The 246,339-nt window shown below is 38.3% G+C and overlaps 2 protein-coding genes, 4 long non-coding RNA genes and 3 pseudogenes across 16 annotated transcripts, besides 9 other annotated features; 4 read left to right on the forward strand and 5 right to left on the reverse strand.

Annotated features, from left to right (window-relative positions):
* Positions 1-19,327: 19,327 nt before the first annotated feature.
* Positions 19,328-75,007, forward strand: LOC124906300 (uncharacterized). The gene is made up of 3 exons (XR_007096148.1): positions 19,328-29,271; positions 70,431-70,654; positions 71,456-75,007. It is a non-coding gene; the product is annotated as an uncharacterized LOC124906300 (long non-coding RNA).
* LOC105374186 (uncharacterized) lies at positions 45,704-58,184 on the reverse strand. The gene is made up of 5 exons (XR_007096149.1): positions 54,198-58,184; positions 54,023-54,107; positions 53,802-53,884; positions 51,239-51,348; positions 45,704-45,784 (listed from the first exon to the last, which is right to left on the reverse strand). It is a non-coding gene; the product is annotated as an uncharacterized LOC105374186 (long non-coding RNA).
* Positions 93,100-93,209: an enhancer, noted in NCBI's record as "active region_20768". NCBI's record gives its function as "activates an Ori minimal core promoter by ATAC-STARR-seq in GM12878 lymphoblastoid cells {active_cell/tissue: GM12878}" and the evidence as "EXISTENCE:reporter gene assay evidence [ECO:0000049][PMID:35858748]".
* Positions 93,269-93,770: an enhancer, noted in NCBI's record as "H3K27ac hESC enhancer chr3:160938841-160939342 (GRCh37/hg19 assembly coordinates)". NCBI's record gives its function as "activates a minimal SCP1, AML or CMV promoter by ChIP-STARR-seq in primed H9 embryonic stem cells {active_cell/tissue: H9 hESC(primed)}" and the evidence as "EXISTENCE:reporter gene assay evidence [ECO:0000049][PMID:30033119]".
* Positions 93,269-93,889: a biological region, named in NCBI's record as "H3K27ac hESC enhancer GRCh37_chr3:160938841-160939342".
* Positions 93,318-125,748, forward strand: NMD3 (NMD3 ribosome export adaptor). 5 transcript variants are annotated; one of them, NM_001320227.2, is made up of 17 exons: positions 93,527-93,625; positions 94,210-94,273; positions 97,146-97,280; positions 99,463-99,559; positions 105,615-105,695; positions 106,943-107,071; positions 107,338-107,428; positions 110,329-110,407; positions 110,946-111,042; positions 113,262-113,379; positions 114,724-114,869; positions 118,552-118,664; positions 119,474-119,546; positions 121,670-121,776; positions 122,472-122,542; positions 122,996-123,106; positions 124,985-125,748. In NM_001320227.2, exons 2-17 carry the CDS (start codon positions 94,230-94,232, stop codon positions 125,080-125,082), a joined length of 1,590 nt encoding a protein of 529 aa, NP_001307156.1. In that variant the 5' UTR covers positions 93,527-93,625; positions 94,210-94,229; the 3' UTR covers positions 125,083-125,748. The 5 variants fall into 5 exon arrangements, 4 of the variants coding, with proteins under 4 accessions (XP_005247568.1, NP_001307156.1, XP_005247569.1 ...); XM_005247511.3 differs by lacking the exon at positions 124,985-125,748 and having other exon boundaries at positions 93,318-93,547; positions 122,996-124,523; XM_005247512.2 differs by lacking the exon at positions 124,985-125,748 and having other exon boundaries at positions 93,527-93,940; positions 122,996-124,523.
* Positions 93,690-93,889: a silencer, noted in NCBI's record as "silent region_14865". NCBI's record gives its function as "represses an Ori minimal core promoter by ATAC-STARR-seq in GM12878 lymphoblastoid cells {active_cell/tissue: GM12878}" and the evidence as "EXISTENCE:reporter gene assay evidence [ECO:0000049][PMID:35858748]".
* SRP14P5 (SRP14 pseudogene 5) lies at positions 95,127-95,363 on the reverse strand (annotated as a pseudogene).
* Positions 126,004-126,204: a silencer, noted in NCBI's record as "peak4894 fragment used in MPRA reporter construct". NCBI's record gives its function as "represses an SCP1 promoter by STARR-seq MPRAs in K562 erythroleukemia cells {active_cell/tissue: K562}" and the evidence as "EXISTENCE:reporter gene assay evidence [ECO:0000049][PMID:32103011]".
* Positions 129,904-130,104: a silencer, noted in NCBI's record as "peak4895 fragment used in MPRA reporter construct". NCBI's record gives its function as "represses an SCP1 promoter by STARR-seq MPRAs in K562 erythroleukemia cells {active_cell/tissue: K562}" and the evidence as "EXISTENCE:reporter gene assay evidence [ECO:0000049][PMID:32103011]".
* On the forward strand, positions 132,033-159,991 carry LOC105374187 (uncharacterized). Of its 4 annotated transcripts, none has more exons than XR_001740993.2 (3): positions 132,033-142,238; positions 143,271-143,992; positions 156,933-159,991. It is a non-coding gene; the product is annotated as an uncharacterized LOC105374187 (long non-coding RNA). The 4 variants fall into 4 exon arrangements; XR_001740994.2 differs by lacking the exon at positions 132,033-142,238 and having other exon boundaries at positions 143,001-143,992; positions 156,933-157,141; positions 157,310-159,991; XR_007096151.1 differs by lacking the exon at positions 143,271-143,992.
* Positions 147,009-147,058: an enhancer, noted in NCBI's record as "active region_20769". NCBI's record gives its function as "activates an Ori minimal core promoter by ATAC-STARR-seq in GM12878 lymphoblastoid cells {active_cell/tissue: GM12878}" and the evidence as "EXISTENCE:reporter gene assay evidence [ECO:0000049][PMID:35858748]".
* Positions 159,992-161,487: 1,496 nt separating the features above from the next.
* LOC112268450 (uncharacterized) lies at positions 161,488-184,219 on the forward strand. The gene is made up of 2 exons (XR_002959658.2): positions 161,488-169,917; positions 184,091-184,219. It is a non-coding gene; the product is annotated as an uncharacterized LOC112268450 (long non-coding RNA).
* Positions 197,053-198,454, reverse strand: EEF1GP4 (eukaryotic translation elongation factor 1 gamma pseudogene 4; annotated as a pseudogene).
* On the reverse strand, positions 200,921-202,452 carry PSMC1P7 (proteasome 26S subunit, ATPase 1 pseudogene 7; annotated as a pseudogene).
* SPTSSB (serine palmitoyltransferase small subunit B) lies at positions 217,014-243,733 on the reverse strand. 4 transcript variants are annotated; one of them, NM_001320679.2, is made up of 4 exons: positions 243,651-243,733; positions 232,018-232,110; positions 220,181-220,319; positions 217,014-218,571 (listed from the first exon to the last, which is right to left on the reverse strand). In NM_001320679.2, the coding sequence occupies exon 4, from the start codon at positions 218,537-218,539 to the stop codon at positions 218,309-218,311; it is 231 nt and encodes a 76-aa protein (NP_001307608.1). In that variant the 5' UTR covers positions 218,540-218,571; positions 220,181-220,319; positions 232,018-232,110; positions 243,651-243,733; the 3' UTR covers positions 217,014-218,308. The 4 variants fall into 4 exon arrangements, with proteins under 4 accessions (NP_001307608.1, NP_001035189.1, XP_024309148.1 ...); NM_001040100.2 differs by lacking the exon at positions 220,181-220,319; XM_024453380.2 differs by lacking the exons at positions 220,181-220,319; positions 232,018-232,110; positions 243,651-243,733 and adding an exon at positions 221,711-232,009.
* Positions 243,206-243,760: an enhancer, noted in NCBI's record as "H3K27ac-H3K4me1 hESC enhancer chr3:161088778-161089332 (GRCh37/hg19 assembly coordinates)". NCBI's record gives its function as "activates a minimal SCP1, AML or CMV promoter by ChIP-STARR-seq in naive and primed H9 embryonic stem cells {active_cell/tissue: H9 hESC(naive and primed)}" and the evidence as "EXISTENCE:reporter gene assay evidence [ECO:0000049][PMID:30033119]".
* Positions 243,761-244,315: an enhancer, noted in NCBI's record as "H3K27ac-H3K4me1 hESC enhancer chr3:161089333-161089887 (GRCh37/hg19 assembly coordinates)". NCBI's record gives its function as "activates a minimal SCP1, AML or CMV promoter by ChIP-STARR-seq in naive and primed H9 embryonic stem cells {active_cell/tissue: H9 hESC(naive and primed)}" and the evidence as "EXISTENCE:reporter gene assay evidence [ECO:0000049][PMID:30033119]".

The raw sequence follows: 246,339 nt of genomic DNA on the forward strand, positions 1-246,339 counted from the left end.
TATCCATTCTAAAATTTATATGGAATCTCAAGGGACCCTGAAGAGAGCCAAACCAATAAAAATAACAGATTTGGAGGTCTCACACTTATTACAATTCTAAAAGTAATCAAAACAGTGTGGTATTGTCATAAAGACAGACATACGGACCAACGAAACAGTATAGGGAGCCCAGTAAATAATCCCTAACATATATGGTCAAATAATTTTCAAAAAAGTACCAAGATTATTCGTGGGGAGAGTAGAATCTTTTCAACAAATTATACTGGGAAAACTGGATATCCACATGCAAAAGAATGAAGTTGGACACTTAACACCATATACAAAAATTAGCTCAAAATGGATCAAAGGCCTATATATAACCACTAAAACTGTAAAACCCAGAAAAAAAAATATGGGGGAAAATCATGACATAAGTTTGACAATGATTTCTTAGGTATGACCAATGGTACAGGCAACAAAAAAAAAATGGAAAAACTGGACTTCATCAATATTAAAAAATTTTTGGGCGTCAAAGGACACTATGAATGGAGTAAAAAGATAAACCACAGAAAAGGAGAAGATATTTGCAAATCATATATCAGATAAGGAATTAATATCCAGAATATACACACAACTCCTAAAACTAAATATCAACAGCAACAACACAATTCAATTTAAAAAGTAGACAAAGTCTCTGGTTGTCTAGTGTCTAGGAAACAAACAAGTGGACAAAGGACTTTAATTGAGATTTCCTCAAAAAAGATACACAAATGGCCAAACAGGACATGAAAAGTTATTCAACATCACAAATTATTAGAGAAATGCAGATCAAAACCACAATAAAATATCACTTCAGATCCATTAAAATGGTTACTATAAAAAGACCCAAAAACTGTTGGTGCAGATGTGTAGAAACTGAAAGCCTTGTGCAATGCTAGTGGGAATGTAAAATTATGCAGCCACTAAGGAAAACAGTATGGTGGTTCCTCAAAAAATTAAACAGAATTACCATATAATCCAGCAATTTTACTTCTGGGTATACACACAAAATAATTCAAAGCAGGAATTTGAACAAATATTTGTACATTAATGCTCATAACAGCATTATTCACAATAGCCAAAAGGTGGAAACAACTCAAATGTCCATCAACAGATAAATGGAGAAACAAAATGTGGTATATACATACAATGAAATATTAGCCTTAAAAGAAATTACATTCTAATATATGACACAATGTGGATGAACCTTGAAGACGTAATGGCAAGTGAGATAAGCCAAACACAAAAGGATACATATTTTATGATTCCGCTTATATGAGGTACCTAGAATACTCAAATGCATGGAGACAGAAAGTAAAACAGTGGTTACCCAGAACTAAGGGGAGAAGAAATGTGAGTTATTGTTTAATGGGTTTGGACTTTCAGTTTGGAATGATGAAAAAGTTCTGGATGTGAGCTGTAGTGATGGTTACACAACAATGTGAATGTACTTCATGCCACTGAAGTGTACACTTAAAAGTGGTTAAAATGCTAAGTCTCAGGTATATTTTGCCACACCAATTTTTTTTTAAATAAATTTTAAAAAGAAGGCCAGGTGCAGTGGCTTGTGCCTGTAATCCCAACACTTTGGGAGGCCAAGTCAGGAAAACAGGTTGAATCTAGGAATTTGAGACCAGCCTGGGCAACAAAGTGACACCCTGTCTCTACAAAAAAAAAAAAAAAAAAAAGAAAAGAAAAACAAATTAGCTGGGCGCAGTGGCTCATACCTATAGTCCCCTGATGCAGTGACAACTCTTGCACCTATAGTCCCAGCTACTTAGGAGGCTGAGGTGGGAGGATTTCATGAGCCCAGAAGCTCAAGGCTTTGGTAAGCTATGATCATGCCACTGCAGTGCAGCTTGGGTGACAGAGCAAGACACCATCTGTTAAAAAAAGTTTGTTTTTAGACTGGACACAGTGGCTCATGCTTGTAATCCTAGTACTTTGGGAGGCCGAGGCAGGAGGATTCCTTGAGGCCAGGAGTTCAAGACCAGCCTAGGCAACATAATGAGATCTTCATCTCTACAAAAAAAGAGGGAGAAATACTAACTAAAAGTATATTGTGGCTGGGCGCGGTGGCTCACACCTGTAGTCCTAGCACTTTGGGAGGCTGAGGCAGGTGGATCGCCTGAGCTCAGGAGTTCAAGACCAGACTGGCCAACATAGTGAAACCCTGTCTCTACTAAAAATACAAAAATTAGCCAAGCGTGCTGGCAGCCTTCTGTAATCCCAGCTACTCGGGAGGCTGAGGCATGAGAATCGCTTGAACCTGGGAGGCAGTGGTTGCAGTGAGCCGAGATTACACCACTGCATTCCAACCTGGGCGATAAAGCAAGACTTTGTCTCAAAAAAAAAAAAAAAAAAAGTATATTGAGATGTCATTTTTCAGCCATCAGATTGACAAGAATACAAAAGCTTGGCAATGCAAGGCTGTGGGGAAACAGGCCTCTCTCATTGCTTTGGGAAGTTAAAAATGTTATACTCACTATGATGGGGAATTTGGTAATGTCTAAGAACATTAGGTGAGCATTTATCCTTTCATCCAACAATCCCATTTCTAGGACATCTCCCAAAGATACACCTGCAAAAAAATAAAATAAAATTATAGGCACAAAGTTATTTATGGTGACCTTATTTGCTATAGTAGAAAACCAGAAACAACCTAAACGTCCAGCTGTAGGGACTGGTTTAATAAACTGTGGTACATTTAAGCAATAGAGAATTATACAACTGTAAAAACAATGAGGAACACTTCTAGATGCTGGTATGGAACAATTGCCAGGATATATTATTAAGTGAAATAAAGCAAGATGCAGAACAATGTTTATGGTGTGCTACCTTTTGTGTGAAGGAAACAAATATATAAACATATTTGTTTGTTTTCAAAAAAGAAACAATGAAATGACATACTAACAAATGGACAAAAATGGTCTCCTCCATTTGGAGAGAGGGTGCAGGATGAAGAAGCAAGTACAGAAGGAAAGGTTCTATGGGTGCATCTTTTTATGTAGTTTTGGCTTTGGAACCATATAAACGAATTATGTATTTATACAATGGGAAAGACAAACCCCTGAAATCGAAAACAAAAGAAACAGAAACAAATGATTCTAACTATACATCATTTTGGCACTGAAACTGTGTAGAGAAAGTAATTCTTTCATTTTAAATTTCAGTACACCTCTAGTAGGATATATTCTACTAGGAAAAAGTACCACAAAAAAACCTACACTGCATTCAGTTGTCTTATTGTAATACTAATAATAACATGATACAGAAAAAGAAAAGCAAATATTTGTTTTAATTCCATTAGGAACTGAGATTTTCACAGTAAGAAAAAAGAGATCCAAGCATAAAATCAAAGAAGTTATGTACAAATTGTAAAGAATAATGACTGCGATGGATTAAAATATCAACTATATACAAATTTGTGAGCTCATTGTGATACTTCAAAAAATGCATTGGTTTCCATGGGAGGTTGCTAGATCACTAAGTGACTACTCTGCGCATTGATAAAGTCGGGGAGGGATAAAGAATTCTTCCTTTCCTGTATAAATAAAATAATTAATGAAGGAAAGTTTAGTTTTTGTTTTATTTTATTTATTTATTTATTTTGGAGACAGGGTCTTGCTTTGTCTGCTCTGTCACCCAGGCTGGAGTAGCTGGATCATGGCTCACTGCAGCCTTGAACTCCTGGGCTCAAGTGGTCTTCCCACCTCAATCTCCACCTCCTGAACAGCTGGGACTTCAGGCTCACGCCATAACCCCTACATTGACCAGCCTGGTCTTGAGCTCCTGGCCTCAAGCGATCCTCCCACCTTGGCCTTCCAAAGTGCTTGACTTTCAGGTGTGAGCCACTGTGCCAGCCCCATCCTCTTTTTTGTAGATGAATTACAGTCAATCAAAAAAGAAGCAGTAATAAAATAGCCCACTACCATTTGCATATTAAAGTTACCCACCAACGTTTTACCCATGCCATTAGAAGTTGCAAATGACAGATTCTAATGACATGGGTAAAACATTGGTGGGTAACTTTAAAATGGAGGAAACTAGCTGACATCACCAGAACCCAGTGATCAACTTTGCAACAATAAAACTAGGCAACCAGTAACTTGTATCTCCTGGTGTGAGTAATTTGAGGTATGCAACATCATCAGTGAAGTACTCTTGAATGAAAATCTGACCCTGCATCTAATCAGACTTCTAAATCTCACTTCCATTTTACAGGAAATATAGATGATAGAGGAACAAGTAAAGCAGGGATAAGAGGAAAATCAATAGCCTTAACTAATTTTACCAAACTGGAAAAATAAAAATAAATGAACAAAATGTTTGATTCCAAATCTAGAAACATAAACCAAAAGAAGGCAGGAGGGAGAAAATAATAAATATTAAAGGACAGATTAATGATTAGAACAACTACAAGAACTAATAAATCTTTGGAAAAAAATAAATACTTCTTTGGGAAAAACATAGGTAAACCACCAGCTAACCTAATTAAGAACAAAAAAGGAAGAAATACATAAGAAATGATAAGAGAGACATAAGCATTGAAACATTTTTTTTAAGTTTAAGAGACTACTTGCACAACTTTATGCAAATACCTTTGAAAACCTAGTTGAAATAAATAATTCCCTGGGAAAATACATTTAAAAAAAAATTATCCCCAAAAGAGAGGAAAATTTGAACAAATCAATTTTCATATGAGAAATAGAGAACAACCTAAATACTCATCTATTTAAAACTAGTTAAATAAACAATGATGCATGCAAACTATAAAGTATGTACTATGTAGCAAAAATCTCTATGAACTGATATGGAATGTTTCCAAGGATTTTTTTTTTTTTTTTACAGAGTCTTGCTCTGTCCCCCAGGCTGGAGTGCAGTGGCACCATCTTGGCCCATTGCAACCTCTGCCTCTGAGGTTCAAGCAACCCGCCCACCTCAGCCTCCCAAGTAGCTGGGACTACAGGCATGTACTGCTAATCCTGGCTAATTTTTGTATTTTTGTGTGTGTGTGTATATATATATATATAATTTTTTTTTGTTTTTTTTTTTTTGGTAGAGACGGGATTTCACCATATTGCCCAGGCTGGTCTCAAACTTCTGGTCTCAAGCGATCCTCCTACCTTAGCCTCCCAAAGTGCTGGGATTACAGGTGTGAGCCACCACGCCTGGCCTCAAGGAAATTTTGTTAAAAGAAATATGTGAAAGAGTATATATAACATGAACACTTTGTAAGAAAAAGGAGAAAATATGACTCCATATATATTTGCTTGTTCTTAAAAAAGAAATATAGGAAGAATAAGCCAGAAACAAATGAAAAAGCATAAAATGAAGGTGTGCAACTTCTCTGAATTTACCTCTTTAATATAGTTTTTCTTTTGAACCATATAAACGTTTTGCATATTAGATCAACAAAAATTTAAAAGCAAAACCTAATGTAGAACACAAACAGCCACAATTTAAGCTAACTAAAGAAACTCTCAAGTTGGTACCATAACAATTCAGAAATAGAATTAATTCAAGTAACTTTTGAACACAGCACTCCCCTAACAGAACGTATTTTCAGTGCAAAAAGAATTGCAAAAAAATATTGAACTTTCTCTACTAGGTTTTTAAAAAATTATTGTTGTTTTTAATTGATACATAATTGTACATATTTATGGAGTATAGTGTGGTATTTCAATACATGTATACAATGTGTAATGCTCAAATCAGGGTAATTAGCATATCTATCACGACAAACATTTATCATTTCTTTGTGTTGGGAACAATTCAAAATCTGCTCTTCTAGCTTTTTGAAAATATACAATAAATTGTTGTTTATTATAGTCACTCTGTAGGGCTGTGGAACACTGGAACTTATTTCTCCTAACAAGCTGTACTCTTGCATGCGTTAACCAACAGCTGACTATCCCCTTGACCTCTTCCAAACCCTTTCCCAGCCTCTAGTAACCACTATTCTACTATCTACTTCTTTTTTTATTTGTTTGTTTTGAGATGGAGTTTTGCTCTTGTTGCCCAGGCTGGAGTGCAATGGCGTCACCATGGCTCACTGCAACCTCTGCCTCCTGGGTTCAAGCGATTCTCCTCCCTCAGCCTCCTGAGTAGCTGGGATTGCAGGCGCCCGCCAGCATGCCCAGCTAATTTTTGCATTTAGTAGAGGTGGGGTTTCACCATATTGGCAAGGCTGGTCTCGAACTCCTGACTTCATGTGATCCACCCACCTCGGCCTCACAAAGTGCTAGGATAACAGGCGTGAGCCACCACACCTGGTCACGGTATTTATCTTTCTATGCCTAGCTTACTTCACTTATCAGAATGTCCTTCAAGGTCATCCATATTGCCATGAATGACAGAATTTTATTATTTTAAATTGCTAACTAGTATTCCATGATGTATATATACCACATTTCTTTTATCATTCATCTGTTGATGGACATGTAGGTTGATCACATATCTTGGCTATTATGAAAAATGCTTCAATAAACACGAGGGCAGATATCTATTTGACATACTGATTTCCTTTCCTTTGGCTAAATACCCAGTAGTGGGATTGCTGGATCATAGGGTAGTTCTATTTGTAGTTTTTTGAAGAACCTCCATACTTTTCTCCATAATGGTTAAATTTGCCTTCCCACCAACATTGTGTAAAAGCTCCCATTTCTCTCCATCCGTGCCAGCATTTGTTATTTTTTGCCTTTTTGATAGTAGTCATTTTAACTGGAGTGAGGTGATATCTCATTGTGGTTTTGATTTGCATTTCCGTGATGTTTAGTGATTTTTTTTAATAATAATATCAATGAAGAAATTCTGAAGTTATTTTGAATGTATTATAGATAGAGAAAATTGTGGGAAACCAGGGTTCTTTCCTCACTGTAGGAGAAGGGAGTAAGAAAAAAATATATAGCTCAGAGCAGTCTGAGTTATGTGAGGAATACAAAATTTATCAGGCCCAGAGAGACATAAGTATGGCATTTCAGCCATGCTTCCTTCCTACGTTCATGCCTGGGGCAGTTCTTTAAAGGCATTTTGTTTCTAATTTGCTGCTTCACCCACCTGTTATGTTCATATTCCTGGGAGGTGTGATGCAAGGAACAATGATAGTTAATAAATTATGTTATTTTAATGCAAATTCTTGGTTAAAAAAATTAGAAACTGATTCTTCTTTTTTACGTTAAAAACTCATTAGTTACTGCTGCTAATTGGAGTATGTATACAGGGCAACTTAAATCTATGCTCCTGAGTTGCAGTCCTCAAACTTGGCCCAAATAAACTCTCTACTTTGCCTCAGCTTCTTCTTGTAGGTTGACATTGGAATTAGAGGTATCAGTATTAACTCATGATTCTTTAAAATTTTGGATTTCTAGCTTTGTCTCCCAAAAAAAGCATAGAAGCAATAACATTCCAATAGCTAATTTCAAGTCTGGGAAAGGGGAGGTTCACAGTAAGCTGGAAACATCTTACGCACAAAAGTAAGAAAGTGCTCAAAATTGATGGGAACACAAGAGTTGACTTGAAGCTGTTCCCACTGGCTAAATTTGTGACAAGCTGAACATCAAAAAGAATAATAATGGTGATGGATTATATTACCTTGAAATAAGAAAAGAACCCATGAATCCATAGTGACACTCAAAATAAAGGTGGAAGTGGAAGTGAGCTCTCTTCTTTCAAAGACTGCAGCCTACAAAATACAGAAGAAATTATAGAATTAGAAAAATCACCATTTTTCAACCACCATTGGAATAATTCAGGCAAGATCACCTGTAGATGCTAAACTTATTGAGTGAAAGGTTTTTGAGGATTATTGGGCAGTATGATATTCACAGTATTGTATCTCACACACAAATTACTTATTTTTATTTAATTATTTTTTGAGACAGGGTCTCACACTGTCACCCAGGCTAGAGTGCAGTGGCACAATCATGGCTCACCACAGCTGCAACCTCCCAGGCTCAGGTGATCCTCCCACCTCAGCCTCCTGAGTAGCTAGGACTATAGGTGCCTGCCATCATGCCTGGCTAATTTTTGTATTTTTTGTAGAGATGGGGTTTTGCCATATTACTCAGGCTTGTCTTGAACTCCTGTGCTCAAGAAATCCACCCTCCTGGGCCTCCCAAAATGCTGGGATTATAGGTGTGAGCCACCGCGCCTGGCCCACAGATTACTTATTAATTACATAAACCAAATAGTATTATTTGAGGCAGGTCTCAATCAATTTAGAGATTTTGCCAAGGTTAAGGACATGACCAGTGACACAGCCTAAGAAGCTTCTGAGAACATGTGCCCGAGGTGCTTGGGTTACAGTTTGGCTTTACATATTTTAGGGAGACAGAAGTTACAAGCAAAGGCATAAATCAATACATGGAAGGTATATATTTGTTCAGCCTGGAAAGGCAGGACATCTTGAAGCTGAGGGAGGAGTCTTCTAAGTCATAGGTGGATTCAAATATTTTGTTATTGGCAATTGGCTGAAAGAGTTAAGCTCTGCTTGTTGAGTTGAAGTCAGAATAAAGAAATGCTTGAGTTAGATTGGGGAGTTGTGGAAGCCAAGGTTCTTGTATGAAGATGAAGCCTCCAGGCTTCAGAGAAAATAGATTATAAACATCTCTTCTCTGGAGACCTTACTCTCCAGAAAAGACCTAGTAGCAAAGGAAGGAGATTCTCTACAGAATACACATTTTCTTTCTAATGACTTGTGATGTAGAAAAAAGAAAAATGCAAATTTCCCCTACAAGGACCTCTTTGCAAGGCCATGCCACAATATGTCAAAGAAATATATTTAGGGCCAGTTACAGTGACTCTTGCCTGTAATCCTAGCACTTTGGGAGGCTGAGGCAGGAGAATGGCTTGAGGCCAGGAGTTTGAGACCAACCCGAGCAACATAATGAGACCCCTATTTCTACAAAAATTTTTTAAAAATTAATTGAGCATGGTGGCATATGCCGTCCAACTACTCAGGAGGCTGAGGTGGGAGGATCTCTTAAGCCCAGGACTTTGAGGGTTCAGTGTGCTATGATCATGCCACTGCATTTCAGCCTGGGTGACAAGAGCAGGATACTGTCTCTAAAAAATAAATAAATAAATGAAAAATAAAGTAACAAAGGAAGAAAGAAATTAAAACATATATTTAGGGCCTGTTATCTGTCATGTGATGCTATACCAGTATCAAGTTGGAGTTCAGTATCTTATTGCTACAAAGAGTTTGTCTTATTCATCTTATGATCTCTATTTTTGTGTTAATGCTGGTCAGTTGTGCCTAAGCTCCAAGGGGAGCCATGTACTACCCCCCATTCCCATCGTAGGCTGAAATAGTTTTTCAGCTTTCTCTGGGATCCCCTTGGCCAAGAGTGGATCCATTCAGTCAGCTGTCGGGCTTAGAATTTTATTTTCCATGTACAATTACAATATAGTACACACTCACATGCATGTGCATATGCACACATGCACAAAATATGTTGAGATAGTATGCTGATCTTTATGAACATGTAATAGCCCAGAAATGGGAGAAGCGCTTTTTAAAGAGATTTTTCAACCACAAATCTTCACTGAAAGAAGAGACTTCTGTCTATCTTGGATATATGTCTTTTGGGACACTCCTACCTCTAGAGACCAAAAACAATTGTTCCTGAGAGAAAGTGAAGTCACCCGAGTAAAGGTGCTTAGGTTGAGAAGCTAAGCCAAGTGCTTTATTTTGTAATGTAAATCCATGTCTGTCAGCAGCAAAGCCAAGTCCCTGCAGCTTTGTATCTTCCACAGGAGAAAGGATTATTTTCTATATTTGGATTTTTATTGTTTTGGGTTGGTTTTTTATTGCTGGAGATGTGTATATGTTCTTTATGTAGTAAATCACAGAGAATCAGGAGCAGAAGCCCTAAAGCTACTGTAGAGATAGGCATGCCTGATCATCCTATGGGGCTTTAAAAAAGTGACCTGGACTTAGTCCAGTTTAGCACAGCATGGGTTGTGGTTATGCCCACTAAGATTGGATAACTCACAATGTTGTTATTGATTTGGCGGCCGTTATTTGTAATTGTCCTGAGAGGTGGAGCTCAGGGTAACCATAACACTGAGGGTTAGGGTGGTGCATCTTTTAAAAGGAGACATAATTCCACAATCATCCACCTGAGTAGTAGTTATAAATTACTGGTGTGCAAAAATTGAGATGGAGGAAGAGCAGAAACCAGAGGGAAAGGAGACCCTTTTTCTTGTTTAGGTCCTTATTGAGAGTCTGGCAAGAACCTTGAGGCATGAAGATAGATGAGAGTCAAATAGGGAGGCAATCGAGGTTGGTCTCAAATACAGAACTGGGGGTGGTGCATCGGAGCGAAGTCATTTTTTTTTTTTTTTTTTTTTTTTTTGAGACAGAGTTTCGCTCTTGTTGTCCAGGCTGGAGTGCAATGGCGCGATCTCGGCCCCTGGCAACCTCCGCCTCCCGTGTTCAAGCGATTCTCCTGCCTCAGCCTTCCTGAGTAGCTGGGATTACACGCATGCACCACCACGCCCAGCTAATTTTGTATTTTTAGCAGAGGTGGAGTTTCTCCATGTTGGTCAGGCTGGTCTCGAACTCCCGACCTCAGATGATCCGCCTGCCTCGGCCTCCCAAAGTGCTGGGATTACAGGCATGAGCCACCGCACCCGGCCCTGAGCAAAGTCATTTTTAACAGCAATTGGAAGTAACTCATTGTGCTAAGCTTCCTGCCAGCCAGTCTCAGATATGCCTAGGAAATTAAGAAATGGGCCTGCCCGTGCTTGGGGAACAATGGTAAAGGGCAAAACACTGCCTCCCCCTGAGGCCAAAGGGGAGAAAGCAGGTATGTCCCCAGTTATCAAGGATACAAAAATAGTTTCCAAAGGGTAGAGGTCATCAGGCATAAATTCTCTATAAGTCGATTCATTAACAAAGTATGTAGTCAGTCCTCACTTGTCTCCTTATAATTGGTTCACATTATTACCTGTCAATAATTCTGAAATCCCAATGCTTTTGGAAAGTTATTTTTTTCATAAGTTTGCAACTATCTCATTTGGTGGCAAAACTTGACTAGAACTTACTTGATATTTTTTACACTTTTTTTTTTATTATACTTTAAGTTCTGGGGTACATGTGTACAACATGCAGGTTTGTTACATAGGTATACATGTGCCATGTTGGTTAGCTGCACCCATAAACTCATCATTTACATTAGGTATCTCTCCTAATGCTATCCCTCCCCCAGACCCCCACCCCCCAACAGGCCCTGGTGTGTGATGTTCCCCTCCCTGTGTCCATGTGTTCTCATTGTTGAACTCCCACTTGTGAGTGAGAACATGTGGTGTTTGGTTTTCTCTTCTTGTGTTACTTTGCTGAGAATAATGGTTTCCAGTTTCATCCATGTCCCTGCAAAGACATAAACTCATCCTTTTTTATGGCTGCATAGTATTCCATGGTGTATATGTTTTTTATACTCTTATGTCACTTGAATTCTGAATATTTATGTTTTGCTTCAGAAATATCAATGGGTTTGTTAATAAGGTTCTGCCTCAGAGTTCTCTTAGCATGCTACATGGCATGGGCCCCATAGAGCTAAAAAGTTAAAAAAAATCTGAAAACTTCTGAATCCCAAAAGCCTGTCTGGTCCCAAGGGATTTGGACCTGTATTAACCTTTATCCTAGCTGAAGGCCTGCCTAAGGCTCCTTAAGCAAGCCAGGGTCTGTTTTCTTTGATCCTTGGATATAAATGACCCACCCTCATGTTCTAAGATAGAGCTTGCAGACTGGTGTGTACTACTTGGTGGCATACCTTGTCTGGTCCACACTGGTTTAAAAATACATGAATGTGTTAAAAGTCAGGAGATTACATATAAAAGCATAAATTTCTAATGTCTCTTGGAAAATTGGAAAAGCTAGCAATATTGAATCTACATTCTGGCAGAACATATATTTGCTAGAACTGAGCAGCAGCTACTTTTTAAAGATAGGAACATGTCTATAAAATTGTCAGAGGCGTTTGAACCAGAGTGACTTCATCTTGAATAGGGACTGGGTAAAATGAGGCTGAGACCTGCTGGGCTGCTTTTCCAGGGCGTTCATTAGGCATTCTTAGTCACAGGATGTTTACAGTTAAGGGAACAGGTTAATAATGTTTACTGAACAGACCCAGGGCTAAACAGATCCAGGAAATAACAGGCCCAGGAAATGTCCTGATGTCCTGATATCTTAAGAACAAAAGCATTTATAGTTCTAAGAATAAGTTTTGCATTAAAGATAATAATACAGATTTTTACAGAAGACGGTAATTACACAAAGATTAACAATTCTTTGTCACAAGCCCTTGTAGTAGGGCATATTTCTCCCATGATTTTTTGCTTTATTATCTTATATATAAGCAAGCATTGTACCTAAGGTGGACGTGGTTCTTCCTCTCACTTTCAGGAATGCCCTCCTCTGTCTATGGAGTAGCCACACTTTTATTCCTTTACGTTCTTAATAAACTTGCTTTCACTTTACTCTGTGGACTCACCCTGAATTCTTTCTTGCAAGATCCAAGAACTCTCTCTTGGCGTCAGGATCAGGACTTTTCTCTTCCATGGTGAACTGCAAAGGGACCATACTGAAGAGATCCCCGACCCAAGGGAAATAGACTGCAGCACCAATTGGCTGATGTTGGGAAATTGGTGGGGTACATTTTATCTTGGGACAAAGTTGGGTTAAAGGTCCAACTTAGGAGGGTTAAAGCCCCTTGTAAGACAGAGAGGGTTAAAAGGCCCCTCTTGGTAAAGCACAAGGATGCTGGTCTGAACTTGGGTTAGAGGCCTAACTTAGGAAGATTAGAGTCCCTCCTAAGACATGAGGAGTTAGAAGTCCTCCTTGGTAAGGCCCCTCTTGGTTAAGAATGGATTGGCACTATGGGATATTAACTGCCATTCTCTTTGAATTAATCCATCTTGTGTTCTTTGCTGCATGAATCAATTTCCTGATTGCTGTTTGCCTTTACTCCCATTTTCAAGAAAACTCACTTAACTGATCCTGGGGCATTATAACTTTCCCTTCCCCCATGCCTCTGCCCATTTTTGTATGTTTGCTTGTCTGACAGGATTGGGCATTTGCAGGATCACAGGACGTGAGGAGCTTTTTTTACCTCCCCCAAATGGGGAAACTTGAGAGCTGATGGGACTGCTAGAAAAGATCCCATCCATGACTCACAGGTGGCCACCTGAACTTTCGACTCAGTGTCACTAAGATGAGTAGGTCTTTTTCTGGCCTCTCTGAGCTCCATGCTTCCCCCTCCCCACCACAGGCAATGCTTTTCTCCCTTCCCTTTCCTCTGTCTCTTCTTCTTTCCTTTCCCTTTCCTGTCTTCTGCCACTCAGAGCAACTGTCCGATCTTCCATCTTGCTCAGAGACCACGTGTTGAAACTCCTGGTCAGAGGTCATTCCACCCCACTTGGAGTGGATCAAAGGGGACAACAACAGGGGAAAATGGGTCCAAGTTTGAGCCTTATCAGTTTGCTATTGGGCACTGAACAGGGTGGCTAACGCTATGTGTTGTCACATGTATTTTGCTCTGGCTGGAATGGAAAATGTTAATTCGGTTCCCCCATGCAGCCTGTTGGCATCTTGCAAAATTGAGAGGCTTTTGCACATGGTTCCATAAAAAAGATAATTTTTTTTTGTAATACAGTTGGTCTTACAGCTATGACACAGGAAGCAGGGCTATCAAAGCCACTCAGAGAGAGAGAATCCAGAAACCTGGTATACTGGCAAAAGGGTAAGAATTTCTTGCTAGTCAGACTTCTTTTTCTTTTCTTTTCTTTTTTTTTTTTTCTGAGACAGAGTCTCTCTCTGTTACCCAGGCTGGAGTGCAATGGTGGCATCTTGGCTCACTGCAACCTCTGCCTCCCAGATTCAAGCAATTCCCTGCCTCAGCCTCCCGAGTAGCTGGGATTACAGGTGCCCGCCACCACACCTGACTAATTTTTGTATTTTTAGTAGAGATGGGGGTTTCACCGTCTTGGCCAGGCTGGTCTTGAACTCCTGACTTCATGATCCACCCACCTCGGCCTCCCAAAGTGCTGGGATTACAAGCGTGAGTCACTGCACCCAGCAGTCAGACTTCTGACCTCTCTCTCTCTGTGCAAACTGGTTGAATGAATGATAAAAATCACTGTGTGCCTCTCCTGCAAGGTTTTGATTAATGGAAAAAAGGATTTGTGAGGCCCATCTTAGGCTGTAGCAAATCTGGTCTACTTTATATTATGAATTTGTTTCTGTGTTGTTCTGTCATAAAAGGGGGTACCATAGGATAGAATGCAGGCCTAGAACCCCTGTAAGCCCACTGTTCAAACCAGCCTAGCAAACTGGTCCATTGCAAACTTTGTGCAGGTCCCTGAAACAAAAACTAGATGAGGTTTTCCTCTTGTCTTGCTTTATGGTCCTTCAGAACTTGACTTTGTAATCATGTGGGAGGTACTTTCTCTTGGTTTCTGCCATTCAGAGAGTGGAAATTTGGGGGTTCATGTCATAGTCCTAAAAATTATCTTGGGCAGTTATGTCTTTGCAAGCTTGAAACTGGATGCTCTAGACTCTTGAGAAAAGCAGCAGATACTACCCTGATGCTGTAGCTCAGTAGCTAAGGTTTTTGTCTTTTCACAATGGTGGTCCAGGTTTAATTCCCACTTTAGGGAATGAGTCCTTTCTGGTTTGATATTTGTGTGACCTGTGTCATTTATTGACTCCTTCCCCCATCATGAACAATTTCTGACTTCCTGTCTTGAATTTCCCTTTTTCTGAGCTACCTTTGGAGATTCTAGATCTTGTAAAAACTGCTTACCACCTCTCGGAAAATACTTCATACACCCATGATTAAGTCATAACCTTAGTTAAGGCTTGTTGGCTTCATCTGGCAACTTATAAAGTTCAGAAGCCAGAAATATTGGCTGTTTGTCTTGGCTGGAGTCTGGTACTAAGATATTTGGTTAAAAGTCAGCTTAATTAAAAGCAGATATCCAAGCTGCATACATATTCAAATGGCTTTTTTTTTTTCTTCTCTTCTTGGATCTTGTTTTTCTGGAAAAAAGTTTTTTTCTTCTCAGTCAACTGAATTATTTTTCTCCACTTTGTCTTCTTGTCATTCTTGATGCCCATATGAGATAATTCTTATAAAATATCTAATTTTATAAGAATTTATAACAAGAATTTAAAATAAGAATTATTTTATGATAAAATAATTCTTATAATTCTTTTTTGTTTTTTTTTTTTTTGAGATGGAGTGTCACTCTTTTTGCCCAGGCTGGAGTGCAGTGGCACAATCTCGGCTCACTGCAACCTCCACCTCCCACATTCAAGTGATTCTCCTGCCTCAGCCTTCCGAGTAGCTGGGATTACAGGTGCATGCTACCACACCCGGCTAATTTTTGTATTTTTAAAAGAGATGGGGTTTTGCCATGTTGGCCAGGCTGATCTTGAGCTCCTAACCTCAGGTGATCCTCCTGCCTCAGCCTCCCAAAGTACTGGGATTACAGGCATGAGCCACCGCGCCTGGCCTAAAATAATTATTAATACCATGGGACTCTTTGGGAAAAACAGAAGAGTCTCTACAGACCCCATTTTGGGAAAAACCTCTGTTTTCCTCTTGGAATCCCAGACATTGAAAGCATATAGGTCCCTCTCAAAATCTAAGGCTCTCCTCTGTTTTGCATTGCATTACCTGACATTTTTTACTTTTGGGGACATCAGAAATTACTTTGCATTATGAGAGAGTTTTTACCCTTGGTGTGTAATACTTAGGTAGGAAATCAAATTAGTCTGTTTTCATACTGTCATAAAGAACTGCCTGAGACTGGGAATTTGTAAACAAAAGAGGTTTAATTGACTCACAGTTCCACATGGTTGTGGAGGCCTCAGGAAACTTACAATCATGGCAGAAGGGGAAGCAGGCACGACTTACATGGTGGCAGGTAAGAGAGAGATAAGGGGAAACTGCCATTTATAAAACCATCAGATCTCATGAGAATTCACTCACTATCATGAAAACAGCATGGGGGAAATTGCCCTCATGATTCAATCACCTCCCACCAGGTCCATCCCTTGATACCTGAGGATTACAATTTGGATTACAATTCAAGATGAGATTTGGGTGGGGACATAGAGCCAAGCCATATCAGAAATATATTTAGTGATGGCTAATGGCTGTGATGGGGGAATACTCAGCTCTTTACACATGTGGATCAGAGAAGCATACTTTTAGCTATCTGAAAAGAATGAAAACATCTCCCCCCTCTACCCACAGAGGTAAAACTCCCATGGAGGATGGGCTGATTGGCTTTGGGTTGCCCACAAGTTTCAAGCCTTGGGGGTATGTCCTTGCAATGAAATGCATGGTAAAAGTGTTGCACTGTCTTGTGCCATAGAGTTTCCCTCTTTTAAAGGATCCAGGATCCGGCATGCGAATGGGATGCTTAATTTTGGGGGATATATTTTGCTCTCCAGCTCTGCCTGTTTGTTAGGCCCTAGAAACTGCATGCTTTCCTTGCCCTATTTCTCAAAGGGCTCCACCCTGATGCCAGTAATCCAATTAAGAAACTTTAAAACTGGCTAATGGAAAAACCTTACAACTACTGGATCTTCTTCTGTCTATGTGTTAATATGTGTTATGTATGTGAGGTTTATATAAAATAGCTCTGATTAATTTTACTGAAAATAATAAATGCTTAAATCAAATGTTTTTGTCAGAAAAATAGAACTTTAACACTTTTTGGTTCATGTGACTATAGTAATCTTTGGGAAATAAAGACAGTTTTAAAGATTATTGATAAAATAAAAATGTGAAAATTTAGACATCTGGTCTAAATTAAGCAGGTCAGATACTGTGTTCACTAAACTACTTAAACTGCTTTTTTGACTTTTGATAGTTGTGCGACTTACCTGCTTTGGAGCCATTTGGTTCTAGGTAAGGCCTGGAGAAATGTGGAGTTAGCTATGCACCCTGGCTATACTGGAAATAGTTAGACCTTACCTGTACTTCTGTCTGGCATCCTGGACTCCACATCTGGTACATAATTAAAATCACCTACTTACCAGGTTTTTCATCAAAAATAAAAGCTTTTAAGAGTTAACACTATAATACATGTAATTGAGAGTACCGGAGAAACAGTTTTACGTGCAAGGTGTGTAAAGAAAGTAGAATGTGTCTTTGGTAAAAAAAAAATTATAAGAAAGCATAAGAATGTGCATTTTTTTCCTGCCTAGTTTATAGGGTTAAATGATTGTTTTAGGTTAGATAGAATAAAGCTGAAATTTTGAGCAAGTTGTAGAAGGTTCGTGAAAGATTAATCTTGTAAAAGAAATCCCTGGCTGGGCACAGTGGCTCACACCTGTAATCCCAACATTTTGGGAGGCTGAAGTGGGATGATTGCTTGAGCCCTGGAGTTTGAAACCAGCCTGGCAACATAGCAAGACTCTCATCTCTATTAAAAAAAAAAAAAAAAAAAGAGGAAGAAGAAGTAGAAGAAATTCTGTGTGTGAACATATTGCCTAGAGTTTAAGGGATATTCAGTTTTTCTGTAAATTGAATATTGGAATAAAAGCACAACAGGGTTTTCGTTGGAGCATTAATCTGCTCATTAACAAAAAAATTTGAAGGATTATAAAAGGTTTGTGTTTGCTGGGCGCAGTGGCTCACGCCTGTAATCCCAGCACTTTGGGAGGCTGAGGTGGGTGGATCACGAGGTCAGAAGATCGAGACCATCCTGGCTAACACGGTCAAACCCCGTCTCTACTAAAAATACAAAAAATTAGCCAGGTGTGGCGGCACATGCCTGTAGTCCCAGCTACTCGGGAGGCTGAGGCAGGAGAATGGCGTGAACCCAGGAGGTGGAGCTTGCAGTGAGCCGAGGTCGCGCCACTGCACTCCAGCCTGGGTGACAGAGCGAGACTCCGTCTCAAAAAATAAATAAATAAAAATAAAAGGTTTGTGAGAATGTTACCTAATGGTCAAACTATTTAAAATTGAATAGATTTGCCTATAAGGCTTTATTAAGAATTGGGTTTGACATTAATAGTACACTAATGCAAAGGTGAAATTTGGCTTTCTCTCTTGAACAATATTTTCATGTAATGTTGAGAGATAATACAAAATTTGTGTTTGCCTTTTGAATAAACTACAGGAAAATGAAGGGAGAGAAAAGAGACAAATTGTTTGGAAAGCTAAGGCTTCCTTCTATCAATGAGTAAAGGGTTTTGCCTTTGTTTTTGTTTGTTTTTTTTTTTTTTTTTTTTTGAGATGGAGACGCTCTGTCGCCCAGGCTGGAGTGCAGTGGCGCAGTCTCGGCTCACTGCAAGCTCCGCCTCCTGGGTTCACGCCATTCTCCTGCCTCAGCCTCCTGAGTAGCTGGGACTACAGGCTCCTGCCACCACGCCTGGCTGATTTTTTGTATTTTTAGTGGAGACTGGGTTTCACTGTGTTGGCCAAGATGGATTAGATCTCCTGACCTTGTGATCCGCCCGCCTCAGCCTCCCAAACTGCTGGGATTACAGGTGTGAGCCACCGTGCCTGGCCAGGGTTTTGCCTTTAAAAAATCTTTGAGTTATTATTTTGTCTAAATAAATGACTTGAGATTCTATTTTTTAATGTCAAGTGTTTTAAACCTTTGATATTTAACAAACATCCCAAAATCAAATTCTAAATATAGTCATTTTGTGACCTGATTAATCCTTCTAGATATTAGTTCCCAAAAGTCCAAAAATGATGTATTTTGCTTATTTGATATATTAAGGTCACACAGAAAGCATAGTCAAATATAAAATAATATTTGTCTTTCTTTGGGCTGTATTTGTATAAATGTATTATTGGTATGTGTTCCAAAATTATGCAAAACTCCTATAATTCTAATATGATTTAGTGTACATTATCAGTAATAAAATAATAATTGTTATGCTAAATTATTGTGTGCCACAGAAGTAACCAAATTTTTTCATCAATTGTGTCTTTGACTGTGGCTGCCCTAAGACTCTTAGTCATCCGTAGACAATTGTCTTGTTTTAATCCTTTTCAAAAGGCAGTTTATCATCAGCTGTAGGACTCTGATGAGTACTCTTAAATGCAGGTCTCTGATAAGTATGAAAAATGTGCCATTAAAATATAGAGAAAAAAACCTTCCAAGACTCTCTTGGAAAATGAATGTATTCATAAATATCAAGCAAAACAGGAATTAATTGCATAGACTGAACTAATAAAAGACAAAATTATCTTTTTATGACTTTTTGTTTAAAACATTGCTGATTCTGTTTTGTTTTTTAGAGTCAAGAAAATTTTTCTTTTGATCTATTTATAGCTTTTGACAATTGAGTAAAGTATAATCCAATTAAGAGCATATTTCTTTCTCTCTACCCAATTCCTCCAAAATTTATGAGTATTCATTTGTAAACCAAAAAGTATCTGAGGCAAGTCTCAATCAACTTAGAAGTTCATTTTGCCAAGGTTAAGGACATGCCCATGTACGGCCTTTGGTGCTCAAGGTGGTCAGGCTACAACTTGGTTTTATGCATTTTAGGGAAACGTAAGACATCAATCAATACAAGTAAGATGTACATTGGTTTGCTTCAGAAGGGCAGGACAACCAGAAGCAGGAGTTTCCAGGTAATAGGCAGATTTAAATATTTCCGAATTGGCAGTTGGTTGAGTTACTGTCTAAAGACCTGGAATCAATAGAAAGGAATGTCTGAGTTACAATAAGGGGTTGTGGAGACAAAGGTTTTATCATGTGGACGAAACCTCCAGGTAGCATGCTTCAGAGAGAATAGATTGTAAATGTTTCCTATTAGACTTAATTAGTCTCTTCTACGAGTCTTAAGGTCTATGTTGATATTAATGATAATGAGGCAAGTCTGACTCCCACTTCCCATCATGGCGTGAACTAGTTTTTCAGGTTAACATTGGAATGCCCTTGGCTGAGAGGAGGGGTCAGTTCAGATGGTTGAGGGACTTATCATTTTATTTTTGGTTTACACTTAACTTATCAAGTGCAATAAGAATCTGTTTTCTTTTATAAGAGGACACAATTGGAGACACTGGTTAGTTTACCAAGGCTTTGACTAGAAGGCCATGCCTTCAAATATGAACAGACTGCTATAAGGATTCAAAGTTGACTTATAGGGCCAATAAAAGACTCTGGGGAAAAACTGGCCTCATATCTTGTCTATACAGTCCCTGTACAGGGTTCCTGACCTGTGGTAAGTAAAGAATGTCACTTTCTTACTGGCCCAGGAGCCCCAAGTTATCTTGGGACCTCAAGAAGAGAGAAATTGACCTAACCCATACGGGTATTTTCAAGCACAAATCCATGGCTAGACTCAAGGTTTTGAAAGGTCTATCTGAGATTTTGTATGAAACAAAGTTTCATCAAAGGCAATTTAAAAAGGAGCCTATATGGCAAATAATTATTCTTGTTGCACTTTATGAAAATAATCAGGTCAAGTATAATATGACTAAAGGTTATTTTGCAAACAAATCAGTCCTACCTTGATTTGTTTTTAATAAAAATGATGACTGGAAAGAGATAAATTATGTTTCAAAAACTGTGGTACACCTGTTGTTAAATTCTAGTCTTGTCCATTGTTTTTGTGTATTTTTCTGAAATGTAGACTGACCCTGCTTATTCCTTTGATCTCTGCCAGCTGCGTAGAAGAAACGAGGGATGGGTAATGTAAAAATCTGTATCAGTATTCTAACTCTGAGCATATATTGAAATTGGCTAGCAACCCCATATCAGCTTGGTGCCCAATTCATGGAAAGCCTTCTCATTTAGTTTACTTGGGATACTTATTTTATTTACTGTTGTTGAGTATATTGCTGTCGTACTCTTTAAGTAAGAATGCAAGATAAGCTTACTCAACATTTTCTATAATTGAACACTTATTGTCTTCCAGATATTTCCTTTTGTCAGGACCCAGAGTTATGAATGGCCATCACTATACTGATGCTTCCTGACTGAGCTCCTTTCTACCCTAAATACAAGAGAACCTAAGAGTTAGGCAGGAATATTATCACCTCTACACAGCCCAAAGAAGCTATAGAAAAATGAATTTTTGTCCTTCTGCAACTCTTAGGATTAAGTATCCCCTTGGAAAAGGGAGGGGAGAATATGTCAGTGGTGTTTAATCCAGAGCAACCCCTTCTTGAATAGGGGATGGGTAAAATACGGCTGAGACCTGCTGGACTGCCTTTCTATGAGGTTAGGCATTCTTAGTCAAAGGATATTTGTGGTTAAGGGAACAGATTAATAATGTTTACTGAACAGACCCAGGACTTAACAGACCCAGGAAATGTCCTGATGTTACAATATCTTAAGAACAAAAGCATTCTTAGTTTAAGAATAAGTTTTGCTTTAAAATAATAATATACATTCTTGTGGAAGACAGTAGTTACACAAAGATTAACCATTCTTTGTCACAAGCCCTTGTAGTAGAGTATATCTCATCATTTTTTGTTTTATTATCTTGTAAACAAGCATTGTACCTAAAGTGGACATGTTCTTCCTCTTGCTTTCAGGACTGCCCCGCTCTATCTATGGAGTAGCTATACTTCTATTCCTTTACTTTCTTAATAAACTTGCTTATACTTTACTCTGTGGACTCACCCTGAATTCTTTCTTGCGTGAGAGCCAAGAACCTTCTTTCGGGGTCTGGATCAGGACCCCTTTCTGGAAACAAAATGAGTAGTACTTTTTTTTTTTTTACAGCTTTATTGAAGTATAATTGATATAAAATAAAAAACTGTGCATGTTTAGTATGTACAATTTGGTGAGTCTGACATTTGCATGTGCATGTGGTTTTGGAGAGGGATGAAAATGGGTGGTAGGGCAAAGGTTTCTATTCACCCAGCTCACTTTATTTATTTTTCTTACCCTCCTAGATACTGTAGATATTTCAGTTTGTGGTCCCTGCTGTTGAGCAATCTGAGCTCTGTGAGATATGCAGATAATGTCTCCAGAGAGCCATTAGCATGGGTCTTCAGCCATGCCTCCCCATCCATGCCACGAGGGAATTGTTTAAAGTCATTTTGTTCCTGATTAGCTGCCTCACTCATTATCTTCCTGTTCCTGGAATTTGTGGCACAAAGAACAATGTATAGCCAATCAGTAGCTAATACTATTTTAATGTAAATTCTTAATAAACAACTTAGGAACTGCCTCTTCTTTTTCTTTAAAAACCTACTTTTTATCTGTTGCTACTCTGAGTGTATATTCAGGGCAACTTGAATCTATGTTGCTAGTTGCAATCCTCAAGCTTGTCCAAAATAAACTCTCTATATTAGTTTGGTCTCAGCTTCTTCCTCTTAGATGGACACTGTACACCCAAGTCAAATCCATTTTCCTCAAAGTCCCTTGGAACCCTACTTGGGTTACCATCCTAGCTGTAGCTCTGACCCAGCAATTCCCTTAAATTAACCTTGGCACTGGCACAGTGCTCAGGACCTTTTCCATAAGGGGCTTGCTCCTCTGACTCACCCCTCCTCATCAATTCTTTTCTCCAGGGAAATCTTCCTAAGAACTGGCTGCATTATAGAACCAGACTGGAATCCACTCATCTGGCACAGTAAAACCAGATATCTACACCAAGGTTTTTGCAGCAGTAGAAAGGCATTTATTTGCAGGGTGCCAAGCAAGGAGGACCAGGAAGCTAAATGCTCAAATCCTGACCTCCTTGATGACTTGCAAGCAAGAGTTTTTAAAGGTAGGAGTAAATCTCAGGATATCAGAAGCTACATGCAAAATTATACATCAATACAAGAAGGTTTTAGCTTTATAAGGGTAGAATATCTTGGAGTGGGGGCCTGGAGGGTGACTTATAGGTCATAGGTAGATTCAAAGATTTTCTGATTTGTAATTGGTTAAGGAAGTGAAGCTTTGTTTAAAAATCTGGAGTCAGGGCCGGGCACAGTGGCTCACACCTGTAATCCCAGCAATTTGGGAGGCTGAGGCAGGCAGATCATGAGGTCATAAAATCGAGACCATCCTGGCCAACATGGTGAAACCCCATCTCTACTAAAATACATTAAAAAATTTAGCTGGGTGTGATGGCGCACACCTGTAGTCCCAGCTACTTGGGAGGCTGAGGCAGGGGAATAGCTTGAAACTGGGAGGCCGAGGTTGCAGTGAGTGATATCATGCCACTGCACTACAGCCTGGCAACAGAGCGAGACTCTGTCTCAAAAAAAAAAAGAAAATTGGAGTCAGTAGGAAAAAGTGTTAATTTTCTGGGAGAGGGGGGTGACTTTCCCAAAGCCCCTTGAGAAGAAATTTAGAACAAAAAATTATGGTCAAAGTTCAGTCTTCAATTCTCCCTTATCTGAAGTCTGCGTGCCAGAGGATCCATTCAGTGGGGGTCCTCAGTGGGTATCTGACTTTCTAAAAGACAACTCAGACACAAATGTTAAGATGTTATCCTTAGTTTCTATAGGGAAAGGGAACATCTCAGGAACTCTAACTTTCTTGGCTATTGTTTTAAGCTACTATGACCTTCTTGTTTAACAAGTTATGTATTTACTTCTGAGGCTAGCTGCATGCCTGGAATTTCTCTCGAAGGAACTCAGAATATTCCTTTATTTCCATGCTTGGAAGTCTGCAGGCTCCTAAAAGGGGACCCCTGCTCCACCTCAGCTTCTCTTTGCAATAAGTCCCTTTCTTTTTACCTGCCCCGTAGCTTTTCAGCCTATGCCAGCTGGTGCTGTTCATTCTGTTGCTCCACGCCCCTGAATGACGTCTTCTTCTTTGCATTTCCAAAGTCTGCCTGGTCACCTGTAGTTTATTTTACTAAAGAACTGGTACTTGTTGGTCTTGGTTGGGGGCCCTTACTAGAAGAAAGCATTCAACTACTTATTTGATGCCTGAGGAATCTTTCTGACTATGTAACTACATAAAATATGTACTCTAGAGCCAGCCTCTCCTGGGTACTGGCATAGTAGGAGTACCCAACTTTACACCTTGAGATCAAACTCTGGGGAGGCAAGTGCTCTGGAGAGCAACATATGGAAATAGAAATAATTTATTCCATCAATGCTTTCTACCCTCTCTGCCAGGCAGTCTATTCCTGTTCTTGAGGTTAGAGAGTGGCATCCCATGGGACAGGCCTCATTTCTTATGGCTAAGAGCAAGAACATGGAGCCTGGATTAGAACTCTCATTGAATGGAGAATTAACCACGTACTAGTGTGTAACCTTGAGCCATCATACCTTTCTTTGTCTCTACATCTTCATCTGAAAAACGGGGCAATTCACCTGAAAAATGGAGTAATCATAGTGCCTGTATTAGTCTATTCTCGCATTGCTATAAAGACTAGGTAATTTAGAAAGAAAAGAAGTTTAATCAGCCCACAATTCTGCAGCCTGTACAGGCTTCTGCTTCTGGGAAGGCCTCAGGAAACTTATAATCATGGCAGAGGGTGAAAGGGAGGCAGGCATAGTCTTCACATGGACAGAGCAGGGGGAAGAGAGAGAAAATGTGGAGATGCTACACACTTTCAAACAACCAGATCTCGTGAGAACTCAATCATGAGAACAGCATGGGAGAAGTCCACCTCCATGATTCAGTCACCTCACACTAGGACCCTCCTCCAACACTGGGAATTACAATTTGACATCAGATTTGGGTGTGGACACAGAGCCAAACCATATCAGTGCCTTTTTCATAGATATGTCAGGATTAAATATAAAGCTCTTAGCACAGAGGCTGACACATATTAAGTATCAAAAAGTGTGAAAAATAGCACTTGTTTTTTCCCCAAGAGCCTCTAAGCCTATCACTGAAAAATTATATTCTATCTCAGGAGTCTGTGAAAAACAAAATATCGTTCTCAAAAAATTGCTTGTGAAGAAGACTCTCCACTTAAAACTGTGGCCCTATGCTGTCCTGCTTTCCACTAACAACCTGAGTACATACTTCCAGCTATATCTAGCCAAAAATCAATTAGAACTAGTGCTAGAGCTCCATTAAACCTACAATATGCAATTCCAATCTAAAGGCCACTGCTTTGTTTTACTTCCACATGTAAGGTACAGATATTCTTAAGAACCTTCTTTCAATGAAAGAATAAGATTTCAGTGACCATGACATTTTCATTCCTTTAAAAAAAAGCTTGGCACAACAAATAAGAATATTTTATTGAACCTAATGATAATTTTTCTGAATTTGTATTTATTTATTTGCAATTACACATGTAATACTTCTTTTTTTTCCCTTTTTTAGAGACAGGGGCTTGCTATGTTACTCAGGTTGGTCTTGAACTCCTGACCTCAAGCAATCCTCCTGCCTTGGCCTCCCAAAGTGCTGGCAGTAGAGGCATGAGCAACCATGCCCAGCCCACATATAATACTTTAATACATTCTGCTAAAACAATTCAAACAATGTAAATAAAATGAAAATGGTGTTAACCAAAAAAGTGACTGAGGAAGAAGTCTCAATCAATAGAGGTTTATTGACCCCAAAGTTTGAGGATGTGCCCAGGAAAAACACAGTCACAGAGGCATCTGTGACCTATGCTTTCCAAAGAGGGTTTTGGGAACTCAGTATTTAAAGGAGAAAGAGAAAGAAGGAAGAAAATGTTGGGGGTAAACAGTGAGGCAGATGGTTACATTCCTGGAGGCTCTAATTACTGCTCTATAAGTCTACATCTTACACAAGGCAAGGTAAACATGTGAAAAGAGGAGAGGAAAAAGTCAATTATCTCATCTCAGGGCAAGAGAGGAATACTTTCTTGTCTTGTCCTTGTGCTGTATCTGTGAAGATAAGCCTGTAATCGACATTGTCAGTGAGAAATTTAACACAACTTGGCTGGGCACGGTGGCTTCAAGCTACTCTTTCTCAAGTGGAGCTAATAGTTACCTCAAATGGCTAATCTTTCTCAAGTGAAGCTTGAGAAAGTATTTGCTTTCCAAATTACATACTTCACCTAGTCTGTTTTGCTTACATTAAATTTAGTAGCTAACCTCTTTGTGTTCACTCACAAAATACTTTGAACTTCACGTGACATATGACTATCATATCTTCAGTCTACTGGAGAGTCTAAATTTGCATCTGAAAAAGTAGCAAAATAGCTCTAAGCAAACATTTCTTCCTTAAAACTCAAGATTCCGTTTTATTTTGTTTTTGTTACATCTCACCTTCTAGACAGCAATTTTATGCCTCACAGTCTTGATTTCATCAAGACATATTGTTGGAGATGGAGTGGAAAGTACTCCTATTTGTTACTCATTCTTCTAGTCTTGAACTAGTTTTTCTTACTTCTGACTCTTTATAGGCAGATATCATGTGTACAATATAGTAATGAAAATAGAAATCTGGATTTCAACCTGCTTTGTCTCTTTGACTCCCTCTTTTCTAGGAACTGATCCTTTTCTCCACTTGTCCTCTTTCCTGTGTCTTACTCTACAATGGACTGAGTGTTCATGTCCCCCAACCCTTTAAATTCATATGTTGAAATCCTAACCCCTAATGTGATGGTGTTAGGAGGTGGGCCCTTTGAAAGGTAATAAGGTCATGAGAGTCGAGTCCTCATAAGTGAGATTAGTGCCCTTATAAAAAAAAAACCCAGAGAGCTCTCTTACCCTCTTTCCACCATGAAGTAACCAGTCTACAAACTGGAAGAGGACCCTCACCAGGATCTGACCATGGTGGCACCCTGATATCAAACTTCCAGCCTCCACAACTGTGAAAATAAATTTTTGTTGTTTATAATCCACTCAGTCTATGGTGCTTTGTTATGGTAGCCCAAACTAAGGTATTCCCTTATGCTTGACCTCATGACATGACTTTATCACAGTGGAAATACCCCTGATTTAACCAGTTTACCCTACTTCTTGGCCACAGTGATACGCTCAGGGAACCTGAATCAAAGGCAGGACAACTAGCATCCCTCTGCAGACAGTTGGAATTTAGACCAAGAAATTCTAGGCTTATTCTTTCTGGTTTTGAAACAGAGGAGATAGAAACTCAGAAGATACAGTAAATATTTTCCAGCTTGTGAAAAGTAGGCCAACACTACTTTTGGGTTGACAGGAGAAAAAAGTCAATTCAGAGAGAGGAACAGAATTGAAAGCTGGGGCAGAAAGACTTCCTTGCCTAGCTGTACCCTGCTCTTGGACCATTTGAATCACCTCTGTTTCCTTATGATTACTTATCTTTTTTGTTTGTTTGCTTGTTTTAGCTAGTTAGAGATAGTTTCTATTACTCATAACACCATAAAAATGTTAACTAATATGATATTTTCAGCAATAAATTTTGGGGTGAATTTCTCCTTCTTTAATTGTTTTGTTAGGCATTTGTTATAATGGTCAAGAAAGGAATTTCCTCAGGGAATTTTTCTTCTGTTTTTTTTTTCACCCCATGTATAAATTTTAAGTACATGTCTCTTTATTTCTCACTAGAGTCAGTATTATGTATCTTTTTGTAAATGAAATACAAGGGATTTGCAGCAAAATATGAAAAGCCTGGAATGATCTAGTATAGTATCTAAATAAAAGTTTCTTTCAAGACAAAACTCCTCAAAGAGGACAAACTTGTGGGGATAGAATTCAAATTTAAGAGGGCACAGATCATAAAGCCAATGAAAAAGAATACCTAGATTAAATGTGGGGTGGAGGTAGGAAGGGACAGTCAGAATATTTCAGAATGTAAGCTACCATAATCTTGAAAGCTTTGAAAAACATCCAAAAAAGAGAGCTCTAAAATGATAAGGTTTGAATAGAAAGTTATCCAAGTTTGGGTAGAAAGTTATCCAAGTTTGGGTAGAAAGTTAAATGATAAAATATTATCCAAAACTACATCTCCTTTCTAAAAGCTCAGGAAAACTGTGACATAAACATTGAGCTACAGAAAAGATAGAGATCAAATTCCATTAAAGTATAAGGAAAGAGAGAATAATATTCCTACAGATAATAAAACATGCCAAAAACATTCTCATACAGCAGATGAAAACTATAGTCTAATATTTCAAAACTAGCTAGGAGACACAAAAAATGAGATAAGAAATAAAAGAACAAATCAGAATTTGAGATGATAGAACTAAGAAGATAATTTTAAAAATTATTAAGAAACAGAACAAATAAAAGTAAAACTAGAAAAAATACAAGATAATATCTCAAGAGAAATATAAGTAAAAAAAATTTTAAGAATTTAAAAGAAAAAAGAGAGAGATAAAAAGGATTAAAGAAAAGACACACAAGGAAGATCCCACATACATACAATAGGCATATCTAGGGAAAATTTTAGCAATAAAATACTGAAATCTATCATTTGAGAAGCCAAAATAAAATGAGAATTGAAACTAAATATTGAGAGGACACTCAGTTTATCTGATAAAATTGGCTTGGAATGATCATCACTGAGATTTAGTCTAGCGAAATTATTGTACTTTAAAGGAAATAAAATAAAAATTATTTAGAAAATCCAGGGAAAAAATATGAAATTATTCATACAGGAAAGAAAGTCATATTATCTTCAAACTTCAATCTCAAAATTTTATGCTTGAAGAAAATTCAGTAACATAGTGCAAAGAAAGAAAATATGAAGCAATGATTTTATATCTATATAAGCTGTTAGGCAAGAACTGAGGGAATATTATTCTTTATGAATCTACTGGAGAAGGGGATTCAAACAATCAAAATACATGGGGAGGCATTGACAAAATGATTCATGGTGAGCATTGATAATAATTTCTAGCAAAACTAAGACACTAAATGAGAGATATAAAGAAGATAATGTGGTACATAATGGCTGAATACTCTGACAGTGTGGATACGGTACAATTGTAAATATGTGGGGTGAGAATGGAAAGAGCATATGCAAAAGAATTTTTAACTCTTTTCAGTAATTGTATTGATGATAATGTTATTTCAGGGTGTGTCTTTGAGGAGGGTTTTGTAAGAGAGTAGTATTTGAATCAGTAGAATGAGTAAAACAGATCTGCCCTCACCAATGTGGGCTAGCATTATCCAATTAGGCATAGGAAGAGTGAATTTGCTCTCTATTCTTGAGCTAGGATATTTACCTTCTCTTGCCCTCAGACAGTGGAGCTCCTGGCACTGGGGTCTTTGGACTCCAGGAGTTACATCAGCACCTCCTGACCCCCGAGTCTTTGGGCCTTTGGCCTTGGACTGAGAGTATGCCATTGACGCCCCTGCTTCTTATGTCTTCAGATGCGGACTGAATTACACCGCTGGCTTTCCTTGTTCTCCAGCTTGCAGGCAGCATACTGTGGGACTTCTGGGCCTCCATAATTGTGTGAGTCAATTCCCATAATAAATCTTCCTTATCTATCTGTGCATATTCTTTTGCCTGTTTTCCTAGAGAACCTTAATATAGTCATCACGGAAGAAGCCAGAAACCAACTTTTTATTTGAGAACTGTCAAATGAAAGAAAACAATCAAGCATTTGTCCTGCCGTTTCTATGTAAACTGTGCCACCAAGATACCAAATAGTAGGTGAGGTAAAGTTTCTCTTGATGTAAGTAGTCCATCAAATTACTGAAGAAGAAAATTTGAATATCAACATCTTTTGCAATCCTAGTGAATTACTGGATCTAAACATTGAGAATCAATGGCAGATAGCATTACAAAAGGGCAAAAGAAACCAGGCTGGGCTTGGTGGCTCACGACTATAATCCCAGCACTTTAGGAGGCAGAAGTGGGAGCAGAGGATGACTTGAGCCCAGGAGTTCAAGATCAGCCTGGGCAACTAAGCAAGACACTGTCTCTTTAAAAAAAAATTTACCTGGAAAAACATAAACCCACCTATGAAGTAGTATTGGCAAAAATCATCATCATCATCATCATTATTATCATCCCTAAATGTGATTCAGCCTGGAGATCCAGAAGAGTGCTTTATGTTGCAGCATGCAATCCAAATTACTGAGCACTCTCTTTTGGTGTTGAAAAAGCCAACTGCTTCTATATCTCAGAGTGAAGCAATTTTAAGTATTTGGTGACTGTGAAGCAGTAGCCTTGTTGAAGAATGTGCCCCAACTCTTTTTTTTAGTATATTCTCTTAAGAGTATTTAACTAGAAAATGGGAACAAACTCACCAGCAAAGATTAGATTAAGGGTGTTATCTTCTAAATGGTCTGAAGGTAGCTATAGGCAAGAGGGATGTAGAATGGAGAGACCAGTATGTAAATGATAAGCATATATGTTAAAAATTGTGTCCTCTGGCCAGGCTCAGTGGCTCATGCCTTTAACCCTAGCACTTTGGGAGGATCGCTTGAGGCCAGGAGTGCAAGACCAGCCTGGTCAACATAGTGAGACCCCATCTCTATTTTTAAAAAAATGAAAAAGAATCTCTCTATACATAAAATTGTGTCCTCTACTCTTCAGCCCCAGAATCTTAACAAAAAATTATGTATGGATTGAGTGAGCTCTGTGTTCAGAGGTGCTAGAGGATGCAGCCCCTCCCCTAACTTCCAAGCATCTCCCCCTACCTGCCCTGCATGTTTCTGCCCTAGTGATTCATTCTGGAAACTGCATCCTCTCCAAAGCCATGGAAGGTGTGCCTTCCTCACACTGTGTCCCTAAATAATTTTTTCTTTTAAATAAAGGAAAGAAACATTTTTTAAAAATGTCTAGATAAAGACTTTGGTTATGGTTTTTACAGTAGACCAGAAATTTTTGGACAGATACCATACCAAACATTTCTACATTCTGTAAAGCAGCAGTTTATGAACTTCAACCCTTAAAATAATCCCAGGCTCCAAATCTGCACCAGCAAGAAGTCAGTTGCAAGAGTTGTGCACCCTAAGGAAGGGCATACTCCCAAATTACACCTCAAATGTAATATTGGAAGACAACAGACCCGGCAAATCCTTTTGGCCTGATTTATGAATTTTTAAAATTCAGATATTTGATTTATCTTAAATTTGTTTTGGCAAAGGGAATGAGGTTGTTTCAACTCCATCTATTGATTATTTTCTCCCTAATTTTTGAAATACAAGCTTTATAATATATTAAAATCTCATATGATTTGGGTCTATTTCTGGACTTCATTCTTTCATTGATCTATTTATTAATATAAAACTACATTTTAAAAAATGATACTATGAGGCCACTGCATTATTGCATGATATAGAAGGAACTACTGAAAACCTTTGTCTCTGGAATTTCAAAAATCAGGGAGCTTCAAGGAATAGGAGACCTTCCTTCTGGTATTCAGCCATTAAGGTGACTAAGCTTTACCAACTCATGTTCTGGCAGATGTTTATTCCAAGATTTCAAATTCCTTGGAAGATGGTTGGCTCAGCTTAGGCCAGGTATCAATTTCAGAATCATTTATCTATTTTTTTTGGGGGGGGACAAGTGAATATGACTTCCAGGTGCTGAACCCTATATTTCAAAGAAACATAGTGTTGTGAGCTGAATGGTACTCCAAAAACTGTCTGCTTCACTATGCTCACCCACCCTTCTCATACACCTGAAGCTTCCCTATCTCTGCATGGTGCACCTTTCCCATACACAATTGCAGCTACCCCTTCCAATAGGAGAGGTTGCAAACTCCTGCTTCTGTATTGATCTAGAAGCAATGTCATAAGACTATACAGCTCTAAGCCAAGGATTTCCTACAGCATGCTTACTCTTCTAGTTCTGTCAAAATTTCTTTATATATTCTTCAATCCATGAACTAACTGGAAAATTTAATCATCATTAACACGTCCTAAATAACAGTGATTTTCTTTTTTTTTTTTTTTTTTTTTTTTTGAGACGGAGTCTTGCTCTGTCGCCCAGGCTGGAGTGCAGTGGCGCGATCTCGGCTCACTGCAAGCTCCGCCTCCCGGGTTCACGCCATTCTCCTGCCTCAGCCTCCCGCGTAGCTGGGACTACAGGCGCCCGCCACCACGCCCGGCTAATTTTTTGTATTTTTTTTTTAGTAGAGATGGGGTTTCACCGCGTTAGCCAGGATGGTCTCGATCTCCTGACCTCGTGATCCGCCCGCCTCGGCCTCCCAAAGTGCTGGGATTACAGACGTGAGCCACCGCGCCCGGCCAACAGTGATTTTCAAACTGGGATATGAGTACATTTACGGATGCATAAAAATGTTCCAAGGGCTACACTAGCCTGGGAACTTTTAAAGGAATCAATGTCCAGACCCCCAGCTTCAATATGGAGCCTTTCTTTCTTAAAATTGATCTGCCTGCTCTGGGTTTGAGTTAGAGGACTCTTGCCTTTCTCTGCGTTCTCATCTCCTCTTTCAAAACAGACTTTCCAAGTATACCTCTCCCCCATCCTGGATCTTACTGTGGTGCTTTACCAGAGTGTAAAACCTCAGGAGAACCAAACAACAAACTATCTTAGGTTATTGGTGTTGGGGAAGATTTCTTTAATCAAGATGCCATAAACACATGGGAAAACTTGGTGTCTTTCACTGTCTTATATATATTTCAGTTGAGGGTAAAGCATAGTATTAAAAATAATCTATTCTGAATTCAGATGTATTAGGAACTGGAGCAGCAAGATAAATGACAACTTTCATTCAACAATTTAGTCTCTTCCATTCCCTGACTCTTGTCAAAGAAGTATTTCTTCTGTGGGAAGTTCTCTTGAATGCACAGCAAAGATTATAGGCAGAATATGGAGACTCTGGTACGTTATCTTACCTAGGTGACAAACCCATAACAAAGTTCTGGGCCTAGTCTAACTTGAATACTCAAAGATTTGAAGAGACCAAGTTGGGAAATAACCATTTGCTAAGAAGAAATCTTTCTCTAATTGTACACCACTCTTGGTTAGCTTGGTGGCTACTTCCACTCCTTTGTGTCTTTGTGTGTTTCTTTTGCACGTTTTTCAAAATTTCAAGAGAAAGGAAGCAAAAAAGTTTCATGTTTACTTTTAAGAGATCCATGTTATATCGTCAAAGAAAAGGAACATATATTGAGGGTGAGTTAGTGTTTTCTCTTAACCATTTATTTAGACTGGTAGTAGAATCCTTTTTTGAGGTCTTTTAACAAAAAGCTATTGCTTATTCCAAATCCGTATTTATTTTTACTTGGAGCTAAGTCTACTGCTGACTGTGACTCATTAACCACTTCTCTGCTTATTTGTTTATTTATCATAAAATGTACTAATTAGATATATATTAACTAACTGGGCTATATTTTGAATTTTATAGCAGTAATGCACTTAGCAGTCACTGAAACACTCTTTAGATCTGCTTTGCTGGGGCCCAACACTTTCTTTTATTTTGTTGTTAATTTGCACAAAATAGAATGTTAATTTGTATAAAATTAAACTGTAGTCTTAGAAGCCATAGTTATGATAAATGTTCCCCAAATGCAATCAGGACGTAATGACCCAAATTAAATGTTTTTTATTCGATTAAGTTTAGCTCTTCTTTTGCAGATGATGACTTGCCTTTCTAATTCTGTCAAATGCATAATTACAATCTTGTTTTCAGCTGTTAAATGAAATTGCATATAGATAAATAGAATGAATATACACCTATACACATATATTTTTTCAGTATCCGTCTTCTTGTCCATCTGTTATCTTTTTAAGACACTGAGTCTATCAAATATTGAAATTTAGTATGAATATTTCTGCAGTCAATAGTTTAAAAATTATAATGTGAAATTTCCAATTTTATGGGGTTATTTTAAAATCATTTATGTACAATTTTAGCTTGAAACATAAGATACTTCTAAATAAAATAAGTGTAATTGGTAGTTATTTGATAAATATTGGTTAAGCTTTTTAGGTGTATCTTCCAGAAATTGTCTATCTAATAATTGGGTTTAAACATTTCTTTCCAAGTCAGAAAAATATCGCAAGTAAAATATTTATTGCAAAAATATCTTACTTGCAATAAAATTGAAGGAGGACCTAATAGTGTTGTCAACGATCAGATTCTTAAAAATATTTTTGGTGAAGGATTACCACTGTAATTTTTCCTAACTTCGACCGGCACTGGTCCCAGCGCCCAGGCCATCTCCCAGCGGTGGCAACATGAAGCCAGGCGGCTAGGGCGGAGGTGGCGGCCCTGATGGCGGCGAGCTGGTGGCCAACATGCTCCCAGTCGCTGGCGGCGGTGCCTGCTCCTGACCTGGGCTCCACTCCCACCCCGTGCGCCAAGCGCAGCCACCGCCGCCCACAAAAGGATTTTTCAAATGTTTTTTTCGCGGGGAAAGAAGTTTGAAGACTACTGCAATAAACAACAACAGAGAAAAAGGAAGAGGAAAGAGTATAAAGATTTTTGCTTATATCATGTGAATTATTAAAAAGAATGAAGGGAAGGGGAAATTATTCAATCTTCTGGCCCTCCGCGTACATACGAGGCAGAAGTCTGACATCTGAAGAAGATAAAGTGAGGCTAAGTACCTTCTCTTTAAAGACACACCTAGAAGTGGAATCCATCATTTTCCTTCTACTCCATCTGCTAAACGTAGCTCATAGCCAGAGATGGCTGTAAGGGAAGCTGGAAAATATAAATCTTATTCTGATGGCCAGCTGCCCAACTAAGAAAATAGAGTGGAGACCTCATTCTCATTTCTACAACTGCTCGCACAACTTTAGTTTGGCATTAATGATTTTCCTTTCCTTTTTTCCAGGCAACTGCTCTGTTCCTTAAGGCAGGTCAGGCTGGGTGTGGTGGTTTACATCTATAATCCCAGCATTTCAGGAAGCCGAGGTAGGAGGATTGATTGAGGCCAGTAGGTCAAGACCAGCCTGGGCAACAAAATGAGACCCTAACTCTACAAAAAATTAAAAATTAGGCAGGCATGGTGTCACGTCCCTGTAGTCCCAGCTACCTGGGCGACTGAGGCAGCAGGATCGCTGGAGCCCGGGAGTTTGAGATTACAGTGAACTATAATCTAGCCACTGCGTTCCAGCCTGGGTGATAAAGCAACACCCTGTCTCAAAAAACAAACAAACAAAAAACAAAAGTGGCAGGACATTATATCACTGCTTCACATTTTTTGCCATTAAATAAGTTCTTGTTTGGAGGCCATATTGACTAAGAAAGCATGATGTTGTACAGGATTTTCAATAAGGACACGGATGTTGGTGTAGGCAGAAGCATGATGGGTAGGGGAAGCCTATCCAAATGCAGAATTAAGTGTCTCTTCTTGTTATGGTCTTCTACATGATGAAGGGAGCCTAATAAAGTCAGCCTGGCAACAGATACCTAGTGTTGTGTTACCATCCTGGTGCTAGGGTTTGCTACCCTGCTGAAAAATTAGGTACTCGACAATAGCAGGATTGGCCTTTGTAAGGGAAAATTTCTTGTTCAGCTCATACATATGCCATTCCTGCAAGCAATTATTGGCATTCTTTTAGACAATTGAAGTCACACTCAGCAGGTTAAGGAAGAAGTGTGACGAACTTCCACAGAAACAGTTCTTTTATGTATGTAGTTATGAAGATCCTTTCTCCCCCTACGTAGGCCTGTATGATGAGTTAAATACAATATATAGGATATGTTTTAGTTAGTGGAACTGTTTGCTTTGTAATAAGATCCAAACAAATAGTGGCTTAAGTAAAACAGAAGTTTAGCTATCCCATAATAGCCTAATCATAAGCTGTCTGGGGTTGATATGGTGTTGGGGATCCAAGTTCATTCTATCTTATTGCTCTGTCATTCCTAGAATATTGCCTGCATGCTTGTGGTAGAAAAGACTCACCACTATAGTAACATGCCAGGCTACTGAAGAAGGGAGAGAGTGAAGGCAAATTCCTTTCTGTTTAGAAGCACAACCCAGACGTTGACCCAGCATGACTCATCACTTCCTCCTACTTTCTATCCACAAACCTTAGTTCACAGCTCTAATAGCTGCAAGAGAAGCTGGAAAGTGTAAATCTCATTCCCATGACCAGGTGTCCAACTAAGATTTGAGAGTTTTATTATCAAAGAAAGAAGAAAAATGAATATTTATGAGTAACAAGTAGTCTTTCTCTGGTCAAGAAATGAATATTTACAAGCTTGGAGATCATTCTGAGCCTATTGAAACTTCATACAGATTTTACTCTATTTCTCAATTTATTTTTTGAATTGAAAATTTAAAGTTTAGTTCTCAAATTTATTAAATTTTAAATATTTCAGGTGATACTTTAACTTATAAAACAAAAAACTAAGCAAAATTAATATTTATGTCACTATGAATTTGGGGTGGTGGTGGGAGTAGTGATAGAAATATCAAGACTTAAAGATATTTCTAGTTGATACTATTTCTTACTGTTTTTGGTACAGTTACTATAGTTCCCAATTTCTAAATGGGAAAAACATAGCATAGAGAAATTTAGTGGTTTATTTCAGTTACAATTTGTGGCAGGACAAAACTTAAATTATGATGGATCACACCACAGGCCTCTTCCCAGGGTTTGCAAACTGAAATGCCTGCAAGACTCAAGTAGGCAACATAAATAAATAAAGTACATCTCATATAGCACAGTAGGGGTGTCAGGGACCTTGGTCAACTTGAATAATTACACTCTAATTAAAGAGGTCTGCCAAGACAGTAGTCTCTAATTGCCATTTCCCGCTTACAAAAGGTGGTAGAGATCTTTAGGGAAATAGTGGATTCCACATCTAGGGCAGAAAATGCCTGTGATAGCTTATGAAGCTAGAAAACCAGGAAACACTCAAAAGAATAACTTGAAGAAGAAGTGATTTTTTAAAAGTACAAAGGAACTAATTAGAATGAATTTGTGAAGATTGAAATGCATCAAATATATAAAAATTCATTTGTTTGAACTAAAACAAAAAGAACATCTCAATGGTTAGCCATTAGAGATTGTTAGGGCATCATCTGATTACCGTGAAAATTAAGGGAAAGAATCAAGCATATATTCTTTTTTTTTTTTTTTTTCTGAGCTGAGTATTGGTCTGTTACCCAGGCTGGAATGCAATGGTGCAATCATAGCTCACTGCAACCTCGAACCCTAGCTCAGATTATTGTCCCACCTCAGCCTCCTGAGTAGCTGGGACTACAGGCGTGCATCACCATGCCCAGCTTTGCCCACTTTCTTGGTCCCGTCTTCTCACTTCTCCATGTGTACGTATTACCAGGCTCAATTACTGGGAGTTCGTCGAACAAGCCATTGTTCCACATGTCCTTTGTATATCCATTCTCTGTATCATTTTTCTTCCCTGTTCACCTGCTGAACTGCACGTTGGTGATGATTCTGCACAGATATCACTGCTTTACAGAACCTTCTTCACTTCTGCCTTCTCAGACCCAGATGGCACAGGCAGCAAACAAATGCCTGTAAACAGTCCTGCTTAACTGTGCTCTAAAGCCCCTCAAAGGCACCCCTGGCGGGGTGTTGCTTCTACCAAGATGGCTGGTTATACACCTTTGCCAGAAGAACTAGGAAGCCAATGCTCTAGCTTTGTGGCAACACCAACAGGCATGTCATCCTGCTGATTTAAAACTTTTAACATGGCCTGTGAGTACTTTTGGTGGCTCTCCAAAAGACAGTACATAACTACATTCATGCACCTGTGACCAGGTCACTGGGATAGCATCTTGAGACTGTCCAGTCCCTGATGCCATCCTATTGCTAGTGAGCATCACCACTAGAGTGAGCCTGCCTGTCCTGCCCTTCCCATTTCTACGTCCACAGTGTGTACACTGGAACAGACATTGTGACTGATCATCTAGGAAACTGCCTGGTCCTCAGATATCAGAGCTATCTGCTCCTTGACCACGATCTCTTGTTTGTTGCTCTAGCTCGGGGAGACACCCTCCATGGTCACTGTCATTTGTTTATACCACTACTCCCAGACATACCAGCAAAGGATTTGAGAGCAGAGCATCTCTAGCATCTCTGAAACAGATGAATCACTGGAGAAGTTTCAAAATACTGGCATTGATCTGGTATTAATCAATGCCAGTATTTTGGTTCTTTATGAAAGATGTGAGGGGAATCTGTTGTCTCTTTTGGGACGAGGAGGAGAGAAGAAAAAAGTGTTTGGAAGCAAGATCTCATTATTTGATGCCTTTTTGGTTTCCTGCATAATTATTTCCTTTTTGTTCTATTAAAAGAATTTGCAAAACATTTTTAAACATGCTGGCTTGTTGCAGCAATGCTAAGTGAACAAAACATAGCAATTGAAATCAAGTCCAAGTCTTTATGTTTCAAGACATGTAAACCCAAACTCAGTTAAACAATAAAGGGAAGTTAATGGTTTCTTACCTGAAAAATCTAGAGGCAGGGCTAGCTTTAGGTAAGGCTTTACCTGACTGCGTGGCTATGTCACTAAAAGCTGAGTCTGTGAGGGAGATCCCTGCCCTGGCTGAGCTGTGGAGAAGAGACCACAGTACCACCAGACACAGACTTTGGTGGCCCATAGTAGCAGCATGCCCCATTGTGCCTCACTGGGAGTTGGTTCAGGGAGCAGCAGTGGCTAGCCACTTTCTGTTAGACCATGAGAATACAGAGGATGCCATGCGCTTCCCAGGACCTTAGCTTCACCTCCTGGCTATGACGTCATGGCGGCATAACATCTCACTGGTGGACCCACGGCCCATCTGGGAATAGATGTGGAGCCCTGAAAAATACCATTTATGTGGGCCATTCAGGCAGAGACTGAGTTAAATTTTGAAAGGCAGTCTAATTAGTTTGGTTTGGACTATGTTTACAAGATTAAAATAAAATGTGGCTTTTTCTTCTTACCTATTGGGTCAGGAGCTTATTAATAAGATCAAATCAATCACAAAGAAATTTTTAAAGCCTTCTTTTCATTGCACACCTGACCATAAAATGAGTACATTTGTGACTACACTGTTTAAGCTTATTTTGCCATTAATAAATAATGTGTGTTCATTAAGGAGAATGTGCAAAGTTTAAAAATAAAAGGAAAATATCACTTGTTAATGACACCTAAACACAATTGGTGTATTTTTATATATTTCCTTCCAGTGTTTTTTCTGTGAGTACATTTTCATTACATAATCAAAATCATATTATAAATGTGGGATTTTATTTCTTTTTTATTTAATATTATATCAAAGCACTTTTTGACCTCTAGACATATAATGTAAATGAGTGTATATTATTCTATGAATATTTCATTGCATAATGTCCCAGAACTTACTTAACTGATCTTTTGTGTTTTTGTTTTTGTTTTTGTTTTTGTTTTTGAGACACAGTCTCACTCTGTTGTCCATGCTGGAGTACAGTGGCCCAGTCTTGGCTCACTGCAACCTCCTCCTCCCAGGTTCAAGTGATACTCGTGCCTCAGCCTCTAGAGGAGCTGGGACTACAGGCATGTGCCACCACGCCAAGCTAATTTTTTTTTTTTAAATGGTAGAGACAGGGTTTCACCATGTTGGCCAGGCTGGTCTCCAACTCCTGGCCTCAAGTGATCCACCTGCCTCGGCCTCCCAAAGTGGTAGAATTACAGGCGTGAGCCACTGCGCCCACTACTTAACTGATCTTTTAATACTGTATCATATTCATTAAAGAAGAGGAAAAAGTAAAAAATATGTTTAGGGTGAAACATATACTGTATCTAAAAAGGACAGAATAATTTTGGTTACTTTTTATCCCATACAGATCCTTTCCCTAAATTATACCAAATTTATAATGAATCAAGTTGCAATATTGGCCCAAAGCACCTAATGAGCTCTAGAAGTAAAAAGTATTACATGCTTCAGCAACCCAGACCTTATCCATCTGACCAGTTTTGACAAAGTCAGATCAAATGGGTAAGGGGAGAGTTAGCTAAATGAGGGAAATATCATTATCCAGCTTACACAACCATGGATGTTCCACTCATTCTTATATCCAGCTTCCTGGGCATCAGTGGACTGAATGTCAGCTCAGCTTTGGTTGTGTAAAACTGGCCAGGTCAGTACTATAACCTTTCAGACTAACAAACCCAGTAAGGGTTTGGAAAGACTGAAGAATGCTGGAACATTCTCTCTTTATTTTTTATTTTTCATCTTAAAGTACATACAGTCTACCCAGATTGCTTCCATAAGGGAATTCCATAAGGAGATTATACACATACACACACACACACAAACACACACACTCAGTTACAAAATGAATAACATTTCTTAATTTCTTATATAACATCAACTCTTTCAATCTGTACTAGCATCAAATTTCTTGGCTAATTTTCCCCACCAGACATGAAACTGAGTGGAGAAAAGAGAACATTTTCTATTTTTTTGGTCTTAAATGACCTAGACTCTGCATCTCACTCTGCTCTGCATAATTAGCCACACAAATGGGCATATGAAAAATAAAATTGCAAAAGCAAAGAATAGGAATATATTATTTAATTTCTGGTCATGTGTGTACATTTAATTGCGCATACAAGAAGATAATCATTATAAAGTACAACTTGTACAGTATGTCCTTAAAACTTTTTTCTAGTAACATAGCCTATATGTTGTATACAAGCTAAATTAAAGTATTTCTTGTTTCAGTACTGACTACTATAAAATTTATTTATTCCAATTCAGGAAAGGATTTCAAAATGGAAGTGTCGAAAAAATGCCCACATTTTCCTATAGGTCAATTCTGATCCAGTATGCTGTGTTCAGTTATAACTGGAGCTGTACTTTGGTCTTAATAAGGTCAGCAAAGACAGAATTCTATACATCTTAATGAAATCTCCTGCGAGTGGATTCAGTATATAGGATGGTGCTTCTAAATATTTTACATGTAGCTTTCCAGTAATGGTGTTCATTCTGTCAATCAATATCAAGTTAACCTCAAAATTACTGAAAATCTGGAATAAGATATAAAATATTGAATTACTCATTTTTAATAGCATAGGTAATAAATGTATGTTGCTCTGGAGAAGTAACTGTTGATTTTTTTCATGTAAAATTTATGAGACATTTTGAAATAGTGGGGAAAGTTCAGTCCTCTCCTCCGTACTGGAGGATAAGTTCAGTGGGAACAACCAGAAGCCCTCATGCATGAGACATTGGTGTGTTGTATTCTGGAGGCATGGTCCACCCATTTCTTGTATTGCAGAGGCTACTCAGTCCCAATTCAACTTGAGGAAATTCTATTCAATGTAATGTTGTTTAACACTTCAATTTAATAAACATTTAATGAGCAAAGCACAATGCTAGGTGTATTAAGAAGAGATTCCTTAGTTGCAAGGAATGACAGTTCTAGCATCAGTTTGCTTATGTGAAGGGCAATGGTACAGAGAAGTCTCATTGAACCTATGGCAGGAAGACAGGCAGGCCTCATGGGAACTGGAGAGCTGTCAAACATTCTCTTCCTTCCTGTCCCCTGACCTACACAGCCTCTTCTTCTGCTTCTGTTATTCTCTTTGACTACATGGCATTTGATCTGCCATATTTCTGCTTCATTCTGCTTTCTGTAAGCCTCCTCCTCTGCTCTTTTACCAAATCTGGCTCCTAGGTTTCAGTCTTATAGAAGGAACCTGTGAGTGTGTGTGTGTGTGTGTGTGTGTATACACATATATAATTTTTTACTTGCTGATGTTTTCTTGTGAAAAACATAATTTTAGCACAAGACAGATTGTGACAACAGGTACAAAAAATAAGTGCTACTGGAGTATGGAGGAGGGATAGATTGAGGTAAGGGTCTAGGAAAACTTCTGTGGTTGGAAGATACTCAAAATGTCAGAAATACTTTGAATGGTGGCCTACAGATGAGTGTAGAATGAAGTCCAATGTTTATGGCGACTAGGGATCATACGTGTTACAAAGATAGGTATGACTTGAGAGGCAGCTTCTTCAACAATGGAAAATCATCAGAGGTTTTTAATGAGGTGAGTCACATGATCAAATCTGTGCTTCATGAAGATGCTTAGGGCATTCTAGTTGGATGAATTGGATGTGGTGAAGGGGCTGGAGCTCCTATCCTCCTTCAGAAGCAAGGCAGATCAGTGAATCCGCATAAGGGTATTAATGGTCTGAATTAGGAGAAAAGCCATGAAAATGAGTGGACACAAATAACCATTATATTTAACAAAGATAGTATAGCTTTGCTGTGGAATGTGTGAATAATAATCAGAGTTTAAAATGTTGGCAAAATGTTAAATACTTCTAGTAAAATGCAGCATGGTTTTTAAATAGTTAATTTTAAATAGTTAATTTTTAAGTGGAGGAAGGAAGAAGAATATGAAGATGGGGAAGTGTTAAGTTTGTTATTTTTAAAAATTTTTATTTTACTTTAAGTTCCGGGATACATGTGGCAGAACATGCAGGTTTGTTACATAGGTGAGCATGTACTATGGTGGTTTGCTGCACCTATCAACCTGTCACCTAGGTATTAAGCCCTACATGCATTCTGACGCTCTCCCTCCCCTCACCCCACCAACAAGCCCTGGTATGTGTTGTTCCCCTCCCTGTGTCCATGTGATCTCATTGTTCAGCTCCCACTTATGAGTGAGAACATGCAGTATTTGGTTTTCTGTTCCTGTGTTAGTTTGCTGAGGATGATGGCTTCCAGCTTCATGTCTCTGCAAAGGATATGATCCCATTCCTTTTTACGGCTCCATAGTATTCTATGGTGTATATGTACCACATTTTATTTATCCAGTCTATCATTGATAGGCATTTGGGTTGGTTCCATGTCTTTGCCTTTGCTATTGTGAATAGTGCTGCAATAAACATACATGTGCATGTATCTTTATAATAGAATGATTTATATTCCTTTGGGTGTATACCCAGTAATGGGATTGCTGGGTCAAGTTGGTTATTTTTAGTTTTTAAAAAAATGCTTTCTGTCAGCTCTGGAGGGCTGCTAGCCCACAGTCCAATAGTTAGGATGGATTCCTCTGCTAGGTCCAAGCTGTGTGTGATGGGGTGACACGGCTGGTCCCTCAGAGCAGGATGAGGAACAGTCCACTTAGGGATAGAGTTGGTGTGCAAAAAGAGGTGCTGTGTGGGTCCAGTGTAAGAGAAACAAATCTGAAATCTAGCATTGAAATGCTATTAAAAGAAGAGGCCCCATGGACTACTGTTTGGAAAATTCCATAAAACAATAGGGTCCCAGTTCTCTAGAAGATGGTGAAGACAGAAATTGGACTCAAGGGATGCTGAAAGGGGATTATGATATAGAGAAAGACAGTCCTATAAATCTGGAAATTGTTTTGTACAATTGTCATCTCCTGGATGATCTGGTCATGACCATCAGCCCCATTCACAGTCATGGAATATGTTCTTAGTGAGCCGTTACCAATTGCAAAGCACTGTTACAAACACCAAGGGGCCTACCATGCCACTGAAGGAGAAGGAGCTAACATTTTTTGAGGATCTCCTATATTCAAGGTACATTACTAGAGACCATGCAAATGTTATTTGATTTAATTTTTTTTAACATCTACAACTTTTTAAGCTTGGTCACAATTAGTAGGACTTTTTCTCTGTCCAAGCACAGTATTGGCCACTTCCTTACTTTGTGACTCTTGAATAAATTGTTTTTCCCCAGACACACAAAGGGGGCAACTACTTTCCTCCAGAGGTCAATAGTTGAGATGAGGGACTTGCTCTGTTGGCAAATCTGAAATCTCACCCAGCCAAGCTTCTGACTCATCTTTCCTGTCCTCAGTGCCTCCTGATCTGTGAGCTCTTGGTTCTGGCCCATCCCCAGGCCAGTGAGCTCACTCTAAACTGTTGCTGCTGCTTCTCCTCAGATAGCTACGTCCTTCTAACCGGAGCCTACAATCTATTTGGGGAGCTTTGGCTTCTAAAACTTCCCCTTCCAATGCATGGGAAGCACTTTTCATCACAAAAGACAATAATTTTGAAAAAACTAATAAATAAATAAATAAATAAATCCTCTGAAACACAGAATTTAAAAATGAAAAAATTTGTCTACTTTGGGTAAATGCTTCTTTACCATTAAGAGAGATTGTGTCTTAGATCTCCTAAGGTTAACACAAAAGATTATAAAAACTATTAAGGATTTGGAGTCATTATGTTCATTACTGTTTTTTAAAATTACATTTTAATTTTAGCATTGAATGCTTTGCTGCTATGAAAGATAATAGGATTAATACTGGGAGGTAGGGTGACCAACAATCCCAGTTTGCCTAGGAGTGAGGAGTACCTTGGGATTTGGGAATTTTTGCACTAAAACCAGTACAGTTGGTCCCCCTAGTGGAAAGCATCTTGGTATAGTTGCTAAGACTGTAGATTCTAACACCTTCATTTAAGGCTTTGCTCTTCAATGTACTACCTATTTATCATAAGCAATGTACTACCTATTTATTACAAGCAAATTACCTATTTTTATGTCTCTATTTTCTCTTCTGTAAAATGAGGATAAAACAGTAACTACCCCCAAAGAGTTGTTGTGAAATTGAATGAGTTACTATATGGAAATGTAGTGTGGCAGGACCCCACCAGGTTAGTTAAAGGTTTATGTCTACTGCTTGAATCCTGAAGGCTAGGCAATGAGCCAAGGTCTTGGTGCTCAGCAGAAGGGCAGGTGTCCTTGAGAACCCAAACATCCTGGAGCATAGCTGGAAACATAATAGTGGACAAAGAGCCAGAAAATTAACTTAAAAGCAGTTTAGAGAAGAGCAGTGGGGTAGATCTTGTAGTTGTCCTGCTGCTGCCCAGGAATGCCCTGTGTGTAAGTCCTGATTAACTCATCTGCTTACCAAGCCGGACTTGTCCAAGTCATTCTTTGGTCTCTCAACTATTTCCCACCACCCCACCCCACCCCACCCCACCCCTCCCACCCCAGGTTTTTCTTGTAACACAACAGTACCGACAATGTAATGAACACCAAATAAATGCCAGCTGTCATTGCTAAGTCCTACCCCTTTTCCCTGATTGTATTTGTTTATATATTTTTTTACTACCCCAGCTTTTGATCCTTCATTTTACATTTACATAGATTCATTGTTTACTACTTGCCCTTCAACTATGTCTTTTCCAATACTGAGTTTTCCAATCTTTAAAAAAAAGTTTAAAAGTTGCTACATAATATTTTGCATATTTATAGGGTAATAAGATAATATGTGATATTTTGTTATATATATAGAATGTGTAATGATCAAGTCAGGGTATTTATTTGACATGTCTATCACTTTGAGTATTTATCATTTCTATGTGTTGGGAACAATTCAAGTCCTCTCTTCCAGCTACTTTGAAATACAGAATATATTGTTGTTAACTGTAGTCACTCTACTCTACTGTTGACAATGGAACTTAAACTTTTTATTGGTGTGTTTGTAACCATTAACCCACCTCTCTTCATTCCCCTTCCCACCCACCCACTTTTCCCAGCCTCTAGCATCTATCATATGAGATCAACTTTTTTTATGAGATCAACTTTTTTTTATGAGATCAACTTTTTTTAGCTCCCATATATGAGTGAGAACATGCAATATTTGTCTTTCTGTGTCTGGCTTATTTCACTTATAATAATCTCCAGTTCCATCCATGTTGCCACAAATGAGTTTTAAAATCTTGATTCATTTCTTGGCTGGCTGAGTTTTATAATCAATTAAACTTTTCACAGAGAGCTCATAGGTGCTTCTATTAGTGTGCTGTAGCTGCTATTTTAAAAATGCCATCAGGCGCGGTGGCTCACACCAGTAATCCCAGCACTCTGGGAAGCCATAGGTGGGCGGATCACCTGAGGTTAGGAGTTCAAGACCAGGCTGACCAACATGGTGAAACCCTTTCTCTACAAAAAATACAAAAATTGCCTGGGCTTGATGGCGGGTGCCTCTAATTCCAGCTACTCGGGAGGCTGAGGCAGGAGAGTTGCTTGAACGTGGGAGAATCGCTTGAATGCAGGAGGCAGAGGTTGCAGTGAGCCGAGGTCGCGCCATTGCAGTGACAGTGCGAGACTCCATCTAAGAAACAAAAACAAAAAAAGATTGGGTGGTTTAACAAAATTACTTTTCTGTTTTGGAGGCCAGAACTCGAGACCAACATGCCATAGAGTTGGGTTTCTGGAGAGGGCTCTCCTTCCGGCTTGAAGATGGCCACCTTCCTGTTATGTCCTCATATGGCCTTTCCTCTATGCCTCTGTGGAGAGAACACGTTCTGGTGTCTCTTCCTTTTCTTATAAGAACATTTATTCTATTGTATTAATCTCTCCTTTTGACCTCATTTAACCTTAATTACCTCCATAAAGGCCCTACCTCCAAATATAGTCACATTTCGGGTTAGGAGTTCAACATACAAATTTTGGGGAGACATAATCCAATTAATAATATTGCTGTATTTTATGAGTTCTCTAGTTTTTGAAAATGCCTGCTGCTTGACTTTATGACTGAATAATATCTTGCAGGCATATAATATTCTTGGATCCCTCTTTTTTTCAGCATTTGATGGATAGTGCTCCATTCATTTCTGTCATTGATGTTTTTCATGTCAAAGTCTGAGGCCATCCTGACTTTTTCTCTTATAAATGACTTGTTTTGCTTGAATTCCTGAATTCTTTTTAAATTTTTTCTTAGAATTTTTCTTTTTTTTCAGAGACAAGGTCTCACCTGGTTACTCAGGTGCAGTGGCATGATCATAGCTCACTGCAGCCTTAACCTCCTGGTCCCAAGTGATCCTCCTGCCTCAGTCTCCTGAGTAGCTAGGACTGCAGGCAAGCAACACCACACCTGGCAATTTTTTTAATTTTTGTAGTTCAATAACTTCACCACATTGTATCTTGACCTATGTCTTTGTTTTCTTATATAGAATGTATTCTATCAAACTACAGATTCAGGTTTTATGTTTTAGTAACATTTTACTTTCTTTTATTTCAAAATACTTTTCCTGTTCTGTTTGTTGACTTTTACCTCAGGGACATCAATTATTCTTATGTTGGGTCACCTTTGTTCTTCATTTTATCATGTTCTCTAAAATTGCTTTCATCCCTTTTCTTTTCTTTTCTTTCTTTTCTGCATCCAGCATTATATCCTTATAATTTTATTATTATATTTTTATATATCCTTATAATTTTATAATTATTATAATAATCTTTCTTTCACCTCACCTAGCAGAGAGTAGTAGTTGCATACCTGATAATAATTTCTCTCTTCTTCCTTACTAGTAGAACTCCATTTTTTTAGAGAGACAGGTTCTCTCTCTGTTATCCAGGCTGCGGCGCAGTGGCATAATCATAGCTCACTGTAGCTTCAAACTCCTAGTTAGTCTCAAGCAATCCTCCCACTTCAGCCTCCCAAGTAGCTAGGACTACAAGGTGCACACCATCATAGCCAGCTAATTTCAAAATTTCTTTTGTAGAGACAGGGTCTCGCTATGTTGCCTGGGCTGGTCTTGAACTCTTGGTCACAAGCAGTCCTACTGCTTCAGCCTCCCAAAGTGTTGTGATCACAAGCAGGAACCACCATGCCCAGCCTCATTTTGTTTTTTTATGGCAATGTATATCTTAAAAAGTTGATTTCTTGGTCTCTCTTGCAGCTGAAGTTGGGCATATGACCCAACTCTGGACAATGAGATTAGGTCTAATGTGTGAGATATTTAGGAGAGCTTTCTAAAAGAGATTCAACTCAGTTGGCACATGCCTTTTACATTTCTTCTTTCTCATTATGCCTTCTTGAAATATAGACACAAAGTGAAAGAAGGAGCAGCCCTCTTGGTATCATGAAGTGTTCATAAGGATAAAGACTACACACTAGAGATGTTAGAGCAGAAAGCTAACTGGATCTTTGATAGCTCCTTTAAAGAATTGAGAAAAATAACTCACAATTGGTTTAAATAATTTAGTTTGGTTTCCTGTTACAATTGAAAATAATTCCTATTAATACAGATTATTCACTTGATTTTTAGCAATTTAAAAATATGATGTACTTTAGTAATTTTTTGTCATATTTGGGTTGGGGTCATGCTAATTCAGCTTTTGAGATTTGCTCCAATTTTGATATATGTGCTACTGAAGGGAGCAGGATATTGTTTTTTCTTTAATGGGGAAAGAAAAGGGAGGAAGCCAGGTCACAAAGAGCAAGCAAATATTGTCATTCTCAGTGATAATTAAGTGAGTCAACGGGGGAACCACAGGAAAGCAGAGGGAGGCTGGTAGTGGGCTGTACTCCTTAGAAGTAACAAGAAATGGACATTATATTTTGTCTTTTTCTGCCAGGCTTTCAAATTTTTGATGGTGAGATGATTTTTAAAATTATTTTCTGTTTTCCACTGTTTTATAGGGAGTAATACAGAGTTTAGAATCCAGAATTCAAAAATGAGTTTGAAATTACGTTGATAATGTGCTTATTGAGATAGTAAATTTGATAATAAGGTAATTAAAGCAAGCAAGCATAAAATAGTGCAACTAAGAAAAAGGACCAATATTGGCTTGGGATTTAAAGTAAATCTATACCTTTTGTTACTACTAAATTAGAGATGCCTGGTGGCTCTGCCCAGCTGTTAATTAAGCAGTGAGGAGGCCAGTCATTAACTCCTTCAGGTCCCCAAGATACTATTTAGTTATTGCTTCAATTTATTGCACTAAGCTCACTAATTGGCAATGTCTTAAAAACACTGGGAATATCTAGTTCATAATATGTTTAGTCTTCTATATGATTAGATGGAAAAAGCAATTCTAATTTAGTTTCTCATTCATTTTAATTTAGATTAGCAGATGTTCTATGTGTACTGCAGTAACTATTTTATTTGCATTATGGAAGAGCCTATAATAGCAATTTATCAATTTTTTGTTATACTGTGGTTTTAATTTCCTCCAAAATGCTACTATAAAAATAGGATGCATTTTATTTTCTAATTCATGTAGAATATCCCAAGAGCAATATTGGGCTCATAAAATTCAAGCCATATTTTAAAATGAGTTTTGTTTGAAGAGGGGATAAGGGAAACAGAAAAAAAAAAGTAAAATAAGAGAAAGAAGAGAAGTAAACTGAACAATGAAGTGCTCAGCTTTCCAAAGATATAAATTCACTGTGAGAACAGTGATGGTGGATGGTGGAAGTAGTTCACATAGAAAAGATTCTTATTTTCGGTATAATATTGCTATTTGAAACTGATCTAACATATATCACATTCCTTTCATGGATATGTATATAATGAGTAGAAATTTTCCACAAGGCACCATTTGGATAAACAGTAGGGAATTTAAATTTTGTAATCTCATAGGTTTCCTAAGTCTTACTTGCAGTTAATCAGACAACAAATGTTTGATATTTTAAGCTGCTAAATCTAGGGGTAGTTTTTTTATGCGCCAATAGATGACTAAAATACAATATACATTATAGGATTTTTTTGCTGATTAAATGAGAGCAAGTGATATATAAATGTTATCACTATTAATTGTCCTACCAGAACTTTGGTCAGAAAGTTACTTCTTTTATATAGATTATACTTATTCTGTTGTTGAGTTCAATTTTTAATGTTTTGTTTAGTTTCTCTAAACTTTCCCATCACTTTTAAGTTGAGGGTTACAGACATTTACATTTTTACCTCATGTTGGAAATGTGTGATTGGCAAAAATAGTCAATTCCTAGATGTTATAATAAAAATGAATAAGCTATGTTGAAAAAGTATACCACTACTCTCTACAGGCATGTGTATATAGGTGAATACAGAAAAGTTTTCAGCTGGTATGCTAAAGAGTTATTTTAGCAAAGCACACATATTCTTTGTAAGGGTTTGATTAAAGAGAAGTTATTCTTATAACCTCCTATATTTAAGCCCGATTTTCAAAGAATATTGGGCCACACCAATAACAACTTTATCTTTACATTTATAGTATTGGTGAATAAAGCTCACAAGACGGTGTTTTCATCATATAGGACCTGGACCTCAAACTCAATGCCTTTAGTGCTGAGCAGGTTAGGGAAAGAATGAAGTGAGCTGGGTGGGTGGGAGCACAAGTCCTGTAGAAGTTGAAGTTACTCAGCTCAACCCAACGTTCTCATTCAGGAATTTGAGTCCTTGCTTGCGAGTCTCCAAATTTCCAAGACAAGATGAAAACTTGGGCTTTTGTCTGTGATCTTTAAAATTTATTTGAGGGAAAACTCCCCATATTTAAAAATATTGTTTCAGTTTTTTAAAAACATTTGCAGATCAAATAAAACACATGTATGAACTAGAGACATATCCTAAAAAGATGAGAGAGAAGCTAAGTGTATGACCTGAAGCTATTTATTTTGTGGACAAATCCTGTAGCTATTGGAAGAAAGTTTTAGAAGCTTATGTTTTGTGCATTTCCAGGTGTTGGATAACCAATGCAGTTTCTATAAAGAGGCCAGCACTAACACTGCATCCATCAACAGAAAAATGTCGTGTCGAAAATCTTCTCATCAAGGTTTCTCATTCGCACAGACAAAACTAGTTAAAATTTCTAAAAAAGACATTTCCCTGTGTCTATAATCACTTTCCTGTGGATGCACGGTGGCCTACTTTATGACTTACTGTTTAACCAGCTGCAAAAACAATAAATGGAACCCCATGTAGAAAGGGCCATCTGCCAGTGGGCTTCACTGATTCATTATAATAAGGGTCAGCAAAGCTGGGGATCTGTCCCATCACGTCAGCTAGGTCTGCAATTGGAGGGTCTAAAATAAATGTGCTCTACTTCTAACCTTTACTCCTTTTGCTTTCACAATGTTTATTACTTTATTCAGCATGACTGCTCATGTGAAATGTGTCTATTGTCTTTTAACCACAATCTCAGGAATATCATAAATACAGAATTACATAGCAGGAGATATTTTTTGAATGTTGGAAAATGAGAGAAGACATTTTTAGCCTCTTCCAGGTCAATTCACTTTCTGTTATTCTACCATATATATTGTTCTTATAGCTACTATTTTGGATCCCATTAATTTCTGGCGATTGAAAAGCCTGAAATAGGGTACCTTGTTTTTCTGATAAAATCTGTTGGGTAAGATTTATTTCATCCTAAATTTTGACTCATAAAATATACTTTTGCAATTAAAATAGCAAAGAGGATGATTGCATTAATTGTATACATTAGTCATTGTATAAGATTTAATTTAAAAACTTATTAAGTGACCATATTTTCTGGGACTGCTATTGGTGATAAATGTTGAGCAAGACCCTAAATTAGTTAAGTCAATCCAAGTGAAGACAATGGAACATTAATAATATTTCATTTTTTACAGTATAATAAAAATTAATGTTTTTTGTCTCTTTTAGGTATATTAAAATAATGAATATTTTTCATTAGCCTATTAATAAAAATTAACACATTAATTAATATTAGCCATTCTTCAAAGAAAGTAATTGGGATATTTTATAAAAAAAGCAATATTCAGCAATTTCTGTACAGATTTTGACCCTCTGCATATTATGTATTCAGTAAGGTTGAATACCTGAAAATGATGAGTCCATTGTCATATTCCTTTTGTCTTCTGAGAGTTGTGAGGTAATTGTGAAGTACCTTCTATTAATCCAATCCTTTTGCGTATGTCAACTATAAACTCTGGGCAAAAGTGAACAATTACCTGAAAGCACTGGAGACTAGAAGCAGGAAGAATCTGGGTCTACAATTGGGAGAAGAACATTTCACTGAAGAAGTTTCCCATTTTTAAAGCCTTGTAGCTTGAGGACAAGGCCCAGGAAGGGTAGCCAAGAACCCTGTGCACAGAAACCCACACTTTTACTGGCTTTAAGAACCAGAGGATGGGCCAGGCACCATGGCTCATGCCTGTAATCCTAGCACTTTGGGAGGCCAAGGTGTGAGGATCACCTGAGGTCAGGAGTTCAAGACCAGCCTGGCCAACATGGTGAAACCCCATCTCTACTAAAAATACAAAAAAAAAAAAAAATAGCTGTACATTGTGGTGTGTGCTTGTAATCCCAGCTACCTAAGAGGCTGAGGCAGGAGAATCACTGGAACCTGGGAGGCAGAGTCTACAGTGAGCCAAGATTGTGCCACTGCGCTCCAGCCTAGGTGACAGAGCAAAACTCTGTCTCAAAAAAAAAAAAAAAAAAAAAAAAACAGGATGGAGTTGGGAGTGGCTAAAACAGCTGGAAAGTAAAGATGGAAATTCTGGAAATGAGAGAGCTAGAGAGGGGGAGGTCCAAATCCTCTATATAAACTCTGCCCAAATTGCTAGATGAATCCTAAGCCATAAATATATATAAGGAAAGGCTCTAAGCAGCCAAGGTAAGGCTAAAATCACTAAGTAATGATTTCAGGTGTCCACCTGCTGCAGAGGAGACAAAATTGGAAGTTTTCTTCCATCCAAGTAAACTGCCTTCTAAAACAACAAGAAAGATCAACACTTTTCAGAGGAATAGGACCAGAACTGGGTTATATGGCTATGCTGTAAGTGCAATTGAGCTAGGAAGGTGATAATTTGCCATTTTCCATCTCTGTAATGGGGAAGAGCCTCTGCCAGAAAGAAAGCAGAGAGTCAGAAAGCAAGTAGATTATCTAAAGAGTTTGCAACATTAGGCAAATTGATAGTCTGTTTGGGGCAAGAGGTACTTGTCTGCTGAGTTGGACTAGGAACCAAAGTTTTAACTTGCAATCTGGTATTTATCCCTGCTGTATATTTTAATAAATTTTATTGTAAAATATGTCAGACAAAAATTGATATTATGAGTCCCCATTACTTGCCTTTGTGAACCCTGAAAATCGGAGACAGGTCTCAATTTAGAAAGTTTATTTGAGGACGCATGCCCATGACACAGCCTCAGGAGGTCCTGATGACATGTGCCCAAGGGGGTCAGAACACGGTTTGGTTTTATACTTGTAGGGAGACATGAGACATCAATGAACATATGCAAGATGAGCAATGTCTCAGTCTAGAAAGGTGGGACAACTCAAAGCAAAGGTGGGAAGACTCAAAGTGGGGAGGGGGCTTCCAGGTAATAGGTAGATAAGAGACAAATGGTTGCATTCTTTTGAGTTCCTAGTCTCTCCAAAGAAGGCAATTAGATATGCATTTATCTCAGTGAGCAGAGGAGTGACTTTGACTAGAATGGGAATCAGGTTTTCCCTAAGCAGTTCCCAGCTTGACTTTTCCCTTTAGCTAAGTGATTTTGGGGATCCAAGGTATTTTCCTTTCACAATTTCCCCATTTTATTTTTAAAAATCTTTTGGAGAAAGCATTTTAGAAGAAAATGAGTCTCTCTGATCTCAGGTTTTGTCTGATCTCTCATGGTTAGGATGGTTTATTCCTAGATGCATAGGTCTCAAGTTATTAGGAAAGCTCATTTTTAGAAGGTTGTGAAGTCTCAAGTCCTATGAAGAGAAAGTAGGGGGAGAAAAGGAGAAAAACAACAACAAACAAAAGAAGAATCCTGGAAAACTGATACAGACCACATTACTCTGAAATTCATACATCAGTAGGCAGGTATGAAAGTGCCTTATGTATGTAAACAGGTTGCTGTTATTCTGAAGTTTAAGTTGTCTAGCTTTAGTTTGCAGGGCTTTATGAAAGCACAGCTTAGTTTCTGGTGACTCCAAATTAGGAAAAATAGGGAAACGAAGAAAAAAATTGAAAACATTATTTTGAAGACTTATAGCCAAGAAAAATTAGAATTCCATCCAAACTGTAGAAATTAATAAAAATGGAAAAACACTAGGGAAGACTAGAATTTAACAACAGGTGTACTATACTTTTTGAGCCATAAATTTTCTCTCTCTAGTTTCCATTTTTACTAAAGACAAATCATGATAGCACTGGTTTGCTTTATTATACCTGGCCTGACTATTTGCAGGAGGAATAATACTTTTTAACACAGGCTTTTAAATTGGCTTTGATGGAACTTTGTTCCATAGAAGGAATCTCAGATAAGACTTTTTTAAAGCCGAGCCCAGCCATGGATTTGTGCCATCAAAGGCCTATGAGTTGGCCAAATCCCTCTCCTCTTGAGCTTCCAAGATAAACTTAGGCCTGTCAGAAAGTGACATTCTTTACTTACCACAGGTCAGGAACTCTGTAGACAAAGGTATGAGGCCAGTTTTTCCAAGGGGCTTTGATTGGCTCCATAAGTCAGTTTGATTCCTTAAAGGAAAGCACACCATTCTAGTCAAAGCCTTGGTAAAATAACCAGTTTCTCCAACTGGGTCCTGTTACAAATGAAAACAGATTCTTATTGCACTTATGCAAATAACTGTATTGTCATAAGTTAAAAATACTCACAAATAGTTTCCAAATTCTGTGGAAATCAGAGAGAAACAAATATGATCCAAATGTTGTTCATAGGAGTATACTCATTCATTAAAAGCTGTAAATAGGTTAAAATAAAAGTTTTCTCGGCTCTGAAAAACAAAACAAAGTATCACCAATGTTTTAAGTAAAAAGTTAAAAAGATTACTTTGGACTTCTGTTAGTTTAGTCCATGCAGTTAATTCCTGTTCTATTTGACATTCATGAACATTTCAGCTCTCCATGAGTCCTGAAAGTTTTCTTTTATCCTGATGTCACAATCTCCAAAGTTATCAGAAACCTGCATTAAAAAGCACCTGTTAGCATTTTATAGCTGATTATAAAACCGATCAAACCAAGATAACAATTGTCCATGGATGGCAAAAAGTTTTAGGGCAGCTATAGTCAAAGGCACTTTGACAAGGAAATTTGTTACCTCTGTGGCATACAATAATGTAACATAACAATTATAATTATTACTGATAACATATATTAAGTCATATCAGAATTATAGGAGTTTCCCATAATTTTGGAACACATACCAATAACATATTTATACAAATACAGCCCAAAGAAAACCAAACACCATTTCATATTTGACAATGCTTCCTGTATAATTTTTATACCAAATAAGGCAAATATGTCATTTTTGGACTTTAGGGAACCTGTTACTAATATCTTAAAGGATTAATTAGGTCAGAAAAAGACATGATTTATAATTTGATTTTGGAAGGTTTGTCAAATATCAAAGGTTTAAAACGTGTGATATTACAAAATCAGATCACAGGTCATTGTAAAATAAGTCATTCATTTAAGCAAAGTGATCTCAGCTATAGACTAGCTGAAATTCAAGAAATGAACCTGTTTTTGCTACAGAATACCTGAAGGGCTCAAGTATGAATGACACCATGGATTAAAACATGGCACTGAAACCAGAGGGATCTGCTAGTATACAAAGAGGTTAGACCCCTGTTTCCTCTCCTGTGCATCGGTGACTATCCCTAGTCAGGCAATCGTGGCTTATTTCTGGAGAGACTGAACCAGAGGAGTAGGTCTTAAACACACTGTAAGTGATAGAGAGTGAAGGTGAAATAAAGGGTTGCACGCAGGGGGATTAATGAAATTCTAAATACTGGACTAATACTGGACTTTGGGACCCCCAGATTCCTTTCTCTATCCCTTCCAGAGCACCAGTAGTTTGGTATGTTCTTCCTAGGTAAAAAGTTGAAAAACAAAAAATAATACTGAAAGGTTTTAGAGAAAATACCTCCATAGACTGACTTAAAAGGCTGATATATTACCAGATCATCCACTATTTGGCAAGTCCTGTCCACAGGCCAGAACTTATAAAATTTTAGAGCCTTTAACATGGAAAGATGGCCAAAGATCAACATATTCTTTAGGAATCATTTAACATATGAGAGATCAAAATAAACAAACAGAAAATAGGAACCCAGAGGAAGCAAAGACAACTTTAAAAAAATGCTATACTAAATATCCTCAGAGAATTAAAATATATAAGTATATTGTAGCCATTAAGCAAAAACAGGATAACTATGGGAAAGAAATAAAGAAATTTCTTGATCCAGCAATTCCATTTCTAGATATTTATCCAAAATATTTGAAATCAATATGTGGAAGAGATGTCTGCACTCCCATGCTTATTGCTGCACTTTTCACAGTAGCCAAAATATGAAATCAACCTAGGTGTCATCAATGGATGAATGGATTTTTTAAAATGTGATACATACATATATATATACATACATACATATATATATATGCACAATGGAATAATATTCAGCCATAAAAAATAATGAAATCTTGTCATTTGCAACAACATGAATAAACCTAGAGACACTATGTTAAGTGAAATAAACCGAGCATAGGACAAATACCACATTATCTCATTCATATGAGGAATTTTAAAAAATTGATGTCATAGAAGTAGGGAGTAGAATACTGGTTGCCAGAGGTTGGAGAAAGCAGAGCGGCAGGGGAGATAGAGATAAACGGTTGGTCAACAGGTACAAAGTAAGCTACACTTAGATAGGAGGAACAAGTTCTGTTGTTCTATTGCACAGTAGGACGACTATAGTTAGTGATAATGTATATTTCAAAATAGCTAGAAGAGAGGATTTTTAATGTTTTCACCACAATGAAATGATAATGTTTGAGGTGAGGAATTTGCTAATTACCCTGATTTGATCATTACACAATGTATACATGCATTGAAACAGTATACTCCTTAAGTACATATGATTGTTATGTCAATTAAAAACAAAATAAAACTAAAGAAGAAATTGCTAAGGGAGTAAATTCCAAATGTTCTCACCACAAAAATAAGTATTTGAGGTGATGGATATGACAATTAGCTGGATTCCATTATTCCACATTGTATTCATAAATCATAACATCCTGTACCCCATAAATATATACAATTATAATTTGTCAATTTACAATTTAAAATAAAAATTAAAAAAGAATTGATGTTTCTGTAAATAAATTAGTTAATTCAAAACATTTTTAAAATTTTTTCTAGTCATTTAAATATGTTAAATGTTACTGAAATTAAAAATTTAAATAGAGTTGGAAGTTGAGGAAGTTTAGGAAATAAAAAACATAAAGAGATAAAAGACAGGAGAAACTATTAACAAAAAGAAGAGGAGATTAAGTCTAAGAGGCTCACTTTGTAACTAATAGAAGATTTAGAGAAGGCCACAGAGAGAACTGAGGGGAGGAAACTACCAAAAATTAATTGAAGAAAATCTCCCAGAATGGAAGAATATTAGTCTTCAGATTGAAAGTACCAACAGAGTCCATGCGAAAAGTTGAGAAAATGCCCACACCAAGTTACCTTGTTGTGAAATCTTGGAACGCTAGAGATAAAGAGAATCTTTTTTTAAGTTTGTGGAGAAAAAGGAGAGAGAGGCATGGAAGTGGGTGAAGGGAGATGAAGAAAACAGTACACATTGAAAGAAGAGGAAAAGAAGACGATCACAGTGACGTCAGGCTTTTTAACATTATCATTGCAAGCTAGAAGAAATGAGAAAATGCCTTCAAAATTCTGGAAAGTAATATTCAATCCAAACCAACATGCAGTGAATGACATCCCCTAGAGCTTTTCGGTTTTGGTTCGCATTTTTAAAACACTTTGAATAAAAATGACCCCCTAGGGTTTTGCAGTGCATAATCTTTACAACCATATGCGGCAACTCTACTCAATTCAGTCAAATTTGCAGTCACATTTGAAGACAGAATACAGACATAGAAGGACTCAAAATGTACACATCCATTCTTTTCTCAGGAAGGATATGCTCTAGAAAAGTGAACAGATAATCCAAAAACCAAAAAAAAAAAAAAAGGGAAAAACCTGGAATATAAGAAATGGGTAATTCTGCCACCAAAGGTATGTGGGTTTCCTATAACAATTCTCTATTCAATTCTTCAACACCAATTAAGTGTCCCCAAATTTAATTCAATTCTGACACTAAGTCCTGGAGTTAGTATCAGAGCCCACAGGTTAAGGGCCCGGTCCCACAAGACTGCCACTCAGAAACAGCCAAATAGAAGAGGTGTACAGGGCTAGCTGTAGGGGTGGTATAAAGCCTCCATGCCCTCTCCAGGTGCCCACTCTCCCAGCACATCAATATGTTCACCAATCTGGAAACTCATGGAATCTTGTTGTTCAAGAGTTTTTATAAAGCTCAATCTCCACCCCACCCCCACACCCCAGAGGTCAGTGAGTGGGGCTGAAAATTCCAACCTTCTAATCACTTGATCTTTCTGGTGATCAGTTCCATCCTGAAGCTATCTAGGGGTCCTACCCTTAGTCATCTGATTAGCGTAAATTCAGGTGTGATCAAAAGGGTCTTTCATGCCTGTAATCTCAGCACTTTGGGAGGATTGATTGAGGCCAGGAGTTTGAGACCAACCTGGGCAACAGAGCACAACCCTGTCTGCAACAAAATTTTTTTTTTAAGTAGCTGAGCATGATGGTATGTGCTTGCAGTTTCATCTACTCAGGAAGCTGAGGTAGGAGGATGGCTTGAACCCAGCAGTTTAAGACTGTAGTGAGCTATGATTTATGCCACTGCACTCTCCAGCCTGGGCGATACAGTGAAATCCCATCTCTTAAAATTAAAAAAAAAAAAAAGCCAAGCATGGTGGCTCACGCCTGTAATCCCAGCACTTTGGGAGGCCGAGGTGGGAGGATCACAAGATCAGGAGATTGAGACCATCCCGGCTAACATGGTGAAACCCTGTCTCTACTGAAAATACAAAAAAATTAGCCAAGCGTGGTGGCAGGTGCCTGTAATCCCAGCTACTCGGGAAGCTGAGGCAGGAGAATCTCTTGAACCCGGGAGGTGGAGGTTGCAGTGAGCTGAGATCACGCCATTGCACTCCAGCCTGGGTGACAGAGTGAGACTCCATCTCAAAAAAATAAATAAAAAATAAAAATAAATACAAACAAAAATTAAAAAATGGAAAGCTTGCTATGAATAATAAGAAAAGACATGCCCACTGATTTTGTATCCTGAGACTTTGCTGAAGCTGCTCATTGGCTTTAAAAGATTTTAGGCTGAGATGATGGGGTTTTCTAAATATAGAATATGTCCTCTGCAAACAGACAATTTGACTTCCTCTCTTCCTATTTGAATACACTTTACTTCTTTCTCTTGTCTGATTGTGCTGGCCAGAACTTCCAATACTATGTTGAATAGGAGTAGTGAGAGTGGTGGGCATCTTTTTCTTGTACTGGTTTTCAAAGGGAATATTTCCACCTATAAAGACATATGCACACATATGTTTATTGCAGCACTATTTACAATAGCAAAGTCATGGAACCAACCCAAATGTCCATCAATGACAGACTGGATAAAGAAAATGTGGTACATGTACACCATGGAATACTAGTCGGCCATAAAAAGAAATGAGATCATGTCCTTTGCAGGAACATGGATGAAGCTGGAAGCCATCATCCTCAGCGAACTAACACAGGAACAGAAAACCAAACACCACATGTTCTCACTCATAAGTGGGAGTTGAACAATGAGAATACATGGACACAGGGAGGGGAACAACACACACCAGGGCCTGTTGGGGGCTGGGGGGCGAGGAGAAGGAACTTAGAGGACTGGTCAATAGGTGCAGCAACCCATCATGGCACACGCATACCTATGTAACAAACCTGCATGTTCTGCACATGTATCCCGGAACTTGAAGTAAAATTAAAAAAAAAAAAAAAAAAGACATGCCTATCACTCAGGAAATTACAAGGGGTTTAGAAGTTCTGTGCCAGGAACCAGGGACAAAGACTAACTATTTATTTTTTATGATGCTGCTGTAATCTAACACAAAACATGGTTTTAGAAAGTCTGAGGATGATGACAAAGGGATCCCAGAGTGACAGTTATGCAGCAGGCTGGAAAGCAGCCAGCCCAGATCAGAATAAGGATATGTAGGCCTCGGGGATGAGGAGAGGGGTGAAGGGAGATGGAATTGGTAAATTATCTGCTTTGTATGACCATTTGGAAAATAATAGCAATAGGTATTTGACACATATGATGGAGCATTTAGAAAACATTAACAATAGATTCATAAAAAACAAAAAATAAAAGGAAAACGAAACAGTTATTCACTACAGGAGAAAAAAGGCTATTCAAAAAAAGAAACATAATCATAGAAACGTACTTGGCCCTGTAGTGAACAGTATTTACACTATCATAGTAGTAACCGAATTTTCATTTAATTAGAAATTGTGCTATCATAACTATATTAAAGGGAGGGGTGAGAAAAAGTATGCAGGAGGGAGATGTAAGAGAGTGATAATCTTATCCTCCATTGACAGATAATGTCTAGTTAAAAATAGTATTTGGCAATACAGCTTATTAGCAACATGACATATTATTTGATTTTTTAAATGGTATCCACATCTTACATTGATTAAACTAATTTTTTTATTTTTAAATTTTATTTTTATTTTTTTTCCCACTGTGAGAAATAAATTTTGTTTTTAGAGACAGGGTCTGGCTCTGTGGTCCAGGCTGGCGTGCAGTGGCGCAATAACTGCTCACTCCAGCCTCCAAACTCCTGGGCTTGAGCAATCCTCCCACCTAGGACTAGGATTAGGACTACAGGTGTGAATTATCATGCCCAGCTAATTAAAATTTTTTTTTAGAGGTGGTGTCTCATGTTGCCCAGGCTGGTTTTGAACTCCTGGCCTCAAGTGATCCTCCTTCCTAGTCCTCCCAGAGCATTGGGATTACAGGTATGAGCCACTACACCTGGTCGCTAAAATAAAATTTGTTTACAAAAATAAAAAATAATCCAACAAAAGATGATAAAGCTCAGGTGTAAGCCACTGTCAAGTACGGATAGAAAGAAAGTTGAAATTTGCTGGAGACTTTCCGGGTAGAATGGGTACAAATTAATATTTGTAAATTATCAAATTACTTACATCATAAGATCATGAGCTCTGCAGATCTGCATAATTTGACTGGAATTTCTATTATCCCTGCTAATCTTTGGTCAATGGTTTTCCCATGTAAGAACAAAATGGAAACAATAATATATACCATAATCCAAGTAATATATCTGCTTGGTATTTTCCAAACATTTCCAAATACCATGCATACACACCTTTCCTCTATATACTGATTACTTAATAATGTCTTATTAAGACATTATTTTTTTTACTTCTCCCTCCTTGAACTTATTAAAATTTTAAGTAGTTTTCATTCATAACTAGAACCTCAGAAAGATTTTTAACCTTATTTTCAACTGGATTATTGACAAAAACTTTTGACAAATGTGTCTAATTTCTATATCAAAGAGATAATCAGCAATGCTATGTTTCTCCTTGTTAGTGTGTCAGAAATTTGTATTTTTTGTTATTAGTAGGATTGGGGGAGCTATTTATCTTATTTTTCTTCTCTTTCTTCACATTCTAGTTTTATTATTTTTTTGAATTGATGTCAGTGAAAATGTGTTTTCACTAATTCAAAGTGAGTTAAGAAAGAATGTAACAAAAAATTCAGAAATTCAGTGAAAATAACCTTAAAGATTTGAAAGTAAAGTTAAACATATTTTGTAAAACATATTTCGTATTTCTTATCTAAATGTTTATTTTCAGATTCCAAAGATTTGTTTTTATTTAGGAATTTCCAAACATTCTACATAGAGAATATATTAATCATAAGCCAAAAAAATCACAATTTTTTTACAAAGAGGTAGTAAATAAGAAATAAAACATAGAAAAAGAAAATAGTTTGAAAGATGAACATAAAATTGTCAATCATGGTTTTCTTAGTTTCCTGGTAGGAGGGACACTCAAACCTGAAATGTACCATCCATCCTTTCACTCACTTGAATGATATTTATTATCACCATATTATTACCTTCTGTGAAACACCTGGACTACTCCAAAGATGTCACTGCCTAAAGAACAATGTCTTGGAAGACAGTGAAATCCCAGGCCCTAGAAGTATTCAGGTAGAAACCAGAATATCACTTGCTAGGGTAATGTATGAGGGACTCAAGCATCTGACTGATAATAGAACTGGGCAACTTCTTAGGACTCTTCTAAATGTTGAGCGCTGGCTTCTGGAAAATACAACCAAAATAACCTGTTGATAAAATGAAACTGAGTTTATTGCTTTAAATGATAAAGGGTAATACTACATTGAAAAGTCTTAAGCAGTGTTTCAGAGTGGGGAGGGAAAAGGCAGGATATTTTATGAGATTTTCTTTAGGGTATTGTGAGCCTTTCACTGCAGGGTGTGGTGACTGAAGGAGAGGGTTGGGGACTTTTGGGGATAGGGTGAAGACTTCATTAAGTTTGGCAAGGTCAGGACATAATAATTTGCAATTGGTAGATACAGTGAGGTTAGGGTTTAATTATAGCTTTTTGGGGTGAAGAAGATAGTTTATTACATGTATGCAGTTCTTTCCAATTAACTTCCAATTCATGCAGGTTATGGGCTGAACTGTTTCCCTTCACTCCCAAGTTCAAATGTTGAAGCCCTAATTTCTAGTACCTCAGAATGCGACTGTATTTAGAGACAGAACATTTAGAGAGGTTACTAAGTTAACATGAAGTCGTTAGGGTGAGTCCTAATCGAATATGACTGATGTCCTTAGAAGAAGGAAAGACTATGTGAAGAACAGCAAGAAGGTGGTCATCTGAAAGTGACAGAAGAGTGGTGTCAGGAAAAACTACATTTGTTGAAACCTTGATCTTGGACCTCTAGACTCCAGAATTCTGGAAAAATAAATTTTAGTTGTTTAAGCCATCCAGTCTATGGTATCATGTTATGGCAGCCCTAGCAAACTAATATAGTGCAAGCTACATAATTAACTCTTCTCTTCAGTATTGCAATTGAAATCTAAGTCCAGAACTTCTTCACATTCTGAATATGAAGATTTCCCTTGAAGATTGTCATGGAGACATGGTGATGTACAGACATGGCTCCTGATCATGATATCTTTTTTTTAATATACATTTTTTAAAATTATACTTTAAGTTCTAGGGTACATGTGCACAACGTGCAGGTTTGTTACATAGGTATACATGTGCCATGTTGGTGTGCTGCACCCATTAACTCATTATTTACATTAGGTATATCTCCCAGTGCTATCCCTCCCCCCTCCCCCCATCCCACAATAGGCCCTGGTGTGTGATGTTCCCCTTCCTGTGTCCAAGTGTTCTCATTGTTCAATTCCCACCTATGAGTGAGAACGTGCAGTGTTTGGTTTTTTTGTCCTTGCGATAGTTTGCTGACAATGATGGTTTCTAGCTTCATCCATGTCCCTACAAAGGACATGAACTCATCATTTTTTATGGCTGCATAGTATTCCATGGTGTATATGTGCCACATTTGCTTAATCCAGTCTATCATTGTTGGACATTTGGCTTGGTTCCAAGTCTTTGCTATTGTGAATAGTGCTGCAATAAACATACGTGTGCATGTGTCTTTATAGCAGCATGATTTATATTCCTTTGAGTATATACCCAGTAATGGGATGGCTGGGTCAAATGGTATTTCTAGTTCTAGATCCTTGAGGAATCGCCACACTGACTTCCACAATGGTTGTACTAGTTTACAGTCCCACCAACAGTGTAAAAGTGTTCCTATTTCTCCACATCCTCTCCAGTACCTGTTGTTTCCTGACTTTTTAAAGATCACCATTCTAACTGGTGTGAGATGATACCTCATTTTGGTTTTCATTTGCATTTCTCTGATGGCCAGTGATGATGAGCATTTTTTCATCTGTCTGTTGGCTGCGTAAATGTCTTCTTTTGAGAAGTGTCTGTTCATATCCTTCGCCCGCTTTCAGATGGGATTGTTTCTTTTTTTCTTGTAAATTTGTTTGAGTTCTTTGTAGATTCTGGATATTAGCCCTTTGTCAGATAAGTAGATTGCAAAAATTTTTTCCCATTCTGTAGGTTGCCTTTTCACTCTGATGGTAGTTTCTTTTGCTGTGCAGAAGCTCTTTAGTTTAATTAGATCTCATTTGTCAATTTTAGTCTTTGTTGCCACTGCTTTTGGTGTTTTAGACATGAAGTCCTTGCCCATGCCTATGTCCTGAATGGTATTGCCTAGGTTTTCTTCTAGGGTTTTTATGGTTTTAGGTCTAACATGTAAGTCTTTAATCCCTCTTGAATTAATTTTTGTATAAGGTATAAGGGATCCAGTTTCAGCTTTCTACATATGGCTAGCCAGTTTTCCCAGCAACATTTGTTAAATAGGGAATCCTTTCCCCATTTCTTCTTTTTGTCAGGTTTGTCAAAGATCAGATGGTTGTAGATGTGTGGTATTATTTCTGAGGGCTCTGTTCTGTTCCATTGGTCTATATCTCTGTTTTGGTACCAGTACCATGCTGTTTTGGTTACTGTAGCCTTGTAGTATAGCTTGAAGTCAGGTAGCGTGATGCCTCCAGCTTTGTTCTTTTGGCTTAGGATTGACTTGGCAATGCAGGCCCTTTTTTGGTTCCATATGAACTTTAAAATAGTTTTTTCCAATTCTGTGAAGAAAGTCACTGGTAGCTTGATGGGGATGGCATTGAATCTATAAATTACCTTGGGCAGTATGGCCAGTTTCACGATATTGATTCTTCCTATTCATGAGCATGCAATGTTCTTCCATTTGTTTGTGTCCTCTTTTATTTCATTGAGCAGTGGTTTGTAGTTCTTCTTGAAGAGGTCCTTCACATCCCTTGTAAGTTGGATTCCTAGGTATTTTATTCTCTTTGAAGCAATTGTGAATGGGAGTTTACTCACGATTTGGCTCTCTGTTTGTCTGTTATTGGTGTATAAGAATGCTTGTGATTTTTGCACATTGATTTTGTATACTGAGACTTTTCTGAAGTTGCTTATGAGCTTAAGGAGATTTTGGGCTGAGACAATGGGGTTTTCTAGATATACAATCATGTCATCTGCAAGCAAGGACAATTTGACTTCCTCTTTTCATAATTGAATACCCTTTATTTCTTTCTCCTGCCTGATTGTCCTGGCCAGAACTTCCAACACTATGTTGAATAGGAGTGGTGAGAGAGGGCATCCCTGTCTTGTGCCAGTTTTCAAAGGGAATGCTTCCAGTTTTTGCCTATTCAGTATGATATTGGCTGTGGGTTTGTCATAAGTAGCTCTTATTATTTTGAGATACGTCCCATCAATACTTAATTTATTGAGAGTTTTTAGCATGAAGGGCCGTTGAATTTTGTCGAAAGCCTTTTCTGCATCTATTGAGATAATCATGTGGTTTTTGTGTTTGGTTCTGTTTACATGCTGGACTACATTTATTGATTTTCGTATGTTGAACCAGCCTTGCATCCCAGGGATGAAGCCCCCTTGATCATGGTGGATAAGCTTTTTGATGTGCTGCTGGATTTGGTTTGCCAGTATTTTATTGAGGATTTTTGCATCGATGTTCATCAGGGATATTGGTTTAAAATTCTCTTTTTTTGTTGTGTCTCTGCCAGGCTTTGGTATCAGGATGATGCCGGCCTCATAAAATGAGTTAGGAAGGATTCCCTCTTTTTGTATTGATTGGAATAGTTTCAGAAGGAATGGTACCAGCTCCTCGTTGTACCTCTGGTAGAATTCGGCTGTGAATCCATCTGGTCCTGGACTTTTTTTGTTGGTAAGGTATTAATTATTGCCTCAATTTCAGAGCCTGTTATTGGTCTATTCAGAGATTCAACTTCTTCCTGGTTTAGTCTTGGGAGGGTGTATGTGTCCAGGAATTTATCCATTTCTTCTAGATTTTCTAGTTTATTTGCGTAGAGGTGTTTATAGTATTCTCTGATGATAGTTTGTATTTCTGTGGGATCGGTGGTGATATCCCCTTTATCATTTTTTATTGCGTCAATTTGATTCTTCTCTCTTTTCTTCCTTATTAGTCTTGCTAGCAGTCTATCAATTTTGTTGATCTTTTCAAAAAACCAGCTCCTGGATTCATTGATTTTTTTGAAGGGTTTTTTGTGTCTCTATCTCCTTCAGTTCTGCTCTGATCTTAGTTATTTCTTGCCTTCTGCTAGCTTTTGAATGTGTTTGCTCTTGCTTCTCTAGTTCTTTTACTTGTGATGTTAGGGTGTCAATTTTAGATCTTTCTTGCTTTCTCTTGTGGGCATTTAGTGCATAAATTTCCCTCTACACACTGCTTTAAATGTGTCCCAGAGATTCTGGTATGTTGTGTCTTTGTTCTCATTGGTTTCAAAGAACATCTTTATTTCTGCCTTCATTTCGTTATGTACCCAGTAGTCATTCAGGAGCAGGTTGTTCAGTTTCCATATAGTTGAGTGGTTTTGAGTGAGTTTCTTAATCCTGAGTTCTAGTTTGATTGCACTGTGGTCTGAGAGACAGTTTGTTATAATTTCTGTTCTTTTACATTTGCTGAGGAGTGCTTTACTTCCAACTATGTGGTCAATTTTGGAATAGGTGCGGTGTGGTGCTGAGAAGAATGTATATTCTGTTGATTTGGGGTGGAGAATTCTGTAGATGTCTGTTAGGTGTGCTTGGTGCAGAGCTGATTTCAATTCCTGGATATCCTTTTTAACTTTCTGTCTCATTGATCTGTCTAATGTTGACAGTGGGGTGTTAAAGTCTCCCATTATTATTGTGTGGGAGTCTAAGTCTCTTTGTAGGTCTCTAAGGACTTGCTTTACGAATCTGGATGCTCCTGTATTGGGTGCATATATATTTAGGATAGTTAGGTCTTCTTGTTGAATTGATCCCTTTACCATTATGTAATGGCCTTCTTTGTCTCTTTTGATCTTTGTTGGTTTAACGCCTGTTTTATCAGAGACTAGGATTGCAACCCCTGCCTTTTTTTTGTTTTCCGTTTGCTTGGTAGATCTTCCTCCATCCCTTTATTTTGAGCCTATGTGTATCTCTGCATGTGAGATGGGTTTCCTGAATACAGCACACTGATGGGTCTTGACTCTTTATCCAATTTGCCAGTCTGTGTCTTTTAATTGCAGCATTTAGCCCATTTACATTTAAGGTTAATATTGTTATGTGTGGATTTGATCCTGTCATTATGATGTTAGCTGGTTATTTTGCTTGTTAGTTGATGCAGTTTCTTCCTAGCATTGATGGTCTTTACAATTTGGTATGTTTTTGCAGTGGCTGGTACCAGTTGTTCCTTTCCATGTTTAGTGCTTCCTTCAGGAGCTCTTTTAGGGCAGGCCTGGTGATGACAAAGTCTCTCAGCATTTGCTTGTCTGTAAAGGATTTTATTTCTCCTTCATTTATGAAGCTTAGTTTGGTTGGATATGAAATTCTGGGTTGAAAATTCTTCTCTGTAAGAATGTTGAATATTGGCCTCCCCTCTCTTCTGGCTTGTAGAGTTTCTGCCGAGAGATCAGCTGTTAGTCTGATGGGCTTCCCTTTGTGGGTAGCCCGACCTTTCTCTCTGGCTACCCTTAACATTTTTTCCTTCATTTCAACTTTGGTGAATCTAACAATTATGTGTCTTGGAGTTGCTCTTCTTGAGTAATATCTTTGTGGCATTCTCTGTATTTCCTGCATTTGAATGTTGGTCTGCCTTGCTAGGTTGGGGAAGTTCTCCTGGATAATATCCTGCAGAGTGTTTTCCAACTTGGTTGCATTCTCCCCATCACTTTCAGGTACACCAATCAGATGTAGATTTGGTCTTTTCACATAGTCCCATATTTCTTGGAGGCTTTGTTCATTTCTTTTTATTCTTTTTTCCCTAAACTTCTCTTCTTGCTTCATTTCATTCAATTGATCTTCATTCACTGATGCCCTTTCTTCCAGTTGATCGAATCGGCTACTGAAGCTTGTGCATTTGTCACGTATTTCTCGTGCCATGGTTTTCAGCTCCATCAGGTCCTTTAAGGACTTCTCTGCATTGGTTATTCTAGTTAGCAATTAGTCTAATCTTTTTTCAAGGTTTTTAACTTCTTTGCAATGGGTTCGAACTTTCTCCTTTAGCTCGGAGAAGTTTGATCGTCTGAAGCCTTCTCTCAACTCGTCAAAGTCATTCTCTGTCCAGCTTTGTTCCATTGCTGGTGAGGAGCTGTGTTCCTTTGGAGGAGGAGAGGTGCTCTGATTTTTATAATTTTCAGTTTTTCTGTTCTGTTTTTTCCCCACGTTTGTGGTTTTATCTACCTTTGGTCTTTAATGATACTGACATACAGATGGGGTTTTGGTGTGGATGTCCTTTCTGTTTGTTAGTTTTCCTTTTAACAGTCAGGACCCTCAGCTGCAGGTCTGTTGGAGTTTGCTGGAGGTCTGCTCCAGACCCTGTTTGCCTGGGTATCAGCAGCAGAGGCTGCAGAACAGGGAATATTGCTGAACAGCAAATGTTGCTGTCTGATCGTTCCTCTGGAGGTTTCATCTCAGAGGGGTACCTGGCTGTGTGAGGTGTCAGTCTGACCCTACTGGGGGGTGCCTCCCAGCTAGGCTACTTGGGGGTCAGGGACCCACTTGAGGAGGCAGTCTGTCTGTTCTCAGATCTCAAACTCCATGCTGGGAGAACCACTACTCTCTTCAAAGCTGTCAGACAGGGACATTTAAGTCTGCAGAGGTTTCTGCTGCCTTTTGCTCGGCTATGCCCTGCCCCCAGAGGTGGAGTCTACAGAGGCAGGCAGGCCTCCTTGAGCTGCGGTTGGCTCCACCCAGTTCGAGCTTCCCGGCCGCTTTGCTTTGTTTACCTACTCAAGCCTCAGCAGTGGCGGGCGCCCCTCCCCCAGCCTTGCTGCCACCTTGCAGTTCGATCTCAGACTGCTGTGCTAGCAATGAGCAAGGCTCCGTGGGCGTGGGACCCTCCAAGCCAGGTGCAGGATATAATCTCCTGGTGTGCCATTTGCTAAGACCATTGGAAAAGCGCAGTATGAGGGTGGGAGTGACCTGATTTTCCAGGTACCATCTGTCACAGCTTTGCTTGGCTGTGAAAGGGAATTCCCTGACCCCTTGCGCTTCCCGGGTGATGCAATGTGGTTATCAATGACAACTTGCTACTCAGCTAGCTACTATTAATAACAACATATTTTTCACTCATCTGGTCATTCAAAACCAAAAGCCTTTGCTAATTTCTTCTGTAAAAGTGGTATTTCTTCATTTGATGGTAAATGTAAGATGCATTTCAATTTTCACTATGCTTGATCTTAGCCAAAAGGCCGAGCAATGATTGTAGTTCAATTTTTAGATAAAATGTGAATAAAAATAGATATCTTAGGAAAAAGAAATTTCAAAACATCAGAGAAAAATAATAAGTTAAGCCCCAAGCTGAGTGTAGTCATTCGTTTTCTAAGGAGGGTGTGGAGGGGAAGGATGTCATAATTCATATTAGCAATATGTCTCCACTTCTCTCTTCCTTCCCCTCAAAGACTGATGGGGAAAAAAACTGAAATTTCAAAGCCTCTGCCCATTTTTATCTGCAGATAGTCTGGACTCTGGAGCCAAAGCCTATCATTGTAGAAGGCCAGCATTTAAGCTTCTGGGGAGTGGAAATGTCTCTGATGCTCCAGAGCCTTGTAGTGGATGGAAAACTTACTTGTTCTGCATCATAAGATGAGGAAAATTTAGTTTGTTGGCGGTCTAGGGGAGAAAAGTGTCCAAAGGGGAGAAGCACGGAGCGTGAAGTCATGAAGGGAGTAAGAAACCATGGCAGGAGGCCAGAGCCTCCTGGGAGAGAGGTGCCCAGTGGGAAATTCCAGTCATTAGGGTGGCCAAAGGACTTTATCTTTTTTTTTTTTTTTTTTTTTTTGAGACAGAGTCTCGCTCTGTCGCCCAGGCTGGAGTGCAGTGGCGCAATCTGGGCTCACTGCAAGCTCCGCCTCCTGAGTTCATGCCATTCTTCTGCCTCAGCCTCCCCCGTAGCTGGGACTACAGGTACCCGCCACCAGGCCTGGCTAATTTTTTTTGTATTTTTTTTAGTAGAGACAGGGTTTCTCCATGTTAGCCAGGATGGTCTTGATCTCCTGACCTTGTGATCCTCCTGCCTTGGCCTCCCAAAGTGCCAGGATTACAGGCATGAGCCTCCGCGCCTGGCCGAAAGGACTTTAATAACAAGGATATTTGAAGTTCAACTTTCAGTTGTTTGCCATGTGATGCCACCATGTATCCTGGCCTTCATACACATCATCCCAAAAGTCAGAAAAACTGCTGCTGCACCTGAGGCTTATAAAGGGTAAGAGGTCTGTCACCCCCTTCTCTTCTCAAAGGGTCTCCTGGAAATAGAATGGACCCGAGTTTTTACTGTAACTCTTTGAACATGGATAAATCTCCCCAGTGGCTAGAGAACCCGCATTTCTTGTTTCACTATGCAGAGAAGTCTCCAAAGTCTAGGCCTCACCACCCCTTGAAATGTCAACACACACCCCTGGACTTAACCTAAAAGCCTATCTTGAGATATAACTAGTTGTCTCCCAAGAAGGTAAGAGACATTGTATTATTTTTTCTTCTGCTTTACAGAATTAATTGTGTGAAATTTCATCATGAGTGCTTTGGGAGGCCGAGCATGACTTTTGAGGTCAGGAGTTCAAGAGCTGGGCAACATAGAGAGACCTCGTCTCTAAAAAAAAAAAAAAAAAAAAAAAAAAGTTAGGCACGGTGGAGTGCACCTGTAGTCCTAGACACTTGGGTGGCTGAGGCAGGAATATCACTTGAGTCCAGGAGTTTGAGGTTACAATGAGCTATGATCATGCCACTACACTCCTGCCTGGGAAATAGAGCAAGACCCTCTCTCTAAAAAAAAAAAAAATTCAACCTGACTTCATAGTGACTCACAGGCAGCTAGTACACATGTACTCTATTGTGCTCATTCAGTAATAAATCTGTTTCCTTCTTTCTACATTAATGTGAAGAAGTCTCTCTTTGTTGGTAGGAATTTTATTTTCCCAAAACATGCAAATTACTTATTTTATACTTTAGGAGGAAGTCAAGAAGGAGATGTGACCTATGTGAGACCATGCTCTGGAGAAGAGAGACCGCATCAACAGCCAGACATCTTTACATGTAAATGATTCATCAGAAGCAAAAATTTGGAGTCAGAGAAGACAAGGAGAAATGTAGTCATCTCCCCACCCCAACACACTTAGGGCTTAACTTGGAGTGGTTGGGGGCATGCGAATCAACTGACTAAGATAAAAGACAAGGTTTGTTCACATGGATGGAAGTACACAGTAGGGAGCACCTTGGTGAACAGCTAGGAGTAAGAGCCTATGTATCTGTTTACTTAAGGAAAAGTGGGGATGTAGGGCTTCAGTAGGAAAGTATCGAAAGTTCTATTAGGTTTTTTTCATCCTGATACGAATGGACAGTCTCCTTCCTGGTTGGAAACTCCCCTAGAGGGAGATTTATGGCAGCTGAATTTGCACCTCCCCAAAGAGTCAGTCATCTTCCAAAGAGCAAGCCCTCACAGGAAGTTAAATGGAAGTTGTATTTTTGGGAGGCTCTGCTTTAGTGAGCTAAGGGAAGTTCAGAGAAGCTTTTTTTCTGCATCTACTGCAACTCATATGTTTTCCATTTAAAGTAATTTTTATACTGGCGAGTTTTAATCCCTTCATCTCTTTATGTATGTAGAGATAGAGATAGATATAGTTAGATATACAAAGAGAGAATATACATATTTTTCTGAACCATTTTTTCCTACCACATTTACCCCTAAAACTTGTCTATTTTCTAAGAATAGGGGTGTATCACTTATATGCCCATAGTTCAGTTATCAACTTTAGTAGACTTAACATTAATATAATACTTTTTCTTAATCTACCATCCATATTCCAATTTTGTCAATTGACCCCATAATGTATTTTATAGCATTTTTCCCGTGTCTAGCACAGGATCCAGTCTAGGATTAGGTATTATATTTTGTTGCCAGGTCTCTTTATTCTCCTTTAATATGGAACATTTCCTTGTCTTTTTTTGTATTTAAAAAAATTTTTTTTTCTATATAGGATGAACGGATGGATGTGTGAAAGGAAAATAAATCTTGGAGCCCCCAAATCACTAAGCTAAAGGGAAAAGTCAAGCTGGGAACTGCTTAGGGCCAACCTGCCTCCCATTCTACTCAAAGTCACCCCTCTGCTCACTGACACAGATGCATATCTGATTGCCTCCTTCGGAAAGGCGAATCAGAAACTCAAAAGAATGCAACCATTTGTGCCTCACCTATTTGTGACCTGTAAGCCTCCTCTCTGCTTCAAGTCTTCCTAGCTTTGCTTCAAGTTGTCCCGCCTTTCCAGACCGAAACAGTGTACTTCTTACATATGTTGTTTGATGTCTCGTGTCTCCTTAAAATGTATAAAACTAAGCTGTGACTGAGCACCTTGGGCACATGTTGTCAGGACTTCCTGAGGCTGTGTCACGGGCACATCCTCAACTTTGGCAAAATAAACTTTCTAAATTAACTGAGATCTGTCTCAGAATTTCTGGGTTCATAGATTGACAGGGAATTTTTTTTTTTTTTTTTTTTTTTTTGAGACAGGGTCTGGCTTTGTCACCCAGGCCAGAGTGCAGTGGTGCAAACTCAGCTCACTGCAACCCCTGTCTCCTTGGCTCAAGTCATCCTCAGACCTCAGCCTCCTGAGTAGCTGGGACAGCAGACATGTGCCACCACTCCCAGCTAATTTTTTTTTGTATTTTTTGTAGAGATGGGGCTTCACCATGTCACCCAGGCTGGTCTCCAACTCCTGAGCTCAAGCGATCCGCCCACCTTGGCCTCTCAAAGTGCTGGGATTACAGGTGTGAGTCACTGTGCCCGGCCAGCATTTCATTGTCTTTTATGACATTGCCATTTTTGAAAAAACAATCCCTTTTTTAAAAAAAAAACTAGAATGTTCCTTATTTTGAGTTTGTCTGATACTTCCTCATGATTAGTTTCAGAGTATGCATTCTGGCCAGAATAGCACATTAGTGATGTTGTCCTCAGGGAGTCACACCTAGAAGCATATAATCTGTGTGTCAAATGCCCCTTATTTGTGATGTCAATTTTGATCTGCTGGTCAAGGTATTGTCTGAGTTGTTCAAATGATAGTAGTTTTTTTCTCTTATTCCTAATAAGCAATCTATGGGAAGATATCATAAGGTCATCCAAATATCCTGCTCCTCATCAAAAATTTATCTCTAGATTTAGCATCTATTGATAATTTTTGCCCAAATGAATCAATATTTACTGTGTTGGCAGAAAAAAAATGAAGATTTTCCAGTTCAATTACTCTTTTCACATTTACAATTCAGCACTTGGCATTCTTGCATAAGCAAGACCTCTTCTTTCTTTACATATTTATCTACATGTTATTAGCATGGACTAATGAAATTACTAGGTTTTTTTGTTTGTTTGTTTGTTTTTTCCCAATGGTTGGTGCTCAAATTGTCCTATATTTGATGAATGGGAGCCCCTTCAAGCTGGCTCCTGTGTTCTCGTGTCATGCCCTATCATTTTGAGCAGTTCCTTACTCTTTGACCTAATAAGTTGCTTCAGGCTCACCTTGTACCTTTTCTGGCCCACCCATTTCGTCCAAGAGCCTTTGAAGAAAGGCTCTTTACTAGGGAATGGTGTCAGAATCCAACATCTGAGTTCTAAGTCCTAATAATGTTTTAAGGATAGATTCTTAGGATTATAATTTTTTTTTTTTTTTGGTCACAGTATAGTTTTGGAGATTCTTTATATGTATCACCAAACTGCTTCCTGGAAATGTACTGATTTATTCTCCTACCTGCAGTGCATAAGAACGCACTTCTCTTTCCATGCTCACTAACATTACCTTTTTCCTAACTTTTCAGGTAGAAAAGTATATAATAATTTTTGTTTCCTAGATGATGATGATGATTATTATTATTATTATTATTTGAGACAGAGTCTCCCTCTGTCGCCCAGGCTGGAGTGCAGTAGCTCAATCTCGGCTCACTGCAACTTCCGCCTCCCAGGCTCAAGTGACTTCCCCAGCTGAGCCTCCCAAGCTGGAAACGTAGGTGCCATAACACCTTGTCTAATTTTTGTATTTTTTTGCAGAGACAAAATTTCGCCATGTTGCCCAGGCCAGTCTTGAGCTCCTGGACTCAGCTATCTACCTGCCTTGGCCTCCCGAATGTTTCCTAGATTACTAATAAGGTTTGTTCATTTATTACCTGTTTTCATTAAATTATCTGTTCAGGCTGGGCGCAATGGCTCACGCCTGTAATGCCAGCACTTTGGGAGGCCAAGGCGGGTGGATCTCCTGAGGTCGGGAGTTTGAGACCAGCCTGGCCAACATGGTGAAACCCTGTCTCTAATAAAAATACAAAAATTAGCCAGGCGTGGTAGCCTGCACCTGTAATCCCAGCTACTCAGGTGGCTGAGACAGGAGAATCACTTGAACTCGGGAGGTGGAGGTTGCAGTGAGCTGAGATTACGCCACTGCAACTCCAGCCTGGGCACCACAGATTGGGACTCAGTCTCAAACAAAAATAAATAAATAAATAAATAAGTTATCTGTTCATATTGTGCCTACTTTTATCAGAGCTTACAGTTTTATATCTGTATGAAGTGTTCTTATATTTGGGACAATGATTTTGCTAGCTTATTTACATTTAAATTTTCTTTGTACTTTTACTTTACATTCAAGTATTTGATGTTTATATTGAGTCAAATCTGTCCATCCTTTCCTTTGTGATTTTTTTCCCATTGCTGTAATGCTTAGGGTATATTTTTATAGAGCAATAATAAATATTTTAGTGTTAATTATATTCTTGCTGCCCAAATTAAAAAAGACTCTCTTTTTTTGTGGAAAAGAGTGGAGAAGGAAGAGTGTTGATTCGTTCCAAAGAGAATTTAATAGTAGTAACAGTTATTACTACTGTAACTGTTAATGAAAAAGATTGTGTGTGTGTGTGTGTGTGTGTGTGTGTGTGTGTGTGTTTCTTAAGAGTTCTGTTAACATCAAGACTGTTCCTTGACTTTCTCCTTAGGGTCAGGTATAGTTAAAAGGTAAAATAATATTAAGCAAAACATTGTTATTTTTACAAAAGACTAAATGGGCTAAAGATACCCTCTAGTGGAAGGTTAGTAGGTCCTTCTCTACAATCAAACTGACAGCACAGAAAATCTAGTATCCCTCAATTTTATAAAATGCTCTACATATTCAATTGTTATATGGGACTTTTGCTTTTTTATGAATAATAGGATCAATAACAGAGTTAAGAAATTAATTTCCTCATAGTTCATATGTTCTTTTTGAAGGGATTTTGTTTACTTTGATTGCTTCCAAGATGCATTATCCTATAAACAACAACAACCAAATTATCATGGTAACCAAATTCTATTTTCTCTGTTCAAAAAAGATATTAGTTATTCAATCTACTCTTTCTGGTAAGCTTATACAAGTAAATATTGGCATGTTCAATATATAATCTGAATGTGTTATCAGAATCTGCTTTAATGTTACGAAAAATTGCTTTAATATTATGAAAGAAAATATTTTGCAAAGTCATCAACATAACTAATGTCAAAATAAATACCTAAAAAAGGATGAGCGAAATGCTTATTTTATGACTTTCAGGGTTAATGTTCTTGAAAAAGAGATTTCTCTGTAGAGTTCTTGAAAAAGAGATTACTCTGTAGCCTTAGAGGCTACCCCAGCATCTTGTTCATAGTGGAAATCAATAAACATTACTGGTAGGAGAGGAGACAAGTTATTTCCTAATCATCTGATGTAAAATCTCTTTTGGATAAATTATTAAGATGATTGGAGTGGCAAGATATCTGTAAAATGCTAAAGTTCATTGCTTCACTTATTTAAAATATCCTATAAGATTCACACATAGACAGCCCCTTTGTTATGACAAAAGTACAAATAGTACTGAAGTACAATAGTAAAAGCATGGCCTTTTCAATAAATTGTTCTGGGGCAATTGGATACCTATATGGACAAGAAAGGAATCTTAGCTTCTGCATCACACCATATACAAAAATCAACTCCAGGTTGATCGTAGATCTAACTGTGAAAGGTGAAACAGCAAAGCTTCTGGAAGAAAACATGAACAGCTAGGGGATGGCAACTATTTCTCAAACAGGGCACAAAAAGCACTAACCATAAAGGAAAAGATTGCCACATTGGACTAAATGAAAATTGATAGCTGCTTTACATAGAAAACACTGTTAAGACAGTGAAAAGGCAACTCATTCACTAGGGGAAGATATTAGCAATACATATATTCAATTAAGGACTCTTATGACGAGTATGTGAAGAATTCCTACAAATCAGTAAGAATAAAACAGTAGATAAATGGGCAAAAGACTTAATAGGGACTTCACAAAAAAAGACATTCTAGTGACCAATACACTGATGAAAATGTGTTCAGCTTCTTTGACTAAGAAAAGTAAATTCATATCACAATGTGACCACTACAAATAGAGGTGTGCTGGTAAATGTTTAACAATGGGGCTTTCCAGAGGGGAAAGAAAGGTGTGTATGCATGTAGCACAAATTTACAAATAATAATAAAACATACAATACCCTTTATGGTAAATTCCATATAGCCAGTAGCCAGTTAATTCTTCTTCTTCTTTTTTTGTTTTGTTTTGTTTTGTTTTGTTTTGTTTTGAGACAGAGTCTTGCTCTGTCGCATAGGCTGGAGTGCAGTGGCACCACCATGGCTCAATGCAGCCTCAACCTCCTGGACTCAAGCAGTCCTCCCGCCTCAGCCTTCCCAGAAACTGGGACCACAAGTACGAAGCACTGTGCCCAGCACTGGGGGTCTCACCATGTTGCCCAGGCTGATCTTGAACTCCTGGACTCAAGTGATCTTCCTGCCTTGACATCCCAAACTGTTGGGATTATAGGCATGAGCCACAGTACCCGGACTGCCAGTTGATTCTTAAAGATGTTTTTGTTGATTTTTGCTGAACCCTTGTGTCTGTATCTAAAGTTGCAATTCAACCATGCTTTTACAAATTTTTATTTATGCTAGCCACAACATATCAACTACAAACATGGCACTTTAGAGTTTAATCTGCATTATTAACATTTTCTGTATCACTTTCTTAAGTCTGCATAAATCAACAAAATAATAAATTAAGCCTTGAAATTAGTAGCATTTCATAGTTTCTGTGGTGTAAATACTCCATTGCGGCCATTGTCAAGTTAGCCACGTGACATTGCTGGAGGGATGCAGAACAGCACACCGTGGTGTGGCATTTCCACAACACAGACATGGTTGATGTAAGTAACCTTAAGAGCACAGATAATAGACAAATATAGCGTGGAGGCGATGAATTTCAGATACTTATTACCTTTGTAATATATAATATATAATATAAATAAGTTGTATTATATATTATTTAACAAATATATTGTATATATATTTTGTGTATCTCTATATTATATATAGTAACATATAATATATAATATAACTTATTTAAATTTATATAATTTAATTTTTAATAATGTGTTTAACAACCAGCTCACAGAATTCCTGAAAATGTAAGCATTGGTTCCTTAGGGCCAGTATGAGCCAACTCTCACACACCATTCAACCTACCAAAATGAAAAGATAGCCCATACTAAGTGAGGCCATATGACCTGACAATTCAATTCCTAGATATATATCCAACAGAAACATACAAATATATTCACCAACAATGTGTACAAGAATGTTCATAGCAGCACTATTTGTAATAGCCTTGAAATGCAAGCAACCCAGAAGTTCATCAATAATAGAATAAAGTATGATCTACCCAAAACAAGAATGAACAAACTATTGTTACATGTACCAATATGGATGAGTATCATAAACATAATGTTGAGTGAAATAAGTCAGACCCAAAGATATACATGATGTATGTTTGTATTTATATAAAGTTCAAAATAGGCAAAAGTAATCTATAGTATGAAAGTCAGGATAGCAGCTCCTCTTGGGGTCAGAGTCCAAGGGGGCATCCAGTGTCCTGGTTATGTTCATTTTCTTATTTTGGTAGTTACAAGTATTTCTAGTTTGTGAAAATTTATTAAACTGTAAAATTTAAGATCCGTGCACTTTTCTGTGGTTGTTACATTTCAATGGTTCACTTTAAAACACTTAAAGCACCACTGCTTAAATTTAAAAAAATAAAACTGACCTAGGCCGGGCACGGTGGCTCATGCCTGTAATCCCAGCACTTTGGGAGGCCGAGGCAGGCGAATCACGAGGTCAGGAGATCGAGACCATCCTGGCTAACACGGTGAAACCCCGTCTCTACTAAAAATACAAAAAATTAGCCGGGCATGATGGTGGGTGCCTGTAGTCCCAGGTACTCGGGAGGCTGAGGCAGGAGAATGGCGTGAACCCGGGAGGCGGAGCTTGCAGTGAGGCAAGATCGCGTCGCTGCACTCCAGCCTGGGTGACAGAGCGAGACTCCATCTCAACAAATAATAATAAAATAAAATAAAACTGACCTAAATGACAATTCCAAGCTTTTAGCTTGGAATGTTACTTTTTAAGCAAGTAAGCTAATTTAATTACATCTGAAGGAGTAGAAGAGTAAAAACCAGTAGGTTAAGTAACGGGGTACCATTATTTCACCGTGAGACCCAGTACAAAAAATTTTATTCCTTTCGTGACTCAGTCTTTTCTAACACAAAACAGCAGTATTGGTGGGCTATACAAACCAGAAAATGGTTGAAAGAAAAATCTTACCAAATATCTTCATTAATCTTAAAAATTTCAGTACAGAATTAATGACAGATAAAAAGAAAATAAAAGAAAAAATGAATCCAAAAATAGCTAAACTTTTCATGCATCTAAATTACATCAGAAAATAATGTATCTAATACAATTCTACATTTTCCACATACGAAATTAATGATAAGAATGAAATAGCTTTTTAAAAAGTTTTCAAAGACATAATGTCTTCATTTTTTTTTCTTTCGGCCTGAAGCCACAGAGAGAAAACAGCTGCAAGCTAATAAAATGGCGAGGAAAGGAGTGCTTCTTAGTAAAAGTTATGGTTAAATGGTTAAACGAACGGTAGAAATGGAGTGAGGAACCCATCACCCATAAACTCAGTAGAAGGGAAGGAGTAGGTTTCTGCTGAGTAGGAGTGAATTTAACATTATATATTGCAGATAAAAATATTTTCCCGAGATTATTAATTCCCCTAGATCTAGACCTAGGTTTTCAAGTTAGTAACAATTTACTTCTGAAGGATTTCTCCCTTCATATAGAGCACACCAAAATATTACATACAAAAGGACATTAGCCACTGTTACCACACAAAGATCTCCTCTTCTAGAAGCTTTCTGCTACAGCATATTTCACATTTCATATATTTTATGCCTGTTTTGCCCTAGACATTCCATCCTATGTGAGTTACTTGGCAGAATTTAGTTTAAGGATATGTGGAAATGTCTAAAACAGTAATCATGTTAGATGGATGTGTAAGAAAGAAAGCCTTTCTTCAGGGTTAGCCTTACATTTTGGTCAAGGATGAGAACCATTGCTGGACATCAGCTTGTCAATAAATCTACCTATCTCCTTTGAAAGGAGTCTTTAATCAGCAATCAAAGGTCATAGAATTATGGTAGATATTTGACTCAGCACATATAACATTTTGACAAATATAAAAAATTGGTTCAAATTGACTGAACAGCCAAAGACATTACTTGGGTAAATCAAACAAGGTTTACATATCTGAATGTGCAGCACGAAGTCAGAGCAGTTAGGATATGTAGCAAAGAGATCAGCTCTTAATCTTTATTAACAGACAGAAGTGCTTACACTCGAGAATCCCTCCGATGGGCCACATCAGCAGATACACAACTGAGGATAGTAAGTTTGAGCAAGTGATGCTCACATTAGACCTTTTGAAGGTCAACTGCCCCTTCAGACCTAGTCTTACATGCATGATGCTAAAGACTGCGCCCTAGCCAGGTGTATCTAATTCATTGCAGAGTATACATGATATACAGTACACGTGCAGGAATAGGTAACAGAGTACTTGTATGCCTAAATAAACTTCTTAGTCTTTACTCTCAACCTCTCCAAGCTAAAGCAGCTTGGGCCAGATATGACCCTCAATACCATGCTGTGAAGTTAAAGCAAGCATCTATTCCCCAGATGGCCCTGGGAGTCATGGTAATGCACCCTTGGACCAGCTCTAAGACCTAATCTGCAGGCCTAGATTTACTCATTTTGGCAACAAATATGTATGAGAATCATGAGTTAGAAGAAGAACAAAAAAAGGTTGTGCAAAATATCTTCCCCAGTCATTGACTGTCCAATTACATAGTCATTTAGCATAAAAAGACAATTCTATATCATTATTTTGTATGCTGTTTTGTTGTGTTTGTTTTTACCTTCTAAATCTATGCATTGAGATATGAAGAGATTTATATCTAGCCATCTTTCATCACTTTAAGGCATCCTTTCATCAGGTGAAATGCTTATTTGCTTTGGACATGTCCTGCCTTTCAACCCAGTTTTGAATGATTGGATGCCAAGTTGTAGTGTCTCAGTGGAATCTCAACACTTCGGGCCTAACAATGGATTAATTCATAATATCTGAGCCTGCATAATAATGCTAGAAGTTACACATTTCTGCCTAAAGCTTAGCCTACCTTAACTACTCTTTCATGATGAAACTCTTCTGCATCCGGGGTCACTCTGCTGAGGCAGAGAGCTGATTTGGATCAGGACACAGGCTCAAACCCTGGCTTTACCACCTGCTAGCTTTGTAATCTCTTTTAAGTCCCATAGACTTTGAGCTTTGCTTCTTTCATCAGTAAAATGGGATTGAATCTACCTCATAAGTTTATAGGACAGTTGAGATGTTTGTAAACTTGTAAAGAACAGTGCCTGACACATAGTCTATGTTCAATAACTATCAATTGAGTCTAAATCTGACAGATGTAGTCTGTTGGAATTTACCATGTGTAAACATTTATTGTCTATAATCTTTACTGCCAATGATGGCTTTCATTTAAAAAATCTCTAAATTTCAGCAATAAATTAATTGCTAGAATTTTAGAGGATGGGTTTGTTGTATCCTGAGTAGAAATAAAAATTCTTGCAGCTAAAAGCATTTCCTTGTATGTGAAATTAAGGCTTGTGACTACATGCCAAGCAATTCACAAATAAGTATCTTATTCTGGGCTGCCACTTACCCTCTTGGAAGCTTTCTGAGAAAATTAATGAGTTTACCCCAAAATTTGTGGAATTCAAGTAAATTTTCACTGGGCTGTTTGATTGCTCACTCTGTTGGGTGGATTATAGTTTATTGGAGGGGGGCCATAGTTGACAGTGCAGCTGATGTACCAAGAAATAGGGAAAGAAAATCACCCCAAATAGGTATTAAGATTTTAATTGGTTTCACAAGGCACTCGGCAGACTCTATTCAGGAGCTAATGATGAATTTTAAAGAAATACCAGAAGAATGCCATCATAACCATTTAGGGATTTCTATTTTACATTCATAAATATTAATTGGACCCATTACCACTGTCTAAAAATGGTCTGATAAATATTTACGAAGAACAGCCGGCTATTAGATGTCTTAACCTAGTGCTTCCAACTGTGTTAATTTTGGCAATGAATGTGCAAATTACTAAGATTGTTTGGGGATTCTAAACTTCGAAAAGCAACGGTGGGGGAGTAGGAGGACATTATTTAAAAATTAGCAAGAAAGGGAGAGGCCAGCAGAAAGCACTGGCTCAACTCTTTCTTCATCTCTAGTTATTGCCCATTCTCCTTCAACTGCTCATATGATCTAGGCCCTGCTGACTAGATCTGCATGCCTTGAACTTCTGAGCTAATATGCAAAGAAGCAAGGACGGGGCGCCATACAGTGGCCATATAGTGGCCCCAGTGGAGCAAGGGATGTTGTGCTAGCAGCAGTAGATGGTGCCCGTGGTGCATGCAGTCTGTAGCATGTATCCTGCAAGGGTGATGTCTGCGTGGCCTTGACTGGATGACTTGGCTCTGCTGTGTGATTTTGGGTGCTATTCCTGGCTGCAAGCCCCTGAGTCTTGTTGTTCAACCCTTCTTAGGATTATGGGGGCTACCAAAAGCATATTTATGAATTCCTTCAGCTAAATAAGCCAGAATCAGTTTCTCTTGCTTTAACTAAGAACATTATGTGATAGAATGATTAACTAAACTTTTAAAAAGCGAACTGTTAGGCTTAAAAAATTCCCATGGATTGGATTTGATGCATGGTGCACCAAATTTGAAACCTCCCTGATAAATTATAAGTTCCTTCATATATAAAGTGGGAGAAGAGAAAATATAAACAGAGCCCATACTAATTAGGTTTCTTCATTTTTTTCTCCTACTTATCAAAGTATTACATCATTTTATCTTTTAAAAATTGTAATTTTAGCAGAGAAATTTTAATAAAGTAATTCTTTAACAGAGTATTATAGGTTCAGGGAAAAGGTAGGGATCAAGGGTGGAATGGCTAGTGCATAGGGCACATCTAGTTTGCCTTAGATCTTGACACACCATAGTACCTGTAACAAGCTGGCTGGAAAATGCATATTTCATAGTACCTAAGACAATAGCTCTCCTGGGGAGAAAGAGCAATGTCTTTCCTTTAGACACAAAGGAACCTTTTTCCTTTCCTTCTTTTAATACTCATACCAATCAGTAAATTTCTACTTTGGACAAAACATTGTGCCAGCAGTCTGGAGAAAATTAAAGAAGTGTGAGTCACCTGACTGACCTTAAAGAAAATACATTTGTTCATTCATTTGTTCGTTCATTTATTTTTCAAATGTTTATTACATTCTACTAGACCCTACAGATTGAAAGATGTACAAGGTATGTCCTTGTCCTCTGGGGCTTATGGTTAATAGGTATTATTACAATTTACCTGACTAAAGACCTATGTGGCCTCATGATACACAGGAGCCTATAAGATATGTTTATTAGATTATTTATTTACTTTTAGTTAACATTTTAAGCATGTACAAACAATCACCATAACCTATTGGATTTTTTTTTGTTAAAAAAATTAGTATTCACTTCTGTGTCTTGAGCCCACAGATATAAGCAGTATATAATCAGAAAGTTATAAATAAACTCAGATTATATAGGGAAAGGTGTGCTCCTAAAAACGACACATACATTAATTAAAAGGATGCATCTAAAATTATGACCAAACTATCTTTAGAAGGCAGAAATGTAAAATTATACCTTTAAAAATGAAGACATCATTTATATACTTCAAAAATAAAATGTGATATAGCAGAGATGAATGATCGCTATAGGATTGTATTGGTTTAAGAGAACACGATTTCTAAAAAAAAAATTATCGTTGAAAATATATTACCTGTAAGAATGTGAAAGAAATCTAGTAAGAATTTAGGGGAAAAATTATGAAGTCAAAAGCCAATTACCTTAATATTTTTCTTATTCCTAAACAATAAGAACAACATTAAAGGAAAACTATCTTGCATTTTAATTGTCTATCTGGCATTAAGGAAGTTCTGCAAAAATGTAATACAACTGAAAGGCTTCAATTCCAAATTAAAAATCTTCTAGGCTCAGATTAAAATGTGGACTGTTCCATATGAAAAATAATAAAGATGTAATTGGCTTACTGGATAGAATAAAAACTTTCTTTGAAGTTTGGAATGACTAAATTCAATTTCTCTGAATATTTCTTTGTATTGTTTTCTCCCAGCGATGCAAATTATATTAAATATAATAGCTTACAAAGTTATTGTCTATAAAACACTTGTATCTTTTGTAATTCAGATACAAAGAAAACCACCTTGTGTTAATGATATATGCATTTTCACTAACATTTAACATGACAGATATCTCATCACTTTTCCACTAAAATCAGTATAATATTTTTGTTCTATCAGTACTGAATTTAAAAAATCTTGGCTGGGCGCGGTGGCTCATGCCTGTAATCCCAGCACTTTGGGAGGCCTAGGAGGGCAGATCACGAGGTCAGGAGGTCGAGACCAGCCTGGCTAATATGGTGAAACCCCGGCTCTACGAAAAATACAAAAATTAGCCGGTCGTGGTGGTGTGTGCCTGTAGTCCCAGCTACTCAGGAGGCTGAGCAGAAGAATCGCTTGAACCCGGGAGGCAGAAGTTGCAATGAGCTGAGATCAGGCCACTGCACTCCAGCCTGAGTGACAGAGCAAGACTCTGTCCCCCCCAAAAAAAAAAAAAAATATATATATATATATATATAAAATAAAAATAATGACATTAGAAACAAAGAACCATGATTTTATTTAGTGATTCAATATATTTTAAACCTCTTACAAAAGAGAAGGCCTATGAACAGAATGTAGAATTTCTTGAAGTTTAAATGTTGAAGAACTCCAAAAAGTAAATCCAAGCAACTAATTTAGCAGCCTGGGAGGAGGTTAAAGACGCTTAACTATGTTAAGACCTGAGTCAGAATCTGGGCTTCCCTTTTTTCTAGGTACTTTACCTTTACTAAGTAACAACTTCTCTGAGCTTTTTCCTTTTTTGAGATGGAGTCTCACTGTGTCACCCAGACTGGAGTGCAGTGGAGTGATCTTGGCTCGCTGCAACCTCTACCTCCCAGGCTCAAGTGATCCTCCCACCTCAGCCTCCCCACCAAGTAGCTGGGACCGCAGGCATGCCCACCACACCTGGCTAATTTTTTGTATTTTTGGTAGAGACAGAGTTTCACCATGTTGCCAAGGCTGGTCTCGAACTCCTGAGCTCAAGCCATCCGCCCACCTCAGCCTCCCAAAATGCTGGGATTACAGGCATAAGCCACTGTGCCCAGCCTTCTCTGAGCTTTAGTTATTTCACCTGTCAAGTGGGGACTAATACCCACTTCCAGAATTGTTGTGAAAATTCAGTCATGTGTGTAAGGTGTCTGGCATGCAGTAAGTAACTGAACAAAACTTATTTCTTATCTCTTTTTTCACTTTTTGAGCTCTAGTTGGGAAGATAAGCTATAAACCTATGAAAAGGTAATGAAAAATCCAAGAGTTAAGTCACAATTCACAGGCACTGAGGTGGCTGGAGAAGATGATCTCTAAAGCCCGTTGCAGCTCTAAACATTGATTATTCTATGACAGCTGTATGAGAAGCGTCAGGGGGCAGTGGATGATGAATTGGCAATTGGAAGGTGTGGACAGTAAGTGCTCTTAGGTCAAAGAGGGGAGCCACTGCCTTGGGCTGGAATGGTTTAGGAAAACCATTAAAAAAAATTCTGAGCTGGCTGAACTACAACAAAAACTCAATTCAATTAGGAGAGTGACTGGCAAGAGTCTGATTAGAATACAAATTCAGACCAAGCTAAGGAGAATAAGAAACAAAATACTGGTGAGAAAGGAAAAGGCAGAATCAGCAATTTGGTTTCTGAAACAGACAAAGACTATTAAGTAGCTATCATGCTTCTCACCCTTATAACAGTCTTAAAAGGCGGGCAAAGTATATTAGCCCTGCTGGAATCTCCTTTGAGTGTCAGCATCTGTTAGCAACAAATAATAGAAAACCTGGCCATCAGTGGCTTAAACAAAGTCTTTTTTTTTTCCCTTAACTAGAAAAAACCTAAAGGTAAACAGTCCAGAGTTGGTGCCTCTGCATAATGACACTGTCAAGGCTCTTTCTTGCTCTTTCTAGCTAGGCTCTTTCTGGGTCTCTGTCTCACCATTGTTAGAATGATGGCATTTGCACTTATATTTTTGTTGCCTTATGCTCATTTGATGGCTGGTATACCTCTGGGTTTGTACCCCATACTGAAAAGAGACAGAAGGGCAAAGGAGCAGAGAATGTGGGCAGGTGGCATACCCATGAGTCTGAGCCTTTTTATTAAGAGAGTTAAAGCTTTCCTGGAAAGTTGCCTGGGAATTGCAAGACTTTCTCTTGAAATTTTCCTCTGGCCAAAATTGTGTCTCATGGCTGCCCACAGTGGGAGAAAGGGGATGTGGATAGGATTAATCAGCCAACCCACACTGGAGACAAAATTGCTGAGGCCTTGTAAAATAATTAGTACAAAAGATAAAACCAGGGAATTGTCTTCCTTAATCAGGAATTTTCAACTCATTTAAAAAATTAAACTTTTTAAAAATTTTGAAATAATTTTAGATTCAAATGCAATTGTAGAAAATAATATGGAGAGATCATTTTCCTCTAATAATAACATCTTATAAACTATAGTACAATGTAACTACTGGGATATTGACATGGACAGAGCTAAAATACAGAACATTTCCATCACCATAAAGATTCCTCATATTACCCATTCATAGATATAGCTCTCATACCCCCGTCCCTTCGTAATTTCTGGCAACCACTAATCCATCCCCCTTTTCTATGAATTTGTCTATTCAATAACTTTATATAGGCCAGGCACAGTGGCTCACCCCTGTAATCCCAGCACTTTGGGAGGCTGACGAGGGTGGATCTCTTGAGTCCAAGAGCTTGAGACCAGCCTGGACAACATGGCGAAACCCATATCTACAAAAAAAATACAAAAATTAGCTGGGCATGGTATTGCATGCCCGTAGTTCCAGCTACTTGGGAGGACTAGGTGGGAGAGTCACTTGAGCCCAGGAGGTGAGGTTGTAGTGAGCAGAGATTGCATTCCTGCACTCCAGTATGGGCGACAGAGTGAGGACTTGCCTAAACAAACAAACAAACAAACAAAAGAATTCGTGGTAGGGATGTACTGCAGTTTGTTTAACCATTCACCCACTGAAGGATATCTGAGTTGTTTCCAAGTTGTTTCCAGCTTTTGACTATAATGGATAAAGCTGCCACCCTCTTCATGTACAGTTTTTTATGTGCAAGTTTTCATTTCACTGGGATAAATACCTAGGGGTATAATTGCTAGGTCATATGGTAGTTGCATGTTTAATTTTATAAGAAACTGCCAAATTTTTTCTAGAGTTGCTCTACCATTTTACATTTTTGCCAGCAGTGAATGAGTGATCCAGTTCTCTGTATTCTTGCCATTTGGTGTTATCAGTATTTTTTATTTTAGCCATTCCAATAGAGGCAGTGATATTTTATTGTGTTTTTAATCTGTATACCTCTCATGACTAATATTGTTGAACATCTTCATGTATGCTTGACTTCTATATACATTCTTCAGTGGAATGTTGTCATATCTTTTGCCAATTTTCTAATTGGGCTGCTTGATTTTCTGTTAAATTTTGAGAGTTCTTTATATCTATTTTATTAATAGATACTAGTTCTTTGTTGAATACAGTTTGCACATATTTCTGCTACTCTTTGGCTTGTCTTTTTATCTTCTTAACAGGGCCTTTAACAGAGCAAAAGTTTTTAATTTTAATGAACTCCAACTTGTCAGTTTTTCTTTTGTGGATCTTGTTTCCGAAGTCAGGGCTTAGCACTCTTTGCCTAGTTCTAGATTGTAAAAATGTTCTTTTTTTTTTCTAAAAGTTTTCTAGTTTTACATTTTGCTTTAAATTCATGATCCATTTTGAGTTAATTTTTATCTAAGATGTGAGACTTAGGTTGAAGTTTATTATTTTCCCTCTGTATGTCCACTGGCTATAGTTGAAAAGGCTATCTTTACTGACTTGGCTTGGCAGTTTTGTCAAAATCCATTGAACACTGGTTTGGAGGGTCTTTTTCTGGGTTCCCTATTCTCTTCCACTGATGTGTGTCTATCCTTTCACCAATTCCAAACAATCTTGATTACTGTAGTCCCATAATAAGTCTTAAAACTAAGTTGAATAATTTTTCCCACTTTTTTTTAAAATTGTTTTAGGTGTTCTAGTTCCATTACTTTCCCATATAAATTTTAGAATAATCTTCTGTACATTTACAAAAAACTCTTGCTAGAATTTTGATAGGAATTGCATTAAAATGACATCAAATTTAGGAGAATTGACATCTGTGATGGTTGATATTAGGTATGAACTTGATTGGATGGAAGGATGTGTAGATGGCTGGTGAAGTATTGCTTCTGGGTGTGTCTGTGAGGGTGTTGTCAGAAGAGACTGACATTTGAGTCAGTGGCCTGGGAGAGGGGAAGAACAACCTTCAGAGTGGGTAGGAACCATGCAATCTGCTGCCAGTGGCTGGAACATAGACAGAAGAAGAGGGATGAGTAGCTCGCTTGCTGAGTCTGCTTGGGCTCTCTCTCTCCCGCTGTGTGGTGCTGGACACTTGACTTCCTCTCCTCCTGCCCTTGGACATCAGACTCAACCTTCGGACTCTGAGACTTGCATAACAAGTGTCATTATAATCCTCCAGCATGAATGTCAACACAGACCTTAACTCTGATAAGAAACATGTACAATCTATTCTCTCTAAAGCCTGCTACTTGGACGCCTCATCTCCCTGGTAAAACCTAGGTCTCCACAACACCTTATTGTAATCCAGATATTCCTTTCTATTGATAAAAACTTTTTCAACCAATTGCCAATCAGAATATGTTTAAATCTACCTATGACCTGGAACCCCCCGCCACTGCCACCACCCTGCTCCCCACGACCTCTCTTCAAGTTGTCCTGCCTTACCAAATGGAACCAATGTAAATCTCACATGTGTTGATTGATGTATTATGTTTTTCTAAAATGTATAAAAGCAAGCTGTTCACCTTGTGAACATGTCGTCAGGACTTCCTGAGGCTGTGTCATAGGTGCGTCCTTAACCTTGGCAAAATAAACTTTCTAAATTGAGACTTGTCTCAGATACTTTTTGGTTTAAAACTTACTGATTGAGAATCCAAAATCTGAAAACCCCAAATCTGAAATGCTTCAATGAGCATTTCCTTTGAGTGTCATGTTAGTGTTCAAAAAATTTCAGATTTTGAAGCATATTGGATTTTGGATTTTTGGATTATGGATTAGGGATACTCAACCTATACATAGTGTTATTCTCCCCCATCACTAACATGTAAAAGTTAGAGGTTGTTCAGTGATTACATCTTTTAAAAATTATAATAAAATATTATAAATTCAGTCTCATATTTTGGAATTTGTAATAATGGAGAAATTGTACAAGTATTATTATCGTAATTTTATTTCATCTTTTCTATTGTATTTGCTGGGATTCTATGTTAACATATTATTTGTACTTTTAAAACTTTTTGTTGAAGGAAATACACAGGCAGAAATAGGCACAGATTATAATGTATAGCTGAATGAATCTGTTACAGTGGTAATTAGGCAAGAGCTGGACAGGAGAGGGCTTCCCCTACCCACCAGGAATGTCAGGCAACCATCAGGTGATGGTCTGGCAGTTGTCACATCACCTTTCTAAAAATAATAATTGGTTGCAGGCACCAGGGAGAGGCAATTTCCCAATGGATAAAAACACTTGAAATTGGTAATCAACAACTTCCAATAAAATCTCAGGAATTGGGCGAGTGGGCTTGAGTATGTACATTGAAAGGTAAAATGGCAGACTTTAACTGGTTATATGACCTTCCGGGAGCATTCCACCGGAAAAGGGAAAAAAGCCTCAGGTGGCCATGCATACAACTTCTTAAACACACTGCACCTGCTCATCTCTCAAGCGCAAGGACAGCATCATGCATGTGGGCTGCCCACTCTAAGGGAAGAATCATGAAAAAAGGAATGCGGAGACACCCGAAATATGCCAACATATAAAACCCCAAGTCAAAAGGTCAAACACCACATTTGACCTCCACAGTTCTTGCCTGGGTCTCTTCCAAGTGTACTTTCCTTTCTTTCCTGCTCTAAAGCTTTAAAATAAACTTCTACTCCTGCTCTGAAACTTGCTTCAGTCTCTTTTTCTGCCTTATGCCCCTCAGTCAAATTCTTTCTGCCGAGAAGGCAAGAATTGAGGTTGCTGCAGACCTGTATCTATTTGCCACCAGTAACTCAGATATTCACTACCCCTAACAAATTTTACAAAGTGAACACTAAATTTTTATTTCATTTACTAAATGATGTCTTTATATTGTAAATTAAGGGTGAAGCAGAATCGCAGGTGTAATGTTTCAAATTTGATACATTGGCTGTTTCAGATACAAACCATTTCTTATTGCTTCACTCAATTCCTATTAAGGATCTTCACCAGAGAATAACAGGGCCTACAATCATTATAGTATTTTGCAGTTTACTAAACACTTCTATGTACCTTATCTCAGTCAATTCTCATAACAATTTTCTGAGGTAGGGATTATTACATAGTTTTAGAAAGGAGGAAAGGAGCTTTTAGAAAGGCTCAGAGTGGTAAAGCAAATCCTTAGGGTCACAGAATCTATCAGTCACAAATCTCAGACTTGAAACAAGGACTTTAGAGTCCATGTCTTCCACCGACTCTCCTAGGCATACTGCTTTCTACATGGCGCATGCTGTGGCTGTGAGGTACTGCCCAGATCCCCCTCAAGGAATGAAGTACTTATCCCACAACAGCAGGGAGTGCTGCTGGCAGAAAGCCCTCAGTTTCATCTACTTCTGGGACTGCCTTGGCTGAAGAGAGAAATATCACCCAATGCTATGTCCTTTTCCTGGGACAGTCACATCCAATGACTCATCGATGAGCAAAGTCCCCCTCGGGAAAACTCAGAATGGTCATTTCAGCTTCAGAGCTTCCCACAGGGTTAGCTGAGGCTTCCACTAGACTGCACGGCAGCACAGCTCCCTTCTGCCCAATGGTGCTTCTGCCCTTCTATTCCACAGGTGTTGATTCTAAGAGGATACCCTAATACACCTCCCCTGCACTAATCTCCAATATTATCTTGATATCCCCAAATGTGCTATCACATTTGATAGTGTGAAAAATATCACAGTATGCATTTGAAAGTTCTGTGTAGAATTTCATTATTTCATTGATTAGCAGATTTTTTTTTTTTTTTTTGAGACAGGGTCTCCCTTTTTCACCCAGGCTGGAGTGCAGTAGTGCAATCTTGGCTCACTGTAGCCTTGACCTCCTAAGCTCAAGTGATCCTTCTGCCTCAGTGTCCTGAGTAGCTACGACTACAGGTGCATACCACCATGCCTGGCTAATTTGATTGTTTTATATTTATTTTTTATTTTTTAGAGGTGGGGGTCTCAACATGTTGTCCAGGATAACCTGGCCTCAGTCGATCCTCCCACCTTGGCCATCCAAAGTGTTGGGATTACAGGCATGAGCCATTATGTTCGGCCAGGAATTCCATTTTAATACCATGGTTAAACACATAGAAATGAAGTTTGTAAACATATACTAAGGCTTAGATTTGAATACAGATAGATATCCTCAGTGCAAGGACTATGGGAGCTGAAAATAATCTCACCTATTATTTTCAGGTGAGATTTGAGGTTAAATAAAAAGTGCAAAGTGAGTTTCCCTCTGGTATTGTTTGCCAATATTATCCCACTCAGTCCAATCCTAGCAAGCTCATTCAGGCTCATGAGAGAGGTAGTTGAAATCAAGAACTTACTTTTGACATCTGGAAATCTTAGTGGTGGGGGCTGGCAGATGAAGAGAGAAATATAGGTGCCTTCTACTACAGAAGTATTTCATTTATCAAAAGGTTGTGGATAGGAATAGACGGCCTCAGCCTCAGAAGGGGAGGTAGGCTGCTATGGTGAGGGTCTGGGTTCAGAAACAAACTGTATTTCACGTCCCAGTTCTATCAATTATTTGCTATAGGACTTTCAACAAATTGCCTAATCTAATCCAGCCTCATCTGTAATATGTAAGGTCCATGAGGGCAGGGACCATATCTGTGCTGTTATTATCATACATCAAGTGCTTAAGAAGCCTGGTATTCAGAGCCAAATCAAATAATTGTAGAAGGAATGTGTTAAAAAATGAGCAGCCTTTGACATTTAGAAGCTGGTCTGGTACTTGCAGCTATGCCATAATATTTTCCTATTAGACAGAAATAATTTCACAGAATACTAAACTCAGACAAGATTACTCTGAAACCATGATAAAATGAGGCAAAGAAGGTCACTTCATAATTTTGTCTAAGCACAGACCAAAATAAGTTCACTATGCCACCCACAAAATACCAAACATTCCCTTTCTTCACCAAAATGAGTGACTGCTACTTCTTTGCTAATTGCAGCTTTATCCTCCTGCTTCCCTTTGTGTAAATAAGATTTACTGAGACATCCAATCACAGAATTGCCCCTGCTTTCTGACAGCATCCAATCTATAGAAAAACCTCTATTTTCTTAGGGCCTCCCCGAAAACACCCGCCCAAAGCCCCAATCCTATGATAGGTTTGTTCTAAACACCCTCTTACTGAGATACCCAAAGGGTATCCATGGTGAGTGTCTGGGCTCACTTCGAAGAGTAATAAATAGACAGAAGCTGCTTAACTACAGCTGTGTTCCTAGTGGTGTTTGGTTGAGGGCATAGGCAGTGTGAATAGAAAAAACGGGGAGAAAAACACTGTCTCTTCAGAGTTGTGGTGGGTATTAAATGGATAATTAATTTACCAATATATATTGAGGGTCTGTTTTGTGTCAGCTGCTGTGCTAGGTGCACCAAGAAGAACAAGACCCGAATTGCTCTCCAGGGTTTTGAAACTGCTGGGCATGCAGAGTAGAAAATTTATGATCCAATTCAAAGCACTATTATAGAGGCATATACCTCGTATAAAGGTGTTATCATAGAACCATATATACAGAAGGAGCATGTAACTCCTCTGGCCCTTAGGGACCGAAGGAGTCAGAAAAGAGAGGATGTATGGTGGACAGGATAATGGCTCTGCAAAGATGTCCTATTCCCTGAAATCTGTGAATATATTACCTAACATGGCAAACGAACTTTACAGATGTGATTAAATTTCTTGAGATGGAGAGATTATTCTGGATTATTTGGTTGGGCCCAGTGAAATCACAAGTGTCCTTGTAAGAGGGGTGCGGGGGGGTGGGGGTGAGAAAAGGAGACTCTGACTGCAAAATGATGTGGGACCACAAGCCAAGGAATGTGGGCAGCGTGTAGAAGTTGGAAAGGGCCAGGGAATGGATTTTCTCCTGGAGCCTCCAGAGTCAGCCCTCACCATCTATTTAGACCTGTAGCTTCCAGAACTGGAAGAGAACAAATTTGTGTTTTCTAAGCCAACTAAATCAGTGATAATTTGTTAGAGCAGCACTAGGAAACTAATTCAGGCTTAATCTTTAGTGCCGAGTCCCGGGTAGAAGCAAAGGAAGACTATTTTCTGTGAGGACCTGCCAGTTGGTCTTCATGGCTTGCGAGTACGTGTGCTTGGGAGTAGGACAGGATATGTGGAGATCAGATCCTGAAAGGTCTTCTTTCCACACAAAGAAACTGGAAATAATGCTGAAGGTAATCAGAGGCCACTGAAGGATTAAAAGCAGGGGAGTGTGACAAAATCAGAACTGCATTTCAGAAGGATGAATTGAAGTCTACAAGTAGAGACAACAGACGAGAGGCTACTTAAGTATTCTGGGCAAGAAATGATGAGAGGCTGTCTCTGATCACCCTCTACAAAACGCCTTTGCTTATTCCTTGAAATTTGGGATGAGAGGATTTAGAAAAAAAAATGGTTGTACTCTTCAAATATTTGAAAGGCTGTCATGAGACAGATTAGACACGGTCTGTGCTGCTCCAAGTTTGAGGGATAAATCAGTCATAAGAAGATATTAAATGCACTATCCGGAAGCACATAATTAATAATTTGTCTAAAAATCGCATAGACTTCTTCACAGATAATTATGCTTTACATTTCATTCTTTCAACAAATAATCATTTGAGCAGTTAGCATGTGGCAGGCATCAGGCCTGTATATGACGGTGAACCAAACAGACAAAAGGCACTGCCCTGGATGGAGTTTCTTTGCATAAGGTACCGTTTACAGATAACTTTTATATAAAATAATCATTTAATCAAGAAGCAAGCTCACAGTCGGGATAGCTGAAAAGAGACTAATATACGGGCGAGGTTGGTTTGGAGTAAACCCTGGCCTGGGAAAATCGAGACGATAACTGAAAAGCAGTCACTGACGGCAAATGAGCCCCTGGGACTTCTCTCCGCGAGCTTTCCCAGCCACCAGGCCGCTCCCATCACCCTTCCGCCCGTCGGTGCCGCCCCTTTCCTCGTCCCCACCCCGTCCCTTTTAATACGTCACTCGGGCCGCGGGATTTCGAGCATTTCGCTCGCGAGATCTTCTCTGTGGCGGAGACAGCCAGGTTGGCAGCTGACGGGACAGCCGGGGTCTATTTTGTTGCGGGTTTTCAGCAAATCCAGGGCTGGTCTGGAGGCGCGAAGTAGGTTCCGGAGTCCGAGACCTGGGCTGTCGGCCGCGGGCCCCTGAGTAGCGGATGGGGCGGGCTCCCCGGCCTCGGGGCCGTGCTCAGTCTGCGTGAGCGCCGCGTGCCCGGAACCCGTGTGCGGTCGCGCCCCGGGGTTGGGGGTCGGCGTGGGTGGCCCTCGGGCGCCGGGACGCCGTCCGGAGACTCCTGTGGCGTGGGTCTGAGGCGCGGTGGTCCGGTGCGGTCCCTGGGCTGGTGGAGAGCGGGAGGGCCCGGGCGTCCACAATCCCGAGCTGACCTCGCCCTTGGTCGTCCAGGGTTGGAGCCCAGGTGAGATGGAGGTCAGCGGCAGAGCTGGGTGGCCCGAGGGTCTTGCAGCTGGGAAGCTCAGGAAATCCCATGGTCCTCATCTTAAAGTTCTTTTTAACGAACTTACCCAGTGGAGTTGGGTTTCCTTCTTTCCTGCTTTTTCGAAGTTCTGTGAATATATTAATTATTCAGAGAGACTGGAGGAAGACGTAAAAAGAGGAGACTAGGTAAAGTGATTTAAATCCCAACATTCTCTTTTTTTTTTTTTTTTTTTTTTTTTTTTTTAAAAGAACTTAAGGCATACAGAACGATGGAGTATATGGCAGAATCCACCGACCGCAGCCCTGGACACATGTGAGTGCGACACTTCTTCCTTCCCCCTTAAATGTGAAAATCTTCAGTGAGCCCGGGAAACTCACTATGGAGAACGCTTGAGGGTGGGTGGGAAAGAGCGTATATTGTCATAAATGGGAAAAAATAGAAGTCTTATTTCTGTAGAAAATCGAATTAGTTTCTGGTTATAAAGCTTGTTCTAGTAAATATAAGCTCTAAGAGGGTTAAAATATTTACCATACATCCTTTTAGATCGGCACTGTCCAATATGTAGCCATTAGCTACGTGTGGCTATTTAAATTTACTTTTTACTTACTTTTTTTTTTTGAGACGGAATCTCGCTCTGTTGCCCAGGCTGGAGTGCAGTAGTGTGATCTCGGCTCACTGCAACCTCCACCTCCCGGGTTCAAGCAATTCCCTGCCTCAGCCTCCCGAGTAGCTCGGATGACTTCCTGATTTTTATTGGAGATTATAATGTAGTAATTTTTAAATTTTGAACATCTTAAATCTTAGTTATCAATTTTTAATTTCTTGCATTTAAGTTCAAATTAACTTTTTTTTTTTTGCTGTTAAATAGGTTTAATGATACAGTGCTCTTCAAAGAGATTACTACAGAGACTTTTAAACGATAATCCTGGAATCGTTCAGCACAGACCAATTAGCTAAATCTAAAATAAATTGGCTTCTTACCACAACTACCCTGTAAACATTGTAGTCCTTCTGTCTAGAATGACCCTAATCTCACAGGAAAACAGTAACTATGGAGAAACTAGCTTTGTGGCCAAAAGTAAAAACCAAAGGAAAAATAGGAATTCAGTGGTTAGTGAAAGCAGGAAATTTGGCCCCCTTCCCTGTGATGCTTTACTCTTCCCTTGTCCATCAGTTAGCTCAGTGGGTTTGAATAAGCCATCTGAAAATGTCTTTGGAGCTCAGCATAGTGCTGATCTTCCTTGTTCTATCAGTAGCTTTTAACAGACACTTGTCTAAGGGCTCAAAGCCCTTCACAGAACCCTTTCTTGGAATGGGTTGTTTGACCATTATACTTCCCTCCGGACAACCAGCACTTCTGGAAGAGCCTGGTTAGCTCTGTCAGGAACTGCTTTCTTTCCAGGTGGTACCGCTGGCTCCACTCTGTCAACATAAACCCCAAGCAGTTTAAGTTGGAAGTTTCCTAAATTAATTTAAATGGAATAAAATTAAATACTTGGTTGCTCGTTTGTACTAGCCATGTTGCCACATGTGGCTAGTGGCTACCATTGGACATGGAAGATTATTGAACTTTTATTTTGGACAATGTTGTTCTACATTAGGGGTTCTCAGACTTTTTCTGCCCCCAGTACATCTCGAATTATGATAGTTCCGTCATTTATACTGAGTCTCTAGATGTTGATAGACTTCCTATACTGTTAAAAAAAAAATTCTGCTATGGGTAAATGTTTATATTTCAGCAGTCCTTATGCTTTTTTTTTTTAATTGCCTTTGGAGTATATTGGCGTCTGATTCTGTTAGAAATGATTTAGATATTAGTTTCTATTGGTGTAGTCCAGAGATATACTTGAAGAAATGTTCATTAGAGATAAGTAGACAGCTGTAGTCTTTTAATGTAGTGACACCATACTGTTCACCTAAGCTATGGTCCTCTGTATGCCCTGAATAAATAGATTTTTGAAGACTTAGTATTTAGAGATGAGGTGGTTGAATTAAAAAGAGACAAACTGATCTTACATATTCTTGATACAGGATTTTCTTTTTGGTTTTTGCCATTGACACACTATTGCCTTGTTAATTGATTCTTTCTTGGTTTTCCAATTTTCAACAAGGGATAATGAATAACAGTGCTTCTCAAATTTTTCCCAAGTTTGCTATTACACTTGTGGTTGGGAAGTTTATCTGTTTATTTGTAAAAGTTAATGTGAATGTTTGTGTCTGCATAGAAAATGTTTGGAAGGATATATACAAATTATTAATAAATGTTATCTTTATGGATAGTGTTGGTTGGGTGTGGTAAAGAGCACGTTAACATTTTTAATTATATTTCAGTATCTAAAATTAAAATTAGTGCAAGATTTGTATTCTTCATCAATATACCTCCATTTGTTTTAATGTGACAATATAGTTTCATTTGCTTTTAATAAAAAAGACTTGTTTAGACCCATACTGGCTATTTAAATGTAAATTTGAATTAAAAAAATAAATTGAGTTTCTCAGTTGTACTAGTCACTTTTCATGTCCCAGTTGCCACATGTGGCTAGTGGCTACCTTGTTGTACAGACCAGAATAGAACATTTCTGTCGTGGCATGAAATTCTGTTGGACAGTACTGACCTTCTAGAACCTTTAGGACATCGGCCTTATATTGAGGATTTTTAGAATTATAGCCATTTTTGGTGTTTTTGCCCCTGTATTACAGGGTTATTCTTTATCTACTGCATCTTTGAAGATTGCTTTGTTTCTTTTTTTTGTTTCTTTTTTTTGAGACATTGTCTTGGTCTGTCACCCAGGCTGGAGTGCAGTGGCGTGATCTGGCTCACTGCAACTTCCACCTCCTGGGTTTGATATGCATGCCTCAGCCTCCCAAGTAGCTGGGATTACAGGCGTGCGCCACCATGCCTGGCTAATTTTTGTATTTTTAGTAGAGATGGGGTTTCACCATGTTGGCGAGGCTGGTCTTGAACTCCTTATCTCAGGTGATCTACCCGCCTCAGCCTCCCAAAGTGCTGGAATTACAGGTGTGAGCCACTGGCTGGCCCAGGTTGCTTTGTTTCTGTTATTTTTTTGAAAAGGGCAAAGATGCTGTGGCCTAACTTGAAGGCTTTTGTTTGTTTGGCATCTAAAAAAAAATTTAGTGTATTTTAAAAATCTAATGTGAAAAATTTATCCTTTATTTATTAAAGCTTGTGCTGTGAGTGTGGTGTTCCGATAAGTCCAAATCCTGCCAATATTTGTGTGGCCTGTTTGCGAAGTAAAGTGGACATCAGCCAAGGTATTCCGAAACAAGTCTCGATTTCGTTCTGCAAACAATGTCAAAGGTACAGTGCGGTACAATTTTGCTCTTTTTAAAGTTGGAATTTACATTTAGAGAACCACCGAGATATGCTGAGATTACACGAAGGTATATGGAGTAAAGTGCATGCAATTAAGGTTTAAATTTTCTGTTGGTGTCGCCAAAGATTTTAGAATTTGCAATTTTATAGTGTACTTTTCTAGTGTGTCCTTCTAATCTGGTAAAGATAGTGTAAATGTATTTGAATCTGTTCTTCTGTTAAAGGATCTAATAGATTTGATGTATATAGTTAATAGGAGTTGATGTTTGTAAGGGTGAGAGCAGATTATTGAGGACATATTGTTATTATGAGGTTTTTTTTTCTTTAGTTATTAGAAGCCATGTATGATAAAAAGCTTATGTTTGGAGTAATTTAGTAATATGTTTTAAAAACTCATAACATTCACGTGTAATTAAAATAACTATTGTTGATGGAAAAGAAGCTCAATAAATTATATCTGGAATGGTCTGAAATAAAGATTGGATTTGAAGGAAGAAGACTTCTTCTGAATGTTAATGTTTCATTCCTCTTGATTTTCTTTGTCAGCATAAACAACTTACATCTATTAGGCCATTGAGTAACACAAAACTGCCTAATGAGTGTAAAAGTGTATGCCTGTTATTTCCAAAATGGATTAAGACGCTAACTTTTTGAGTGTGTATCTCTAGAGGGGTGGTTCATGGACTCCTTTGAGAATTTGAAAACTGTATCTCTTCCCCAAAATATTTACATACATGTATATATATGTGTGTGTGTGTGTATATATGTAAAAATATATATGTGTGTGTGTGTATATATACATATATATACACAAACACATGAAACTGTGTACTGTTTCAGGGAGTTTACAGTGTATAAGCTTAGCAAGTGTGAGGCTTAATCTTTTATAAATATTTGCTATTAAAAGCCTGGTGGAGTTAGAAAAGTACTGATAAAGAACTAAACAGACTTAGTTTGTCTTGGCTTCCTCACAAACTAGCTGTTTGAAACTCTTAGCTGTTTATCATCTCTGGGCCTCAATTTCCTCATCAGAATGAAGGGTTTTATTAGGTGATATGTGAAGCCCTTTCTAACTCTAAACGTTTACTCATAGGCCAGGCTTGGTGGCTCACGCCTGTAATCCAAGCACTTGAGGAGGCTGAGGCGGGTGGATCACCTGAGGTCAGGAGTTCGAGACCAGACTGGCCAACATGGTGAAACCCTGTCTCTACTAAAAATACAAAAATTAGCCAGGCGTGGTGGGGCACGCATGTAATCCTAGCTACTCGAGAGGCAGGAGAATCGCTTGAACCCGAGAGGCAGAGGTTGCAGTGAGCCGAGATCATACACTGCACTCCATCCTGGGGGATGGAGCGAGACTCTGTCTCAAAAGAAAAAAGGAAAAAAAAATACGAAATAAATATGTACTTATAAACAAAGGGAGACCTGTGTAATGTTTTTGATTGAACCTTGAAAAGTGAAAGTCAAAACTTTCTGTTATGTAACAAGTATGGCAAAAAGACATTCACATAACATGTTTGGAAGTATTTTATATTTAGCAAGCATTTATTGAACACCTACTATAAGATGTATGTGGCATAGTGCTAAGTCCTGGGTAGGCAGGACTAAAAACCTTAAAGCACATATGTAAGAGATTTAAGTTTTGTTTTAGTCTGGTTTTACCCAAGATTTTAAATGTTGTTTTACAATTTACAATTTGAAAAGGACTTGAAATGTAGATGAATAGACTGAACTATTGCTGATTTATAGTGTTGTGAGGTACTAATGTACCTTTTTTTTGTGAAAAATAAGCAGTTCTCAGGCATTTTAGAAGTACATAATAAACCATTTTAATGCCATTTTGAGATGATTCTCACCTGTTTTTCAGAGCATAGCTTTAAGAGACTCTTGGACATTTTAGTGGTGATTTGGTGATTAAAGTAATAAGATCACTTTAGTAGGTTATTTCAGATTGACTTTCTCAGTCAGAATTTTACCTTTTTAATTAAAGCTGCTAGTCTAGTTGAAAGTTTTGGAACCATTAAAATATGTTTGAGTTAAGTGCTTCATATCATCCTTGGGTTTTATTATGCCTGGTTAATAATTTGGGTTATATCTGTGTATTCAGATGGAAATTTCTGTGTTTCCTGACAGATGTTGGATTTCAGTATGTTATCTTCTCTTTTAGGTATTTTCAACCACCAGGAACTTGGATACAGTGTGCTTTAGAATCCAGGGAACTTCTTGCTTTGTGCTTGAAAAAAATCAAAGCCCCTCTGAGTAAGGTAAGTTAAACAGCTAAAATCAGTATTCATAGGTATGTTTTCATTAAAGGTCTCATTTTCAGAAAATTCTTGTGAGTAGGTTTTTCAAAAGGAATTTTTTTTTTTTTTTTTTTTTTTGAGGTGGGGTCTTGAACTGTCACCTGGGCTAGGCTAGAGTACAATGGTGTGATCTCGGCTCACTGCAACCTCTGCCTCCCGGGTTCACACGATTCTCCTGCCTCAGCCTCCCAAGTAGCTGGGATTATAGGCGCACACCACCACATCTGGCTAATTTTTTGTATTTTTAGTAGAGACAGGGTTTCACTATGTTGGCCAGATTGGTCTCGAACTCCTGACCTCGTGATCTGCCTGCCTCGGCCTCCCAAAGTGCTGGGATTACAGGCGTGAGCCACCATGCTGGCCTCGAAAGTAACTATTAAATGTTACTATTGTTGCCAGTAGCACCCCACTACAAACACTTTTTAAAGTTATATATATTCTTTTTATGAAAAGTAAAAATATCTTTTTGCTTTAAAAAGACAGAATTTAATTTTTTTCCTTTGTTATTTATCGAGAATCTCATGTATAATTTTTTAACGGAAATTTTTATGTAAAACCATCACTAAACATAATTGGGATTATAATATTAGGGCTATGTTATTTGGTTTCTTTTTATTGTCATTATTGATCTGGAAATAAAATATTTGTGCCTGTCACTGAAAGTCAGTGCATAAATGTATTAAAAAAAATAGTTTGTTTAAAGTACAGTTTATTTCCTGATATAAAATTGAAAGTGATTGACACTATGAGTTTTCTTTATTTTAAGCTTTATGACTCACTTCTACCATGTTTTTAATTGAAATTGACTCTTTCAGATTGAAGACTTTTCTGATTCTCCTTTAAGCTCTAATAAAATTTCATGTAATAGTTCTTTGAAATTTCTGCCTTTATTTTCCTACTAGGTCCCAGCCAACCCCACAAATTTCTGATGGTCACTTTTTGGCGCTTCTGGCATAAAACTTTGTCTTTTTCCCTTCATATTTTAAAAAACCTTTTTGGTTTTTTTCGCTCCCCTCTGTTCTTGGTGATTTTTACTTTATCTTCTAATCTTTCTAATGAATTGTTTTTTTCCAGTAGTAATGTTTTTAAGTTCCAGAGTCTTTCATGTTCTTGATGCATTTTTTTTAAGTTTTTCTGAAGATTTTGATAATAGGACTTTTTTTGTTTCTTTCTGTTCCCTCATTTGTCTCTGTTTTTTTATGAAGTCAGTTTTTTGTGTGTCTTGGTTTTTTGCTTTTATACTTGGGGTTTTTGTCAAATGTCTAGTGAGTCTTAACAGTTCATTAATTAATTCATCAGATGTTTATTAAGTACCAACTCTGTGCCAAACTGCTTTTGGTGTTGGGGATATGGCAGTGAATAAGGCAATCCCTGTCTTAGAAAGCGTGTATTCTAATTGCACACTAACATGCCAGTGTGGAGCAGCATGTTAGTATGCAGCGATCAAAATAGGTGGATATATTACATGGTATATTAAAAGGTATATTCTGTGGAGAAAGGAGCTAGGAAGAGGATAAGAACTGTGCATGGAAGAGTTGAAATTTAAAGTAAGGGTGTTTAGGGGAGGGCTCACTGATAGGGTGACATTTGAGTAAACACTAAAGATTACAGTAAGGGAGGAAGCTGTGCAGAAATGTGGAGGAAGAGCATTAGGGGTAAAGAAAACAAATGTAGAGACCAAAAGCAAGAGCATACTTGTGTGAATAGAACGGAGTGGTGAGGGGAAAAGTAGTTGGGGATAGAGTCCAGAAAAGTCATGGAAGGCCACAGTGTGTCTGGCCTTGTAGGCCCTTATAGGGGCTGTTTCTTACTCTGAGTGTAAGGAGTATAGAGGGTGAAGGGCAGAGTAGTGAGATGACATGACTTATTAGTATTCCTCTGGCTGCTGTTTTTAGAATGGTTGTAAGGGAGGTAAAGGTGTTTAAGTTTTTGTAATAATCATGAGAAATGGTTTTGGATCAGCAATGGAGGTGGTAAGAAGTGGACAGATTTTGGATCTATTTTTAAGGTAGTAACATTTACTGATGTAGCTGGATGTGTTTTTGTAAGAGACAGAAGAGTTAAGGATGCCTTCCACTGTTCGTGACCTGAGCAGCCAAGTCACTGGGTAGGGGGCATGAGAGTTCATCTGTAACTGGTATTTAGATGTCTACTAGACACTTAAGTAGAAATACTGAGTAGGCAGGTTGATAAATAAGCCAATGAGTGGTCCAGTCTAGAGATAATGAATTTAGGATATAGATAGTATTTAAGGTCATGAATTGGATTAGATTATTTCAGGAGTTTACATAGAGAAGGAAAGAAACTGGAGGACTGAATCCTGGAATCATTCCTTTAATGGGTAATGATGAAGAAATAATTGGGTAATGAGGAGGAATCAGCAAAGGAGACTGAAAGGAGCTGCTAGGAGGTAGGAGGAAAACAGGGTGAGTGTGATGTCCTGGGAGGAAAGGGAAGTGTTTTAAGAAGAAAGGAGTGAGTAGCTATGTGATTTGCAGCTGATGAGTCAAGTAATGAGTTCTGTAGATTTAGTAATGTGGACGACCTTAATAACATGGGCAATTTCTGTTTAGTGGTGGTGGTAAAGATGTCATTTAAATAGAAATTAAAATGGGAGAAGGAAGATAGACAGTTCTTTTGAGATTTGCTGTAAACGAAAACAAAGAAATGGGGCAGTGGTTGAAGGGGAAGTTGGGGAAGGGACACTTGTCTTTTTATGTTATTTTATTTTTTGGAGATAAGGTCTTGCTTTATTGCTCAGGCTAGAGTGCAGTGGCGCTGTCATGTCTCACTGCAGCCTCAAACTCCTGGGCTCAGGTGATCCTTCTGCCTCAGCCTCCTAAGTAGTTGGTACTACAAACATGCACCACCACACCTGGCTGATTTTTATTTTTACTAGAGGTGAGATCTCTCTCTTTCTCTCTCTTTTTGGCCCTGTAGAGCAGAGATCTCACAATATACCCAGACTGGTGTTGAACTCCTGAGCTCAAGCGATCCTCCTGCCTCAGCTTCCCAAAGTGTTGGGATTACAAGCATGAGCCACTGTGCTTGGCCAGGATACATTTCTTAAGATGGTATATATAACTGTATTTGTAAGCTCTCTGGGAGTGTTAGAGTACGGAGGGAAATTTTTGTGAAATTGCAGGGAGAAGAATAATTGGCTGGGGGGTGGCCTCAATAAGTGGAAAAGAGATATAGTACATAGTGAAAGAATACATTTATTTGTTAATTCACTCCTTCATTCAACAAGTATTCAGCACTTACTCTTCACCAAGCACCATTTTGGGAGGCTGTAATATTTCATGGAACAAAGTAAAGATCTCTGCTCTCTAGAGGGGCATTCTGGAGGTTGATCTTGATGGGAGTATGGATAATTCATCTGTGGTAACAGCAGGGAAGGTGTTGAGTGGGAGCTTCTGGGAATTCTCCTCTGGTTCCTTCTTTTGTACTGGAGAAAACAGAAGCGTGGGCAGTAGCTATGTGGGAAGAGCTGTTAGATAGATGTTTGAGGAGAGAGCGGAAGATATGAAATAGTCCTCTAGAACTAGAGGAAATGCACCAGGACAGTGTTGGATGGGTGCTGGGCAGTGCTGAGGGTTACTGTTACAAGTTTAGACTAGTCACTGTGGTGTGCATCTATTTCTGTAGTTCTGTCAGCCACATAGTCAAGGCATAGAGCAGGCAGAGCACTGGATTTAACCAAATTTATAATTTAGCCTAGTGGCTAAGGTGAAATAAGAGAGGGAACAAGGAAATTGAGTGTGTACATGAGAATAATTTTGATTATTGATTTTGAAGCTAGTGAGGAGGAATGAGGAATAAAGTTGGTAGGATGAATGGATTGTCCATTATATTAGCTTGAAAGATATTTGGTGCCCAGGAACTAGAGGAAATAAGCTGGAAAGATGGGAGGTGGTAGTCAGGGAGTAGGATGTTTGGAATTGATAGTTTGGAGGGTTTGCAGTTACTGGTAATAGAGGCATATGAGTGACTGAGATAGGAAGGTGGATAATATTTTGGGAGAAGAAGAACTCAAAGAATGGAGTGAGAGGTCAGGGTATTGTGGGGATCACCTGTGTGGATATTGAAATCGCTAGGTATTAATATTGTTGGAAAGTGTGATGGTGAGCCAGAAGCTAAAATCTTTTGAGAAATGAAAACAAGTGATACAAAGATGAATAGATTACTATAAAAAAGAGAGTTGCGGGTGGTAGAGTCTAATGACTTTAGACTTAGAGCTGGGTATATTTGAGGAGGAGACAAGGAGAATGGTCTGTAATTAGCAATGAAGAGCAAGGACGATAGCTGTCTGGTGCCTGGTCCAGTGATAGGAAGAATCAGTTATCACTTTATATAGCTGCAGGGGAGAGAGAAATCAGGAGATCTAGAAGGTGAAGGGAATGTTCAGCAAAGTTGAGGATTTAGGAGATTTCATTGTTAATGAATGTTGAGCTCCGGAGGGCACAGTAGAAGGGTTTTAGGATTCGGGGAGGAGTGTTAGATGGGGACAGAATAGGGAATATGCATAACCATATGGAAATTGGAGTATGGGAAATAGGGGTGACTGAGGTGTCTGGGACTATGGTAAAGAAAGAAAGGGACTAATAAAGTTGATTAGTCATGGTTGTCTGAGGACACATAGTGCAGTGGTTGTGTTGGGGAATGCCGAGCAGGATGTCAAGGAGACTCTCCATTCCTGCAGGTGGAGGTTGGAGCTTGAGGGGAAGATCAGTCTTATTCAGTGCCTTTGGGGCTTTTTTTTTTTTTTTTTTTTTAACCACTGCTGATGGAGATTGAAGGAATAGGAATCTGCCTATCACCCTGTGTACCTGGCATCACTTGTTAACTACTAGGCTTTGTTTTAGGGAGGCCAGCTATATGAGGAGGGTTTTACTCTGGTGTGTTGAATCTTTGCATCTACACTAAAAGTGGCCAGTCTACTTTTTACCAGACAGTGCTTGATAAAAGTATAATCTGCTGCTGATACCTCTCAAATCTGTTAACTGCAGCCCAAATTTTTTTATAGATCTCCAGACCAATTGTATCTTACTGTTCACTGAAAAGTCCTCTTGGGTATCTCACAGATACTGTCTTAAACTGAAATGTCTGAAATCAAATGTAACATCTTTTTCTCATTATATCCATTGTTTATTTCGGTATAGGTAGTCACAAAAAGTGTACTGCCTAGTTGTCTAAGCAAATACTTGAGCATCATTCTGGAGTCTGTTCTCTTCCTCTTTTCCATATCCAGTTACCATTAAATCTTACAGATTTTTTTTCTGCATCACTTGGACTGTGCAGATAAATCTTACAGATTTTTATCTCCTAACTAGCCCTTGCATCTGCTTTTGTTATTTCCAGTGCCTCTCAGTTCAGATCATCTACAATCTGGCCCAGGTTATTACAGCAGCCTCCATTCTTGTTCTCCCACCCACCCCTTCTCCCCAAACACCCATTCTGGCCATTCTTGAGTTATATTCAGATCTTCACATATAGCAAACTGTTTTGGCCTATGCAGATGCTGCAGATTTAGTAGTGAGTTATAGTTGTGGATTTAGTATTCAGTGCATGCAACTTCTCTAATCAATGTCACTTCTTAAAAAAAGTCACAGAATATAGAGAGAATAATCCAAGTGGAAACTTTTGTTCATGAGGTTACTAATAAATAATGAGGTCACAAGGTCTTTGCTTTCCTCCAAAAAATATAATTTCCTTTTAAAGGACAATGTACTTTTTTTTTTTTTTTAAGGGAAAAGAATTTTTTTCCTATGCAAATACTTTAATTTTTGCTTAAATTATATCAGTTGCATTAATATAGTCATTGGGTTGTCCTTTGATTTGCTGCTGTTGTTACGTAACCAATGATTAATCTTTTTTTGTGATGATGGTGTGTAGTATGCTGATCACAGATTCCTTAAGCATCTTATGAAATCTGCTTATTGATGATTTGTTCTTTCGTGTTTTTTTTCCTCCTAGGTGAGAACTTACGTTTCTTTTTGTTTGTGTTTTATTGAAGGTACGGCTTGTAGATGCAGGCTTTGTTTGGACTGAGCCTCATTCTAAGAGACTTAAAGTTAAACTGACTATTCAGAAAGAGGTAAGCAGTACATAATTTTCTCAGCATGGTTAAAGTGCAGGTAGTGAAAATGAAGACCCAGTGATAAGTTATTTTATGGCTTGAACAGCTTAAAAGAAAAAGAGTACACTCAATTTTAGCTGTTTGTTTTCTTTTGAGCATCTGTACAAATAATTAGATCACTAGTAAGAGTAGTCATTGCTTCTGATTAGCAGACTTACTTTTCCAGAGTTATTTTTATTAGGAAAGGATTGAAGTAAAAACATGGTCTAAGGTACTGATCCTCAAACTTGGCTGATCATTGTAATGACTCATCATAACTGAAGCAAAAATTCTCTGTATGTGAGGCCGGGAATCTATAAGTAGGTTGAGTATCCCTTATCTGAAATGCTTGGGACAAGAAGTGTTTCAGATTTTGGATTTTTTGGATTTTGGAATTTTGCATTATACTTAACTGGTTGAACATCCCTAATTCAAATACAAAATGTTCCAGTGAACATTTTCTTTGAGTGTCATTTAGAAACTCAAGAAGTTTCAGATTTTGAAGCTGAAATTTCAGATTCTGGGTTTTTGGATTTGGAATGTTCAATCTGTATTTAAAAAGCTTCCCATGTGATTTCTGATCAGTTATGTTTGGGAATCATTAAATTAAGGAATTTTTTTTTTGAGAAGTTTTCCTTATTTTTTTCTTCTAAGGATGATTTTTCTATGTAAACATGTATAGGCTGGGCATGGTGGCTCACACCTGTGATCCCAGCACTTTGGGAGGCCAAGGTAGGCAGATCACTTGAGCCCTGGAGTTCGAGACCCCATCTCTACTAAAAATACAAAAGTTAGCTGGACGTGGTGGTGTGTGCTACTTGGGAGGCTGAGGTGGAGAATCACTTGAGCCCAGGAGGCAGAAGTTGCAGTGAACCAAGATCGTGCCACTGTACTCCAGGCTGGGCAACAGGCAGAGTGAGACCCTGTCTCAAAAAAAATTATATATATATATATATATGTAAAATATACACAGAATATTCTCACAACCACTTCAGCTAAAGGAAAATTTGAAATGCTAATCTAATAAATCTTAGGAATTAAATCTGTATACCGTTCTTGAAATAGTATAACTTGTTTTTATGACTTTAAATTTGAGGACATTTGATTGATGTCCTCAAAGCATTAATGGAAAAAGTTTTAAATTAAATATTAAAGGTTCTTCTTTAAAGAAAATATTTGTTATTAAACAAAACCAAAAGAATGAAGGAGTGTAATTGTTTTATCAGGTGATGAATGGTGCTATCCTTCAACAAGTGTTTGTGGTGGATTATGTTGTTCAGTCCCAAATGTGTGGAGATTGCCATAGAGTAGAAGCTAAGGATTTCTGGAAGGCTGTGATTCAAGTGAGGCAAAAGGTAATGAGAGAAGATGATGAGTGAGTCCTACATCTTATATTTCGTCTTTGTTAATTATAACTTTTCCTTCTTTCTAAATCCAGGGATAGTCTGGGTCCCTGAAGCATTCACCTTTGGAAATAGATCATTATTACATTTTAGATAATCTTTAAAGATTGTTATTGTTTGAAAAATCAGTATGCTCTATCTGTAGATAGTATGTGTGTCCTATACCTATAAATGGCTTTTTTGTGGGGCATTTATTGATCAAATAATTTATATTTTAGACTTTGCATAAAAAAACTTTCTACTATCTGGAACAGTTAATTCTGAAATATGGAATGCATCAGAATACACTTCGTATCAAAGAGATTCATGGTGAGTTAAAACTCAAAAGCATTTGAAATTATGTCAGATTTTTATTTCAACATACCTAAGTAATCTTATATTTACTGATAATATCTGGATTAGTACTGTCCAAAAGAACTTTCTGTTAGGAAAAAAAAAAAAAACAACTTAATTCTTTATCTGCACTGTCCAGTATGGTATAGTCACTAGCCACATTTGGCTGTTGAGTACTTGAAATGTGGCTAGAGCAACTGAGAAACTGAATTTTTAATTTTCTGCTAATGTCAAACATAATTATCTTTTTATGTTTCATACCTAAGTATGATATTTCTTGAGGTTTCTGTTTGATACATATGCATACATACTTCTGTCCAATCTTGCTCTCAGTTAAGTGAGTGACATTGAAAAGAGTTAGAAAGAAAGCTTGCCTTCTTTCTACCTAGCATTTAATTAACCTCTAGAAGTTTTTTAAGAACTTGCCCATTAAGCCATCCAATTTGATATCTCCTAAGGGACGTCTTTTCAGTTTCTTTTATGATATTCACCTCTCAGGTATTCTACCCCTTGAGTCAATTTTAATACCATTTTCCAAGAAAAACCATTTCATCTAGCTTTTTAGATTCTTGGTATAAAATTGAACAAATAAAATAAATCTCATCCGTAACTGTAGTTATGTCCTCTCTATTGTTCCTAATGTTTATCTTTTCTCTTTCTACTCACCTCACCTTAGACTAGCTACTTTTATCTATTATGTTAGTTTTTTCAAAAAACTATTTTTAGTTTTAAACAATCTTTTTATTAATTTTGTTTTTAACACTAATTCCCTCAACTCTATTTAGTTCTGTTTTGTTTTAATTAATTGAAAGCTTAGTTTATTTTTAATTTCTAATACATATATTTAAGATCATAAATTTTCTTCTGAGTACTATAATGGGTCTGTAGCTGGTACTTATAGCTACCTTTTTCCACTGCCCATTGCATATTTTATTTGCCCTCAGCAAGCACCTCAGCTGTTTCATTCTTTTGGGTACATACTTAGGTGTGGAATTACCAAGTCATATGGTAAATTTATGTTTATATATAAAAAACTACCAAACTGCTTCAAAGTGGCTGTACCATTTTACATTCCTGCCGCCAATATTTCTCTGTATCCTCCTCAACACTTGTTCTTATATTTTTGTTTATAGCCATTCTAGAGGGTGGTATGAAGTGGTATCTCATTGTGGTTTTAATTTCCATTTTGCTAATGACTAACGATGTTGAGCATATTCTGGATACAAGTCTCTTACTGCATATATGGTTTGCACATATTTTCTCCTAGTGTGTAGGAGAAAATTCACACTCTATATTCTTAATGGTGTCCTTTGAATTGCAAAAGTTTTAAATTTTGTTGAAGTCCAGTTTATCAAGTTTTTTCTTTTAATTGTGGTTTTGGGGTTATGCTTAAAAACTGTTTGTCTAATCAAGGTCACAAAGATTTTCTCCTATAGTTTCTTTCAAGTGTTTTATAGTTTTAGGTCTTATATATTTAGGTCTAACTCTTGAGTTAATTTTTGTGCAGAGTGTGAGATAAGTGTCTAAATTCATATTTTTCTATGTGGATATTCTTCATCCCAGTGAAAACTCTGTCCTTTCCTCAGTGAATGCCTTGGGTCTTCTGTCAAAGATCTATTGACTGTAAATGTAATGGTTTATTTCTAGAATCTGAAGTCTGCTCCCATTGATCTATATATCTATCCTTATATTAGTACCATGCTATCTTGCATACTTACTAAAGTTAGTGAGTTTTGACATTAAATGTGTAATGTTCATTTTCTTCAAAATTGTTTTGGCTATTCTGGGTAATTTTAGTATTGGCTGTTTTGGTAATTATATTTAGTTATTTGCAAGAATATCTTTAATATTTCTCAGCTAGGTAGGTTTGCTTTTGGCTATTCCTTTCTTGATTTCTAGTGCTACTGTTTTATGATGAGATAATGTTGTCTTTAGTAATTTCTACTGTTTAGGATTTATTGAAATTCTTTTTCTTTTTAAAATCTTAATACATGATTTTTAAATGAATGTTTTATGAATGTTTGATAAAATATGTATTCTTTCTTAGAACTGTGTTCTATAATCTCAGTTAACTCGACCTTGATAGTTGGTTATTCAAGTTCTGTGAATTGTTACTATTTTTTGTCAATATGATTATTTTGGTTTTGAGAGAGTCCTATTCTAGTCCTTCACAATGATTGTATGTGTTAATATTTGTTAATTTTTTCTTTTCTTTTTCTAGTACTTTTTGTTTTCTATCTCTCAGATAGTTTCCTGTTATCTTCTTGGTAGATTATTCCATTTATTACATAAAATAACTTTCTTTTTTTTTTTTTTTTTTTGACATGAAGTCTTGCTCTGTCACCCAGGCTGGAGTGCAGTGTTGCGATCTGGGCTCACTGCAACCTCCGCCAACTGGATTCAAGCGATTCTCCTGCCTCAGCCTCCCAAGTAGCTGAGATTTGGCACATGCCACCACGTCCGGCTAATTTTTTGTATTTCTAGTAGAGACGGGGTTTCACCAGAATGGTCTTGATCTCCTGACCTCATGATCCACCCAGCTCAGCCTCCCAAAGTGCTGGGATTACAGGCATGAGCCACCGCACCCGGCTGTTCATAAACTTTCTTTGTTCTTTGTTTTTCTGTCCCCCTTGGCCTTGAGTTTTATTTTTTCTAGAATTAGAATTACGAGTTTTATTTTCATTTGCTGATTTATTTTGTCTGTCTTTTTGCCAAAGAAGTCTTAAGTGATATCTCTAATCTGTTGTGACTACAATAGAGTTTTCTAATAATTTGATTTTGTTTAAAACAGATGTAATTTATAATATAGTCATGTTAGTAGAGGAGAATCCTATTTTGCATAATTATTTTCATAGGGCTTTTTTTTTTTTTTTAAGATGGTCTGGATTTTTATTATTCCTCAAAACAACATGCTCAGAAGATGGTCGAATTTCTTCAGTGTACAGTTCCCTGTAGGTATGTTCTGAACCTTGAATGTGACTAAATCTAAGGACTTGGGAATGGATGCGGATCACATATATTCTTCAGGCTCAGACAACTTCTCTTTATTTAAAATCGTAGTAGAAATACTTACACAATCAGGAAGCATATATTGGGTTAACCACCCACTCACAGAGGTGGTAGGACTTGTGCTCCAAAGATCGGGAAATTTTCATAGCTGGAGTTTATATTGAAAGGTACTATTAGTGTGAACAAAGATTTGCAGTGGGCGTTAGTATGGCTTTTAATAATGCTATATAGAAAGTAGATTGGTCTGAGCCAACAGCATGTTCTAGAGGTTTGGTGGAAAAGGTTCAAAATAGGTAGGGCTTAGTTAGAATGGTGAAGGTTTTGACATGCAAGTGCAGGACAGTAGGTTTTACCAGAGGAGGCATCATGAAGCCATTTTAGACCTTGGACAATGATGGTTTGATTTAATGAAAATTGATATTCCTGAGTCCATACAGGTTAATGATCTTTGTCTTTATATTACTACTAACTTTTTTCTTAATAGATACAAAGCATCACAAAGACTGATCTCTCAAGATATCCATAGTAACACATACAATTACAAAAGCACTTTTTCTGTGGAAATTGTTCCAATATGCAAGGTACTTTTCTTTTTCATTTAATCCATATCTGTAAAAGAGTACAAGTAATTAATTGGCTTATATGTAATTTGTAGCTCCTGGTTTTCCTCTAGGGTTGGTTAAAAATTTAGAATAAGTTCCTTAAGTGACTTCTAACACATTCAGCCATGTTAAAAGATATATATTTTTAAAAAAGTCATGCTTATAATTATGAATTGACATGCCTTTTATTTTGGTGTATTAAAATGAAAAGACCTGGTTATAGTTGATAAAAGTCCGTATTCTTTGAAATTTGTGATCCTATGAGCCTGTATCATATAGTTCAGTGAAATTGAATAAAAGAAATGACATTAAAATCAATATTAGTGAGCCACTTTGTGGAATATGTACAAACAAAATTTTGGCAAGAAATGAAAGAATATTGTGATAATGTGAAAATGAGATCATAGAATCATTTTTATGATTTTAAAACATAAGCTGAATAAAACATTTAAAATGTAGATTATTTCATTTAATTGTACTAAGATAAAACTCTGCTTCAGAAAAATATGAATTAAAATTCAATAAATAGTTATTGAGTATCTATAGTATAGAAGGCTGTGTACTGAGGATTGTATAACTACAGGTCTCTGCCATGTAAGAATTTATATGTCAGTATTAAATCACTAAGAATGATAACTGCCATTATTGTGACCATTCTACATAAAGTTAATCTAGATACTTTAGTGTCTTTCACCTCATTCTCATCTCATAATAACTGAGGTAAGCCATATCATTTTGACGATGAGGAAATTGAAGTTTGAGGAGGTTAGATAACTTGCCCAAAGTTACATGATCACAAAATGATGAAGCTAGGATTTGCACCCAGGTCTGTGTCTCCAAAGCTTTAAAACTGCTATTGCTATTTTATAGTATGTACTAGGGATGAAATGATAGCTTAAAATAGGGTCAGCAAACTTTCTCTGTAAAGAGACAGATGGTAAATTTTTTAACTTTCAGGTCGTATAATCTCTTTTGCAGCTACTCAGCTTTGCTGTTGTACAAAAGTAGCATGGGTAATATGTAAAGGAATGTCAGGGCCGTGTTCTGGTAAAACTTTATTTACAAAAACAGATGGTGGGTCAGATTTGTCCTGAGGGTGGCATTTTGCCAACCTCTGGTTTAAAACAGTAAATGTTTCCCTGGTACAAATCTTGAGAAATATGAATTTAGGTGTGAGGGCATATTTAGGCCTTGTGTAACTGAGTTTTACACATGTAAAAATTAACATATGTATTAAACTATGTAAAAAAGTATATTTGTTTATCTTTGGAAACTCATGTATTAAAAACCAAGGACTGAACTAAGAGCTGTTATGATTGTGAATAGATACACCTTAAAATATAACTCAGATCTTTTTTGTATTTTAATTCAGTTTAAAAACAGATAATTACGTTGCTGCTTCATGTCTCCCAATATAAATGTAGACATGTGACTTTTTTGGGCTTAAATCTTTGATTGTATATTGGCACATGTAGCCATGTAAGAGAAATGTGTTCCTTTGAAGTTTATTTTTTAATGGAGATTGAAAGAAGTCACAGGTGGATTTATAGAATCACTCTCCTGCTAATGTTTATAATACTCTGTTTAGAATGTACACTGTATTAACATATAGAGTGATAAGAGGCATTCACACTGCAATAAAATGGAAATAATAATAGCTTGGTGATTTGGGCCCTGGATTTTTTTTTTTTTTTTGAGAGACAGTTTTGCTCTGTCACCTAGGCTAGAGTGCAGTGGCACCACCTTAACTCACTGAAGCCTCGACCTCCTGGGCCCAGGCTGTCATTCCACCTCAGCCTCCCAAGTAGCTAGGCCCACAGGCATGCACCACCACGTTTGGCTAATTAAAATATATATATATATGTATATGGAGACAGGGTCTCCATATGTTGTCCAGGTTAGACTTGAACTCCTGGGCTCAAGGGATTCTCCCACCTTGTCCTCCCAGATTGCTGGAATTACAGGAGTGAGCCAGCGTGCTCAGCCAGGATTTTTTTTTTTTTAAAGCATTTTTATTAAGACAAGATGCCTGTCATACTTAAGGTCTGATTCTTTTCTTTAGTCTCTTTGTTGATTGATAGAATTGAAAATAACGTTTTGGTTGGTCAAATGCAATTGGATTGGGTGTTTATTGATGAGTGTTTATTGGACTGTTATTTAGGATATGCCTCATTCTAAATGTTAGTTCTTATGCCTAGGATAATGTTGTCTGTCTGTCTCCAAAACTGGCACAAAGCCTGGGAAATATGAACCAGATTTGTGTGTGTATTCGAGTAACCAGTGCCATTCACCTCATTGATCCAAACACCCTACAAGGTAAATTCTGGAAATGATTTGCCTTGACAATTTTGTTTTGTATGACAAACAATAATAATTTGTGTTGTTAATTTTTCAAGCATTCTTGCTAATATTGTTTTGAAAGGTTAGTTAAAATTTGTGCTATTGTTTAATACAAAACATTGTGGAATTTGCAAGCTTTGATTAGTTACTTTTGTATTTTTTATTTAAAGAAACAATTCTGTTAATTTTTACATATTTACTGGTTTATTCCATTAATTTTTACTGAAATTGACTTTTTTTTTTTTTTTTTTGAGATGGAGTCTGGCTCTATTGCCCAGGCTGGTGTGCAGTGGCGCAATCTCAGCTCACTGCAACCTCCGCCTCCCAGGTTCAAGCTATTCTCCTGCTGCAGCTTCCCAAGTAGCTGGGATTACAGGTGCCTGCCACCATGCCCAGCTAATTTTTGTATTTTTAGTAGAGACGGGGTTTCACTGTGTTGGCCAGGCTGGTCTTGAACTCCTGACCTCGTGATCTGCCCGCCTCGGCCTCCCAAGGTGCTGGGATTACAAGCGTGAGCCACCATGTCCAGCCTGAAATTGACTTATTTACCTCATTTAATTTTTGTGACTATTTACTTAAGTCCATTGCCAAAATTTGGTGTCTAGCAGTTATTTTAAATTTTGGAACATTTGGCTTTTTGTGGCCCATTGGAACATTTAGTTTGAATATGAATTTTAACCAATTTTGTTATTACTGTAGATCATTTTTTAACATTGTCTATAGAATAAATTATTTTTTAAGGAAGACCACATTTTGGTAGGTATCTTAGTATTTGGATGTATCTTCTGCTTGATCTTTTTCATGTATTTTCTGTAATATAAGTTTCCTTTATACAAAAAGTGAGTTTATTTTGATATTTTTCAAAGTCATTCATTATCTTTATCAGTTAGGATTCATAAGTTAAAGATCTGTTAGCAATATTGGGATGGACATTCTTTACCTATCTGGTAGAACTAGGCTTTATTTCCCATAAACTAAGCAGCTAAGGTGACAGATACGTTTCTAAAATAAAGTGCCAGCACGTGAAACAGCTGTACCACTGATTGGCTCTGATCTTACTTAAGAGGCACTTAGCCCTGTGGCATTCTGGTTATAGTAACTATTTAAGATATGTTTGACATCTGATATATTTTTCTTGTGCTTTGAGAAGTTTGGGATTGGTTTATAGGAGTAATTGATGACCCTAAGGAGTGAGTTGACACTAGTTCTGTTGACCTGCCACTTCCCAGTTGGTATCTACCAGTTTATTCTTAGTTAATACATTTGATAATTGAAATATATAATTTTTCTTATGTTTTTGTGTTCTATCCTTATTTTTAGTGGCAGATATTGATGGGAGCACTTTCTGGAGTCACCCTTTCAATAGTTTATGTCATCCCAAACAGCTAGAGGAGTTTATTGTGATGGAATGCAGCATAGTCCAAGATATAAAACGTGCTGCAGGTGCTGGAATGATATCAAAAAAGGTAAGCTACATCCTGCCTGCCAGTGTATTTTTTTTTCCCCTCAGTTATTATTGTTTCAGTCCCTCTTTTAAAAAAAATTTGTTGGTGTTTCCACAGTATGGAATCCAAACTTAGCACCACATTAGGAAAAAAATTCTTTTTTTTTTTGTCTTTTTAATATGTGGTCATTGTGGAAATTGTTAGACTTAGACTGTTAAGTTAATTTATTCTCTTTTGTGTAGGAAAAATCTTTTAAATGTTTATTCCATTATATTTAAAAAAGGCATTTCTTTGCTTTATTTTTATAGAGGAGGACCTTTATTTTTGTAGTGGTTATCTTGACTTTTAAAAAGTCATCACCAAATACTAAATACTTCAGTGTGCATCTCTCACACACAGGAATATTTTTCTACATAATGAAAATGTTGTTACCATACCTATAAAACATACAGTCTACACAGTATTCTGCTCTTATCCATGGGGATACATTCCAAGACCCCCAGTGGATTTTTGAAACAACCCACAATAGTACCAAACTCTATGTGTATTGTTTTTTCCTATACATACATACCTATGATAGAGTTTAATTTATAAATTAGGCACAGTAAGAGATTAACAATAATTAATAATAAAATAGACCAATTATAATAATATACTGTAATAAAAGTTGTGTGAATGTAGTCTCTTTCTTAAAGTTATCTAATTCTACTCCACCAACCTGTTTTTGGATAGCGATTAACTGTGGGCAGATGAAAACTTTGAAAGGGAAACTATGGATAAGGGGGGGATTACTGTGTTCAGATTTCCTCATTTGTCCCAAAAGTGTCTTTTATGCCTTGTTCAAACAGGTATTCAATTGGAGACCACTCATTAAATGGGAATATTATACCTTTTTAGTCTTTTATTTAATAATAGTCCCCTTCTTTTTTCTTTTATTGGTTATGATACCAACTTCCTTAGACAACTAGTGCATTTATCTTGTAGAATACTCCACCTTCTAAATCTATCTAATTGTTTCCTCATGATGCCATTTAACTAGCTTCTTAATTCATTGTGTTTCCTCTAAACTGGAAAGTTGATCTAAAGGTTTGGTTACATTTAGGTTAAATTTTTCTTGCCAGAATATTTCAGAGATGATGCCATGTACTTTTTATTATATCAAGAGACAAGTAATGTCTGACTGTTTCACTTGTTAACATAGTGATAGTCAGATTCCTCCATTGTAATGTTATGATTTTTTTTCCTTCTGACCAGCAAGCAATCTGTGGCTTAATACTATAATAATATGCAAGTACTGAGTTCCTGTTACCTCTTTTTTTTTCTGGCTTTAGCATCTGTTGATAATTCTTGCCCATAAATTAATTATTTTATTCAGGGTTACAAAATGGTGAATTTTCTATTTCTATTCTACATTTACTAGCTGTCATTCTTAAAGAAGAGCTTTTCATTATTAACTAGGGGTTATGTAGCTTTCCTGAAATGCTCGCCTGCATACATTCTTTTAATTAATTAATTTTAGACATGATCTTGCCGTGTTGTTTGGGCTGGAGTGCGGTATGGCTTCATAGCTCACTGCAGCCTCAAACTCCTGGGCTCAAATGATCCTCCTGCCTCAGCCTCCTGAGTAGCTGGGACCACAAGTATGTGCCACCATGCCCAGCTAATTTTTTAATTTCTTTGTAGAGATGGGGTCTCCATGTTACTCAGGCTGGTCTTGAACTCCTGAGCTCAAGCAATCCTCCTGCCTTGGCCTCCCAAAGTGTTGGGATTACAGGCGTGAGCCACCTCCCCTGGCCTATGCATAAATTATTAATTCTTTTAGCAAATATTTTTAGAGTAAAGAGTTGATCTAGGAATCATTTCCAGTGGTGAAAATTAGCTTACATGTACAGGTGGTGTCTCTCTTTGTGATTATCATTGTGATCTCCTGAAGTATAAGTATTGTATCATTTACTGTATTTTCTTTTGTTTTCTTCTTCTCTCCTCCTCTCCCTTCATTTCTTTTCCTTTTTTTTTTTTTTTTTTAAAGAGACAAGGTCTCACTCTGTCTCTCAGAGCTGGAGTTCAATGGTATGATCATAGGTCACTGGAACCTTGAGGTTGTGTGCTCCAGTGATCTTACCACCTCAGCATGCTGCCACACCTGTCTCATTTCTATTTTTTAATTTTTTGTAGAGTCAATCTCACTGTTTTTTCAGGCTTGTCTCAAACGATCCTACTGCCTCCCTTATAGGAATGAGCATGAGCGCCTGCCCTTTCTTTTTTTTGAAATCCTCATATTGCCCTAAATTTATTCAATGGGAGCCCCTTCAGAATGGTTCCTATGTTGTTTTGACGTGACTCTCCTGGTCTTTGAAAGCATCCTTGATTTCTGGTGCAACACAGCATTCAGGTGTTCCAGAATCACATGTATAGTTTATAACCCATATCTGAAATCAAATGTTTCTTCAAAGATGAAAGTCTGGCTTCTTTTACTGTGAAATAGTATCTAGAGACTCCCAGGGTACCCTTGTGTGTGTGTGTGTGTGTGCGTGCTAATAATGCTTCTTGAGACAAAAATAACTTGTGATAATTTGGGAAAAATTAATGGAAATGGAAGACAGATGACATTCTACATTTTATTTATAAATTAAGGTAATGTACTTAGGGCAAACTTTTCATTTATAATAAATGTAGAGTATCATTTCCCTTCAGGCAGATATAAAACCAGATACTGTATTTTCTTGGTTTTTAAAAAATAGCTAGAAGAGGTTAATAAATTTCTTACAAGCAGAAGTCTAATAGCTAGAAAGTAAATCCTGTTAAATAAAATGTAGTCTCCCTGTTAATTGACTTTTCTTTTGCAGTTCTTAAGTTTGAGACTTGTCTTTTATTTCAGTTTCTCCTTCTGCTCTATTTCTTTTCATTTTTTTCATTTCTTTTTCTTTGACCAACTGCAATAAGAAACACTTGATTCTTTTCATAACTTTATTTTGAGATTCCTTAATTTTATTTATAACTCTTAGTATTTTTCTCTCGATCTCACTTCAGTTGGTCTGTCTTTGTTGTTAAAGGTGTTGGCATGTTAGAAAGGGAATTAATAGTTTTCTAGTTTAAAAATTGGGATGTTGTTTCTGCTATATATATATTATATATAGCAGATGTACTATATTATATATAGCAGATGTAGAGAATGATTGTAGTCTACACTAGTAGATACTTTAAAAATTAATTTGATAAAGATTTGGCCTCTCTAGTGGTTTACTACCAGGATTTCTAGGCTGTTTTGTCTGGACCCTGATTTTCTGAACCCTTGTGTCAAGCAAGAGTTTGCTTGGAATACGTTCTTGCTTTAAGATTCCCCTACCTTTTCAGTTATTTTGTTCACTCTGCCTATGTTGGCCCATCTTCCTGTGAAAACATTTCTTTTGAAAATTCTACATATATATATTTTTAGGGACATTATTAATGTTTTATAAAAGTCTTGAATAAAATCTTAGAAAAAGTCAATGATTTATTTTTATGAATTGTTTGTGAGTCTTTCTATACTCATGATTCAGTAATTTGTTAATTTTGACAGTGTTTCATACATCAGAAAAATACAAAAAATTTTCTGTCTTTAAAAATTAGAAAACCAAAAATCAATATTGTATTTAACTTTTCTCTGAGATGCTTTTAGAGTTATGTTTAGATTATTGAAGAGTACATTTTCTTTCCTCTTAAGCATACCCTCGGGGAAGTCTGGGTACAGAAGACATCTGAAATGAATACAGATAAACAGTATTTTTGTCGTACTCATTTGGGACATCTTCTAAATCCCGGAGACCTGGTGTTAGGGTTTGTATTATTTCATATTTTAAACTGCCAATTAGGATTGCAAATTTTCTTTGGGAACCAGCAAAACTACCTAAAAATACTAACATTGTTTATTCTAAAAAGATCGAAGGGTTCTTAGGAGCCTTATAACTCATTTTATTGTTGATAACTAAATTAAACTGGGTTGGACAGAAGCCCATAGTTACTCCATTTTGGTTATAATCTTAAAGAGTAATTTGTTGTAAGATTTTGTTAATTGAGCCTTGAAGTTATATGGTTGTATCCATATTTAGAACTGCTTTTGCAGATTGGGTCTTTTTTATTGTGCAGTTGCTACTGCTCAGATAACTCACTTTTAAGATATGACAACTATATATATACAAAGGGCTTGTAAAGGCATAGATCAGTTCTTTCTGAATCAGAGTTTTTCAGTGAGTGTGTGATTAAACCCTCAAATATTGCTTTTGCTTTTAGGATTTCAGTTTCTTTTACTACAGAATGAGGTGTTTTTTTTTTGTTTGTTTGTTTAAAATAAACTAGAAGGAAGCAACTAATTGAATTCTAAAGTTGGACTGATATGTAAGTCTGTTTTGCTTTTACAAATGTATGGCAAGGTGGACAATAATTGATTATAAGTGAAACTCAGAGTTCCTTATTGTCTTTACCAGCATCTACAGAAGCATGTTCATTGTGTAATAAATGACAGAACTTTTAAAGTGAGAAGCATATTAAATGTTTGATTTTTAGGAAGTTTTAGGTGATAGCCATAAAATAAAAAGTTACACACAAAGGGTAAATGGTCACTAAGTTTTTCATTGTTTACATTTCAGGTTTGATTTGGCCAACTGTAACTTAAATGATGAGCATGTCAACAAAATGAACTCAGATAGAGTTCCAGATGTGGTAAGGCTTTAGATTTTTCCCTTTTTTCCTGTGTTAAAGAGGATGAATGTAACTCTTAGGGGTAAGAGGTAGGAGTTCACACTTTTGAAAATAACAAATCAATTTAGAGATTTCTGAAACTGCAGATAAGGTATAATAGCAAAATTTTTTTTTTTTTTTTTTAAAGAAACAGGAGGCTGGGTGCAGTGGCTCAAGCCTGTAATCCCAGCACTTTGGGAGGCCTAGGCAGGTGGATCACCTGAGGTTGGGAGTTCGAGACCAGCCTGACCAACATGGAGAAACCCTGTCTCTATTAAAAATACAAAAAAATTAGCCAGGCGTGGTAGTGCAAGCTTGTAATCCCAGCTACTTGGGAGGCTGAGGTAGGAGAATTGCCTGAACCGAGGAGGTGGAGGTTGTGGTAAGCTGAGATTGCGCCGTTGCACTCCAGGCTGGGCAACAAGAACAAAACTCAGTCTCAAAAAAAAAAAAAAGAAATGGGAGTCTTGCTTTATTGACCAGGCTTGCGTGCAGTGTCATGATCACTCACTGCAGCTCAAAATTCTGAGCTCAAGTAATCCTCCCACCTCAGCCTCCTGAGTAGCTGAGACTACAGGCACATGCCACCACTCCCAGCTAATGTTTAAAACACGTTTTGTAGAGACGGGGTCTTGTTATGTTGCTCAGGCTGGTCTCGAACTCCTGGCTTCAAGTGATCCTCCCACCTCAGCCTCTCAAGTAGCTGGGATTACAGGTGTCACCTATCATGCCTGGCTTCATTTTAAATAATTTTTCTTGGTGGGGTAAATCCAAGATTTATTGTGATTGTTCCTTTTCTAATCACATTTTCATTCTCGATCAAAATACCTGATATTATCTGTAGAGCAAAAATAAATTTAGCCGGGTGCGGTGGCTCATGCCTGTAATCCTAGCACTCTGGGAGGCTGAGGTGGGTGGATTGCTTGAGCTTAGGAGTTCGAGACCAGCCTGGAAAACACAGTGAAACCCCATCTTTACTAAAATACAAAAAATTAGCCAGGCGTGGTGGCATGCACCTGTAGTCCCAGCTACTTAGGAGGCTGAGGCAGGAGAATTGCTTGAACCTGGGAAGTGGAGGTTGCAGTGAGCCAAGATCATGCCACTGCATTCCAGCCTGGGTGATAGAGCAAGATTCCGTCTCCAAAAGATAAATAAATAAATTTGCAGCTAAAAATGATGACATTTAGCATTTTTTCAGGTTCATTTTTATTAGGCTCACTTCGTTTCACATACATTGTTCAGTTAAGAAGGCATTTAGAGTTAAGGCTGTTATTCAAAGCTGAATAAAATATCCGTGAAAAATAATCTTCACAGTATCAAGCCTTGGAAAAAAACTATTAATTCTGAAAAATCTGTTAAGTTCTAACATGATGAGGTTAAGAATCATGAGAAACTGAATGAAATTAGTGTGAAAGACCCTGTCTTCTATACTTGCTTAATCTTTTAGAATAAACATTGATTTCTTTAGCAGTGAGCAAAAAAAGTAGAGCCATGACAAATCAAGGACTCCGACCACCTGCCCAGTTGTACTTTTATTAGTTGATAAATTAGGAATTAACAGCGTGGTTGGAGTGTAAGTCTAAATAGGTATTTCTAACAAGGTCATAAGAGGAGATCATGGCAATCTTACAATATTTTGTATTTTGTAAAATTATTTTCATTCTATAATTTATTAAACAAGCGTTCTAAGATACATTGTTGTGAAAGTTATATATAGTTCTGTAAATGCTTATTGGTGGGTATAAGAGAAAAAAAGTATCTACTTGTGATATTCAGAATGATTTATATGAATGGTAGCTGAAAACTGAAGTTTGAGTTAAAAGAAAACTACAGTTTTTGTTATTAAGAAAAACAGTATTCAGTCACTGAAAAATTTTAGCAAATTTTAACAATTGTACAAATAATGCTTGAATCCATTCTCATAAAAAGTTAAATACATGGAGAAAAATTTTAAAAGTCCTCTTGACACTGTCTCTCCATCCCTTCTCCTTTCTCCTGAGGTGTAACCAGTGTCATTAGTTTGGTCATTTTTTAGCTTTATTGAATTTTGTGGCCTCACTGTATAGTTCCCATTCTTTGTAACTTTACAAATATTTATCTTGCAGGTATTAATCAAGAAGAGCTATGACCGGACCAAACGTCAGCGTCGTAGAAACTGGAAATTGAAAGAGCTTGCAAGAGAGAGAGAAAACATGGATACAGATGATGAAAGGTCTCGCTTTTCTTTAAATCTCTTATGTTGTCTCAAAGGAAATATTTATGATAAATACTTTTTATGTTGTAAAGAAATAGGCATCACACAATTGATCCTTGCACTCAATTATAATCTTGGATTCTTATCAAGGTATTAATGGAATCAGTATAAGATGATGTAAAGACATTTAACACAGATTTAGTAATTATTTCCTGGTTTATGACCTAATAATTGTAGTGTTAATGTAAACAATTCATTTGAAAAGTTAAAATATAATCATACTTTGCTTAACAATGGGCATACCTTCTGAGAAATGCATCATTAGGTGATTTTGTTGTGTGAGCATCATAGAATATGTGGCACATGACTTTATAATAAATAATTACATTATGAATATCACAAATAGCAGATGAGTACTTATGGCTTGAGATAAAAAGGAAACAGCTCATTGATGCCAAGTGTGTTATTCCTCAAATAATTTAAGCAGAAATGAAGACAGTGTTCTAAAACAGTTTATTGGATGATTCAAAAAGTGGCTTTAATGATGGTGAAGACACCGATGTCTAAAAAAACTGAGAGTTTATATAAAATTGTTTCATGAAATGTGAGTTGGAAACAGCAGTATGTCTACATAGTCCTTAAAATGAAAGTCCTTAAATGAAGAAAATATAACTATATTTTTGGTGATGAAATATTTAAATGTTTATTTAAAGGCAATACCAAGATTTTCTTGAAGATCTTGAAGAAGATGAGGCAATTCGAAAAAATGTCAACATTTACAGAGGTTGGTGTTCTAGGAGTGTTTAAGTCATTTGTTCTGTATATAAGTATAGTTCCTAGTATGAATATTTTGGTATCTTAAGCTTTGATTCTCATAAATGTCTTTAATTGTTTTTTCAACTACTCTAGTCACACTTCTACAAAAAAACTTGCAAAACAATAAATAAAACTTAACAAAATACTGTTTTGTATATTACAGTTAGTATTATTTGCATTCTAGCTTGATCCCTTAAGTTGCTCACTCCTATAGTGGTGGAAGTATATTCTTACAGTTACTCAGTTCATTTGTTCAGTGAATGTAATTTGAATGACTGCTGTAAGAGACAAGAGCTTCTGATACAATGTAGTTACATAATAATAATGATAAGGTAGATATTTGTATATTTTCAAATATATTTAATACTTTGTATACATATAAATACTTTGTATTTATTTTATTCTCTTTGTATTTTTTTAGATTCAGCCATCCCTGTGGAAAGTGACACCGATGATGAAGGAGCACCTCGAATTAGTCTGGCTGAGATGCTTGAAGACCTTCATATTTCCCAAGATGCCACTGGTGAAGAAGGTGCATCAATGCTGACATAATGAGATGTTGTAGACTGTTTCCATACATGGGCTTAAGAAGTTGGACAGAGTTACCTTAAGTGTCTCTACTATCTTTGCCTCCAGATTTCAAGAGGAGAAATTTAGTTTTAAACCTGAATAAACATGTTTGTTTTCAGTGCTCACTCAAACCACTAAAACAGATGGATAGCTTTGAGGTTTTAGATAAGGAAAGATTATGGAGAATGTAGTTGTTATTGATTTTTGGCAATTTTACATTTGGAATTTTATCACTGTGCTTTTTTATATGAGGCACTGTAGTATTTTCACATAGTATAGTACTCTGGATGTAAAAGCTCAAAAATTGTGATTCCTTGAACGTTCACTAAATCTTCAAGCAAAAACACATTTTTACATTATTTTTACGTTGATTATTTTAGTGAAAGACCATATGAAGAAGCATTTTTAATATTAACTTGTTACATACTTTGATCCACTTTACATCATTTTTATGTTGTTGAGGTAGGGAAATTAGGGTTCAGTTTATCACTGGACATTCAGGAGGCAAGTCAATCTTTTTTATTTCCTTATAAAATTAACTCTTCAAAAGCCGTTAAACAGAGAGTTATCTTAATTTTTATTGCAGTAGGAGGAAATATATTTAAAATATTTGTAGATTTATAGCAAATAGAGACTCGTTATTTAAAGGTTAAATAACAATTTGTTCTTTTGTTGTTTTTGCCAGTTTAGGGCAGTAGCTGCTTTTGTCATAAATATCTTCCTACCACATCAAAAATGCTGCTTTTAAAATTTTTGTTTATAAATTGAGAAGGAATTTTCTCTCTATAAGTTTCTGTCATTGAACAGATCACCATTAAAAAGAATATTAGAATCCAGCATGAAGATAATGGCTAATAAAAATGAGGTACATACTTTATAAAACCATTAATCAGATTTGAATGAGGAATGCTTCCCACATCCTTGAAAGAAAAACTGTGGCTTACGTTTTGAAGTATTCTGAGAATGAAGTATTAAGATCCAATTTCTATAAGCAAGATCAGACTTGTTAAGTATGCCGCAAGTAAGAGCTAATTCATTCATTCCATGTGTGCCACTAAATAAAGAGATTGAGCAAGTGCCACTGTGTGGAACATTTTTCTTTTTTTTAATATTGGACTTTCCAATTTTGAAATTATGGATAAAGTCCTAAATTTTCTATAGTGGCTTCTTTTCTGTCTGCATATTTTGTTAAAATTGTGGATCTAAAAGCCATATCCTGTCTTTGGTGGTGGCCTGGTAGGAATGGCTTGTCCTAGTTCTTCAAAGGTAAGATTGACCAAAGCAAGTTCTCATTGGTGGTCTGTGTTTACATCTTCCGTGTCAAGATATTTTAAAGCATGAAAATAAAGCCATTCTTGCCCTTTTTCGTGTGTTTGAAATGGTCGCATTGGTGTCATATTTACATGAGAAAGTATCTTACGCAATTTTCCAAAGTAGAATTGTTAATGTTATTTAAGTACTTTTATAATCTTCCCACTGAAAAATATAGTTTCCCACTAACCTTATTTAGTCTTACTCATTTATTTAGTCTTACTCATTTTGATGTTCTATTAAGTATTGAAACTTCTTGGTTGAAAGGCTGTGACAGGCAAACGAATGTAGCTAAGAGAAAAGCTGTCATCCAAGAGCTTGCACAAAGTTAAATAACCTTGATAAATCTACCATACTATATAGTAAGGTTCCCATACTCAAGAGTCTTGTGGGTCCCCCAGTATTCTTAGTCATATCCCAAAGTTGTTATGGCTTGGGAAGGCTGGTATTAATCAAATGCACAAGAACATGATTTATAACCAATTTATAAATATAATTTACAAGTCATTATGACCATTTTTTTTTGTAGCCAAATCTGCACCTGAAGCTGCTGATTTAGAGTCAGAAGTCACTGAGGGGCCAAGTGTGGTGGTTGACGCCTGTAATCCCAGCACTTTGGGAGGCTGAGGAGGGCAGATCACTTCAGGCCAGGAGTTCAAGACCAGCCTGGCCAACATAGTGAAACCCTGTCTCTACTAAAAATGCAAAAATTATCCGGGCGTGGTGGTGCACACATAGTCCCAGCTACTCGGGACGCTGAGGCAGGAGAATCACTTGAACCCAGGAGGCAGAGGTTGCAGTGAGTCGAGATCTGGCCACTGTACTCCAGCCTGGGCGACAGAGTGAGACTCTGTTCCCCCACTCCCCCAATAAAAAAAGTCTGATGAGCAAGAAAAGTTCAGGGGTAGAGTTGCTTGTGTAATTGAGATGTTTAACAGCATCAGGCTAATTCCTTGCCATAGTAGAACCCAGAAGCTCTGAGCTGTGTGCCAGGAGATACCTCCCTGGTCAGTACTTAGTACCAGAGTTTTCCCTAGATTCTTTAATTTTAGTAAATGTGCTCACATTGAGTCAATCCTTACATAACTGGGTATGTTATTTCCAGCCCAAGGAATGTTTATTTTTAAAAATATTTTTAATTATCCATAATTTCAGACTTACAAAATGTCGCAAGTATTCCCGGATACCATTTACCTAGATTTGCCAAATGTAAACAATTTGCCTCATTTGCTTTCTTTCCCCTTCTCACTAATAATTTTTTCCTCAACATTTAAGAGTAAAATGCAGACATGATGCTTCTTTATCCTTTAAATATTTCAGCATTCCCCCCCCGCTCAAAAAACAAGGAATTCTCGAATCACAGTGTAGTGATCACTATCAGAAAATTAACATTGACACAAAACTGTTATCTAATTGATAGGCCGTATTAAGATGTCAGTAATCTCAATAAAGTCCTTCATAAAAATAGTAAATCTAAGATTCTGTGTTGTGTTAGGTTTTCATATCTCTTCAGTCTTCTTTAATCTGGACTAGTTCTGAGTGTAATGTTTTATGTAATTGACATTTTTGAAGAGTCCAAGCCAGTTGTTTTGTAGAGTGACCTCAGTTTGGGTTTGTCTGATGTTTTCTCAAGATTAATTTTAGGTTATGTCCTTTTGGCAGGACTATGCCAGGAGTGATGCCAAATTCTCAATGCATAGTATCAGGAAGCGTGTGCTGTTGATTAGTCCAGATGTTCCCAAACTTGGTTATTTGTTGGTTTTCTGTTGTAAGGAAGAGCTATCTCTTTTTTCATATATTTGCTTATTCAGTTGTTTTTCATGTCATTGTGGACTCTTGAATTTTTACTTTAATACAGTGGGATCTAGCCCTTTGCAATAGTTATTTTTACTTGATTTTTTAAAAATTTATTTTCAGTGTACAGTGAAATTTCTCTTTGATGTACAGATCTATGACTTTTAACACATAGATCATGTAATTACCACAGTCGAATTATAGAACAGTTCTATCACATCCACCCCAAAAAAATTCCATGTTTTTTTTTTGTTTTGTTTTGTTTTCAAATCCTCCCATCCCTAACCCCTGGCAACTTCTGATCTGTTTTCTAACTTCATAGTTTGCTTTGTCCAAAATATATAAATGAAATCATGCAGTATGTAGCCTTTTAAGTCTGGTTTCTTTCACTCAGCATGGTGCACTTGAGATTCATCTAAGGTGTTGTGTTCAAAGTGGGTTCCTTTTTGTTACTGAGTAATGCATTATCAATATCACAGTTTATTCATTCCTATGTTGAGGTATGTTTGAGTTTCTAGTATTTGCTGATTAGTGGTAAAGCTGCTGTGAACATTTCCGTACAGCTTTTTATTTTACTTGGGTAAATAACCAGGAGTGAGATTGTTGCATCCTATATTTAACTTTGTAAAAACCTGTCAAACTATTTCCAAAGTGGCTTGTGCCATTGTGCTTTCCCACCAGCAGTGTATGAGATTTTCACTTACTCTGCATTCTTGTCATATTTTGATATTGTCAGTTTAAAAAAGCCATCCAGATAGGTGGATGGTGGTTTCTTTTTGTGATTTTAATTTGCCTTTCCCTAATGGCTAATAATACTGAACATCTTTTCATGTGCTTATTTGTTATGTATATCTTTTTATCAGTAAAACGGCTGTTCACATCTTTCATCTATTTTTAAGAATTGGGTTGTGTTTTAGTTGGGGTTGCTATAACAGAATACCATAGACTAGGCAGCTGAATAAAAAAGCAAACCTTCTTTTCACAGTTCTGGAGGCTAGGAAGTCAGATCAGGGTGCTAACTAGCATGGTCAGATTCTGGTGAGAGCCCTCTTCCTGGTTTGCACATACATGGCTGTCTTCTTGCCATCTTCTCACATAGCAGAGTGAGAGCTCTCTAGTATCTCTTACCTCTTCATAAGAGCACTCATCCCATCAATAAGGGCTCCACTTATGACCTAATTACCTCTTAAATGACCCACCTCCTAATGCCATCACATTAGGGATTAGGGTGTCAACAGATGAATTTTGGGGCACCATAAACATGCAGTCCATAGCAGGTTGGTTGTTTTCTTGTTTTTTATTTTGATGTTCATATTGTTCCAGACTTGGCCAGTGGGTACCCCTCCAAGCTGGGGCTTACGTCCTTTGGACAGGTGCTTCTCTGTATTTGATCTTGTTCTTATGCTGATATAACTTTTTGGGCAGGATTTGAATTTTTCTTGTTCAGGCCCCACATATAATCTACTCTTAGCTTATTTTGCATCATGAGGAACCAATGTACTTAAAAATAGGGCAGTTTGAGTTGAGTCATCTGTGATTTAAGGAATCATGAAATGGCTTCATAAAAAACACTGATGTCAGTGTTATGTATTCTCAGCTTATCAGTTCTGTCACATGTTGAAATAACTTGATCAGTGGGGTAGTGAGCCTTGATGACAGCAAGAAATCAGTCTAGGTATCTTTCTGTACTCAAAATAATGTGATAAGAAAATTGAATTTTAGTTGATTGACTTGATACATTTTGAAAACTGTGTTATTGTCTAGGGAAGAGACATGATTCAGGGTGACAAAACAAGATCTGTAATAATTAAAGGTTATTTGGAATAGGTTGGGCAGCCACTATGTTTCTGTAGCAATGTTGCTTGTATTGTTTTATCTGATGGCAATTTTATTTTGTTTTTGTTGGAGTCAGCACTGCAGTGGTGCCTGTCACACATTTTCCTTCTGAAACAGTTTCGTATAAATAAGGTCTTTATCACCTGCTTCACAGCATTTTTGTGAAGTACTTTAAGGTAAAATATGTACTAGAAATAGTTTATTAAGTGCTAGACAATTCTTGGGAGCTGTATGATGGAAATGAAAATGTTTTGGAATCAGCTTACCTGTCACTTATTAGCTATATGACTTAAACTTTCTGAACACCTATTTCTTCAGTTTGTTAAAAGGACATAATACTGTTGACTACATAAAGGATTGCTAAAATTCTTAGCATAGTCAGTATGCAACAAATTGTAATTCAATAGTATCTGCTTTCAAAATTTATAAACAGTTTTAGTGTTTAGTATTTAAACAAGTTGAGAAATGACTTGTTTCTTGTTGCATTTTGTATGCCTACACTTTTTAGAGCAGCATAGAGTCATAGAGTTTGTTCTAGAAAATTCATATGGTATAGGGAACCATAAAGACAAATGTAGGAATTACCCATAATCCTACCACAGGGATTCACTGTTAACATTTTGTCATTGCTAACATTTTGATACTTTTCTTTTTTAATAGGCTTTATTTTCTATTTAGTTTTACACTTAACAGAAAAATTAAGAAAACACTGCAGGGAGTTCCCATATACTCCATACCCAGTTTTCCCTATTAACATTTTATATCAGTATGATATAAAATATAATTATATGCTTGTTATAATGAGCCAATGTTGATACATTATTACTAACTAAAGTCCATATATTTAGAGTTCTTAGTTATTATCTAATTTTCTTTTCCAGGGCCCCATCCAGGGTACCACATTGCATTTAGTTGTCATGTTTCCTTATGCTCCTCTTGGTAGTGGCAGTTTCTCAGATTTCCTTTGTTTTTGATGATCTTAACAGTTTTGAGGAATACTGCTCAGTTATTTTATAGGATGCCCTGCTACTGGAATTTGTCTGATGTTTTTCTCATGATAAGATTGGGGCTATAGGTTATTGGGAGAAAAACTGCAGAGGCAAAGTACCATTTTCATGACATAATTTCAGTGGTGCTTACTATCAATATGATTTCTCACTGTTGATGTTGATCTTGATCACCTGACTGAGGTAGAGTTTGTCAGGTTTCTCCACTGTAAAGTTACTCTTTTCCCCCTTTCTTTACTGTACACTTTGGAAGGAAGTCACTGCACAGCCCACGCCTAAGAGGTAGTGAGTTACACTGCCCCTCCTTAAGCATGGGATATCTATGTAAATTATTTGGAATTCTCCTGGATGGGACATTTGTCTCTTTTTAATTTACTAATTATTTCAATCATGTTTGGCCATATGGAGTCATGAATACTTATTTTATACTTGGTGTTATAATCTGATACTATTTTAATTATTTTGTTCGAATTGTTCTAGCTTTGGCCATTGGGAGCTCTTTCAGTTGTCTCCTTTGGGTGTATGGTCCTTTGACAAACCCCCATCATTGTGTTATGGTGTGTGTGTGTTTGAGCATTTCCTTACATTCTGGTACTATAAGGTGTTACAGACTCATCTTGTATATTTATTGCCCTAGAATTGGTCATTTTTTTCTAGGAGCTCTGGTTTTATTTATTGGAGAATGGTTTTAGAAACCAACATCTAGGTGCTCAGTATGCTTGCTGCTACTGAGGTCATTTCATTTAGTTCCTCTCAACTGACAGAGTAAAAAAAATGCTGTTTTACTAACCTATGTATTTATATATATTTATAAATACTTCTATATGTACCAAATCTATCTACACTAAAGTACACATGAAGTCATACTGATGTCTCCAATTATAATTAATTACTGCATGGGTCAGTCTAGCTTCCTGTCCTTGTTTATCTGTGAACTCCCATTCCAACAGTGTAAAACCTGATTTCCACCATCTGCCACCCATTTACTTAATTATTACATTCCAGTATACAAGTATAGTAGTACAAGAATTATTAATCTGCATCCTGTAAAAAATAACTTTGTTAACTACAGTAAATGTTTTATGTGCAGTTCCCTTTTGCCCTTAGTCTTTCAGACTGTACTCATTTCCAGAGTTATTTCGGTCAGCACCTTTAATGCAATTGTTTCATATACTTGTAAAAGAGTTAGTCTTATCATAGTCTTCATTTCTTCCTGGGATCACCTGACCTCCTAAATGACTTTTTTAAATTTACTTTTTGTGTTGTAAATTTCTACAGTTTTGACAGATGGGTAATGTCTTGTATCTGCATTACAGTGTTAGAATTTTACCGCCCTAAAAATCACCTGTGTTTCCCCTATTCATCCTAAACCCTAAACTCTTAGCAACCACTAATCATTTTACTGTCTCTATAGTTTTGCCTTTTTCAGAATGTCGTATAATTGGAATCATATAACATGTAGCTTTTCATACTGGGTTCTTTAACTTAGCAATGCATTTTTAATGTTGTATGTATTTTGTGGCTTGTTAGCTCATTTCTTTTTATTTGCTGAATTATATTCTATAGTATGGATGTACCACAGTTTGTTTATCCATTCATCTATTGAAAGACATCTTGAGTACTTCCAGCTGTTGGTGATTATGAATAAAGTTGCTATAAATATTCATGGTCAGGTTTTCCTGTGAACTTAGGTTTTAAAATCAATTGGATAAGCACCTAGAATCATGATTGCTGGATCTTATGGTAAGATTGTTTAGCTTTGGAAGACACTACCAAACTGTCTTCCAAAGTGGCTGTATCCTTTTGCATTACCACTTTCAATGAATGAGTGTTCCTGTTGCTCTGCATCCTTGTCAGCATTTGGTAGTGTCAGTTGTTTATAGATTTTAGCCATTCAAATAGGTGTGCAGTAGTATCTCATTGCTGTTTTCATTTGCAGTTCCCCGATGACAACTGATGATAAACATCTTTTCATATGCTTATTTGCCACCTGTATATCTTGGTGATGTGTCGGTCCAGATTTTTGCCCATTTTTAAATTGGGTTGTTTTCTTGTTATTTTAAGATGTGTATTTTAGATGATAGTCCTTTGTTAATATGTATTTTACAACTATTTTCTCCCAGTCTATGGCTTGCCTTTAATATATATATATATATATATATATATATATATATATATATATATGGGCTGGGTGCAGTGGCTCATGCCTGTTATCCTAGCACTTTGAGAGGCCAAGGTGTGTGGATCACCTGAGGTCAGGAGTTTGAGACCAGTCTGGCCAACATAGAAAAACCCCGTTTCTACTAAAAATAGAAAAATCAGCCAGGTGTGATGGAGGGTGCCTGTAACCCCGGGTACTCAGGAGGCTGAGGCAGGAGAATTGCTTGAACCTGGCGGGCGGAGGTTGCAGTGAGCTGAGATCGCACCACTTCACTCCAGCCTGGGCAGAAGAGTGAGATTCTGTCTCAAAAAAAATTAATAAAAAATAAAATAATACTAATATATATGAAAATAATTTATGTATGTGAATTATTTATATGTAATATATATACTTACAGATGATTATATAGTGGTGAGCTCATACTGTATATACAGTTTTTGTGCCTTCTTTATTATTATAAAATAAACGCTTTCAAAGCCATTAATTCTTTGTAAATACATTTAATAAAACAATATTCCACTAGTAGATTACAGAATATCCCCAATTCATCACTCTGCCCTGTGTCTGTGCCTTTTATCCTATAACTTATAGTAGGATCAAATAAATATTTAAGGCTTTAGAGGTTATATGGTCTCTATCACAACTACTCAGCTCTCCTGTTGTGGCATGAAAGGGCCATAGACAATGTGTAAATGAGAGTGGCTGTGTCCTAATAAAACATTATTTTAAAAAACAGCAGGCCTGCTGACCCTGATGTCACTTTATTTTTTGTTTTTAATTTTTAATTCTTATCTGTGGGTATATAATTGGTATATATATTTATGGAGTATATGAGATATTTTGATATGGACATACAATGTATAAAAATCACATGCGGGTAAGTGGGATATCCATCACATCAAGCATTTATCCTTTGTGTTACAAACAATCCAATTATACTCTTGATTTTTTTTTCTTATTTCACTTAAAGTATCTTGGTTGTTTTAAAATGTACAATTATTATTGACTATAGTCACCCTGTTATGCTATCAAATACTACATCTTATTCTCTTTTTTTGTACCCATTAAAACCATCCCCACTTCCCCCAAACCTTCCCCACTACCCTTCCCAGCCTTTGGTAACCATCATTCTACTCTCTTATCTCTGTGAGTTCAGTGGTTTTAATTTTTAGCTCCCACAAATAAGTGAGAACATGTGAAGTGTGTCTTTCTGTGCCTAGCTTAGTTCACTTAACATAGTGATCTCCAGCTTCCTCCATGTTGTTGCAAATGACAGGATCTCATCCTTTTTATGGCTGAGTAGTACTCCATTGTGTATAAGTGCCACATTTTCTCTATCCATTCATCTGTTGATGGACACTTAGGTTGTTTCCAAATCTTGGCTGTTGTAAATAGTGCTGCAGTAAACGTGAGAATGCAGATATCCCTTCGATATACTGATTTCCTTTCTTTTGGGTATATACCTAGCAGTGGTATTATGGGATCAAATGATAGCTCTGTTTTTAACTTTTTGAGGAACCATAGTGGTTGTACTAATTTACATTCCCAACAGCAGTGTACGAGGGTTCCCTTTTCTCCACAGCCTTGCCAGCATTTGTTATTGCCTGTCTTTTGGAAAAAAAGCTATTTTAACTGGAGTGAGATAGTATCTGATTGTAGTTTTGATTTGCATTTCTCTGATAATCAGTGATGTTGAGCACCTTTTCACCTGTTTGCCATTTGTATATGAAATGTATATTGAGAAATGTCTATTCAAATCTTTGCCCATACTTTGATTGGATTATTAGATTTTTTCCTATAGAGTTGTTTGAGCTCCTTATGTATTCTGGTTATTAATTCCAGAAGGATAGTTTGCAAATATATTCTCCCATTCTGTGGGTTTTGTCTTCACTTCGTTGTTTTCTTTGCTGTGCAGAAGCTTTTTAATTTTATGTGATCTTATTTATCCATTTTTGTTTTGGTTGCCTGTACTTGTGAGGTATTACTCAAGAAATCTTTGCTCAGACCAATCTCCTGGAGAGATTCTCTCATGTTTTCTCTTATTAGTTTCATAGTTTGAGGTCTTAGATTTAAGTCTTCAATTCATTTTTTTAATTTTTGTATGTGGTAGGATGGGTCTAATTTCATTCTTCTGCATATTGATAATCCAGTTTTCCCAGCATTGGGGAAAGAAACTGTCCTTTCCCCAATGTATGTGCTTGGCATCTTTGTCAAAAATGAGCTCATGGCGGATATATGGATTTATTTCTGGGTTCTCTTCTGTTTTATTGGTCTGTGTCTATTTTTATGCCAGTACCATGCTGTTTTGGTTACTATAGCTCTGTGGTATAATTTGAAGCAGGTAATGTGATTCCTCCAATTTTCTTCTTTTTGCTTCAGATAGCTTTGGCTATTCTGGGTCTTTTGTGGTTTCATGTAAATTTTAGGATTTTTTTTTCCATTTCTGTGAAGAATGTCATTGATACTTTGATAGGGATTGCATTGAATCTGTAAATTGCTTTGGGTAGTATAGACATTTTAACAATATTGATTCTTTTAATTAATGAACATGGGATATCTTTCTATTTTTTTGTGTCCTCTTCAATTTACAAAGTACATCAACTTTTTATAGTTTTCATTGTAGAGATCTTTCACTTTGTTTAATTCCTAGGTATTTAATTTTATTTGTAGCTGTTGTAAATGAAATTATTGATTTCCTTTTCAGATTATTGTTGGCTTATAGAAATGCTACTGATTTTTATATGTTGATTTTTTATCTTACAACTTTAGTGAATTTGTTAGTTAGTTCTAATAGTTTTTTGGTGGTCTTTAGGTTTTTCCGATTAAAATATCATATCATTGGCAAACAATGATAATTTGACTTCTTTCTTTCCAATTTGGATGTCCTTTATTTCTTTCTCTTGCCTGATTGCTCCAGCTAGGACTTCCAGTGCTATGACAAATAACAGTGGTGAAAGTGAGCATCCTTGTGTTTCAGATCCTAGAGGAAAGGAAGGCTTTCAGTTTTTTCCCATTCAGCATGATACTAGTGGTGAGTCTATCATATATGGTTTTTATTATGTTGAGGCATGTTCTTTCTATACTCAATTTTTTTTAGGGTTTTTATCCTGAACAGATGTTGAGTTTTATCAAATGCTTGTTTTAGCATCAGTTGAAATGATCATTTGTTTTTGTCCTTCATTCTGTTAACATGGGGTATCACGTTGATTGATTTGCATATGTTGAACTATTTTTGCAGCCCTGGGATAAATTCCATTTGGTCGTGATGAATGATCTTTTTAATATGTTGTTGAATTTTGTTTGCTAGTATTTTGTTGAGGATTTTTAGATCAATATTTATCAGTGATGCTGGCCTATAGTTTTTTTTTTCTTTTTATGTGTGTCTGGTTTTGGCATCAGAGTAATAATGGCCTCATAGGATCAGTTTGGAAGTATTCCCTCCTGCTTTATTTTTTAGAATAGTTTGAGTAGGATTGGTATTAGTTCTTCCTTAAATGTTTGCTAGAATTCAGCAGTGAAGCCATCAGGTCCCAGGCTTTTCTTTGCTGGGAGACTTTTTGGCTTTGATCTTGTTATTTTTTATATGTCTGTTCAGATTTTGGATTTCTTCATGGTTCAATCTTGCTAGGTTTTATGTGTCTAGGAATATATCCATTTCTTCTAGGTTTTCTCATTTATTGGCACATACTTGTTCATTGTAGTCTCTAATGATCCTTCTAATTTCTACAGTATTGGTTATAATGTCTCCTTTTTCACCTCTGATTTTATTTATTTGGGTCTTCTTTTTTTTTTCTTAGTCTGGCTAAAAGGTCACCAATTTTGTTTATCTTTTCAGAAAAACCAACCATTTGTTGATCTTTTGTATTTTATTTCAATTTCATTTATATCTGCTCTGATCTTTATTATTTCTTCTACTAATTTTTGATTTGGTTTGGTCTTGCTTTTCTAGTTCTTTAAGATGCATTGTTAGATTGTTTTCTCTGATGTCACTTTGTAGTGCCCTTTTACTTTTATTCTGACCTTTGGAGATTAGAATGAGGTGTAAATTCTGAGCCTGAGCCTCAGAGATTGCATGTTTCCTCTCGGGCCTCTGCCATTGCTGTGAGCACATGTTTAGTTAAATCTGTTAGAGGAAGTGAGGGAGAACAAACCCAGGTTGCCGCACCTGAAGCCAGCTAACCCTCAGACATGTAAGCAAGCACAGCTAAAATCAGTAGAGCTGCCTAGCCAAACCCCAACTCATCCCAGACACATGAGCAATAAACTTGTATGCCCCTGAGGATTTGTGGTTGATACAGAGCATTGTTGTGACATTAGACAGTTAATATTGTGACATACGAACACTGAATTAACAATTTTTGTGGCTGGGCATTTCTAGGTTTTTTCTTTTTCTTTTTTCCCATAAAAATTTGTTTCATTTCTCATTATTTTCTGAGAATATATATGTAAGGATGAATTTACTGTGTCAAAGAGCATATAAGAATCTCAGTACATAGAAAAATCCTTTTTAGAAAGGTCGTACCTACCATGTAATGCAGTTTATGAGATTGCCTCTTTTACAGTCTTACTGTTCTTGATGTTTGGTATGTTTTCTCTTTTAATGTTTTCTAGGCTCACTTTAGGTGAAGCCCAGTCTGTAGTGATCTGTTAGATGAACTTCTGTAGCAGTTACAATCTGTTCTACGTGGTTAGTTTTATAAACCTCCTGAGTTATTATCATTAACATTTTTATATGTATGTCTTTCTCTCCAACTAGGCTATATATTTCCTTAGGGCAGCACAAATATAGCACAATGCATAGGTCCTCAAGTATGTAGTTAGTAGTACAATCTGATTTGAGCTACAATTTTGAAAAATGAGTGGTCTTTTTGGGTGGGTATTGCTTTGCTTTAAATAACTCTTTGAGAGTCCACTCATGAAGCAAGAAGTCAAGCAGATTTTTAAGGCTTTGGAGAGGTGGTAAATAGAACTTATAGAGAGAGTTGTCCATATTGGTCAAGACTTTATTTTGTTTGTAGAAGCCAAATGTGCATCTAATCCTATACATTGTTAAATTTTATGAGTAGTGCTGTGTCTGGAGTTGTTTCCTTCTGGTGGGTTCATGGTCTCGCTGACTTCAAGAATGGAGCCATGGACCTTCACAGTGAGTGTTACGGCTCTTAAAGATGGCACAGACCCAAAGAGTGAGCAAGATTTATTGTGAAGAGCAAAAGAATAAACCTTCTACAGCCTGGAAGAGGACCTGAGTGGGTTCTGGCTGCTGGCTGAGATGGCCAGCTTTTATTCCCATATTTGTCCCCTCCTATGTCCTGTTTCTGTCCTATCAGAATGCCCTTTTCTCAATCCTCCTTGCGATTGGTTACTTTTAGAATCTTGCTGATTGGTCCATTTTCCAGAGTGCTGATTGGTCCATTTTACAGAGCGTTGATTGGTGCATTTTACAAACCTCTTGCTAGCTACAGAGCACTGACTGGTGCGTTTTACAATCCTAGCTACAGAGCGCTGATTGGTGCGTTTTACAATCCTCTTGTAAGACAGAAAAGTTCTCCAAGTCCCCACTGGACCCAGGAAGTCCAGCTGGCTTCACCTCTCAGTGCTAATTAGTCAACCACAGAAGTCTGATATTGTAGTATTAGCACAGACTGTTCAGTTTTAACACACAGTAAATTATTTTCTTCCTCCAGAGAATTTTATTGTGTATAATGTCACATATGTTATTTATAAATAATCCTGTGGACAGACAACTACAAATGACCTATACAGAGAAGAAAAACTATTGGGAGATATTCAAGAACTAGAAAATATGTCTGGTAGTTTTCCTGTGTTTATGGATTTGGACCAGAATAATGCTAATGGGCTGACTACTCAACAAAGGACAAGATAAATCAGTGTACATGTGGATTCAAGAGTGTTCTATACTAAGAGAGTGCTGTAGAAGTCCCCATGGAATGTTACTAGATTCCTGGGATGATGATACTGAATAGTCTGGAATGTGGCATTCTTTGTCTCAAAGAGAGTCTTTAAAAAAATCTGTGTTCTGATGGTAGAGTTCCAATTTTGGCATTTTGCCTTCTGTGATAATAGATAGACTTTGACTCTAGGTAAATTTGTGGTGGAGCAAAAGTTCGTTTGGGGTTGTTCCACTTACCCCTTACTCTTTGCCCTCCCTAGTCATGTTTGTCCTCTTTTCTTTCTTTATAGGCAATGGCCTGATACTCATAGTCAGGAATAAATAAATAGTTATGGTTTAAAATATTATTCTTGAGAGTATTTTCATCTTTGTCTGGGAACAAACATGCTTATTTGTACTTGAGTTCTTGTCCTTCTACCATCATCACTGGAAAAACATCTCTGGGTAGTCACTGCCTCCCCAAACTGGACTCAGGATGGAACTTTTGAAGCAGTGTTACCTACCCCAAACAACTCAAACCCATAAGTATGAGAATAAATGATTATTTTAAGCCACTGAGTTTTGGGGGTGGTTTCTTATGCAGCATTATTGGCAATAGCTGACTGATACTCTCTACATCTTTAAAATTCATTTCACTGTGCAACTTCTGATGGGTAATGCTTGCTCTGATTATAGAAGTAGGGCAACCCTCTTTCCCCAAACACCTACTAGGGTTAAAGTTCAGATGATAGTAGATGTACCCCTATCGATTCTTTTAAAGTAGCTTGACTTTTTCTGCTAGTGTTGTCTTGAGTGGGTTAGTTAATCCCCATACATTATTTCTACACATTACAGGTTTTACTGGTTTTAATAGTACTCTGGAAGGTGGCTTGAGGTGGAGGAGTGATATGGTTTGGGTCTGTGTCCCCACCCAAATCTCATGTTGAATTGTAATTCCTGATGTTGGGGAAGGGACATGGAGGGAGGTGATTGGATCATGGGGGAATGGTTTCCCCTATGCTGTTCTTGTGATAGTAAGTGAGTTCTCATGAGATCTGACGGTTTTATAAGTGTTTGGCTCCTCCCCCACCCCATTCTGCCACCATGTAAAGAAGGTGCTTGCTTTCCCTTCGTCTTCTGCCATGATTGTAAATTTCCTGAGGCCTTCCAGTCATGCTTCCTGTTAAGCCTGTGAAACTATGAGTCAATTAAACTTCTTTTCTTCATAAATTACCCAGTCTCAGATTTCTTTATAGCAGTGTGAAAACGGACTAATATACAAGGAGGGATTGGGGAGGCTAAGAAGACATAACTCCAAGTGTTCTTAGTCTTACTTCAGGCTGGGCCGCCTCTTATTTCAGATATTGGCTTGTGGCAGTGTCAGTTTCCTAGTTTTGATCCTGTACTATGTTATGTGAGATGTTACCATTGGGGGAGGCTGGGTGAAGACTACAGTTGACCCTTGAACAACACGCATTTGAACTGTGAGGATTCACTTGTAGGTGGATTTTTTTTCAATAAATATATTAGAAAATATTTTGAAGATTTGCAACAATTTGAAAAAACAGACAAACCATGTAGCCTAGAAATATCAAAAAATTAAGAAAAATTAGATATGGCATGAATGCATAAAATGTATGCTAGTCTATTTTATCATTTACTGCCATAAAATATACAAAAATATATTATAGAAAATTAACATTTAACAAAACTTAGGCACACAAACACATACATGGCGCCATTCACCATCGAGAAATGTAAACAGATCTAAAATTGATTTATTAGTCATAACTTCATAAAATTAACTGTAATAAAACAGTACTATTGTAATAATTTTGTGGCCACTTCCTGTTGCTATTGTAGTGAGCTCATGTTGGAAGTATCCACTTAAAATGCCATGTGACCCTAATCATCTCGGCATGAGCAGCTCATTTCTCTGGTAAATTGCTTATCACATTAAAAAGTGATCTCTCTTGGTTCTTGCATGTTTTTTATTGTGTTCAGTGCAATACTGTAAACTTTAAATAACACCATGGGACCCCTATGAAATGCCACTAGTAATGCTGGAAGTGCTCCCAAGAAGCAGAGAAAAATCATGACAAGAAAAAGTTGAGTTGCTTAATATGTACTATAGATTGAGGTTTGCAGCTGTGTCCACTATTTCAGACAGATGATTCACCTTGTAAACAGATGATGTAAACTTACAGTATTGATAAATACAACACAGTACTGTAAATGTATTTTCTCCTCTTGATTTTCTTAATAACATTTTCTTTTCTCTAGCTTACTTTATTGTAAGAATACAGTATATAATATATATAACATACAAAATATGTGTTAATTGACTATGTTATTGTGAAGACTTCCAGTCCACAGTAGGCTGTTAGTAGTTAAATTTTGGGGGATGATACGTGGATTTTCAATGGTGTAGGTGGCGGGCATCCCTAACCCCCATGCTGTTGAAGGATCAGTTGTACATTAAATTTTTTTTCTGTGCATCTATAATTATTTCAGAATAAAGTTAAGAGTTAAAAGTATTGCCATATTATATAATGCTAATATAAGAGGATTATATATTAGCTAATATATATAAATATATCTTAAAAATGTATTATATATTTTTTCCTCTAATATTAGCTAGTATTACAATACTGTGCTTATATAATGTTTACAAGGTGAATAATATATATATACTAGCTAATATAAGCTAATGTTAGAGGAAAAGAGATAATTCTTCCTTTGTTACATGATTTATTTAAAGAAACGAGTGAATATTGACAGTTTATTGAGCAATCTATCCATCACTGATCTCTGAGGTGTTCTTTAGAGAAAAGTTAATGTGACAGAAAGAGTGTGTGTATGTTTATTCAGTCCCATCTAATCTAATTTAGAAGAGTTGCATGAAAGGACCCATTTGTTTTTTTTAGTTGTTATTGTTAATGTTAGCAAAAGGGAAGGAGATGATATTAGATAAAGAAAAAGAGAAAAGCAGATCGTCTTTTATGTGAGGTTATTGTTAGGGAGGTGGCACGTAAGAGAGGACTGGCAATTTTCAATTTTGGCAATCCAGAATGACTTCTGTCTTAGAAAATGAAAAGCAATTTATTTTCTTTAGGAGTGTTTAGCACTGTGAATGTTCACAGAAACATGTTTGTTTGCTGTCAGATATGTGGGAATAAGCTGAAGCCCATAAAAGTTGGATGGAGACTTAGCAACTTGGGAAATAAAATATTCTGACAGTTTCTAGCTTTGGACTTCAACCTATTTCAGTGATAGTAACATCAATGTCCTATGCTTTTCCCCATGGTTCTGTGATTTGACAATGTACAGTGTAAGCAAGAATAAGAGAAATACTTTTTCTTTTTTAAAAGATAATTTTAAAGGTTGTGATATGGCTTGTCTTAGTACTTCTTTTGGTATTTCAAAATACCTTATGATAAGAGACAATCTAACATGGGAAATAGTGAAACCACCTTTGCAAAATTATAACTGAGGAAATTATGATAATGAAAGAAATCAGATATAACCGATTCCATCTTGCTTCCAACCTTTAAGCTGTCCTTGTTCATTCCTGGGCATAGGCTGAACTAACCTTGGGAAGGAATTCAGTTCATGGTTTGACTCTGAAACAAAATTGATAAAAATTTTGTTTCCCAAAAAGACCCCTTTCTCACCTGGGGGCCAGTCTGCCTTTGTAGGACTAACAAATTAGTTACAAGATTAGAAATCACAGTTCAGGGGTCATGCAACCCCTGGCTCCAAGAGTCTGAACCTCCCCAGATTGCTCCTGGGGAGAACATCACTACTGTAAAACCTAAGATCAGTCCTTGAGATATTTTTCAGACTCTGTACTTACTGGGTCAGCTGAGACCATCCAGACCGGTAATCTGGCTCAACCAGTTCTGCCATCTCACCCAGGAACAGAAGACAGCAAGAAAAACTGACTTCGACTCCCTATGATTCCATCTCCAATCTGACCAATCAGCACTCCCCAATTCCCAAGACCCTACCCGCCAAATTATCTTTAAAAACTCTGATCCCATATGGGGAGACTGATTTGAGTAATAATAAAACTCTGGTCTCCTGCACAGCTGCTCTGTGTGAATTACTCTTTCTCCACTGCAATTCCCCTGTCTTGATAAATTGGCTGTCTAGGCAGCGGGTTGAGGTGAACCCATTGGGCAGTTAGAATAGGTCTGATAATATCTTCACGTATTCTGGCACGCCGCACTAACTAAACTTTGGAAAGTTTAGCAGCAGATCTATGGAAACTTATTTAATTTTACCCCAGCATATGAATAAATTTATCAAGAAGGAAGCGAAATTGGTTATGTCACTTTATTTTATAACTATTTTGTCCACATTTTCCTTTTTCTAAGGAATGAATATTTACTTGAAAGGCCCACAGACATTATTTAGTTATCTTTACCATGCATTTGTTTCTTTTAATATGGCACCATGTGGAAGTGTAGTTTTGCTCAACTCATACGTGTGTGAAAGAAAGCATAGTGAATATGACTAAGTGCATAGGCCCAGGAACCAGATGACCTGGGTTTAAATCCCAGCTCTTACTGTGACCCTCAGGCAAGTGCCTTCTTTTAACTCAGTTTCCTCATCTGTAAAACAGGAATTTCATTGTTTAAAATTGTGGGGTCCAATTATTCTGAGGTTAATAGTAAAGCAGTATTTTTCAGGTGCCCTGGCACAAAAGGGCTGGAAGTGCAAAAAGAAAGACAAATGGGACTGGAGCAATAAAATGGAAGATGAAGGGGTGATATCCAGAGATCAGAAATTGGAGATGCCCCTGGGCTGGCTGCTGCACCATTGGAGGCACTGTTAGAGTCAAGCTTGGATCTGCTGAAGAGGTGTCACTCAGCCAAAGGGTGCTGCCTCTGCCCTAGCTGGTCATCTGGATTCACTTCATTCACATAGCAGCAAGAGTATCTGCCACCAACTACCATACATTTGGAGTCAAGAGCCTTTCTCTTTTTTTTTTCAGCCTTCTCAGTTCCTTTCAGTGCCTAACAAGAGAAGCAAGAGAGCCTGGAAATGTAGTTTGATACCTCCCAGCCCTAGATGTTCACAGTATAGAAGGGTAGGTGGACTGAAAAACAACAGGTAAATAAGCTGTACAAAGACTTCATAATGTGCATATATCTTTTATAGTCAGTAACTGTGGCTGTCTCTAGGAAGGAGAACTCAGGGGCTGGAACATAGCAGTGGAGGGATACATTATTTTCACTCCTGGTTTTGGGGCTTTGTTTTTAAGGCCTTTAGATCCATAGAATTGAATTGATTATTTTCAGTTCATTGCACACTGATTTTGGTCCTTGTAAGTCATTATGCTCATTCCTTTCTCCCATTGTCACTCATGCCATGGATGTCTACTTCCCATACTTCTATGTAGATACATTGATATATATATATATATATATATATATATATATATATATATATATATATATATATATATTCACACTGTTATTTATGGTTTAAATTTAAAGAAATACTGTTGTGCTATCCATTTTCCCACGGTTGGGCATCTAAGTTGCCTGCAATTATTTTGCACAATGCTGAGATAAAGAGCTTCATCTTGGCCGGGTGCGGTGGCTCACGCCAGTAATCCCAGCACTTTGGGAGGCCGAGGCGGGCGGATCACGAGGTCAGGAGATCGAGACCGTCCTGGCTAACACGGTGAAACCCAGTCTCTACTAAAAATACAAAAAATTAGCCGGGTGTGGTGGCGGGCGCCTGTAGTCCCAGCTACTTGGAAGGCTGAGGCAGGAGAATGGCGTGAACCCGGGAGGCGGAGCTTGCAGTGAGCAGAGATTGCGCCACTGCACTCCAGCCTGGGCAACAGAGGGAGACTCCGTCTCAGGAAAAAGAAAAAAAAAAAGAGCCTCATCTTTTTCTTTTCTTTTCTTTTGAGGCTTTGTTGAGAGTTTCTGGGATACATACCCAGTGTGGTAGGCAGCCTCTAAAACGGCTCCCATTGATTTCTGCCTCCTGATATTCATGCTTTTTTTTAATGCCCTTCCTTTTAATATGGACTAGGTCTAGTGATTTTTTTCTAACAAAGAGAATATGTCAAATGTAACGCGATGTCACTTCTAAAATTGGTTTACAGAGAGACTGTGACTTCTGTCTTGCTCGCCATTTCTCATTCTCTCTTTTTGGAGCTCTTGCTCTGGAGGAAGTGAGCTGCCATGTTATAAACTGCCCTATGAAGAGGTCCATGTGACAAGGAACTGATGTCCCTGGCCAACAGCCAGTGAGGCCCTAAGGCCTGCAACACTCTGTGAGTGAGCCTGGAAATGAATCTTCTGAGCCTACCAACAACCACACTGATCCTTAAAATGGCTATAGCTCCAGGTCCTTGATTGCAGTCTTTCAAAAGACTGTGATTCAGGGCATTCAGGAAAGTCATGTTTGAATTTTTGACCCACGGAAACTTTGAGATAATAAGTGTTGTTTTATTATTTATTTTTAAGCCACCAAATCGGGGAGTAATTTGTTACACAGAAATAGAAAGTACATCCAGGAATGTGACTGTTGGGTTGTAGGATGCATATGTAGGGGGAAAATAACTCCCATACGTTTGTAATCGGAAAAGATCCCCGTTACAAAAGACAGATTAACAAGAGAAAAACAAGTTTATTAACGTGTATTTCATATGTACAAGGGAGATATCAATGATTAGTTCTCAAAGAAGTAGCTTTGAATTCTAGCTTTTATTTTATTTTCAACAAAGAAGAGTAAATTTTTAGAGAAGTGACAGCACAAAGGAAAAGGACTTGGAGTCTCTACAAGCAGCAACTTGTGGGGAAGGCAAACAAATGGCAGATAAAGGTTAGTAAAGCTTGTGAAAATAAATTTCCTCTGGTATCATTTCAAGGCTGATGAGGGTCTAAAGCTGTCTTCAGTGGTTAACCTCTGTTGTCTGTGGTAAAGAAGGGGTGGCAGGATACCTTTTTTCTTATAAATCTACGTTCTGCTTTCAGGCAGGTGGAGGGAGGGCAGAGAGCTCTCCTGCATCTGCTCCTTCTTCTTTTTTTTTTTTCTGGAGCCAGAATCTCATCTGTCACCCAGGCTGGAGTGCAGTGGCACCATCTCGGCTCACTGCAACTTCTGCTTCCCGGGTTCAAGTGATTCTCATGCCTCAGCCTCCCAAGTAGCTGGAATTACAGGCGCCCGCCACCACACCCGGCTAATTTTTGTGTATTTAGTAGAGATGGGGTTTCACCATGTTGGCCAGGCTGGTCTCAAACTCCTGACCTAAAGTGATCCACCTGCCTCGGCCTCCCAAAGTGCTGGAATTACAGGCTTGAGCCACTGTGCCCGGCCCATCTGCTGCTTCTTAATAATCTTTGGCTCAACAATCTTTTATTTAGGGGAAGCATATTCTGGTCTCTCACAGATAGCTAACTATAAGGACTGTCAAATTTCTTTCCTACCAGCAGTACATGAAGGTTTCTGTTTCCTCATAGTTTCACTAACACTTGATAATATCCGGCTTTTTCCCCCTAATTTTTGATAGGTATAAAGTGATATTCTAATTATATTTATTTGATTACATGCTGAGTATCCTTTCATATTACTCAATGGTTATTTAGTTTCCATCCTGGTCAGTATTTCTTCATACTCTTTGATTTTCCTTTCATGTTGATTTGAAGAAATTTCTTATATAATAGCCTTTGTTGGTTTTAGACATGGAAAATATATTGTTTGTTAAGTTTGTGTACGATGTCATTTGCTAAGCAAATATTTAACTTTGATGTAGTTATAGCCATAAATTTCTTCCTTTTTTTTTCTTTTTTTGAGGCAGGTTCTCATTGTCACCTAGGCTGGAGTGTAGTGGCACCATCACAGGTCACTGTAGCCTTGACCTCCTGGGCTCAGTGATCCTCCTGCCTCAGCCTTTTGAGTAGCTGGGATAACAGGTGTGTGCCAGCATGCCTGGTGAATTTTATTTTTATTTTTTGTGGAGACGGGGTCCCACCATGTTGCCCAGGCTAGTCTTGAACTCTTGGGCTCAAGCCATCCTCCTGCCTCGGCCTCCCAAAGTGGGATTACAGGCGTGAGCCACCATGCCCGGCCCATAAATTCTTTTTCTTTAAGGTTTGTGCTTCCCTGAGTCTTGTTTAGGAAGGACCACGGATGCCATAATTTAGATTTTTTTAAATAAGTAAAGGCCTTTGCTTTAAAAACTGTTGAATGAAGTGCCTTTAAAAATATGAACGAGGGTCGGGCGCATTGGCTCATGCCTGTAATCCCAACACTTTGGGAGGTTGAGGTGGGCAGATCATGAAGTCAGGAGATTGAGACCATCCTGGCCAACATGGAGAAACCTCGTCTCTACTAAAAATACAAAAAATTAGACGGGCATGGTGGCACGTGCCTGTAGTCCCAGCTACTTGGGAGGCTGAGGCAGGAGAATCCCTTGAACCCAGTAGGCGGAGGTTGCAGTGAGCCAAAATCACGCCACTGCACTCCAGCCTGGGCAACAGAGCAAGACTCCATCTCAGAAAAAACAAAAAAAATATGATCGAACACTGATGATCTTTTATTGCTCATCTCATCGGAATTTTCTTTGCATTACCACTATCAAGTACTTATTTTACAAATACTGTGGTAACTGTTAACCTATTCACAAATCTGGATAAAGATGAGATATGGCCTTTTAGTAAGTGACCCAAGTCAGGTTGACTGGAGAATCTAGTAAGAGTGAATTGAAATATTGATCCCCAAATTTCAGAAACTGTAAGATAAATATGTTGCAAAATAATAAAAATGTGTTTTCCTAATTTTTTTCCCCTCAGTGAAGGGGGAAAAACTTCTAATTCTTTTAAACAATAATTTTAGGTTCAATTAAAATGGCCACCAGGTGGCACCAATGCCTGATAAGTACTTCTGAAAATCAGAAGCATTATTCTCATACTTAAAATCTGTTAAAATTGACATTATAATTAAGGAGATAATTCTGGTCCCCTCCTAATTAGTCTTCAAGAAACTCTTTTTAGGCTCCAAGTTAGATGAAGTGTCTTGTCTCTGTGATCCTATGGCTAACAGTACTCACCAATTACTCTGTAATTGTTTACCTGAGTCTGTTTCTACTCGAGGTAGAGATCAGGACATTTTCAGCCTCACTAGGCCCCGAATAACGTGGCTTTTATTTATTTTTCTGGTAAACATTTGGTTATGAGTTAAAGCCAGGTTTGGGAGAAGTAAAATCTAAAATGTAGACTTTCCAATTTAAATAGGTCTTTCAATACTTATAAAATCTACAGGCTTGGGAAAATAGTGAAAATAAACATTTCGTTGTTTAAATTTTATATTTTGAATTGATAATGAAAAAAATAGTCAAAATTCTCTTCCTCATTCACTGGTCTGATCCACAAGTTCCCTTTCATTTTGGGAAATGGGCCTACAAGACACTTATGGCCCTTGAAAAATAAGTTTTATGAATGAGTATGTCCAAGGACTACAAGGCTGACTTCAAAGCAACAGTCTGGACTCCAAGTACGAAACTTAAAAAAAATCATTTATTCTAAATGGCACTAATGAGACTCAGGCTGCGTCTGTATCTGAGTATACTAGAAAGTCTCTATCAGCTGCTTCCCTTTTATCTTCTTAGAGATGACATCTTTTCTGTATGGTTGGTGCATTGAGAGACTCAGCCAAGTATCAGGCTTTCCATCCATGGGACACATGTCTCCGGAACCTTCCAGCTGTTCACTTGTGACCAATACTCAGAATGCCTTTACTATTGAATACACTTTTAAAAATGATCAATACCAACATTCCCCAAAGTGTGATTAGTGAAGCGATAGTCCTTCAAGAAACTACCTGTACTTGGGGAAAAAAAGTATCCTATCCTTGTTTCTGTCTTTGCAGCTTGTATTATCATATTGAAGACTCTGAAGCCCTTCAGCAGTGGTTCTCAATGGAGTGGTACCGCCCCCTAGGGGACATTTTGTAAATTTGTGGGAGTGTTTTTGTTGTCACAATAATTGGTCAGAAGCCATGGATACATGCTAGGTAACATTCGGCGCATCTAACAATGCTATAGAAGCAAGAATTGTCCTTCAACCCCTGGGACTTTCATTTGTCCTGACAATCATGTAGCTAAAAATATGTATCTAATTAAGCCTACTACTAATTGTGTTTAACATGTCAATACAAAGTTATTAGGATTTTATAGTAGACACTTGAATGTCTTAGGAATACATTATAGGAATGACAATATAAATCAAGGAGTACTTAGGAATGACAACATAAATCAAGGAAAGATTGTATCAAAAATAATTTTTTAAAAAGACATGGTCTTGAGGCCTGCAGGGGAAAATGGTGAATAGGCAGGACTAACTTGTAGCTCCCACTTGGACTGACAGAACAGCATGTGGAGACCACATCGTGAACTTTTGCTCCAAGAACTGCTGCAAGAACATACCAGGAAAACAGAAAGAATTCACAGACCCTTTGAAATAAGCGGCTTGCCACTGCAAACTCCAAGAAACAGCCGAAAAACTGTGAGTGCCCAAAGTGTGAGAGGGTGAAAGTCCACCTCTGAACACACATCCTCACCGAGGAGCTTGAAAATCTGGATCACGGGAGAGGGATTTAACCTTACCTAGAGCTGAAATGAATTTAGAGAGTGGAGAGAAATATAAAAGTAGAAGAGGCAGCAGGAAAGGCCTGTAGGCACTTCTGGCATCCAAGGAAGCCCAGGGAACCTATTTTGACTTTATTTCACAGGGGTCTCTGGGGAGGGCTGCCAGTGGAATTGCGGAAAGACCACAGGAAGAAGGAAACTTCCAGCTGAACTTTGTAGTAATTTCGACCAAGTGTGAATTTTCCAGGGCAGAATCCAGGGTTGGGGGCAAACGGGAAGTGCAGACACAGGCACAGAAGCCACAGCAGGAGGGGTGAAGCCTGAAAGCCCTGCTTGCTTTCTCAGAGGAGAGGCTTGTAGCTTGGGGCCAGTTCCAAGCCCTGCTCACCAGCTGCCTGGTTATAAAGTCCGTGTTGGGGGAGCACACTGGGAGTGAGACTGGCCTTTCTGGCTACCTGGGAGCTGGGTGAAGCCTGTCACAGCTGGCTTTCCCTCACTGACTTGGAGACTTGTCTGATGCAGCAGAGACAGCCATAATCCCTTTGGCATGAGAAACACACCCATATCTCCCACAGCAGGTGCAGCAAGCCCCACCCAAGGAGAGTCTGAGCTCAGACACGCCTAAACTTGCCCCACCTGATGGTCTTTCTCCACCTGCCCTGGTAGCTGAAGACAAAAGACATAATCTCATGGGAGCTCTATGGCCCTGCCCACCACCTGAGAAACCTGAATACTTATCCAGGTGACCCTAGGGCAAGCTTGTATCCTCCCTATGCTACCACAGCTGATGCTGCTTTGAAAGTGCCACCTCCCGGCTGGAGGCCAACCAACACAGCAACTCATAAAATAACAACCCTTCCCCCAAGAAGGAAAAAACAGCTAACTCCACTGCCTGTGACATCTTGGCTAACCAGAGGTCCTAAGTCTGTCCATGTGACAACTTTACTGCCAGCACAACTAGCATTCATGAAAAGTCGCACACTAAACAAAACTACAACCAAGGCCCCACACAGAGTCCACCTTATTCCCCGGCTACCTCCACCAGAGCAGGTGCTGGTATCCACTGCTGAGAGACCTGAAGACAGATGACATCACAGGACTCTTTGCAGATACTTTCCAGTACCAGCCTGGAGCCTGGTAGCTCTGCTGGGTGGATAGACCCAGAAGAGAAATAACAATCACTGCAGTCCAGCTCTCAGGAACCCCCATCCTTAGGGAAAGGGGGAGAGCACCACATTAAGGGAGCACTCCACGGGACAAAAGGATCTGAAGAGCAGCCCTTGGGTCCCAGATATTTCTCTGATATAGTTTACCCAAATGAGAAGGAACCAACAAAACAATTCTGGTAATATGACAAAACAAGGTTCTTTAATACCCCAAAAGATCACACTAGCTCACCAGCAATGGATCCAAACCAAGAAGAAATCTTTCAATTGCCAGAAAAAGAATTCAGAAAGTCAATTAGTAAGCTACTCAAGGAGGTACCAGAGAAAGGTGAATAGGAGTTTAAAGAAATTTAAAAAATTTTACAGGATATGGATGGGAAAATCTCCAGAGAAATAGACATCACAAGTCAAAAACAATCACAGCTTCTGGAAATGAAAGACACACTTAGAGAAATGCAAAATACATTGGAAAGTCCAACAATAGAATTGAACAAGTTGAAGAAAGAACTTCAGAGCTTGACACAAGGATTTTGAATTAACCCAATCTGACAAAGAAAAAAGAGTTTAAAAAAATGAACAAAGCCTCCAAGAAGTCTGGGATTATGTTAAATGACCAAACCTAAGAATAATTGGTGTTCCTGAGGAAGAAGAGAAATCTAAAAGTTTGGAAAACATATTTGAAGGAATAATTGAGGAAAATTTCCCTGACCTTGCTAGAGATCTGTGGGAGTTAAGGCAGGCTGGTGGGAAAAATTTTCAGGATAGTTATAAGAAATAGACACAAACCTTCTATGGAACCTGAAGGGGTTTGCATAACTTCAGTAATAGATCTGGCTGAAGGCAGCCTAATCCTCTTACCTTAAGTAAATAGCTTAAAGTAGGTACAAAGGAATGTAAGGGAGTTTACCTAAATAACTTGTTTACTCATGTGGTCCTAAAATTAACTTTTGATCATTTGCGGGCAGGATGGCTCTCTTGGGGGGAGGGGACCAGGTTAGTTAACCTCTAGTGATGTTGACTCAAAGCCTTTGTCATTTAATATATGCTGAATAAATTCCAGCAGGGCCAGTTAATCAGGGTCTCGGCTGCTACAACTCTTTTGGTCAGTGGCCTCACCCCCTAAGCCCACTCTTTCACTGAATATCAGTGTCTGAGTACGTTATTCATCTGTTGTGCAGCTGGGGTCTGTGAGATGGACCCTGGCAGAGATCTGGACATCCAAATACAAGAAGCCGAAAGAACACTTGGGAAGTTCATCACAAAAAGATCATTACCTAGGCACATAGTCATCGGATTATCTAAAGTAAAAACGAAGGAAACAGTCATAAGAGCTGTGAGGCAAAAGCATCAGGTAACCTATAAAGGAAAACCTATCAGATTAACAGCAGATTTCTCAGCAGGAACCCTCCAAGCTAGAAGGGATTGTGTTCCTATCTTTAGCCTCCTTAAACAAAACAATTATCAGCCAAGAATTTTGTATCCAGCAAAACTAAGCCTCATAAATGAAGGAAAGATACAGTCCTTTTCAGGCAAAAAAATGCTGAGAGAATTTGCCACTACCAAGCCGGCACTACAAGAACTGTTAAAAGGAGCTCTACATCTCTACATCTTGAAACAAATCCTCAAAATACACCAAAATAGAATGTTCTTAGAGGATAATTGTCACATGACCTATAAAACAATAACACTATTACAAAAAAAAAGGTATTCGGGCAACCGCTAGCACCATGAATAGAATAGTACCTCATCTCAAGACTAATGCTGGATGGAAATTGCCTAAATGCTCCACTTTTTTTTGAGACAGAGTTTCGCTCTTGTTGCCCAGGCTGGAGTGCAATGGCACGATCTCAGCTCACTGCAACCTCCACCTCCCTGGCTCACGTGATTCTCCTGCCTCTGCCTCCCAAGTAGCTGGGATTACAGGCATGTACCACCACGCCTGGCTAATTTTGTATTTTTAGAAGAGACGGGGTTTCTCCATGTTAGGCTGGTCTCAAACTCCTGATGTCAGGTGATCTGCCCACCTCGGCCTCCCAAAGTGCTGGGATTACAGGCGTCAGCCACCGCACCTGGCCAAATGCTCCATTTAAAAGATATAGAATGGCAGAATGGATAAGAATTCACCAATTAAGTATCTGCTATGTTCAAGACACTCTCCTAACACACAAGGACTCACATAAACTTAAGGTAAAGAGGTGGGAATAGACATTCCATGCAAATGAACACCAAAAGTGAACAGGAGTAGCTATTCTTATATCAGACAAAACAGATTTTAAAGTGACAATATCTCAAAAAGACAAAGAGGGTCATTATGTAATGATAAGAGTCTAGTCCAATAGGAATATATGACAATCCTAAATATATATGCACCTAACACTGGAGCTCCCAAATTTATAAAACAATTACTACTAGACCTAAGAAATGAGATAGATGGCAACTCAATAATAGTGGGGAACTTTAATACTCTACTGACAGTACTAGACAGGTAATCAAGACAGAAGGTCAACAAAGAAACAACAGACTTAAACTATACTCTAGAACCAATGGACTTAACAGATATTTACAGAATATTCTACCCAGCAACTGCAGAATATACATTCTGTTTATAAGCACATGGAACATTCTCCAAGATAGACCATATGATAGGCCACAAGAAAAGTCTCAATAAATTTAAGGAAATTGAAATTATATGAAGTACTTTCTCAGACCACAGTGGAATAAAATTGAAAATCAACTCTGAAAGGAACCTGCAAAACCATGCAAATATATGGAAATTAAATAATTTGCTCCTGAATGATCATTGGGTCAACAATGAAATCAAGATGGAAATTAAGAAGTTTCTTTGAATTAAACGATAATAGTGATACAACCTATTAAAACCTTGGGGATACAGCAAAAGCAGTGATAAGAGGAAAATTCATAGCATTAAATGCCTACATCAAAAAGTCTGAAAGAGCGCAAATGGGCAATCCAAGGTCACACCTCAAGGAACTAGAGAAACAAGAATAAATCAAACCCAAACCCAGAAGAAGAGAAGAAATAACAAAGATCAGAGCAAAACTAAATGAAATTGAAACAAAAAACAAATACAAAAGGTAAATGAAACAAAAAGCTAGTTCTTTGAAAAGATAAACAAAATTGATAGACCATTACAAGATTAACCAAGAAAAGAGAAGATCCAAATAAACTCAATTAGAAACAAAATGGAAGCTATTACAACTGATACCACAGAAATACAAAAGATCATACAAGGCTACTATGAACTCCTTTATGCACACAAACTAGGAAACCTAGAGGAGATTGATAAACTCCTAGAAAAATACAACCCTTCTAGATTAAACCAGGAAGAAATAGAAACTCTAAAACTCTGTTTAGAGTTGAAAAAAAATTCGCAAAGTTTTTTTTTTTTTAATTTTTTGAGACACGGTCTTGCTGTGTCATCCAGGCTGGAGTGAAGTGGCACAGCCTGGCTCACTGCAATGTCCGCATCCCAAGTTCAAATGATTCTCATGCCTCAGCCTTCCAAGTAGCTGGGATTGCAGGTGCATACCACCATGCCCTGCTAATTTTTGTATTTTTAGTAGAGATGGGGTTTCACCATGTTGGCCAGGCTGGTCTCAAACTCCTGACCTCAGGTGATTTGCCTGCCTTGGCCTTCCAAAGTGCTGGGATTACGGGCATGAGCCACTGCACCTGGCCATGCCAACAATTTAATTTTTTTTTCAAGATGGAGTCTTGCTCTGTCGCCCAGACTGGAGTGCAATGGTGTGATCTCAGTTCACTGCAACCTCTGCCTCTTGGGTTGAAGTGATTCTTCTGCCTCAGCCTCCTGAGTAGCTGGGATTACAGTCACATGCCACCACGCCCGGCGAATTTTTTGTATTTTTAGTAGATATGGAGTTTCACTATGTTGGCCAGGCTGGTCTCGAACTTCTGACCTCGTGATCCACCTGCCTTGACGTCCCATAGTGCTGGGATTACAGGTGTGAGCCTGGCTGACAACAAGTTTTTTAGCGAAAATTTGCCTAAAATTTTTTAGTAAAAAATTTTTTTGCAGCAAGATTGAAATGGCAATTAAAAAAACACCAAAAAGAAAAAAAGTCCAGGATTAGCAGATTCATAGCTGAATTCTATCAGACATTCAAAGAAGAATCAGTACCAATCTTGTTGACACTATTCCAAAAGATAAAGAGGGAATCTTCCCCAAATCAAACTAGGAAGCCAGTATCACCCTAATAGCAAAACGATGAAAGGACATAACCAAAAAAGAAAACTACAGACCAATATTCCTGATGAACATAGATGCAAAAAATCTCGACAAAATACTAGCTAACCAAATCCAACAGCATAAAGATAATCTACCATGATCAAGTGGATTTCATACAAGGCATGCAGGGATGGTTTAACATATGCAAGCCAATGAATGTGATACACCACATAAACAGAATTAAAAACAAAAATTACATGATCATTTCAATAGATGCAGAAAAAGCATTTGACAAAATCCAGCATCCCTTTATGATTAAAAACCTTAGCAAAATCGGCATAGAAAGGGCACACCTTAAAGTAATAAAAACCACCTATGACAAACCCACAGCCAACATTATACTGAATGGGGAAGAGTTGAGTGCATTCCCCCTGAGAATTAGAACAAGACAAGGATGCTCACTTTCACTGCTTCTATTTAACATAGTACTGGAAGTCCTAGCCAGAGAAATCAGACCAAAGGAAGAAATAAAGGGCATCCAAATCAGTAAAGAGGAAATCTAACTGTCGCTGTTCATAGATGATAAGATCGTATACATAGAAAACCCAAAGGACTCATCCAAAAAGCTTCTGGAACTGATAGACGAATTCAGTAAAGTTTCGGGATACAAAATCAATGTACATAAATCAGTAGCACTGCTATACACCAATAGCGACCAAGCTGAGAAACAAATCAAGAACTCAACCCCTTTTGTAATAGCTGCAAAAACAAACAAACAAACAAAGAAAAAAAAAACCTAGGCATATACCTAACCAAGGAAGTGAAAGATCTGTATAAGGTAAACTGCAAAACACTGCTGAAAGAAATCGTAGATTACACAAACAAGTGGAAACACATCCCATGCTCGTGAATGGGTAGAGTCAATATTATGAAAATGACCATACTGCCAAAAGCAATTTACAAATTCAATGCAATTTCCATGAAAATACCATCATCATTCTTCACAAAACTAGAAAACACAATCTTAAAGTTCATATGGACCAAAAAAGACCTGCATAGCCAAAGGAAGACTAAGCAAAAAGAACAAATCTGGAGGCATCACATTATCCAACTTCAAACTATACTTATAAGGCTATAGTCACCAAAACAGCATAAGTACTGACATAAAAATAGGCACATAGACCAATTAAACAGACTAGAGAATCCATAAATAAAGCCAAATACTTACGGCCAACTGATCTTCAACAAAGCAAACAAAAACATAAATTGGGGGAAGGACACCGTGTATTAGTCAGGGTTCTCTAGAGGGACAGAACTAACAGTATATATGTACATATGAAAGAGAGTTTATTAAGGAGAGTTGACTCACATCATCACAAGGTGAAGTCCCACTATAGGCTGTCTACGAGTTGAGAAGCTAGGAAGCCACTCCGAGTCCCAAAGCCTCAAAAGTAAGGAAGCTGACAGTGCAGCCTTCAGTCTGTGGCTGAAGGCCGAAGAGCCCCTGGCAAACCACTGGTGTAAGTCCAAAAGTCCAAAAGCTGAAGAACTTGGAGTCTGATGTACAAGGGCAGGAAGCATCCAGCAAGGGAGAAAGGTGAAAATTGGAAGACTCAGCAAGTCTGTTCATTCCACCTTCTTCTGCCTGCTTTATCTTGCTGTGCAGGCAGCCGGGGGGATGGTGCCCATCCAGATTAAGGGTGAGTCTGCCTCTCCCAGTCCACTGACTCAAATGTTAATCTCCTCTAGCAACACCCTCACAGACACACCCAGAAACAACTTTGCATCCTTCAATCCAATCAAGTTGACACTTAATATTAACCAACACAACACGCTATTCAACAAATAGTGTTGGGATAATTGGCAAGCTACGTGTAGAGGAATGAAATTGGATCCTCATATCTCACCTTATACAAAATTCAACTCAGGATGCATCAAAGACTCAAATCTAAGACCTGAAACCATAAAAATTCTAGAAGATAATGTCAGAAAAACCCTTCTAGACATGGGCTTAGGCAAAGAGTTAATGACCAAGAACCCAAAAGCAAATGCAACAAAAACAAAGATAAATTGATGTGACTTAATTAAACTAAAAACCTTCTGCACAGCAAAAGAAATAATCAGCATAGTAAACAGACAACCTACAGAGTGGGGGAAAATCTTTGCAAACTATGCATCTGACAAAGGACTAATATCCAGAATCTACAAGGAACTCAAACAAATCAGCAAGAAAAAAAGCAAACAATCCCATCAAAAAGTAGGCTAAGGACATGAATAGACAATTCTCAAAAGAAGATATACAATGGCCAACAAACATGTACAAAATGCTCAACATCACTAATTATCAGGGAAATGCAAATCAAAACCACAATGAGATACCACCTTACTCCTGAAAGAATGGCCATAATTAAAAAATTAAAAAATAATAGATGTTGGCATGGATGTGGTGAAAGGGGAACACTTTTATACTGCTGGTGGCAACATAAACTAGTACAACCACTATGGAAAACAGTATGGAGACTGGCTGGGCATGGTGGCTCACACCTGTAATCTCGGCACTTTGGAAGGCCAAGACAGCCAGATCACTTGAGGTTATGAGTTTGAGACCAGCCTGGCCAACATGGTGAAACTCCATCTGTACTAAAAATACAAAAATTAGCTGGGCATGGTGGTGTGCACCTGTAATCCTAGCTACTCAGGAGGCTGAGGCAGGAGAATCACTTGAACCCGGGAGGTGGAGGTTGCAGTGAGCCAAGATCACAGCACTGTACTCCAGTCTGGGTGACACAGCGAGACTCTACCAAAAAAAAAAAAAAAAAAAAAAAAAAAAAAAGAACTAAAAGTAGATCAGCCATCCCACCACTGGGTATCTACCCAGAGGAAAAGAAGCGATTATATGAAAAAGACACTTGAACATACATGTTTATAGTAGCATAATTCACAACTGCAAAAATATGGAACCCGCTCAAATGCCCATCAATCAAGTGAATAAAGAAAATATGGTATGTATGTATACCATGCAATACCACTCAGCTAAAAAAAAAAAAAATAGTCATTTGCATTCTAGATAGAATTGGAGACCATTATTCTAAGTGAAGTAACTCAGGAATAACAAACATCGTTATGTTCTCACTTATAAGTGGGAGCTAAGCTATGAGGACACAAAGGCATAAGAATGATACAGTGGACTTTGGGGACTCAGGGGAAGGCGGGGGCAAGATGAAAGACTACACACTGGGTACAGTGTACATTAGTTGGGTGATGGGTGCACCAAAATCTCAGAAACCACCACTAAAGAGCTTATCCATGTAACCAAACACCAACTGTTCCCCCCAAACTATTGAAATAATAATAATAATAATAATAATAATAATAATAATAAAAGACATGGTTGTGTTATGGTGTCTAGGCTGAATTGCAATAGTTATTCACAGGTGTAATCATAGTGCACTGTGGCCTCATACTCCTGACCTCAAGTGATCCTCCTGCCTCAGCCTCCCCAGTAGCTGGGTGTATTTCGTTTTGTTTGGAGCTTTGCCAAAAATTGTTTCTTCTTTCAGAAAGGCATATCGTGAACAGACACCACTAGTTGTATTTGAGTAGCTGATACAGCACAACTGTGTAGCCTGTGTTTGTAAGCTGTCACATTCACAGTTATTCTGCATATAGATGCAAGCATATGACTACTTGTTTTTTGGTTTATACGTGACCAACATTTGCATATTAAAATACACATTATGTTGTTGTTGTCAGCCTTTCTGGAAATTACGTTTATATAGGACATATCTGTGAATTTTGTTTCAGGATGGTAAAGGAGGTGGTGTTACATTTCTGTACTGCTGGTGCATTGAGAGACCCAAGCAAGTATCAGGCTTTTCATCCGTGGAACACATGCTCCAGAACCTTCTAGCTGTTCACTTGTGATGGATACTCTGTTAGCCTTCACTATTGAATGCACTTTTAAAAATGATCAAAACCAACATTTCCCACAGTATGAAATGTTTGCAAAAAAGGTATGTTGGGTTTGTTAGGGCTAGAAATTGTTATTCTAAGTAAAGAAACCTGGAGAATTTTCCTAAGCCAGCTAAATTTATTCGACAACAGTACAGTTTTATTTGATGCCTGCTGCTAAGTTTAATTAAGTTATTTGCTGGGTTTTCCATTTGTCCCTCTGACTTTAGTGTAAACTTATTACTCATCCAAGATGTGGGCCAATGCTTCTTTTCAAACTTGTGCTAACTAATAACAGAGACCAGAGCTGGAACTTAGTCAAGGCAAAGCTACAAGCCAAACAGTGGTGGAGAAGGGTGGAACATGTCGTGACTTGAGGTAATGATGAGCATGTGGGTGAAGTGAGGGGCAGTAAGACCATATGGGGAACGCTGAGGCCAAGTGGGTGTGTGTCAATGGAGGGCATGCATGCATAGGGTTGGGCACTGGGCACTCCCCGTATAACCACTAACAGATTAAAAACTCTGGTACTTTTGCTGATTCCTTAAATAAGGGAATATATGGAATTTTGTATAAGTCTCAGTTGTGATGAATTGTTCCTCAGTTGTGATGAATTGTTTCTGCAGTTAACCAAATTGGGATTTGGAACATTTAAAAGCCTGATATACAATGTACAAAATTCAGTAGCACTTCTGTACTTCTTTTTTTGTTTTTTTGAGTCAGGGTCTCACTCTGTCACCAGGCTGGAGTGTAGTGGTGCGATCTCAGCTCACGGCAACCTTTGCCTCCCAGGCTCATGTGATACTCCCAACTCAGCCTCCCAAGTAGCTGGGACTACAGGCATGCATCACCACGTCCAGCTAATTTCTGTATCTTTTGGTAGAGATGGGGGTTTTGCTATGTTGCCTAGGCTGGTCTCGAACTCCTGAGCTCAGGCGATCTGCCTGTGTCAGCCTCCCAAGGTGCTTGGATTACAGGCGTGAGCCACTGTGCCCTGCCAAAAATCAGTAGCACTTCTAGATACCAACAACATCTAAGCTAAGAACCAAATCAAGAATGCAATCTCATTCACAATAGCCACAAGAAGAATGAAATACCCAGGAATACAGCTAACCAGGGAGTGAAAGATCTGTACAATGAGAATTACAAAACACTGCTGAAAGAAATCAGAGATGACACAAACAAATGGAAAAATGTTTCATGCTCATGAATAGGAAAAATCAATATTGTTAAAATGGACATATTGCCCGAAGTGATTTACAGATTCAATGTGATTCCTATCAAACTACCAATGACATTCTTTACAGAATTAGAAAAAGTTTTTTCTTATTTAAAATTCATATAGAAACAAAAAAGAGCCTGAATAGCCAAAGCAATTCTAAACAAAAAGAACAAAGCTGGAAGCATCACATTATCCTACTTCAAACTATGTTACGAGTCTACAGTGACCAAAACAGCATGGTACTGTACAAAAACAGACACATAGACCAATGGAACCAAATAGAGTGCCCAGAAATAAAGCTGCACACCTGCAACCATCTGATCTTTGACAAAGTCAATGAAAACAAGCAATAGGGAAAGGACTCCCTGTTTAATAAATCATGCTGGGATAGCTTGCTCGCCATATGCAGAAGATTGAAACTGGACCCCTACCTTTCACCATATAGAAAAATTAACTCAAGATGGATTAAAGACTTATATGTAAAACCTAAAACTATAAAAACTCTCGTAGAAAACCTAGGAAATACCATTCCAGACATAGGCCCTGGCAAAGATTTCATGATGAAGGTGCCAAAAGCAATTGCAACAAAAACAAAAATTGGCAAATGGGACCTAGTTATACTAAAGACCTTCTGCACAGCAAAAGAAACAATCAACAGAGTAAACAGATAATCCACAGAATGGGGGAAAATATTTGCAAACTATGAATCTGACAAAGGTCTAATATTCAGGATCTAAAAGGAGCTTAAACAAATTAACAAGCAAAAACCAAGCAACTCCCTTAAACAGTGGGCAAAGGGCATGAACGCTTTTCAAAAGAAGGCATAACAAATGGCCAACAAGCATATGAAAAAATGTCCAACATCACTAATCACTAGAGAAATGCAAATCAAAACCACAATGAGATAGATACCATTTTCCACCAGTCAGAATGACTATTACTAAAAGGTCAAAAAATAACAGATGCTGGTGAGGTTGTAGGAAAAAGGGAACGCTTATGCACTACTGGTGGGAATGTAAATTAGTTCAGCCCCCATGGAAAGCAGTTTGGTGATTTCTCAAAGAACTTAAAACAGAACTACCATTCAACCCAACAATCCCATTATTGGGTATATACCCAAAGGAATATAAATCATTCTACCATAAAGACACATGCATGCATATGTTCATTGCAGCACTATTCACAATGGCAAAGACATGGAATCAACCTAGATGCCCATCAACAGTAGACTGGATAAAGAAAATGTGGTACATATACATATGGAGTACTATGCAGCCATAAAAATTAATAAGATCATGTCCTTTACAGCAACATGGTTGGAGCTGGAGTTATTTTAAGTTATTCTAAGAAAACTAACCTAGGAACCAAAAACCAAATGCTGTGTGTTCTCACTTATAAGTGGGAGCTAAACATTGGTACATATGGACACAAAGAAGGGAACAATAGGCACTGGGACCTACTTGAGGGTGGAGGGTGGGAAGCAGGTGAAGATCAAAAAACTACCTTGGATACCATGTTTATTACTAGGTGATGAAATAATCTATACACCAAACTCCTGCAACATGCAATTTACATATATTACAAACCTGCACATATACTCCTGAAACTAAGTGTTTTTCTTAAAATTAATGTAAAGATAGTTTGCTTTACATTCCTCTTACCACATGCAACAGGTCACATGCATCATAAAGAAAAGAAATAGGCCGGGTGTGGTGGCTCATGTGTGTAATCCTGGCACTTTGGGAGGCTGAGATGGGCAGATCGTTTGAGCCTGGGAGTTCGAGATCAGCCCGGGCAACATGGTGAAACCCAGTCTCAACCAAAAAAATAAAAAAATTAGCCAGGTGCTGTTGCATGCACCTGTAATCCCAGCTGCTTGGGAGGCTGAGGCAGGAGAATTGCTTGAACTTGGGAGGTAGATGCTGCAGTGAGCCTAGATCGCTCCACTGCTCTCCAGCCTGGGTGACAGAGCAAGACTTTGTCTAAAAAAAAAAAAAAAAAAAAAAAAAAAGTTAAGTGCTTTAAATGCCAAACAGTCAGCTATAGGATTTTGTTACCGAAGAAAGTCAAATGGAAGCACCTGACAGATGAAATCTGGAGATGGCTAAATAAAAGCAGTGACTGTAGAGATTTTCCCAGTGACCATACTTGACCAGGATCAGAAAACCTCAGGATCGGGAATCAGGCTTTCTTGGTCTTGCCTCCTGCTTTGCTGTGAAACCTGGGAATGTAGTTAGCCTCTCTGTCTTAACCTGTTTTTCTGTCTACCTCAATAGGGATTATGAATATCATACACAATGACAAATGGTAAAGTATCTTGAAAATGGAAACTTCTGTACTATTTAAGATGTTGTAGTTACTAATTAATTCTGGTTTATGATGCAGTTTAAATGAGGTTCATTTTTTATTGAAAATTGATTATTTCCTCTGTTATGATAGTATTCTATTGATAATATTTATTTAATCAAAACATCATTATTTGTCCACAGACAAATAGTAACAGTGCTGCCACTGGGGTCTAGGCAACCTGATTCACAACCTGGGGTACTTCTCCAGGGTCTTCAGGTCAACTGAATTTAGTGCTGCCTGGAACCTCACTTCCTCTTTAATTTTGCATAACTAGACTCTTGCCTAGTAGTGTTGCTATTATCTCTTCGAAATAGTGGAGAGACATGACTTATGGCTCTAATGTATTCTCATAGCTTCCTTACTGGTCATGGACTTTTTCTTCCCATATAGGCATAAGTATCTGGGCCCCAGCCTATATCCTAGAGATTATACAGATGGCTGCAGGTAAGCGGGTGTTCCCTAGTTAATGTCTACAACCATTTGTGTAGAATAGCCTGGATCTCCAGGGAGGCTCTCTTCTCTGGTGGCCTTGGGAGCTGGCAAAGTTACCACGGAGATCCTTGCCTGGAGTGATCGTGAGAGCCAGCCACACCAGAGGCTCAGGTGGTTCCAGGTTTTTTTTTTTTTTTTTTTTTTTTTTGAGAACGGAGCCTCGCTCTGTTGCCCAGGCTGGAGTGCAGTGGTGGTATCTCAGCTCACCACAACCTCCACCTCTCAGGTTCAAGCGATTCTCATGCCTCAGCCTCCTGAGTAGCTGGAACTACAGGCACGTGCCACCACACTTGGCTACTTTGGGTATTTTTAGTAGAGATGGGGTTTTGCCCTGTTGCCCAGGCTGGTCTGGAACTCCTGGCCTCAAGTGATTCGCACAAAGTGCTGGGATTACATGTGCGAAAAACCACACCCAGCTGGTTCCAGGCCCTCTCTAAGGCACCAGACTTTTCCATCTGCATTCTGACTCACATAGTCAGACTTAAATCCCCAGGGCCCACCAAGAATAGCCCAGAACTCCTTGAGGGAGCCCTAGAACTGACCAGTGTTCTGAGGCATCTTCCAGGCTGAGCTACATGAGCCATTAGCAGACCTTGGGTGAGAGCTAAAATTATCATAAGCCATGTGCTCCCCACTTATGTCCCGGGGTTCCTCTCGGGCATCTCCGGTGTGTTGTGGAGCATCTGTGATAGAGGACTGTTGTCAGCAATCAGCTCTGTCTGCCAGAGGGGCACCAGCAGCTCTTTTCTGAGGAGGAGGCTGTCCCTCAAAGAGTCTTAATTGTGAGGCCAATTTTATTCTCATCATTATACTTTCCTTTGAAATGGCTGTTTCCTATTTCAAGACCCAGCTCAAATGCTACTTTTTCCCCTGTAGGCTCCCAATTTGAACAGAATAATTGACTCCATAAAGTGCTGTCTGTGTGCCATAGCATTTTTTTTTATTTTGATATGGAGTTTCACTCTTGTTGCCCAGGCTGGAGTGCAAGTGCCATAGAATTTTATCTACATCAATAGTGAAACTAGCATTTTATCTACATCAATAGTGAAACTTAACACACAAGTATCTAAAATGTGTCTGCCTATGTCAATAACACGTTTATTGACTTAATTCCCTCAAAAAACAGTATGATGGAGATAAAAGACAGACATTCTATTTCTAATTATTTCCACAAATTTATTGAGAACCTACTAACAGGTTAGACACTGGCATGACCTGAAGATGCAATTATGAATAAGACACACATAATGCTTGCCTTCAGGGAGCTTTCAGTCTTTTCTACTTTCATGTCTTGATTCCTCAATTCATTTTTGCTTTCCCTGATAAATCAAATGTTGCTTCAGGTGGTGGTGAGCCAAGTCGGACTATTCCTTCTTGCTTACCTGAGAGGTGAATGAACATCCAGGGGAAGGGGCTGCTGCTGCTGGTGGTAGGAGAAGCAGCAGGTGGCTTGGCAGAATTATGTCCTCCTTCTGACTGCACTCATGATGATTGTAGCATGCCCAGTTTCTTCAGTTCTCTCCAACAGGAACCACAGATGATCTCAGTGGTGGCCTTGTGCATCTTGCTAATCACAGGTTGGGTCTTGTGAGTGTAGGCTTGATCTCCTGGAGTAGGTACCCAGAATGGATAGAGCCAGGGGGCAACAGGAGGCCAAACCAAAAAAGCCAAGTCCATTTCAGATCCAATGGGATGAATAGTGAGGGGCAAATTTCTAAGTTTAGAGGTGATATTGGACAAGGATGAAGCTTGTTGTTGTAGGAGAAGCTGGAGATTAAGAGTTAGGTAGTTAGTGGATCCAAGAGTTTTGTGGTAAAAAGAACTGGGATGTCCAGAGCTCTCTGTTCTTGAATTTCTGGGATTACTTAAAGAGACAGGGCTATGGTCAGGCACGGTGGCTTGTGCCTGTAATCCCAGCACTTTGGAAGGCCGAGGTGGGAGAATCGCTTGTGCTCAGGAGTTCAAGCTCAGCCTGGGAAGCATAGCAAGACCTGGCCTCCACAAATAATTTACAAAATTAGCTGGGCATGATGGCATGCGCCTGTAGTTCCAGCTACTCAGAAGGCCGAGGCAGGAGGATTCCTTGAGCACTGGAGGTCAAGGCAGCAGTGGGCTAATACTGTGCCACTGCACTTCAGCCTGGGTGACAGAGCAAGACTCTGTCTAAAAGAAAAAAAATACAAGGCTAGGTCAGACAGTGGTGTGTAGTTCTGTGGGCACAAACAAAGAATCATAAAATGTAGTCCTTGCCCCTTAAGGAACCTATATTCTAGCTGTGAAAGAATAATCACACTTTTAAAAAAAGAATGGAGTAAGATGAGATTACATTTAATCAAAGACTAGAGTACTAGAGTACAGGTGTTTGTAGAAGAGGGTTGGGTCAATGTGAGCTAAAGGCTTGGGAAGGTCTTGTGTGCCTCAGGGCACAGGCAGGGTTCAGAGATCCTGGCTCATTCACAGCCAGCAATACATGTCATATAGTCACCTCCCATGCTAGAAACCGCAGTGAAGTCTGTGCCCAGGCTACAATTAATGTGAACAAAGCTAAGGACAACAGTAGAATGCTCAGAAGAATGCCATCTTGACCTCAGTCAATTCAACTTTCTCTTTCTGAATACTGTACGAAGAAATCTCAATTATCATGAAAATATTCCCGGCTCTCATAGTTGAGTATGGGAAAGCCAAGAGCTCCCCAAACCCTATTGTGTGGCAAGGAGTGGTGGACAAAAATGGTTGCCTCAGATGCAAGGTTGGCATTTTGCCACATTTGGATGGCACAGGTGGATAGGCCTTTGGGTCTGGGCAAATTTCCCAGCTCCACCTGGGGTCTGACTCACGCTGCCTGCCTGCAATGCCCTTTCTGTGGCATGTTTTCTGTTCTGCTAGATTACCTTTCACTGGTTGAAAAGACAACCTCTCATCACTGAGATTGAAATGTTTAAAAAGACGACATCTCACCACTGAGACTGCAGGCATGCATCTCTTGGTACTAGATGGAGCCCTGTGTCTCCTGGTGTCTCTCCTCAGAGCACACACCTCCCCCAGTTGTGCACATGTCATTCTTGCACTTGTGTTAGGAGGCATGGAATTTTGAGTTTCTTGAGGCATGAAGGAAGATGTGCTCATCAATAACTGTCTTCCCTGCCTTTGCTTTGCCAGTAGGAGAGAGCTGGATAATAAAACTTGTGATTTATTTGGACCAACTGCATTAGGAATTAACAGTGGTGATTTAATTCCAGTAATGCTTGACCTCTTCTTCTGCATTTTGTCTGTTTCTTCAAGCTGTGCCCCTGCTATAAGTGACTGATAATCACTAATTCTAAACTTGCTTAAAGAGTATAAAAGGGGCTGTGTGCAGTGGCTCATGCCTGTAATCCCAGCACTTCAGGAGGCTGAGATGGGTGGATCGAGACCAGCCTAACCAACGTAGTGAAACCCCGTCTCTTCTAAAAATACAAAATTAGCCTGGTGAGGTGGCGCATGCCTGTAATCCCAGCTACTTTGGAGGCTAAGGCAGGAGAATCGCTTGAACCTGGGAGGCGGAGGTTGCAGTACCGGAGATTGTGCCATTGCACTCCAGCCTGGGCAACAAGAGTAAAACTCCATCTCAAAAAAAAAAGAGTATAAAAGGGTACATGTCACCTGAAATCTCAATAGAATTTTATTTGTCACCACATAATTTTGTAAGACTTTCAAAATATTTCCTGAATTATTACCACATGATTGAAAAGTCCAGACAACTGGCTGGCTCATTTTTTGACTGACTGACTTACCTTTACAAGTGTTTTGAGGGGACCTTGCAATTGTAAAGTGATGAGTTTGTTGGTCAATTAATTAATTATTTTAACACGTTTATTGAGTATCTATTCTGTCATGCTCTGTTCTAGCTGTTGGGAATAGAGCAGTGTATAATACGGAAACCTGCCCTCGTTTAGGGGAGACAGATAAATAGAAAACAAAGGAAAGAAAGTAACTGGTGATTTGAGCATGAGAAGTACTGTGGAGAAAAATCAGGGAAGGGCATGTAGGCTGCTTGTTTGGGAAAGCAAGTAGGAAAAACATTTCAGTTTTGAATATTGTTGTATGGAAAGGCATTGCTGAGAAAATGACATTAGAGCTGTCAACCTAAATAACAGAGAGGCTTTCTAAGAGAAAATGGTATTTATTTGGGAAGAGAGCATTGCAATGGGAATATAACTGCCATGGTAAACTATGTGTGCATTCAGGAGATAAAGGCAGACATGGGTTTTTTAAGGGAAAAATGAGGAGGGTTACATAATTTTTTTTGCTTGTTTTTTGAGACAGAGTCTCACTCTTTTGCCCAGGCTGAAGTGCAATGGCCCAATCTATAAAGTAGTTATAACTACCTTATATCCTTTTAGAAATGGGGAGTGATGGATGAATACAAACACAATTTAAAAGAAACTGCAGTGTACTTAGTAGCCTGGAACTGGGAAGAAAGTAGCCATGGCTTTGGAAAAAGCCACCCTCCAGCTTGACCTTGCAAGATGAGGATTCCCATTTCTTCACTCTCCCTGCCGCAGCCTTTCTCCTCTTGCTTGTATTCAGGGTTCCCTCTGGAGCTGGGGGAGGAGGAAAGAAGCAGGATTCTCTGAATCCTCAGCCCTGACTACTGCAGCCCATGTGGCCACATAGCATGGTGGTTAGGAGCACGGACTGAGATCAGACAAACAGTTCATACCCTGACCACCTGGGGTCTGAGTTCTCAGCTCCATCTGTAAAATGAAGATAAAAAATAATAGCTACCTATTAAGAAGGAGGAGGATTAAGTAGGATAATGTCCACAGATAAAATGCATAGCACAGAGCTGATACATATAGACACTATGAATGTCTTGCCTGTTATTTTTATTATTTGACATTCTTTAATTTTGAAAAGACACACTGGACTTGATTAAGATCTGGCTCTTCATTGTCTCCAGTCAAATGTCCTGTGGCGACTCTCTGTGGTACTGACCCTTCACATCTTGGTTTGATATGGCTTACTGCAAATAAAACAAAACCAATATGAATAGTGAATAAATCCAACAACCACAGCCAGCTTTCCACTTCCTAAAAACCTCAGTAATGCTAAGGATGGGGCCACACAGAGATGCAAGGAAGAGAGGACAGTGAGGAGGGAGCTGCATCAGGAACTACCTGTACTTTGTAACCTCATCCCCCTCCTCCCAATACCTGTGAGCACTTCTTCAGGTTCTGTTAGTAGAAAATGATGTAGCCAAAGAGGATTGAAAAGTCCAATTAAATATATTTTACTTAATTGTGTTAGAATAAAAGAAAGGTTTTTTCAAAAAGCTCACGTGTTTGGTAATTTTTTTTTCACCATATAAACATGTTGAACCACTGACCTTTGTGCAGAGAGAGGGTACAGTGGAGGGAGTGTATGGCGGTGGACTCCCAGGTGCAGGCTGTATAAACTTTGGTCAAGTCTGAAGCTTCTACATCTGTAAAATGGGGAGAACATTTTCCTCACAAGGCTGTTGAGAGGATTGAGGCACGTGGTGTGTGGGAAGGGTCCTAGCCAGAATAGGTTTTTAATGATGTTAGTGTGATTTTTTTGAAGCCCTTTCTTCAATTTTTTCACTTTTTTTGCCACATCATTGGAACTGCTTAATTATTCAGGATTTTTATATCGAGTTTATGGATTATGGAAGCCCTTTGCTAATAGGTTTATCTCCTGATGACTTTTAAAACTGCAATATAACTGCATATCAGCATGTCAATTATGAGAAACAGCAAACAATTCAACATCGATACTGCTGAATGCCTTGGTAAAATGGTTTTTATAAAAAGGAGTTTGAAAGTATAGTTAAAATATAACTTCATGTTTTTAATGTTTATTTGACCTATGGACATAGTTTGCAAGTTGATAGTTTTTCTCACTTTTAAAGTTTTTTTTTCTGATTATGCACTTATCACAAAAATGTGAAGATCAGAATAAAATCACCCATAATCTTATTGCCAAGAAATAACCACTTGTAACTTAATTTTTTCCCTTTGATATGCATAGCTCTTTATATGACTTTTTCCACTTAAAAGTATATCTTAAGTATTTTCCCAAATTACTAACATTGAAATTGCTTTCATAATGGATGTACTGTGATCTACATAATTATTTTCCTAATTTAGACAATAAAGTTTGCCTAAGCTTCTTCACAAGAAATGCTTTTGAATGTGAGCTTTTGTCTGCATTTCTAATTAATACCTGAGCGTGAATTCCTAGGAGTAAAATTATTGGGACAATCTTATTTATTAATTGTGGTGTAACAAACCACCTTAAAACTTAGTGACTGAAAACAACACTAATAATTTATTTGCTCCCAATTTTGCAATTTGGGAAGGGCTCTTTGGGGACAATTTGTCTCTGTTCCACATAATGTTAGCTGAGGTGACTTCACTGGGGCTGGAGACCCACTTCCAAGATAGCTCACTGATACAGCTGACAAACTGATGCTGGTTGGTGGCTGGAGGCATTGAGTGCCCTCCAGATGGACTTCTCTACTGGGTTCCAGGAGAGAGGAAGTGGAAGCTGTTAGTTCTCTTAAAGGCTAGGCACAGAACTGGCAGAGTGCCTTCCACCATGCTCCATTGCTCAAAGTGGTCACAGGCCAAATTCCAGAGTGTGGTTAAAATAGGCCACACCTCTTTCCAGGGGATGGGTCAAAGAATTTGTGGCCATAATGAATTTACCACAAAGAGCATATTGTTGAAGGGTCTTTATGCATATTAGCAAATCACTTTCCAGAAAGGTTGTCTATCATTACACTCACCTACATTAAATATTAAAAATTTTAAAAATCTCTACTTATTCATTTGGTGAAATGTGGGATCTCATTGTTTTACTTTGAACTTACCTAGTGCACTTACACAGACTTGATAAAAATTTATATTTCTTCCTTTGTGTAAGAAAGAAATATAAATTTCATTTTTGGAGTCAATTTGTTTAAGTGTTAACAATCTTATAGAATTACAGGAGTTGTTTATATGTATTATTGACATTAAGAATGTGTCACAGTTGTAAGTATTCCTTTCAGTTTTCTTAATTAAAAATAAAAAACCTCTTCCTCTTAATTGAGAAAAAATTAGACAAAACAATTTCCTATTAAATTCACATGATCTTATGAGTCCGGCTGCCGTGCATTGATCTCAAAACAATGATATATGTTTTACATTTTAATAGAATCTTTTAAGTCAATTTCAGTTTTACTCATCTAACATGTCACCAGAAACCCAGAAATTAGTATGATTTATTAATTATCTTTATTTTGGAGGGACTGAATCCAGAAAGTTTGGATAAGTTTATCAGAATAAAAATGGAGGAACAAAAAACTGTGTCATCATCCCTTAATTTGCTCTTTGTACCTTAACTGGTGGGAAAGCCTCTAAACCTCCCTGAGCCTCACATTTTTAAACTGTAAAGTAGGGTAATAGCAGGGACACTGTGAGGCTTACAGAAGATATTTATGAGGGGCCTAACATGTAATGGTATGTAGTGGGCACCATCATTACTCACCTAAGTTCTCCGTTGTGAACCTAGGAAACGCCTTATTTCCAGAATATCAGAGTAAGTTCTACAGATGGCTTTCCAGGGGGGAATTTGGGTTGTATGAGTGCTGTTATCCAGCCCACCTCAGTTGGTGTCCATTAGTCGGTGGTAGTCGGCACCACATGGTGTGTTGCACAGGGATGCAAACTCGATGCCTTGCCCTAATGGCACATCACTAATGTCAGGCCACAGCTGGAGCAACTGTCTCTGGGATTGTATGATACACTCCTTGAGAATGACTCTTGAGGAGCTTCTTGGAAGAATTTGATGTCCAATCTTAATATTCTGAGAGTTCCATGCTAGTATTGTGACTAATTATACCTTATACCACTTGCGTGCCACTTGATAGTTTTCACAGGACTTTATGTGTTTTTGTCTTCTTTGATCTTCACAGCCATCCTGGGAGGCCAGCCATTCAGATATTATTTCCCTGTTTTACTCACGAGAAAGTCAAGGCTTGAATGGGTTATGACTTGCCTAAAGTTACAAAGTGAGGAAGTGCCAGTCCCAACACCAGATGGCTCCCACAGGCCCCATCCAGAGCATTTCTATTTGATTGTATGCTGCCTAACTCCCCACCGAGGACATAGTAACAGATGGCCCTGAAATGAGGAGGTCTACAGGATGGATTGTTTTTCTCTTTTGCATTAAAATGGGTTTGCAGAGTGTAGTAGCCAGTGTGGATTCTGGAGTCATCTGGAGTCATTGTCTGCATTTGGATGCTGGCTTTATCACTTAGCTCTGTACCCTTTCTTGCAAAAGGAACTCAGATAAAACAAATGTAACTTTCTGAAGTTTTAAGACCAGAAAGGTCAATTTCTATGTTTATTCAAAAGAAACTTAACCTCTCTATGCCTCAGATACTCCATCTGTAAAATGAGAATAACACTGGTAGCTAACTCATAGGACAGTTGGGGGATTACATTAGAACATCTATGCAAAACAAAAGCACAAGGCCCAGAACCATAGTAAACACTAACTAAAGCCTCAGTTCTTTCTTGGTATGATCTGTGAAACCTTCAAAATGTCTGTGCTACTGGCCTTTCACTATGCTTTGTACTTCAGGCATTGGCTTCAGGAAGGCTCTGTTAAAAGAGAACCATCCTCCATGAGACAAGACCTGTCCTTTCCATGGGAGAGGCAGTCATTGACAAGTGTCCTCCAACACATTTTCCCAGTTTATCATATTGGCACTGAAGGAACACTCAGGTAAGTATTAATTGCCTTGAGATTAAAAAAGGAATTCAGCCATTAACCACTCTTAACATTTTGTTGTATTCACTGCCCATTTTATATAACCACTTAAAACTGGAATCATATCGTGTAAAGATTTTTTGTCACTTGTTTTCTTTACTTCGTGTTTATATTATCTTTACATCTTCTTACTAATAAAAAAAACTTGCTTTCACAGTTGCATTGGATTCCATATGTGGAGTTACTATTATTTATTACCAATTTGGTATATGGGACAGTTAGTTTTATTTTCCTGTTGTAAGTAATGCTATAGTAAACATCCTTCTACACACATCTTTGAGATGTTCTGTCTTTATATCCTTAGAATAAATTTCTAGAAGTGTAATAACTAATTCAAAGAGTATATGCAGTTTGAGAAATATTGCTGAACTGCCTCTTAGAAAGTTTTAATTATTTACTACTCCCACCAACAGTATATGTCAGTATCAGGGAGCAATTCATTCCAGCCCTTCCACATTCTCTCATAACCAACTGTTCTTCCCACCCTTCATTCTAAATGTAGTCCTCTATGAAGCCTCTACTTTAGATCAGCCCTTGGTTCCAGCTACATTGTTTCATTTAGTGTCTCCTAAACATCCTCTGTGGGCACCCTCTCTAGGACTTTGCCTTTTTTTTTTATTTCTGGAAATGTCTTCTTCCTCTTATCTCTGCATCATAGATCCTTAATTCAAGTCCTAATTCATATGTAAACTTTCCTGATTGTCTGACTTAGTAAATTACCTCACCCCTGAAATCTCTCAACCCTACATTGTACTCTGTCTTCATCAGTCATTTGGTACTCATCACATGCTGCCTTATCTGTGAATTAGCTTTGTATGCATTCCTATATTGGTTTCTGAAGGACTTGTATAGAACAGAATTACACTTAAAAATTCTTTGTATTGGCTGGGTGCGGTGGCTCACACCTGTAATCCTGGCACTTTGGGAGGCCACCTGAGGTCAGGAGTTTGAGACCAGCCTGACCAACATGGAGAAACCCCATCTCTACTAAAAATACAAAATTAACCAGGTATGGTGGTACATGTCTGTAATCCCAGCCATTCAGGAGGCAGAGGCAGGAGAATCACTTGAACCCTGTTGGTGGAGGTTGTGGTGAGCTGAGATCACACCACTGCACTCCAGCCTGGGCAACAAGAGGGAAACTCCGTCTCAAAAAATAAAAAAATCCCTCGTATTGTTACTGAAATGCCAGGGGTTTGTTCTAGGTCCTACTGCTCACTGCACAGAAAGCTAGTCATTGAGACCATGAGTATTGCCAGGGAAGAAGGCTTAATCAGGTGCTGCAGCCGAGGTGATGGGAGATCAATCTCAAATCCATCACCTTGACCAACTAAAATCAGGGGTTTATATAACATGGAAGAAATGTAACTACATGCAGGAAAACATGAACTCAGGAGGCATAAAGAAGAGGAGTTGGTCAAGAGGCAGCAGGTGGTCAGTTAGGCAGTCATGATGAGTGAAGGGACTGGCTTCTCATTGTTTGGCTGTGTTGATCTGGTAAGTGTCAGTTCCTTGATACCATCTGGGAGGACTTATGGTTGGTTTCTTGTGAAAGGAACTCAGATAAGACAAATGTAACTTTCTGAAGTTTTAAGACCAGAGAGTCAATTTTTATGTTTATTCAAAAGAAACCATAAACATAAGTTCTGTGGGGACAGTTGGGCCGGTTTCAATATCACTCATAACATACATAAACGTGGCTTTGTGTATAACTACACTGTAATATATACGCATGTATAATGTGTATAATAGAACTCCAATGAGGGATCATAATGAAAACTTAAATTGCCTTTTGGTTAACTGCCCTACCAGATCAGACCCTTTCCATTGTTCCAGTCATCAACAAAAAACAGACATCTAGGAGGCTTAGATACTCAGTCTTCTTGAACTTAAACCTCCAGTGTATTATGCTTATCTAAATAAAAAATGATAGGGACTCTTTTTCACATAGCACTTAGGGAATAGCTGGATTCAATTTTAAATCATAAAATTGTAATAAGAATAATCTGGTCAATGTCTAGAATCAGGAATCAAAGCCAATTTGACAAAGGACATATGTACACAAACAATGAAACTAAATATCAATCTTATAAAATATTTAACCTGAAAGATGTAGGAAATCTTAATACTGTTAGTGATAAAAAATGATAGCTCTTTCAAGAAATGCTGAGATTGGGCCAGGTGTGGTAGCTCACGCCTGTAATCCCAGCACTTTGGGAGGCCTAGGAGAGTGAATAACCTGAGGTCAGGAGTTCAACACTAGCCTGGCCAACATGGTGAAACCCTGTCTCTACTAAAAATACAAAAAATTAGCTGGGCATGGTGGCGTGTGCCAGTAATCCCAGCTACTTGGGAGGCTGAGGCAAGAGAATCGCTTGAACACAGGAGGCGGAGGTTGCTGTGAGCCGAGATCACGCCGTTGCACTCCAGCCTGGGCAACAAGAGTGAAACTCTGTCTCAAAAAAAAAAAAAAAAAAAAAAAGGAAATGCTGAGATTGAACAAATGTTCAATAAGTCACATTATGTATATAAGTAGGTACATAATGCAAACATGCCACAAGAAGCTAAAAATTCTATAATTCCATTAATTCCACAGTGCATTTAGAGATAACAATTGCTCTTCATCATTGGTTTTAAATGATCTAGTTAATATTACTGTCAATCTTATAAGATAAGGAATATGAAAAGGTAGTTATGTGACATTTACAATCTTACAGTTTATAGACACAGTTTATAGAGTACATCATCCCACTGGAGTATCATGACCATGCTTTCAGCTAGGCATTAATTGTACAAATAAATAATTGGAAATTCAAGGTGGTTAAAAACTTGGTTAAAGCCATACAACCAATAAGTGGGGTCCCCAAATCTTGCACCTGGGTTTGTTTGGTTCTCAGTGTAGTATGCACTCCCCTGTAACCTGTGCTTCTACTGCATATTAAGAGCGAGTTTCAGGTTCAGAAGCCTTGCCCTGCATCAGGGTCTTTACAGTGGTAGTTCTCTCTGCCTGGACTGTTCAGCATGCAGATGTACACATACTTGTCTCACTCCCTTACGTCCTTAGTTCTCTGCTCAAATGTTGCTTTATTTGTGAGTTCTTTCTTAACTAGTTACGATACTAATAATCCCCATCTCTCCACACTTACCTAAGAATTTCTTCACTTTTTTTCTTGCTTTATTTTTTCTCAAAGCACCTATCACCATATGACATATTATATATTTACTTGCTAACAATAGCATGTAAGATCCATAAGGACAGGAATATTTATTCTGTGCCCTACTGTATCTCAGCCCTAGAGCAGTGTGGGCACTTAGCAGGCATTCAGTAAATATCTGTAGGATATAAGCAAGTTAAAAAAATAAATTCATGTACTTTCAAGTTTGAATTTGTAGCAGAACATTGGTATTGGTATTGCAGTTAGTCAGGTATGAATTCAGAAATGAAGCAGCAATTGAGCAGGGAGCTAAGGAGGTTGAGGGAGTGAGACAAGACATAGATGTCTGCGTGATGAACAGTCCAGGCAGAGAGAACTGAAAATGTAGAGATGCTGAGCTGGGATAAGGCTTCTAGGGCAGTGTAGTCTGAACTGCCTGATTTCTAGCTCTGAGTTCTTCATCCATCCATTTATTCATTCACCATGCTTTGCTTTTCTTCATACCCCTTATCACCACCCAAAACTTGATTTTATATATATATAAAAATGATGTATTTATACATCATATATATATACATATGTATTCTTATTTGTCTTCCTCCTTATTTCATTCTAATATAAGCTCCAAGAGGGCAGGGGCTTTGCCTTGTAAAATGCCACACCTTCACATTGAGAACAATGACATAAAATAGGAGTCCAATAAATATCTTTTATTAAATAAATAATTAATTAATATATTAATTTAAAAACATTTGTTGAGCACCTACTATATGCCTGGCATAAGCTTTGTCTTTAATTTCACGAGAGAGAAAAATGAGTCAACAGAAAATTGCAGCACAGGTAAGATCTGCCATGGAAGGGGGAACACTGCTATAGGGACTCCTAACCCAGCTGTGAAGGGTCAGGAGAACTTTAAAGGCAGGATTATCCTGAGCTAAGCTTGAAGAATGACAGCACTTGCAAAGGGGCCGGGCCAAGCAAGGACAGGCAAAATCTTAGAAGTGGAAACATTTTGATATGGTGGCAGGCTGGGACTCAGGGTTGGAGGAGAAGTGTCCAGAGGAAGCCGGAAAGCCAAGGGGTTCATATGACATGCAGGCCCATTGGACTTTATTCTGAGCTCAATGGAGAAATCTAAGCAGGGATTCGACATGAGCAGATTTTCTTTATTATCCCACTGTTAGCATTTGAAAGGAAGGACAAGGTAGCAAAAATCAATCTTCATATCAGATCCACAAAGTCAGTAAATTGTAGGTTTGACACAACGAATGAGCTCTTCAGTTGGTTAGGCACAGGCATGAGATGGGACTTTACTTCCCAATTAACCTTTAGCCTGGCTGGCGAAGAAACCCACTCCTAGGCCCAGCCTTCCATAAATGGGGACTGAAATGTCCTATGATCAGGTGGAGACAGCCTAACCCCTGTACAAGCTCTTGGTGACAGTTTGTGGGTGTCTTTGAAAAGCTTGACAGAGGCTTTCTCTCTAATGTAAAAAATGAAGTGAAGCTGTGAAATTGAAATATCTTGAAAAGCTAGTAATTCATACGCTAGATAATTCTAGAGTAACAGAAAGATAAAACTCCTTTCTTAAATTATGCATATGATTTAAAATAATACATGCAAATATTACATTTAATACTTAAAATATTTTTTTTTTCTTGATTGCCCTCCGTTGCCAGGCTGCGGTGCAGTAGCATAGTCTCGGCTCACTGCAACCTCCGCCTCCCAGGTTCATGCCATTCTCCTGTCTCAGCCTCCAGAGTAGCTGGGACTACAGACGCCTGCCACCATGCCCAGCTAATTTTTGTATTTTTAGTAGAGAAGGGGTTTCACCATGTTGGCTAGGATGATCTCCATCTCTTGATTTTGTGATCTGCCCATCTTGGCCTCCCAAAGTGCTGGGACTACAGGCGTGAGCCACTGCGCCCCGCCAGAAGATTTTTTTAAGCAGTAAGGTGGGTAAGCAGAAAACAAAAGTGGTAATATAAATTGACTTTCATCAAATGTCTAGTTTCTTGAGACCTTATGCCAAATATGTGTCAGCAAGGTCGACCTCTACTTGAGTATAATAGAGAGAGAAATATTAGGGGGCCTGAGAATGTATGTTAGGGCAGGGAGATATGTGCCTATGGGGGAAAACTCCAGCACAGTGAGAGAAAAGACCTGGTGAAGAGTAGGTATCCATTTATTCAGCTCACCTTTGGTTGGATGTTGGCCCTATGTGTGAAAAGCACAGTGTTAACTATATACCTACCAAGATAAAGGGTGTGTAGTTGAATGGTTGCATATATTTGTACATGCAACTATTTTTTTTACATTCAACTTTTTTTTTGATTGAGTGCAACTCACATAACATAAAATTAACTATTTTAAAGTGAATAATTCAGTGGCATTTAGAGCATTCACAATGTTGTACAACTGCCATCTCTATTTCCAAACACTTTTATTTCCCTAAAGGAAATCCTGTATCTGTTAAGCAGTTGCTCCCTATTCCTCCTTCTTACCTGGCCCTGGTAATCATCAATCATCATTCTATCTTTATGAATTTACCTATTCTGGATATTGGTTTGCCTCTGTGTCTCCACCCAAATATCACCTTGAATTGTAATAATCTCCACATGTCAAGGGCAGGACCTGGTGGAGGTAATTGAATCATGGGGCAGTTTCCCCCATGATGTTCTCGTGGTAGTGAGTGAATTCTCACAAGATCTGATGTCTTCATAAGTGGCACTCATTTTTCTCTCCTGCTGCCCTGTGAAGAGGTGCCTTCTGCTGTGATTGTAAGTTTCCTGTGGCCTCCCCAGCCTTGCAGAACTGTGAGTCAATTAAACCCCCTTTCTTTATTCCACTGAATGGAATAATTCAGTGGCATTTAGTACATTCACAGTGTTGTACAACTGCCATCTCTATTTCCAAACACATTTACTGCCCCAAAGGAAATCCTATATTTGTTAAGCAGTTGCTCCCTATTCCTTCTTCTCTCCCGGCCCTCGTAACCACCAATCATCATTCCATCTCTATGAATTTACCTATTCTGGATATTTCAGACAAATAGAATTACATAATATGTCACCTTTTGTGTCTGGCTTCTTTCTCTTAACATAATGATTTTGAGGTTCATTTACCTTGTAGCATGTATTAGTACTTCATTCCTTTTTATGGTTGAAAATATTGCATTGTATGTGTATGCCACAATTTGTTTTTGCATTCACCTGTTGATGGACATACATGCTGTTTCTACTTTTTGGGTATTGTGAATAGTGCTGCTATGAACATATGTGTACATGCACTTATTTGAGTACCTGTTTTCAATTCTTGCCAGTATCTACTGCCCAACTGATTTTGTTTGACAAAGAAGTGAAGCAATGGAGAAAGTGTAGTATTCTCAACTAATGGTGCTAGAGCAATTGGGCATCTATAGACAAAAAAATAAACCATGACCTAACCATGATACCTCATATTAATATTAATCCAAAATGGATCATGAATTTAAACATAAAATGTAAAACTATACAAACTCCTAAAAGAAAACATAGGGAAAAATCTTCTAGACCTAGGGCTAGGTGAACAGTTCTTAGATATGACATCAAACACACCATCCATAAAAGGCAAAGTTAGTAAATGGGTCTGTAAAAAATTTAAAATGTTTGTGCAGCAAAATAATCTGTTAAGAGTAAGAAAAGACAAGTTACATAGAAAACATTTACAAACCACAAATTTGACAAAGATCTTATATCTAGACTGTACAAAGAACTTTCAAACTCGACAGGGAAAAACCAAACAGTCCAACTGGAAAATGCACAAAAGACTAGAACAGCTATTTCACCCAAGAAGAGAAACAGATGACAAATAAGCTCATAAAAAGATGTTCAACATTATTAGCTGTTAGGAGAAGGCAAATTAAAACCACAACAAGATATCACTATTCACCTGTCAGATGAGGCAAAATAGTGATCCTACCAAATGCTGGAGAGAATGCAGAGAAACTAGATTTCTCATACATTGTTAAGAATGTCTAGTGGCACAGCTACTGTGGAAAGATATTTGGCAGTTTCTTGTAAATCAAAACATGTACTTACCATAATGACCCAGCAATTGCACTCTTGAGCATTTATCCCAGAAAGATGAAAACTTAGGTTCACACAAACATCTGTAAACAAAAGTTTCTAGCAGCTTTGCGATAGTCTCAAACTGGAAACAGCCAAACTCTAGTAAATCTATACAGTAGAATATTACTCAGCAATAAAAAGAAATGAACTGTTGATACATGCAACAATCTGGATGAATCTCAAGGGCATTATGCTGAGTGAAAAAAGCCAATTGCAAAAGGTTACTTACATACTGTATAATTCCATTTCTATAACATTTTCAAAATGACAAAACTACAGTGACAGGCATGGGGAGTGGGTGTGAAGATAAAAGGAGAATATGGGGGATTTCTTTGTGGTGATGGAACAGTTCTGAGTCCTGATTGTGGTGGCCATATAAATATATACATGGGATAAAATTGCACAGAACTAAACACACACACACACATGCACACACACACACAAAAATAAGTGAGCACATGTAAAAACTGGTGAAATTAAACAAAGTCTATGGTCTAGTTAACAGAATTATACCAAAGTCAATTTCATGTTTTGATATTGTATATCAGCTGTCACCACTAGGGGGATGCTGGGGAAAGACTGCAATGACTATTTTGCAACTTCCTGAGAATCTATAATTATTTCAAAATAAAGAGTTAAAAAGAAACTAAGTGGTGCTTGGGGATGATGGGATCACACTTGTAATCCCAGCATTTGAGGAGGCTGAGGTAGGAGCATTACTTGAGGCCATGAGTTCGAAACTAGCCTGGGCAATATAGTGAGGTCTGTCTTTATAAAAACAAACAAAAAACCAAAACAAACAAACAAAAAACAAAGCCAGGTGTGATGGGGGCACACCTGTAGTCCTAGCTACTTGAGAGACTGAGGCAGTAGGATTACTTGAGCCCAGGTTTTTTTTTTTTTTTCTTTTTTTTCTTTCTTTTTTTTTTTTGAGATAGAGTCTTGCTCTGTTGCCCAGGCTAGAGTGCAGCGGTGGGATCTTGGCTCACTGCAACCTCTGCCTCCTGGGTTCAAGTGAATCTTGTGCCTCAGCCTCCTGAGTAGCTGGGATTACAGGTGCATGCCACCACACCTGGCTAATTTTTTTTTTTTTTTGTACCTTTAGTATAGATGGGGTTTCACCATATTGGCCAGGCTGGTCTCGAACTCCTGATCTGAAGTTATTCACCCCCCTTGGCCTCCCAAAGTGTTGGGATTACAGGCGTGAGCCACCGCGCCCAGCTGTGCCCAGCGGTTTGAACCTGCAGTGAGCCATGATTGCACCATTGAACTCCAGCCTGCGTGACGGAATGAGTTCCCATCTCAAAACAAAACAAACTAGAAATTAGGTGGCGAGTTAAAAATGCTCATGAGGCTGGGCGCGGTGACTCACATCTGTAATCCCAGCACTTTGGGAGGCCGAGGAGTGCGGCTCATTTGAGGTCAGGAGTTGGAGACCAGCCTGACCAACATAGTGAAACCCTGTCTCTATTAAAAATACAAAAAAAAAAAAAAAAATTAACCGGACATGGTAGCACATGCATGTAGTTCCAGCTACTTGGGAAGCTGAGGCAGGAGAATTGCTTGAACCTGAAGGCCGAGGTTGTAGTGAGCCGAGATTGAGGCACTGCACTCCAGCCTGAGCGACAGCAAGGCTCCATCTCAACAACAACAACAACAACAACAACAAATTCTTATGAAAGTTCTAGGATATACCTGTATTTTATTAATACTTTGAATAAAGGCAACAATGATTTTGAACATAAAAACAGAAGTGTGATATTAGGCTTTGCTGAGCTTTCTCGGTAAGAGGAAGTCCTTGTCTTTTGAGTGCCTGGTGGAGTAGGGAAGATAGTTTGGTAAATGGCACATTGTCTACTGGGAGGTAAGGAGATATAAGCAAACACTTATGATCCCTGAATCAAATGAACTGAGTAATTCCAAGCAAAGTGTGGCAGGAATTTAGAGGAAGGAGATTTTATAGTGGCCTGAATGGCCAGGGAAATATTTCCTGGAGGAGGTGACTTTTAAAGTGACCCTTAAAAAATGGATTTGATTTAGAAGATGAGAAAGAGAATAGGGAAAGCTTCCATGGATGTCTTAGATTTTTTTGGGTTACTATTTTCTTATCAAACTTCTACTTTATCTCAAAGCTTATTCTTTTATGCCTTTAGCCTCTGAAGCTGGATGTATCTAGGCATACAGCTTCAGAGGAGGTGTGCAGGCATACCTTGTTTTATTGCACTTCACAGATGTGTTTCTTACAAATTGAAGTTTTATGGCAAACCTCCATTGAGCAAGTCTATTGGTGCCATTTTCCCAACAGTATGTGCTCACTTTGTGTCTCTGTGACAAATTTTGGTAATTCTCAACATATTTCAAACTTTAAAATTATTATTGTATCTGTTATGTTGATCTGTGATCAGTGATCTTAGATATTCCTATTATAATGATTTCGGGGCACCATGAACTGTGACCGTATAAGACAGTGAACATAATTGATAAATGTTATGTGTGCTCTGACTGCTCCATTGACTGGCCCTTCTCCTATCCCTCTTCCTTTCCTCAGGCTCCCTATTTTCTGAGACAAAACAGTAATGAAATTATGCCTGTTAGTAGCCTTACAATGGCTGCTAAGAGTTCAAGTAAAAGGAAGAGTCCCATCTCTCACTTTAAATCAAAAGCTAGAAATGATTACACTTAGTGAGAAAGGCATGTTGAAAGCCAAGACAGGCCAAAAGCTAGGCCTCTTGAGCCAAACAGTTAGCTGACTTGTAAATGCAAAGGAAAAGTTCTTGGAAATCAGAAATGCTACTCCAATGAACACAAACGATAAGAAAATAAAATGCCTGATTGTTGATATGGAGAAAGTTTCAGTGGTTTGGATAGAAGATCAAACTGGCCACAACATTTCCTTAAGCCAAAACCTAATTCAGAGCAAGGCTCAAACTCTCTTCAATTCTATGAAGGCTGAGAGAGGTGAGGAAGCTGCAGAAGGAAGGTTTGAAGCTAACAGAGCTTGGTTCAAGAGCTTTAAGGAAAGATGCCATCTTCATAACATAAAAGTACAAGGTGAAGTAGCAAGTGCTGATGTAGAAGCTGCAGCAAATTACCCACAAGATCTAGCTAAAATCACTGATGAAGGTGGTTACACTGAACAACAAATTTTCACTGTAGACAAAATAGCCTTCCATTGGAAAAAGATGCTTTTATAACTAGACAAGAGAAGTCAATGACTGGCTTCAAAGCTTCAAAAGACAGGCTGACTCTTGTTAGGGGCTAATGCAGCTGGTGACTTTAAGTTGAAGCCAATGCTCATTTACCATTCTGAAAAACCTAGATCATTAAGAATTATGCTAAGTCTACTCTGCCTGTGCTCTATAAATAGGACAACAAAGCCTGGATGACAGCACATCTGTTTACAGTGTGATTTACTACATACTTTAAGTCCATTGTTGAGACCTACTGCTCAGAAAAGAAGATTCCTTTCAATACACCCAATACACCCAGTCATCTAAGATTTCTGATGAAGATATACAAGGAGATGAATGTTGTTTTCATGCCTGCTAATATATTTATTCTTCAGTCCATGGATCAAGGACTAATTCAACTTTCAAGTCTTATTATTTAAGAAATACATTTTGTAAGACTATAGCTGCCATAGATAATGATTCATCTGGTGGATCTGGGCAAAATACACTAAAAAGCTTCTGGAAAAGATTCACCATTCTAGATGCCATTAACAACATTTGTGATTCATGGGAGGAAGTGAAAACATCATTAACAGGAGTGTGAAAGGCATTCATTCCAACCCTCATAGATGACTTTGCAGAGTTCAAGATTTCAGTGAAGGAAGTAACTGCTGATATGGTGGAACTAGCAAAAGAACCAGAATTAGAAGTGTAGCCTGAAGGTGTGACTGAATGGCTGTAATCTCATTATCAAATTTTAGCGGATGAAGAGTTGCTTCTTACAGACGGGCAAAGAAAGTGTTTTTTTGAGATGAACTCTACTACTGGTGAAGATGCTGTGAGCATTGTTGAAATGACAACAAAGAATTTAGAATATTACATAAACTTGGTTGATAAAGCAGTGGAGGGGCTTGAGAGGATTGACTCCAATTTTGAAAGGAGCTCTATGAGAGTAAAATGCTATAAACAGCAACACATGCTACAGCGAAATCTTTCATGAAAGGATGAATCAATCGAAGTGGCAAGCTTCATTGTTGTCTTATTTTATGAAATTTCCACAGCCACACCAACCTTTAGAAACCATCATCCGGCTTGGTCAGCAGTCATCAACATTGAGGCAAGACCCTTCCCCAGCAAAAAGATTGCTACTCAGTGGAGGCTCAGATTTTTTTTTTTAGCAATAAATTATCTTTTAATAAAGTATGTACATTGTTATTTTAGACATGGTGCTATTGCACATTTAGTAGACTATAATATAATGTAAACATAGCTTTTATGTGCTCTGGAAAACACAAAATTTATGTGGCTAATTTTATGGCAATATTCACCTTATTGCCATGGTCTGGAGCCAGACTTGCAATATCTTTTGGGTATGCCTGTATGATAAAAATGGACCATGGGGACTGGCACAAAATGTGCTTGCTTTGAAGCTTAAAGAGAGTTTAGAGTTAGTGTGTAGTTCTTCCAAGGGAACTTCTCTTTGGAATGGAGAGTACGACTTTAAGTTTTGAGTCCTACTGCCATTTCCTGGGAGGTAGTAAGCTGAAGTCATATAGCTGGAAACTCTGCCAAAATAAGATTATTTCTTCCACTATAGTGTTTTGTCAGGAAGAACTTGAAAAATGAATTGAAACTGGAAATCAAGTACAACTGACAATAAAGAATATTGCCCCATTAGGAACACAACAAACCATTTGCAGTTAATGGAGTCTTGATTCTGTATTTTCTTGTGTTTAAGTATTGGGCTCTAGCCCAGAGAAGCCAAATTCAAAAAAAACTAAATGCCAGATATGAATAGACCCTTGATCACAAGCAATTTATTTCAACATTTGTTGTAATGATGGACTTACATTTTACTTGGTCCTTTTTACTTAATTGGCAATTATTAACTCTCACATATTATTAACTAATAAAGTTATACGATCTTTCCAGTAACTAATTCATACTTTAGGAGAACATTGAAATAGCCATTTAAACTGTCTGTGGAGAAAATATGGCCTCACTGAACCAACTACTTGGGTGCCCTTTCAATTACAGCAAGACTCCCAGCCATTTAGGCTAAAAAGAGCTCTGGAGATTCCCTTATTCAATAGCCTCATTTCACAGATGAGGAAAACAAGACCAGAAGAAGATGCTCCTCTTTCAGGGAATAAGTGGTTTTCAAGCTGTTCGTTCATTCAGTTGTTTGTTACTTGTTCAATCTAAGCACCTATGAGCCAGATATGTATTGTTCTGAGTGCTGGGGATATTGGGACCTGCTCCCAGGGGTCTTACATAGTGTGTATGTGGAAGAGGAATTAGAAAAGACTACACTTTTGGATTAACTAGCAATTTCATCACAGTGGTAAGTGCACTAAAGAAAAGAAGAACAAAGAAGAGAATTCTGATTGGGAGGAAGGGGGTGTTCAGGGAGAATTTTTTCAAGGAGGTGACATTTAGGCTGAGGCCTGAATGATGAAAAGTACTCATCATCTTTGTTATGATAATGGAGGAGGTTCTCACAGGTCGAGGAAGAGCCAAGCCCTGAGGTAGGAGGATGACTAGTCAGTTCAGAGTAGAACACAGCTCAGTGTTAGGTGAGGGCTTGGCATGGCATATTCTGCAGGCCTTGTGGGCTGAGTGAAGACCCTCAGTCTGTGAAAGGTCTACAGAGGACCTGAGGGATACAATTTATATTTTTAAAATGTTTTGTTGAATGTGATGTGGAACGGTGTGGAAAAGGTGGCTAGTTATGGGGCCACCACAGCCAAACCATATGAGAAGGATGTGGTCTAGAGTAGGGTTTGTGGCAGGGCTCAGCAAGAGAAGTGAATGTGTTTAGGATATATTTTAAAGACAGAACTGGCAGGGCTGTGGTTAAATTGGATGTGGGGGTGAGGGTAAATGAGAGAGTGATTAGAAGGACTGAAGCTTTTGGTTTAAGCACATAGGTAGGGCCATTTCCTGAAATGGGAAAGTCTTGAGAGGCGCAGGTTGGAGGGGGTACAGTGAAGAATCAAGGGTAATGAAGAAATAAATTGGTACTGTACAGAGACTGGAAAAAAGAAGAGTAGGCTTATTTTGATAGGGCAGTCGATGAAGGCCTCACTCAGGAGTTGACATTTAAGGTGAGAACTGAAAGGTGTGAAAAGTCAGAGAAGAACATTTCAGATAGAGGGAACCGCAGGTGCAGAGGCTCAGGGGAGGAAGTGGCTTCACAACTCAGAGGGAACCCAAGGGAGAGAGGTAATCAAAGGAGTGGTTTCCGTGTTTCATATTATAACTTAGATGTGATGGAAGAAATGTGCCTTTTTTCTCTTTTTAGCTGACCTGATTTTTCTCATAGGAGTTGAGATTGAAAGAAGGTACCAGGACTTTAAACCTGCCAATGAATCCACCTCTTTCAGATGACTCCATCACCTTTACACCCATGGCTTCCTTTATCTGGAATATTTGGATGAATTGAAAGTCTGTCTCTTAGATGTATTCAATCTAAGAGTTTGTCCCTGGATATTTGTACTAAAATATACTAAAACCAAAAGTCAAAACATCATATTAGTTAATAGAAAATTGTTCTGATATGTGAAGTAAAAGGGAATTGAAAGCATTATTTTCAAATTGACTGTGGCACATACATTTGGCCAAACATGAGTCCAATATATCTCAACCAACTCCAGTCATTGTCTTGCACTTTGCTTTACATTTGTTCCAATAGGATTACATGCTTTGGGTGTGGACGCCAAGAAGTGACAAAAAAAGGAAGTTGGGATCATTACGGTTAACCCAAGCATGTTGGAAACCAGAGAGAGGCTGAGTGCTATCATACACAGACCCATGAATCGGAGTAAGTTTGAAGCATTGACAATAATGGGTTGCAGTGTGTTTTGAAATAAACTATCCATTGGGAGAGGTGAAATGAAATAAAAAATTTATCAGAAATAAAACTACTAAAAAGATTAAATTTGAATTTGACCTACAGGGATTGATCATAATTGAGGAATTTGACCTGTAGGGATAAATTGTTAAACTGAAGAAAGAATTAAAGAATTTGATCCACAGGAACATATTGGTCAATTAATCTGAATGTTCTTTCCTGGCTCTTCACACATTTTAGATCTCACCCTAAATATCAACTCCTGAGTGAGGGCTTCATTTAGCGCTGTATCAAAGTGGCTTTTTTTTTTTTTTTTTTTGAGACAAGGTCTTGCTCTGTCACCCAGGCTGAGAGTGCAGTGGTGCAATAATGACTGACTGTAACCTGCACCTCCTGGGCTCAAGCGATCCTCCTTCCTCAGTTTCCCAAGTAGCTGGGAATACAGGCACATGCTGCCATGCCTGGCTAATTAAATTTTCTTTCTTTTTTTTCTTTTTTTTTTTTTTTTGGTAGAGATGATGTCCTCCTGTGTTGCCCAGGCTCGTTTCAAACTCCTGGGCTCAAGTGTTCCTCATGCCTTGGCCTCCCAAAGTGCTGGGATTACAGATGTGAACCACCACATCTGGCAGGATTATTTTTTTTTTTCCTGATCTCCATATCTATTTATTTTTTCTTTCCGTTTTGAGACACGGTCTCACTCTGTTGTTGCCCAGGCTGGAATGCAGTGAAGCTATCATGGCTCACTGCAGCCTCGACCTCCTGGGCCCAGGCGATCCTCCCGCCTCACCCTCTAATGTAGCTGGGACCAAAGGCATGTGCCACCACATCTGGCTAAGTTTTTAAATTTTTTGCAGAGACAGGGTCTCACTGTATTGCTCAGACTGGTCTTGAACTCCTGGCCTCAAGCATTCCTCCTGCCTCAGCCTCCCAAAGTGCTGAGATTATAGGTGTGAGCCACTATGCCAGGCCTATTTTGTCTAATAAATAAATCCTCACCCTACCTATACTCTCCCCAACCTGTTCCTCTCTAGACTTCCCATCCTAGGAAATGGTCCTACCTAGTTGCTCAAGTTCCCTCCTTGGTCGTCTCTTCCTTAGAGAACTTTCAGATTTTTATCTCTTCAACTGCCCCTCTCCTAGATGGATTGGGAGGCTCATGTGACCTCAAGGTGGCAGAGAAGAGAGGCCAAGTTGTTCTATTGCACTCCAGCTGCACCAGTCTCCATGGTGATGCTATTTGTCTGTCTAGTCAGGTGGTGGAGTTTGGGGGTGCTTTGCTGCCCTGACTTTGGAGAACTTAGTCTGTTCTCTGGGCTCAGTTGGCCTGGACTTCCTTTCTGTAGACTCATTCTCTCCTCAGTTTTCTTGGTGCTGCTGTTCTTTCTTTCTAAGGTCTGAGGGGCCCTGGGACCCCCAGCTTAAGATTCTTCAGGGTCACCTCACTAATGATGTGTGGCATCTTTGCAAATGGAAATATCAGCTTCTTTCCACCACCTTCATGATGCAGGCAGGAACCTGTAAGTCTCTTCCGTGACACCCGAGAGCCAAAGAAGACTCTGGGTAAGCAAGCCCTCTTACTATCTACCCATACTGTGTTGCCTATTTTTACTTTGCTGTGGCCATTCATTGTTGTCCCTCTATGTGATGACATCTTTCCAGAGTGAATCTGAAAGTGGCAACAGCACCTCTACTCTTGGCTTTCCTCTTGACCCTTGTCCCACCTGATACTTCTTTGATCTTATGAGCTAAGGAGGTTTGGTAGTGATCCATAACACATACACATCTGACAATTTGCTTTCCCTAAATCTCCTTTCTCTCTTTCTAGCAAACTCCCTGAGCTGGAAGGGGTATATTCTCCTCTTTCTCCTTATGGTGGTTTTAAAACAAGTCTGAAAAATTTTTGAAACTAAAAAAGGTGCAGTCCATGTCACCTCCCTTGACCCTGGGTGGGCCTTTGTGACTTTCTTGATGAAAGGAATATGGCAGAAGTGATGCTGCATGCTATGCTTTGAGTTTGTCCCCACCGAAACTTATGTTGGAATTTGGTCCCCGAAGGCCAGGCGTGGTGGCTCACGCCTGTAATTCCAGCACTTTGGGAGGCTGAGGCAGGAGGATCACGAGGTCAGGAGATCGAGACCATCCTGGCTAACATGGTGAAACCCCATCTCTACTAAAAATACAAAAAAATAGCCAGGCGTGGTGGCAGGCGCCTGTAGTCCCAGCTACTCAGGAGGCTGAGGCAGGAGAATGGCGTGAACCTGGGAGGCAGAGCTTGCAGTGAGCCAAGATCACGCCACTGCACTCCAGCCTGGGCGACAGAGCCAGACTCCATCTCAAAAAAAAAAAAAAAAAAGAAAGAAATTTGGTCTCCTATGTGGTGGTATTGGGAAGTAGGGCCTAGTGGGAGGTGTTTGGGTCATGGGGGAAGATCCCTTATGAATGTCTTGGTGCTACCTCAAAGTAGTAAGTTCTTGCTGTGGTGATATTAGATTAGTTGCTGTGGGAGTGGGTTGTTATACAGCCAGGATGTTTCTTAGATTTTGCCTTTTCACTCATACCCACTTACCCTTTGACCTTCCATGATGTTTTGACCTAGTTCAAAAGTCCTCACCAGAAACTGAACAGATGCTGAGACAATAATTCTTGAACTTCCCAGCCTAGAGAACAATGAGCTAAATAAACCTTTTTTCTTTATAAATTATCTAGCTTCTGTTATTTTGTCACAGCAACGCAAACTAAGATACTGTGTGATGTTAGGTTGAACTAGGAAAGGCCCCGCCATTTCCACCAGTTTCTCTTAGGACTTGCTCTCAGAGCTTTCCGATCCCATGTAAGGAGACCAGCTGTCCTGAGACCTCCATTTGGGGAGACCACGTGGAGAAAGAATGAGACCTGAGGAGTGTGTGCTATCAGCTGTTCAGTTGCATCCAGCTCAGGAGCTGATGTGAGCTAAGAATCCTTAAAGATGATGCCAGCTCAGCCACTGTCTGATGGCAACCACAAGAGATACTCTGAGTGAGAACCACCTGGCTAAGCCATTCAATGCCCAGATTCACGAGCAAAATAAATGCTTGCCCTTGTTTTAAGTCATTCATTTGGAATAGTTTGCTAATAGGTGACTGAAGCATCCACACTCCCTACAGCTCACATTCTTACCATCCTGCTTCATTTCTTAAGTTGTCACTATGCTATGACTCATCATTAAACCTCCAAGTAGGGTGACCAGTCACCTGATTTGCATGGGACTGAGGGAGTTCTCAAAATTTGAGACTTTCATTGATAAAACAGAAAGTCCTGGGCAAATCAAGATGAGGTGGCCACTCCAACTCCAAGATTTGCTTTTTTTAAAATAAAAAGGTAGCTGAAAGAATTTAGAGATTTCAGAATTATTACTTCACTATAAATTTTTAAAATAGGTAGTGTTGGGCATAGAGGCTGACCCTGTTTTCTAAGTGGTATCTGCCCTCCTAAAGGAATAGATGCTATGTAAATGAGTGGGCTAGCAGAGTCAAAGATAATTATAGGATGTGAAAATACACTTGAAAGTATTTCAAAAATATATCATAACATAGAGATAGGGAAATGATCCAGACAGAGTCACTGACTTGCCAAGGACAAACAGTGACAAGGTCATGATTTGGAATGCAGATATTGGAACTTCAGTCTGGGGTACTTATCTCCAAATTATATCAGTTCTCATTCTTACCAATATTCACCATGTAAGTAGGGTATAATATTCAACCATAGAGAATATTTAGACTGAGGGAGAGATGTCTTTGCTGTAAAATAGTTCACCATCTTCCCATCTAGGTAGCACAGGTTAGACTGAAATCCAATCTCAACCAAGACTGAGTAAACGAAGAACAAGAAAATACATCTTACTTAAAACAAAACCCCAAACCAACTTCAGGTCTATTTTTGAAATGGAGGGTTTGACAATTTCATTATAAATGTTAGTGCAAAATTGTAAGCCCTGGTACTGCTGTCTCAGAAGAAGCCCAGTTAACTGTGGGTTAACTTAGGGCTCTTCAAGGAAGTGAAGGATAGGGAGGCTTCCAACAAGCAGCAGGGCTGGTATAACTGGATACAGGCAAAGGAGCCTTCCTGGGTGTGGTTTTTTGGCAAAGAAACCCAGACTGCCTTGGCAAATGAATAGTAGGCTGGAAATTAGTTGGGGGAGTGGGAGGAGATGGGTGGAAAGGAGGGTGGGGAAGGAGAACATTACCTTGAGGTCTGATGTGGCAGGAAAGTCTACTACCTGCTTGCCCCACCTCTGTTCAGAAAATGTGTGTGGTGCGTTTGCGTATGGGTTCTGAGTGTACCTAAAAAATAGAGTAGAACTTTTCTCAAAGAAGGCAAATTGCTTACTACTATTACTGCAGTGCCATGGCTACCCAATCACCAAGCCCATCTTTTCCAAGAAGGCCAGGAGGAAACTGTCTGACTAGCACAGCTAATACAATGGTGAGGCCATGAGTCAGACACTGATTAGATTCAGCTGATATGTGAACAGCTGTGAGTTGCATTTCATATTATGATTAAAGAAAAATTTCTATAATTTTACACAACCTTTGGACTCATTCATGCAAAACTGAAAGTTAAAAAAAACAATGAGTGAAAACTCTTGGGGCGGGATAACATTTCAAAATTTTAAACATATGCTTTTATTCTGTATTTCCTCCTTTCCTTTCCTTCCACTCAAATAGGTAGTTAAGCCTGTTCTTTGCTTCCATGGAGGAATATAGTTGGGGCAAAAAGGTGAAATAGTCTACATGTTTTTCCTGGCATTGGAAGAATAGGTGAGGCCAACATATTGGCCAGAAACCCGCAAGGGAAAAGATTCCTCTGAGACCAGGGCTGGAAGATTTCCTGGGGTTGGAAGGAGGAAACACAGAAGAACAGAGAGCTCTGAAGTTCTGGGGCAGAGAAGAAACATGCCCTTGTGAAAGCTGTCAGACTCAAAATGGAGTCACTAATGTTAAAACAGCAATAGCAACAATAACAACCCTGGCAAATAGAGGTGGGGAAGGCTGTGAGGAGAGGGTATTCAATCTTGTATGCCTGATAACAAAAGTATCATAAAAGACTGCAAAAACCTCGCACAAAGGTCATTGCAACCTTACACACACAAAAATATTTTTGCAAGGACATCTGCCCAGCAACTGCCTGTTTAACCTTGGGTTGGTATCACCTTTTTGTTTGTTTGTTTATGTTTTAGAGATAGGGTCTCACTGTGTTGCCCAGGCTCAAAATCCTGGGCTTAAGCTAGTCTCCTGCCTCAGCCTCCAGAGTAGCTGGGACTACAGGTGCGCACCACTGAGCCCAACTAATCTTTTGTTATTGATCTTTGTAGATAAGGATAATTTTTTTTCAAAACAATTATGTAATCTTCCTAATTTTTTCCTTTAAAAATCTTTGTCTTCCTTTACCTCCCTGAATATACACATAGTTTACTATGGCAGACGTATTCCCATTGCAATTCTCTATTCTCAAATAAACATCATTTTTTCTAATAGAGCCTCTCTTAATTTGTTATTTAGGTTGACATTCTGAATCTTTCAACATTCATTCATTCAACTTTTTTTACACCAGGCACTGTTTCAAGAGCAGTGAACAAATAGATAAAATTAGAACAAATGCCCTCATGAAGCTTACATTTTAGTGAATATCAAAACGTATGAGATTCTTACGTCAGACATTATTCTAAATGCTTGGTATGTTTTCTTCTCACAACAACCCCTTGAGTTAGATACTATATTCCCAGCTTACAAATGAAGAAAGTGAGACAGAGAAAGAAGATATAATTTGCTGATCTCACAGCTAGTAAGTAGCAGGGCTGGAATTAGAACCCAGATAAACCAGCTTCATTTATTTTAACTGCTATGGTACTCTTGCTAAACTTTTAGGCAGGGTTTTGGGAGGGTGGCAAGACACTAGAGTTGCGAAGGCTGCTTGCGGCAGTTTTACAGAGAACTTCATGCCCCAGATAGGTCAGGGTAGGAGTGGAAAGACCCTGAAATTCCAGGGTCCTCCACTGTGGATGATAAATGTCTCAGAGGCAGCCTACCTTTCCCTGAATGTCTTCCACTGCCTGAGTCTGAGACAGCAGCTTGACCAGAGGGGAAGAGCCCTGAGGTCTGAGGTTGTGTTTCCTCCCTGCTTAGCAGGATGTGCACTCAAAATAGAAATTAGACTGTGTTAAAATAATAGAGATAATAAAATAGAAAGAATTGTTAAAGTAAGATGAAATTGCGGGGCACAGTGACACATACCTGTAGTTCCAGCTCCTCAGGAGGCAGAGGCAGGAGGAACACTTGAGCCCAGAAGTTTGAGTCCAGCCAGGGCAACATAGTGTGAGACCCCACGTCTCTTAAAAAAAAAAAAAAAAAAGATAAAACAGAATAATTTCTTTTTTCAACTCTGAGTTTGCTGATTAAGATCCTCCGGGAAGCATGGGATTAGAGAGCTATGTGTGGATAGTCCCAATCTCAATCTCACATTTCTCCCTCTAGTATTATGGCATTGTTAAAGGAGGATCTAGGATTTCAATGTTGCTAAAGATGAAAGCTTAATCAAATAAGACTATTAACTCCTTTTTACAGAGAAATTAGTTTGAATTTACATGACTGTGGCAGACTATGTAACTGTCAACATGTCACTAAAAAATACATGTACACTCTATGGATGTGGACCAAGATGGTGGACTAGAAAGCTCCACTAATTTCTCCCCCTGCAAGGATACCTAATTAACAACTATCTGCATGGAAAAATCACTTTAATGAGAACCAAAAATTAGATGAGCACTCGCAGTACCTAGTTTTAACCTCATGTCTCTGAAAGAGGCACTGAAGAGGTAGAAAAAACAGCCTTGAATTGCCAACACCTGGCCTGCCCCATCTCCTAGCAGTGGTGGCATGGTACTGAGAGCCTTTCTGTGAGCTAGGGAAAGGGGAACACAGAAATTGTGAGGCACTAAACTCAGTCTTGCTCTGTTATAGCAGAAAGAAAAACTGTACCAAACTCAGCTGATGCCTGCCCATGGAGGAAGCATTTAAATCAGCCATAGCCAGAGGGGAATCACTGATCCCAGTGGCTAGAACTTGAGTTCCACAAGCCCCACCACTGTGGGCTAAAGTGTTCTGTGGCTCTACATAAGCTTGAAAGGCAGTCTAGGACACGAGGACTGCAACACCTAGGGAAGTCCTAGGACTGAACTGAGCCCAGGTCAGTGGACTGGGCGGGGGAAGTGGGGTGGGGGGGGGGGCATGTGACATACTGAGATACCAGCTGGAACAGCCAAAAGAGTGCTGGCATCACCCTTCCCCTAAACCCACGCTGCACAACTTGCAGCTCCAAAATAAACACCTTTCTTCCACTTGAGGAGAGGAGTGGGAAGAGTGAGGAAGACTTGCATCTTGGATGCCAGCTCAGCCACAGCAGGATAGGGCACCAGTTAGAGGTGTGAGGTCCCCTTTCCAGGCCCTAGCTGCCTGATGACATTTCTAGACACACCCTGGGCCAGAAGGGAATCCACTGCCTTGAAGGGAAGGACTCAGCCATGGCAGGATTCACCACCTGCTAACTGAAGAGCCTATGGGCCCTGAATAACCAGCAGCAATGCTCAGGTAATATTAATACATCCAGGGCCTTGAGTGAGCCTCTGAGACTTGCTGACTTCAGGTGATACTCAGCACATTCCCAACTGTGGTGCCTATTGGGTGAGACTCCTTCTGCTTGAGAAAATAGAAGGAAATGTAAAGGGGACTTTGCCTTGCACTTTGAATACCAGTTTGGCCACAGCAGGGTAGAGTACCCAGAGGGGTCTTGAGGTCCCTGATTCTAGGATTTGCCTATTGGATGGCATTTCTGGACCTGCCCTGGGCAGAGGGGAGCCCGCTACCCTGAAGGGTGAGGCTGATGCCAGGCAGCATTCACCACAAGCTGACTGAAGAGCCCTTGGGCCTTAAGGAAACATCAGTGGCAATCTGGCTGTACTCTCTGTGGGCCTGTGGTAGTAGTAGCTATGAGGTAAGGCTCGTCTGCCTTTGCAAAGGAGAAGGAAAAGTGGGAAGAACTGTGTCTTGTGGTTTGAGTGCCAGCTTAGCTGCAGTACAATAGAACACCAGTTATATTTCTAAGGTTTTTGACTGTGGTCCCTGGCTCCTGGATGGCACATCTGGACCTTCTCAGGGACTACGGGAACTTACTGCCCTGAAGGGAAGGATACAGGCTTGGCAGCCTTTGCCATTATGGATTGTAGAGCCCAAGGGCCTTGAGTGAACATAGACAGTAACCAGGGAGTGGCTAGAGTAGGCCTTGAGTGAAACACAATGCTGTGCTGCTTAAAGTCTGATGAGGCACAGTTTTAATGGTGGTGGCCACAAGGGTGCCTGTGACATGTCACCTCCAGTTCCAAGTGGATCAGAACAGAGAGAGACCCAGTGTCTTTGGGAGAAAGTAAGAGAAAAGAGCAAGAGTCTCTGCCTGATGATCCAGAAAATTATTCTGGATCTTTTCTAAGACCAGCAAGTTGGTACCTCGACAAATCTGCAAGAACCACAGCCTTACTGGGCTTGGGGTGCCCCCTAAAACAGATACAGCTTAGTTCACAACACCCAAGTCCTTTCAAATATCTGGAAAGCCTTCCCAAGAAGGATGGGTACAAACAAGCCCAGGCTGTGAAGACTACAATAAACACCTAATTCTTCAATACCCAGCCACAGATGGACATCTACAAGTATCAAAACCATCCAGGAAAACATGGCCTCACCAAATGAACTAAATAAAGCATCAGGGAACCAGTCCTGGAGTAACAGATATATGACCCTTCAGATAGAGAATTCAAAATAGCTGCGTTGAGAAAACTCAAAGAAATTCAAGATAACATAGAGAAGGAATTTAGAATTTTATTAGATAAGTTTAACAAAAATATTGAAATAATTAAAAAGAATCAGGCAGAAATTCTGGAGTTGAAAAATGCATTGGGCATACTGAAGAATGCATCAGAATCCTTTAATAACATAATTTGTCAAGCAGAAGAAAGAATTTGTGAGCTTGAAGACATGCTAAATAAAAATACACAGACTGAGGAGGCAAAAGAAAAAAGATTAACAAACAATAAAGCACACCTACAAGATCTAGAAAATGGCCTTAAAACAAAATCTAAGAATTATCTCCTTAAAGAGGAGGTAGAGAAAGAGATAAGGGTAGCAATTTTCTTCAAAGGGATAATAACAGATAACTTCCCAAACCTAGATAAAGATACCAATATCCAAGTACAAGAAGGTTATAGAACACCAAGTAGATTTAACCCAGAGAAGACTACCTCAAGGCTTTTAATAATCAAACTCCCGAAAGGTCAAGGACAAAGAAAGGAGGCAGCAAGAGAAAAGAAACAAATAACATACAAGGAGCTCCAATACGTCTGGCAACAGACTTTTTAGTGGAAACCTTAAAGGATAGGAGAGAGTGATATGACTTATTTAAAGTGCTGAAGGTATAAAAATTTTTCTGTAGAATACTATATCCAGTAAAAATATCCTTCAAACATGAAGAAATACAGATTTTCCCAGACAAACAAAAGCTGTGGGATTTCATCAATACCAAATCTGTCTAACAAGAAATGCTAAAGGGAGCACTGGAATCAAAGAAAAGGATGTTAATGAGCAATAAGAAATCACCGGAAGGTACAAAACTCACTGGTAATTGTAAGTACAAAGAAAAACACAGAATATTATAACACTGTAACTGTGGTATAAACTACCCTTATCTTAAGTAGAAAGGCTAAACAGCTAATCAATCAAAAATAATAACTAAAATAACTTTTCAGAACATAGTACAATAAGATACAAATAGAAACAACAAAAAGTTAAAAAGTGGGGGAATAAAGTTATAGCATATAGCTTTTATTAGCTTTCTTTTTGCTTGCTTGTTTATGCAAACAGTATGTTATCAGGTTTAAAAAATGGGTTATAAGACAGTATTTGCAAGCCTCACGGTAAACTCAAGCCAGAAAACACACAAAGAATACACAAAAAAATTAAAAAGCAAAAGAAACTAAATTATGTAGCCAGAGAAAATCACCTTCGCTAAAAGGAAAACAGAAAGAAAAAGAAAGAAGGAAGAGAAGATCACAAAACAATGAGAATATAAACAACAAAATGGCAGGATAAGTCCTTACTTATCAACAACAATATTGAATGCAAATGGACTAAACTCTCCAATCAAAAGACATGGAGTGGCCGAATGGATAAAAAACATCAACAGCAACAACAACAACAAACAACCACCACCAAAAAATAAGACCCAATTACCTGTTGCCTTCAAGAAATACACATCACCTATAAAGACACACAGACTGAAAACAAAGGGATGGAAAGAGATATTCCATGCCAGTGGAAACCAAAAAACAGCAGAAGTAGCTATACTTATATCAGACAAAATAGATTTAAAGAGAAAAACTATAAGAGGCAAAGAAGGTTACTATATTATGATAAAGGGGTTAATTCAGCAAGAAGATATAACAATTATATATGCACCCAACACTGGATCACCCAGGTATATAAAGCAAATTTTATTAGAGCTAAAGAGAGAGATAGACCCTAATACAATAATAACTTGAGACTTCAATACCCCACTTTCAGCACTGGACTGATCTGCATACAGAAAATCAACAAAGAAACATTGGACTTAATCTGTACTATAGACATAATTGATATTTATAGGACATTTTATCCAGTGGCTACAGAATACACATTATTTTCCTCAGCACATGGCACATGCTTCTCTTCAGGAGATGTAACTACTCTTGACTCCAAGTAAGTGTTTCAATAACACCCTGTGCAGATTTCAAGCACTAAATTTAATTCATGTTATTGTCATTATCTATATGTCTATTTACCAAACCGGATATTGGCCTTTTCATGTCATTTTAGTATCTTCTGTCTTTGTATCCACACAGTAAGTGTAGTGTCTGAGGTGTTGTAAGTCCTTCACAAATATTTGTTACAGACATTCATTTGTTGAGGAAAGAACTCATGTAGTTTATTTGATCACATAATGAGAGCTTTGTACTACTTTCTGTTTTCCCTGGCTTGCCAAAAAAGTTCAAGCCAAATTTTATGCTCTGTGACAATAGCTATCTTATCCTAACTCTAAAAGATATTTTTAACTTTTGTTTTTATTTTAATTAAGCTAACTACATGTTTTCATCTAAATGATCTTAAATGCATTTTGGAACTATAAGGAATATAAATTATAAATAAATACACTTAGCAAATTTTGGCTCATCTCTATGTTGAAGGAAGATCCAATCAATGCCTCTCACCACGATGAAACATTAAGAAACATCAAGCAGTAATAACTGTTAGATAAACAGGCAAAGGTATTATGTGTTATGCTTATGAATAGAAAAGGCAAATAGAGATTACTCAAAGAGTAGACTGGAGATTTATAAACTGTAAACAGACACATTTACATGGCTAGAGTTGCTGAGATGATATTATGCAGTGAGGAGAATCATGTGTTGAAAACATTCGTTTTACTGTTAGTTATGTATTGGTTGTTTTGCTACTTAGGAGAAAGACAAAAGGATCCTCAGAGGAGAAGGAGATTATAAACCTGGTGAGACAGCTGCGTAGTGGCCCAGTTATGAGAAAAGCAGAGGTCAGATGCAGGTACCAAGGTCAGGCAACAGAATCCAAAAGGTACACTTCTATCACTATGAGAGAAAAAGAGTATTAGATTTGAGATTGGAGAATCTCAATGATCCAAGGAAATTATCAGTTGCTTTGGATAGTTACAGTGACATAAATCCATAAGAATATTATTTTGTGAAGTAAGGAGCATATTCGTTGTCAAATTACTCTTGGTTTTGCTACAGGCTTACCAAAAGGCTGAAGGCTAGAGTGAAATGGGAAGACAGAAAACAACAGGAGGGAAAAGGAAAATCAGAAGGCATGATGACAAGGCAGAGCTTTATTTATTAAAGTTATACTTTGGAAAATTTGAGAAAGTAAAGGAGTTGATCATTTTCCTGAACTGTAAACAGACCATTACTTACAAAGTAAACAGCACTTTCTAGATGAAAACAAACTACTGAAAGAATGAACAAAGAAGCAGTCATTTCACCATCAAGTGAGTCAATATTTGCTTTTTATGGTAACCAGAAATATCTGGGTTTGTTTTTTAATCTTAATGGTATAAATTTTAATGACAAAGATTATTTAGCCTTTAGTAAAAAATTGGAAATTCCTACAGTGAAGTTTGCTCTTAGAAATGGACTCCAGTTTTAGAATGAAAAGTGCCCTAACTTAAGACTTATTTGTTTGTCAAGGTTGATGAGACTATCTAGACATTGTGAAGTGGAAAAGGAATATGCCCACAGAGAAGGCTGGCATCTGCACTGGGAAAGGAAACTTAGAGGCAGTTGCTGGGCTTGGCCTGTGGTAAGGGTTCTTGTCCTTGACACCTGCTCTCAGAGGTCAAAAAACTTTTAGCCTTCCTGAGGCCATTTGGGGAGTCTGAAACTTCCAAATTCATTATTAATATTGAATTGTGAGATTTCACATAAAAATCCACATTTCTGATTTCTTTTAAAAAATCAAATAACATTCCAGCATAGCAACTATCAATAGGAACTGAATAGAAGCTGCTCATTTGGGACAGAGCCAGGTCATGATTGTCCCTTCCCTAACCCCACTATTTTTGTCAGACATGGAGGCTGAGTTGCCATCTATCAAAATGATTGCACAGCTGTTTGTTTTATTATAGAATTAATAAAATATTGAAGCATTTCTTTTTTCTCAATGTTCAGTTTTCTTTAATGACCCTCATCTCCCTGAAACAAAGGTTCAGGTAGCTGGGTGATGGCAAGAGATGTTCACTTGACGATTTTGCCCTGATTGAAGGCTTTGCCCACATGCTGGAAGGCTCTATCCCAGGAAAAGTACTCTTGAACCTGCATCTGGGTCTCATCACTGCCAGGATCCAGTTTCTGCTACGTGTATGACTTGTAGTCCACCTGCCAATCTGGACTCAGGGGAAAGGCAAGCTCCTGGCCTCTGAAGACCCAGATTCCAGAAATGGAGCTACTATTGTTGGTTCCAAAGAGGATGACACGGCAAAGGTGTTCTTCCTCAGCTTGTCTAGTCACTGGAACATTTCAGTGATGAGGTTGCAGCTCATGAAGGTCTGAGTGAGCTCTTCAGGGAAGTGATACTCAGAGAACCATAGGGACCAGCCATCCTTAACAGAGTGCTTCCAAAAATATGGCAGTGACACAGTGTGTCCTCACTGGAGCACTTGGGTGTAAATTCACCCAACACAAAAGTACCCTTGGGCAGCTGAGCAAAGAGGCCCTTGGCCTTGGGCTCAGCAGCCGGTGCCTGCTCACATTCATCCATCTCCTCCTCAGAAGCAAGGGAAGCCACACTTTTTCCTCTTTCTGTTCAGCCTGAGGCGTCTGCTTCTCTTTTAACGAACCTTTCCCTTTCCATGGGTGTCGTTTTTAGTCGGGCTCTCTGTAGAATTTTTAGCATCAAACTGGGCCATCTTCTCACACAGTTTCACTTATTCCAAGACAGCCCGCAACTGGGTCTGGTTAATGCAGATGAGGAGCCAAGGGTTGATACTGAGAAAGGCTTGGTGGAAAGAAGGCTCCAGCACCTGCTTATAGAGCCATAACAAGGTGCAGACAACTGTGATGTCAGCCAGTTACTCATTCACCCACCAGAAAAGTCCTCATCTTCAAGTGAGCATCCAGCAGCTCCAGAATTCACCTCATGTCCTCTTTTGCATTCTTAGTGGCCTATTTGTTGTGGTGCACGATGCCCAAGGTAGGGAACAACCAAGTACTGGCTAAGGGCACTATGTTGTTATCAGCAAAGCCTATCCACTGCACCACCTGGGCTTCTGCTTCTGGAGTACTTTCCTGCAGCTCCTCATTGCTCACACAGTAGGTAATGACATTACTCTTAAACACACAGGCTCCACTGTCACCATCAAATGCTGGAATCTTGCCAGCAGGAAATTTGAAAAGAAATTTAGGTTTGTGATTGGTTTGGCCAAAGTGGAAGTGGGGATGGTGCAGAGAGCATGCAGACCTGAGCCCTGCTGTATTGAGCAGTGATGAGGGCTTTGAAGGCCCTCCAGTTTTCAGCATATGTGTACAGGATCTAAGCCATCATGGTGATTCTTCAGAGAAAGAGAAGGGAAGAAAAACAAATCAAGAATGCATTTGGCTGCAAGTAACAGAAAAGCTGACCAACATGACTTAAACATGAAGGGTTTATTTTTCTCATATTACCAAACCTATGCAATTACTGGCAATTGGTTTAGCTACACAACTGCACCCAAGGGTCTAGACTCTTGCTTTACTTTCTGCTAAGCATCCTTCACAAGCTGGCTTTTGTCTTTGTGGCTATCTCCTCACAAGTACAAAATGGCGTTTGCATCTCCAGATAATTTGTCCACTTCAAAGCAGGAAGAAGGGGAAATGATCAAGGGCCAAACCAATTGTATGTCCCTTCTACAGAGAAATTTAAAATTCCTCAAGTCAGCAGCATGTTCTGCCTACATCTTATTGGTCAGAACTGGGTTACATGGCTAGAAACAAAGGAAACTGAGAAATAAGAAAATGTGAGTAAAAATTTTGGCATGGAGCTGGTTCTAGGCACATTGCCACCATAAAAAGCTCAGAGTTTCACTGAAAAAAAAATAGAAAGAAAGAAAATAAGACTATCTCTTGAGGTAGGAAATATTTTATTTAAGCCTCAGGGGTGATCTGTACCCATGGATGAAATTATAGATACAAAAACTAAGCTGGGGATCTTAAACCCAAAGTCCACAAGGGGATAAATGACTAAAACAGGCAAGTGACTTGTGTACATCTATATCTTCTCTGCATAATTATTTCTAAGATACTCTTCACAAGAAATATGACTTTTCCAATTGTTCTGGAATCATGTGGCATCTTGGTCCATTTTTATCACACTTGTGTATTTTGCATATCAGTCTCCTGTCAGATGATGGTTTGCAAATATTTTCTCCCATTCTATAGGTTGTCTCATCACTCCATTTACTGTTTCCTTTGCTATGCAGGAGCTTTCTAATTTAATAAAGTTCAATTTGTCTATTTTTGTTTTCATTGTCTGTGCTTTTGGAGTCTTAGCTGTCAAGTCTTTGCCTAGGCCAGTGCCCTGAACAGTTTCCCTTTGTTTTTTTCCAGTAAGTTTATAGTTTGGGGTCTTATATTTAAGTGTTTAGTCCAATTTTTTTGTACATGGTGAGAGACAGGGGTCCAGTTTCATTCTTCTGCATATGGTTATCTAGTTTTCCTAGCACCACTTATTGAAGAGATTGTACTTTCCCCAGTGTATGTTATTAATGGCTTTGTCAAAGATCAGTTGGCTTTGAATACGTAGATTTATTTCTGGGTTGTCTATTCTGTTCCATTGGTCTATGTACCTATTTTTATACCAATACTAAGCTATTTGGGTTACTCTACCCTTGTAATATATTTTGAAGTCAGATAGTGTGGTGCCTTTAGCTTTGTTCTTTTTGCTCAGGGTTGCTTTGACTATTCAGGCTCTTTCATTGTTCCACAAGAATTTTAGGACTGCTTTTCCTATTTCTGAGAAAAATGGCATGGGTATTTTGATAGGGATTGTATGGAATCTGCAGATTGTTTTGGATAGTAGAAAAAAATTTTAATGTGTAGATTTTATTGAAAATATTTATATTCAAAATAGTTTGGATTCTAAACACTTAGATTTTACCTGATTAAAATCAGAAGTATTGATCTTATTGTTAGAAGAAGCTTTGGTTATCTTAACAGACAGTTTCTACATAAACAATTATTTGATTATACAAAATATCAAATGTAAATAGAAATAGACCAAGAAACAATAGACCTAAATAATTATTTAACCAGTAGCAATCATTTGGATCACCTTTTAAAGGAATTTTTGGATACATGAAAAATGGAAAGATATTGTAATAAGATAACGCAGCACACAAAGGCATTTGATCCTATTTCATCACTGTTACTACACTTCTATTTTTCAGTAGTGGTGGACCCTCATTATTGCCCATCAATCATTCAGTTTATTATGTAAACCATAATGCAGGACCTTGTATTCTGCAGACAGCACAGGTCTTAGAATGCCAACATCTGTCATGGGCTGTAAGACACAAGATTTAAATGTTTATTTCATTCACTACTTTAGACTTTTCTCTTTTTTTAAGTTCTAAGATGGACCAAGTTATCCTGTTGTTTTTTCTCTTCAAGAGGAATAGACAAGCATTTAAGGCAGCAAGTACTGCAACTGGCTGCTTGGAAAGGCAACAACCAAGGAAGGGCAACAAGGAAAGCCATAGTGACATTGTGCTCCAGAGGCTGAAAGTGCTTAGGATAGGCAAGGCAGCACTTTCCCTTTTCCCTTTGCAGGCCATGTTCTCTAGCGCGTTGCCTCAGTGCCCTTGCTAATAGCAGACATTGCTGCTCCCAGCCCAGCATTTGCAGCCTCAGTTTTAGCTGGCTTGGCCATGCTGTTTCCTGTGGTTGTGGTTTGTTAATTTTCACTGCTGTATATCGTTCCATTATGCAAACCTGCCACAATTCATCAATATTACTGTTAATGGATTTTTCTTTTTTCTTTATTTTTTTTTTGATGAAAGAGCATGCTTTATTGGAAAGCAGAGTGCTGCACAGTGACCAAGAGATGAAGGCCGCCCAATGAGCATTTACACATTTTACTCCAAAATACACACAAAACGTCTTACCAACAAAAATAAACTGGAACAGGAGTTCCTTTGGGCAACTCCCCAGCCTCATCCCTTTCAGGGATTGGAAAATCTCCCAACCATTTTCCTGATGGCAGCTGTGGTTCACTAGAGATAGAGCCCCTTGGGAGTGCCTTCCTGTTTTTTGCAAAGAACATTTTCTTTATATTTTTTGAAGTCTTCATTTGTTACCTTCATTCTGTGGCTCTCTTAAGGCCATCAGGCAAGCTTCTGTGCAGATTGCCTTGATGTCAGCACCAAAGAGGTCATCTTTAGTCATTATCAAGTCGTCCAGGTTTACATCATCGGCCAGTGTCATCATGCTTGTATGCATCTGAAAGATGCTCTTCTTAGTATTTTCATTAGGGAGGGGAATCCCGATCTTCCTGTCAGTGCAGCCTGGTCTGCTAAGTGCTGGATCCAAATTTCTGTTTGGTTTGCGGCCATGATAACTTTCACATCTCCCCTAGAATCAAATCCATCCAACTGGTTCCACAGTTCCAACATTGTTCGCTGAATTGCTATCTCACCACCAGAATTTGAGTCATATCTTTTTGTCCCAGTGACATTAATATCATCAATAAACACAGTGGATGGTGCGTGTTCTTCAGCAACTTGAAACAATTCCAGTATGAGTTTGAGCCCATCACCCAGGTACTTCTGAATAAGTTCAGAGCCAGCCACTCTCAAGAAAGTGGCTGAGGTTTGGTTTGCTACCGCTTTGGCTACAAGGTTCTACCTGTGCCAGGTGGACCATAGAGAATGACCCCCCACCCCGTAGGAGGCTTTACACCCGTCTCTTCATAATATTCATGTTGGGTGAGAGGAGGCTTCACAGATTCCTTAATTTCCTGAATTTGGTTATCCAACTTTTCCCCCAGTATCAGCATAGGTCTCCTGGGGAGTCTTTTCCACCTTCATCACTGTGAATAGGGGATCCGTGTCATCCATCAGCACCCCTATCACTGCATGCACCTTGTGGCTGAGCAGAACCGAGCAGCCAGGTTCCAGCAGATCCTTGTCTACAAATGAAAGAATGCTGATGTAGTGTTCTGAGCCCACAGATGTAGAATAATGGCATGATTGTGATCTCTTCCAAGGTTCCTACTGCTATTGGGGTCCCCCCTCAGATCATCCACTTTTAATCTTTTCTGTTGCTTTTCTTCTAATGGTTTCATTTATTTCTGATTTCTAATGAATTCTTCCTCCATGAGAAGACAGTCTTCAATTCTCTCTAACTTCAGTAATTTTCATCAGCACTGAGTGTGAGATGTCACCAGTGGCAGTTTGCTGGCAGCATCTGGTCCCTTTGTTTTCTTCTTCTCCACTCTAGTTGGTACAGGAGGTTCATATTTATTTTTCTTGTCCTTCCATTCTTCTTGCAAACTCCAGGACCATAACCCCCACTCTGACTTTCACCCATCTTGCCTTGGCCAATTGAGCTGCCAATTCTTTCTTAATGTCTGTCTTTTCATTAGGCTGTGGCTTCACAAGGTGTTCGTTAGGTTTTTTGTTTTTTTTTTTTTTTTTTTGGATGAATGGATACTGAATAGATGGTGTAATGTCATGGTGATATGAGATAATCCTGGAAAAGGTTAGTTGGGGCCATACTGCAGAGAAATGCAAAGTCTGGTGAGAAGTTTGCACTAATTTGTTAGACAATGAAGCTTCAGAGTGGAGTGATCAAAAGCACAGACTAGGAGCCAGACTATCTATGTGGGTTCCACTGCCGGTCCTACCACTTACTAGCTGTGTAACCTTGGGGTTACTTACCTAACATATCTGTGTCTCAGTTTCCTTACCTGAAAAAGAATGGATTTCATAGGAGGATTGTGAAGATTAAATGAATTCATATTTATAAATTGCTTAGACCAGTACCCAGCACAAGGTAAGTTCTACGGCAGTGATTATTAAATAAAATGGGTATCCATCACAGGTTTTTGAACAGGGAAGTGGCATTTTTTGGAGCAGAATGAGAGGCTGTAATAAAGGCAGGGGCAGTGGTCCAGGCTACAGCTACTGTTATGGTCAGAAGGCTGATTCTCACTGACCTCTGTTGCCTGTATAAGACATACTTATGAGCAACTCACAAGCAGAAAATAACTTGACAATAGGGATTGAGAAAATTACATTTTCAAAAATTTTATCCTTTACCTTTGCAGACAAATTCTGAGTGGGTGGGCAGTTTGGAATTGCAACCTCTAATTAGAAAACTTTCATCTTTTATATCCACCAGTGAATGAACTGTAGTTACCACAGTGGTGGAATTTCAGACCAGCAGGAGAGGGACTTTTTCCATCCCACTGAAATGGCACAACATAAGTTTCTCCCTATGGTGCCTAAGCATGAGGTTGATTTATTGAAATTTGCAGAAATTTCCACTGGAAGTTGCCTGCAGTGAAGTTGTCTCTGTAGAGCTGGGTCATCTCACTGAAGCCACACTATGGAACAGTGAATATGTGGGAGTTTAGGAAGAAACAGATGCTACATTCCAACTGGGCACTTTGAAACATTTAAGAAAAGGATCACTTGCTGACTAGGGAAAACAACAAGGAATGATGCAGAACCCTGAAGCTAGCAACCCTGGGGAAGCCTGATCATCTTAGGTCTGAATTGCATGCTTAATCTTACTTAATCCTCACATTATCTCCATAGCTATTATTACTAATACTTCTCAGATAAGGAAAACTGAGGCTTTAAGAAGTTAAGTGAGTTGCCCAAGGTCTCACAGCTCGTAAGAATCACCTGAATCAATTTTAGTGTTAGGTTTTCTGAAGCTAAAGTCCATGCTCTTTTCGCCACTTGAGTAATCTACTGACCTTTTATTTATGCAATAACTTTATATTTTACTCAATTAGGTGAGTATACTTGTATAAAATTCAAACATTACAGAAATTATAGAGTAAAATTATGGAGTAAAAAGTTCAGTTCAGTTCTTCTGACCTCTGTCCCTCAAACCACTTTTTTTCTCAGAAGTTATCATTATTGACAGTGGGACGTGGCTTCTTCCAGATACTTTTTCCCCTGTGCATTTACAAACTTAGCACATATATGACTATTTTTACAGAAAAGGTAAACTGAAGCTTAAAGAAGTTAAAGTGACTTGCCCATGGTCTGTTTCTGCTGGATATCCACTGTAAATAGGGTCATTTTGTTAATAATTTCCTTTAACTTCTTATTACTTTGTGCTTTTTTTTCCTTTTACTTTGGACACTTCCCTCCCAGAGTGATTTGAATTATTTCATTATACTGTGGCTTAAATTATACAGATATATATCTACATATCTATAGATAAATATCTAAATATATATTTAGGTATTAAACTTCCTGGTGTCTTTATCATTATACATAACTACAAAACCTGAATAAAGTTAAGAAACAACATAATTTAAAAATTAAAGTTGGCCGGGCGCGGTGGCTCACGCCTGTAATCCCAGCACTTTGGGAGGCCGAGACGGGCGGATCACGAGGTCAGGAGATCGAGACCATCCTGGCTAACACGGTGAAACCCCATCTCTACTAAAAATACAAAAATTAGCCGGGCATGGTGGCGCGCGCCTGTAGTCCCAGCTACACGGGAGGCTGAGGCAGGAGAATGGCGTGAACCCGGGAGGCGGAGCTTGCAGTGAGTCGAGATCGCGCCACTGCACTCCAGCCTGGGCGACAGAGCGAAACTCCGTCTCAAAAAAAAAAAAAAAAAAATTAAAGTTAAATCATCAATGTTAATGCAATGCAATTTAATGTAATTGAAATAAAACTGCCAATGTTTGGGTTAATTATAGGAAGACATTTTATTCACTTGTTGACTTTTGATTTTGAGCATGATAGTCCATTTTTATCTTTTTTCTTTTTTTGCTTTTAAACAATAAATACATACTCTCATTTTATCCTATGGCCAGTCAAAAGGCAATAAAGCAATGTAATAGTGCATGCCCAAACAATACTGAAACATTTTTAAAGGACCATTTACCAAAAATATTTTTCATGTATTTCTACAACTGTAAGTTCTGGTGATGAACTTTTGCAATCTGATCAGTACAGAGGTAGATATACACAAAGAATCCACATTTCCCACATTTCCCAAATGGTACTAACTACCATACCACTGTATCAGAATTACTGTGTATAAGATGACTCAGTTCTCTCACAAATTATTCCTTGTTTGAACTATTGGTAAACTTTTGTTTGCATAGTATAAAATGAGGCAATCTGGCCTCCAGTGGACGTTGGTGCCTTGTTTCCATTCTGAGTCCACCTCAATTTCTTCCTCATTAGCTGCCCCAGTTGGTATATATTACTGCCCCTTGTCATTTTCATGACACCATTTGTAAACCTCAGTTTATTCAGTAACTTAAAAAACTAAAGTTTCAGTCCATGAAGATGTCTTGTAATTCTATCCCCAGGAAAAAAATTTTTCCTTCTGAAAAATTGCAAAAGGAAGAAAGTATACTATTATGGAACTTGTGATCATTCATAGAGAGTTGTGCTCAAGTTCACCTTTGTCCTGTAAAAAAGAAAGATTTGCTAAACAATTAATAGAGGAAAGGTCATAACATCTTTATGCAAAACATTCCCATTTACAGAGAAGTGTGTAAATGGGAAAATCTCAAGCTTTGTCATATAATTGGTTAAAATAAATTACAAGTACAATAGCAGATACAGAATGTTGTCATTTAGATACTAGGTTGTGCAGGCTCAGATACATTCAGTTACGCGTGTTAATACATAGAAATGAAATACTATTCCTTCATAGGATCACTTGGTTATAACCTGACTAAAAATAGCAGTACAAAATGCAGGGATTGCATTTTGTGGGTATTAAGTGGTCATTTAGACTGACGCAGAATATGCCTATCTTTTTAAAAGAGTATCAATCATATAAGAATAAAAAATTAAAATAATCTCAAGGTATTTGTGATACAGTCACCCACCCCCACCCCAACCACAGCTCTGGATAAGTGAGAAGTTCCCAGTTTGAGAATTGCTGTGCACTGTGTCCTACTTCCCTGCGTGGGGCACAGAGGCCATAGGCTCGGGGGTGGGAGGAGAACTCTGCTGAAGGGAGTGAACACAGACTTACCTTCAAACTCTTACAGGGTTCTGTCTGCTGCTGGCAAGGAAGTTGGCCAAGTTAAGAATGGGATGCTGTGGTCTGTGTGGTTTTATATCTCCCCAGTGCCCAGGCCAGGGAGATATTTCTCCATTTTGCAGACAGGCTTAGACTAAATTATTTCTGTGGATGTCCAGACTCTGCTGGATTGATGTCAGCCTTCCATGTTACCCATCTCCTAGTTTGTACTATGGCTTGAAGCCCCTCTTTCCTGTCCTAAGATATACTTACTCACTATGAAAGAGAAGAGAAAAAGCCATAATGGAGGTTCTATGGCATGTAATGTCCTCATGAATCTATTACCCTGGTGCATAATACATTTATTATTCTAATTGGCATAAGTACCAGAAGTGTGTTTCTGGATCTTTCCTTGGGATTCAACATGGGTATCCACTCAAAGGAAAGTGTTCCCTTAAGATACTTCATTTCCAAAGTAACTGGTAGTTAAGACAAAGACAGAGTTCCTTTTTTCTTTTTTTTTCCCTCCTTCCTTCCCTTCTTTAGTTCCTCTTCTTCCTCTTTCTCCTTTTTTCTGTCAGGTATCCTTTAAGCAGAGCTGTGACTGGACAGGGATCCCCAGACCCCCAGGACTGTACTCCTCACACCAGACACCTGCTGAGAAACATAAATTAACAATATATTGAGAGTAGAATGATAGTTATCAGAGGCTGGGAAGAGTAGTAGGGCAGGGGTAGGGGGTGGGATCTGGAGAGAAGTGGGGATGGTTAATGTGTACAAAAATACAGTTAGATAGAATGAATAAAATGTAGTATTCCATAGCACAGCAGGGTGACCAAAGTCAACAATAATTTATTGTAGATTTTAAAATAACTATAAGAGTATAATTGGAATGTTTATAACACAAAGAAATAATAAATGCTTGAGGTGATAGATACCCCATTTGCCCTGATGTGATTGTTATGCATTGTATGCCTGTATCAAAATACCTCATGTACCCCATAAATATTTACACTTACTATGTACCCATAAAAATAAAATAAAACCCAATATATTAAGAAACACAGCCTTACAGAAGAATTCCAATTAATAAATGTAAAATTAAAGAGGGGAAATAAAAAGCCATCACTGGGGAAATACCACAGTAATAACTGTTGCAGACAAGATCCAGTGACAGATAAAATTAGTGGGCAAAAGTTTGAGGAGAAGTAGGATATCAGCATCATCTCAAAATATCTCTCCCAAAGCACTTATCCCTTATAAAGGGAAGAATAATACATTTGCAATGGAGAAACCCAACAACACCACAGTAATCAAGTGGTCAAGATTAATGTCACTGGTACTGAGACATATCAACATTACATACCTGCTGATAGTGTGCACTGGGAAAGACACAGTATCATTTTTGCCATAATCTTTCCAAAAAGGCATAAAGCCTCTATTTAATCATGAGAAAACATTAGATAAACCCAAATTGAGGGCCAGTCTACAAAATACCTGACGAGCCCTCATTAAAAGTGTCAAGGTCACAAAAGACAAGGAAAGACTGAGAACTGTCACAGATTGGAGCAGACCAGGGAGACAATCAAATGCGATGTGGGATTCTGAATTGATTCTTGAATAGAAAAAGGACATTCAGGGAAAAACTGAAGAAATTCAAATAAGAGCTGTAGTTCAGTCAATGGTGTTGTAACAATATTAATTTCCTGGTTTTGATAATATACTATGGTTATACAACATGTTATTAAAAATATTAGAAGAAGCTGGGTGAAAGGTATATGGAAAGTCTCTTTTTTTTTCAACTTTTTGGCAAATGTAAAATTATTTCAAAATAAAAATGTAAATAAATAAAAGAAACACTTAGGACTAGAATGGTCATAATAAGTTTCCTGTGTAAGAAATTATTTGATCTCAGCCTTGAATTGTGGGCAGAATTCCATAGGTGGAATTCCAGATAGGGAAGCTCCCAGATAGGGAAGGAACAAATCACCACTTGATTGATCAATGGCAAGAACACAGTGGGCCATGGATATTGATGTGAGGTTGGATTTGTAGTGGGAAGAGAGAAAACTGGATTGTGAGGATTCCTGAAAACCTGGTCAAGAATATTAGACTACAAGCCTGCAGCAGATAAGAGAGAGTCTTTATACATCTGAGAATGGGAAGGCTGTTGTGATCATCTGGATGGGACCGGAGGCCTTGCTAAGTTTGTGTGTTGACAGTGAGGAAGGAGAATGAATATGACATGAAATATTATAGGAAATGTTCAAGATTTGACGAATATAAGGGAAATGAAGAAGAGTCAAAGAGGACTTGATTTTAAGCTCAGACAGGTGGATGGTGGTATCATTCACAGTAAGAAATTCGGGAGGCAAGAAAATCTGGGGTGAGGGGAAAGGATATCATATAGGTGTGAAGTTTGAGATATTGCAAGAGATTCAAATGAAAATGTTTTAGTAATAGTTCTAAGGACATCTCTTTCTTTATTTGTTTAGCAGACATTTATTCCCTACTTTGTGCTAGGACTCATGCTAGGTGCTGGAGATAAAAAATCCCATGATGTGGCTCTTACCCTAAATGAGCCGGGGAGGAGACAGACACTGTATGGAGGGTTGCATACAGGCTGGGATTACAGGGAGTATGACAAGCTTTAAGAATTTTCCCAGTCTTGGGAATATGGGACTACAGGTCAGGCAAATACAGAAGATACGAAAACTTAGGAGTCATTAGCCAAAAATGGTAGTGGAAGCCTTGTATGGCTAAGTTAAAATTTAATAGAAGAAGAAAGGCAAAAGTTCAAGAGGTAGTCCTGCTGAGACTCACCCCGAGAGAATAGGAGAAAGTCAAAAGTCACTCGCAGAAAGGAAGAAAGTGTTGGAAAAGTTGCAACAGAATCTGTAGTCATGGAACCACAGACATGGAAGAGAGTTTCAAGGAAGTGGGAGTTTGCCAGTTGTTTGGATTTTGAGGGGATCAGTTCAGTGGAGTGGAAAGGTCAAGAATTGTAGAGAAACTAGAGAGGAAATGAAAGCATGGAGTACTCATTTGAAAAGTATAGTAATGAAAGAAAGCCAAGAGGTAGGAAGGTTCCTGGAGGGGGCACCAAGAGTGTGTGAAGTAGAATCTTCTCCACTCATTCACTCAATTCAACAAATACTGATTTCAGTTGCCAGGCACTGTGATGGGTATTTCATGTATATTTCTCAGTTAGTCCTCACAACTTTTTGAGTGGGTATTATCTCTTTAGCGAACTTTTTTTGGGGAGTCTACTTGGCACCAGAGAGTATTTCAGTTGATGAGGACACAATAATGGACAAAAATAGGCAATCCCTGACGTCTTGTCACTATTGACATTAAGCAAATTATGTCACACGTCATGAAAAATTGCAAAAGGAAGAAAATATACTATTATGGAACTTGTGATCATTCATAGAGGGTTGTGCTCAAGTTCACCTTTGTCCTGCAAAAAAGAAAGCTTTGCTAAACAAATTAATAGAGGAAAGGTCATAACATCTTTATGCAAAACATTCCCATTTACAGAGAAGTGTGTAAATGGGAACTGTGGGTTTGCTATAACTCTTAGGGCCATTCTAATTGTGGGCACTGACTTTAGGTGACTTCAGATAGAAACTTGTTCTGCTATTCTCTTGAGTCTTTCAACTCAGAAATGAACCTTTTCAAAGTCCAGAATGGTTTCAGGAGTGTGCTCTGAGGGTGGTGGAGCTGGTATTTAGCATTGAACCTGGGAAACAGGGTTAGGTTGTCCAAATGCCTCCTCCACCCTAAACCCCAAGGGCAGACAAGAATTTGGAATCTGCAGATTCTCCTTATCTGGGGTGGAAACCATGGAGTTTCCAGGCAACATTCTCAATGCAGACTTTGGAGTTTCTCACTTGGTCTTGAGACCCTATTTCTGTTCTCTGAAGCTCCTGATCATTTTCCTTTTTGCCCAGGCCCTGATCTCTGTTTTTAACTTAGTCTGATAAATTGAAATAATCTCTGATCTGTTTCTTTTTTCTAAGTTGGTTTCTTGGAAGGGTAAGGCTTTCATAATTCTGATAAGTTTTACCACTTTTTTCCCTGCCCCTCATTTGGGAGGCAGGTAACTTCAAATTTCCAGGCTATATGATTGTCTTTAGAGCAGAGTAATTTTTGAGCTTGGTTTGAGCATCTTATTACAGGAATTAATTAACTCAAAGTCATTCTGGTGCACCTTTCCAGAAATGAGAAGCAGTCATGTCCTCCCTGACATTTGTTTTCTGAGCTCCTGTGTTTTCAGGTCTTATAGGTAAATGTGTCTTACAAGGCTAGTATCTTTGCATGACTATAATACAAAGTCACCATAATGGTTAACTTAAACAATTACTCATCATTACAACAAATTTGAAAAATGTAAAATTAAATAAAAGGCAAGATTATAAAAAAATACTATTCCAATATGGTCCCTTTTTATTCTGTCTGGTCACTGTACTTTCCTGTTGGTTTAACCACCCATAAACTAGGTCACAGAGTGTGTAAGTAGAGCCATTTTTAATTTGTCTGGACTCACCAAGATGTGGCATCTATTTCTTCACACGCTCATGAAGTTAGTGGATCATTACCTTTGATTTATTGGAAAGTCTGAAGCTCTCGTCTGTAAGAAGGAACTATTTCTCTTACTCTTTTGCCCTGAATTATTTTCTCCTTCCCTAATCAAGAATTTTATCAAATTTTTCTTTACTTTTCTAACTACTCAAGAACATCACCTAGAAGTGATAATATTAAGACTTTCATATGAAAAGCAAGTTAGTCTAATTATAATAGCACTGAACTGCATTTTTATATATAATGTGAGGTTTTCTTTGAGTTTTGGGGAGGGATGGTTAACTCTGTTTACTGAAAGATATATTTAGAGGTCCAAGTAATATAACCAATTGGCAAGGGAGAATATATTAGAGAATAAACTGATTTTAATTGCTAATTTTAATGTGGCTAATTGCTGTTCATCCTCTAAGATGTAACTCAGGCATCGCTTCATGTAGGAAGAATTCTCTGAATTTCCTCATCCCCATCCAAAAGCACTAGGTAGGCAAACCAGGATCTACGGTCATCCTATATAATGCTCTGTCTAAATCTCAAAGTGCTTACCACATTGATTGATGTCCTATAATCACACAGAATCAGTGAATGATAGAATGCAGAAAAAGGTGTGGTATAGTGATGGTTTATGTGGACATGTAGAAGGTGCCATTCCTTCCAATGGTTAAACACTTCACCTCTGCAGCCTCAGTTCAAATCTCAGCTCCCTTACTAACTGTGTAACCTTGAGCAAGTCACTTAAACAATCTGTGCCTCAGCTTTCCCCATCTGTAGAATGAGGATAATGATATCTATTTAACAGGATTGTTGAGAGAGTTAAATGAATTACATATGCAAAATGCTTAGAAGAGCACCTGATGCATAGTATACGTGCCGTATAAATATTAGCTATTTATTGTTATGGCATGTAGTTGGCCTAATAGAAGAGGTAGAATTTGAACTGAAGTTGAAGAATAAGTGTATCTGAGTATATAGAGACAAGCTGCCAGTATGTGTGTACACATTTCTATGTGGCTGTAAAGATTAGCAGTTACAGTGTTGTAAGTAGGTGTTTTCATTTTATGTCTACAGGTTTCCAGCCACTGCACTGGGTTAGGAAAGTAATTCTACAGTTTTTGACCCAGCAGAACTTAGAGTCCACTTCCCTTCTACTGATCTCATGATAGACACTGATATGTTCATAATGGCATTCTTTCCAACGAGCAGGTATAGCTTCAAAGTTCTTCACAACATGACCTTCTAGGGTGGCCCTGCCAGTGATCACAAGAGCCGATAAGAGAAAAACACACACACTATTCCCAGAGGAGTCATTCTTTTCACAGCAGAGAAACTGGATCCCAGAGAAGTGAAGTCACTTGTCCAAGGCCACACACAGGCAGCCAGAGCAAGAAGAACTGGGGTCACTCTACCCTCTGAGGGGTGATTATCTTTCCATCGTCCATATCACTTGTTTATCTCAGTTTCTAACTAAAATTTTCTGCCACAAATATTTGCAAACTATTCATCTGACAAAAGTCTAATATGTAGAATCTCTAAGGAACTTAAACAACTCAACAAGAAAAAAAAAACCCATTAACAAGGGGGCAAATGACATGAACAGACATTTCTCAAAAGAAGACCTACAAGTGACCAACAAAAATATGAAAAAATGCTCATCATCACTAATCATCAGAGAAATGCAGATTAAAACCACAGTGAGATACCATCTCACACCAATTGGAATGGCTATTATTAAAAACTCAAAAAATGACAGATGTTGGTCAGGATAAGGAGAAAAGAGAATGTTTACACATTGTTGGTGGGAATGTAAATGAGTTCAGTCTCTGTGGAATAGATTGGAGTATTCTCAAAGACCTAAAAATAGAACTGCCATTTGATCCAGCAATCCCATTACTGGGTATGTACCCGAAGGAAAATGAATCATTCTACCAAAAAGACACATGCACTCATGTATTTATTGCAGCACCATTCACAATGGCAAAGTTATAGAATCAACCTAGATACCCATCAATGGTGGACTGGATAAAGAAGATGTGGTACCTATGCACCATGGAAAACTACGAAGCCGTAAAAAGTAATGAAATTATGTCCTTTGCAGTAACATGAATGTAGCTGGAGGCCATTATCCTAAATGAATTAATGCAGGAACAGAAAATCAAATATTACATGTTCTCACTTATCTGTGGGAGCTAAACAAGGGGTATACACAGACATAAAGAGAGAAAAAATAGACACAGGAGACTTCAAAAGAAGAGAAGGAGGGAGGGGGGCAAGAGTTGTAAAACTACCTTTTGGGTACTACGTTCACTGTTTGGGTTCAATACAAGCACAAAAAGCACATTATGCAATCTATTCATTATATCCTTATGTCTGTGTAACCAACCTGCATATGTACCCCCTAAATCTTAAACAAACAAACAAACAGCAACAAAAAAAACCCACACCAGTGCTGGAGCCAGGTCTGGGTCCAAATAAGTTTGTTAAAAAAAAGTTCTGCCACCAATTATATTGGTACAGGCTTAGATGGTGGAAGCATATATACGTATACACAAATATATATGTGTATGTATATATGTATGTATATATTAAATTATGTATGTGTGTATAGATATATCACATTGAATACATATAACTGCAAGTAATTAAAAACAAAAGGAAGCAAGGTACATTCATTGATCCATGAGGTGCCCTATTGTGATATTATTGTGAAATGCATAAAGCTTTGCATGCTCTGCAGTAGTGCTGATGGTACTATCTATCTGGCTTAACCAAATTATTGTGACACGATCTTGTACTCAGGTTGCAAATGAAAGCGCTCCACCAAGCTCCTCAGCAGCAGACTGAGTGTCCTTTAGAGCTTCATGCCCATAAGCATAATTTGTGATATTTTACTGCTCTTAAATGATGCATGATGAAATGATTGAAGACATCATTATGTGGAACAAAATGCACTGGGGAGTGTGATGCTAACTATTAAGCACTTCAAGCTTCTATGGGAGTGTTGAGTACTTTTACTGAAAAACAGTAAGGAAGCGCTGTTTGTTATGATCAAGACTGTATCTAGAGAAAGAGCAGTGCCTTAATCATATATAGACATGTTCGGCAAGCCTGGCAAGTGGGAGGGAGTAAGAGGAGTACGCAGCTTGATGCTGGATTTTAGTGATTTAATCAGCATTCACTAAAAGACTGTTAAAGTGGTTCCCAATCTTGGCCAAATATTAGAATTATCTGGGGAATTTTAAAAACTACTATTTGGGCACTCCCTTCTGAGGGTTTCAATTTAGTTTGAAAATTTAGTCAGGGCCAGGCATTGGTAGTTTTTAAAGCTCCCAGACGATTCTAATGTACAGCCAGAGCTGAGAACCAATGGTCTAGTACTTGAGGAGAAAACAGTTGTAGATCTTTACAGATGCATCAATGAACTTTTAAAAAAATGTCCTCCCTTTTTAAAAAATGCTCACATGGGGATTGTTGTGAGAATATAGGAGCAGGAGAGAAGGAATAATGGGTAAAGAGAATACAGGAGAGGGACAAATGTCTCTCAAAACCTTCACCAGATGTTTAAAAACTCACCTTAGGTGAGTGACTTCATAAAAATGCTAGTGACAAATCATGTCTGGAATATGACTCAATGTCTCTACTCTGGAGTTGTAAAAGGGCTTGATTTGTTCATCAATCCATTCGTTTAGTGAGCTTTTATAAGAGTACATGGTGCAAAAAACAATGTGCTGTGTTCTTTGTGCTCTTCAGAAGGAACACCTGCACAATTCTGAGGCAACCAACACCTGAAAGGTACAGAATATGCACATGTGGGTGGTGGACTTCCCTTTTTCCCTCTTTGGAGCCAGGTACTTTCTCTGGCTCAGGTAAATATAACTCAGGACTGGGAGGAAGGTATTGCATTTGCATGGTAAGGTGCGAGAGATAAGCAGGGTTTCAGGGGGTTACATTTTGATAGTGTAAGAGCCAAGGGAAAATGTCCGCTTTGCCCTCTGAAGGTTCACTGAAAAATCAACTGACAAAAGGGAGATTAATAGGAGAAATGGCACACAAATTTATTAATGTGCATGGAGAAGAATGATAGAATGATTACCCCAACACCCCAATGGGGGTACAGATGCTTATATGCCATCTTGAGTTTACAGAAAGAATGGAGGACTTGGATCATGGCCCAAAACAGGTTATGGTGGTAAATCATGCCTCTGTCCCATCCACTCTTACACCATAGCCAGTGCCATCATCTTACAGTATAAATGACATCACATTCCTTGCACATCACCCCCCTGCTTAGTGTCCCTCAATTAGAGACGTTTGAATCCTGCTCTACTGCAGCTGGAAGAGCTATGTTCCCTTTGCCCCAAGGACTTCATCATCCCCAACCACCTGTCGCTGTCTCTCTAGCACACTAGTGTTTTCTTTTTAAACTTTATCACAATTCATAAATATTTTGCTTGCTTGTATTTTTGTTGTTGTTGTCGTTATCTTGCCTACCAGATACTATCATTAATAACTCCAGAGATGTTTCTGCTTCTGTCTCATTCATTTTCATTTTCTAGTACCAAGCCCAAAGACTAGCACATGGTAGGCTTTTATTCCCTATGTATTTTTTTAAAAGTTTCAAACATAATGTTAACAGAATTTGACAATTAATGCCTGTATACCTAGCATCTAGTTTCTATTGTTATGTTTTCCTCATCACATATTTTTTCATTTTTCCATCCTTGTATCTACCCATCAATACATGGTTGACTTTTAATAAATTTATTGAATGAATGAATAAGTGTTACTCTTTTAGTCCATAGTCAGGAGCTGTCCATCTTTTGGTTGGCCTAATACAGACACTGAGCTTCTTTGTTTTTGTGTGGTCACAAGGTAGAAGGAGCTATATAATGTCCTCGTGGGTGGGAATTTGCTAAGCCCTGTATCAGGAGATTCAGAAATAAGGACAAATCTGCCTTCTAGAATCACCCCAGTAAGAGGATCTAAATATATTTGTGATGGAAGAAGAAAAAAATAGGAAATGTGGATGAGTGTTTTTTTTCCACAAACAACTTAATGAAGATTGGTTAGTCCTATCTTGATATTTAAACTGCCTGATATCTTGACATTTTGTGTTTTTTGTTGCACAAGCAGATAAAAGTAACTGTTGACTTGGCCAATACCAGGGAAAGAACATTTTACAATTTCTCGTTCGGTGAGTGACAAATGCAAGCTCACCGGAGCCATGGAACCTTTGGCCTTTCTTGTTTTTAAAGTTCTGTACACATCATTGAAATATCCAAGTAATGGAAGCAAAGGAAAAACACACAAAAAGTGTTTCTAATCTAGGCAAACTGGGGTCAAGGTAAAGAATGTCTCTCTCCATGTCTAGAAAATAAACTTAGCAGGCAGGGAAAGTAATGCTTACTCTTCTTTCCCACTACATGCTGATTGATAGGTTTTTTTTCCCAAACTATTTTTGATTATGTTTTTTGGACCCTGTATTTATTATTTTGACTGCTCAGAAGAAACACCTTCGAAGTGACATCCTGGGGTGGTGCTTTGCAATAATCTTTTATTAAGCTTTGCTGTGTCTATTCATGTTTATTTTAACTCTCTTATTTTTAGATGGAGGATTTTTTGAGAAGGTCAATGCAGTATCTTTGTGATTGAATTCCAGGAGTACTTAGCAGGGGTCCATGTATATAAGGGTGTTGAATCATTATGAACTGGGAATGCATCCAAGTTCATGCTTAACTGAGAATTCTCTTTAAATATTTAGAAGTGAAAGCAATCTTTCAAAATAGTCATGTGGGCCTTGGAAGCATAGAAATGGGTGAACACAGCATCCTAGGTACAGCAGCAAAGGTGACAGCTGGGACCTCAGCTTATCATTCCTCCAACCTTGGCTGTCTCCTAACGCTCTTCCTTCTATTTGATGGAGTTCTACTTTCAAACGTTGGTGACACTCATCCCATCAACTTTCATCTGTTCATTTTGTCCTCCCCTGGGCTTTCGTGTGCAAAATATTTGCAGGGCCCGGTGTGGTCCTGACCTGGATTTGCATCCTTGCTATGCTACTAGTAGCTACTAGTAGCTAATCGACCTTGAACAAGAAATGTAACTTTTTCAAGTTCCAGGCTCTTTACCTGTAAGTAGGAGACCTTTATACCTACTCCAACATGGAAAATGTGTCCAGCATGGAGAAGTCCCTTGATAAATGTTAGGTTTTTGTTACCGTTTTAACACCAGTTACCACATTGGATTACTAAAAAATGATAAGCTGGGGAGAAATATGCAATGTAACATCTAGATATTTAGTGCAATATGAATAAAAAGTAAATCTGGAAGTAGATATTTACTTACAAAATTAATTTTATTTTGCAAAACTCAACAAATACATGTTCAGATCTGGTTTCTCTTCAAAACATGTGTTTGTTTTTTTAACAAACATGCAAGTTAATTTGGCATGCCAAACATCTTTCTCTCTAGCTCACCTTGGAAAAATTTTTTTCATAACACAAACAAGGGTGCAAATATTGTCCAAACCTATTTACATTTTTACCCTCTAGAATTACATACATTAATATTTATTGGGAGGAAAGCAAAACTGCAAAACGTAGTCTTTGGCATTCACATTTGCTTCAGCAGTATAATTAAAACCTTATATTTGTTTTAAAGATAAACAGTTTGAAGGAAATTTAATAAATCTTGTTTTGGCTCTGCAAAGGAGCCACTATATCAAAGCATTTAACTGGAGCTGTTGAGTTCCTGCTGGTAGAATATTACTTCCAGCCTATTTATTAGCTTGTCTTCCGGTGGCCCAATACATGCTTTTTTCCCTCTACACTGAATGAAAGTACAAAAAGAAAACCATTTCTTTTCTCTTTTTCCCCCAGCATCATGCAAGGCAAGGCAACACCACAAATACAATAACTGAATTTACTTTGATTATACTTTAGTTTCTTACACTTAAAATTATTTTGTATTATAATACTTACTTGGTTATCTAAAATCAACATTGTTGATTTTAAACGGTTATAAAGCCAGACTTTAAGAAGCATTTAAAACAATTCATGAACTCTGTATGAAAGGAAATAATTGCCTCCAGCTTATTCTTTTGCATTTGAAGTAAAAGAATTTCCAGTATCATCAGTTTACTAGAAAATAAGACTTAGGGGGTCCATATAATTTATTCACATCTTTTTATACATCGTAAACAAGGATAGGATACTTCTGACAGTAGCCTATAAAGATTTTTTAAAATTTATCCTTTAGTATAGAATAAGTGTCAAGGGAGCACTTTAAGCATGATTCTGGTAGGTCTGTTAGGAGTCTATTTTCCAGAAAAATTTTGTAGGAAATTGTTCTGATTTTAAATAAACTAAATTCATAGATTTGTGTTGACAGAATATGATTTGTGAGGTAAAGTCACTGTATTATCTCCGGTCTAAAGCACAATGTAGCATGTGCAAAAGAAACTAAAGAGACATGTATTTCAAACTCCAGGCAGAAAGGCAGAATATAAGAGTGCATAGAGAAGAGAGTGCTTTTCAGGTCAGATAGTGAAGGAAGACACAATAGTTACCTAAATCAATAAGCTGTAAGCAACATATAAATATGCAATGCCATTTCACTGAATGTGAACAGGATCAATTAGAAATTGTACTGTGATATCCACATATTTTTGAGAAAAATTCCCAAGCCAGGCGAATGTGGATTGGAATAAAGACATAGGCAGTGTATACCACCATAGCAATAATGGTTAGTAAGATGGTGTTAAACATAGATCGCTCCCAGGGCTCTAAAACAGCACAGCAGCTAATGATTTGGTATTGATAGTAGAGCCAGGAGAAATATTCCTTCACACGCCTCAAATCCATGGTTGGCTCCTTCAAGCTGCAGTAAGTTTGTCCTGTTAAAGAATGTAACAGATTAGAGGATGAGGAACCAAACATAGAATCACTTTAAAATTTCATGATCTCAGCATGTTAAAATCTTTCAAAGATTTGTTAAAGATCATTGAATATATTATTAATATATGAATATTCTGTAAAATAATACATACTATATTAACTATAAAAATTAATAATATTGTCACCACTACTAATAATCACTACTAAAATTGGCAGCAATAATACTATTAGTAACAGTAACATCTATCTAAACATGACAATTGTTAGAAATAACTTTAGTGATAATGGTACCTAAAAATTGAGGTTAGCCTCATTTTCCTGAGCCATGTATACAAAGAGAAATAAAAGTGAACCTAAGCACAGCTCTGAGGAAGAGACTTTTGAGATAAGGTCCAAGGGATCATTATGAGTCAAATGGATAGAATAGACAGTGAAGTAGGGAGAACAGCCAAGACAGAGGGAACAATATGTACAAAGGTTGGAGGTGGGAAGAAGTAGGTTGCTTTTGAGGGGCCACGGAGGGAGAAGGGAGCAGGGAGTGTGATGACACTGAAGAGGTGGGAATGGCCACAGTGAGGCCAGAAGCTGTAGGGCCTAGTTGGATAAGTTAACTGTTTTATCTTCAACCTCTGAGTTAGGGCAATGCTGTGGTGGGTTTGAGAGGAGGAGGCTTTAAGTTCATGTGGTAATGCTGCATTCTGGAGTCAAGTTGAAATGACTTTGGAGCCCAAGTATTTCAGAAAATCTGTACCTCTACTCTTCCCTAGGGCATTACTGTTTCAGAATCAACAGTATACTGAGAACCTGTTTAAAATATTCTTAAATACTCTTCATTTTTACAAATGAGATAATATTGCTTATTTAGAAATATTATTAACTTTTCTCTATATGTTGTGGCTATTTATTTATTTATTTGTTTTTGAGAGAGTCTCACTCTGCTGCTTAGGCTAGAATATAGTGGCACAATCTTCGCTCACTACAACTTCCACCTCCCAGGTTCAAGAGATTCTCCTGCCTCAGTCTCCTGAGTAGTTGGGATTACAGGCATGCACCACCATGCCCGGCTAATTTTTTTTTGCATTTTTAGTAGAGATGGGGTTTCACCATGTTGGCCAGGCTGGTCTTGAACTCCTGACCACAGGTGATCTGCCCGCCTCAGCCTCTCAAAGTGCTGGGATGACAGGCATAAGCCACTGTACCCGAACTTGTTGTGGCTTTTACAAATGCACTAATTGTCGGGCTCGGTGGCTCACGCCTGTAATCCCAAAACTTTGGGAGGCCAAGGCAGGCGGATCATCTGGGGCCTGGAGTTTGAGACCCGCCTGGCCAACATGGTGAAACCCTGTCTGTACTAAAAATACAAAAAATTAGCTGGGCATGGTGGTGGGCACCTGTAATCCCAGCCGCTGGGGAGGCTGAGGCAGGAGAATCACTTGAACCTGGGAGACCTGGGAGGCAGAGGCTGCAGTGAGTCGAGATCTTGCCATTGCACTCCAGCCTGGGCAAAAATTCTGTCTCAAAAAACAAACAAACTGCACTAATTAAGTGATGAGTAATGTGGTTAGGAGAATTCATTCATTCACCGAATGAATACATTTTAAGTATTACCATGTGGCTCCTTCTGAATATTAATGGCTTCGGAAAGACTTTATTCTCAAAGGCATCACAGTCAGGAGATGCTCTTCCAGGAAGCAGCAAACTGGACCATGTAACAAACATGCAGTGATCGAGGGCCCAGGAATGAGCACTAAGTGGGAGGAAAGGACATGGAAAAATGCTAAGGCATGGTGGGGCAGGACAATAGTCTCAGGTACTAGAGAGGCTGAGGCCAAGGGGGAAGGATCCCTTTGGTCTAGGACTTCAAGTCCAGCCTGAGCAACATAGTGAGATCCTGGCAAAACAAAACAAAACAAAACAAAACAAAACAAAACAAAACAAAACAAAACACTCTAAATTAAAAAAAATGCATTGATTAATTTCCCGGCTATTGCTTTCTCTATTAAAATTAGAATTCCTTGCTTGGGCAGCCCTAGCCAACACCTTAATGATGGCCTTGAGAAAGACCCTGAGCCAGAGGCATCCAGCTAATCTGTATCCAGATTCCTGAGCCATAGAAACTTCAAGATAATTAATGTCTATTGTTTAAAACCGCTAAAAGTCAAACAATCAATCAATGAATAAAAGAAACAGCAGATAAAAAGCACACCAACATGTATAGCACCAACAGTGGATACATGGTAAGATCTTGATCACAAATACCCCAAATCTGCAATGACTTTAAATCTGGCTGTTTTAAATATACTTCTGCACTGCTAACCATTTAAGCAGTTAAGATTAAAAAAATTTTTTTTTTGCCAGTTACCACAATCTCAGCCCTCTAAGTAGCCAGAACTGACATGTGAAAAGTGTCTCTTGAAAACACTGATTGTCTCTTTTTCTCTGATTCATTTTCCCCTTATTGATGATAAGCAATTTTAAAGACAGTTTGTGTGTCATTTCTTATCATGAGAAGGTGAGAAGAGGGAGAGTTGGTTATTATTGTTGAACCATCTGCTACAATCTATTGTTAGAATGCACACTATTTTTAGGTTCTAGATTTGCTTAGGTAATATATTTCTACCTTCTGTGAGTCAACTTTCTTATCTCCTGTGGGACTATATACAAGATTAAAAGGAAAAAACCACTTTAGACAATTTGATGAGTAATGTGGTTAGGAGAATTCATTCATTCATTGAATGAATACATTTTGAGTACTACTATGTGGCTCCTTCTGAATATTAATGGCTTCGGAAAGACTTTATTCTCAAAGGCATTACAGGCAGGAGATGCTCTTCCAGGAAGCAGCAAACTGGACCATATAACAAACATGCAGTGATCGATGGCCCAGGAATGAGTACTAAGTGGGAGGAAAGGACATGGAAAAATGCTAAGAAGAAGGCTAGAAAAAGAGCCTGCATTTGAGGAAATAAGATGACAGAAATATGAAATTAATTATCCACTGATAACCTAGAACTAGATGATAGCAAACATTTTAAAGTCCTAAATTTTCACAGTGAAATGTGATATTAATCTATCCACTTCCTTAGAGACCTAGTGCTGTATCTCAGCAAAGCTAAACCAAGAACTTGAAATGCTTACTTTATTCAGGCACACCATGCATCTCCTGTTTTTAGTTAGGTGCTTTTGAAAAGATGACTTTCGATATATGGAAAAGAAGGAGAGAGTAGTTTATTCTTTTTTAAAAAGAAAAGTTTCCTCTAAACTTGATGACTTTAAAAATGTTCTTAGATCTTTCATGAGATTGTGTATTCAAAGGTGGCACTCCTAAGCAGACTGTGATGTGGCTTCAGGCAGGGGTACAGTGGCCTGGATACAGTTTGACTCTGACATGCTGAGACAGTGATAATACCGGCTGTAGCCTGAATGTTTCTGTGTTGGAAGTCCACTAAAAGGTTATTTCATAACTGGGAATGCAGAGTAAATGATTATTTCTTATTTCTGATTGTTACTACTCTTTTATCAACGGGTGGTGATTTCCCTCTCATTAGATTTGTGTGCGGTGGAGAAGGAGATGAAGTTACATCTCCTCTCTCAGATAGAGAGGGAGAAGATTTGAGACTTATGACTCATTACACAGGGGCAGGACTTTGTTCTGGCTTGGATGGAGAAGAAAGTGAATAAATGTAACAATTAAAAAAAACCACATGTGGTAACACGAACACTGCTGTATGAGTCATGGAATGTGAACACAGTTGAGGGGAGCTTGCAAGAAAAGTATTGGCTGGGCTTGCTCAGGGAGCTCTTTGTTGTTGTTTTCTGTTTTGGGGAACAGGACTGGAAGGAAGTTAGGTAACTGCAATGAAAGAGGCGTAGCAGGTGATTTGGTACAGTGGTATTTACCTTGGAAATATTGCAGAAGACGTGATCAGTAGCCCTCCCCCTGCCAAAAAAGAACTACCCCAAGTTACTGGATTTTCTCATTAAGGAATTTCCTATTCTAAAGGTAGCTATTCTCCTGGGGAAAAAAAAGACTTAGTACATTTTGGTTTAAATTTACTTCTAGAACATCAGAATCAGGGACTGAACAGTTAGAAGGGCCTAAAGTTGATTTTTGGGTTAACTCCTTCTCAACTCACTTTGGAACTCTACATCAATCACTCAGCTTCATTTTTTTTTTGTGCTTCATATTTGGAACCTGAAAATCTGAGAAGTGATAAAAGTGTCCTGCCAGTTGCAGAGAGAGATGCTGTATCTAAAAAGAGACTCTTTCTGTACTCACAGTAGCTTTCTTTGGAAACAGCTTAATATGACTTACTCAAGTACAAGCCCTCCTTTAACTGAGTAATTCATTTATTTAAAAAATTAGAAATACAGCGATTTCCTTCCAAAGAACACAGTATGGAAGGGGGGATAAAAATGAGTAACTTTACAGTGGAGAAAACTGATAAGCCCTGCTTCAGCCAGGTGGTCAAGGCCAACATCGATCATTATTAGTCATGTTGATAACAATCATGATATGAATAATCTTCATGATATGATGTCAAAAAAGACACTTTACCTCTGTGGTCTTCTTCCCAATAACCCATAGATCCAGCCTAATCATGAGAAAGGTATCAGACAAATTCCATTAGAGGGGCATTCTACAAGATACCTGACCAGTACTCCCCAAAACCCCCAAGGTCATCAAAAACAAGCAAACTGTGAAAAATTGTTATAGCCAAAGGAGGCTAAGGGAGGCATTATGACTAATTGTAATGTGGTATCCCAGATGGAATCCTGGAACAGAAAAGGGACATTAAGTAATAACTAAGGACATATGAGTAAAGTAAGAACTTTAGTTAATACTAGTATATCAATATTGGTTCATTAATTGTAATGAATATGTTATACTAATGTAAGATTTTAAAGGGGACACTGGATTCAGGGTATATGGGAACTCCCTGTATTGTCTTCTTGATTTTTCTGTAAATCTACAACTGTCCTAAACAATGAAGCCGATCCAAAAGAGAAAAGATTAATTAGGAAAGCCTTCAAAGGTCCAGAGTTATCCCTATTCTAAACTCCAGTGAACTTTGCTGAAGCTTTACTTCCTATCTGGAAAATTTTTCCCAATAACTATGTACATAGATGAGTAATATCCTTGCATAAGAGACTGGCTTTTAAAATTTCTTAAACACAATAAAGAGGAAAAATACATCTTACATTGTGATCCATGGTGTATACACTCACACATACACACACAGAGAGAGAGAGAGAAAGAGAGAGAGAGTCATATAACTGAAACAAACATCTCTCAAAAGAATACTTTGCAGAGCATGCTGATATTTTTTATTCTATTCTGTTCCATTATATTTATTCTTATCTATTCTAGTTAATTCTACCTTATTTTGTTATTCTCTTCTTTCATTAAAAACATCATGATTGTGTTTACTACATTGATTTCTTAACCTACTAATTGCAACCTGCAGTTGGAAAAATCCAACTTTAAGGCTTAAGTGTTAGCTTCTCTAAGATGTCTCCGTACTGTCCAATATGGCAGCCACTAGTCACACATGACAATTTAAATGTCTAGTGTTTAATAGCCACATGTGGCTAGTGGTTACCATACTGGAGAGAAAAGATATAGAATATTTTCAACATTGCAGAATATTTTGTTGGATGGTGCTGTGGACTCTCCATCTGTTGCTTGCACTAATGAAATAGCTACCTACTTGTCTCTTTTTTACCTTACAGTCTTCTAAACTGCTGCTAGAATTAACTGTCCAAACTTAACAGATTCATTTCTCTTCTTGAAAGCCTTCAATGGCTCTCCATTTCCTATGAAATAAAACCTTCGTTTAAAGCCCTTCACAGTTTCATTTCTTCACCTCTCCAGTTAAATCTCTCAACTCTCCTGCTAAATGCCATTCATTCTAAAGCTTCTATGTTTTCATTCATGCTCTTTTCTTTTCTTGAAATTTTCTTGTGCCCCTTCTCTGCCAGATAAACTCCTATTTTAAGCTATTGCTTAAAGAAGCTATTTTAAGGCATATCTTCTATATTCTTTCTTCTATGAAACATTCTCAGAAGACCCCTCCCCTGCAAAGGAAAATATTATTACTCTCTTTTATGTGTTACCATTGTAGCAACATTTTTAGTTATGCACAGTCTGTTTCCCCACAAGACTATGAGGGCTTTGGGTACTGGGAATGTGCAGCATTCATCTTTTTATCCCCAGTGCCTGGTTGGTGAGCTGGCCTGTTGGCTGACTGACCGATTCAGTTGTAAGGTGGTTGAAGGCAGGAAGCACACTCGAATGTACTTAATATTTCCACAGCACAATGTGGGGATCATAAAAGGTGCTTCTGAATTCTCATTGTCTGCTTTCAGGCAATGAGTTTTAGACAGATTGTTTTGTGAAAATTCAGTACAATCTGTTTTTTTGAAGCATGGAAGGGAGCTGGTGCTAAATTTTTAAAAATATATATAACAAATGCTTTTTTACTTTCTTATAATGTTAAAAGTTCATGGACTCTGCAGGGGAATAAGAAAGACTTATGAATTAGTTTTAAATCCTATTGAAATAGCTCTTAGAAGTGCTTACTCTAGGTGAGTAATAATTTAAGATTGGTAGGTAGAAAAGTGGTTCTAATGGGAAAAATTCCAGGATGGGAACACCTGGACACTTGAAGACTTGAATTCTATTGCAGCTCTTTTCCTCTCTTTCTATTTATTTATTTTATTTGTGTCTTTGGGTAAATTCCAAAATCTTCTTGTGTCACAGTTTCTCCATGTGTAAAACTGAGATAATTGATAATTGTCTCTGAGCCTGTTTGAGTGATGTAGTAAGGAGAGTTGGAATGGGTTTTAGCTCTTTAGACATAATAGTAATATTCACAGCAACTGTAGTGTCTTGTCATTACTTGTAGATTTGTAAAACTTTAAGCCACTTGCAAGATTTTACTAAATTATAGACTCAAAGAGTCTTTGTGGAATATAACAGTTACTTCAACAATGGAGTGATTTGTATATTTGATGGGGAAAAAACTACCCCTTATTTATGTTTGCTAATTGAATCATCTAGTACCTTAAAATAAATAAATAAATACACACGTTTGTAGCCATGATTGCTACATGGCTTCACTACTTGAAAGGTATTGGAACCTGTAAACAAATGGCGAAATATTTCTTGGGCAGGGCCACCACATACTGTTGTGTGGGCTGTGCACTGCACAACCAATGTGATTGTTCTTGTCTCGGGGGCCTAATCACAAGCTGCATCTTCATGTGAGCACAATTAGATTCACAGAGATACAAAGACATGCAATTTCTTATTGTATCGGACACATGAATGTGGTTTAAGTTTATCTGATTAATGGGGCAAAACCTTATATTGCTTCTGTGTAAGAATTAGACATAACCTCAGTTTATTGGCTGATCAGTTTCCAGATACCTTGCTCTACATTCTCTGTGGGTGACCCCAATGTTTTCTGTGCCCTACAGAAAATTCCATCCTTGTTTAAACTTTTGGAGGAGAATTTTCTTTTCATCTTAGAATACTCCCCAGCCTTCCTTTGGCAACCAATTCCTCATGTTGACAGCAGAGTGAATACCAGAAGTCAGACCAGAGGTGAAGATTTGGAGTCCAAGTTTTTAGGGGAAGCTGAAAAAAACAACTTAAAAGTTTATGATGAATCAAAGGTAGGGAAGAAAATCGAACAACCATAGGGCAATTAAGGAACTTTCTCTACACATTCATTAGTTGGATAATTTTATAGACCCTCTAGAGATAAGAAACAAACAATTGTAAGTCAAAGCACATTATCGCTTTAGGCAGCAAAGTTACTCTAATTAAATTTTATAATCTTATACTTGGAAGTTTACTGAAATAATATACTAGAAGGAAAAAGTCTCACTAACAGTTCAGTCAGGTTGTTGTTGATACAGTGTTTTGTGTTATATACAATAACAGAATGTTTTATGGCTACCTGAACTCACCTTATTTTATTTATGCATTTATTTATTGAGACAAGGTCTCGCTCTGTCACTTAGGCTGGAGTGCAGTGGCATGACCACAGTCATTGCAACCTTGAACTCCGGGGCTCAAGATATTCTCCTTCCTCAGCCTCCCAAGTAGCTGGGACTATTGGCACATGCCACCATGCCCAGCTAATTTTTAAAAAACAGTTTTGTAGAGGCCAGGTTGTACTTTGTTGCCCAAGTTGGTCTCAGACTCCTGGCTTCAAGTGATCCTTCCACCTTGACCTCCCATAGTGATGGGATTACAGGCGTGAGCCACCACACCTGGCCTGAACCAATTTTATTACCTTCCATTTGTATTAACACTAACAAAAGCAAAACAATTTAAAAAACATGTATTTCTAGTCCAACTATCAATTGGAGTCATTGTGCAACATGGCATGTGTTGAGTAACTGCAATTTCAAGGCAGTCCTATTTTTTGGTCATCTTCTGATAGACTACAGAGGAATTTATGAATGAAAAACTTCCAGCTGGGAAAGAAAATTTGGAATTCGACTTTAACAAAAATTCTCATGATAATATAGAAAATACTAAATTCAGATTAGATTAATCTCAGTATTGTGTGGCTATCAAAAAGAAGAAACATTTAGAAAATAAAGAGTGCCACATACATTGATGCTGAGGAGATATTAGGAGTAGGAAGAGAAATTTGTAACAAGGGAATGGTCTATCTTGTCTTGCTTCTGCTGTCCTTTCACTTCCTAACAGAAACAGGGTAAGTATCCCTGCTTATTTCTGGCAATACTGGAAGGGAGAGTAGGGCTTCTAGGTCAAGGTTTAGCTACAATGTCCTTTCTTAGTATGAGCTTCTTTATAACTATTTTATTTAAAAAGAAAAGAAACTTTGTTGTTATATAAAGAAGGAAAAGGGAAAATATATAACTTCTGAGTGGCTTTTTCCTTTTGAATATATTGTTGCCAAGGGCTGCCAGGTTGTTTTTAGAAGCAAAAAGTGAACAAACTGCAACATTAACAATGGCATTAAAGCCACCAAAAGTTGTTTTCTAAGTCATTAAAGGTGTATCCACATTCACAGAAGCATTATTCACAATAGTCAAAAGATGGAAGCAATCCAAATGTCCATGGACAAATGGATGGAAAAATAAGATGTGGTGTATACATACAATGGAATATTATTCAGCTTTAGAACAGAAGGAAATTCTGGCACATGCTACAACATGGATGAGCCTTTGTTGTTGAAGTGAAATAAGCCAGTCACAAAAACTGTATGATTTCACTTACATGAGGTATCTAGAGTAGTCAAACCCTAGAAACAGAAAAATGATGGTTGTCAGGGACTGGGGAGACGCAGAAATACAGAGTTATTGTTTAATGGGTATAGAGTTTCAGTTTTGCAAGATGAGAAAGTTCTAGAGATTGGTTGAAGAACAATGTAAATATACTTAACACCACTTAACTGTACTCTTAAAAATGACTAAGATGTTAAATTATATGTGTAGTTTACCACAATTAAACATTTTAAGAAATCAATGAATAACCCTAAAAATTATGAAGGACTGAAATTTTAAAATAAACTTTAAAACAGTCTGAATAATATTTTTAAAAAGTTATTAAAAGTCAATAAGAGTCTCAAGTTGGAATGGGGCATTACTAGTCTAGCAAAATCACATCGATGTACCATACAAAGCTGAGTAAACAAATAACCCCAAAGGTCTTCAAATAATAATTGTGAGGTCCCAATTGGGGTTCCCTTCTTGGTTGTCAAAATAGAAGGGGAAAACTCAGAAGAGCCAAACCCCCAAGAACCTTCTTGAGATGACAGCTGACATATTTAGGTTTATTCCTGGCATCAGTGAAATTCTAATAGCTTAATCTTCTACAGTACTTGTGGGAACTGTGAATTCTATGATATGCTTAACTGCCTTAGGAAAGACTTGCTTGATGTTTTTTCTAAGGCCTTTGTTTTTCTTAAGAGCTAGAAGCCTGACCATGAAAAGTTAAGCCTTTTTCTCTTCCCTACCTATTGTTATTACATTTTATGAATCTTCAGCAACTGAAGATTTTTATCCAGTGAATAATTTGAGGGTGAAAATGGTGAGTTACTGCAATATTGATCTGTCAGGAGTACGTTGTTCTCAGAGTTCTGCCAAAGCAAATCTGGTTGTATAAGGAGCTGGTCAGCCAAGACCTTTCCAATAGTGTTTTCTAATACTAATTGTCTGTTTTCTTTTCACTTTTTTGGGTAATATTGAATAGATATGTTTATACAACTTTTTAAAAAAACATATTTATCTGTCTCTCCCACTTCTGCTTATTCTTTATTTCTTATTACATTATCTGGAAAGCTGTGGTGATGAGGTCAGTGTTTTTCTTATTTTGGTGACTGACAACATTGAACTTTCATAGATGTGATTTTGTGACAGTAGTAATCTAGCCTGCTGCCCTTTCATTGCCCTCAGTTGACCTGCTTCTGCATCTCACTTATTAGCGCTTTTACAGAAAAGAGTGGAGGCTGGGCGTGGTAATCCTCGCACTTTGAGGGGCTGAGGTGGGAGGATCGCTTGAGCCCAGGATGTTGAGGCTGCACTGAGCTGTGGTCATGCCACTGCACTTCAGCCTGGGCAAAAGAGTAAGACTCTGTCTCAAAAAGAAAAAAAAATAAAAATAAAAAAGGAAAAGAAAAGAGTGGAGAACTAGGCGGATCAGGCCATAGAGACACGCATAGCGTTGATAAGGTGCTCTCTCTGCCAACCCCTGAATCAAGGGACATTTCCCTGCTTGGTTGGTTATACTGCTGTATTCCAGGTTAGATGGTTTCAGAGACAGAGGGGAGGTGAGAAGGGAAAGTAGAAGTTTATAGTCAAATTCATGAGTATTCAGTGAAAACATGTTGCTTTAGGCACATAAATCGCTTAGATTTTATAATCTTATACTTAGAAGTGAATTACTGCAATGATATACTAAAAGAAAAAACTCTCATTGACAATTTAGCCAAGTGGATTTCTGATTCTCCTGAGAATAGTGTGGATATATTACTGTTGGGTTCATCCTCCTTCACCTGCTCCCAGCCATATGGCTACCTACATGCTTCCAGTGCAAAGAAAAGGAGTGGTGAGATAAAATGATTTACTCCCTCTGAATAAAGCTGGCTTGTTGTCAGGGCGAAGGCCAGAGGGAATCTTCCAAAACATAAAAATACTTATATTGGGATTTTGTAGTAAGTCGGATATTAGCCGCCCAAAACCTATGTTCATGTCTTGGAAGCAGTGAATATGACCTTTTTGGAAGAAGAGTCTTTGTAGTTCAATTAAGTTAAGGATCTTGAAAAAAGAGCATCCTGTATTACTCAGATTAGCCTTAAATCTAAGGACAACTGTTTTTAAAAGAGAGACACAGAGAAGGCCCTGTGAAGACAGGCGAGATCAGAGTTAGGAAGCCACAAGCCAAAAAAAAATGCCTGAAGCCACCAGAGCTGGAAGAGGTGAGGAAGAATTCTCCCTAGAGCCCTTGGAGGAAGTACAGCGCTGCCAACACTTTGATTGCAGACTTCTAGCCTTTGGGAGTATCAGAGAACAAACTTCTGTTGTTTTAAGCCGCTAAATCTGTGGTGATTTGTTACAAGAGCCCTAGGAAGCAAATACAGATATCTTCCTTAGAAATGGTAGAATCTTATAATGTGATCTCTTTGCAGGCAATAGAAACTTTTGTTTTTTTTTTTTTTTTTTGGAGATGGAGTTTTCCTATGTTGTCCAGGCTGGTCTGGAACTCCTGGAGTCAAGTGATCCTCCTCACTTCAGCTTCCCAAGTAGGTGGGAATATAGGCGTGCACCACTGCCCCCGGCAGAAACAGCAGTTTTCAGTACCAGTGTGGTAGGCAATGGCTAGATGCCTAACTTAAATTATCCCTGTTTTAAAGATAAGGAAACTGAGGCTCAATGTGTCATGAGGGCCATGTGGGGAGCTGGGTGAGAATCCTGCTGACAGGTCGTACGGTGAAGTGGTTACAAGCTTGGGCTCTGGTCCTGTCTGGGTTTGAATCCCAGCTCTGTTCTTACTAATTTTGTGACCCTGGCCAAGTTACTCAATCACTCTGACCCTCAGTTTCTCCAGCTGGAGAACAGGAATAAGATAACTTCATTCACACAGATGCTGGGATGATTAAAAAGTATAAAATATTTAGAATAACACATAGGAAGAGCTAAGTGAATGTTAGCTATTATGATTACTACCACACTATTCTAATATGGTATTGCTAGATTATGACTACCAGGCAAAGAATGAAAGAGAATGGGATCATTTTTAAGGTGGGGCATATGACTTTTATTGGTTACTAAATTCAAAACCAGTTTTAGAGAGGTTATTTTTCAGAATGTTTATTCAATTTTGGTGTGGCTGTCATAAAGCAGACAAACAGGCTTCAGCAACCTCAATGGCACCTGTTCTTTGCTGAATACCTTACAGTGTTCTGCAAATGCCAGGCATCCTACAAGTATTTTTGAATTAGTAAAATCAAGGCTTGTTATCAATAATGTTAAAGTAATATTGAGCTTTCAAAAATATTTTGAAATGAAGAAATTATTGCCAACCATTTCAGAGTTACAAATCTCCAAAAACACTGTAGCAAAAGGGGAAGGATTGGGAAGCAATCATTCATAAGATAAATCTATTTGTTTTTGTCCACATCCCCTACCCTTGGCTGATAGGTCACTTTTACTATAGGTCACTCACTATAGATTGAATAAAAGTGGACAGGCAGCTAGTAGTATCTAGGTGTTTTTTTTGTAATTCTATTTCCTTTTCTTTCTTTATTAAAAATAAAGGAACCAGAAAAAAATTAATGTTCTGTTATAAACATTAGGCATCTTCATTTTAATTGTTAATATTTTTGGAAAATAGTGTTTTCATTTTACCATATTTTTCTCTTAATTTGTCTGATCTGGTTAATTAAATGCTTATTAAAACATATATTCCTCTCTTGTACCAAAGGTCTTCAAGGGTAAGATGCTGCTCCATTTAAATAAAAGATGAAGGATGTCGAAACACAAGCAGCCTTTAACCAGTAGACCCATAAATAAGACAGTAGCTAGTGCTATGCAATTCTAACACTGGCACTTGTGCTGGGATTGGCCTCTTCTAGGCTAGGAGTTCTTAACCTGGAGGTCAAGGACTTGGGGGGAGGGTCCTATGGACCCCTTGCAATGTAGGCAAATTTTGCATAAACATTTTTCTGCACACGTTTCAAAGGAACTTGGAATATCCGTAAGTTGAGACCTCCAAATTACTAGAGCTAATTGCCCCATTTTATTCCTTTGTATCATCTCAAATGCCAATATAATATCTAGTGTATAATAAATGTTTGCTGGCTGCTTAGGAGAGAACTAGATGTGTTAATGACGCCATCTCACAGTGAAAAGGGGCAGATTTCTCAAAGCAAGTCTCCGTGATATAATCAGAATTTACTTGCCTAAGAAAGTCCAGGTCTGGTTCTTCAGCCTTGCTCCTTCACGAAATGATCCTGTGTGGGTTAGTTCTCCTCTCTGGGTTGCTGTTTCCTCATCTGCAAAATAAAGATTTGAATTAAATAAACCAAAAGATGTCTTCAAATTTTAAAACCATTCTGTCCCATGTAAATGGTCATTAAGCCATCTAGATGGATAATCTCTCACAAAAGTCTAGAATGTGTTATAAACACAAGGCACAACAAGCCAGCCTTATTTGAAAAATTATTTTTAGAAAAGGTCACAGTTTGAAGATATGCCATTGGCTAGTGATTCCCCAATCAGGACTATAAAGTGCCACAGGTACCAGGGTTGAGGGGAGGCCCAAGGAGGGACAAAGGGAGGGGCTAAGAACACCCCACCTCACTTCTTTTGGAGCAGACTGCTTTTGATCTGCTCTCTAATTCAGTTTTTGGGTGAGATTTTGTTTGTAGAAAATATTTCTTGACTTTATTAATCTCTCTGAATATCCATGGGGGACACGGGGAAGAGATTAGATTAGTCACTATCTATAAAAAATTTGTCTTTAAAATCACATTGGATATAGTCAGAAGCAATAAGGCTTATATCTTATTGTGTCATTTATTTGATGTGGAACATCAGGTATGTCATACAGTCTTTCTCAGTCTTTTTCCTCATATATAGAACAGTGATATTGTCTTATGCATATATTAGGTGTGAGAATTAAATGAGAAAATATCTGTGAAAATGTCTTGTAATTTGTGAAGCATCATAAAGATGGTTAGTGTGTCTTCAGTAGTTAGCCCCAGATTTTTGCACTTTGCCCTGACCATTTGTAGCTTTTTTGTCCATATGAATTAAGTTAAGAAAAGTACGTATCATCAAATTTCCAGATGATCCCATGTTATGGTGTAGGGGGATAAGAGACTTAGCAGATTGCAGATTCTGAGGGTAAAATGGGGAAATCAAAAGGTCCTGTTCTTCCATACAAAAAGACAATTGGTAAAGATAAGATTGGAGAAAATTAGCTTATAAGGAGTCCCAGTAAAAATACTAAGGATTTTTTATTGGCTTCAAGTTCATTTTAAACCAATAGTTTTGTGATATGACTGCCAAATAAATAAATAAGCGGTCCAATATTCTTACATATCTATAGAAATATGGTGTCACAGATGAGAAAAAGGGGATATGGCTTCTGGCTTTGATTAGCATTCTTCCTCTAGCTGTTAAAATGGTCACTCCAGCAAGCTAAGCATATCCATAGAAAGCTAGATGGAGAAGTCCTGGAAGGTTTCCTCTGGGAAATGCTGAGAGAAGATTTGGGGGGAGGAATGTGTCATGGAAGTCTTAAAAGATCTAAAAGGTATTAAAGGGTGTTATAGGCTGACATGGAGGAGAAGATTTGGAACTGTTGTTTTGTTTGCAGAGGTGAATCTTAGGAAAAACTTTAAAAAATCAGAGCTGTCTAAAGGGGAATGGGTTATGTGGTGAGGTAGCGAGAGCTCCATTAGGAAAATTGTCCAAGCAGAGGCTAGACAACACCTTCTAAGTGTTGCTATGCATCAGGAGGCAGGTTTTAAGAAGATATTACTAAAATCTCACCGATTCTAAGATAGTATTTCTACAGTAGAATTAAATATTCCACCAGAGAATTATTTACTTTGTTAAAATGTTTTTGTCATATTAAAAAAAGTGTGGAGTTTGAAATTGGCAAACTGGAGTTTGCTATTGCATGGTATTTGGATATTGTTTAACCTCTTTGAACATTAGTTATGCCATCAGTAACATGGTGATTATCAATTATTTCTGCATTATTGTGGAGATTAAACAATGCAACATTGGTGAAAGGTCCTTAGTGATGACTGGTCTTAGTAAAGGCTCAAAGATAGTAACTTTCGTCACAATTATTATTTGTTCCTTCTATTTTCTACATGCATTTTATTTCCTCTTATCTAACAGATTCCTTTTAGGTGATTCTACTGAATCCTTCAGGGACATGTGATATAAGTGGGTGAAATGATAACTCCCATGAGCCTCGTAGGAAGAATTCACCCCGAAGGAAGTTAGCAGATCACAGAGTTACTGTTTTGTATTTGCATTGATGCTTGTTTCCTCCTAAATAGAGGTAACTTGTGGAACAGCTTTTCTTTGTTGTTGTTCTAAATTATAACCTGATTTTCCTGCCCATCAAAACCAGAACTAGGCCAACCTGATTGATTTATTTTTTCTTTGTTCAAAGTTTTAGGCAATAAAACAACCTACTAAAATTTTAAGGCCCAAGCTCTCCATCGCAGAGTAGACATGATATCTGCAGCCTCTAGGAGTAAGAAGGGTTAGTAACTGAACTATTGGGCTCAGTTATGTATGTTTCTATGCCTAATTTTTCTATCAATAAAGTGAACCTAAATCAATTTTACTTAAAATTGCTCTTCAATGGGTGAATTAATAAAGGAGAAGCAGTTTACTATTCTTAGAAAAAGATCAAACACATGAGATCCTGTTCTCTCAAGCATACTGCCAAATATTAAGTAAGAATCTTCCACTTCAAATGCATTGAGCTAAGGGACAAATGTACTGCGACTCCACCTCCCCATGACAGACCTTTGGTAAAGAGTTCACATCAAATTTTTTAAGTTGTTCACTTTGTTTCTTAACTACTTTTTGCTTTTCCTTCTAAAAATCAAATTTGTACTCCACAGCATTGATTATTTTAGACTCATTCCCCACCAAATATAAGAATTTATTTTTTTGATTCTATAAACAAGAAACAAATCAGAATCTATAGCTAATCAAAATTGATAACTGTGAGAGTGGGAATGATCAAGGTACAGCTTGTTATTGCTTAAACAGTTGCCTTGTTTATGATGACAAATAATTACATTAAAAAGCTGCATGACCAGACTGTGAAATAACTTATTTAAAGGATTGTTAGAGGAACTGGGGCTATTTAACATATATTATTCATAAAGCCCATGAAAATTGAGTAAGCACTTTCTACGGTATCTAATTTAGTGAGTAGTAGTGATATTATGTTTGATTACAAATGTAGAGTTTAGACAACACTTATAAGAAGTTGTTGAATTTTTCTGTTGCAGCTTTATACAATATGATAGTAATAATAATACGTACAAATGTATGCTTCTTTGTATTATTTACAAATATATATATTTATATCCACTAATATGTATGTATATCATTTGTAAATTTAAAAGTAACCAAATTAATTTATCATTTTAAAATAAGGTGTCAATTATGTTCTTAAGAGTTTACAATTGCTAAGTACTAGATTAGAAAGTTATTTATTTATTTCAAAATTTCATTTCCATTATGTTGGTTCCATTATGTTTAGCTTAAAAGATTTTAGAGAAGACCAAATGTAAACTTTTTAGGAAAAACATTTCTTTATTTTAACTCTTAACCTCACTAGAGAGATAAGGTTCTATGTTATGTGACAAATAATGCTTCTCCATCAATAGTATAATACATTTAAAAAATGTCTCTAGAAATAGTACAGTTAATCAGATTTTCTTGACTATTTGAGTGACAAATACTGACTTTTGTATATTAAATTCAATATTAGTGAAGGTAGATCAGATAAAGATAGTAGCTAAGTCAGAAGACTTTGCTGACAACTTTAAGAGAAATATTGTTGCTATGCTAATAGACTGGTTTTTAATCACAAAGAATAATTTCTTTGTTTATTAATAGTTTTAACTACTGTTGAAACCATACCTGCTCTTATAGAAATAAAGTATCCCCTGAGATATCACAATAAAAATTATAAAATATTATGAAAAATATAGACAACCATAATTTTACCATTTTTAAAAAACTTTGTATATTGTTAACACTTTGGAGTTTTTTCTATGCATGTTTTACTTTCACACTTGATTGTAGTCAAAGTATGTATTTAATTCTGTATTCTGATTTTTTCAATTAATTTTGCTCAAAGGGATTTTTAAATATCTTTACACAGTTTTCTAATCATCTTTCTAATGATTGATTGCATTAGGCTAAATTTCAAGGTACCTCAAGATTTATTCCATTCGTACCACAAACATTTATTGGTCACTGCTATAAGCTTAACATTGTTTTAGGCACTTTACAAAAACTTCTACCCCTGTGCAGTCTATGGGAAGATGACACAGGATGTATAGATGGTACATGAAAAAAAAAATCCATAAAATCTCTAATTCAGTGCTATTACTATCCTAGTGTTAAATACTTCAGTTTTTCATTAAGTTGCTGATTATTAGCCAAGGCAGTAAAAAATATGTATATATGTTTGTGTAGATCCTGTGGCAGGTTTAAATCTATTAAACTTAAACTACTTTTTTTTAAAATTTCTCTATCTAAACAGATATACAGCAGTCATAGCCTAGTAACAACGCCAGAATAATTTTGAGACCAAAGGAAAGTTCTGCCTGGATAGTTGATCAGGACAGCTTCTATTTTCAGTGGGCCTGGGCATGTGTGCTAGGCATCACATGCTTTCCTTCATGTGTGATGGCTCCCAATTCAGAGATCCCACAGTCATCAAAGGTCGCTATCTGAGTAATTAAAACAAAAATGTTTTTGAGCGAGATTTAAAATTTCCTATGAGGATCCCTTTGGTAGGGGAAGAGCCCAAGCATATTCTCTCAGATAGAAGTAGAAGAAAGCAGCAAAGTTACTGGGTTTCCATATGTTGGTCACAAGTTAGCTTTTCATCTCATTTAGTTGGTAATAGATAACTCCATATGAGGAGGCACTATGCTAATTTTGATTAAAGGTCACACACAGGAAAAAGCATTAGATTTTCAAAAGAAACAAAAAGATAATACAACACCCTTAGGTTTAGATAAGACTAAGCTTCAAATAAGATGCATCCATATATATATAATATATATTTATTTAATTTTTTTTGCTTTATTTTCTACTTCTTCATCAGTGAACATTCATTGGTGCTTATTTCTATGAGGCACAATTAGAATGTTCCAGAACGTAAACATGAACTGATATTTTGGCTATATATGGGGAATGTAAGTGTGGTATTATTGCCCCAGAAAAGTTGCTTTGGGCATGACATCTTGCGCTTTTTTCCTTCTTTCTTTTTTTGAATCATTTTAACTTTCTTGTTCAATAGGCTATTTACATTTATTCCCAAATTCTCTTTTTAATATTTTTATAGATATTGAACTCAAAGTGATAACTTTAGCTTGGAATTACTAATTGACAACCTTTGATCTTATAATGGAGCTGAAAGAGCAGGGATACAATACTTAAATGGCAAATTGTCACCTGGAAGCTGCCATTTTATACTGATAATAGTAGCAGATATTTATTGAGCAACTTATGTTTCGGAAGTTTGATAAGCACTTTATATGAATTACTTTATGCAGCTCACTTAACAACAATATAAGAGATGCACTACTTGTATACCTGACAAATCATTTATCCATCCTTCCAGCCAGCTAGCCACTCAGTCAAGTATTTAGCAAGGATGTAGGAGGGATATAAACTGTCAATAAGATAGACATGGTCACTGTCCTTAGGCTGCTTTCTAGAGAAGAGGAGGAGCAATTAAGCAAGCATCCACACACAGTGTGGTTTATGCTATGATAGGGAAGTGTAAGGTTCTCAGGGGCATAGAAGAAGACTCTAATCCAGTCTGGAGGAGGTGTCAGGTCGGCAAATCAGAAAGTTGTTGTCCTTATTCCTGTGTTCTCAGACATTTTGTTGCAAAAGGCATATAACATATCCTCAGAAGGAAAGGTCTTTGAAATAAGGTCCTCTTCTGTCTTGTTACCTAAGTGCCTACCACATAGTAGCTGCTCAATCAAAATTTGTTGAATGAATGAATGAGAATTCTAATGCTCCATAATAACTCCCTTGTGACAGGGGGTCTTTTGACTTATTTCTAACTTTATCTTTATTCTGAATATTCTTAAACACTTTTCCTCTAAGCCTGAAATAAATGTATCCTTTTGACTTACAAAATCAGGTCTCTGCTCCCTTTTAAGCCATTACTAAAAGCTCTAGTCCAAGAAAGCTGCGGCACCCATTATATTTCACTAGAAAGAGACCTCCTCAGGTCTCCTTTAAACCAAGTGCCCTGAGTAGGAATTCTGGGACAATCTGGTAAAGTGGAGACTGGTTGCTTTTTCCCTCTTTTTTTCAGTTGGTCTGTGGGATTTGATGCTCTGCTCACTTTCCATAGTTCTGAAAGACTTGTTCTCTCTTTACCTGGGCATGATGGCCTGGAAATTTCTCTTACCTTACTTCTCCCCAACACTTTCACTCTTCAAACGGTATTAACTTTGGGGAACTAGTTCTTAATTATTTACCACACAATTCTCTGGAAGACTGTAAGAATCCAGGACAAAGCTAGAGGAAGAGACCAAAAGCAAACTAATTCTCTGGAAGACTACAAGAATCCAGGACAAAGCTAGAGGAAGAGGCCAAAAGTAAACTGAAAGCCCAGGCTGATGATTTCTTTGAGCAATTTTTGTTATTATAATGCAGTGATTTACATAGGTTGTAATTCGCGAGAGCAGGTGTTGGGTTCTGTCTTCCTTATGCTTACTTGGAAGGCCTTTGTGCTGATATACTATTTTTTTCTGATGAAACAACAGCAAATATAGGCAGCAAAATAATCTTGGTGGTTGAAGCTAATGGCAAGGGGAAACCAAAGCTTCCCAGGGGAAGAGAGAAATTAACTGGGAGCTGGTAGTCCTTTTGGCGAGTTACAGTGGCCAGGTTTGTATGTGATTTTACATTTTTCTAATTGCATGATCTTAATTCCTAGTCTGATCTCACTATTTAAAATTGTAGCTCGTTCTTTTCTCTGTTTTATGTTTCTTCAGAGCCCTTATCTACATTATGTAATTTACTTATTATTATTAATGTTTGACATCTTGGGAATTTTTGTCTATTTTGTTTATTACTTATCCAGGGCCTAGAAGTGACCTGGTACAGGGTAGGTGTGCAATAATTCATTTATCTTTTTTAAAATCTGTTGAATAAATGAATTATTAATCCTGATGAAAGCAATATTTTAAAAGTAACTATAATCAAGTTTTTTCCTACATGTATTGATTTTATAAACAAATGGCTGGGCCGGGTGCAGTGGCTCACGTCTATAATCCCAGCACTTTAGGAGGCCAAGGTGGGTGGATTACCTGATGTCAGGAGTTTGAGACCAGCCTGGCCAACATAGTGAAACCCCATCTCTACTAAAATACAAGAAAATTTAGCTGGGCGTGGTGGCAGACGCCTGTAATCCCAGCTACTGGGGAGGCTGAGGCAGGACAATCACTTGAACCTGGGAGGCGGAGGTCACAGTGAGCTGAGATCACGCCATTGCACTCCAGCCTGGGCAAAAAGAGTGAAACTCTGTCTCAAAATAAATAAATCAATAAAAATAAAATAAATAAATTGCTGGACATTAAAAATTATTTTATATAAATCTTTTAATTAGAGAAAATATTACAGTGGACTTCTACAAAAGCTTTCATGGTCAAAACCCACACAAATCAGCATGATATGCTCCTCAAAAACATACACATGAAAGAATAAGCCTGTGCTGGTGAGAATGGAAAATCTTGAGGTTTCCTGAAGCCGGTAGACTTAAATCCCTAAAGCTAAGGGTATGGTTTGTTTCAGTGAACTAATAACTGTCTGGCAGCAAGGCTGAGGCTGCTTGCCACCCCCATGACACTCTGAGGCTCACTAGTTTTATATTTCCATTTCTGGACGAAGCATTATCATTTGATTTCATGGTTCTTAGTACAGGATCAGGCAGCTTGTGGGAACTCAAAACATAAAAGATGAATAGAGGAACATATTAATTATTTGGGAGAGTCTCCTGCATTTGAGGTTGTCGTAATCACAGCAGATGCTTTCTGACAATGACATGTTAGTATGCTGTGAAGACTTCAGTGGCTGCTCCAGCTTTTCCTCTTCCCAAGACTCTCTGGCTTTTAGGGCCAGTCTAGTGTAGGCAAAACTGGGTTAATCTGAGTAGAAGGCAAGTACACTTTTGGCTGAGATCCAGGTACCTTCCTCTCTCACCCAATGTGGGCCTGAACAAACTCAACCGCTGGCCTGAATCACTGATAAAGGACTAGACATATCTAGAAGTAGGAGGAACAAGTGGCCTCACAGGTCCTGGATTAATATAACGAATTGATGAGTCCAAAAAGATATAGCATTGCAAGCAAATTCTTTGTAGGACTATACTAATGACATTTGACTTAATTCTAAGTGGAGAAAAGTTTGGGCAGGCATGTAAACATATGTGAATCACATAGCTGTGTGACACCTGTGAAATTCTTAAATATTTCATATATTTTAATGTGGTCATTGGGGAAAAGCCTCACATAAACTATTGGTCAAATGGCACATGCGGATTCAGCAACTCTAAGTTTTAAACCCATTTGTTCTTTTAATACTCTGGAAAATTTTTTTAAACCGGCTTTATTGAGATAAAACTCACCATACAATTTACCTACTTAAAGTACACAATTCAGTGGTTTTTAGTATATTTACAGTATTGCAACCATCATGACAGTCAATTTTAGACCATTTGCATCACCCCAAGAAGACACACTGTACCCTTTAGTCACTCCCGTTTTCTCCCTAATCTTACCTTCTTTTTTTTTTTTTTTGAGACGGAGTCTCGCTCTGTCGCCCAGGCTGGAGTGCAGTGGCGGGATCTCGGCTCACTGCAAGCTCCGCCTCCCGGGTTCACGCCATTCTCCTGCCTCAGCCTCCCAAGTAGCTGGGACTACAGGCGCCCGCCACTACGCCCGGCTAATTTTTTGTATTTTTAGTAGAGACGGGGTTTCACCGTTTTAGCCGGGATGGTCTCGATCTCCTGACCTCGTGATCCGCCCGCCTCGGCCTCCCAAAGTGCTGGGATTACAGGCGTGAGCCACCGCGCCCGGCCCCTAATCTTACCTTCTACTGCAGCCTCAGGAAACAACTAATCTACTTTCTCTATAGATTTGCCTATTGTGGATATGTTATGTAAATAAATCATATAGTATGTGGTCTTCTTTCACTTAACGTAATCTCTTCAATGTTCATCCATGTTGTAGTATGTATCAGCCACATGATTTTCATTGCTGAATAATATTTTATCATTTCATTCCATACTACATTTTATTTATCCATTCATCATTCAATAAACAACTTGGGTTGTTTCAATCAGCTTCTTTGGGTGTTATGAGTAATGCCACTATGAACATTTGTGTACAGTTCTTGAACGGACATAAGTTTTCAATTCTCTTGAATATATGCCTAGGAGTGGAATTGCTTGATTATGTGGTAACTCTATTCTCAACTTTTTGAGGAACGATCAAACTCTCTTCTATAGCGATTGCACCATTTTCCATCCCCACCAGCAATACCAGCAATATATGACAGTTCAATTTTCTCTACATCTTCTCTAACACTTGCTATTATCTCTTTCTTTCTTTCTTTCTCTTTCTTTTTCTTCTTTCTTTCTTTTCTTTCTTTCTTTCTTTCTTTCTTTCTCTTTCTTTCTTTCTTTCTTTCTTTCTTTCTTTCTTTCTCTTTCTTTCTCTCTCTGTCTCTCTTTCTTTCCTTTTTTTTTTTTTTTTTTTTTTTTTGTGATAGCCATTCCGGTTGGTGTGAAGTGGGATTGTACTGTGGTTTTGATTTGATTTTCATTTCCCCAACCACTAATGGCTAGTAAACACCTTCTCATGTGTAAATTGGCTGTTTCTACCTGCTCTTTGGAGAAATGTCTATTCAAATTTTTTTGTCCACTTTTAAATGAGTTGTGTTCTTGTTGTTGAGTTCTTCATTTTCTGTCTTAAGAGTGGAGGATGGTTGGAGGAAGAGAGCCTCAGAACTCTCAGTTGCTCTTATCTAGAATAGAGCTCTGAAACACAAAGCTGGGGATGATGAGTAATGCTGGTGGCCTGCTTCTCTCAGGGTATACTGTAGACGAGGATCTAGGTTGAGAGGGGGCCCTGCGTTAGTGGCTGCACCCATCCTTACTGGAACATCATCACACTCAACTGGAGAGGGTGGGGAAATATATTGTGGTTCAAGCATCACAATTGTTTGCAGTTCTTACTGAAATATAAGAGATTGTCTTGAATAAATATTTTCTTCGTGCTGTATGTCCTTAGGACAATTACCAGGAACTTTAAATGGTTATTTATCTATAATTTTCACCAGTTATTGTTGTTTTTAGGGAGTGGATTTGAAAAGCTCTTCACATCACCATTCTGGAAGTGAGTCCCATTTGGATCATTTTTTATGAATATTTTGTTTCTTTTATACTTGGTGGTAAGATAGTGGCAAAACTCTCTTTATAATTAGCATAGTAGAGATAGAATTGCTGTACAATTATAAAGGGCAGTTTTTATAAAAGTATTTGCAAATTTACAGTGAATTAAGAAAACCAATGAGAGTTGAGGACTGGTTGATTTTCAACTTCAAATCGACTTTCAACTTCAAATCTAGTCGAATTCTAGAATGACCATGCTTTGTTTTGACAAATAATTTTTAATTTATTATCATTAAATAGTTGTAAATAAATATCTGGATAATGAGAGTGACAGTACATTTCATACTACAGCTTGTTGGTTTTGGTCTAGTTATCTATGTACAAAGCCTTCACAGCCCTTGAGAAAGTCACCGAAATGACCTGTTTTAAACAGCATAGGAATAATTCAGATGTGGAAATCAAGTTATTAAAAATTCAACACTTTTATGTATACATTTTAGAATTTCACTAGCAAAAATTACCATGTCTTTCTTAATTTTTGTCTAATTCAAAATAAGTACTGCACCACAAAATCTTTTTGAAAAACAATTTTCCCAACTCCCCTGATGCAGTTATTTGGACTTTGGGGCTAGTTCTTACATTTAACAATTCTTCAAACTCCTTATGTGATTGTGGACTGGGCTCATATGTGAATTGCCAACCAGTTGAATGTCACTTTAGTTGAAACAAATCTGGAGTCCAACTCATATTTAAAATGCTACTCTAAACATTTCCCCACCTTCTTCATCCCCATGGCAAAGTTAACTATTTAGCTAACTCTAGCTGGCTGTCTTTTGGTGAAGAAGTTTGGTTACTTATAAAGGATGACTTAAGTATCTTTGAGAAAATACATACTGCTTAATACTTACAAGAGAATGTTAAAATGTATTCCTTGTTGGAAATTCTTCACTTTTTGGCAGGTGACTTGTGTGTACTATTGCCTAAAGTACAGTAGTTTAAGTAGCTTATGGGCAGAGAGGGATTGTATAGGAGCACGGAACTAGGTAAAGATGAATATTTAAGAAGGAAACCAAGCACAACCCAATGATATTTTCCTGAGTCGTTAATGGACTACACGAAGGTAAATAGTGAAAATAGTAAAGAAATTTTCTCTTCTTTTAGTTTGGAAAGTTTCAGTGTTAAAGTTTGGCTTCTACTGAGTGAAACATCTTAGTTTCCCACATAGTGAAAGGTAAATGGAAAAATCCATCAATTCTGAAAATTGTAATGCAGTTAAATAATAAACTGATAAATTGCATTAAAGCTCAGTATTAATTTTTTCCTCCTATAGAGACAGGAATTCTATCCTACTAAAGCTACTTAACAGTTCAAGTAGGTATTTTGGAAGATGCTTACCTCCCAGTTGGGTGTATCTCCCTGCGGCTTAGGTGAGCGCCGAGGCTTTGGCTCCTCCCCAGCTGCTGCGAGCTTCCCACTGCGCCGGGCGCCTGGGAGCCTCCCGGAGTTAGGTGTTCGGCCCCGCCCTCAGGACTCTTGCTAAAACTCAAATTCTACCTGGCTAATTCCGGTGATTAATTATTGACAAAAGGAAAACACTCCTACGCAAACTTGTGTCCAACCGCACTGCTCCCAGCGACTCCTTCCAGAAGAGAATGCCTGCTGCAACACTCCCCTCCCCCCCTTGCTCTATGGTCCCAACTTCTCATACGCTGCCACTCTTAGTCCTGGGCGATCAGACTGGTCCTCGGAGGAATGCAGCCCAACGACTTCTACATTTTAAAATCTGGTTTTCTGCAGCTCGTTCGCAGTTCTCCAGGGACCAGCCTCTCGAGAGGGGGCGCTTTCCCGGTGCAGGGGAAGCCGGGGCTCCGAGAGCAACAGAGGCGGCTGAGGCGTCGCTGTCACCTCCGGCTGCTGCAGTAAAACCCCGAGCCGAGGCGGGGACGGGGAGGAGGGGATAGGGAGGCGCCCTCCCCCGCTCTGGGGCTGGGATCCCCGACTCTACTGAAGGGGCACGTCCTTTGGCGGTGGTAGAGGGGCGGGCGGATAAACAGGAGGTAGAAGGTGGGAGCTCTGGGGCTTTAGCCTAAGCTGCGTTAAAGCGCTCAGGGAAAGCCCGCGCCCAGCATCCATCGGGCTGCAGACTTTGGCAAGGGGGCGAAGAAGCCCGGGTGTAAGCGCAGCAGGACTGCGTCTGAAACTCGGCATCAGGCTGCTAAGTGAGCCCAGGGCTCGGGCTGGGGCAGCGGGCGGCCAAGCAAGCATCCCACCCCATTTATTTGTCAAAAACCGAAGAAAGCAAAGCCTTTTAGCACTGGCAGCTAATTTTGGTGCCTCTGAACGTGTGAAACGCCCCTCCCCGCCCCACTCGCATCCTGCCACCTTGCCCGCGGTAGCTAGGAGGTTAATCGTTAAAAAGGTGGACTCCCCCAGGGAAATAGATGAAAGGATCGTGCCCGGAGAACTTGTGTGTGCCCACTCACAAGTGCAGAGAATTAATCTCGGCCCGGACTGCGGCAGGAGGGCAAACTGGGGAAAGAAGGCTGGGAGGCGGCCCGGTGGTGCAGAGACGCGCGGCGCCTGCTCCCGCGGCTCCCGGGGCTGGCGTGCCCTGCGCTTACGCTCCGCGCTCGAATATCTTCCCCGGAGGGCTCGGGACCAGCGCGAGCACCTTCCCTGGAAGCCCACATCCATCACCCAGCGATCTCCTCTCCATCGAGAGCAGGGCTTGCTGAGAGTGGCGGAGGACCTTGAAGGCTCCCGGTTCTGTATCTCCGTGGCCGAGACGCTTTCTGCTCGAGGCCCAGGGGAGTCCGGGAGCGAAAGCCTCTTTTGATGAATGAGCATTTGGGCAGTATCTGCCCATCAGCCCCCACTGCCGAAGGAGGAGACACTGCACATGCTCGGCCAGGGCTGATTGTGTTAAAGCGCGAATTTTAGCTGCTGGCAGGTCTCTGCTCATCCTCACAACGCGCTTTCAGCGGGTTCCACACTGCCAGGGCTATTACGAAGAGGGAGGCTCACGTTATTGGGCGGTGGTGTCTCCATGCAGGAGGGAGGATGTCCCCAGAGGAAGCTAAAGGTAGATGGGGGCAGGGAAGGGAACCAATAGAAACAGAGCACCTGCTTGGGCCCGTGTTAGCCATTTTACGTAGTTATCATTTCCTTCTGCTCCCGTGTCTAAATAGCAGCAACCACTGCTAGTGTTATTTATTTCTTTATCACTTTATGTTGGTCACATTCCTTATCTTTTGGCTTCTCGCGACACACCTTGCAATATTGGCAGGGTAGATATGACCACTCAGGGCATGTAGATCAGGAAATAGAAACCCTAAGAAAGGACTTGGCGGGGACTACCAAGGCCATGTTGGTGAGGCCAATTCTATTTACACTGGTAAATCTTATTTTTCATTATCTATTTACCCCCACTTAGTTGTGACACTCCACCCTCCATACTGTGATTGCACATTTGTGGAAATATAGAAATAGACCTTCTTGGCAAAGGTTTGTGAAATGGATATGAGACCTTGCAACTACTCCAACTGGAGGTTGGGGGAAACTGGCACAGCTGGCAGATGTATTCAGACCATTAAAAATAATCTTAAATAACATACACGTATTATAACCACACACAGGAACATCTTTATGAATATCTTAGCACCTCCAAACGGAGAATACATATTAACATGTTTTCCATACAACTATAGAACATTCTCGAAACTTAACTAGATCACAAACTATAGGTCAACACTTTTATTTTTATTTTTATTTTGGAGACAGGGTCTCACTCTGTCGCCCAGGTTGGAGCGGAGAGGCACAGTCACAGCTCACTGCAGTCTCAGCCTCCTGGGCTCAAGTGATCCTCCCGCCTCAGCCTCCTGTGTAGGTGAGACTACAGGCACGTGCCAGTACACCCAGCTATTTTTTAAATTCCTTAGAGAAGGGGTCTCATTTTGATGTCCAGGCTTAGGTCAACACATTTTAAAAGGCAGAAGTCATACAGACCACATCATCCATCAAAATACAATAAGGATAAAATTAACAACAAACATTTACCCTGATTGATATACTATTGGAAATTTAA

Source organism: Homo sapiens, chromosome 3, assembly GCF_000001405.40.
Source record: "Homo sapiens chromosome 3, GRCh38.p14 Primary Assembly".
Lineage (NCBI taxonomy): Eukaryota > Metazoa > Chordata > Mammalia > Primates > Hominidae > Homo > Homo sapiens.

Coding starts and splice junctions, on each gene's coding strand:
- NMD3 (NM_001320227.2), top strand. CDS start 94,230: ATGGAGTATATGGCAGAATCCACCGACCGCAGCCCTGGACACAT. Junction 110,408..110,945: donor CAGTGTACAGTTCCCTGTAG/GTATGTTCTGAA, acceptor TTTTCTTAATAG/ATACAAAGCATCACAAAGAC. Junction 123,107..124,984: donor AGATGCCACTGGTGAAGAAG/GTGCATCAATGC, acceptor TTTTTTTTGTAG/CCAAATCTGCACCTGAAGCT.
- SPTSSB (NM_001040100.2), bottom strand. CDS start 218,539: ATGGATTTGAGGCGTGTGAAGGAATATTTCTCCTGGCTCTACTATCAA.